Genomic DNA, 288,358 nt, shown 5'->3' on the forward strand with positions numbered 1-288,358 from the left:
GCAAGTAAGCAGAGAGAAGCAAATGGGAGACAGCTATTGAGAGAATGAGACAGAGGTTAAGAGGAGCGGAAGACAGGGAAAGAAGAGGGGAGAGAAGCAAGTAAAGACGATCTTATGAGGATGATGCCTTGTAGTTCTTGCAGAGTGGTCTGTGACATTCTTTGTATTCTTATAGTGACTCTTGTTTTGACTTCAGCTTGCGTATTTTTGTCTTTGGAACAACAACAAAAAAAACCAATTACAACAAATATTGACTGATGTGTGGGTCATCTTACCTTGCCTCTCAAAGCTATACATTGCTTAATTGTATGATGGTGATATTAATGTCTCCTGGCGACAGAAGAGGTGCCACATATTTAAATGCTGCTGTGATCTTTGGCACTTATTTGCTTGTAAAGGATCTCTGAAGCTGAATCTGGACCACTAGCCAAAGTGTTAGTGATGGAGAGTATCAGGAATACCCCCGCCCATCAGAAAGAGTGGAGGAACAGAGGTCTTTGGGTCAGATAAAATGGCAAAGGCTATGGAGAGAAGGCAGGGGAAGGCAGGAGAATCCAAAAGGGTACTGAGGTTGACATGGCACATTTTGGCTGGGCTGTGGAAATAGAGATTGAAAAAGAAGTTGAAATTTGGCCAGTGCTTTCCTGACCACATTCATAGATTTGAATTGCAAGGGGGGGCTAGTACAAAGTACACTATCAACACAAAATTCCTTAATCTTTTCCATCCATGTCACGCCAATGAAAATTCTGCTGTGTTTTACATTCTAAAATTTTCATTTATAAAAGGGTTGAAATTTTTCCAAATATAAATTTATATTATACTATTAAATATATTTCTGAGTATTATATTATGCCAGTAGATTAATACATATAAGAATCCTAGTTAATTCCCCCTCCCCTAACCCTTTTCTCCATTTCAGAATCAGCACATTTGAAATGCTACCCTTACGTGCACTGTGTACCCTATGCCAGATACATTTTCTCTTAATACCATAGCAAGATTTTTCTGAGGCATACTATAACACAGTGCCTTGCATAAATAAATTAATATTTCTTCTCAGTTTCCAATGATTATTAACAAGTTTTACTTCAGGCATTGCAATTCTATATAGAGGAATGCAGACAAGGAGAGAGTGAAGGAGAAGGAAAAGCAATCTTTATTTTTTCTTTAAAGAGAAAATTGGACAACATTTCAACCATAAAAATGCACTGCTATTTAAATACAAATGGTTTGTTTCTACATCTTTACTTCTTACCATCTTATGATCTGCAACCCTGTGCATATGCTTTTGATTTTTAGATCACTGGCCCTAATAAAAGAAGTCATTACTTCATTTAAGTTAAAGAGAATATAGATGAAAAATTAGAAGACAGGGTAAAAGTTTTATTCTAGTTCTATAAATGATACACGTTCACTTAAGGTATAATGGAAACAAAGGTCTAGGTATAACAAATTAAAAATAGGAAAGCAGTAATTCATAAAAAGGAAAAATCAAGGCACGGACAAACTATATTTTAGATTGACCCTAGGATGAGAATACAGATTATAGAAGGGAAAGTCAATGAAGATATTTATAAATAATGTGAAGGGTAATTACCCAGATCTCTAAATTTTGTAGTCTCAAGGCCCTTTATAGTCTGTTATGTCTTTTTATTTAAGTGTGGGTGCTGAAGACTGTACACAACACAATTTGTCTATCCTTTACCTTAGTAGAGTTTTTGATTAATTCGATCATCAGTAGTCTATTCCTTGAGGCTTATCTACCCTTCCCCCCACACCCTAACCCCAGCGTGCATGTGCGCGCACACGCACACACACACATACACAAGACTAAATATTAGAGACAGAAATGCTATCCTTCAGAGTCTCCCTTAATTTCTTTCCATCAAGGCAAACACAAACCTATTTCTTTTCAGTATTTGAACACTGTGAAAAAATGAAAAGGATGACCAAATTAACATTCATAGAGAAAGTTTAAAACCCTCTAATTCATACATGATAGTAATCCTGGGTTTTTTTGTTTGTTTGTTTTTTTACCATAGATGTGACTCCTGAATACCTCATATGATGAAACGAGGGTGTATTAAGCTACTGCTTTTTTTTTTTTTCCCCTCTAACTAAGCATCACAATTCCCTCATTCTGGAATTTCCTTAGTAAAGGCATTCCCTGAGGTAAGTTTCTTAGCATGCCAGTATTTTCACTCGCAGGAAAAGGGATAGGAACAAATTGCTCTCTCTGCGATTACACCAGGCTGGTCTATTGACACACAAGGGAATGAAATGTTTATACCCTAAGAGGGAGACCCTGCATTATTCACAAAATTACAGTCCCTCCATTCACCAGTGATTGTCTAGCTCTAGAAACTTGCAGAGATAGACAAAGAATAGGGAAAGAGAACATAGCAGGCAGCAGTAAATAGCTGTATTTATGGCATTGTGTCATAATGGAAACATCAATTCTGTTTTCTGGGCAAACTACTGAAAATCTTAACCATAATGTTGTCCTCTACTCGACTGCTACATTGGTTTATAACTTATTCTTTCAAAAAGCCAGAAGCTAAATTCTCAGTGCTATACAGAGTATAACCTGAAGATGAAATTGTAAATAATTTTGAAGGCTCGTTTAACACAGAAACAAATATATCCAACCATCAAACCATTGATTCCAAGGTTGGTTTCTGAGCAACATACAAATTTGATAGGTAGGTGAAATGGAGGAATACTCCAGTACCTAGCCTGATATTGGGCACAAAATAAATAATTATAATATTGACTGATTGATTGATCTGAAAAATAAAACAGCATAATTGATTCAGAATTTATACAAAAGTTTCTGAAGCAAAAATCACATTTGGATAAAATCACATTTGGTAAAATAATTTGGGATAAACTCTAATGTTGTTTATGTTTAGAAATACAATCCTTTCCAACCACAAATCTTTAATCTAATAACTAGATCAATCACAAGTGTAACATTGTAGTGCTGACAGCTTAAAGGAGATTCATAAGAAAAAAATATTAGTCTCTGGTAACTTCACTGAAGTGTCCTGCTTTTCAAAATCTCTAATATCTTTGCCTCTTCTTCACACAGGACCTTCTTCTATCTCCAAAATTTCAACTACTACACACATTAGATGGCTTTGAATCGATTCAACTTAGGATTTTCTCCTGAATTCTAGATTTTACAAACATCAGTATTTCAGCATTCATAGTTCATCTCTTCTCCCTCCTCTACACTCACCCCAAATATGCACTGTCTTTATTCTCTACTCTAGAAATTCAAAAAATAGGAGGTAACTTTGCCCTCGTACCCATCCTAATATGAACGACTCAGTCACTTAAGTTATAAAATATCAACTTTATATTTGTCTACTCATATGTAGTCTTATTCCATTAGACCCTGTCATACAAATTCTATCTTTTAAACATCTCTCCATTTCCTCCCCCCTACATATTCTATCTCTACATTAATTTTGTTTTGTACTGCATTAATATTATTTCATATTCATCATTCCTCATAGTCCATCTAATAAAATGACACAATCATTGTTCTTATATGTGGATTCAGTCATGTCATTCATAAGCATAATGAAACCTCAATGCTTTCTAACTTTCTATTAAATGAATACTAAACTCCTTAGAATAGTATTCAAGTTTCTTCACAGACAAAAGTCAACATGAGTCTACTAGAATATAGATTCCATGCAGGTGAATATTTTTTCAGTTCTGTTCACTGCTGTATTTCTAGAACCTAGGGACAGTGTCCAGGAAATAACATAGGTCCTGATATCAGTAATTATTTGCTAAATGAATAAACACTTCCAGCCTTATTCTTCTCCTCCAAGGCCCATAATGATGATTTTTCCTGATATGCTCTACTCATATTTACTCCTTTTTATTCCCTTAGAATCTCTAGTTCACTTCGAAATTCTATGTTTAAATGTGAGCCATTTCTGTGGAATTTTCTCTACTTTTTGCAGTAAACATTTATAAAAAAGTTACGTTCCTCAAGTAGTCTGTGTAGACATCTAATTGTCCTACTTAAACATTTTACTGCAAATATTTGTGTATCTCCTCAGGAACTGTCATAAGCATCTATGTACCCCTAGGTGCTAATCAAAAGCTAGATGCATAACAATAATTCAATAAATACTTGGTGAGTGTAAAATGAATGTGCATGTTTACAGATGTTTACAAGAATTCTATGAGAAACACTCATTTTTTAAAAAACAAAAGTCTGAATCAAAATATTAAAAGATAGAAATGTTTCTTTTTGATTTAAGGGAAAACACAAAATATAGTTAAAACACAAAATATAGTTAAAACTAAATATGTAAATTTAGGAAGAAATCTTTATTTTAGCTACTAAATGTCCTATGATAAATCACAGCAGAGGTAGACTGCAGTGTTGACACAAGAGAAATGCTAGAAAAATAAATAACTAGCAATTCTAAATAGACTCTAATTCAAAAGTTGTTTTATAAATGAGTTAAGTAGTGTTTGAAAGATACTTCTTAAAGAAAGGAAGGAAAGAAGGAAGAAAAGAAAGGAGCGAGGAAAGGGGAAGGAAGGGGATGGAAGGAAGGGGAGGGAAGGAGGAAGAAACAATTTTTATATTCTCAGATCCTTCCATGGAATATAATTTAATTCAAAATATACCAGAGATGGCACATATATTACTGCTGAAAAAAAAATAGCAATATATATTCCTCTGACCACTTGTATATTGCCTTCTATCTTGAGAAATGTTCTCTCACCAAAGCTGTACAATTGTTATAAGTGACACTTATAGATCTGACTTTGCTCTGAAATTATACTGATGTGCTCTTAATAAGAGGCCCTATATTGGCTCAATTCAGACTTGGAATGGCGGGGCAATCTAATTGCCTTAAGACTAGTAACACATCTCCAGAGAGGCTGGGAAAAGGGTTAGATTTTGTATTCAGGTTTGTGTGTATGTGCTTTGGCATTTTTAAAAATTGTATTTGGAGAATGTTATACTCAACTCATGTTATATTTCAGTGCCAATAAAATTTAGCAAGTTTTCAAATTAGTAGTAATATGAATAATAATCCTCAAGTATCAAAAAAAAAAAAAAAGAGGGGGATGGTAGGGACTCAAAATTTTCTATCCTCATATGGACATCCTTACCTTACCTGTCTTGGCTTCAGAATGCTTCTGCATTGGCTATTCTATCATTATTTTAGTCACTGATAAAATGTCTTAGAATTCCTCTTCCTAGAGAAAAACAAAATATCTGAAGAAACACATACAAAACTGTTTCTTATACCCTGCTATCACAAGAGCCTTTGCTTGATGTATTAAACAAGTGCAGTAGGTTTTCTGTTTGATTACTTGGGTTCTCGGTCAATTGTGACCAATTAACTAAGGCAAGAGTTTATTATGCTTGGGTGCTGTTTTTATAATGAGAATCATTCAATGAAAAAGACTGTGTGTCTGCTTTCTCTTCACATACATGACTGAGTTAGCCAAGTACAAAAGGAATTTAAAGCAGCCCCAAATAAGGATTTCAAATCAAGAGATATGTGATATCAAATTTGTTATTTCTTTATTCTGTTTTTTTCCACTTTTTCCTTGTGCACTTTTCTTCCATCTGTGTATCAGTCTTTTGACTCTTCTTACCTCATGTAATGAGATAGCACTTGTGTCCTTGTGGGCTCTCATTCTCCCTCACTCCCTCTCTCTCAGAGAAGACTGACTGTGATTCAGTGTACCACTCCCAATTGTCTTTACTTGCTGTCCCTCAACAGGTCACAGAACATTCCACAAGTCCAGGCAGTAGTAAATGTATCAGTGAACTCCAGAGGAGAAACATATTCTCCTTGTCTTAGCAATTCTCCAGTCCTGGCCACATGACTTGCTAGATGTCTCTCCTAAGTTGAGCATTAGCACATCTAAAGTCAGATCACTTTACTTAATGGAAATAAGTAGGGGGAATGGAGAGAAATGGGATCCTTTTAGACTCTGGGGGAGGAAAAAATAATTTTCCATTGCTTGATGACTACCATGCTTCTCCTTCCCTTCTACATCAGACTTAAAACCTCTTCTACCTTTTCTAAATAAATGGTGCCTGGATGCTTTTTTCCTCTGTGTCTTCTTCCTCCTTTGAAATACCCCCTGCAGATGACATGATAAGCTTCCAAACACTTTAAATTAATTTTGCTAAATTGGGAAGAAGTAGATGTTTCTTTCTGACACAACAGAATTTATCCTCTAGATCCCCAGAAATAACTTAGGAGAATGATTAGCCCTGTAATAGATTCCCATGGTGTGTGCCAATCTTACACTGTCACTGATTTTTTTTTTTTTTTTTGCTAATAGGATTTTGTGTTCCATGCCAAACATTCTTATGTTACTGTTACTTTTTTTAGAAAACCATAAAATTATGACCAACGTGTTTTCAAAAAACTAATTTTCTCCCCAAGAAGAACCCTGGAAAAATACTCTGCTGTACAAAATAATTTATTTCTTAAGTGTCTCATTGCAAAAAAAAAAAAAAAAAAAGCCACGGTATTCAACTTTTCAACTTTTAAATAAAATAACTCATAATTGACAAAAAAAAATAAGAATTTAATTTAAATTAGAAAAAAGCTTAACTATCTAAAGGGAAAATATTGGTTCCATGATCAAAAATCATGTAGTGGCCACCATCACTGGCTTCTCTGAAATAAATCTGTTCACATGATAAGTAAAGAATAGAGTGTTGAGGAAGTCACCATCAAGACAAAGGCCTACTTTTGCAGGTACCAGGATACTTTCTAAAATACTCAATATTCTCCTAGTGAATGACTTATAAGTTTTATAGCTATATCCATTTATAAAATCAAGAAACTCTTCAGAAAAATTCCTATCATTAATCTAATCCTTTAAAACTTGGAATACTTAGATCATCTTTACATGCTCAGTAAAAATAAAATAGGATTTCATTTTCTACAGTTTAATGCTATTATAAAGTTTTAAGGGGAATAAATACCATAGAACTATCAATTTCAACTATCAATTCTCTCTGTTGGAATTTGTGATCAAAGACTGAACTAAAGTTTACTCTTGTCCCATAATACCTTTCATTTTCTAGCAATTTATAGCTTACAAAGAACTTTCATGCAGATTATCTCCCTTATTTTTTAAACAGCTTTAGAAAGTTGGTAGTAATTTACATCCTTTTACAAGACAAAAAATGAAAGACTATGTGAGACTATAGAGCCGAGACTATTAGACATGATATCTAGGCAATTTAAATAAAACACTCACACAGGCAAGGCAAAAATTTACTCACACGGCCCAAGGTTGCTTTAATCTACTCAAAAAAGTAAATCGTTTTCTTTTTCTTTTATATCTTTACGAGATCATGAATGTTAGCCAAACTTATTATAGTAAATATTTCACAATAAGGTAAGGCAAATCATTATGCTGAAACCTTAAGCTTCTATATGCTATATGTCAATTATATCTCTATTATACTAGGGAAAAAAACAAACAAAAAAAGGTTTTATGAAGTAACATAAGGATTTTTATATGAAAATAGATACTGTCGACCTCTAGTGTTGGCCAAAAGAGAATCACTGGTATTGCAATTGAATTTTACTCAAAATTATAAAACTGAATAAAGTATATGAAGAAACAGAATCTATCCATCTTAAACAGGAAGTACTCCAGGAATATGATCCTTCAAAGGAGAAAAAAAAGTGAGGTGAATTTATCCATGATACCAAAATTGCCTCGGCTTTCTGCTTTGAACACAGTCCTGCAGTGGAGCAGGAAGTGGACCAGAAGTAGAACAGCAATGTTGATGCACAAGAAGGTGGAAGCAAGTGTTCTAGGACAGAGGTCTCTAACTTTTTTGGCACCAGGGACCAGTGATCCTATAAGAATCGAAAGCCTGATAATCTGAGGTGGAGCTGAGGCTGTGATGCTAGCATCGGAGAGCGGCTGCAAATACAGATGAAGCTTCGTTTACATGCCCGCCGCTCACCTCCTACTGTGCAGCTCAGTTCTGAACAGGCCATGGACTGCTACCAGTCTGCAACCTGAGGACTCAGAAGCCATGTTCTAGGACACTAAAATGAAGTAGATAGAATTTGTGACAGAATGCCGGTAAATTTGGAATGTAGGCAGAATGAGGACCCCACAAATCTGTATGGGCATTCACTGTGGGTGAGATTACACAAGGCTCAGGAGAAAGCACCTGCCAGAGGATGGACAGTTGAAGAGCGACATCAGTGACTTAGTAGCAATGGAATGAATTAGAGTTTCAGCTCAGCCAAAAAGCAAACACCTTACTGAACACATCGGGCACTCAGTTAAGATAGCAGAATGTCCACTAATAAGGAATTAAAACCATACAATGGAATCATGAGTATGCTCTAAAACTAAGTTCACAACTTAAAAAAGATCTACCCAAATAGAGAACTGAAGCAGTTTTGACAAACCAAAATGTTAGTAATTTAATGACATTATGCATACTCTATATATACTATATCTGCAGCGTCCAGCAAATAACTGCACATAATTAGACCTATGAAGAGACTTAATGTGATCCACAGTAAAAAAAAAAATAGACTAGTGGAATCTGCACACAGGTCTTTAATTAGGAATTATTTTAAATGTGTTCAAGGACTTAAAGTCATAATCATAACGAAATAATATATGGGTATATCAGAAGTAAAACAGAAATCTTAAAATTTAAATGAAAATTCTAGAATTTAAAAGTATAATGTTTGAGGTAAAAAATTCTATTCTAACCGATTGAAAATGGTAGAGGAAAAAAATCATTAAGTTTGAATATATACCAATAGAAATAATCTAACCTGAAAAACAAACAGAAAAAAATGATTTAAAATAAAAAAAGAACAGAGCCTCAGTAACTATAAATCTATAAAACATGTATTTGAATTCCTAAAAGAGAAAAGCATGGGGAAGAACAATACTTAAAGAAATAAGGATATAAAATTTACAAATTTGTTTTTTAAAAAAACATTAGGGCCCAAAATCTCTGTAAACTCCAAGAACAAATATAGAAAAACACACCTAATCACATTATAGTCAAACTTCTGAAAAAAAAGATAAAAGGAAAACTTTGAAGTAACTATAGAAAAAATAAATGATAGAGCATAATGATATGACTGGCTTATCATTAAAAAAATGGATAGATAACAAATTAATTCTAGCTTTTATAAAATGGAAAATATAAATAGGTTTATTTTATTTGGAAAAAAATAGATACTATAATTTACTACATTAACAGTTATTAGAAAATATGATTACCTCATCTAATGCAGAAAAAGCATTTGACAAAATTAAAACAATTTTAAAAAATAAAATATCTCAGCAGACTAGGTGCAAAATTAACTTTCTCAATCTGATAAATGATATCATTTTAAAACTGATACTTAACATCATATTTCGTGGTGAAATATTTAACTTTTTACAACTATGAATGGGAATATGGCAAAGATGTTCTCTTGCCAATTCTATTCAATATTTTAATATAGAGTCTTCACAGTGAAATAAGGCAAAAACAATGAAAAAAGAATATGTACACTAATTAATGTTCAAGAAATGCCAAGGTAATTTAAAGAAAAAATATATCACAAGTATGTTAGACTAACTAGCTACCATATGTGAAAAATACAAAGATCCCTTCCCTCACCCCATACAGAAATATTGATTTAAAACAGATCAGACATAAATGTAAAAAGTTAAAAGTATTAAGTTTTAGAAGAGAACATAAGTACACGTATTTATAATTTGTAGATAGCAAAGGTTTTTGAGAAAATATGTAGAAAGCAATAACTCATGAAAAATTAAAAGAAAGATAAATTAGACTTCACCGATATTAATAATTTTTGTGTCAAAAAATATTAAGAAAATAAATAGGCAAACACACATTGAAAAAAAGTTTGCAAAGAATGTGTAGGCAGTTTAGAATTTTTACAACTCTAAAAAATGATATAGTAACTTAAAATGCCTGAAAACTTTAAAATACACTTTCCAAAAGCAGATTTTTATATAATCAGTACTTCAGTGTTAGGGGCGCCACAACCCAAACGGGCCCTTAAGGGTTAAGGATAAAACGTGCTGGGCTTGGGCCTCACAAGAACAGAAGATAAAGAAGACAAACAGCAGCCCTTGACACCAACATTCCAGAGACTGGCCGACCACAGACATCCTGTTTGATAACTCTGAGAGCTTCTTTTATCTTTGCTTATCAGCACATGACCAGTACCCCCTTTCATCTTCTTTCCTTCCACTGCCCCTTCCCCACAGCACCAGCTGAAGATCAATTATATTGTGACAAGTCCCTTTTGCCTGCCCCCCTTTGTTCTTGCTGTATAAATATAGCTGCTTTGCAAAATAAAATTGGAGGCTTGATCAGAATACTGTCTTGCCTCCACTCTTTTCTCTCGTCCGTGTTACCCCTCTTTTCTTTAGGTTGGGTTCTCCTCGGTTCTCCCACCAAATAACCGGTCCCGCTGGCGGGACAGGTGGCGCCCAACGTGGGGCAGCCCGAGTGCAGAACCCTTACCCAGGCGGACTACGAAATAACAGAGGCTGCAGCTCGTTAAGGAGAAGTTTTTCAGAGAAGAAGTTTTTCAGAGAAGACTGCCTTTCACCGCTCATGGAAGGTCCTCGTCTTCGGCTCACCGGAGATCGCCGTCTTCGGTGAGTGTTCATCCGCCTTAGTTTAGTTTCGGCACGGACTGCTAGGATCATAAGTAACAAATTTTAAACGGAGAAAAGAGTTGAGCATAAACTCCCTCTGTCTTCTCTTGGTCCTCTTGTCTTTTCCTTTTTTTTTCAAAGGATTTGGGACTTTTCTCTCTAGCCCGCTTCTCGGCACAAGCCGTCCACCCCTGAGGTTAGAGGCTGCTTTTTCTGAGTTGGGAGAATACAGTGTGTCAGTCGACTTTAAGGCAGAAGTCGTCCACTCAGAGGGCATCCCGGTCGTAGACCTCTCCCTCCGCCCTGGAGAGAGCTGTAGGTCTGCGATTCGCCTCTTGAGAAGCCGTGTTGGCGGATTATACCAACCGACTGCCCACGTCGAGACCTCTGGTATAATCCCTCCTCTGCCGCCTCTGTAAAAGAGCCTTGTCTATGCCCAAAGGCACAGCCGGCGGGACGTCCGTAGGCATCGCACCCCAGGGGGTCCGTGTTAGCGGATTGTACTAACCGGCTGCCCACGCGGGAGAGAAGTTAAGTTCCCTTCTCCTCCTTTTTGCCTTGATACCTATGTTCACTTCCTCAGTTCCTATCCCTCTTTCTTTTTAGATAAATAAAACGAAAAGATGGGACAAACCTTGTCCAGAGAAGCACTATTCATAAAAGACTTAAAACGCTCATTCAAGGAACGAGGAATCCGAGTAAAAAAGAAGGATTTAGTCAAATTTTTTCTCTTCATTGATGAAGTCTGTCCCTGGTTCATAGTAAATGGCCCCCGCCCTGGAACGGGCCCCCGCCCTTAAAAGGGCCCCCGCCTTCGAACGAGCCCCGCCCTGAAAAATGGGCCCCAAGCTCTCTAAAGAAGCGGTCTTTATTCGAGACCTAAAAGAATCTCTTAGGGAAAGAGGAGTTAGAGTTAAGAAAAAGGATCTTATTAAGTTTTTTCTTTTTATAGACAAGGTTTGCCCTTAGTTCATTGTTAATGGACCTGAAATTCACCCTAAAAAATGGCAGAAAGTAGGTCGTGACTTAAACGATAAGCTCCACAGGGAGGGGCCCGATGCGGTCCCTGCCACCTCCGCGGAGGCTAAACAAAGAAGGTTTCCATCTGCACTCCTCGCCCAGACCACTAGCGCTGCGCTTGGGGCCTGGAGGGCACTCCCTATTTCAGGGGCTGCGACTACTCCTCTTACAAAAATCACTCAGGGACCACAAGAAGATTATAGCGAATTTGTCAGTAGGCTCCTAGAGGCGGCGGAAAGAACCCTCGGGGGCGAAGCCTCTAATGACAGGCTCGTTAAACAATTGGCCTACGAAAATGCCAATGCCTCTTGCCGCGCGGTGCTGCGCGGAAAGACGCGAGATAAAACCCTTGATGAAATGTTGCGCATGTGCCGTGACGTTGATCCCTTCACCTCTAAAATGTCCCAAGCCATGCATCTGGCCATAGACCCCCTTGCCTCCAAGGTATCTCAGGCTGTTAATCTCGCGGCGGGAGTCAGCCTTAAAACTCTTTGGAAAGGACCCTGACACTATAACCCTCCCGTATAATACAGCTCAGGTACAATGGCTAATTCAAAACGATGATGACTGGGCGATTAGTTGCACTTCCTTCCAAGGAACAATTGATAATCATTATCCTGCTGACAGATTAATTCAGTTCTTACAGAAAACCCCCATTGTTTTTCCCCGGAGAACCAAAGCCACTCCCATTGCGGGAGCCACGCTAGTGTTTTCTGACGGCTCCTCTTCAGGCATAGCAGCCTTTAGTATTAATGGACAGGTTACCCGTATACAGACAGCCTTCCAATCTGCACAGCTTGTTGAACTAACAGCAATAATTACAGTCTTTGAACTCCTAAGCGAGGTTCCTTTCAATCTTTATACTGACAGCGCCTATGTAGCTGTCTCTGTACCCCTACTTGAAACGGTCCCCTACATACGTCCCTCCACAAATGCTTCCCCCTTGTTTTCCAAATTACAAAAACTAATCATTAATCGCAATGCTCCGTTTTTTATTGGACACATTCGCGCTCATTCAGGCTTACCTGGGCCTCTCACAGAGGGAAATAATATAGTAGACCAGGCCACCCAATTGATTGCTGCCGCCCAGGAAGACACCCCCTTTGTTGCCGCACAACGAGCTCACGCTCTACATCACCTCAACGCACATACCCTTCGCCTAAAATTTTCCATAACCAGAGAACAGGCCCGCCAGATTGTCCGTCAATGCAAGGGTTGTCTGACACTTTTACCTGAACCTCACCTGGGAATAAACCCCCGGGGAATAGTTCCTGGAGAACTCTGGCAAATGGATGTTTCTCATCACCCTCCCTTTGGAAAACTTAAATATATCCATGTCTCTATAGACACCTATAGTGGATTCATTTATGCCACCCCCCAAACCGGGGAGGCCACCAAACATGTTATTCAACATGTCATAGCTCTTTTGGCCGTCATCCCCCAGCCAAAAGTTTTTAAAACTGATAATGGGCCAGGCTACACTAGCGCCTCCTTCCGACAATTCTGCGCGCAGCTTGGAAAAAAATACATCACGGGTATTCCCTATAACCCCCAAGGACAGGGCATTGTTGAGAGAGCTCATCAAACGCTAAAAAATATGCTCTTTAAAATACAGTCCGGAAATACTGCCCTTTATAACACAAGAGCCAGCCCTAAAACCCTAATAAATCATGCCCTATTTGTCCTTAACTTCCTAACCTTAGACGCCTGCGGCAAAACAGCTGCTGATCGTCTCTGGCACCCGGCCACCGCTTCTGATTATACACAAGCACTTTGGAAAGATCCCCTCACCAATAAATGGCAGGGCCCTGACCCTGTCCTTATCTGGGGAAAGGGACACGCTTGCATCTATGATAATCAGGCTCAAAACGCCCGGTGGTTACCTGACCGGCTACTAAAACTCTATAATCCGTCCAGGGATCCACAGCCCTGAGACCTCGCTTCCCCTCTGTTCTCTTACAGATAATCGCCTCGTCCTCCGGAGATGCATTGCAGAGGATAGTCTCCAGCCCCTCTCCTCCTCACGGGAATTTTGCTCTTCCTCCTGTTTCTCGTCCTCCTCTGCACTGACTCTAATATTCCCCTTACCCACAGATTAGGATTGCTGTTCTTTACACTTTTCTTCTTAGGAGCGTGTACTCTTTGCACCTGCATATAATAATGTACCTACTCCTGCTTTGCGGACTTTTTGCCTCCGTCCATACTCATCAAATATTTAATTACACATGGCAAATCATTAACGAGGCGGGCGATGTTGCCCTTTCTACGTCCTCTTTGGCGGCCGCTACCACCCCTTGGCCCACCTTCACGGTCGACCTCTGCAGATTAGCTGCGGGATCATCCCCAGACTGGGGACTCCCAGACACTTACCTCCCCACTCTTTTCAACACTGCTCCCTAGTCTGTTAGGACCTTTCATAGGCTTGCTCTTATTACTCACTTTTGGCCCCTGGGCGTTCAGGAGAATAACAGATCTAATCAAAAGACAGGTTGACTCGGCGCTATCCAAAGGACCTACAGTCTACTACCAACAACTCGAGATGACAGAGCCCTCAGAAGAAGGCAGCACGGCTCTAAATTTCACCACTTTAGTCCAGGAAGGACCTCGACCTTGGTACAGCAGGTTTGGTTGGTGGTAAATACCCCTCTCCCTACGGGGACGACATAAGGGACAGAGAAATGTCTACCTTCACCTTTGATAGACCAAGGGAAGGTATGGGCATCGAGATGGGTGCAGATGCAAAGCTACTGCAAGGGAAGACCCACTAGAGGGTCCCCTCTGTCCTTCCCTGAGAACATACCTGGTTTGCATAGAGGTTGGTATCCAAATCACAATCTAAAACCGGCTCTGCCTCTCCTCCCCAAAAGATACCAAGAGCCAACAATAGATGGGCGTATATAGCCCACGGGAGGAACCAGGTCAATGTTCCCCCACTCGGTTAAGGCCCGCCTTTCTAAAAACAGAAAGGGAGGAGATGTTAGGGGCGCCACAACCCAAACGGGCCCTTAAGGGTTAAGGATAAAACGTGCTGGGCTTGGGCCTCACAAGAACAGAAGATAAAGAAGACAAACAGCAGCCCTTGACACCAACATTCCAGAGACTGGCCGACCACAGACATCCTGTTTGATAACTCTGAGAGCTTCTTTTATCTTTGCTTATCAGCACATGACCAGTACCCCCTTTCATCTTCTTTCCTTCCACTGCCCCTTCCCCACAGCACCAGCTGAAGATCAATTATATTGTGACAAGTCCCTTTTGCCTGCCCCCCTTTGTTCTTGCTGTATAAATATAGCTGCTTTGCAAAATAAAATTGGAGGCTTGATCAGAATACTGTCTTGCCTCCACTCTTTTCTCTCGTCCGTGTTACCCCTCTTTTCTTTAGGTTGGGTTCTCCTCGGTTCTCCCACCAAATAACCGGTCCCGCTGGCGGGACACTTCAGATTATCAGCCAAATGTAAAATGAATGCAAATTATATTTACAATATGCTGCCACACACTTACTAGATACCTAAAAAATAAAAACAGAAACAAAAACAAATAAAACAAAAACAACTTTTTTTTAAAAGCCTGACATCCCCAAAGGGTGACAAATATGTAGTTCAGCCAGAACATCCATATATTTCAGATATAAATGTAAAGTAAATCACTTTGGAAAAAAGTTTTAGAAGTTTCTTATAGAGTTAAATATATACCAATCCTGTTATTTTGCAATTATACCCTATGATATTTACTCAAGATAAATAAAAACAAATGTCCATAAAGACTTATATATATCATAGCAGAAATATTCAGAATAATCCCAAACTGGAAATAATACAAATATCAAAAAAAGATAATGCATAAATATATGTTAGTATTCATTCAAGTAAATACATAATATATATAATATATGTATATATTCATACATGTATATATGTTATATATACACACACATATAAGTTTATGTATATTTATGTATATATACATATATATATATATAAAATGTGATATCACAGATGAATCTCATACATATAGTGAGAGAACGAAGCCAGAAGTAAAAACAAAAGTACATAATGTGGCTTCGTGTACATGAAGTTCCAGAAGCAATCAGGCCATGCTAATTTATGCTGAAAAACTTTTCATAAAAATGACTCTTCTGGGCAGAGGAGTGATGACTGACATAAAGGCAAATGAGCAAACTGTACAGTGATAAAAAGCGCTCTGCAATTTAATACGGGTGTGAGTTTCAAGAGTATTATTCACTTTTCAAAACTCATCTAATTGTACATTTAAGATTTACGCATTTCACTGTGTGAATTTTATCTCAAGCAGAAAATAAGTTTGTAAAAAGTGATGAATTCAGATTTATTGTGCTTTCCACAGTAGTATGTGTTGGCAATTCTAAATCTAATTTCTAAAAATTCTAGGCTTGCTCTTAGAGAATTAAGGATAATGAGAGCTCATTGGATAGGAAGATTAAAAATTAGCTTAAGTAGGGAAGTTAGATTGTCTTCTGTGGCATGGTACTATTTTTAAAAGATAGATAGCTATATAAATTTATATCTAATCCTAGCTGTTTGATGAGAGGGCCTAGAGATACTAATATACAAGTCACAATGAGTTCATGTAACATCCAAATTTTATTTCCTAAATGAGGCTGTTGAACGATCTGATCCTGAAATTCTGAAATGTCTTGTGGCACCAAAAATAAAAAAAGCAAATAAATTTTTAAAAGGCCCTAAGACTGATTTCAGGGATAAGAAAAAGTTTAAGCTGATCCTTTGGAACAGAAAGTAAAGAAATACTCGAAGAATGAAAGAGTCAATGATGATAGTAAAAAGTTGTAAGTCATTGAATAAAATAAGAATTTATAACTCCATACCAATATAAATAAAACAAAAATTTACTGGAGAAAGAATATCCTCCTTATAGTAGAAATCCAACTACAATAAAGAAGGGGTGAGGGATTTAGAAAATTATCAATGTATGCTATTACTACTTAGTGAAAGTGTGATAAGAAACAAAATACTTACATAGTTTCAAAGTATGACTCTATAAATTGATTATTAATTACAAAGGGAAAACAGTAACTTTAAAAAAAACTGGTGGACACTACTTTTATCAAATGATCAACACTAACATCATCAGTTCTGAGAAACCAACATCAATTGTCTCCCCATATGATGCGCTTCAAAGGTTCACTTATGTTAGTATTCTTAAAAATTAATTTTCTAATATAATCATGAGGAAACATTAGACAAACTCAAATTAGAGACATTCTACAAAATATCTGGCCTTTAGTCATCAAAAAAACATGTCAAAGTGAAAAAAGACAAAGGCTGAAAGAAGTGTGTCAATTTAAAGAAGACTAAAAAGACATAACAAATGAAATGCATGAAACTATATTAGATCCTGGCTCAGAAAAAAAAAATAGCCAAAAAGAATATTATTGTGACAACTTAAAAAATTCAAATGTGGGATACAGATTAAATAGTATTGTAGCCAGTTAAAATTTCCACATTTTATTTATTGTACTATAGTTATATAGGAAATATTCACTGAAATATTTGGGAGTAAAAGGGTACTATATCTCTTATCTACTCTTAAAATGGCTCAAAAAGTATTTCATACACATATTTATATGAAACATGATAAAGCAAATAGGGAAAAATGTAAGCCAACAGTAAAGGTGGGTAAAGACTACGTATGGGAATTACTTGTATGTTTCTGATATTCTTTCATAAATATGAATTAATATCATAACAAAATATTATAAATAAAATATATATGCTTCTAATTACAGATAATGTATCTTTATGTTTTAAAAAGCAAGATTTTCTACCAAGAGAGCACATTAATAAATGACATTGGATGTATGTATGCCAATCATTTTAAAACCTGCTTTATAATATAGACATTAAAATGACTGAAAAAATAGATCTTATTTAGTATGCATAACTTACTATAAATTAATTTCCTTGATATCAACCCAATTGTTAGAAGTATGATGGTTTGAACATTTTTTCCAAATTATATTGCACTTTTTTCGATTAAGAAACTAAAGTTTCAAGGAATTTGAGAGATTGGCATCCAATTAAGCATTCTGAATTAAGAAAAATGTCTCCCAACTTCCTAAGTAAATCAACAATTTAAGATTTTAGAGATAGGAGTATGGGAATAAAACTCCCTCACTGTATATTGAAATGGCATATTTTAAAATGCATACTTTACATTTGGGAAATAAAGTTTAACAAGTTCTCTTGGGAATATTATACTTGGAAAAGGAAATGTTATAGCTCTGAATTAATCCACTTCACTAAACATAATTTAAAACACTTTTTTTCCCTTGAAACGTGAATTACATTAGAAATGTGATATAGTAAGAGAATCTGGTATATCGATGACAGAATGACATAAATGGAATAAACCTATGGACTTAATTTTAAATTCAAACTTTCTTGAGTATTCAATTGATTGTCCAAGCTTGAGTCAGAATCCCAACTACTATTTCTATCTAGAAAAACAATTGCTAAATTTGAATTATGTCTTTATTTGGGTTCCTCCTGGCGTAGTTACTTGTTTGCATAAGAGTGTCCTTTTGAATGTTCTTGAATATTTAGCTAGGTGATTATGGTCAACATCAACACAGAAAACATTAGGAACATCAGGAAGAAAGAAAAAACAAAGCAAGCAAAAATATAATTTTATATGGCAGATTGTACTTCTTGAGTTTTCTAACTTATATTTGAGTTTGAAGAAATCAGTGAAAGTACATCTGATGTGGTTCTAAATGTATATAAAGTAAATAGTTAAGGTACTAATGCTATAAATAGGAGAGCAAAGGAATGTAAAGAGCAGTAAGTTTTCTAAACTACATTCACACATGTAAACTGTGAGATCGCTAGGCTGTGATGTTATATATAGATTGCACTACAACTAGAGAAATGACCAAAATTGTATAAAGAACAAAATAAATCCAAATCAAGCAGAAGAAAAAAAAATGGAGAACAGAAATCAATAAAATTGAAACACCAAACTATAAAAAAAACTAATAAAACAAAAATCTGGTTCTTTGAAAACAGTATAAAATTGACACACTTTAGCAAAACTGACAGACACGATTTTCTAACATAAGGAATGAAACAGGGAATATTGCAACAAACCCCATAGATATGAAAAGAGAAAGAAGGGGTGGGAGAAAGATAGGGAATACTATAAACAAATCTACACACATAGTAGTAAAGGGAACTTCCTCAATTTGATATAGAGCATTTATAAAACAACAACAAAAAGAATATGCAAAACACCTGTAGCTAATGTTATTCTTAATTATCTAAGACTGAATGCTTTCCCAATAAGATCAGGATTAAAGTAAGTTTATCCATTCTAACCACTCTTATTCAACACAATGCTTGAAGTTATAGACAGTGTGATAAGTCAAGAAAAGGAAATAAAGGTCATACAGATCGTTGAATAGAAAGAAATGACACTCTTAGTTTTGTAAGTGACATAATCATCTACATAGAAAATCTTAAGCTACTTATGAAAAAATTTGAGAAAAAGTTAGTATAGCAAGGTGGCAGGACACGAGATAAACATACAAAAATTATTTTTATTTCCATATGCCATCGATGAACACATGGATACTAAAATTAAAAATATAATATCATTTACAAGTGCCAAAAAAATGAAATGCCTAGATGTAAATCTAACAAAATATGTGTAGTTCTTGGAGGCTGAAACTACCCAACCTTGATAAAGGTAAACAAAGAAGATCTAAATAAATAAAATATATTACATGTTTATGAATTTGAAGACTCAATATACTAATGATGAATATACAGGTTTAATGTAATTAATACTGAAATTACCCCATAATTTTGTGTAGATATAGACAAGAATACTATAACACATATAAAAAAGCAAAAAATAAAAAAAAACATAGAAAAGCTAAAATAAACTTTGAGAAAGGACAGTCATGTAGGAAAAATCATTTTACATTATTTAAAGACTTAAATAGCTACAGAAATCAAGACTGTTGTACTGGAGGAAGGATAAGCATGTACATGAGTGGAACTGAAGAGAGAACTGAGAAATAAACCCATACATACATGTCTGATTTTTGACCAAGGTAGAAAATTAATTGAACATCTAGAGAGGGGAAAAAGAAACTTTGATTTAAGTTTTCATACTTCGAAATAGTAAATCAACATGGATTGCAACTTAAATTTATAACTTAAAACTATGAAGCCTTTGGGGAAAAACAGACAATATGACAGCAAATTCACAGTCCATAAAATAAATAATTTGTAAATTGGACTTCATCGAAATTAAAAACTTTTACTCTGAAAAATACCCTGCTAAGAGTTCAAAAAGCTAAACCACTTGCTGGGAAGAAACATTTCTAAGCTACATATTCAATAAAACAGTGACATGTAGGGAATACACACACACACACACTCTCTCTCTCTCTCACACACACACACACACACACACACACAAACCATAACAATACAAACAAAAAACAAATTCAATTAAAAAATGAGAAAAACACATAAAGCAACATTTCACAGAAGATATCCATATGTCAAATAATCACATGAAGGGATGTTCAACATCAATATCATTAGTAACATACAATTACCATTTTCTTAAAGAAGACATACAAATTATCATTAAGTACACGAAAAATGCTTATATCACTAATCAACAGGGGAATGCAAATTGAAACCACATTGAGATATCACCTCATACCTTTCAGAATGGCTAATATTAAGAAGATAAGATAGCAAATGATGGTGAGGATGTGGAGAAAACGGATCCCTTGTACATTGTTGGTGGGAATGCATACTAATAAAGTCACTATGGAAAACAGCATGGAGGTTCTTCAAAAAATTAAACGTAGAAATATTATATAACCTACCAAATTCATTGCTAGGTATTTATCTAAAGGAAATGAAATTAGACAATCATAGAAAAATCTGCACTCCATGTTCACAGTATCATTATCCACAAATTCAAGATATAGAAACAACCTAAATGTCTATTAATGATAAGTAAAGAAAATGTGGAATGCGCGCGTGCGTTTGCGCAGGTGCGCACAGAGGAATATTATTCAATCATGAAAAAGATGGAGATCCTGTCATTTTCAACAACATTAAATGGACCTTAAGGGCATTATGCTGAGTGAAATAAATCAGACAGAAAAAGACAAATACTGTATAATTTTACTTACATGTGGAATGTTTTAAAAAACTTAATTCATAGAATCAAGGAGTGAAATTGTGGTTGGCAAGGGTTGAGGGGTGGGTGAAATGAGATGCCGGTCAAAGGCTATACACTTTCGGTTACAAGAGGAATAAGTTCTAGGTATCTAATATATTGCGTGATAACTATAATTAATTATATTATATTGTATATTCAAATGTTGCTAAGAGTAGATTTTATCTGTTCTCACCAGAACAACAACAAAAAAGGTAATTAGGTGAAGGATGTATTACCCAGCCTTACTGTGGTAATCAACTTCTCAATGATGTCATTATCGAATTATCACATTGTACACCTTAAACTTACACAATTGAATATGTAAATTATATCTCAATAAAGCCAGAAAAAACAATTTATGACATATCCATATCATGCTATTCATCAATAAAAAGGAACAAACTACTGATACACACAACTTTAGTGACAGTCTAGAGAACTGTGCTGGGTGAAAAATCCAATTCCATGAGATTACATGCTGTGTGATTTCCTGCATGTAGTATCCTTGAAATGGCAAAATGACAACAGATTACTGGTTGCCACAGGTTAAGAAGGGAGTAGATGAAAGGGAAGCACATGTGGCCATAAAAGGGCAACTTGAAGGATCCTTGTAGTAATGAAAATGTTCCACATCTCAACTGTATCAAAATCTGTATCTGTGTTGTAATGTTCTCTTTTAGTTTTGCAAGATGGTAAAACTGGGTAACAGGTATATGGAAACCTTCTGGATCATTTCTTACACTTGCATATGAATTATCTACAATTATGCAAAATAGCTACAATTATCTTAAAGTTTAATTAAAAAAAGACTTTCTGAAAATAAAATATGTGTTACATGCAAACATACCTAGTAACTAAGGGAACAATTAAATAAAAACTACTTCGATTCCTGGATTTAGTAATTAAACTTCTCTGCCATGACTTTAAGTTCTGTTTTTAAGTCCTACATAAGTTCAAAACTTGTGAAGAGAGTCAAATGCACACATACCACATATTTTAACTTGAAAATGAACAAGTAGATTTGTATTTTTACTACAAGGTACGGGTTGTGTCTAAAGTATTTTTTATACTGTGATCCTGGCACAGTGCCTTTCAAAAAAAGGACAATGTTCTGTAAAGCAATAGTCATATTGACTGATAAATCAATAACTGTCAACACACATTCTCCCACACAAAAAACCCTGGCCCAAATATCCTGACATTGTGGCAGCAAACATGCAAATAAAGAAAAGTGGGCTGATGATGTTGTTGACATTCATGTAGGAATCTATATTTAGGAACCTTCAATATAACCCCATTTGTAGAGTCCAGGTCCTTGAAGCAAAAGCTACCCTTGCAACAAGATTTCTTCAGTTATCCAACCAATTAAACATATGTTTATGCCTATAGACCCTAAATTATAAGCAATACCATGATACTTCTGTATTGTGAAACCATTGAATTTAAGGAGAAACTTGACATTAAGTTATAATCAGCTTTAGTGATTTTTTTGAAAAAAATTGATGGATTAATTTCATTTAGTTGGTGACTGCAAATAGGAACACTGGATGTCATCCAGAAGAAGGCTCTAGTGTTTTTTTTCATTTTCAATATTAACCTGAAATAATAGAATAAGACATCTAGTAGCATTTCATCTGCTAGAATCCACTAACTGAGTCGCTTTCATTGGCACTGAGAGCATTTAGTTTTGGTGTTTCCTGGAGATAAACAGACAAGAGACTTCTCAACCTCAAATCCTTTGACACAATAAGGTAATCTCATCTGGTAGAAGGAGCTTGCCTTTCCAAGAACCTTTGCCTTTTTCTCCACTGAATACGGCAATCACTAGGACGCAGCACTAAAATTGGCATGTGATATACTCATATCTGCTGTGTTTGTTTTTTGGATGTCAGTGTCCACTCAGAAAAATATAAATAAATTTAAAGGCCCTTAGTTCTTATCTTAGTCTTTTAAAGACTAATTCCAAGAGTGAGGTTTTGGAAGTGGAAAAACGGTGTGTCAGTGATGATGCTATGTAAATGAACTCTGTAAATATATTTTTACAGCTTGTTATTATTTGTCAGTAGCATAAAAATAAAAAAAAAAACAAAAACAAAAAGCTGATTGGCATTTAATAAGGTAATGTGTTTAGACAGGTTTAGGATAATGATATGACACACACAGTCTAAATGTTCGCTAACTATGTGTATTTAGAAGTTGGATACATCTGAGACCTAAATAGGTGGACACATCACTCATTTTAACATCAGCCACCCAAGATTTTCATCTGTGTAGGAGATGTTAAGCACAAAGGATTAGTGAAATCTTGTTCGTTCTCGTGGGTATTAGATTCTAGGCCAGTGCTGAAGCTGAACCCAAAATGAACCATAAAATATTTGAAATTGTAACCACCTTTGCCCAGCTCAAATATAACAAAAACAAAAAGGCAATTAACATATAAGTGGTTGATAAGAGAACTAAGACTGATAATCTAATTAAATTACAATTTACTAATGGTTCAACTTAACAAGAAGAGAAATCTAAATAATCAGCCCTTTAATACAACTTCTGGACAGAAGATAGAGCTTGCATACAATGGTGCATAAAGAAGCAAATCCAAGAATTATTACACTTTTGCTTCCACTGTTATACTCAATATCTTTAATATTAAAATATATGAGTCATATAAAGACACAGAAAAACATGGTCCAAATTAAGAAAAACAAACTGAATAAAAGATGATCTGTATGATCCAGTCACTGAAATTATTAGACAATAGTTCTAAAGTAATAATTAAATATTCCTTAAAATAAGTGGTTATATAGTGAATATCATTTTAATAAGTTCGTACAGTGATATAGTTACTAGGCTTACTGTTATGATCCCATCATAAGGAATATAAATGTAGAATCACTATGTTTTATACCTGAAACTAACATAGTATTGTATGTCAAGTATATATTAATTAAAAAGTAGTAATATGTATATATAAAGAATGGGTGAAAAAAATGTGAAGCAGAAATTGTTGAGTGATGAGAGAAACATGATTTTGAAATAACACATGGGAACAAAGACTAAGCTGATTTTTCCTCCTAGAGAAAGAGAAATAGAATGAATGATCTCCTGAGAAGAGCCAGAGGTAAATAATTCATATGGAAATGGCAGATGGCAAATAGAAGTATTTACTCAAAAGAGAACGTAGCATCAAAAAACAAGAATCCTATTTAAGCAATACTCATTTGGCATTTATAAATATCATATTGTCGAGTATCGTGTTATGCATTTTTATATATGCTCTCAATTAATTTATACCATGATGTGATCATGTATCTATAATTTGGAATTTGATAGATAGGAAATTGAGAGATTGAGAAATTAAATAATTATTCTCAATGTCTGATTTTGGACACCAATCTTAGGTTTATTAGTCCAGTGTTGTTACCAAGAACCATGCTGTCAGTGAAAGGACTAAAAGGAGAGAAGGGAGGTTGGAAGAAAGACAAGTTGTAAGTATGAATAGGGAAATGACATACTAATTATGAGGAATGCACATCTTATAGTTATGTTTATTTTTATTCTTAATTCTTTATAGTACCTTAAAAGCTCATCTTCATAACTTCTCATGATAAACATTATTATGACATCTGGGTTTATGAACCCTATATAAGTTACCTCCAGCTGAAATACATTTAGATTTCTATAGTTCAGTGGTTCTCAGTGGGCAGTAATTTGCACCCCTGAGAGACATTTTGCAATTTCTGGAGATACTTTTGATAGTCACTACCGTGAGGCTTCTACAGACAAGTAGGGAGGAGACGTCAGAGGTGCCGCTAAACATCCTACAATGTACAGACAGCCCTACTCAACAAAATGCTGACAGTACTGAGGTTAAGAAGTACTGCTGTACTGGGAAATACTTGATTTGTTGGTACCAAAATTTGTACCAAATTAAATGCGCTGATAAGTAGACACCTCTAAAAAAAGATGTTGCTTTGCCTTAAGGAGCCCAAGTCTTTTATGTTTAATATTCATACATATTCAGTGAAAAATTGAAAAGTACTTCTATCATTTGACTGAATTAGCTTGATTCATCTTTTGGATCCTCATTCTTTACCTTGTTTTCTCCATAATACATCTCAGGGTAGGAACATAAACTCAAAGACTAGGGCAAGAAATAGGCTGCAGTGGCTAATCCAGAAGCATGGGCAGGACAAAAAGTTACTCCTGGAAACTCCATGTAGTTTTTCACATATGTCCAGGTACGAAGGAAAAATACCATTCACATCATTTTTGTGTAAGCAATACAATCTGTTTATCAGGATTTGTAAGTTCCAAGATTAACCTTTCAGTGCTTTTGCTTCTTTAGAGAAGAGAAAAACTGCTATTAACCTTAGGATTATTCTTTCTCTCAATTCCTTTTCACAAGCTAGGGAACAATAGAAACCAAATTGCTTTGTGTTTTAAATCAAATTCCACTAAATAGATAAATTCTGAACACATGTTTTCAACTCTTTTGGCCTCATCTTGTTCACTTTTAAACTAGATGTGATAATAACAAAATGATAAGTTTATTAACACTACTCAATGAGGCACTTTATAAACCATCTAACGCAGTAGTAGGTATAGAGCAGTTAGAAATCTTAGTTTTCTCTCCCTAATATTTCAGTAATAAAAAAAGGACAACCCCAGGACCAAATTCTGACTATCATGAATAATTTGAGGACATTGGGTTCACAAAACACTTAATACAAAGAACCTTACTGCCAAGAAAAAATTGTACACCAGGGAAACAATGAGCAATTATAAACAAAATCCTGTATTCTACTGTTACATCTTCTCTGGTATATCTCCGTGGTAACACTATTTAGAGAGAGTTTGAAAAGAGATGGAATTCATTTGAATTTGTATATCCACTTGAGCTTCCTTTGTCATTCACACTTGTTTAACTATATTTAATATTTACTGTAAAATTTATTTTGAATGCTTCCCTATCCTTGGATTTCATATACAACCTTCAAGGCCAACAACATTTTCTTTAAAAAAAAAAAATACACCATTGATATCTGAAATTGCATTAAGTGCTTAATGTGGCAATATTATATAAATCCCGATGTGGGGTTAAGAAGTAAGTGGATTTGGAGTAATGTTCTATAAATTATGAAGTTAGCAGTGCCAAGAAAATGATCTCAGTAAATCTCCATTTTCTAGATTTCTATGTATGTTTTATTTGATTTGTCATATAAAGATTTCTAAAAATCAAATCTATTAGGAAACTGTAACTTAGCTAAGCCTCAATCATTAAGTCATTGATTGTACATCCTTATTTAGAAAATTGTTATAGTAATATTTTAACTAAATATATAAAATGTTTTTCTGAAGTTAAAAAGAATATTCGAGATTATCTATTCTTACCTCACTTAGTTTATAAGCGAGAAAACTGAAGTCCAACTACATTAAAAAACTTATGGTGGGTTATACAATTTTAGAACAATAAAAATTAAACTATTCTAATGTCCAGATTGTAAGTCCAGAGTTATTAGCACAGCTTTCTCTATATTTTAAAACTTTTAAAATATAATGGAAGTATAATTATCAATATATATTTCCAAAATCTGCCATTTCTTCCCAGTAATTGTCTCAGCATCTTAAATAGGCAATAATGCAGATACACTCATGGTTATGTTTTTTTAAAGAAAAGATAGATCATATCTCTATGACAAAAGATAACTCTGCAGTAGAAGACATAATTGATAAACAGAAAGAAACATCTATTTGAAGAGAGGTTTGTGTTATTTGACCTTAAAAATATAATTCTCTTTCACCATTTATAAAAATAAATCTGATCATGCACTGGGGATAAAAGAATAAGATTCGGGGTTAATAAAGAAAATCATTTTAACAAAGTAAATAGTAGCAAAAGCACTTACTGCTGTCAGAAATTTTATGAGACGAATCTATAAACCAAATCAAGAAAGTGTTAGACCTATTAGTATCAATATTTTTCAGCCTCAGTTCAACAGAAAGATAGATCACATCTCATCAGCAACAGGTTTATTTTTAGGCCAAGTTTGGCAAGGACTTAGAGAAGGATTGAATAAGGTTAGGTAAAAACTTTGCATTTTTTAAAAGCAGGTAAGTCTTACATGGCATATGTGATATGTTCCTTGTCTCTAGCTTAAAAAACATGTTTTGAGGATCTTATGCTTATGCACAATAAACCTAACAAATTACTAATTTCTAAGTTCTGGTCGTCTTCATGTTCTCCCACAAATTATTCTTTGGAGTTTATGTGAGAGTGGGAAATTTGAGCTGGAAGTGGACAACCGAAAGGACAAGAGCAGACTGAACTAAGGAGAGAGACGTTTAAATAGAGAAGTCAGTTCCTCTGAGAAAGTCATTTCTGCAAAAGCCTAGCCTTGTGAACTCAAGGGAATCACGTAAAATATTGTTTTGAACTTTCTACCTTCTCAATCTATTTGCACTCTAACACCTCCCCAGAATTTTCTCTATGTTATAATGTCATAAATAGAGTAAGCTGATAATATATAGTAATCTGAAATTTAAAAAAAAGTACAGATGGTCAGACTGGATGACAGTAGTAAGCTCTTTACAGGAGATGCAATAGGAATGTAAAGATACAGGAAGTTTGAAAGGATAAGGATAAATTTTATATAAAGGTGGACCCTAATAAAAATAAAGCTAGTATAGTTATGTTAATGATAGAAAAGTAGGCTTTAAAGCAATTTAATGCAGATAAAATCCTTAAAGTGCATTACTTTGACCTCTGCTTCTGACTCTTTTCACTTTGAAGGACCCTTGTGATTACATTGGGTCCATTTGGGTAATCTACCTCTGTCTATCTATTGGGCAAATCTATCATATGAAAGATCACTATTGTTTGAGTTATATAGTATCATTTCATAATGTAAAAAGTAACATTCCTAAAGAAAATACAATATTTAAATGGTATGCACGTAATAATATAACCCCCAAAAGAAAAAAAATTGACAGATATTATTAAAAAGTAGACAAATAACAAATTAGAGTAAAATGTGGAGTTAATATTAGATATTAGACTGAATAGTTTCACTTTAAATTCATGAGCTATTCCCCTCTTTACTTTCATTATGTATTAGCCATGAGGTTTTCTGGGGAATTTAAATTGTAACTTTAAAGGCATAGATTAGATTACATGGAAGGCTAAAAGTGAACGAGTTAAACTTTATCACAAAAATATTGTAAAAGAAGAGAAAAATAAAACTAAAAAGGTAGGTGGAAAGCAGAATAATGGCCTCCGAAGGATGTCCCCACCCTAATCCCCAGGATCCCTGAATATGTTAGGTTGCATAGCAACAGGGAACTAACATTGCAAATGGAATTAAGGTGTCAACCAGTTGATCTTAAAATAGGAAGATTATCCTGTATTATCTAAGTGGGCCAAATATATTCACAAGGGTCCTTAAAAGTGAAAGAGGCAGAAAATGAGGTCCGAGTAATAGGAGGATGTGACTCACCATTACTGACTTTGAAGATAAGGAAGGGTAAGGCGCCATACGCCAAGGAATGTGGACAAGTTCTAGAAGCTGGAAGAAACTAAAAAAGGAAAGAAATTTTCTCCTAGAGCCTCCAGAAGTGTCACAGTCCTATGAACATCTCGATTTGAGACTACTGAGACCTCCGGATGGGAAAATAATGTTTTAAGCCACAAAATTTGTGGTAATTTGTTGTAGTACGATAGAAAACTCATGAAGAGGAATAAGAGAGAGAATGATAAAGAACAGAACCGAAATCAATTAAATCACAGACAAATATAAAATAAAAATAATTGAGAAATTTTGTTCTGTGAAAAGATGAAAAGACATGAGACGGTACAGACAATGTCAGAAATGAAAAAAGGAACATCGGAACAAATGATATAGATATTAAAAATCATGAAGATTGTATGAATGACTTTTGAAAATGTAAATGGGTAAGTTCTTAGAAAAATATAATTTACCAAAATTGATTCAAGACAGAATAAAATCGTGAATAATCCTTTACTAAACAAAACCAGTTAGTAGTGATAATATCTTTCCTCCAAGAAAATCCCATACAGGGTGCTTTATCAGTGGGTTCTAACCATCACTTGAGGAAGGCATATTTTTCTGTCCTCTAGAACATCTTGCAAAGAACATGATATTTGACCAGAAATTTGTCAATAAGAGGTAATTACAGGCTAGTCTCACTTACGAACATAAATGCCAAAATTCAAAGCAAATTATTATAAAATCAAATTCAGCAATAAATAATGGAGAACATGCACTCTGAGCCAATTTAGTTTATTTATGAATGAAAACTAGTGGGAATTGGTAAAGATGAATCTCTATATGAACACTAAAAGAAACTTGGTAAGAAAGTTGAGGAATAAGTATAGTTTGAAAACTATGGGATTAGTTTATCTTTGTACGAAGCCAATGTAAAAAAAAAAAGATATTCTTTAAAAAAATGCATCCTTCACTTTCACAATCAGCAGCAATTGTCTGAGATACAATAAAAATATTAGTTAAATTTTTAACAGCACAATAAAAAAATGTTTTTAAATCTCGATATTTGAGTCTATTTGAAAATCTTCACAAAGATTTATCTCAATGTGTAGAACAATATATATTTTCAGATAAAAGCTTCCTCATTTCTTTAATTGTGTATATTTTTCTAAGAGTTATATTCATTGCAACACATATTTTCATAAAAGATACAGGACTTAAGGGTTTAAAAAATCAGTCTAAAGTATAGTTCAAACCTCAATTTTAGGAATAAAAATAATTGTTCTGAACTATTTCTTGTGATTCTCTATCTTTATTAACCTTAAGAGTGTAATATTAGCATTTTTAAAAAGCCTCCATGCTGATGTAAGGAAATATCTGAAATCTAAAACCAGTAAAGGGGTCCCTTCTCAGAGAGAACACTATAGAAAGAATATATTTCTAGACGAGGTCAAAAATACTCTACAAAAATATTATTCTAAACCCTAAATAATTCAGAATTTTTTGGTGGATAAAAAAGTTGTGTAAGAGTGAAATATATATTATCGGTTCATAACCATCAGCCCTGTAGTCCAATGATCAACAGCTACTTAAATGCCCATTAGAAGCCTAGCATACTATAGTAGAGCCTTGCTCTACTATAAGGATAGCCCTAAAGTATAAAAAAAGAAAAACAAAAAACAAAGCCTGTATCATAAGCAGCTGCTGAAATCATGTTTTTAGCACTATTTCAAGAATTAAGATAGTTTTAAATAAAATTCAAACACTGAATCATCACAAGTAATGTTAAATTATTGTTCGATCTTTCTTGGAGATTACTGAATTTTTGTCTTAAATATTGGCAACAGTATTAATTCAGTTCCCTAGACCATTTTTATGTGATATTACCCTGGTTTACAGATTCATATGAACCTAAACTTCCACAAGATTGTTATAATGTAGCTTTGTAGCCACCAGTGGAATCAAAATAATTTTCTGTGAACTAGCTAAACTTAAAAATGGTTGATCACTTATAGACACTTATGTTCCTAGGTATTAGCTATTCCATAGTTTGTTTTTACATGGATATTTTGCAATAAAGATGATGCATTAATTAGCCCTATGAATAAATGACAGATTTTTGTCATTAGAGAACATTACCTTAAGGAGTATTTTGTTTTACTTGTTTGTTTTCAGAAATGGAAAAGGGGTGCAGTTTATTAAATGAGGAAGCTCTACTTTCTACAATAGTAGAACAATTGCTCACTGTGTTAGAAAATATCAATGTGAAAAATGAGATCAAACTGCTCTTAGTTTCAGAAAACATGATGAACAAACAGCTGTAAAGTCTAAGGATTGTATGCGAAAGCAATCTGAAATTTGAACAACTGAGAGGACATCCATTATTCAAATTGCCATCACTAGACAAGTATAAAATTTATTTGATGTAAACATAATTTCTGAAAGGTAGCTAAGAATTTCCCTCTTCAAGTGAAAAATAAAACTCGATGCCGAGAGCTTAGGCATAGAGCAGTCTTACATTATTGTATCTGTGCTTCCCACATCTTGTATACCAATTGGTAGAAAGAAAATGAATATAAATATCTTTCTTGGCAAAACTATATTTAATAATGATGACAAGCATTAAACTTCAACTGACAGTAGTAGAAATCTTGATCTATAGCAACAATAGGTAATCTGAACATATCTTTGTTTTTTGCAGAAGGAGCCTAAATGTGTATGTAAGCAATACATGATTTAATACTATGCAACAAACTTTTAAGCAGAATTCAAAAAAAATCGAAACCATTAAGACAGGAAAAAAATGAAAACAGTTGTCAAGTAATGAAGTTGAGATAGGGTACAGGAGTTCATGAGTGTGCAAAGGGGTAGAGGTTGGTGAGAAAATTAAATCAGAAATCAGCAATCTATCCACAGAATGGCAGAAACTTTTTCTTCAAAAAAAAAATCTTTTTTTTTTTTACCTTAAAACATGTTCATTTAAAATTTCTGAAAACTGTCCTAAGACCACACAACAAATGGAGAAACATTCATTTAAGAAAATCTACCAAATCTCAGTAAGAACAGTGAGAGCCTGTGGTATTTGAGCCATGACTCATTCACTCTCCCTGAACCACAGATATGGGTTATAAAAGCTCTAGCTTGGGAGCTCTCCTCCAGGAAAGTACAGCCAAGGAGATGGGTCTTCTCCCCCTTCCTAAATGCCAGTCTGGTTTCACTCTGGGAGGAAACGACTGTCATTGACATCATCATGGTTCATTAGTAAAGAATTAAGCAGGTACAAAATACACTGTTGACGATAAGAGCTGAAAGTCAAGTTACTATAGAAAAATAAGCATACAGTATGAGAAAAAAAAAAAGCTTAATTAGAGTAATGATAGACTAGGTTGCCAAATGTCACAATTATCATAAAACTATATGAATTATCATTATCTGGGAATAACAGGAAAATAGACAAGGACTTCCATATAGACAGGTAGAGAGTCCGAAAAATAGTTTCTAATACATAGAACTATGTATTAGTTGATATAGATGGTGCTTTTAATGAGACATTTGTTTACTTTTTAATCACCAAGAAACAAAGGTTTACTACACACCAGGAAACATAAAAGATTATTCATACCAAAGTCAGACAATTTTAAATTCATAAACTCACATGCATCATAATTAGAAAAAATAAAGATAACCCATTTTTTTTTACTCTATAGACAACTATCAAAATACTCAATAGTATACACATAGATAAAGGAAAGATGAATCAGTGGATTAAAACATTTTACACAATAAAAATTTAAGTAATATGAAGATTTTGAACAAGATTATGAAGAATTCATGAAGTATCTTAACTTCGAGGAAAATTGATTTAGAGAACCTATAAAGCATTAGAATTATAACTTTGCTATATGTGCTTGAATTATATTAATATCTCTAATAGAATGCTCAGATATTGGTATGGTTTTAAATATGTCTCAAATCCTTTGAATTCCTCTCATCAACAGGTAAAGTCTAATCCCGCTCCCACTGAATATGGGGTGGCTTCAGTGACTCGATTTTTAAAAAGAATATGAAGCAGATGTGCCTCTGCCATAAAAAGCAATACCACTTGTACCTGGTTCTCTCTCTCCTGGGATATGTGCCTTGGAAGCCCTGAGCCTACATGTAAAAAATCCTGCCATCTTGATGCCACTATGCTAGAGAGATCATATTGGGAGACTGCATAGAGATATAAAGAAAAATCCTAGAAGTCCCAGCTTCCTCAACTGCAGATGCAGGAGTCTTCCCAGCCTGGGTACCAGACACTTGATTCCAGCTTCTAGACTTACAGCTTCCTTATGTGATACCAAGCGAATCCAGAATAAGCAGTCTCAACCAAGGCTGTCTGTATTCCTGAGCAGAATAAATATTATCATTTTAGGATACTAAGTTTTGGAGTGGTTTGTAGTGTAAAAAGAAAGTTCTGGAACTATTAGATTTCTAGATCTTACCATTTTATAATTGGATGTTCAAGTAATTTGATCCCCTCCCCAGTCCCAAGTAGATACGTAATTTCATTTATTTTTGGAATTATTCTAGTTTAAAGGTAAGAAGATAACCTTAAGTTTGGAAAGTAAATGCATATAATCAACCCTGCTGGATCCTGACTGTACAATGTAATAAATGTATTTTTTATGTAATATTCAAGCACTAAAAATAAAACTAGTACAAGATAATAAATGTAGCCTGGAAAATAGTTTTAACAAATTCATCAGTTCATAGGAATAAGTAATCCAGAATCCAGTTTCATTTCAAATGATATTTAAGAAGCAGAATCTGGAATTAGCTATGTTCTTCAAGCACACCGAGATCAATAATATGTGAAAAACAGTGTTGTCTCAGTAGGAGATTGTAAGGCTCTAACTTCAAGAAAATGCCACACAAGAACAAAGTTCTATTACTGTATCAATCATACAATTATCAACCCTCTAGAAACCTATTAACAGAACATTTGCCTTTTCCAGCTTTTTGAGCAAAACTATGTTTAAAAGCAAACAAAGAGGAAAGAATATTAATAATGCCACTCTGGGCAGTTTCAAATATATCTCATTTTCATTTTTCCTTTTGTAAAACTGAAATGCCTATGTTTGAACAAGCCAAGAACTTAATAAATGTCAGCTTAACTAATTAAGTTTTCATCCCATACATTCGAAATATTTCTTTACTTCCTCAAATAAAAAAGTTATACATCTATTTTAAAATATAATTATTGATTATTGAAAATAATATGACACAAGGAAAGTGCAACTGAAATGTAATCTGCTGAGCTGTAACATTCTCATGAAAAGAGATGAATATAGGTGTGATAAAACTTAATTTTTAAAGTGTTTCATTTTCTGAGAGCTCTGTAGTGACAGAAGCAAAATTAAATAAAAATCTTAATATTCTGAACCCAGAAAACAGGATCATAAATCCCATTTTATATCCCATCCAAGTATCATAAGTGGGACCTAAAAGCCAGCCTACTACACACGAGAGTAAGAATTAATCTATAGAATAAAATGTTTATTGAAAATATGCAATAGTGAAAATATCAAACTGATTTGGAAATTTAAGATCTTCATGAATGTGAACATGTCTCAATGCACACTTAACTCGGGCTTTGTCTAACAATCACATAACATTATCTTCATTTTCTCTTCTATGTAAGTTTGAAGTGATATAACTAATACTGAGATTTAGAGTAGGTTGTATCTGATATAATTGTTATTTCTGAGGTTTCCACAAATTGAGTCTCTTTATCTCTTACCCTTTTTTCCTCTTTTCTTTCTTACTCTTCTTCTTCAGATAGTATGTCATGTGTATCTTCTTTTTGTCTCTTTTGGTCTCAAGGGCAATGAGATATACCTATTCTCAAGGAAATATTAAGATACAGATACAGCTGATGAGTTAATAGGTGTCTTAATATAAGAGAAGATCTGAGAAAAGAAATAAAGTGAAAGTAGAATTAGAGAATATTGAATGGTGGATATATATGTTAGTTCAGGCCTTATTGCCTATACAAAATACGGAAAAAGAAAAGGCAAAGAAAACAGATCATTTGGAGTCTGAAGCAGCAGGGAGAAAATTATAGAGGCAATACTTGCAAAACAATTAAGCTCAAGTAAGGATATCTCTTGGAAAAAATGAGACTTGAGTGAGACTTTGCAACTAGCAGAGGGTAAGACATATTCAAATTGTACTGGATGTCCATTCAAAGTATTTGTCACACTGATATTGAATTGAGTTGAAGCTGTAAGCATGGAAAATATGAGGAACAACTGCTTGGAGTCAGTGGGGTGGGAGGACTGAGAAACTGAGTCAGAAGATAAGCATGACAAGAATATAACACACTTGACAGCCAGGTCAAGATGGAGTTGAGGTAACTGATAACAAGGAGACATTATTGTCACTCACTGGTCTCAGTATGATTTCTTTGTGATGGATATGTCTTAATCTCAAAGCCAGAAAAAAAGACACTAAAACAAAACCAAAAACAAACAAACAAACAAACAAAACATTAGTGTGTCCCCAAATAGAATGTCTCCCCAGAGCCACCTAATGCATTTGAATTCTTATCCTGAGGCCTGTGTTAGATGTCAGAGAGTTGGCAATCAGATCCTACAAGATATGATACCAGTATGCTCATTGGAAATGTCATTTTCCTTACCATAAAAAAATAGGGAAGTAGTCATCTGGAATTGCAAGATCTAATGCCAAAGGGAAGAATTTTTCAAGAGTTACGTTGTTCATGGTTTAAATGCTCATGTGCTCAGAAATCTGGCTGATAATTAAAATGGAAGTTTTGTACAATACGTCAACCTTTTGCCTATGCAAGTAGGAATCTTCCAAGAAATTCAACCAAGATATTTGTTCTGCAGTATCCTAAGTTTACCACCCTTGAAAATATCACCTGCCCTCTAGGCCCCAAAGCAGATATATTGTCTAGCTATTATATAAGAGGTGGATGCTTTCTCAGTCTGAAATAGCACTGCTCTAGTTTGGACATGACACAGGAGCTGTGACATGCTATTCTAGTTTTGTCAGAACAGCTCAGGTGGCACTTGGCTGACACCTATTGGAACAGTCACAAAGCTATTCATGCTTTGATGGCTTACGTGGCAATTTGCTAAGGGTTCAGTACCAACTCTGGTCCATTTATACTTCTTAGTAAGTCTTGTTTTCTTCTGCCACAGCCCTGTCTCTCTAAGCAGTATAATGAGCAATGGATTTGTATTTGTTGGCCTATAAACAATAGGTTAACCTACGTTGAATTGTTCAAAGTGGCCAGGTAAATCTAAGAAAAACATGTTCATGCAAGAGGTAAGCTAACCTTGGTAGATAAATTTACTTTCTTTTCAAACTGCTGAGACACTTAGCCACATCTCGAAAGTTCTCCCTCTTTAAGGCATGTACATTTCAAAAGGGCTTAGTCAACACCTTTGTTGAAATAAACAATCAATTTTACCAAAGTACTATGTCACTTATCCATTCATTCAATCATTCACTTAATAAGCATGTACATCAGAGTTCACAAACTAGTGGTCAATAATTTACATTCAGTCACCAAACTCATTATTCTTCAACTATCGATTTTTAATGGAATGAGTCATCAAAATCTTCAAATAGAAAAATTTCATATAAAGATCTAGATTTCAAGGACTCCCCCAGAAAAATCAGAAAGTCTGCTGACAGTCTGCAATAATTGGCTGGGGCTCAGTGAAAGCCATCTCTTTCTGACAGGCCCCTGTGAGCTCTCATTTGCCCCATTCCCCACCTCTAACTGATTCCCCATTACATTTACAGCATGCACTCTTTAACTAGGTTTTGATCTTAAATATATAGGCTTTAAAGAGCTTTGCTAGAAAATTGTACATCTTTTAGAATGGGAAAATAAATTCTCTTTGTTGGAGAACGAGCAGTGTGTTATTCTATGTGCCTGAGATGTGGCTGATAATTAATGAGTAGACTGGGTTTCTTCTGGCAATTCTGTTCTTGAGGGGGAGAAGGGGAGAGTTTGACCAGTTTTGTTAAACCCTTTTAATGAATTCCCAATCCAAAAAAATAGACTCTTGTCAGCAAGAATCCTATATCATCCAGGTCCCAGTAAATATAAGGAAATGGATAAAGACCCAAGGTAAGCCAATGAGATTCTCTCTCCCAAGCATTTGGACATGGATTTTAAAGCTCTCAAATGTCTGCATGTGACAAGAACTATAAACTCAATTTCTATGAATCAGTTGTATTTCACAATATAGATCAAAGAGACAGTCTTCAGAGAACTATAACAACAATAGCAGTAAATATTCTTAGTGAGAAACAGGAATAAAATCCTGAAGACTTTAGAGTTGCTAGTCACTCTCTCTACTCTTCCTTCCTTGGATTCTAAGAGATACTCACGTATTCTTAAAATTAAAGTCCTCCTTTGCTTTCTAGCTTACTCTCCATTACTTGAAACCAATACCTTCTAAACTATTACCGTGGAAAAAAGGAAAAACTTGTTATACTGCGGTCCTAACAGATAAGGCAATACTCTGGGCATTCTTTACAATCACCAAACTGGAGGGGCAAAGAGAATAATGCAAACTCATCTACATAGTTTAATTCCATTTGTCTACAATCCTCTTGGCTTTCTAAAATCAAGCCACATTCTGCACTATACATAATTCCAGTTTTAAGCACGTAGAACTGTAAATCATTAGTTTTATTATTGCTATGTTATTCTGTTTTATTGTTTCTCCTAGTCTGAATGTTATTGCTTCTAAATTTAAATGTAGCAAGTTGAAGCAATAAATTAATATTTATTTTATTAGAATTCCAGTGATAGATGCAATGACATTGAATATTTCCAAGGCAGTTTTTAAAACTTCTTTCTGAGGAAGTAGTTTGAGACCATCTCTTTTCTTTCTCATTAATGAATTATTTTGCATATGAGATCTATGCAGTCCTGGTATGGGAACCATAAAGATTATTGAGATAGGAATAATGCAGTAAGCCGAAGTGATATTCAACTCCAGCGACTATTTATTTAAACCATACTTCAAATGTTTTAGTATAATGCATCAAGTGGGACCATTTCTTAAAATTCATGGTATCTTTTTTGTTTGTTAACCTCGGATAAATCTTACCTTCCGCAACTCATTATATAAATGGAAGGGATGGGGGAGTAATTAAATTGATTTAGGAATAAATAAGTATGTGTATAAAAAATACAAAAGGTAAAGAAGTTTGCAAAATGATCTTTTTTTCCCACAATGTTTTAATGAAAGATGGTTTCTTATCAGGCCAGTACGCATAAAGCCTGGAGGTAGGTATAGTCAGGGTACTCCCTTGAACACATGCCTTACGTTATTTTAAAGTGGAAGGAACAATTTAGTCATTTTCCTTTTAATACAGGAACCACTCTCATTTACAACATTATGTATATACACATATATACACATATATACATACACACACACATTTATTTAAGTTGCGGGAAAGGGTACTGTTCATAAAAAATCCATTTCTCACACCTTCACTAAAAAGAATGGGTTGAAGGGATACATAAAATACATTGGATTTAAGAATTATGGTTTTTTCCATAATCGACAATTAAAATAGTATATATTTAAGGTATTCAACTTGTTTTGATATTTGTATACCATGTGAAACATAATAAAGCTAAATAACAAAGCTAAATAACCTCAAATAGTTACCATTTAAAAAAATGTTTTCTGTTGAGATGATCTCTACCCTCTTAGTAAAGTTTAAGCATATAATACACTATTGTTAACTATAAGTCATATTGCCCTGAGCTGATACACAGGGTGAGACTGAGACTGGAGACTAGAAATAGGAGGAAAAGTGTGGGATAGGTACTGGGAAAACCAGTTGATGTAATTAAAGCACAGAGACCATCAAAGGAGTGGGATGGAGTGTTCGCTAAAAGAGATTGCACTTACTTGGTGTGAGGCATTTTTGCATGGGAGGATGTGAAGGAGGGAAATGCCTGAATAAAACTTTGCTCCTACACCGCCTTGCCATAGGGCAAAGTGTGTATGGCTCCAGGGGCACATTAAGACTTTCGAGAGCCCCAGGTGCTTTTTCCTTCCCGGTCCCTTCATTTACATATAAAAACATTTTTTTTTTTTAGATCTAACAGTGCATTTTCTTTCCTTCTGATTTTAAAAGAAATTTCAACATTTTCATGGGACCCTAAAAGTCTTATGAGCCTTAAGTACTATGCTTATGCTGCTTAATAGAGAAACTGTCCCTATGTGGACCCACAAGAGAAACTGCACCTTTCAGGAAACTGATTGGTTAGGAGAGAAAGGAATAATCTAGAATGGTAACAGAAAGATTAGTTAAAGTAAAGGAAGCAGAGGAGTTAAAAGCTGATGTTCAGGAGGAATTAACAGAACAGGAACATTATTTGCAAGTGGAAGTAAAAGATAAAAGTCAAAGGTAATTTCTAGGTTTCCCTAAGCAATCCTAGGAAACATGGTACAATAGGTAAGGTTTCCCATTTCCTTTGTCATTTTCCCCTCTGTCTTGTCCACAAACTTTCAGTATTTAATGTTCTTAAGCTGCCTCGTCTCTCTTCCCACATGAACTCTACTGTCTACCAACGCACTTGACATAGTTCATCACTTTTTATGCCTTGAAAGATCACCTTCCTTTGGCTTCCAGGACACCCACTTGCCTGCTTATTAGCCATTTTCCTAGTAATTCCTCTGGTTCTTTTGCTGAATCTCCTTCATCTCCCCAACTTCTAACGTTGGACCTCTTTTCTTTACTATATTGGAAATGTATGGTATTTCCACCTATAAAGTGATTTAATTCTATGTTGTGGCTTTAAATCGTATATATGACAAATTTATATTTCCAGACTGGATGATTGCCTTGAAAATTACACCTGTATGCACAACTGCTCACTTGACAAGTCTATTTGGACATAAAATCAGTAGCTCAAGCTTAACTTGTCTAAAACTAAACTCAGGGTATTTCTTCACAATCTTCGCTAGAAGCTTTCCTCATATCATTTAGTGATAACTCCATTCTTTCAGTTGTTCAAGCAAAAATCTTGATGCCACCCTTATCTGTTTCCTGAGCCCATTTAGAATCCTTCAATAATCTTGTTAGATCTACTTTTAAAATATACTCACTCTGACGCTGACCTCTTCTTAACAACCCATCTGCCAACATCTTCTCTAGCTTGGGTTATGTCATTAGCTTATTAAATATTCTCGCTTCGATCTTTGATCCTTGTAACCTCTTCTTAAAACAACAGAGTGATTCTTTTAATATGTGATCGTGACACTCTTAATGTGTATCGGTTTGATATGATATCAAATCCACTTGTTTATGACAAAAAAACTGAAGTTGTTTTTAAGAGTGAAGTTGTTTTGATCTAAGAATAAAGTTGTTTTTATAAGTTTTATAAGTTGTTTTGATACAAGAGTGAGGTAAGCTGTGTCAATCAACTCATCCCTTGTCCTTGATAGGCACTCAATAGCTCAGCTGCTGAAGAGTACCCCTGGGGCTAATTGATAAGAATCTATGAAGAAACAACTCTGGCAGGGAACCTGTACACTGTAAATACCCAGAGTTTGTGAGGACCATCAGAGAGTGTTCTGTTTAGTCAAGGCTACCCTTTGCTGATCTAAATAGCTCCAGGTCTTCCTTTGGGGAAGATCCTGCCCCAGGAAAGGCAACTTTTTTACAGGTAGTGCAAAAGCCATACAATAGCCTGGTGAAGGAGAATATCCTGTCCATCAACACTAGTAATGATGCTCCCTGGCAACATGCTCTAACATCAAAGGACTTTTGTTTTTACACTGGCAGCTGTACATCAGCTCTCAGTTGGCCAAGCAGTCTCTCCCCAGTACCAACTGGTATAAAAATATACTTCAACAAAATCTAGACTTTATTCCTTTCATCTCCCTGTGCCTAAAACAGTAGTTAATTAATCTATCATTGCTCTGGAGTATGTTATTCCTTTATTGGCTTATTAAGAGACATTATCTTGTATACCACTTACTGGCTTATTAAATTATTATAATTCCCATAGTGAACCTATGTTAGATAAAAACTATTGGCAAAGACAATCTTAGTCTCTGAGCAAAAAAAAAAAAAAAAAAAAAAAGAAAAAAAAGAAAAAAATTGCCCCCCTCTCTTAAAAAAATAGCTATGCAAAAAACACTAATAGCTATTCATCTCAGAATCAAAGTCAAAGTACTTATTATGAACACAAGAGATTCTGCACAACGTTCCCCTATCACCCTTTAATTCCATCTCCTGTTTTCTCTTTCATTATTTCTCATGATTTCACTTGGTCCTCCTTGTTGTTACTTGAGTAAGTCCCTGCCTCACAGTCTTCAAACCTGCTGTTCCCTTTGCTTAGGGGGCATATTCCCCCAGACATCTGCATAGCTGAGAACCTTCATTTCATTTAAAACATTACTCAAAAGTGCACTTCTCAGTGATTCCTTGGCTTACCATCTTCAGTCTAGCTAAAATTTCAACCCTACCTCTTCATATCACAATTCCTGTCCTATATTTATGCTAAGGTCCTAAGAAACAAGATTGAGTTTTATCTTTTTCACTATTATAACTCCAGTAGCAAAAGAAAAAAAAAAGTGCCTAGCAAATAACAGCTGTTAAATAAATATTTGTTAATTAATATAAATGATTAGCCTTTTCACTTTATTCCTTCTATTTAGGATTGTGATTCACTCCTCTCTATCACCAATAAATGTCTGACTTTTCCTAACCTATTTTCCCTGGATTCTGTCAGACAATTAACTAAGTCTGATAAATCAGTTAAGAAAAATCATTAAACGTCTATTTACTATCACCTTCAAAAAAGGGTTAAGTTTGCAGTAGAGTCAAATTAAGAAACAATATGGTAGGAACACTCATCACTTCTTAAATCCATAACACATTGATGGCTGCCTTTGTCACTCCAAGTGAAGCTACCTCTAATGCTCTCTTTATCTATGGAGCATAACCAACAGAAAATAGACTTGCTTCTTTGTAACTCCAGAAGGTATGAGACAACTATAAATATCTGATTTCTCCAGAGTACTAAATTCTTCTAACAATTACCTGAGTATTCAATGATATATTTTGAATAAATGGCATTCTGATATTGGATCAGTTTTGTTCTTTAGAGATACATTTTACCTATAGATAAGTATTTCACCCATGTTTAATATAATGTCAACATAGGAAAACACTAATAGGCATTTTAAAATAATTTTTAAAAATTCTTTTATAAGTGACAAGCTTCTTTTCTGGTTTATTTAATTTTCGAAGATGTTAAAAATAAGATTCTAATCACATGTTATTTCTACTAAAGGAAACTAATTTTACAGTGTGTGTGCACACAATAGGGTTTGAGAATAGGTTTCCATTTGCTTCCATTAAAACGCAATGATAACTGACATAGAACAAGCTCTCAATAGAAAGCTGGCTGGATTAAGTTGTAGGTCTATGTGTATCCCTTCTCATTTATGCATGTATTAACATAAATACGCAAATCCTTCTGCAAAGTAGGCAAGATATAAATAGTGGATAACTGTCTATAAATGTAATAGGAGAGTATCTACCTCACCAGTCTATGGATTTGACTGAAATCAGAATAATTACTCTTGGACTCACCTGAAGTTCTCATTAGCCTTTTGCCTCAGTGTTCTGGAATGCATTCTAAATGTCTCTCAAGAGCTCATGTCTCTTTTGTTCCTTTCTTCCATCCTGTCCAGTTCATGCCCTCAAGTGTGAAAGCAACCTGTCCGCCTGTTCCCACTATGGTAACACTGATGTCCTGCTAGATGTCCTTGGAAACACAGTCTCTAAGGAATGGTACATTGTTTTGAAATTTTGTGGAGACAATTTACTTCTTACCACAATGATTAGAGTGTGTCATTGCACATAGTGGGCAAGTGGCCTAGAATGTTAGATATCATATAATGCAAAGAACAAACATAGCAATGAATTTTTGCATCCTGCATAAATTTTAAATGTCCTTATGGGCATTCACATAAGTGAAACACATAATTGTAATTAGCTAAATCTAAAACCTAAGTCTGTGTCATATGAATATGAACCGTTAGGTAGCTAGTCAGACATGAGTGACAGAGGAACAAAGGAATAGAGGCCCAGCCTAGAGACCACCCAAAAGATACAAAAATGGTAGTAGAATTCTGAGTAAGCACAGGAGCACTTGAGCACTAGGCAAAGAATTAGCAGCCAAGTGTCAATCAAAATGACCTCATTTGCCAATCACCTAGGAATGCCTTTGGAACCACCCAAAATGGCTCAAATATAATGCAGACATTCCCACTCTAGGTTGTTACAGCTCTCTTCACTAAAAACATGTTCCTCCTTGGAGTGTGCTTTGTCTTTCTAAAGTATGCTTTTAATAAATCTTTTCTAAATCTCACTGACCTGTGATTCTTCACTGCATCAATGAGAAAGAACCAAGGAAAAATGCTAATTACACTTCTACACCATTATCCTCCCCCTCCACCTTTGGGGCAACCTTGAAGTTCAAATCACCCCCAACAATAACAAAACTATTATGTTCACAGTGATTCTATATAAGTTTGAGCATTGAATATTTTATCATGTGGTCTAGAATAGTCAGACCTGAGTATTTACATACTTAAATACATATTAATGTATTAAAAGTATATTTATTTTATTTCTTTATATTACAATTAAGGAATTATATTGACTTGAAAATCTGGATTTTATTTAAGGATAACAAACACAATTTCCCAAAATACTTGTTATATAAAGGAGATGTTAAGTTTTATATAGTTGGGAACTTCTGCCCTAGAGAGATATCACAAAATAATTAGTGTACTGAAACAGTAATATGTTCTGCAGGTAATGGAAAAGAAATTTCTCTTCTCCCTTATGGGGCTAAGATAAGATTTTCATCCATGGAACAACTAACTCCTTTGGCTGTGATTTGCGCCCTGTCTCTTATGAATCAAATGGGGCCAAGTGACCAATATTTGAAAAAGGAGACAATGCTGAGCTTCTTATACAATTGTCTTGTGATATTTTGGTCAAAATTTAATTTATATTTACCTTTAGATGGAAAATAGCTAGTCTCTTAAAAATCATTTCCATTTGATATTAAGTGGTCAGGTATATTTAAATGTCAACTTGGCTCAAGTTGCATGTGTTAAGGGTGAAAAATTTTCAAATGGGCAACTTCTGCTTCCATTGTTTAATGTTAAACAGGGTGTAGTTCTAGGAGATATTCTGTGCAAAGATATGCTAATGTTAAGGGTGTAGTTATCCTGTGTAAAGATGTGTTAATGGCCAGCCTCTGCTTCTGTAAACCTGCTTGCTTGCTAGAGGGATTTGGGGGGCTTTTTAAGCTATTCCTTCTAGGGGCTCGGGGCTGATTCTCTTGTGGGGAGAGTCAGTCGCCGGCCAGCTAATAAAGGCTCAATTAATCTCAATTAGCTTCGTGGGTCTCAAATTTAACTGCACCACAACACATGTATAGAAGAATTCCTTTTTGATGATTTAAATCTCTGATTTTCTCTGTGATCAGAGGAGTAGGTAGAAGTTCTCCATTCCATTTTTAGGAGATTAAAATTCTTTAGGAATAAAATGAAAAATATTTTAGGAAACTGAGATTAGTTAAAAAGCCTCTTGAGTGTAATTTACAAGTGCCCTCTGAAAGAAAGATCTATTGACCAAGAATTACAACTTGGTAATGCAGTTAGTCTTTAGTGTTAAAGAATGTATGCATAGGCTTCCAAATATAAGTAAGCCTCTGGGCCCTGAAATATTTTGTTTGCCCTAGAAATGATGAAGCAGGTAAGTTCTCTTTCAGAGAGTAAGATGACAGGGGTAAATTAAATGAAACCTAGGTTGGTGACATAAGAAAATACATTGTGAATGGATTTTGTGCCAATGTCTGGGCAGTAGCAGAAAGGAAAAAAACCATTCAGATGTATATTTCAGGATCTTTCTCACCTAAATAAAGCTCTCTGCGCAGTTAGAATGCTGCTTAATGTACTCTAAGAACATGTGGCATTTTAATGATCCTATTCTCAAAAAAAGACAAGTTCTCCTTTTGCTGTGTTTCAAGACACCAAAGGAGGCATTTCTGTTACACACGTGTGCATACACACGTACACACTTTTCACATCTAAAACATAAGTTCATAATCTTCAGGGATTTCACAGAGGAAATTGAGTTAATACTTGCTAAGACTGTTTACAGAAATACAAAAATGTTTATCATACAACTAAGTAAAATTCATATCTGTCATCCAGTCAAAAATAATCAAACAGAAAAAAAGAGGCAGGAAGATGTGGCCTATAATGAGGAGAAAAATCAATTCCTCAAGACCAACTCAGAAATATCATGGCTCTTAAATCATTAGACAATGGCATTAAACAGTTATAGCTGTATTCCATATGTTCAGTATGTTCTATATTGAAGTCTACATTTTGAAACGCTAAATAGACGCACAGCATAAATAGAAGGCACTGAAATTGAACTTTGAAAGATAAAAACTACAATGTTTGAGATAAAAAAATACACTGGAGAGAGAATTCCAGTTTCAGCACTGACACTTCAAGAGCTTAGAAGTTGTCACTCTCATCCTTGCAACAAGAAAATGCTGGGCAAAGTGAAAATCAATGGCTTTTGCTGGATCCATCAGCAATCTGAGGATGCAGTGCAAATTCTCACACCAAAATATGGAGACAGGTGTATTCAGAGAGACACAGCTAAATGCTGTTCACTGGAACAGAAGTCTTAGAGCCATAAAGGGGTAGGTTGGCTTAAATGGCAATTTTGATGAAATACATAAACTAGCATGATAGTGAAAAATTGCTTGGGAGCTGTAGTCACAAAGGGATTTATTCCAGAACACCAGGTTCTCAGACCGAAGGATCTGGGGGGGGAAAAAAAAAAAAAAGATTTCCTAATTGCTCTGGCAGGAAGAGGGAGGAGTGATCATTTTGAAATACAAACAGAGCATTTTCCATAACAAAGGGCCACTCTTCAGGGGAAAAAGATTTCTCACAAACTTATCCCAACTAAGCACAATGGAATTCTCCACCCTTCAGTCTCCTCCAAACTTCCTGTCTCATGTACAAAAAATGAACAAACAAAAAAGTCTTTGGTAAACAGGGTTAAAGGCTTCGATTTTTCTTTTTTTTATTTGGGATGCTGGAGCTAGGGAATGGAATAGGGTACTTGTGGGAAAACTGCAGGCACACCTCATTCATTGTGCTTCACTTTATTGTGCTTCACAGATGCTGCTTTTTTTACAAATTGAAGGCAAGACCTTCCACCAGCCAAAAGATTACAACTCACTTTACTGTGACACTCTATTGCAGTAGTGTGGCAAGGAACCCACAATTTTTCCAAGGTATGTCTGTATACCAATAAAGAAACCATCACATAGGTCACAGACCAGAGATGTAGGACAAAACAAGAAACAAAGAAAAAAAAAAAAAGGCAACAACAACTACTACAGAGCAACAGCTTTCATGAATATAAATATGAAAATCCTCAACACAATATTAACAAATCCAATTTGATACTTTATAAAGAGAATTACTCACCATGAACAAGTGGGATTTGTTCTATATATGCCAGACTGGTTTAACACTCAAAATCAATTGATATAATCCACTATTATAGGATAAATACAAGTTTGTTTGTTTTTTTTTTAAATTATATGATCATACAGTTAATATAGAATAAGTATTTGACGAAAGCCAGACCTACTCACGATAACAATTCTCAGCAAACTAAGAACAGAGGGAACTTTCTCAATTTGTTCAAGAATCCATACCAAAAAAACAAGAGCTAAACACTATACTTAATGGTGAAAAATCGAACACTTTTTCTTCTAAAAGTGAGAGTAATGAAAGGATATCCTTTCTCACTGCTATTCAGTATCATACCAGAAATCCTAATTAATGCAATAAGAAAAAGAAATAAAGGTAGATGATAGTATGAAAATAAATAAACTGTTATTCTTCACAGATGACTTGTTTGTGTAGAAAACTAACGAATTTATAATTTAAAAAACTCCTAGAATGAATGTGCAAATATAACAAAATCAAAGGATACAAGTTCCATATAAAAAAGTCAATTGCTCTCTTATAAACCAGAAATGAACAATAAAATTTGAAGTTAAAAAAATTCATAATGGTAACAAAGCGGAAAACAGGTATAAATCTAGCAAAATAACAAAATTGACAAATTTTAGTTAGACTGACAGCTTACCAGAGCAGAGAATCATGAGCAGAAACCACTTCAGGAAACAGCACTGGGGTAGGAAAATATGAACTGTATTGACAAATTACTAGAGGCTCAGCATGAAGATGCCTGAGAGTTAAAAATTTTAGAGGGACTGGTCCTAGGAGGAGATTTCACAATATTGTGAGATTTACCTCCAAAAGCTTGATTAAATTCCACAGTAAATAGAGAAAAATTCCCTCCTGTTTCCGCAGGGAGAGAGGAAAAGTAGCCACTTTAAAACCACCGGAACACTCTTCTTAATGAGGTCTGGCCTCAGGGGAAACTAGTTAACCATACTATGCTATCGCTGTAATTATATTAACTTGTTAGGGTATGGTCAGAGCTTAACTGACAAGGGGGAAGAAAATACTCAACTCTAGCTGAATTTAGTCTTTCATGTGGGAGAAGGAAAATACCCAATTTCATCCCAATCTAGCCATCTTGTTCCACCTAAGGGGAGAGGAAAAAACAGAGAAACAATTGTGAAAGTCCCAGTCCAGAGACACTGGCTCATTACAAGACTGAGCCCTAATCATAGAAATACGGAATGCTTTCCCTTCTCCTCATCACATTACTAAAGCCCATTACAGCAGTTTCATTGAGTCAGTATATGATATCTATCAACGAAAAATTACAAGGCATATCAAAAGGCAAAATGCACAGTGTGAAGAGACAGAGCAAGCATCACAACTAGACATGGCAGGGATGTTAGAATTATCAAACCAGGAATTTAAAACAATTATTATTAATAGCTGAAGGGCTCTAATGGATAAGTATGAAGGAACAGATGAGCAATATTAGCAGGAAGATGGAAATCTTAAGAAAAGACCAAAAAGAAATGCTAGAAATCAAATATACTATAACAAAAGTGAAGACTGCCTTTAATGGGCTTATTAGTAGACTGAACACAGCTGAGGAAAGAATCTCTAAGCTTGAGTAAATTTCAACAGAAACTTTCCAAGAAAAGAGAACAAAAAATAATAATAATAAAAAAACACAATATCTAAGGACTGAGGAAAAACTGTAAAACGTGTAACATGTACAATATAATGGAAATTTCAGGAGAAGAAAAAGATAAAGGAACTGAGAACTATTTGACACAATGAGTGAAGATTTCCTCCAAATCAGTCACCAACAAAGCAGATAACAGGAAGCTTGGAGGATACCAAGCAGTTTAATGCCCCACCCCCTCGCCCCAAAGAAAACTACATCTGGGCATATAATTTTTAAACTACAGAAAATCAAAGGTAATGAAAAAAATCCTGAAATAAGCCAGGAATAAAACGTATTATCTACAGAGAAACAAAAACAAGAATCACATCTGAATTTTCAGAAATCCCACAAGTAAGAACAGAGGGGAGAAAATAATTAAAGCATTGAAAGGAAAATAAAACCACCTATCTAGAATTCTATACCATGCAAAATTATCCTTCAAAACTATAGGTGAAATGAAGACCTTTCAAACAAAAACTGAAAGAATGTATTGCCTGTAGCTCTGCCCCAACAGAAATGTTTAAAAATAATGGAGGTGGCTCCATACTGTAGTGGTTCGCACCCTAAGTGGAGCCATGGACTATACCCCGGGTGCGCCAGGCCCCAGGCCTCCAGTGCCATAAGCGTGTGGGAGGAGACACCCCGCCCTCAGAGATCCAGTTCTCAAGGGGAAAACAGCAAAATCCATAGGTCAGGGGTGGAAGTGGTGGTGGTGGTAAGGGGAATCAAAGAGAAAAGGAAAAATAAATAAATAAATTAAAACAAAAGTTATTTAGAGAGAAGGACAATTTTAGAGTTCAGAAATTAGATCTACATAAAGGAAAGAAGAGCATCATTGGTCATTCAGAAAACTAATTTCTAAATTAAAACCACAATGAGATACCACTCTATACCTAAAAAGAATGGCCATACTAATGATTGACAAGCATATAGATCATCTAGAATACTCATATACTGCTGATGGTAAGGTAAATTAGTACAATCACTTTAAAAAAACACTTTGGCAGCTTGTTAAAAAGTTACATATACGTCTATGATAGGATCCACCCATTCCATTTCTAGGTTTTTAAGCAAGATAAATAAAAACGAACTCTCAAAGAGATTTATACGTAAATACTCATAGCAGCTTTATCTGTAATAGACAAAAATTGAAAATAATCTACGCGTACATCAACATATAAATTGGAAAAGAAACTGTCGAGAATACATACAATAGAACGATACTCAGAAAATAAAAGAAGGTTTATACCGTTGATACGTGCAATAACATTTATAAATCTTAAAATAACTATGGCAAGTAAAAAAAGCTAGAAGCCACGTAATACTGTGTGATTCCATATTTGCAACATGCCGTAAAATGTAAACTAATCTATAGTGATTGAAAACAGACCTGTATTTTTCTAGGTATGGAGGGGAGCGGTTATAAATGTATTTGTTATATTGACTTATATTTATTATATTAATTTATATGGTTTCCTGGATATATAAATATATCAAACTTATCAAATTGCATTTTAAAAATATAGTTTACTGTATGTCAATTATAACTCAATAAAGCTCTTTTAAAATAAGGCTAACTGGAAGACATTAGAAGGGAAAAGAAACAAGATGAATCCAGTTACAATTTGAAAAGGAATCAAAAGGAAGAAAATAAAATATACTACACAAAAAGTAAAATGGTATTCAAAATAAGTATAATTGTATTAGTAACCTCAATAAACATAAATGTTTTCTATTCAGAAGTTAGAAAATAGATTCTTATATAGGAAAACAAAATACAGCTTTATTTTGTCATTTAAAATCACCTAAATTATAATGATAGAAAAAAATAGAAAGTAGAAGATCTCAAAAATGACAGCTTGCAAACATTAACCTCAACAGCAACAAAAATCTAGTATAGCATTGTTAAGGTAAAATAGTCTTTATTGCAAATAAGTAACTTTAAGAATTAAGAGACTCATTAATAATGTATAACAAAGGTATAACAATTCAACACATGTTTACACATAACATTATCTTTAAATAAAATAGGTTAAAAAAATCAAGCTGAAAAACTTCTGAGATCATCTTAGAATTACTTACAGATTCCAGTGTTTCATGTCCAATGTAGCAAATCAGAATCGCTAAATTTAGGGTCCAACATTACACAATTTTTAAGAATTGCTTTAATGCTTCATAAGCACATAGATGTTTAAAACTTGATGTCTCTAGGGAAGCCATTCTCTGAACTCATTCTCCAAAGTTTCGGGAGAGAGAGAAGTATAATGATAGGGAGCAGTGGTTTTCACTGTAATATACCAGAATCATCTACAGAAGTTATTAAAACACAAATTGCTGGGCCTCACCCTCAGGGTTTCTAACTTAGTAAATCTGACATGGGGCCTGATAATTTGCATTTCTAATAACTTCTGAGGAGATTTGGATGCTTCTGGCCCAAAGGTTACACTTCAAGACTACTGATATAAAGAGATACCAAGTTCATGGCAGTGTTTAGTGAGGCGGCATTCTCCATATCTTGCACTAAGGGGTTATGATATGTAAAGAGAAAGTTCTTAGGAGAAACCAATATTATAAAATTTGCTCTCATTATTAAGATTCTGTTGATTTCCTTCTGTTTCTCACCTCAATTAATGTTACTCTTGGTGTCATTGTTGATGTATGATTCCTCACCCTTCACAGCTAAATTCCCAATCCTAGTGATTCCGTTTCCATTAGAACCTTGTAATTCATGTGGTCTTCTCGAGTTTCCTCTCATGTATTCATAATTTCTCAACTGATTATTGCAATATTTTCTGAACGATCCCCCAACTTTAGCTTCTCCTGATGCCTTAAAATCCGTTATATAAGGCTTTCGTGGTATTTTTGAAGCATAGCTTGAGTTATTTTACTTCTTTCTTCTAAGGTGTTTCTATCTGTGTAGTTGGATATTTTATATGCAGTGTAGAGTAGCCATAAAAATCCTTAACATGACCTTAACATATTCACCTAATAAATATTCGTTACTTTCCTAATATGTGCAAAGCTCTGTGCTAGGCTCTGGTGACAAGGTGTTAAAAAAAGATAAAAAGTGGTCCTTCCCTCATTAAGATAGAACCTAATGGAGAAGGCAGACGTAGAACAGGAGATCACAGTGGAAAAGTGACAACTGGGAAGCATAATGTCTCCCATCATACGGCGTAAATTCTCTAGAGATACAAATTTCTTATATCTCTACATACTTCATATGAGTCACATCATTTTATTTCCCTTCCCCTAACAATGTTTAATTATTCCTTATCTTTGTAGTTTTCCCACCATCTGCTTTTCCCCTATTTCCTCCGTTCAAAACCCCACTTATTTCTTAAGATCCAATTCAAGTCTTCCTTTATCCCTCAAGTCAAAATTGACTGCTCCATCTTCTGCACTCCTACAATATATCAAATTGCAATTTGTATAGTGACTTACTTATCAGTCACTCCCATGAGATGCATCCTGTGGGAGGGCAGAAGCTGTGTCTGCCACTGCCAGCCCAGCTTCTCGTGCAGAGCATAAATTTAAATCACGCTTGTTAAATAAATGAAAAATGTAATTTAAACTTAATTTTTCTTGCCTTGCAGACAAAATAGCAGTTGGAAACTATACATTTTTCACTTTTTAACCCATTGCTATAGAGTCAGAGATAAGGCAAAATGAGCTGTTATGTTCCCAACACAAATTAAAGTGAAGAACTAAGGTCTCGAACATACACTTTCTTAATTATCCGCTGATCAAAATATAAGTGATAGCTAGTTCTGATTTTTAGTGGTAATTTTATATATATAGCACTTTTTTAACGAATTTGAATTAAATTTAAATTTATCTATTACTAAATCATGTCTGCAACTAAGCTGATTTTTATTTCTCTGTAAAAGTTCTGTCACCTAGGCTCAAAATTCAGCATCTTAATGAATGACTCAATAGTCTATCATTTTAGAAGAAATCCAAAAGCTTTATCAATCAAACTTCTGTAGTCAAAATCAGTGGAAAGGAACTGCAAATTGTCAGGAAGAATGATAATAGAAAAAGCCTGATGATTTTACAAAATGACAAGGATTTAGCTCAATCTTAGCTTTATCTATGTTTTATTAAAGAAAATAGTGCATTTTGAGAATTTATCAATATATTGAACATGTTGTCAGGGCCTACCATGACCAAAACTATTTCTTGGTAAAATGGTTTTGCTTACAGTCCTCATTAGGAAGCAGTGTTGGATAACCATGTCATGTGTTTGTAAGCCCTTTAAGGTGCAACTGGTTGGGCTAGGACAACTTATCTATATTCTATCATGGAGCAAAATGCTCTAAACAAATAGAAAAAAATTGTTACTAACTGAACCAATCAGGAGTCTAAAATGAGAAGCATTGAGAACTAATGTAAAACAAGCTTTAAGACACAGAAAATGGTTGACAAAAGGGAAATGGTTGATCCACATTCATAATGAAGTAGAAGTATAAAAACCAATTCTGTTACTGGATTCCAAAACTTAAGACCTCCAGTACTAATGTGCAATTTTTTTAAAGGTAGGTTTGTTGAGCTATAATTTTACCATATGGTAAAATTCACCCTTCTTAGCTTTACAACTCCATTAATTTTAACAGATATCAATTCACCACCACTGCAATCAGGATGTAGAATACTTTCATCAACCCCAGGAAAGTTTTCTTGTTTAATTAATTGCTCTCCTAGTTTTACTGAGAGGCCTTCTTAATTCCCATGAAGTCTGGTTAAATAGAGTCAAAAAAGTCAGAGCCCAAAAGGTATACACTATGTGATTTTATTTATCTGTAGTATCTATGTGATATATCTATATTACATGTATTTGTATTTACTCATGTATCTATCATGTCCTATGATGTTTGAAATCTCACACTGATTTGGCTTCTTTCTCCTCTTGCCCTGTTTTCTCTATTTATTGTTTTTCATGGTGGCACTTCTGTAATAAGCAGTTGCATATGAATCTGCTCCACAGGGCCTATGTCTGGGGATCCGAGCTAAGACCAAATATGAAAAATCGCAATAAAGAAAATGATTCATAAAGTAGTTTTATTATTTATTTATTTATTTATTTATTTTTATTTCTGCTATATCACGGCATTCATTTATTAGAATTAGTAAGCTATTATGAGTTGATTACAGGGGCTAATGAAGGAAAAGTTTCAGTGAACCTTGAATCTTTTCTATAACATTGGAAATCTTTTCAATAACCTTGAATCTTTTCTATAACATTGGAATTTTTTCTAAAACATTGGAAGTGTAAGAGGAGTTTTATTTATTAATAAACTTTTAGAGTTTTATTCAAGGTAACATTCCTCTCTGGAGCAAAAGGTTAATTTTGGTTTTAGAAGTATAACATGGACTATAATTAATATATCTTTTATTTTTGCTGTGCTATGGATATTTTAATTGGTGTTTTGATGTTTGCTTTTCCTCTAGCTAGCATTTTAAACATAGATATTTGCATTTCATAATATTCATATATAAATTATTTACATACCATAAATTCAGTAAAACATGTATTACAAAAATATAACAAAATATAAACTAGAAATACTCAATATATGTGTCTATATGAGGAAGGGACAATAATTAAAGTACTGTTTCCCTTGGACTTTCAGAGTCAAAGTAGATTTTAGTGGAGAATTAGGCAAAATTGAATAGAATTTACTTCATGTGCAACCAATTTAACTTTTTAGAATAAGCTCAGGGCTCAAACTGTGAAAGTCTTATAGTTTTTCACTTAATGTAACCTTAATCGTATAAATTGCTTTGGCCTCATTCTTAAATTCAGCTTATTTAGAAAAAAAATATATTATATGCTGCTTACTACTGGTTAATCTAAAACTCTGGGCTACTGTAAAAATTTGGCTCAGAGCACAAATGACTAAAACCTACTAGGTTGATATTGTCTTCCATCATATATAAAAACTTTGTCCAAGTGCACCAGGACACTTAAGATGTTTTTAGAAGCACCTTTTGTCTGAGAAAAATATATTTGTTAGTGAAAGAGATATTATAATGTTATGATACAATATAAAATTCATCTCTGGCTATCTCCTGCGAATGTGCTTTCAGTCCTTTCTATGCCTTGGCATGTATCACATGCTCTTAGTGATAACACCATCTGCTGGACCCAAAGCCAACCAAGGAAAAGCGAACTAAACTCTGTTTCTGGTAGCTTTTGAAAAGTCACTTAAGAGTTCCTTTTTTTGTTGTTGTTTAATTTTCTACTGTAAAAGATTTGAATGACCAAAAAAAGAGAGTGTATTATAAAGACAAAAAAATATCTTTGAAAGAAATGATATAATAACCTAAGTAAAACCATCCTTTTGCTGCTTTGTAGAATTTTTGTGTGTGGAAGGCTCATAAGGCTCCAATTATGCTAGGTTAGTGGTAGAATGCCAGGACTGAATACAAACTCAAAAGGCCATTTAGCCAGACCCCTTTTCTTTAGGTCATGAAGATTCTGAGAGAGATCACAGCTCATATGCTTTGGAGGCTATGGAAAGTCAAATGGGCAGAAGGAAAAGTATTTCTTTGATAAGTCAGTACAAAATGCATTGACACAATGTTAGTAAAGGCAACAGCTTAAAAAGAAGAAAAAACATTTTGTGTGAAAGGTATTTGACTCTGATAGGTAGCTTATGAGATCTCAAGAATTTCAGCAATAAAGTTATATCACAGCCAAGAAGTTGAAAAGAAATATGTCTTAATTTCTACTAACTCACCATCATCTATTTCCCAACCCTAACCTGACCCAAATGGAACCAAGTTAGGGGGAATATCCATGTTAAAATCTAGAAATCTGACATTTAGATATTCTGTAATAATAAGGTTGTTTATGGTATGTATAGAATGTGAAGTTAGAAATATTGTCAAATTGACATTAGCCCTATAGTTGGTGGAAACATCTTGATAGGAAGATTATAAATGCGTTTGGGCTCACAAAATGGCACTGATTGTGAGAAAAATATAAGTTACATTGAAGGAGATGAGTTTTTGTTGCTGTAGCTGTTCATTTGCCCCTTTGCGTTTGTTTCATACTGAAATAATCACACAAATTAGAAGACTCAAACTCTCTGTAGTCATTTTAACTTCCTGATCCTCTAAGACCCTCATCCGTGTAATGAACAACAGTGGATTTTGGTCAAGTCTGAGGAGCCTTTTTTTTTTTTTTTTTTTTTTTTTTGCCATTCTCAGTGAGTTGCCCATATCTTTAGCCCTTCTACTGTTGGTAGCTCTGGCAATTTGCTGGTCATAACAGATGCAAATGTACATTCCTGAGTGTTCACTGCCAAGCTAGGTAAGTCTGAGGTTAATGCCTAGACATTCCTAGATATTGTATCAGAACTAGGTTTGAGGCTTCTCTGAAATTCTATTTATTCCATTACCTATAATTTAGTCTAAGAACCAGAAACATAAATCTATTTTCCGAGAATTGTCAAGTCACATTTTTTGGTTGTTTTTTATTGAGAAGCTAATGCAAGGTGAGGAAGAAGTAAGTTCTTTCTATCTGACCCAGGAAGCATCATACCTCCCTGACATGAGCTGAGGGCAATGTGGTTATCTCCTCCCTAAGAGAAAGCAAAGATCTCTTAAAGTTGAGAAAGGTATAAATCAATTGTCAAAAAGCCAGGTTTTATTTGAGCAAATAACTCAAAAAAGAAATGTCAAAACTGAACACCATTACTTCCCTGATAATGAATATCTTTTTTTTTTTTTTTTTAATGGCCATGGTGGTAGAGGGACTGATTGATTGGAGAGTTCCCTAAAGAGAAATGGCGTAAGCTGGTTCTGTTTACCTCAGTACCACAGAGGAGTGAGTCTCTTGGAAGTCTGAGCGTTCTATAGGAAATGGAACTATCCTTTGCCAATTCAGGGGACAAACCCTTTTGAATTTGTTTTGGTTTTCCAATCAAGTGAATGTCTTTATCTCCTGGATTCAACTTACTTTCTTTGATATCTTTATTTTTAAGTAAAGGAAAGAGGCACAACCCATTAACAGATCCAATATAAGTTTTTAAATGTTGAGTAAAAACATAAGCTATAAAGGAACTAATTCAAAGCCTCAGCCGTTACAAATCAAAACTACACCAGCTTGAGTTTATAAATGTAGCTTAAGATTCAATATCTATTACATTATTAATCTTTCCACATATGCCACATTAGCTTGTCATGATTTTATGTCATTACACTCATTTCCTCTCCTTATTCTAGTCTTTGTGGTTTCCACTTTGTAAAATATAAAAACTGCAGTACTGCAATAATCAAATTATTTGGCACATTTGTGCTTTGAAGAAGCAAGGTGTGGACAAGTGCTCTGGTTAGTGAGAGCCTACCTTTTGTCCTAAACAGTATTTCACTGGACTTTTAGTGTCCTTAATGGAAGACTGGGGGCTGTGTAGCACTTTGTGCTGCCTATAAAGCTATTTTAACATTCATAAGGTTTTAAGGTGAACATTTAGGATCCTACATTTTAGACTAGGTAAACCAAAAGGCGTGCCAAACTCTTAGTGGAGTAGTAAGGAAGAAGAAAGGTGTCAAAACTGAAGCTAGAGAAAATTAGCTATAATCCTTGCTCCTTATGGGAAAAATTAATAACAAATTAAAATGTCGAGAGTGCAAAGAAGTTTCACCTTAGTCAGTATTGGTATTTAATATTGTGGGCAGGATGACAACACTATGTTTTTGTTGGCTCCTCCATGTGAAAGTTAGGCAGATTTTCATTTCCGAGGCTTCATTTCAGTAGGTTAAGAATCTAGTCAGGGATTAGTATTTCCCCATCCCACCTGCAAGTCTGGAAAACAACCATTGGGAGAATTGGCACTTGAATTCTTTTGCAGAAATAGTAGTCTCAGGCTCAGATGAACTAGTTATCTAAAGCTATTAAAAATAAGTGTAATATAAGGGATAAGTTTGAGTCAAAATTGATGAGCAAAGTCAAGACAAGTCATGGAAGATGAGTATTCTTGCATGAGGAGACTCATGGCAAAATGACAAGTAAATAAAATGGTAAAAGGGCTCTGAGGAAATTATAAAAGTGAGTGTAGTGGGAACCAAAACATAATAGTTTAAGATGTAGAATATCACCAAAGGGAACATTATTTGGGATGGACCATTTGCTTTAAACAATTATAACTGAGCTGAATATGATGATAGAGGAGGAGTTTGACTGGTATTCTGAAATCTAGTACTATAAACTAGGTACAGCTGGTGAAATCTAGTACTATAAACTAGGTACAGCTGGTAGAAATCGAGGGCCAATCCTTTTTGGTAAGCAGAAGGAAGCCAGGATTGACCCAAGGCACGATGGACAAAAGTCTTTCTGAGGTTAATTCCTGCCCCCTCAACTTGGAGGTGAAGGAGATTGAAACAGGACAGGCTGAGACCAAAGATGAGAGAGACTTCTATCAGCTGATAGGACGGAGAAATGAAAATGTGACTGAATATTGGCCAGCTACTTTCCCACAAAGGTCTCGTAGTCTAACATATGCATTAAGCCATGTATGTAGTTATTGGAACCATCTTTACTCTCCACCTACATTAAACCCGTCAGCTGGGCCAGTCAATTTTATTCCTGATGTATAACTGAAAGCTGCCTGCTTTCTCCAGATGTACTCCCACCACGGTAGGACATTCTGCCCTTGGGTCCTGCCAGCCACTTCTTAATCAGCCTAACTAGTTTCACTTTTGCCCAGTATCTGCCCATCCCAATCCATTTTCTTCACAATAGTCAGAATGATTTTAATGTATATAAGCCATGTCATATCACTTTCTGTATAAAACCTTCTGATCGTTTCTTGATGCACTTGGAAAATAGTTGTAAGGTCTTATTCTGGAGCATGATGACCTATCTGACCTCGTCTCTGCCTCCCTCTCCAATTCCATTTTCATCATTCTTTTCTTGGGTTACCAATAAAAGACCAGAGGCCCACGTGCATGGAGTTCTCTTTCCCCAGCTCTTAGCATGGTTTACCTGTTTACCTTCTGTTTTCAACTCAAATACCAGTTTCCAAAAGGCTGCTTCTAAACATCTTTAAATTCAATTCCTCTCCCTCTTATCAACCTAATATTTCATGTCTTTATCACAATCGAATGCATTTACTTTTTTCTCTGTATCTCTTACCACTGAAATACAGCATTGATGATATTATCTCTTGTCTTACTATCCTAATTCCAGTTCCTAGAGTAGTGAAGGAATGAAAAAAATGAATGAATGAAATATTACAAATCTTTTTACCACATTTGCTTAAGGCAAGAGATTTATCTTGATCCTTGTTTGTCTTTAAATTTTCAGTTTTTGCGTGTAGGCAACTAATCTTGTTTGACACCTTTTTCCTCTTAGATCCAAATGCACTGTGAATTGGTGTCTGCCCAATGACAATAATAGTTATCACTGCCAGAGCAAATGGTATATGTCAGGCACAGCCTGATCACTTTACACATACTAATTAAATTAATTATTATTGCAACCTAATAATGGTAGACACCACTATTAGCCTCATTTTATAGGTGAGAAAATTGAGGCATAGATAAGTTAATGTAGGTAGTATCACAATCAGAGTTCAGAGGTAGAATTTTGCTTATAGTTAGTATGGTTAAATATAATTTTTACTCTTTTGCATTAGATGCCCCTTTTAATTCATCTAGCAAAGTCACAGGGATTGCATTTATTAGATCCTTTCGATGCAAAGAATTTAGGAAAACTCAGATTTTAGAAAAGGAACAGCAAATAAAATTCACTGTGTGTGTGTGTTTGTGTGTGTGTGTGTGTGCGTGTGTGTGTATATATATATATATATATATATATATATATATATATATATGAAAGAGAGAGTGATTTTTGCAGTATCCATAAGATGTACACTCAGATTTTTCTTTTGTGATGCTCAGAATCACTTGACAGATTCAATAAAAATATGCAGACAGTGGGGTATAGCTTCTTCTGAAATTATGGTACCACAGATAAAGTAAAATAAAAAGGGATGGAGAATGGCAAGATTCTCCAGAGGACCAAAAATAAAAAATATATCATGATTGTACAAACAACCACACCTCTTTTTGTGTCCAGCAATATTATACATTCTTATAGGGTCGATATTATCACAGTTACCTAAAATTATTCTCAGGAATCTGGGGGTCATCAGCTTAGCAATAATCTGCATCATTATAATGCAGAGCCGTGAAAAAACAAAGAAATAGACAGGAGTACTCGGGCCCATTTCTGGTCTTCATTTAGCTATTAAGATTTTTTGTGCTTATAACTCTATAAGAAGCAGCTTAAAATGAGATCTTGGATTTCTCTAAGTAAGAACTACACAGCCAGAGGAACCTGAAAAAACAAGGTCTAAAAAATGATACAGAATAAAATTACAAAAAAAAAAAAAAAAAAAAAACACCAACAAAAAACGAACAAAAAACCAAACCTGAAGTGGAGGCAAAATTCTCATTTTCAGCTTTTACTCCTGACAATGCCACCATAACAACATATTTCAGGTTGCAGGTGGTTACAGTGATGGACAATGGCAGCGCAATAAAGAAGGCTTTGGGAAACTGTTGTGATGAAGGAATTGTAGCTAATATGATGCATCATCAATACATACTCCTTCACTGCACTACCATCCTGGTTCCCCTTCATCACTGACATGCTGGCGGGCTAGGAGCACACACCATGCTTGAAAGGGGCAAAGGCGAGAATAGCAGTTTTGATAATAAAAGCTGGAGTTTTCAGTTGAGTACAAGTGGGTTTAAAGTGAAAGGAGAAAACCATCCAGATACTGTTTAAATGTTTTAAACAGTAGGGAATCTGCAAACATCCAGCTAACAGTGGATGTTTTTAATGTTAAAAAAAAAAAAAAAAAAAAAAGCTTTTGAGTAGGATTAACAGGATGAGAGAGATGCAATAAGAAAAAGGATCCCTTGGCCTGCTGCCTCTAAAAGTTCTGCCTGGTGAAGTGGAATTGTGAAAATGCTCAGCCTGCTTTCTGAATGTGGCAGAATCATTTGCTTGGTCTAATTTACCACAGCATCTCGGGTTTCTTTATTATTTTTGGTAGATTCCAATTGCACTGATTTAACAAGGGAAATAGAACCTGCAGGAGGAGACTCTGCCCTAATCCTCAAAGCCTCCACTGGTGGTTAGCCCTAATGAAATAGTAAAACCAGGAGAATCATAGTGCCACAGAAAGTGGGGAAAATAATAGTGTGTACTTCATAGTGTTGTTAAGTGGGCAAATGTGTTAATACACATAAAAGATTTAGAACAGTTCTGGCCTATACAAAATGTTATGTATGTGTTAACTCTTAGTTTTATTTCTCATTCTTCCTACTCCATTTATTTGTCAAAAAAAGGTGCAAAATCCTCATTAGTAGCTTCTTAATTTTCTGCTGATACTGGGATTGTTTGGACAAGGGCAAAGTATAGGAGAAACTCTAGTATTGGCATCATGATGTCACATAACATAAACAAAAGCAGATATATTAGAAATTGTGTACAATGTGCAATCATTGGGACAGACAATGCATGCATTTCCAAAAATTCCTGAAAGTCAGACGTGTGTGTGTGTGTGTGTGTGTGTGTGTACACACACACATATATGCACAGGAAGCATAAACAGCTCAGAACATTTTAATTTATAGGATCATTCTCTCAGGGCCTTCTCAACTTGTACCCACTGTTGTAAACTAATCTTGATCCCTACTTGGGGAAAGGTGAATTCATAATGTTTTAAATTGATCTGTCTAAGACATATAGAAGCTAGTCAGAGACTCTGTAGAACTTTTCAACCTGAGGAACAATGCTTTTTACTCCACATATTGATTTGGAAGCCTGAGAGCACCGGGAAAAGAGTAGTGAGATTTAGGCCCATGCAGCTGACATTTTCTATTTTTTTTTCTCTTAAAAAAGTGAACTAATTTAGAAATATCCTGAATCACTTTAACATTATCTTACAAACGGTTTAAGAACACCGAGATTCATAAAAAATAAAACGATTGAATTTTACGTCTAAAAAGCTAATAAAATATACAAAGATTATGTCCCCACATCGAATTATAATAGAGTAAAAGGGTAAAGACAATCAATGCTTCTCAAAGTGGTCCCTAAATTATCACCTGTCCACAAACTTATGAGACTGAGACTAAGAACAGTAAGTTAGCACGTAGAAACCTGTATAGCAATCAGATACTGCTATGATATTCAAAGACTTGGTCATTTTCCTTGTAATTTTCTTTTATTTCATTTTATAGTCATATTGGTTTGTAATTATTTGGAGATGATAAAATATTTGAAAAGTAAAAACACAATAAAAGAAGACTGAAAACAAGAAAGGACAGAGTCTAAGTTAAGTCGCTGAGTATTAACTAGGAGCCATAATTCGCCTTTAAGAGACCGTATGGGAAAGGCCGTTAGAGGTGATGCTGCCTTGAAAGCCAGATGTGGGATATTCACACCTATTTCCTGGCTTAAAATTTATACTGAATTATGGGTATGTTAGTACTATGACTAACCATTCAGATGTTCCCTCCATCCTCAGCCTTAATAATTTGATCCTTTTGATACTGACTGGTGCTGGAGATTTCGGGAGCACCTTTGCTCCCTTTAGTAATATTAGAGCTCTTGTTTTCCTGGTTTGCTGCCACCCACTTGGTCTATTTCATTTGCGAACTCAAATGGCTCTCGGAGTAACTCAGCAGAATAGCATAGCACTGACCGTTCAGTTAGTCTTACTTTTTCTCTCTCTTAGCTCTATTTTCTAATCTCTTTCTTCATATTTCTATCTCTCACCAGCTACTATCAATAAATTGACTTTTTTTTTTCATTTCTTGCCTTGAGTTATTTAAAACCACCAGGGGCCTGTGCCTTCCTTTGATTTATCTCCACATGGTCACATAGGGGCCTTAGCGAAGTATGCTTCTTTTCTCCAGTTAACAATATTATGGCTTCCACACCCCAGTCTCTACAATTCTGTAAACAAAAGTCTTCCAATTTCCTGATTTAGATTGTCCTGTAAAAGCACAAGAGAGTTAGGGGTTACAGTTTTGATTTTTGAGGATGCCAAAAGCTATTCAAGTGTTCCTCTCCATGCCTTGATCCTATTTTCAGAAAAAGAGTTTGGATTTATCAAAAATTTGTTCCACGTTTTATTTTGTATTTTGAGAGGCAGCTTGTTCAATTAAAAAGAGTGTGGAGCTTGGAGTCAAAGGATCTGGTTTCAAATTCTAACTACACTGCTTACCAGGCCACTGAGTTTAGGCAGTTTGCTTTATCTCTGAAATGCCAATTTGTGTGTGTGTGTGTGTGTGTGTGTGTGTGTGTGTTTTAATATATAAAATTGGGCTCAACATACCCATTTTTCAAGGTCATAATGAGGAGCAGTAGAGCTAATGTTAGGTAAAAATGTGTCTTATAAATGCTAGTTGATATTTTTATCTCCAACAAATACCCAAAGCATGGGATTAATCTTTAGTTAAATATACCACTATTAAGGGAACTATAACACTGACCACTATTAAGTGAAATATAACATTTAATAAATGTATATGCTCCCTAAATTTATGATGGAATAACTCTCCAGCAATGGACAGTAATAGTTCAGACAAAGAAAGAGAAATTGGTTCATGTAGGCAAGAATTCACAGATAAGGGTTTGTCTTCAGTGACATACAGGATTAACAGATATGGAGAGACAGAATGAGCCAAAAGAAAATGAAAGTGACAATGTAGTACTTACTATTTCTGGTTAATTAAGAAGAACCTTGAAGAGGTACAATTATCAGTAAGATATCTGCATCGACCATGCATTCTCTTGTTACTATTAACTTTAACTAATTTGTAGACAGCATTATAATGATTTTTACACAAGAATTCATTAAAAACTCCCCAATTTTTTTTTTTTATAAAATATCACACAAAATCCCATATGTTGTAAACATGATTAGTAAGTAAGGTAAGAACCTGTGACTTTTAATCTTTGATTTTCATGGAATGAATCAAGTGAAACTGACAAAGTAAAAGAGCATTTGTAGGACCATCTCCTATTTCCCAAGTTCTCTTGTGTGAAACAACTTGTTAAAAAGTATTAAATTATACTTAGGAGCAAGATTAGTGGATCTAGCCAAACATCAGTAATGAAAATACATTTCAGTGCAATTTTTTCTTGGTTAAAAATGACTAGCCCGAGTAAAATAACAGTATGTACTTTTTCACAGTTCTAACTATAACTTTTTTGTGAAATGCATGACCACACATTATTAACTGCCCCTTTATTATTTTATTGTTTTAAGCCACTATAATAGATAATTGGTTTTTCTGTAATGAGCAAAGCTACTAATCAATAATTACCTACCAGCATACAAAGCTAGCAATCTTCAAAATTATTTCTATGTACTTGAACATTAAGACCTAAAGGCAAATATTATATTATCTCTATTGCTGAAAGATGGTCATAAAAACACAGGAAAGGTGAGATGCATTTTCATTTTATTGTTCTTAGTTATTTAATACCTGTCTACTACAGTTTCCAAGTTTATTGAATTGAATTATTTTAGAGTACATAAATTTGGAGATAGAAATTTTATTTTAGCTTCCTGTAAATAACTGCCCTTGGTGATGACACTCTTCATTTATGTGTTATAATAATTCAGAAGAAAAGAGTTCTCATAACTTGATCAAATCTCAATGCCTTTAGACTGAATGGGAGAATTTTTAACAATTCAAGTATATCTACAAAATTTAAAGAATAGGGCTAAAATGGAGATAAGTTAGTAACTGGGAGTCATAGGCAGCTTTTTACAAACTTTGTTGCTTTTTACCTTGTCATTTTAATGTTGGGCACAAAATTAAATGTTATTATATGAAGGAAAATATTCTTAATCATTTCCAAGCATTTTTAGGTCAAAAAACAGATACTCTAAATATAAAAATTGAAAAGTAAACTTTGGACAAAATTTTAACTACTTATATCAGGAATTTAAAAAATTTATCTCCTTTAAAATTTTTAGTTTGTAAATATTCAAACATATGGAAAGGTTGCAAGAATTATAAAATAAATACTTGTAACATGACTTCACTGGATTCACTAATTATTGATGCTTTATCTATTTGCATGATCTCTATCTATCTCCAGATATATGTGTGTAGTTATGTCTTGGAAAATTCATCATAGATAGACAGATAGATAGACAATGAGATAGATACAATACATATACCAATATATAAACAAAATAAAATATATATCCAAATAATGATAAGTGCCAAGAAATAAAAAAACAGGATAATATGATAAAACATGACTTTGTTGCTTTTAAATGATGGGATGAGAAAGTTTCTCTTTGAGGAATGGCTCTTAATGAAAAATTGGCAGGCAGTTAAAGTGTGAATCTGAGAGTTTGCCAGACAGAGGTAATATAGCCAAAGTACTGAAGCAGGACTGTACTTAGCAAACATGCTAAGAAAGGCACTATATTTATGTAATACAATCCATTGGGGAGTCCTACAGAAGATGCTCCATTTTCTAGAGCTTATATCATGATGTGGCTTTCTTCAGAGTTCAGAAAGTTTGCCCAAATAGGCCCTGCTATTCTAGAGCAATAGGTCACTGAAAATAAAGCTAGTGGTACTCAATCAACTTCCTCCTCTGTGTAAATCTCCATGATATGGTAAGAAAAGGTGGTGATGTAGAAGGAGAATGAGCAAGTAGCAGTACATGGACAGGAGGAGTTGTTTCTTAAGGTTTTCTTTTTCCTTCCCTTATTTAGGGATGAGGCAGATAATTTTCCTGGGTAATGGTGACTATCAGGGTGATGGCATACCACCAGGGGAAATAGAATCCATGGGAGGTGTTGGGAGACACCAGAATAAAAGAAGTTGGAGGAGATATGCCCATGAGCCTAGGGAATCTAGAGGAGTCTGATAGGTAATGACAGGTATGATGTTCAAGAGAGTGGTGAATATGTAGGAAGTTGTTTGACTATGGAATTCTAGCTATGAAAGCAGAGACCAGGAAAATCATCAATGTTTTCAAAGAGCCCATGTCCAAGAAGACAAGCAGGGTCAAAAATCAAGGATTAGAGGAAAGAGACACAAGTTTGTGATGTTATATTACAGCTTTATCCTGTTCTCTTTCCCTTCATTTAATAGAAGCCCATCTTTAGGTTCCTAATTGCCATACAAATTTATGACTTCAAGGCTTAATAATCAATAGATTTTAGTTTTACTTTTGGGCCCACCATTTACTAACTGTGGAATCTTTGTTATGTGGTATGAGTGCCTAGGTCCTTACACATCTCTCCTCATCGACCTTTATAAATCTTTTAAAAGAAAAAAACCCTGATAGTGCATTTAAAGTATTTAGCAATTGCCTGGCTGGGGCTTTCATGTGAGCTCCATACCTGTCTCTATATCCTATTTCTCTTATTGGCTTAAACGAGTGTTCAATCCAACCTGAACATTGTTTTAATGATTATTTTGGAGAGTTGTAGGGTCATAGCAATGTTATAAAGCATAATTCTCATTATTTCTTTTGAAACTTCATTTCAAATAAGAAAACAACATAATTTCTATTTGATAAATGTGGAAATTTTCTAAATTTAGGAATAAAATATTGAAATTAAATATCATAAATTTTGTTGCATTTGATATGCAAATCCTAGGCCAAAAATAACTAAAGAAGAAAAAATTAGAAGTCGCTTATTCTAGGATAATTCTTGACTCTAATACTAGAAAGAAATATCTTCTACTATAATAGTTTCTTGACTGGATGTGGGGAGTAATTACCTAAATGAAACTGCCCAAATCAAAAAAAAAAGAAAAAAGAAAAATAGCAGTAATGAAATATAAAAGAGGTAAAAGAGGTCTTGCTTTTAGTTCGAATTCTGCCATGTTTCTCAGTGTGTGACCCAGGGATGACAACAAATGCCCAATGTGACATTACCGAGTCATCTAACCCTCTTAGTTTCAGTTTCCTTAATAGTCAAATATCAGGGTTGGTCTAGCAAAGACCTTATGCTGATGACTCGAGCACCGGCTCCAATTGGAAGATGTGTTTTGTCTGCTCATAGTGTTCTTAAAATTTTGAGACTCAACATCTTAAAACTGACATAGTTCACATGAAAGTGTATATTTCTGCCTGTTTTTGTTTGTGTGTTTGTTTGTTTATTTTTATGGTGACATTGGTTAATGAAGTCCAGTAAATGTCAGGTGTACAATTTAGCAGTAATATGCCTGGTTTAAAAAAATGGAATCATCCGACAACTTCTTATTTCTATTTGCCAATAATTTGTTAGATATAAGCAGTCGCTCCTATTTTTTTAGATAAAGTGTGTGTGCTCCAGTGCCCACCACTCACTGAATATATGCAGTGTATCTACACCCAGCCCATTTTAATCTATTGTTACCTACCTGGATGTATAGGCATTTGAAATTGGACCCTGAACTTAAGGATTTCTTAGTTCTTTCCATTTTGATTTGCAAATTTTATGACCGTGCACAGCAATCTAATAGTCAAGATAAAATAGAGCTAACATTTGCATAGTTAAAGATCAAGGCTATGGATTCATGAGAAATAGGACTTACATTTGGATCTATTATTTTACTAATAACCACTAACATTTATTGAGCATATTCTCTTGAGCAAAATACTCTGCTAAGCACTTTACATATAACATCTTATTATCTGGATTAAAGAACAGCCCTACACTTTTCACATGGAAAAATGGGCTTTAAGAGGTAAAGTAACTTGCCAATGTCACAACCGCTAGTAAGAATGCAACTAGCACTGGAATTCTGGTCCTTTCATGCTGGTGTGCAAGTTGAGCTCATCAATACCATACTATTATGTTGCCCATTTGCTAGACATGAAGCCTTGGGAAACTTCATTATACTCTGTAACTCTATTTTCTTACATTTAGCCTGGAGTTAACATTATCTATCTCATGAGATTGTTTAGGATGATTAAATGATATATAATAAATAATCTAAATCTAGGAACTGGTATGTAATAGAGACTCAGCCAATATCTGTACCTGTTTCCAACTAGGCACTTGCTTAGTATCCATGACTGACTCTAGTGTAGAACTGCTCTGGACTGCAAAGGAGCTAATGATTATACAAAAAATGCCTTAGGCTTCCACTGCTGCTAGACCAAAGAATTATTTACAGACATTAGAAAGATAGCATCAGGGGATCTGTCTGGAATAAAATGAATAAACTCATTTGCTGTCAAGTATCCACTTTGAGAGAAAGTTTTAAATAAGCACCAGGTGGACAAACAGTATGTGTAAATCTGCCATCAATCTGCAGACTTTATCAGCTCAAAACTAGAGTCTAGAGAGAGGAAAGATGCAGCCGAGTTCAGTTAGCATACGATAAGGCATAAATGCTACGGCACCAGCCGAAAACAACAAACAAGTCTGTGAAGATTGTAAATGAAATGGTTGTCACATCATACTGTGATCCATCCTGTCTTCTGCTCATGCAAATGTTTTAAGATACAGTTTATTCCAAACTCTTCTGCAAACAAACATGTACAGAAATGTCTACTGCCCAGGCAGGCTCTGTGACCCAAGTATGAGATGCAGGTGCAGGTGCTTAAAGGGGTATTTTCCCATTTTAGTATAGTTTCTCTCATGCGTGCTCTCATTCATTCATATATATACATATATATGTATATTATATGTATATATGTATACATATAATATACATATATATAATATACATATATATGTATACATATACACATATATGTATATGTATATATACATATATATACATATAAAGGCTTTTGTCCCATTATGAATCATATATAATTAAAACTTAATTTGATATGTTTTATTTTGTTTTAAGACAAAGAATATTATATTCCCATTTTAAGAATAAAGATTATAAAAATATTTAACAGTTACAACATATACTTTATTTCAGAAGTTAGCAAATTATGAAATTATGGCTTGGGGGTCAGATTCTGCCCATTGCATCGTTTTGTAAATATATTGGAACACAGATAATGCTCATTTATTTACATTATCCATGGCTGTTTTTATGTTACAATGCAGCTGAGCCGTTGCAACAGAGACCATATGCCTACACAGCCTAAAATATACTATCTGGCCCTTTATGGAAAAAAGTTTACCGAACCTCTGATTTGGTTCAATACCACGGTCTTCTCTGTGTAATGTCACTTCTTCATTCTTCTGCTGGGAAAGGGGAGAGATAAATCTAGGACTTGCTGGAATAAGAAAACTTCATGACTGATAGAGAAAAAAGATATATTCAAAGATGAAGAGGAAAGAAAATAAATGACCTTGTGACCAGTCTCTCCTCAGATCACACATCCTTTAAAATTAGTTGCAGGAAACCTATTTCTTACAATCTGCCTGGAATTGAATGTGGTCTCAGGGAGAAGCATGGAAAAGAAGATAGACCTGAACAGGGTATCAAAACATGGGTCATTCTGTTGAATTTTTGTATATCATCAATAATCCAATTGATTATATTTATCAACTAGCACAAGTGGGGCTGACAGATAACATTGTTTTTATCACTAGAATAGACTGAACTAAATTAAGACAAAGGCTGATCCAGGCTCTGGGGATTAAACAAAATTACCTCAACTTTAAGCTACTAAAGGTAGCTTCTTTTTATGCAAACAATACCCAGAGATTTTTCAAACCCAATCACAAAAAGATAATTTACTGAATCATATCAGGTCCCCTTTACTAAAATGCCAATGAGAGGAATCACTGAATCTGAAGATTGGAAGTAATCTAGAAAGTAAGTCAATAAAGGCCCCTGACTTCAGACACGTCGTAAGTATTCATACCCTTGTATTGTGCTGTCACATTTTTCTTTGTTTATATTTGACACTGCCACTACTCCTTCTCCATCTCCCTTAACATTTTAAAAATATAAACTGGACCTAACTTACTTTTAATTGCAAAAATTCTGAAGTGTTTTATATTAAAAAAACCAAGTTTAACCTTACTATGATGATTCTGGAGAGACACAGAAGCCTAGATGAAGCCTAAACTGGGGCTCAGTGGCCAAATTCCACCTCCCACGTAGGTCTCTAAGGCCAGTGAATCATGAATTTTTTTTTTTTAAAATGATTGAGAAAAAAATCAAAATAAGAATATTTCATGACACATGACAATTATATAATAATCAAATTTCAGTATCCACTAATAAAATGTTATCCGAACACATCCATATCCATATGTTCACGTATTGCTTATGGCTGCTTTCAGACTACAACACCAGAGTTGAGCAGTTGTGATAGAAACTGTATGGACCACAATCAAAACATGTTTATCATCTGGCCTAGTACAGAAAAAAGTTTGTAGGCATCTGACTTAGAGTTGTATGTCATTTATAATGAATATTCTTCCTCATCCTAGCCTCTAATGCAACTTCAAAGGTTATTCTAAGTTTTTGTTTCTAATCAGTGCCATTTATTTCTTAAGAAGCCTGAACCAGACTACATAATTCTTCAGAAAGCAGACTCTTCTAAAATCCATAGTCAATTATTCTGCAAACATTAATTCATTCATTCAATAAACTTTTATGGGATATTTAAACCTAGACTACTTATAGTAGTAATAAAATCTTATGACGCTGAGTTTACTAAAACTATGAAATTGTGTACTTTTTAATCAACATTGCCAAACATAGTGCCTGACGTGTAGCAAGTGTTTTATAAATGCTTATGTGAATGAAACACTATGTGATTTCTGTCCCAGAATAACACACAGTCCAATAGAAGAGACAAACATAAAAACACAGAATTGCTTTAAGATCTATGAAAAAGATATAAATAACTACTCTATAATAGCAGAAGACTAAGGTTGCACAAAGGTAGCTTTTGAAAGGGGTATTGAAGAACAGGATATATACACTGGCTCTCTCTCTATTTAATTCTCAGAACCATGAGGGAGGTATAAAAACTAGGGTTTGGAAACCAGAATCCTGGGACTAACCAAAGTGCTGGAATGAAGAAACTAGAAAGATTCATCAGGATGGAAGACTAAACCAAATGCAAGAACAGAGGAGTTAGCTGTGCACAGGCAATCAATGCCTCTGAGGAAATCTTGGCAAACAGAGAGTCGTCAGGGCTGTCTGGGCTTAGGTGACAGACTGACATTCCAGACAGCATGGCAACAGCCACAAAATCTGGCAGCAGCAAAGCAAGTGACAGCATCTCAGCACAGGAGTCTGAATTTCTGAGACAGGTCTCCCCGACCCAGCCAGTGAACCAGAACCCCGGGTCTAGAGATTATGATGATAAGTGATAGGTGCCAGTCTAGAAAAACATGAAATGTCTGAGAAGCTCAGCAAGGATAATAGCAAGTACAGACAGCATAATGAGAAGTCCTGGGATAGATGAGAAGCAGAGAATCAGAGATAGGCCAGATGGAAAGTAAACAGGATCAGAAAAGTTCATTGACAGGAATGGAGATCTTGGCACCATCTTGTGAGTAAGACACCATTCAAGTTCCCAAAAGGACTCATGAGATTAACACATCACACCCAACAAAGAGGATCTAATCATCTGAGTAGGTTTCCAGATTAAGGAATAACACACAGAAGCGCGCGCACACACACAAACACATATACAAACAAAACAGAATCCAGACTGGTATTTTTACCTAAAGAATTAAAGCAAATGCATTATTAAAGTCCTAGTGTGAGGCATTATTAGACCTGGTGCTGGGCAGGGTGAGCAGGGGGGCAATAAAAATCCTTCAAGTCAAGTAACTCTCTGGCTTACTGAATTGATAATCCTTAAATGTCCTTTGATCATGGACAGTGTTGATCCCAGAATCTCTCATTAGAATTAGGTTACACTTAAAATTCAAATGCTTTGATTGAGAAAATTGGCAGAATATTGAGACAAAGGCACAAGGTAGATTTCAAAACTTAAAAAACAAGCAAAAACAACAAACACTCAGAAGCTTAATAATAATGAAAATACTGCTAAAAGCTACAAAGTAGAATGTATTAGTGTAATGATCATCAGACACTACTACGAGCTGCTTTACCAAATGCAAGCCCTACCATATCACCTTTATTTCTCTTTCAAAGTTATTTAGTAAATTGACAAATAGTGGTGAAAGATAAAAATATCTTTAAAATTAAAATATGTATGCTTATAAATAAAATAATGAAAGACTGACTAATAGTTCTGTTAGGGTTTCGTACCCCGTGGAAAAAATCAAAGTGTTTCCCAGGTTGATCCTTGACTCTCTCTTATTTACACATGTTTACTAATGACCTGGATGAAGAAATATAACTTATATAGTAAAACATTTAAAAATTCACGTATAGTCTAAAACCAGAATGGAAAGCTAGCATGATAGAGAAAACAGTTCTTTAAAAAAAAAAAAAAAAAAAGCAAAATGGCATTAGATTAATGAGCCTATAGGAACATTGATGGCCGAAGTAAGCAAAAGAAACTAGTTGAGAAATTTGGGAGCATTAACTGTTTACTTAGGCAACACAGCGTAATACAAAAAACTTAGGTAAAAGAGAATTGAGTTCTGTTTTTATTTTTACAATTTCTTCAAAGTATGACTTTGAATAAGACACTAAACATTTCTGAAGCTTATATTTCCTATGTTTCAAATTTAGATGAATTTCAGTTTTAACTTTGTAATGATTGTCCTATAGTTTTTAAGAATGGATGAAACCTGGATAGGTAGAAGAGAAAGTGGAAGACATTTTAAGAGAGAATAATAATAAAATGACAACCCAGAGTTAGAAATGATCACAAACGTGAGGAAGCAAACTAAAAGATCAGGTTTCTGACTAGAAATAAGACTTTACACAGAAGAAGAAACAAGTTGAACAATTATAACATGGCCAAGTTTTTGAGGACATACCAAGTTAAGCAGGAAACTTTATTCTTAAAGTAGCTGATAGTAAGAATCCAGGAAGTGATTTTGAACAAGTGAGTAAGTGATGATGTGAAAGTCAAGTCTAAGCAAAGGACAGGAGGACAACTAGGAGACTGTGCCAGCTGTTCAACTGAGATGATAAAAGGTTTTTACATAGCAGTAGAAATATGAAAGAGATGAATGGAAAAAGAAAAAGGTCACAGAATATGGCGACTAAATCTATAGAAGGGAATAATCAGTTACCAGGGTAATTGAAAAAAGCAGTATTATTAACATAGTAAAGTGAGGAGGGTGCCTCAGTCTGTTCAGGCTGCTATAACTGGTGGTTTATAGACAGCAAAATTTATTTCTCACAGTTCTGGAGGCTGGAAAGTTTAAGATCAAGGTATCACTGTGGTCGCATTCCGGTGAGGGTCCTCTTCCTGGTTCATAGCTTATACCTTTCCTCTGTTTCTTCATATGGTGGAAGGGAAAAGGGATCTCTCTGGAGCTTCTCTGATTAGAGAGCACTAATCCTATTCATGACTGAATCACCTCCCAAAAAAACCTCACCTCCTAATGCCATCACATTGGAGGTTAGGATCTCCATGTTAGAATTTTGTGGGGACATAAACATTCTGACCACGGCAAGCGGTGATACTTTCAGTAGTAAAATGTTAAGCATGAATATGAAGATATAAATATGATATAATTGAAGAACATCCAAATAGAAATGTGCAGAAGTGAGTTCATGATGAAATACTGCATTTAAGCGCAAGTTTTGTGGAGAAAATCTGGGAGACTTCAGAATAAAATAATGAAAACGGTGGTGTTCTCTGAGGAGGAAGCGAATGCAGAGAAAAGAACAGAGTGTTGATAACAATCTAGGGAGCTCCGCTGGTTGCTTAAAACAACTTTTTCTCTGAATAGGGGAGAAGTAGCAAAAAAAAAAAAAAAGAGGAGGAGGGGGAGAATTTGCTGAGCCATGTTTCCCGTTTATGTCCAAATTTGTACCAGTCGAATAGCTTAATCAAAAAACACTATGCAAACTGTGAGACCTCAATACATTGTGAGAAACTCTGAACTTACAGGAAAATCAAGCTATGATTCTTGTAGGAGAAAGCATAATTTCAGAGACAGAGGAAAAGCACAAAACTTTGAGAATTTAAAGACCAATTAAAAATTGGTGCTTTCTGTTCCTTTTGGATTTAAGAAAACAATTCAGTGAAAGCAAGAATGTTCTAGCACTGTCACATTTTAAATGCACCACTAAATAGAACTGCTGCTGGCTTTAACGGAAAACTTTCTATCAAATGCCAAGATTTCCCATTTATTCAACATCTGAGGACAGGTTTGGCCCTTCTACCATCAGCCTGAATCCTGCCCACAATATCACCATCAAAATTCACCTGGACTAGGGATGTGCAAAAGAGAAGACTTACAGGTAAAAATATTATCTGAGACTAGGCAACATTTATGTAAGACACAACAACCAGAAAAATATGAGAAAATTAAGTCAACCATTTGACTACTTGGTCTCTGTGATAGCATATGTCACTGATATGGTACAAACTAGATGCTTATATCTGTCCCTCATCACCAAGTTTCATAAGAAGGATCTCTTTTGGGACACTAGTAAGTTGGAGAATATTTTACAGAATTTCTTTTGGGGATTCCAAATTAAATTTATACTTTATCTGAATTATGGGTACTTTATTTAATTTCATAAATAAAGAGACGTGTTATAATAATGCAGGGGAGTATAAATTAGTAGCCATGAGGGCTGATTTCTATGACTGTCCTTACAACAAACTCCCTTTTTTCTTTGGACAAAGAAGAAATGGGGGAAAAGACAAGACAATAAACATATTTATTTTATATCTGCTACATAGATGCTTCTGTTTATATATTCTAAATTAATCTCTCTCTCTACAATTTTCTCCTTAGCAATGGAGCAGGCTAACCATAGTAATTCATAAGAAAAGTGCAAGCCATTCAATGGAAAAAAGCAAATAATATTTATATACAATGTACAGTAAATATTTAATAGGTAATAGCTGGTATAGGTGAGAATGTCGGCAGTGGTGCACTGGCAAACAGACTCTCTGAGGCAAAAAAAAAAAAAAAGTCCTCATTTGTTGTGTTTGTCAGTTTCCATGATCTAAGTGTTCTCAGCATGGCATATTTCAAGCTACCAATATGACATAACTGTACACAGGTTTGGGAAGAGATGCAGAATCAGCTCTCACAAGCTGGTATTAGGCATTGTCAACCCACTATATGTGTAGGGAAACGGTCACACATATGATTGGTGGCACATTCTTTTTGTATGTCCCACCAATCATATGTTGTAATAAGATTCAAAATTACAGAAATAAATAGAATTTCATGGACCAATTCATCACCAAGTTATCTGTATATGAAAAGTCTTCCATGCAGCCCAAGGTATCAAAGACTATATCTATAACTATTGATATACGATGGAGAAGATTTTTTCAGTTTTGTTTATAATAGTGGAACTGAATAAATAAATAAATGGTTTCATAAATTTGCATTATACCTGTACTATAAAAAAAGAAACAATTATTTTAAAATTAAAAAAAAGATGAGGAAGAAAGAAAGAAGTGATAGAAAAGAGAGAAATTTGGAAGGACAAATTCTTATTTCTCAGGAAAGATATGGGGGAAGGACTTAGGATGAGGACTTTTACATTTACTTTTATATTTCTGTATTCTTTAAGTTCTTTAAGTATTTTTCATAAAAAATGGAGCTAGTAATAATACTTAAAGTTTGGTGAGAATCACAGAAAAATATGTGATGCATTATAAAAAATGTTGGTTACCTTATTCATTTCTTTCGGCCTCAGATTCTTTGATCCTATAATTATAAAAATTCTGTAATCCTTTATCCTGCCATTATCAAAATGTTATCATAGAATTATAAAAATCCTGTCATTCTTTAACCTATTGTTTACTTAATGCTTTCAGTGGTGTGTTGGAACTGGCTCAAACTGGTTCATGGGGAGAACTGATTTTTAAACTTTCAGGAATGTGTAAGCCAGTTGTTACACACAGCCATTATTATAAATAAAAGTTCATAAACATAAATAATGCTAAACCTAAAAATTGGTTTTAGTTTAATACTTAAATTTGTATGAGAGTAAGAAATAGTTTACACTTTTAGGTCACATATCATTTTTAGTAACAATAAATTTATTGGGAAAATAGCAAATTGGTATGCAACTCCATTGGTTGTTGCTGAATTGCAATCATAGGTTGGCTATGGATATGTGTTACTTATTTTTTTTAGCCTAAGTTTGGTCCCCAAATTTATGATTCGTGAAAATAGGCTAGAGAAAAAAATGTTGGTAAGAAAAAAACACTGAAATATAAATGACAGGATAAACATATTTTTACATAGATATTGAAATTCGATTTACAAATTTTCTTCATGAAACTCTGACAAAAACATTCTGAGAAAATCTAAAGTGTAAAGTTTCTACTATTGGGTATAAGCTGAGTAGACTGAAAAAAAAAAATTTAAATCCATTTAGAACTTGCATACTGAGTACCTACAGTGTGTTAGGAGCAGTGTCAGACACTGAAAGTATAAAGATGAGAAAGGTTACCCCAGTCCTCAGGGCTCCCCAAAGAAGTGAAAAGAAAAATCTGATAAATTCTATACTGCGGATAAGAACATGCTAAGGAGGTGCTAAGTATCCCTGAAAGGCTTGTCTCAGTCTTCCTAGAGGAATGAAAAAATGTTGCTTAAATAAAGAATAATTACTCCGGTAATCTGAAAACAATGATACTCTTTCTAGAGTGAGAGAAGAAAGGGGAAACAACCCTTATCTTCTCAGTTGAGAGCTACAAAGCCATCTGATTCCCATGGAAACTTTCACATTGTAAGTTTTCCTTTGAAAATACAGTTAACAGCCTTCTATAAAGTTACATATCCTAGATGATTACCTGTTTTTTTCTTTGTTGTAATTTTGGAAAGTTCCAGTGTCAGTTTCTAAAATCTAGCAAGCTCTTCTTTTGCTGGCAAGTACTACATTCAAAAAAGGAAAGAAAGCATGATATTATTTCTAAAAAGTGATTATTTATTTTTGTTATAAAGTAAGAAAAGAGAAATCCCTGAATGCTTCAATGATTTGAGACTTACAGACTAATGTCTTAATAGACAGTACATGCTTATCTCAGGAGAAATATAAGTAATGATTTGGTAGATACCAGTAGAAGGAGTTATATAAATTCATGATTGCAAATAAGCTGCGTTTCTATATTGGAGAAAGTAATCAACTATTAGTTGATATTCTAGAGTTTAGTCTTATTGTAAGGAATGGTGACTTAAATATGTTTTTTAAACCCTAAACTGAAAGCAATCTCTTACATTCCTGTGTAAAAATGACATCATACTGGAATGTAAATATATGAAGCCAGAAATTTCTATTGTATTTACATTTTTTACTAATAAAAATATTATTTTACTAATATTTCTATTTTTATCTACACTGTATCTTATACTTAGAACAATGTCTAGCATATAGTGAGTGATCAAATATTCATAGAATGAATGAATAAATGAATGAATGATAGAAAGAAGTACGTAATTCTTTAACAGTTCTAAGTACCCTCAATTCCAAGATTAACATATTATGTTTGTTGTGATATAATCAGTTAGCCGACCCAGAAGATAAAGAATTATTTATTTAAAATAATTTAAAGATGACATCAACAAATAAAGTATCTGAGCATTTATTCTGAAGAATTAGCTGAACAAATTCTCGTTTTAGTTCTGCGGAACTCAACAGAAGAAACACTTGCACATAAAATCTTCACTTTCTTTGTTTAATGTCATGCTATTAAGAAACTTGAAGATCTGTAAGTAATGTTCTTCCTTATTTCTTTAATAAAGGAACAAAATCAAACATATATATTTATAGCTGTCCAATATATGATACTTTAAAAACTTAGCTCTATCTTCTCCAAATTAAAATGAAATGCCCATTCTTTCTCCCTTCATTTCTGCATCATCTTTATAATAGTCTACCACTTTACTTTTCCTTTGTTCTCCTGAATTTCCTCTTTCTTCTTTTCTCTATCTTCTTTGCATAAAATTATAAAACACATCCCCTTTGCAGTTGCCAGGTTTTCTTTAACCACAATTGCAGGCTAGGAACGTAAGCTCTTGGCCAGATTTTACCATCGGCTTCTCCAAAGAAAATAAAATATGTTCTTTGTGAGTGATTGTGTTATACAGCAGCAAATTGACTTTTATGTGAGGTTTCTTCCTTTAAAAGCCTCCTAGAAGAATCAACTTATCCATAAACTCTTTACAGAATCAAAATCAAATTTATTATCCATAAATTATTCCTGTTAGAGCTTTGTTGAAACTGAGCCGTGAATAACTCTGTTGATTGTCATTTATCAGCTTTCTAGCAAGCTGGTTCAGCTGCCGAACTTCTTGTGTGGTTATAATTCTCCTCTCATATTTATCTTCCACTTCTGTTTCACTCAGCAGCATCACATAATCTCCTAAGAGGGAAGGCACATATATAGTACTAAACATGGTCCAAAATTAGACTCTTGAGCATAATCTTTTTCAGCCCTAATTTTATTAATTTAGATGCATGAGCTCTTCCAACTTTTAACTCCTTGGGTCTTCCCACCATCCAGAGGGATAGACACATGACTGAGCATTTTTTCAGATGTTTCCAGCTGTCCTAACAAATACCAAGTGGTCAAAAGTAGCACATCGGTAACATCTGTAAATGACATTGTACAAATGTTCTCAAACTAACAACAGCAAAAAAGAACGGACTGCTGAAGTTCCTCATGGCGGGGTATGGTCTCTTGTTAAACCTTAATCCAAGATTTTGAAATTCAGAATAGGAAGCTGTTAAGATCACCGAATAATTATAAATATCCTAAAATGTATCACACTTGAGGAGTTTAGGCTTTAATCCCTATCTTAGATTTTATAGATTACCAGTTTAGCATTTGAGAAAGTAATCATAGCTTTTAGGAAGGGAAAGAATCATGAGAGTCAGAATTCCTCATATTACTGTCTCATCACATACTCTCACTGTATCGTTTTCTTGATGAGTTGTTCTGTTGTGCAGTAAATCGCTAAATCTAGGGCACTGTTGTCTCAGGTCTGCAACTGCAGCTCATTTGCCTGGGTCTGCCGCAGGAGAATACATAATAATGTTCCTTTCTGTTCTCTTCTTACCCCTTCTTCAATGAAGAGCCTAAAGAGACTCACTACATTTTTAGAAACAAAGGTGCTTTTATTCAATGTTCTTGAAATAACTGGAAGAAAATGCAAGGAGAACAGGAACTGGGCTCTGGTGACCAAGATCCAAAACTCAGCTTTGCCTCTATTTGGGGCAATATACAGAAGTTTCCTTACAATTTTGAAATTAATATGGCAATATCTATCATATTCTGTTATGTTGAATAGCGAATAAGACATCACCTGTACCTTTATCTAACCCAAATGCTGATCACTTATTCATTAAACCTATACACACCGAGAAGAATGAGGTATGCATCTGGGTTTGCCTATATGTCTTTTATGCCTTTCTTCATACAGGTGTTCATATTTTAAATTATGATTTACTTTTTATTTAAAAATATTCTGTATTTATTATTTATCAGATTGTGGATGAGTTTATCATTGTGAAAAATATACTATGACTGTCCCTGAGGTATTCCTTCCAAAATAAACAATCTACTACTTAATACGAAAAAGCTATAAAGTAGTATGTTCATAATATTATAGGATGATTTGTATTCAGTTAATATTTATTTAGTATACCTTGTCTGCCATATTCTCTCTGAAGAAGATGTAAATGAGGGAAGATGTATAAAAGTAGGAGTAATTATGATACTTGATTTTAAAGATCTTATAACTTATCATCTTCTATAACTTATCATTCTTCTTCTTGGACAAAACCTATATCTTCCATCCCAGATATAGGTTTTGTCAAAGAAGGCACAGCATTTAAACCATATCTAGTAAATATTAGGATTTCAAAAACTACTTTATCAAAAAAAAAAAAAGGAAAGAATTTAGGGATTTTTTTTTTTTTTTTAATTTCACAGTCATTGCAGGGGAAAAAACAACAACACTTTTTCTTGAAATGCAGGGGAAGAGGGAAAGGTAAAGAAACCACTGAAATTGTACGTAGGGAAGTATTTTAGGGGACATAGTGCTTGAGGAAGAAAGTTGAGGTACTCTTGGGGGGAAGAAAGAAAAGCTCTAATATGCTGAAAGATGAAAAAAAGTTGCCAGTCTCAGAGTATTCAAATTAAAACAGCCAACTCCTACTGAAGGAGTCAAGACCAAAGAATTCTTCCTTGTTGGTCACATTCAGGGCGGATTTTCATCTATTATTTTACCTGATTTTAAAACTTTCTTTAAAGTTACTTATAATTGAGTTATTTTAAATGATTTTTTGGGGGGGCAGGACTTTTAGAAACTTGAAATGTAACCATGTAGGTGATTGTAGAGAGAGTCTGGGCTGGAGAGCCTTGGAAATTTCTGATTTATTTCCTGATAGAAAGTTAGAAAGTCTGGCATTGAATGATGTTACCATTTAAAGTAGAGAATAGTTGTGTTTAAACAGAAAGGGTGGGTATCCCTTTCAAATGATCTCCGCCGAAGAATCTATTTTGTTAAAAGAATAAAGTAGCTTTTTTTATTGATATGAAATAATGGGTCAATTAAGATTTTTCCTGTAACGGTTACTATAACCCTTCAATTCAATAGAAAATATATATTAATTCTAAAGAGCTATCCATTAAACCCATTTATTTCCTTTATCTTCACTTTCAGAAGTCAAAAATGTTAAAATTATAATTTAGATCCAGATATATTTCAATGTGATTATTACAAAGTCACTTTGCTTGAGCTATAAATCTGAGTATAAAAGAAACACTTGATAAACTCCAGTCAAGGAAAGATCAATGATGAGAGGTGAACATTTAACTTTCTTATCAAAGCTGGTAAAATACTACACTGGATGACTGAATTTATCTTTGAAAACAATGACAGTCAAAACAGGTCTGTGCTTATTCAATGCTGAAAGAGAAATTAGTTAAAAATGAAATAAATGTTAATATATGCAATTCTACCTTTTTAGAAATGCTAAATGGATTTCATATTTAGAAAGTTCTATATAACAATAGTAGATATTAATGGCAAATGTATAAATTTAAGTGGCATTTTCCCAAATATTCTTAACTAGATATCATATTTTAGAAGCTACTGTGGTATTATTGTGTCGGTAAAATATTTACCTTACTTCAAAGTTTTTAGACACTGTACTAAGTAAGCTAAGAGAAACATATTGGGAAAATGAAATATTTTTTCCGAATCTGGGAATCCATATGTAAGTTCACAAAAACAAATTCGAATAGGAAATTTAAGAAAAGAATCATGATTATCTACAGAGGAACTTGTAGAAAATGTACCATTCTCAAAAAAACCCAGAAATTTGTTAGAATTAAAAATACTGAATATTTTAGATAGAGAAGTAATTAATGAAATATTGATAAAATAGTAGACAAGGGGCTATGGTTACAACTAATCAGCTCGACTTATGAACTTATTAGATGTGGAACCATGGGAGTTGCTTCAGCTCTGCTTTTGGTTTTTCCATTTGCCAAGCGAGAATGACGGTAGTATGCATACCGTAGAGGTATTACCAGAGACGAATGAGTCAGTAACTATAAAACACTTAAAGGAGTGCCTCACACCTAGTGAACTTTCTACTTACATGTGTTAAGTGAAAACATAAAGATCCAGAGATCAGAGAATAAAAACAGAATGGAGAGAGTCTCTAGTATCTTTAGAGACTATGATACCACAAAGCACAGGCTCAACAATACATGATTTATGATGAGATGCCATTATGGAACCTCTGTCAATATTAATAGCCAAATAAGCTTCCTAATTACTCCCAGCTAATTAAATTGATGAGAGAAAATAAGAAAGAAAAGTGACTAAACAAAGTGAGATCTAAGGATTAAATTGCCCAAGACCGACCCCCATAGCCTTGGTGCTCAAGGGAGAATTGAGATGGCCTCCTGCAGAACAGAGCATTTTAGGAAATAAGACCTGATCAATGGAAATCTGATAAGGCTAAGTGCTTAAGATAGCCATTCCTGATAGAAAGCTGAGGCAGCAGATCACGGCTGGAAGCCACATCATATAACCACCACTGCAAGCCCTATACCCTGATCTCCCAAAGGGACCTGCGCTCCAGGTCCAGAGGCTGGAATTAACACTGCTCTGGGACCAGAGGCTGCAATTTATACTGCTGTAACCACAAGGCTCGTATTCAAACTATTGATCATGCTGACTGGGGTGGAGCTTGAGCTTTCCTAATCATACAGATGCTTCACAACTCAAGATCCAGTGGTCTTACCTAAAAATGTGACGTTCTATCTTGCTAAATTCCTCTGTGCTAATTTAGAATGCAACAGGTTTTGTAGGAACCATGCCCCAGCCATAGTTCTTACATTCATGAATTACCCCCTCATGTGTTTGCTATCTGGTAATTCTATCCTGTTTGCTTGATCAAAGTTTTAAGCCAAACCAAAACTTGACCCGCTGGCTTCCTTCACAGTTTCAAAAGCATTGATGAACTATGAGGGTTATAAAGCATCTCCTGGTGCTTAGGTAGCAGCATCCTAGGTTATCACTTATGTCTATACCATAGTAAAAACTCGGAATACTTCAGCACTAAGTACAAAGGAACATTCCTAAGAAGGGAGTCCTAGCTATATTGACCAGAAAATCCCAGGAGTTAAGCTCCCATAGTGACTGAATAGAAAAGAAGAAAATAAAAAAGAAGAAAAGACTGAAGGGAGGGATAGAGGGAGGGAAAAAGGAGGGAGAGAAGAAGGAAGGCCACTGATATCTGTGCTTGAGGGGCATTCCATGACAACAGGACTTATGAAGGAACTATACCCATGGAACTCTTTCAGCATCACTTGTTGATATAACTGTCAACTGTCAAGTTATATAAGCACAAAAATAGCCATACGAGGACCAGGAAAATACCTTGAGAATAAAGTCCTGACTTATCTCTTCTAAAAGAGTTTATTCAGTCACTCATTTATTTATTCAACAAATATTTTCTAAATACTAACAATGTCCTTGGCGGTGTTCTAGGTACTGGTGAACAAAACTAAAAAGTCTCCGTGGTATATAACTTTTATTTCAGTGAGGGCAGGCAAATAATAATTTTCTTTATTTTTATATTTATATATGCATGTATACATACACATAGTAACTGTGCAATATTATATTAGATGATAATAAATGCTGAGAATAAAAGGATAGCCAGATAAAAGGATAGAGCATGTCATGGTGTTTCAATTTCAGACTGAAAAGGTGAATTTTGAGCAAAGATTTGCAGGAAGAGAGGGAACTAATCATTTGATATCCGAAGGGAGCAATATTCTAGGTAGGGGAACCACAGGTACAAAGTCCCCAGGACAAGAGCATAAAAGTTACACTAAATGGAAAATAAGAAAGCACAGGGTTGGCAGGGAGAACGGCAGACGGTGGCGAAGTTAGCCAGGAGCGAAGTAATGTTAAGACCCTGCGTGCCATGATGAGGAAAATTTTCCACTGAGTGAGAAGTGCAACCACTGGGGAATTTTAAGGTCAGGACTGATGCGATTGTAATCTTACTGAGCTGCTTTTTAAAAAGGATCATTCAATAGTCTACGGGGAGAGCAGACTGTTGAAATAGTCCAGATGATGACAGCCTGAACCACAAGGGGGCGCACTGAAAACCATGCATGGCAGTTAATTTTGATTATATTTTTAAGGTATAGCTAACAGGATTTGCTGCTAGATTAAGAGGGTCATGTTAAAATGTTTGTAAATATTGAAAAAGTTTAGGGTGCAACTGTGTTGTGCTGAATAAACATGTGTGGCAAATTTAAACTTCAATATGAAGATATAGATGCTTATTATTTATTTTGAATATGATATTACATATTAGATCAGTTGTATGACACAAAGGTGCTTAATTCTAGGTTCAGAAATTCCCTAGAATGTTGAAATAGTGAAATGCAAAAGGAAATACATGATGTGTTGCTTCCCACCCCTCAACATGCTGAAATAATTTTTGTTAAAAGAAAGAAATGTATAAAAAAACATTTTAAAATAACATTTTTAAAACATATCTTAAAAAACAATGCCTTAGGAAAAAATTGGATTTCTATTACCGTTACTCTTTTGATAAATAGGCAAACCCTTTTCAAGGAAGGGCCTATCCTTAGGATTTTGAATGAGCAACCACCTTAGGAAAACCTTGTGAGGTGTGGATTTTTACAGTAAATGTCTCTGCCAAGGAAACCGAAGAAAATGGAACCCCTACCCTTAGATCATAGAAAAACTCCTCCAATAGACTGGCCTGATTTATCACTTTCTAGCAAATATCTGGCAGGTACATAAAAGTAAATAGGTACTAAGATTCCCTTTCCTCTGTGGGAAGACTGAGCTAAACATGGTTTGCTCTGAAAATTTATAGATTGATAACCCTACAGCCAAGCAAGCAGAATGAGCTCAGAAAATGAGCTAGTAATAAAATGCTAATATTTACTCACAAATATTACTTTCTGTATGACGAATCTTGAAGTAGCGCAGTTTAGTGAGGTCCCGTTTACTTATTAAAGCAACAAATATTGTTTTGAATGGTCCACATAAGGTTATAGACATACCAAGATGGCGAAGGCAAGATTTCTACACAGGGGGCATAAATGATTCGTTATAATGCAGCACGAAAAACGCCATTGCAGTTGTGGTTGTTAGGACTGTTCACGCATTTCACACATCTCAGTTCTCACCTTTTAGCCACAATGTGAAGCTTGTCTTCCCCACTCCGTTTGAAGTTAGCTGAGGGCATAAGAGTGGCTTCAGTCAGTGAAATGCAACTGGAAGTGCTTTCGGTCAATTCTGGTTAAAAGTTTTAAAAGCCAGGAACAGTGATTTCAAAACATGATATTATTTCTAAAAAGTGATTATTTTTGTCAAGGCTATTTTTTTTTATTTTTTAATTTTTTTTACTAAATTAAGATCATAAAGTTCTTAGAAGAGAGTCCAGACATGCACGGGTTCTCAAATTTTTTCCCTTTCTCCCTGTGAGATAAAGAGAAAACAAGTTAGTGTTTACCAATATGTAGGTGGAAAAGTTGAGCAGATAGAAGATGCACACTGATTTGAATTTAGTCTTTTTAAAATTCCATTTGAGTATGAAAACAGAATATGCTTAGCTATCAGTGATTTATGGATAAGGACGAGTATTTTTAGTTCCTTTAGCAAGATAGTGAAGTTTATCGTGCCAGTGATTCAGATAAATAGATAAAAATTCAGGTTAGCTGAACACCCTCACTGATGGGCAAAAAGCCAAAATATATTCACGTGTATATTAGTGATTTACTTCTGGCTAATATTACTTTAGTGGCTCTCCTATAATTTTGTTTGCAACTGTTTACTTTGAAAATATAATACTCAGTGACAGAACACACGGTGGGTTACTTCATTGGTGTAACTTTAAAGTGAAGGGATGTCTTAATTTTACCTATATCTGTGGCAATTCTGGGCAATGTCCGAAGACATTTTTGGTTGTCATGACTACAGGCGAGTGTTACAGACCTATAGTGGGTAGACATCCAGGATGTTCCTAAACATCCTACAATGCATAGAACACCTCTTCCATCAAACGGTCATCAATGTCAAAATTTTAATAATACTGAGATTGAGAAAACCTGCTCTGTTTTTATAGCTGGTTGGAGTTCCATATGCCCCTCGTCTTTGATCACAGACATATTTAATGCTCTGCATTCCTTGAGCTTTCAATGTCAGCCTGATTCCAATGAAGAAAGCATTCTAATAAAAATTCCTGTGAATAGTATCAAAATACTATTTAAAAATAATAATAATATACAGAGATATCAATGCTCAGTTATAATTAGAACATCGATAAATACTCATTGCTCATAGTGTACCTCTGGCATAACGCATGATATGATAAATGGTCACGTACTTAATTATTTCATTACAGCTTCAACATTCAAAATACAGTTTTGGAAGCAATTAATCCAAAATAGATTAGTGTTTGGGCAGGACTGTGACACACACACACAAAAATGTCAACATCTTTGGCACAGAAATCTCTCTGCTCCCAGCACAGGTAGAATCTCCCACAATATAGATATTCTGCATCCTTTATCTTTCTCATTTCTGTTACTGTCACCAGTATTATCAAGAGCAATAAGAATTGTTCAGACAAAACAAAAAAAATTATTTTTCCTGACCTTTCATCTGAAATTGATTTTACTTATATTTCCAAAGTAATGTTTCCATGACTTCTTACTGGATCAAAATATGTGCGTCTACATCATATACATTTGTGGAATACAACTCATTTATGCTCTACCATTTGTCATCGCATTATTGCGTTTGATCTGTCCTTCCTCCAACACATTCTCCTCCATTTTCCCAGTTATGAATGTAAACACAGAGCTCCAAGCATGTTAGTCATATATTTTAAAACCATGAATTCACTCCCTTGACAGTAGGATAAAATGCTTCGTGGATCACACAAAACTATGTGCTTGCTGGCACCTCTCTAACTCTCCAGGTTCATCTTCAGTTAATTTTCTTTCCTGACCTCTCTGTTTCCATTCCTGAACAAACAATCCATCATTTATTAATTTATTTTTTAAGACCCAGTTCGAATACAATCTCTTCTCTCAACCCCACCTTTACTTCCTTAGAGACATTTAGTCTTGTTCTTCTCTATGTTCCAAAAGTTCTGTACAATAACAGGTATAATATCTTTACACCTATGATACTAACTACTGCTTCCCTTTGACTTTAGGTCTATCTTAACCATTGTGATCTCCTCAAACACCATAAGCATATTATATTCAACTTTGTAGCATAACCACCTGGCCATTTTGTTGCTTATAATAAGTTTTTCGACAAAGTTTTTGAATAACTCAATAAATACATTGAAATAATTTATTTTATCTTTGTCCCATTATTGACTTTCATCCAAGTGTATACTATTTAGGAAAAAAACTGATCGTCTGTCTACCTGTCTTTGTGGCGTTGGTGTGGTCATTGAAAGAGCAGACAGAAAGAAGACTCAAAGAGTCAGACGACACAAGCCAGTTTCTTGGACGACTGGTTCCTGGCTCACTAACTGGGTACTATGGGATAGAAAGTCACTATTTTAATTTACAGAGCAGACTGTCTCCTTATCCTTTTCTTTTCTCCTCAGCATATGTTGTACAGTAATTTTGACATATTAACATATTTCTTTTGATGAATTAGCAACTCAGTATACTAGCCACCTCAAACGTGAGGTGGCTATTATTATTCCATAGGTGTTTTAGAAAGTATTAACGTTAAATGAATGTTGATAGAAAGGGTATATGCATTTTAACCACTTAATATATTTGTAATATCAAATAGAAGTGGCATAAAAGAAGCTATCAATATTAAATAAATGTTTTAGCAACATACATTATAAATTCTAAGTGACTGGCATAAACTATGCAAAAAGCACAGTGCTTATTAGTAGTCTTAGACAGTTTCTTTTTTTAAGAAGCCATTAATATTGTGATGACCTTAGGTATACTGTAATAGACTTTAGAGAGAGTCATCCAGTAAACCATTATAAATTTAACAAAGATAGAGTAAATTTCATAATTACAGGTGGTCCCGCAAACACAAACATGAACTAAAGAGAATTCTTAGGTAAAAAAAAAAAAAAAAAAAATCTGCAAAAGAGACAGAGACCTCAAAGTGATACAAGAAAGTCCGTTAGTCCTTGATCGTCTCTTCAGCTTTACCACTCTATCATTTACTCAGTATCGTGGCTCTGTTCTACTGTTTTTTGTTTTTCTTTTTTCATATTACAGTCTAACTAAACAAGAAAAAAATTTTTTCACTCCAGTCACAGAGGAAGCTCTCTAGGAATTAGAGTCAATCAGACATAAGTTTACAATTCCAGTTCTATCAATCTCAGCAAATTACAAAACCTCATTAAACCTCAGTTCCCTCAAATATAAAATGAAGATACAATAGTAATTGCACTATGAAATTGCTGTATTAAATGGAATATACCTAGAATGCCCTTATTATAGTAATCATTCAATAAGCGAATGATGTTATTATCTTTTTGTTTGTTTTGTTCTTTGTATTCCAAATCGAACCTCTATGAAAATATATTCTTTCAAACTGAATGCAACTTTATGATTCATAGTTTTTCATGACAATGCAAGGTTGGACTAATTTCTAGTTTTAATATTTTGTCCATTTGTATGCAAGTTACAGATTGTTTGTTTAAAAAATATGGGTTAATAGGCTGCTGTCCAAAGCTGTAATGTCCAATACGTTAGCCTCTAGGGACATGTGGCAATTGAACAAGTGAAATGTGTCTAGTCCAAATTAAAATATCTGTAAACTTATTATACACAACAGAATCCAAGTATGTTCTGCTCATTATGTTTGTTGCTATATGTCTTAACTGTCTTTAGGTCTCTTTTAATGTAAACCAGTCCTTCTCTCTGTCTGTCTGTCTGTCTGTCTGTCTGTCTTTCTCTGGTTTAGGTATTAACAGGCTTAAAAAATGCAGCAGTTGCCTTGCAGAATGTTCTATATTCTAGAATTGGCTGATTTCTTCCTTGTTATAACAGTCACTCACACATGATCCTTGCTTTACTATTCTCTGTTAGTTAAATCTAAGGCTTTATTAGATTTAGGCTCATGATTTTCCGTTGGTTTGAATACGTAGTTTGTTTACTTATACTGCATCACCTCGGAAGGTTTGCAATGTTTTATTGTCTCATTTTTCTTAATGTAAAAGTGAGCAAGATATTCAGGTTTGGCCTGCCTGATCCTTCATTGTTAAGTTCCCGAATCACCTCTACATTTATTCATTTTATCTGGATCAATCAGAATTCAGCCAAAAAACTGAGCCACTCTTTCTATTGTGGTACTGAAGATTTATTATAGGAACTTGACTTATGCAAATGAGGGAGGAACTGAAACAGCAAAAGTCTGGAAGGAAAGTGTCATGATCCAAAAAAAAAAAAAAAAAAAAAAGGTTAGTAGCTAATCAGTCTAAAATTCTGCAGCCGGGACATCAGAGAGGTCAAGCATGGGAAGCCAATGAATGGGCTTCAGGTGGACTCTTTAGGAAACCATGCTTCCCTGTAGTACCCACACCTATAAACTGCAATGAACAGCTTTCAGTGAACCTGGGGCCACTATTGATCACTTAGGAAAACAGATACATAGCAGAGGAGAATGAGGACGTATGGGGTATGCGTCTTGCCCTTGTTGGTTACCATGTTTAATCACAACACATCTCTGAAATTTATAGTTTTTGCTTCATATTGACTTCTCAATTTGAGGCAAATTACTCTTTCATTCAATTCTAATGTGGGTCCATACAAAGAAGGGAATTCCAGGAAGCATAGTTCTTGGCAGTAGCCATGTTGATATAACATAACCCAGCACACCATCAATTGATGGTATTTAATTAAGGGTTGCAAAATGGTGATTTTCCTAATTCTATATTCTAATTCTGAATTTCTTTGTGGATGTATTACATAGAGTCCTTTTTTAATGAGAAAATTCATTCACTAGATGTATTTGGTAACCCAGAAACATGTCAGAGAAGTAGAATAAATGTTAATTTCCATCCATTATAAATTTTCAGGGTAATGAGTTGTTGTCCTAGCAACTTTCAATGATGTGTGATGAGTGACACTATGCTCTCTCTCTTATTTTTATCCCCTCCATCATTCCTTATAGAGGAGATCTGCCAATTTGAGATCCTGGATTTCTTATATTTATTTCCTTTTTAAATTCATTATGATCTTTGCTATAAGGTTCAGACTTTGCCATATTTGTCCAGTACTTTCCCTGTATCATTTTGTACTTAATCTGCAACTTGCATTTTCTGCTGGTTTTTCTCAAATTTGTTTTCCTAGGTTACCACTCTGCGTGTAGTTCTCTCTTGTGGAGATGATTTTTGTTGGTTCATGGTACCGTTTATGTGTTACTTCTTTTTATCTTTGACACTACCACTATAGAGAATATAGTGCAGGTGGGTGTTTTGGTTAAATCTGCCTATATCTGAGATTTCTGGGAATTTCTTTTTTATAAAATTTTGTTGCAAATATCATTCATCTTTTTTTCCTCTAAGATTTTATTTGTTCTACCTGTTTTATGAGGGTATTTTATAAAAAAACTATGTTACCAGCATGCTCTGCCCATAGGAGTTTCCCCTATCATCTTTGCAGAGGTTTAACCAAGAATTTATTTATTAAAGTTATCAGAAATCTATGCCCTCAAAGATTTCGCTGAAGGTGATCAGCCTCGATTCTCTATTTCTAAACCCTTAAGAAAACATATTTAATTCTTCTTGTGTAAAACACATTTAAAAACCCTACTATAACAGTTACTATATCCCTAGTGAGTCTTTTTTTTTTTTTTTTTTCCATTTTGGACATTCTATCCTTCCCTTCAAACATTCTTTACATATCCAACAAAAGGGTTGTGAACTAATCTGCATGTCCAAATTGGAGCTCTATAATAATAAGGCTGACCTAGAAATTTTATTTTTCATTGAAACTTTTAATTCCTATAGGAAGAAATGGAGATAGGAAAGCTAATGGTTATGCCCAGAAACATCCAAGTTAACCAACTTAGGAAACAAAGGAGGGGTGAACAGATGATTAGACAAAATTTAGGGCTTAAAAGAGTATCCTGAGAAGGAACTGATGTTCATTTAGGAGTAAGATAATGATGAGTGTTTTAGTTCATTCATTTGGCAGTTAATAAGAGAAGTGCCCTCCTAAATATCATAGTCATTAATCTGAGTACTAATTTAGTCTACAAGGAAGACGCTTGATCTATATCTGGTAGAGTTCTTCCAGTGTTCTTGGGAGCTTATTTTACGTTTCTTAAAAGTGACAAATGAAAACAGAAAGAAGAAGTTAATATTTTGAAAGCCTGAAAGGATATAATCAGTGGTAGGAATTCCCTTTTTGAGGATTCTTGATCAGCACTGTTGGGAGCTAGCAAGATAGATAAAGAAACACTTACAACAAAGAATTCAGCAGAAATGGTAAAAATAGAAAAACACAGTCACCATCAATATGATAATATTAGGAAAGGGATTGCTGGGTGGTTACCACAGTGATGGCAGAATGCCACAGCGGACTGCTAAGGCTGCTAAAGAAATTTATGATTCTTGGGTACCAGTCACTTTAAAGATTTGTAGATCAAACACAATATTGAAAGTATAGCACTGGAACCCATAACCATTTATATTTCCAGGCAAGCATTTTGAATTTCCTCCCTGTTGTTATCCCATTTTTTCCAACCCTCCTAAGCCGAATGAGCATAACTGAGTTTAATAATGTAGGTGTGACCTGACGACTAAAGGGGTAAATGAGACTTAAACAATGTTGCCAACAGCCTTACTGATGAGCTGGTGATTTTCTTAGGTAGATTTTATTTTATTTTTCCTTTCTTTCAAGTCGCTTTACTCTCCCTATGCCATGGCATCATCTATTCTTCCAGTTATGAAAAATAAAGGACAATTATTGTACAGGATTTTTTGGATCTTGTCTACGGAACTCTCTGACTCTGATTTTAAATAAAACAGGAGAATCTTTTTGGTAACTGATAATACAAATATTTATAGATGATAAGTGGCCACTACTAATCCTTAGAACTTTAGTAATAATTCTCGGTATCGTATTTATTCCATCAGGCTACTGTAAGAGGTTTGGAAAATCCAAGCATTTAAAAATCATGGGATTAAATTTAAAAATCAACAATAAATTACATTAAATGCCAATAACCTCATGGCAGGTGAATACTTGAGAAACAAAACCATCTTTCATAATATGCACCTTTACTTCTTTTGTTCATTTCTCAAATATTAAATAGGTATTGATTACTGCGGAGACAAATATCAAACCCTATTAAATGAGTAGTTAAATATTGACAAATGTAAAGTGGAGACCAATACTTGCTACAGGGGGCGGTAGTGATTGATATTCACTGGGAATAGGTTTAATGTACACTAATATTATTTTCACCAAAATAATTGCAAGTCTTTCCTTTAGGATCTTTAAATTTTATAATGTAAAACCTCATTTTACTCAAATATATTTGAGAGACCAGAAGCCAATTAAGATATTTTTCCTTCTAGCCAAAACAAATATTTAGATGTCATTAGATATAAACTGTATTAAGTATGACGGTCTTAATGGCCTTAAACTAAGCATTTAAGGATCTCATTTTTATATGTAATTGATAAATGTTTTAATATCTCATGGAAAAATCTTTGGGTATAGATGGTTTTCAAAATGCCTAATTTTTAAAGTTTTTATAAAAGAAATTATTAGAGTACATACCAACTATTAGGCAATGCCCCTATTGCTAAAGCAGCAGTCCATAATCAAATGTGATACTATTTCTGCAGCAAGGAGTTCAAAAACTCACACTAAGCAAAATAAAGGAAAACAAAACAAAGTTTATTTCGGTTCATGTCAGTTTTGTGGCAAAACCAATTTTTGGTAATTTAAGAGGGAAAAAAACTTTGTTTTAGAGTGTTAAATTGTTTAGATCTATTTAAAAATTAGTACATAACTTTTGAATTATTAGCAGTTATGTTATTTTCTAAAAGTAGTATGGGAGAAGGGTAGTTTTATTCTCATTCAATTAAAGGAATATTCTCGATGGTATCTTGATAAGAAGTTATCTCATCTCCTAATTTATATATAGCACAGTATTATTCATCAGCCAGTCCTAAAGGGACCTCCCAGTCATGTAGAAAGCATAAAGGGAGGTTCTATTAAAGACACAGAGAATGTAATCATAGTGAGCTTTTATGGCACCGCTGGTATGACCAGGGGCTCAGCAACCTCTTTCTTTCGCCCAGGTCATCGAGATCCTTGCTACTTCAAGTGTTTTCTGAAGGTGAGCAGCATTGGCAGCAACTGGGATCTTGTTAGAAATGCAGAATCTCAGTTCCCATTCTAAATCAGTGAAACCAGTATCTACATTTTTAATAGATTCCAGCAATTTTAAGAACATTCAGACTGATTAATAATCTACTAAATCATGAAGGAAGAAAGTCTTGGATGTTTATAAATAGCCTTTCTCCATTTTTGTCATTGTTTATGAAATTGCTATTTACTTAATGTTTGTACTTTAGGGAAGCTTTGATATAAATGATAAAATTTTCTCTGGATTAGGATAAAGCCTTAAATCCTTAACATCCATTCAAGCATTTGGGTGGATTTCTGGGATATAGACCTATGCCTAGAAAGTGCACACAGAGAAAGGAGGGTACATGGCCCAGGACTTGGTTTGGGGGATTATGATAAGGAATAGAACTATTGTGGCTTTTTCTAAAAATGTGCAAAAGAGAGCAGCAAATTGGTAGATCTTGTCCTTAGGTGGATAAAATTGGCTAGAAGAAATCTGTCTACACAGAAAGCTACTATCTCAGAAAAACCTCTGGATTTAAGATTCGTGATAATACAGTCTTATAAGATGCTGAAATACTGTAGTTTCCTCTTAGTTGTTATTTTTGTTGGTATTTCATGGGTTTATTCTCCACCATTCTTTTCTTTCACTGGAGGAACCTGTGCTCTTGTCTTTAGGAGTAGTCAAAAAAGAGGAGCTAAGAATACCTTATTCTGCTTTTGAGCTAGCTTTTGAAGAAACATAATCACAAAAACCAAATCCATAGACTGAGAGGTAAACAATTAGAATTCCTGCTGCCTGAAGCTCAAGAGAAAATAGATCTGATAAATAGCCCTAACTCTTAATGATATAAGAGCTAATGTGTGATTCCTCAAGGCATAAGTTCGTCTCTATGAAATGTCTAAATATTATTTTTTTGGCAGATGGTTTGTTAGATTGTCTGAAAGCCTAAATATATGTTTTGTTCTAATTGTTCCATGTCAAGAGGAATGAGTAAGCAGGTAAATGATGTAGGGATGTTGGGAAGGAGAAAGCAGTGTATCTTAGGTACTCTAAGATCAACTGAAGAGCAAATGAATGAAAGAGATTCAGAGCCATGGTATGCTGAATTTTATCTCTTACAATCAGGATTAATTGCAAAAACTTTTGACAATTTGGGGATTCGATTCACTTGAATCCTGATAAATTACAGATAATGTATCAAAAGTTTACACATTTGTTTGGACTTAAAAATTGAATTAAATAAATAATTGTTGCTTTTAATAACAAAATGCATTTCCACTGACAGATAGGGTGCCTTATATTAAAGAAGGGGGATAAGTCTGACGTTTTTTGGCATCTTCCTGACCATATAGAAATCGCAGAAATTTCCACATGTGCTTCTGCATAGAAAGCCCTGCAGAAGTCTTCTCCCAAGGCAAGAGGAAAAATAAAACAATTTTTAAAGTGTTTTTTTTTTTTTCACAGCTATAAAGAGATGTAACCCAGAATTGCTATTTAAAATTAGTTATCTTATTAGGGGTTTGTTAATACAGTTATACCTTTAAAGAATTTAATTTAACTCAATAACCTAGTTTGTTAATAAATATAGAAATACTGGCAAGCCTTGTTATCATAGAATTTTTCTAATCACTTTGTATAAAGTTGATAGTTTTTCAAACTTAGCATGTTCAAGCTTATATAAATATAAATTCATCTTCCACGGGTACCTGTCAATGCAAGGCACTACATGCAATTTCGCTGTAAAATAACAATGGGGAAATTTGAAGCAGCTGAAAAATGAAACATTTGGGAAACCTTGGTTCATCGTTCTTGTTTCTCAAGCATTAAATCTAATTCACTTTAACCAATTTTTTAAAGGAATATTATTTTAAAGTTTATTTTTTAAATTAATATACAGTAAAACTGATATTTTTGGTGTACGGTTCTGTGAAAGTCACTGTATGTACAAACTGTGTAATCACCATCTTATCAAGGATACAGAAGAGTCCCATCATCCTCCCTTGTACTATTCCTTGGTTGCACCCTCTCCCATCCCTGGGCCCTGAATGACATACATGAAATCAAACAGGCACCTACTTCATTTTTCTGCTCTATTTATATTACTTTTTTCCTTCTGCTTGTTTGGGGTTTACTTTCTTCTTCTTTTTCTAGTCACATTAGCCAATTTTTTATTGAGTCTCTACCCTCTTGAACACTGAGCTATGTGAATGTTTAGTCATCAAAGAATGGATCTCAAAGAAGTTTTCAGTTGAGAGCATTGTGAAGTAGGGACAGTAAGAAGAGGGCAGCCAAACAGATCATTACAATAGTCATTGGTAAATATATGCCTACTAGAACTACTGCGATAATGACAATAATATTCAGCAAACATCCAGTACTACTATGAATAATTACAATCAAGTTTTGGAAGTTTACCTAAATAGATATTGTGCTAGTTATTTAACATATTAGAACTTCTATTTGTATAAAACAAAAATCTCACTCGAATTAGCTTAAACAAGAAGAGAAAATGTGTTGCATCATAACTAGTAAATAGGACTATGTCTTGAGACAATCAGGGATAGAACTGCACAAGACACTCTTTCTCTCACGTAGCTGTTATTCTGCTTATTGCCTTCTTTTCTCTATGACCAAGGACAGATTTTTCACCAATAGACTAATAAAAAAAGATTGTTAGGTCCCTGAGGTTTACATTTCCTCAGCTTTGTCACCAGTTATCAAAGGATTCTCCACATATCAACTCTACAAAAGCAGAAAAATTCTTAAGAGTCCCCATGGGTTTTGTCCTACACTAACTATTGTTAGGAGAATGCCAGGAAGCTTATGTTAGCTTGGCCTAGAATAGATTTGGTATCTACCATTAGAACAATTACCACAGCCAGGGAAATAACCGATTATATTTGGATCCCATGATAAAATACATATGTACTCTGGTGGCGGTAGGACAGGAGAGATTACTGCAAAAAAAAAAAAAAAAAAAAAAAAGATACAGCTACTGGTGACCAAGCCATCCCAATTTGCTTCCACCTTGGTTTTTGATTTTCATAAGCATCGAACTCTAAGCAGAATTTTACTTTATGTATCCTTACTCACATAATTAATTAGTGTATTGTAGATCTAAGATTTGAACATAGATTTGTCCAGAGTTGTCAACAGTATGACTCTTAGTCCAGGACAAGCTGGGCCTGCCTCAGCCCATGCTTCCAGGGATCCCTGTATCTCATTTTGTACCAACACTTTGTAAGCCGGTATTCACAATGGCTTCCTAAAACAGGTCTAAGTCCCTTTCCAGGGCCTGGGATTATTTGGGGCTGACAATGCCATCCTAGTGTGGTAGATGCCTATTACTGGCTCTTATGCATCCACCTCTTAGTTTCTAACCTACCTCTACATATAGCCTGTGGTCAGCGAGGATGGTGGCAGGCATCCTTTCTCTGTTGGCTATCTCCTACCCTACTTCGGCCGCTGACAACCAAGATACCAGGATAGTAACCCCAGTCTCTCTACAGGCTTCATGCTATATGCCAATCATTCCTTTGGGAAGGCCATGCCTATCTCATCTGAGGTTTCCTAGACTCTTGTTCTATAATGCTAAGGAACTCTTCTGACATTCTCTCCTGTGTCAAATCAATGTGGCGACTTTGTGCTTTTCCAGGTCATTCTTGAGCTGTGCCAGGCAATGGATGGGGATTCCCAATGGCAGTGGGACTATTCTTCTCATTCCATCCATAGACTCCTAGACTATCCAACCTGCTGGTGGTAGTGTGTGGAAGACAGAGATGTCATCACATTGAAAGGGATATTCTAGAAATGCTATGAATGTAGCCTAAGGTCTTCCAAAGACTTGTTTGGAAGATACGTTGGTCTATGTTTAGAAAGGGTCAAATTCACATCATAAGAAAACAAATTGTCTCTCATAGTTTCTTGCATAGACTGAGTAAAACTTGCCTTTGTGGTCATTATCAAGAAGGCACACAAAACTTTGACAAAGTCCTTGGAAGCTAGAATTCACAGTGATCATGAAGGATGACGCAATGTCAAAAGCAATAATGTAACAAGCACAAAGCAAATAGTGTCAGGGAATTTCAGAGACAAGAATATCTGTATTGTTTCTATATTAACAAGTTCCAAAAAGCCATGATATTATTATAATGACAGCATTCCTACCTTGCGTAGTGGTGGGAGATATGAAATTAGCCAAGAAGAGCAGATTTGATGATGAAAAGCATGAAGAGCTGGTTCTTGAACTGGAATGGGAAGGTAGGGTGCCTGGAGACTAGACATTGTCTTCAGAAGCTCTGGTGGGACAACAAATACATAATTACTTCTTCTCTACCCATGATCCCAAATATATATATCAACAATCCCTATAACTCGCATGAATCCATTAGTTATATAATATCTTTTAAATGTAAATTGTTTATATAAACAGGAACCCTTCAAAAATATTTGCCTATACACCCTCGTGGTCTAGTGACAGCCCCGATCTTCAATACACAGGATTTGAGCATACGCAAATGAAATAGCTATAATCCAGTGTGTTAAGTGCTACCACTCTCCGGAAGTACTATAGGAAAAGTACACAAATTGCTATGGAAAATAGGGAATTTTACTGCTAGGGCAGAGAAAGTGAAAAAAAAAAAGTGATATCTGAGTGAATTCTTGAAATATCAGTTGATATAAAGATTATTTCTTAAATAATATGTTAAAGAATTCTTAAATTTTTAGATGGAAAAGTAAAGCTTGTGTTAGGTCTTACAAGGCAAGTTTTCTCTGCAGGGTATTGTCAAAAGTTTTATCATTTTGAAAATAAAAGCAAAGACTGGGATTAATACGGTGGGAATATTTTAATCCAAACACTATTGTTGTGCATCACAGGCAAGAATAAATTTGCACTCACCAAAATAATCTCAAAAGAAGAAAGTTGTGAATGTTTAAATATGTCTCTCTAAATAAAATCAATTAGCTGATTCAAAAATAACTTGACTACCACTACTTAATAGAGATCTTAGAAAAAACAACTGATTGAAAGGAAACAGTTTCCTTTTGAATTTACAATGTGTAGGAGGAAGAGAGACCTTGATAATGCGCTAATTAATATGGCACGTCATCAATTCTTTAAAGCAAAAGTCCAGTGCAACCTGCAGTTAAGAGCAATACTGAACAGTAGTTAAGAGTTCTGGGATGTAGCAGCATCAGTTTACATCATGTAATCATATCTCAATTCTCAAACTTACCAGATATATGACTATTGAAAATGATTTATTCACTCAATGCCTCATGTGTAAAATGGGGATAATAGTACCTCGATCATGGAATCGTTACAGCAATTAAATGGATTAATATCAGTAAACTGTTTAGATCAGTTCCTGACATATGCAAATGTATAGTAAATGTCATTTAACATTATTCTTATTAACTCTGAGAACTGTGATTATTCAGCAAAGTTGCTGAGTCACAAAATGGTGGAAAGCATTAATGCTGTCATCAATGTAAGCAACATCCTTCAAAGTAGATAAATTCCAAGACTCATTATTATCTTCTACATCTGGGTCTCAAGTGGGGGAACAGGCAGGCATTAGAGTGCAAGGGCTAGGTACAGGGGGAAAATGGTAACATTACAAAATTTTCCATTTTCTAAAATTTCCACTCCTCTAGAAATCGTTACATCATACACAAAATCAACTCCAGATGCATTATAAATTTAAATGTTAAAAAATAAGACAATGTAGTTATGAGAAGGAAATATAGACTGTTTAAATGAAAAAGATTGGCATAAAAAAAGTAAAAAGGCAAGTTGCCTTAAGTAGGATGAACATTTTAACAATATTAATTCTTCTATCCATGAATATGAGATATCTTTCCATTTATCTGTGTCTTCTTTAATTTTCTTCATCGATACTTTATAATTTTCAGTGTCAACTCTTTCATCACATTGGTAAGGTTAATTTCTAAATATTTTTTTCTTTTTGTTGCTATTGAGAATGGAATTATATTCTCAATTTCCCTTTGGAGTAAATTATTATTGATATTTAGAAACACACTGACTTTTATATTGCTTTTGTATCCCACAACTTTGCTGAATTTAATAGTTCTAAAAGCTTTTTCTATTGAGTGTTTAGGGGTTTCTACATATCTGATCATGTCATCTGCAAATAGAGATCATTTTACTTCTTCCTTTCATATTCAGATGCCTTTATTTCTTCTTCTTGTTTAATTCCTGTGGCTAGGACTTTCAGTACTGTTTTTGAACAGAAGTGATGAAAGTGGGCATCCTTTTCTTCAAATCTTACAGATAAAGCTTTCATTTTTTCGCATGGATCATGATATCAAGTATGTGCTTTTCAAACATGGCTTTTATTGCATTGAGATAAGTTCCTTCTATACCTATGTTATTAAGAGTTTTAGTCATGAATGAATATTGACCTTTGTCAAATGCTCTTTGTGTATCTATTGAGATAATCATGTAGTTATTGTATTTTGTGAATGTGGTGTATGTCATTGGTTGATTTTTATATGTCGAACTATCTTTGCACTCCACAGATAAATTTCACTTGGCGTGGTGTGTGATCCTTGTAATGTACTGATGAATCCAGTTTGCTAGTGTTTTATTGAATTTTTTGCATCATCTATGTTTATCAATGATACTGGCCTATAGTTTTCTTTCCCTGTAGTGTCTTTGTCTGGTTTTGGCATTAGGGTGATGCTGGTCTTAGAAAACAAATTTATAAATGTTGCCTTTTCTTCTGCTTTTTGGAAGAACTTAAGAAAGAATAGTATTCTTTTTTGACTATTTGGTAAAATTCACCCATGAAGCCAAAGGTCTAATATGTCCATAAACATATTAAAAAAAAAAAAGTGCTCAAACCAAAATGAGATACACACCCAACTTAACAGTAAAAACTTAAAAAGAATAATAAAGAAAAAAGAAAAAAATTAACAGATAACCAATTGTTGATAAGGATGTGAAACAAATAGAACTACTATTATATCTAAATACTGCTGTTATAAATAAATTGTAAATTTGTATAACTACTCAAGGAAAGTTTTGGTACTGTTTTCTAAAAAGAAGTGTATGTAAACACACGCTATGACTGACCATTGGTTCCACTTCTAGATGAACCCAACAGAAATGCACTCATGTCTTCGTATGAAAGGAATGTACAAGAATGTTCATTATAGCACCATCTATAAGAGTCAACAACCAGAAGCAAATATTAATCAATTGTATGTTCCTAGAAAATAACCCAGAAACAAAAGAGCACATGTTATAAGATTCCATTTATATAAATTTTTTAAAAAGTGAAAGGAAGGGAGGAAGTAAAAACCATGTATGCTGTTTTATTTCAGGAAGTCATCTATAGAATTTTATAGTCTCAATTAATTCTCATAATAATCCCTAGTGGTAGTTAATAGTTCACCCGATTTTAGACAAGCTATTGAGTCTTGGTTTCTTTTAGTAGTCTATTCATGTTCACAGAACTAGTTTGCAATAGAGCCAGGAATGATATCTAGATGTAATATTCTCATTAGGTTCTTCCCATTAAAGTTTATGGATATAAAATAAGTAGTCAATTATTCATAAAACTCAGTCTCATACATGAGTGAATTTTTTATAACCATGGGTTGGGGAAAATTTCCTGACTCAAAACCGAGAAGCCAAAAGAAAACAGCTATAGACACTTAATTATATAAAAGTAAAAAATAAATTGCATGGCAGAAACATCAGAGGCCAAGTAAATAAACTGACAATCTGCAGAGAATATTTGTAGCTTAAATTATAGATAAAGTTACTATTTATGTTTTAAAGGTTTTTTAAAATAGAAAAAAAAATCAACTACCTTAGAGAGAATGTGCTAGAAATATGAACATTACCTTCATAAAAAAAATGCAAATTGAACTTAAGCATATTAAAGGTGCTAATCCTAACTTATAAGACAGATGCAAATTAATGCTTTACCGAGATAGCATTTCTCACTTATCAAATTGGCAAAAATCAAAAGCTTGCCAATTGACTCTCTTGGCAAAGCTGTAAGAAAAAGTCTCAGATATTGTTAGTGGAAATGCAAAATATTACTACTCTTAAGGAGAGGAATTGGCAATATATATATAAATTACATGAGCAAAATATGAAAAGGCTATTCAATGGACCAGTAATTGTAATAACAAAATACTGGAAGCAGCCCAAATGTCCATCAAAAGAGGGTCAATTGAATAAATTATAAAATATCCATGCAATGCAGCTATGAGAAAAATGCTGGAAAATGAAATGAGGTATCTCTGTGTATACTAAAAATGAATAATATTTGGCATTTAAAGTTAAATGAAAAGTGAGACAGAAAGAGCTGTATATGATATTTTGCCATTTCTGCTCTCTCTATGTGTAAAGAGATAGCAGATAGATATTTGCATATAAAAATACTAAATAGAAAAATAAAACAGCACATTAAAACAAACTTTTTACCTATAAACTACAGGGAAACCAGGACAGTTACAGAAACTAAACTTCTCTTAGTATACACAGCCTTGTATTGATCTTTAGAATCCGGTATATTTTACAAAATTTTAAAAGAGAAATAACTTTCAAGGTATCCCAAAAAGCAGAAGCAAAATGAAACAAATCAGCTAATTATAACTTATGCTGATGTTATCACCATAGAAAGGAATAATTCCAAATGATTAAAACAGTGTAATTTAAGATGTGGCTCCATAGTGTAGTTAGCACGTCTGCTTTACATGCAGAAGGTCCTGGGTTCACGCCCCAGTGGAGCTATGGTCCATGGTCTATGGCCATGTCACCCTGAATGAGCCTGATGTCTGATCTCGGAAGCTAAGCTGAGTTGGGCCTGGTTAGAACTTGTATGGAAGACCACCTAGGAAGACCAGGTGCTGTAGGCATAAATAATAATAATAAATAATAAAAAATAAAACTGTAATTTAATGGTACATTCTTAATGAGATATTTTCTAAGGCCAAAAATAAATGTAAAATATATTAAAATTTTCAGTCATATTGTTGTTAGTCAGGTTATTTTTATTTGGAGAAATAGTATGTGTCTCGTGGAATAAAGAAAATGGCCGATTCTTTTGACACTTTTAAGAACTGACTTTTGGCACAGAAGAAAGAAAATAAAGATGGAAGATGAAAGAGGTTAAGCGACAACTCTGAAACCTAGAATTTGAATTGGAAGTATCAATATGAATTCTCAAAGAATTTATAAACCTAACTGGAAGAAGCTCTCACTGACCCAAGTTGAGACATTTAAAACATCAAGGTTAATAATTGCTGAGATGGATTTTAACATATAAACTGTGTTTAAATCCTTAAATAAATAATAACATGAATTAATAAAAACTAATTCATATACCATTGCATGATGCAAGGAAAGCAACTTATTTTGAAAACCATAAATAAATATTTAAAAATCAAATATTTACCCTGATTTTCTATAAAAATATAACTTAAGAATCCAAACTGTTGAACAAGGGAGATTGTCCTTAGAGAATTATTTCTTCTAATACATGAAGGAGGCATGATTATATTGGACAAACACCATTTTTCAGCCCCTAATGAAAAAGAACTAGTTAGTGATCACCAAAGGCTACTCACCAAAGGCCAGACATTATGTCCCTTCTGATCAAAGTATTCTTACTCTTAAAAAAAAAAAAATTACACCCAAATCTGATCAAGCCTGGAGATCTAACTACCAATTTACAGGAAATGTAGGGAACAAACAAAAACATTAATTAACACCACAGGGATGCAATCAGCACAATCCAGCTTGTAGGAAACTATGGGACAAACCCAATTTTGTCAACAAATTAACTGCAAAATAAAACCAGTCATGGAGGAAGAGCCCATAAACTAAAAGGTACTCATGAAGCATCTCAATCAATCATAATAACGGAATTTTTGAATCATGTTTCAAACAAGAGGAATGGTCATGTGTAAGTGTGTTGGGGTGAGGCCGGGCCTGGTGATGTTCTTCCATTCACGTGCATGCCTGTGGATGGTAACTTGGGATATTTTTAATACTTACTGGATATTTGATGACATTACGAAATTATAATGGTTATGTTAACCACAACAAGTATTACGTGTGTTAACAAGAGTTCTTAACTTTGATAACTACTTACAGAAATATTTATCGAGTGATGTCCCTGGAATTTTCTTTAGTCAGAAGTAAATGGGAGTGAATATGATAAAGACTGACCTTGAGTTAAAGATGAATGATGGGTACATGGGGGTTCAGAATACTATTCCCTGCCCTTTTATATAATTTTTTAAAGTTTCCACAATAAAAAGTCAAAAAATATATTCAATTTTATACTATGCATGACCTTGTTTATACTACAGTGGCTCTTTCAAAGCATTGGTATTAAAAAGGCACAACTCTTAGAGTATATAGTCAAACACTCTATCAGATATTTTGCAAAGCTACAATATATGTCTTCTGAGTTTCTTTTCATTTGCTCAGATGCATTTGCAAAATTGAAATGAGAGCTGTCTGAACCATCTTTCAATTTAATTTTACTCATAGTGTCTTCCTGGTTCTGTTGTTTAGGACAAGCAGACACATTCTGTTTTATGAGATCAGAGAATAATCCAGCCTAGGTTTCAAGCAAGAGCCAATGTGGACAACCATAACTTCAAATTAGAATGTTTTTCCATCATGAAAAAAAAAAAAATAGAGCAATCTCAACATGAAAGTTTTGTCCAAGTCATTTGAGGGTTGGCGTGCTTCTTCTCTGTTAGAACACTTATTTACAGCTGATCTTTTAGGATAAAGCTGTGAGTTTTCTATTAAGGACTAAATGAGTCAGCTACACATTAAAAGACACTCTATCATGTTATCTGATAAACTAAAGTCTCAAATGTGTCTTCTCTTATAGGAATTAAAGATGAAAGAGTTTGACATTTATTACTGAAATGATTGATTATTTTGTGGAGATCTAAAAACACCATCTTCACTCTGCCTGTTGACTTGAAAACCTATAGAGCTTCAGATATCTTTGGCTTTTTATCCAATGTTTAAATACATAAAAAGCTACATTGAAAGAGACAGAACCACTGTGGAAAATGAATTTCATATCAGGGAGTAACCTTTTATTGGTTTAGTATTTTTAATGTATCCTGGCATTAAGGGAAACTGAAAAGTTTCTCCTAGACCTTTTTCAATCATGCTGAGTTTTGAGAAACTAAAAATATTAGAAATTCTCTCTTCTTCCACTCCATACCCCAAAATTTTAGGAATGTCATATATGCAAAAACGGAAAACAAATTGCCTATATGTCTCAATTTCCTGAATGCTAAAATTTGCATTTGAAAAATATAATCTGTAGCGACAACATGAACATTTAATTGGATAATAATGTGTATTAACTGCATAACTAGTGCTTGGCACATACTAACTATACTCAATTTTTTAAACAGATATTTTAATAAAAATTATATTAAAAATAAAAATAATAGTTGAAACATGTGAAAATTTTGAAGCAATATTCATGAATCCTATTGAAAAAAAAAAAAGCACTTTAAGAATGACTTTGGACACCCTAAAAGCCATGAAACGAAACAGTATGAGAGAAGAAGCAGAGTCTAGATCATCGGCTTAACTTACCCCCATCGAATTATTGCAGCCCAAATCTTCTCCCAATCTGTTAATTTCCCTGTGGCAAGGATGCAAAAGTTTCCTTTTAGCTAACATCTATTAAATGTTTATCACATGCTAGTAAATGTGGGGAAGAGTTCAATATTAACCCTACACAAAACTCACCAAGTAACTATGATGTATTATCACCATTTTCCCTAGTTAATAGACACAGCAAGTAAGATGACTTCCTCATACTTACACTCCTACTAGGTGAAAGGACTAAGATTTGAACCCAGGATCATCTGATACACAGTCCCTGCTCTTGACCACTGTATTCTGCTGGAGCACAGAGGTTCTCGAACCTGGCTGCACATGGGAATCCACTAAAGAGCTGTGAAAATATATCTATATCCTGGCTTAACCTGCAAAGATTCTCACCTCATTGATTTAAATTTAGGCCAGAGATTTAAAAAATATTTCCTGTGATTCTAGAACATAGGTATGACGAAAAACCTCCAAATATTGTGGGAAGGGACAATGCAGCACAGCGGATAAGAGCCCGGTATTACGATCGGGCTGCAGGGGTTTGAATCCCAGCTTTGCTACATAGAGAAGCTCTGTTCCTCATTGTCCTCATTTGCAAAATGAGGGTTATGATTGTACAACCGCATATGATTATTATGAGGAGTGAATGACTTAACATTTGTAAAGTGCTTGGAAGAGTATTTGGATATAGAAACTGCTACCCTGATAATTCTTAACTAAAGAAAATAAAATCTGGAAATAGAAATAACTTGGTTCAAATGGACCTAACTCCTGCTGCTGCTTGCTTGCTGATACTGAGAAAGTCACCTCTCCATGCTATAACCTTCTTGCCTACAACGTGAGAATAATGGAGGGTCTTCTTTTTCTCTACCACTCCTTCCTCCTCTTCCATGTCTATTTTATTCAAGTTTAACTAATTTAATTATGTTTTGAATAAAAATGTTTACCCAAGGTAATATATATATATATATATATATATATATATATATATATATATATAGCTCCTGTTTTATTTTTGAAATATATTGGAAAATTTGAACACTGATCATTGAAGGCTGAAAAATAAATCATAAAATGTTTAACATTTAGAGTAATTTCTAAGTGGTTTATTTTATGCCTATCATTCAAAGGTCATAATTGGGGTTCAAGTCAAACTTATTTTTTTTTCGGGTCAGGTAACTCATAAATTCTGTGGTAAATACAGGAGAGCACCACTGGGCGGTGGAGGGGGGGAGGAGGAGGTGAATTTAGGATCCTTTGAATTTTAATCAGCTCATTTAGAAAACAGCAAAATAATGGATCGTCATTGAAATACGATAATTAAATTCTTCAGGAAAGGTTTTTACTGAGTCACATTTTCTTTCGTATAAAGGGAAATATGGGATCTAATATTATTCAGGTCTAGGCAACTTCCCAGCAAAAATTGCTGAGATAGGAATACCTGTGATGGCTTTCATATTTGTGAAGGTGAAATCATTTCAATTTGGAAGTATCTGCAAATATTGGAGGTAGGGGGTGCAAATTATTTCCAGATCCAATTTGAAAGACTCCATGCACTGTACTTTTTCTCCTGGATCTATTTGTATTGCTCCAACACAGATAAAGGTAATCACAGCTTGTGTTTTGCTGTATTCGTTTCAAGAAGTATTATTTCCACAGGCCTTAAAAAGTATTATTTTATTATGAGCCAAATTTCTATACTGCATCACGATGTTTTATAAATATTTATTAGTATTTTGTTTTCCTCATGAGACCACAGTCTTCTCGAGGTTTATATCTGTGTCTTTCTCAGATTATAAACCAGTGCATATGTGGGTCTATGTGCTGTGTGGTGAGATAGCACTTTTTTTCTTCGGCAAGATAAATTATTGATATGCAAAGCTTGAAGGTTACTGAGAAAGAGGGGTTGGTAAATGTCATGGGGAAATCAAGTAAAAGAAAGGATACAAACTCTTATCTGTTCTGCCAGCAAGTCTTTCTGAAAGACTCAGGTTTTTCTAACCAAGATTCATATGCGAGGCGGGCTTCTGAGATAAATATTACCACATTTCTGGGAAAAAACAAGCCTTCTGCGATAAATATTACCACATGCCTGGAAAAAGTCAGGGCTAGCAGGCTGGGCCCTGCACTGAGTTCAGTGGTTGTGGAGAAAGATGATTTGAAAGGGCTGCATTGAGAAGGAAGCAGATGCTGGGCCCTCTCCTGCTATAACCATGTAGGTGCCCTGGGAGAAACTGACTGCCCAGAAAATATTAAGAAATGTGATGCTAAAGAGCATTCTGGAATGAACCACTCTTAACAGAATCTAACCTAAGAAAGTTGTCATCTTATCTTTCCTTGAGGCACTACTGTAGTAAGACAATTATCTCAACTAATGACAGTGAGAACAAGGATAGGATAAAATTCAGCTAGGACGTAATTGGTGGCTCTTACATATTTGCGATCTGGTGAGTGCAGATGGGATGAACAGTAACAATGCTCTGATGTGCAGGTTTTAGCTGTGATACCAGGGCTTGGCACTGGTGGGAGTCAGAGCAGCGTGCCAACCATTCTGGAGCAACCAGGACATAATAACAGCAGCAGAAATACTTCAGAGCCTCGTCTTCAAGGGACTGGCACTTATGACGCAAGAAGGTTTTCCAACAAGCATTGCAGCAGATACAAAGGAAGAGAGTATTTTTTTTTTTTCCCCGGGCTGCCCTTTTGTCTCTGTCAACACTGGGCTTCTTGTATTATCAGAGACAACACCAAGGACTCTGTAGAAAGCCCACCATGAGATTAAATTCAGTGAGTCCATGTGTATAAGAGCATGTATGAGTTCCAAATTGACAGGCAATGAAACAGAATACCCAAGCAACGCACACACACACACACACACACACACACACACACACACACACATTCAATGGATATATAGACTCCCTATATAGTCATGGCTCTAGAGATGCAATATAAGATTGATACTTTACGTAGAAAAACCTTGGCAGTAACCCTGTTTGCTTGAAAACACTAAACTCAAATGACCCTCTTAGTCTGTGAATCAGATACCCATGCACAACACTGCAGGACCACTTGTGACCCTCTGAGCTGGCACAGCTAGCACCCCCATCCCAATGCTACTTCCCTTTTCCCTATCCTGTCAAGGCTCTTTGTCTTCCCTAATGGTCCACATATATCTAAATTCACTCCTACTCTCTTCTGATTCCCTACTTCATTTTTATACCACTGAAGAATCACAATGAAAGTACATATTTAATAAATATACCCAAAATGACTAGGAAATTTGAGATAAACACTTTTAATAACAGAATATTGCATTTGTTAATTCTATTATTAGATAAATTCTTTTCTAACTCTCCCAGAGAACTTAAGCAAATTTGCATAATTTTGTCTTTAATTCTCTCATTACTGACTGTGTACACTACAATTGTACTACTCATGATGTTATACGGTAATACATATTTATATCCTATTAGACTAGTTCTTTAAAAGTAGGGACGATACTCTGATTTTAGTACTTACTACATTTATCACAGTGACAAATCAATTGTGAGTGTTTAATAAATAATTTGAATAAAACCATATTACCTAGGGTTTGTGGATATTTTTAATCAACAATAATGAAGAGCTTTTTTTTTTTTTGAACATTGGTATGAGACCTTAATTATTTAGTTGACTGCCATATAATGTTAACAGCTGAGAGGAGATAACTGATATTTGGGAAGGTGAGTCAATAAAATGTGTCTATTAGTCTAGTCACTGTTCTTCAACAACAATTGTAGATGAAAGAGATTGCTTAGATTACATGAGATTTGATTTGGAGTAGATATAGGTTTGGGGGGATGACAAACTTATGTAATTAAGGGCACCCTCCTTCAGAAGAAGAAAGCAAATTGAAAATGCAAATTTGTACAGGGACTCGAAAGGGGCCCAGGTCCATGAGGGGCTCTGAAATTTAGGTCATTTATGTGGCAAATCTCCCCTCTCTGGGATGTATAAAATTACCTTTATAGAATAAGATGCAATGCATTTTCTCAAATACACATAGTTTCAGTATAAGAAATAGTCGCATGTGGAATATAGAAAAATTTTTTATATTGAAGGGAAGGAAGGATACATCTATTGAAAATATTCATTGCTTTTGTTCAAAATTCCTTATGTAAAACTTTACTAGGAATTTTATTTCCCTTCAGAACCCAAAGCAAGATATAGCCTATTTCTAATTTATGAAGTATCTGTTTCTTACTAATAAAGAATGAGAACTTCATGACACACCAAGTGTCTTCTTTTCTTTAGAAGTCAGGAAAGGATATAAATGATGGATTCAACTTGTTGTAATTCCTTACAGCCTTAGTTTTCCAAATTCTTTTTCCTTTTTCTTCCTTCTTTTTGATCACTTGGGTTTTCATCATTTCTTTTTTTTTTTTTTAAGTTTTCTAATCTTACTACTTCTGTGTTTATGTGTAAGTTACTTCAGATCAGCTTGTATAAATAAACAAGTAAAGTCTGAATTATTCACCTAGGATCCTAGCAGTTGAAGAAATAAACAAATGGAGGTAGAAAAGATAGAAATCTTTAGAGATGGTGTATATGAATACAGCTTTTAAACTTTTGCATCTCCATTCCTCAACTCTAATCACTCAGCAAAAATCTTTACTCTCCCCACTTGTAATGGGGAGACTGACCTAGGGACAGTGTGAGAGGCAGGAGGTGAGGTTACCCTTCTGCTGTGATTCTTGTAAGGTCAAGGCTAGCAGCAAAATGTACCTTAACTGGAGTTTCAGGGAAGCTAAAACTCAACACACAGGAAGATGAGAGTCCAGCTGGGTCAGGTGAGATTGGGAAAGTTGCTTAGGCAGAAAGTCCCAAGACAAAGAAATCAAAAACAGGTGACTGAAATCAAAGATGCCAGAGTGGTGAACTGGAAAGAGAGAGCAAGGCATGGGGAGAAGAGATGGGCTAAACCGGCAACGATTGACTTCCTTTTCCATCTTTCTTGTGATTCTTATGCGGGTCAGTTTTATTTAAAGAACTAGTGTAAGGAAAAATTTAGGGGACATAGTCCATGTAGTTTTTAGAGTCCACCACAGTATTATTTCTAAGAGAAATTAATTTCGACATTTGCACAAACTGGAAAAGGCTTTCAGAAATGAGTTAGCCTTTAGGCTGTCTGAACAGCACTGCGATCTTCAACTCCATGTGCTTCGGAAGGCTTCCTTGATGAATCTAATTTAATTTCCAGTGCTCCTTCTAGCTCACCCGGGCTTCTTGCACATTAGTGATATACATTTTTGATGATTTCACATCTACCCTTCTACCATAATTATGTTTTGAAACATCTTAACAACAAAGACTATGACTGACAGTGTAGTTTCTAATTATTAGATTAAAAAAAATTCTATATAACAAGATTTTGTTTTATTTTACATGGCGTTAAAAAACCACGCTGACATTTATTCTCATTCATTATACACAAGAATTCAGAAATAGAGCATTTACATTAGTACCTCCTCCCGTTTTCTGGAGATGAAAAGTCTGAGACATAGATTAACTTACTCATCTATAGTCACATAGCTAGCTATAAATAGATCTAGGACAAGGACCCCAGGTTTCTTATTTAAAGTTGACAGTTCTGTCTTTTATGATAAAGGAGTTTTAATTGAGTAGTTTTGACTGGAATACCTTAAAGTTCTAATCTTAGCCACTGTGAGCACAAAAACCTAGGATCCAGGGGTACAACCCAAACACATATTCGTTCAGCCTTTTAGTCAAAATTAGTTGAGCAGGGTCTGTGTGCCAAGCTGAGAGCTAGTTACTAAAAACTGGGCTTGCATGCTAATTTGGTGGTGGCAAGTCCGAGATTAGAGTCTTTTTGCCTTTAGAATAATGACAGAAAGAGTCAACTCAAAAAGTCCAATGTTAGCACGCAGGATTCTACACCAAAGCAAAGCATACGGTGTGCTTTAAATGTTAATGCCACCATGTTAACCCAGCACCAATGAACAACGCTTAGACGCACATGGCCAGGTCTGGAATAACCCTGATGCCAGCAATAGGGAACAGAAAATTGGCTCAGGAGCCACAGACATCTCCTCAGCATTATCATGGCTGCCATCAGCCTTGGAGATGGTACCAGTCCCAACTAGTTCTGCAGCTGTGTCTGCCAGTTATGCTTCAATAAACGTTCACAGTTCTTGCCTTGGGAGTGAGCTCCATAGCAGGTGGAATTTATGGAAGCCCCAAAAGTTTGGTGGGGTAGATCTAAACAGTAGACAGATTTGGTACATCTGACATTAATCAGAAGACTGTGCATAAATCAGTGGAGAGGGTGGATGAGCTTGTTCTCTCTTCTGGAAGGGAGACTCTCTGTTTCCACTATGAGCTGTGGAATGCAGGAGAGTTGGGTCTACACCCTGACTCTACTATTTACTTTGTGGCCTTGGGCAGAATTTTCGGAAGTTCTGCTAGTCAATGTCCTCATTTGGGTAAATGAGTATAACTATACTTTCTCTGCACGGCTGTATTAAAGATTAAATTCATTTGGATGTGAATGATGTATAATTAAGAGGAAGGGAAAAAAAAGAAAGCAAGTTGTTGATGAATATGTGTAACATTCTCCCATTTTGTTTCAGATGAGAATATAAGGACATGGAGACAGAGATTAATGGAGTGTGTTCTATCTGAAAGACACTCAAAAAAGTCTGGAAGAATCTGGACTGAAAATAGGAGTGAGGTGGGATTGAAGGGACCTTAGGCAGAGGCTTTTACTTCATATTTTATACGTATTTCAAATAGTGGTGAGATTGTGAGGGATTTTTACTCTCTCTATGTTTCACATATAGGTAAGTAAGAGATACTACACAGATAGCACATGTAAAGATCCTGGGTCACACTAAATATTCTCTATAGATTTCTTTTTTTTTTTTTTTTTTACTTCTGCTTTACGGTCATCTAAAATACCAAAATTGACATCCTTGGCTATTGGTATCTTTTAAGAGAGATGCCAAGGAATCATTGAACAACCTGGGAAGTTAGTGGGGTATAGAATTTTGAGGAAGCAGAACATACTCCTAGGAAAGAGAATGTAGTATTCAAGGCCGTTTAAAATAATCCAGTGATTGGTTCACTCCTCTCCCGCCTGTGCACTGAAAATGCTTATCTAAATGTCGTCCCAGAAAACCCAAGAGTAAAAGCAAAGAAGAAAAGATTTAGAATCAAAACAATTGTGTTCTAGTGCTAGATCCACAACAGAAAACTCACAAGTCACTGAAACCATACATCCTAACATTTCTAATCTGAACAGTTGATTTGATTTTTCTTCTTTTTAAATGATAAATTGAAAATCTTTGTAATGTGGTCCAATGAGATGGTGAGTTTGAAATGTTTTCACTTACTCATTAATTTATTTACACATTCATTCGAAGTTGTTTGAGGACCTAACAAGGAGTGCCAAGGTAACAGAGGTGAAAGCCCAGCGGAGGAGGAAGCCACCTTAAAATACAACAGAGTAAAAGTCATAGTTATTCTGAGCAGAGAAAACGTAGCTACCAGGAAGAATTGCCTTCGCTTTGCAAATTTTAAAACATTTTACAAAACCTAGAGGTTTTTATTATTTCTAATTGAGCCGAACTTGGCTTGTATATATCCCAAAGAAAGGTCTACCTGTGAATTACCAACCTATTATGTTTTACATTCAGCTAAGAAAAAGGAGACATTTTTTATTTTCTTTCTTTAGCTCTTCAAGGGCTCTTTATAAACAGTTCAACAGATGAACTGTTTCCTCTACTCTCACTCCACAGACACTTCTGTATCTCTTCCACTCCTCATTCCTTTCTCCAAAATGTTCTTGTTACTTACAACTTGGTGTACAATCATACTCTAATTACTGGTGTGAGCTGATACTTTTAAACCATAACTCTCTGTAAATCAAATGTCCTCCCACCACACCAGCTCCAGGTAATTGGGATGATTACTTAACTACAAGAATTTTGCTACCAATTAGAATGATTTTACTGTACGAGGCATAAGATGGAGTTTCTCTGTCAACTCATCTCTTTCTGTTAGTCAAGGTCTGAAACCAAACAAATTACTGTGGCCATCACTGTAAACAGACTTTCTGCCTAGCCTTTGATTAGACTCACAGAATTCTGTGCAAGCTCAGGAATATTTCTCATTTCAAACAGCAGCACTTGTGAAGTCAAAATCAGTGCCTTCAAACAGAGAGCCTCTCAAGGCAGAGTTAGTTAATACGCCTTTAACACACCTCCGGGAGCGAACTCTAGGCTCCTGATCACAGAAGCTACAAACCTGCTGGCTTCTAATTGCCTGGATATATTATAGTACTCCCTTGTAATGTAACAGTTTTTAAGTTGGGGGAGAAGTTTCCCATCTCATTAATCACATTTGACAAAGCAAAGGGGGAGCCAACCTCTCTTACAACACATAGGCAATAAAAATCCTTTTTGGGCTGGTTGTTTTTATGTGTAAACAATTTTTTTCTACTCTTTAATTGTATGAAGCTTACAGCTCAAAATAAATACCCAGATTTAACCATCTGGAGCTAAACTGACATTGCTATATGACTTTTCAGTAGCTTCTGCCATAATACATTTTTCTCTTGAGCATGTGACTAAATTACGATTTTTTTTAATGTGCATTAGGAATTCAGAGTGGATCTGAGACATTCAACTTTCAATAAGTTTCTTATTTATTAGCATCATTACTTATGAAGTGGTCCAATTTTTGATAATATAATCAAGGAATAGAGAACTTTTTGTATCTCTAACATTTATGATAAGTGGTAAATATAATTTAAAATTTTTTTAAACCTAAATCTTATGCTAAATGTGGGATGGGGGTAGGGACAAGACTGACATAACCCCAGTCCTGCTCTGCTCCCCTCTTTTCCTCATTTTAGCAAACAGCATCACCATTCACGTAACTGTTCAAGCCAAAATTCTACAGTTTTCATTGATTTATCATTCCCCTTCCCCCACTCTCTACATCCAGTCATCAGCAAATTCGTGCTGAGTCTACCTGCATGACATTTTCTGAAAGCAACTACTTTCTCCATCTCTGCCACCAAAAAAATTGTCCCAGTCACCGTAATCTCTCACCGAAAATGTTAGAAGAACCTCTGAACTTCTTGCTTGTGTTTCTGAAATTCGTTCTCCAATAATATTTGATGATTCTCTAAGACCTTATTATTCTAAAGACTGACTCAAATTGGTAACAAAAGCATCAACTGGGAGCTTGTTAGAAATGTAGAATATCAGTCCCCACCCAGACCTGCTGAACCCCCATCTGCATTTTTCAAATTCCCCAGGGAATATTCATGTGCAATGAGTTTGAGAGGCACTGATCTGGTACATAAACAAGTTTTAGTGCCCTTATGATTAAAAGCCTTCGGTAGCTTCTTATTTTATCTAGAATAAAACCAATAAAGCCCCAACTCCTTAATATGGCTCATGAATCGCCATCTATCCTGACCTTCTGTCACATACTTTGTTCCAATTTCCCCTATACCCGCTAAAGTCCGTTCCTAATGTTTTAGTAGGAAATAAATCTGCTGGAAACCACTTACATTTCATTTTAACATGCTTTATTTTCCTCTAACATAAATATATTCTGCATCAGGCTTCTGACGTGAACTCCTCAGCCAGTTGATGACATCCCTCTCTCTTGTAGCATCAACTTTTACAGGTAAGAAGAGAACAGAGAAGGTTCCCTGTCAGCAAGAGCATTGGAGTCTTCATATAAAAACTAACAATGGAGCAAGAGCTTACCTATAGAATTCATTGTCTTAAGGATGCCTGTTGACTAGACAGGAAGAAAAGAAATCAATAGTTTATCTAAGTGGCAAGTTACTGACAAAGACAATGTTCCAGCAGTCAGATGCTTACTCTTGCTGAATAAAACATTGTGAAAACACTGTGGAAGTCTCCTAGGATAATAGCATTAGATCACTGTAGAAGCTCTTACAAGCCATTAGAAACAAATGAGTAATCAATTAAACAATCCCTTATTTTGTGAATGTGGTATCTGGTCAAAGAGGAGAGATTAAACAATTTAGTAATAATTAGTTCCACAGTAAAGTACTAGAGGTTTCTTAGACTTTAAGCTGAGAACAGAAAGTAAATATTTGCATTCCCATTTTAACATTGATTACAAAATACAATAGATAATGGTCTCTTCTACCAGCTTTCTGGCACAACACAGTGTGAAGGCAACAGGGTTTAGAAAAGGACAAAAACAATGACTTGCATCTAAGCACTCGCTCTGAAGAATATTAACAGTATATATTTAGACCATTGTCTCTCAGCTTTTGTTTCCCTATTTGTATATGATATGGAAAAGAGCAATTACTTCATTGAGTATAAGTGGGTGGGTGGGGGACGGCAAGGGGGTCTGCGTGAAAGTGATAAAATGTGTGTCAAACATGGAGCAGGTACCAAAAAATTTATGACTGTTGTTTTTGGTCTGATTAAAGAAAATAAATTCAAATAAAGTTAGTACTATGGATAATTAATTAATAGATATAAGAGTAGGCTATAATATATAAAAATAAACATGTGATTATAAATATTATTAAAATATGATTATGTAAAAATTTTGTTATGTTTTCTATCTTCCTAGTAAAGGGAATTTACTAAAGTTTATTTAACTGAAATAATGGGTCAAAAGACTCCAAGGCTGTATAAAGTCTGAGATAAAGATTAGCTATTGTTATTACCATTTCTGAATATTTTGAGTCATGGTATGAGAGCATGTCTCATGTGAACCCATCAAAATCTAACTTGGCCACATTCTATGAATGCATCGCTCATCATCATTTTAAAGCACATGACACACTTTCTTCTTTTTCTCTTTCTACGACTTTAAAATGAAGATTTACTAATTATCAATCCACCCTTCTTAAAGTTTGTAACAATCACTCGAGGATGGCTAGTTGCAACATTTTTGTGATTATTTTTTTCAGGTGTGTTTTATTTTTAATCACTAAAACACTGATAAGTGGTTATGGACTGAATGTTTGCGCCTCCCCCAATATCCACATGCCGAAATCCTACCCACCAATGTGATGGTTTTAGGAGGTGGCACCTTTGGGAAGTAATTAGGATTAGATGAAGTCATGAGGGTGTGAAAACCTCATGAGTGGGATTAGTGCCTTAATAAGAATCTTGAGAGAGCTTGCTCTCTGTTATATGATGATATTACCTTTCTTACCACTCCCACATAATTTATTTTTCCCCTTGATTATTGTCTATTTGACTTTCCTTACTCAAATCACATATCACCTTCTCCCTGAAGCTTTCCTTGATTCCTCCAGACATTAATCTAGCCCAAGAATATCTTAACTGTCCCTTTTAAAGTAGGTCAGCCATGGTTTGGTCAAGGGAATGAAAGCCCTCTAAGTGCTTAGAATTGTAGGAGGTTTACTTCAAGGTATTAGAGGCTTACACACTTTTTGGAGTTTGGGAATCAAAGGTCAGACAGGTAACATTAAGAATTACCATTGAGGTCGTCAGGTTGGGAAATCAGAAGCTCACCATTGAGCAGTGAAGAGTAGCTTTCTAATCCCCTTTTCAGCTACATAGTAGTCCCTCCTTATCCATGGGGGTTGCATTTCAAGACCCCCAATCTTGGATGCCTGAAACCACAGGTAGCACCAAACCCTATATAGTCTATATTTTTTCCCTATACATACATAGTTATGATAAAGTTTAATTTCTAAGTTAGGTATAATAATAAATCAACAATGATAACTAATAACAAAATAGAACGATTATATAACAATATACTGTAAAAAAAGTTATGTGAATATGTTCTCTCTCATTCTCTTGCTTTCATAATATCTTGTACTCTACTCACCCTTCTTCTTGTGATGAGGTGAGATGATAAAATGCCTACATGATGAGATGAAGTGAGGTAAATGACACAGGCTTTGTGACAGCCTTAGGCTACTACTGACCTCTGACAATAGATCAGAAGATAGATCATCTGCTTCAGATAATCTTGGATCATCTAGGCATGAGAATGTCAATGGTTGGTCAGGAGCAGATGATGTGGATGGTTGAGGAAAATTAATATTTTCAGACAGCACTGACCACGGAAAGCAAAACCACAGACTATGCTCTAGTGATGGCCAAAAACAAATATTTTGAGAGCCCTTCTCAGGTGACCACATTAATCTTGGACTGTCTTTTCAACAGCTAACACATAAAAAGAATACCTCTGATACACCTTCGTTGAATTATTTTTCAATGACAAATGTAGAGTTTAATTCCAATTTCTGCTGTATTAGAGCATGATTCTCTTTAAGGTAACTCCATATACAGACACCACTTTCCTGGGTAATTATAGGAAATGGAAGTGAAAGTTTCGACTTGTAATATAGTTTCTTCTGAGCACTTTTATGCTGGAATACTTATTATGCTATAAAGTGTGTTCCTCTTATTTATCCTTCATGTTACATGTCAGAATAGAAAAGAGGACTATCGTTCTACTTCAATAAGTTGGTAAGTAGGCAGAAAGACAGGAAACAGACAGAATTTTGTAATGAAAAGAAGCAATTGGGTCTGGAGAGGTTTCATGAAGCCCTCGCTTAAAGGTAAAGAACAGCTTCATCGATATTCTTGTTCCTATAATATGCTCTTCTTATGACATTCACATAGCATATTGTTTTGAAATTATGGTTATGGGTCCATTTTCACAACTAGATTTAAACATTATGATGGTGGGAATGTTATTTTTACTTTTATAACCCACTCATCCAGCATAGAAACTGAAACATATTAATGTTTATTTTTAAATTTTTTGTTAATCTAATATATCATGAAAATTTACTTTCCTCACCTGTAAAGAGAAGATTCTATGTTATAGCGTTCAGATTTGGAGAGGATTTAATAACTAAAAATATAATTTACCACATTATTTGGCATGTAGTAATAGCTTAGTAAATGCAGATATATAGTGGATGCCTTCATTCTGGAAAACATGGATTCCTAACTTCTTAGTCTGTTTTTTTGGCATCACTATATTCTCTACTGCAAACTTTTCTGTAGTATCGAATCCTCAGCACTATTTGGAACATCAGCTTCCTGGACCATATTCTGTCCAAGCCTTTGCATATTCATGTCCTAATCTCTTTTTTTCATACTGATTTTTAAGGTCTTTTAAAAATTTCTCTACAAAACTCAGTGAAAATCACCCACTGGTCAAAGCTGTAAAAAATTGATACAACTATTTTGCAGATAATTGGCTAATTGCATTTTAGGTAACAGGAACAAAATATCCCCTTCAAAATATTTATATGGATTAGCACATAATTGGAAAAAAAACAACAACAATGCAAAAAAGGTTCTATTTTCCCTCCTCTTTATTTTCCTCTCCTCCTCCCGGTCTAGAGACGACAGTGAGTCAAATGGGAGGGAGGCGGAATAGAGGGTGAGGTGAAATGTAGAGTCAAGGGACTAGGTGAATCCATTTCATAGGCTACAAACTGGCCAGAGTAATGCCACTTCAACTAAATGACTGACATTTTAACTAACATCTCAAATTGACTCTATCTGCAGGGGGTTTGACTCTATCTGAAATTTCAGAGATTATGAATTTAACATTCAGGAAATGCATAATACCCTCCAGGTTAATGATATAAAGCATTTTGTTTTCAAACAATATCTTGGCAATAGTGACAGTGTTAAGCATTACATAACAATAGGTATTCCTGGCTGGGGTTTTCTGAGATTGTTCCATGAGAATATTAATGGGATTTATAGAAAATGTGGGACAAGTAAGTTAGGGAGTCATCTAAATGGTTTTGTTTTTCATGTGGGCCCATAATAGATGTAAATGTGAAATATGAGTCTCCTAGTGGCAAGCAGTTTCTCACATTTTTTGCGCATATTGTGAAATAAATATTCTGTAGAAAATACTGTTGAAAATGATTGTTGTTACTCTATAAGCACAGTGGTATCACATCATATGTACTACAATCATCGTCATTTCATGTGTCCCCTCTGTAGTTGGTGCTCTCCTTTAAGGTGAAAATCATGTTTATGTATTTCCCTCTCATCAGCTTTTAACATGGTGCTTGGCATGCAACTGGTACTTAATAAATGGCTGTGGAATATACGAATGGGTGAATGGGAAGATAAATGAGTTGACAGAAATAATGTCTATTGAACGATTGTGAATTAAACGCACGTCTCCTGGAATTAGGACCAAGTTCAAGCCTGGCTCCTCCACACGTAAGCTCTGATTGTACTGCTTTTTCTTTCATCTTCAAAACTGAGATAATAATATTCTCTAATACGTAGGATTGCTATAAGAATTACATGAAATGAAACATACTAATGTTTCTTCGCACAGTGTCAGACACACAATTAAAATACAATAACTTGTATTAAATGACATTAATATTAAATAAATTAGCATCCAAAAAGGTACTTAAGAAAGATAAGATATAAAGTAATAAGTAAATATAGTTTAGTTCACCTTATTCATTTTTTAAATAGCTTTAACTCTGCTCCTTTAAAAGCTGCTCTGTGTAAGCTAAAATGTTCAAATGTTAGATGAGCTATAAAGCAAACTATTAAGAGTCTATAATATGGTGCTTTGTCAAAATGCTTAATCTTGGTAGTATTTATGTTAAGTAACATTATCAGATTCCTCCAAGGAAAAATGTTGCTGCTGACTTAGTAACATTTGGTATTACTCACTGCATTAAAGGACATATATTTAAACATGAGAAATTTGTTATACGACGTTATGGAAAGACATTTGAAATGGAAAACTTAGGTTGGCATCTGCAAGGTGTCTTTTTTCCTAACCCTTTGAATGGGTGGGATGTTTCCCACATGTGGCCCAAAATGAGGTTAGAGATTTTAAAGAAGTGCTTTGCATCAGAAAAGCAGCAGCTCCGACTTAAGTCATTGTATAAGTGATAATCACTTTACTGTGATACTTCCAATCCTGTCACTAACTAAAATATAGTAAGTCACCTCCTGAGAAACCCACTATAATTTAGGGCAACTATTATAATGTTTCATCTGGTAGCTATGGAAGGCACTAAGAGGTTTTCCACATCAGCACGACAAACAAAATTTGCTTTTAAATTGATATTATAAAGAATAGTATGATGTATGGCTTACCGGGGGCAGTTAGAAGCTGATAAAGATTATGACACTAATGCCTTAAGTGGCTACAGAGCTCTTTTGCAAAATTTTGCTATCTTTTATCCTTGAAAATTATCTTAGTAGCCTGTACATATGTGTTAAAGCTAGCATTTTCTCAAGGCTCATTGATAGGAAATTTGAAACTAAGTGAAATGCAAGCTCTTAGCTATACCGGCTATCTGAGGAATCACAAAAAATTCTTTTAACTTAACTAGAAGGAAATCAGACAGACCTGGGTTTGAATCTTGGCTCTAACATTGTATAGTTCGCAATTTGGGGCACTTTAACCACTTGCTACCTCAGTTTCCACACCTGTCACAAGAGGCTTTCTTGGATTCTGGCATGAGACTGCTAGTGTTTGAATCCCAGCTGCTCTGCATGCTAACTGTGTAGCTATGCTTATGCAACCTTTCTGTGCCACTGTGTAGTCACCTGTTGTAACGGTTGGCTAGAGCTGCCATAACAAAATAACACACAGTGGCCGGCTTAAAACAATGGAAATGAATTTCCTCACAGTTCTGAAAATCGGAAGTCCAAGATCAAAATATCATCATGTTTGGTATGTTCTGAAACCTTTCTCCTTGGCTTATAGATAGCCTTCTTCTCACTGCATCCTCACATGGGCTGTGTGTGTGTGTGTGTGTGTGTGTGTGTGTGTGTGTGTGTGTGTGTACATACACTCCTGGTGTCTCCCCATGTGTTCAAATTTCCTCTCCTTTTAAGGACATCAGGCAGATTGGTTTAGGGCTCATCCTAAGGGTCTCATTTTAACTTAATCATCTTCTTAAAGGTCTTGCTTCCAAACACAGACACATTCTAAGGTATGGGGCTTTAGAGTTTGAACATCTGAGTTTTGGAAGGGACACCTGTAAAATGAGAAAGATAATAGACTATATCTTATAGTGAGAAATAAATGAGTTAATGTACCAATGGCTTAGAACAGTGCCAGTCACTGAATAAGTACTTAACATATGTTACTCATTATTGTTATTCTACTTCACTTTGGATCAATAAACCAATCTTTACGTCTTGGTAAAACAGATAATCATTGTACCTTCTTATAGGGTGTTTGCACAAACTAAAGATCATGCATGTAAAGTACTTAGCTCAGTGCCTGGAATTTCTTAAGCTCTCAATAAAGGTTAGTCGCCATTATTATTATTGATATGACTATCATTGTTGTTGTTATTTTAAATTATCATTCCATGAACCAGATATTTATACTTATTATTTCACATTATTTTTTAAAACTGTTTTTTTTTGGCGGGTGGGGGGTGTCGCCATTATTCAAAATAAAGCATCAGGTTCAATGCAAAGATTCAGTGCTGAAGTATGGGACAATTGGCAATGTTCTGATCAGACCCAGCCAGCAGCATGCTAGCTTCTCTGTAAAAGTATAGAGAGAGTTGGTGTACAGTATGTTGGTGTATGGTAAATGATGGCTTTAGTGAACTTGAATCATTCATTCAAACAACAGATTCTGGACTGTACAGATACAGATGATAAATTAATCCTAGTGGTGTCAATGGGAAAGTCTCTTTTAAAAGATTTAAGGTCATTGCTTAGAGAATATTAATAACTCAAAACCCTCAACTTTCCTCTAATCAGGATTGAGTTATTATTGTAGCTGACTATTATTGGTTTTGTCCAAATTCTAAACAGTGAAAAGGACTCCTCATCCCAGAGCAGTTCCAAAGTCAAGGTCCCTAACAACTCCTTATGGAGTCTTAGAAGACCACTTTTCCCATGATCAATGATGAGGCCGATAATGTTGAAGACATAATGTTGCCTTTTTGAAATAAAGCCTAAACTGGCTGCAGAGCCATTCTTTGGTATATATTTCATAGGGGGAAAAATGTATTTATCTATTCAGTTTGTGCAGAAATGGTTTTAGAATTTCCTTTAAGCTTTGATTAATATTAATATTAGCTTGGAATTTTTCTTTAAGTGTGAACAAAACTAATAGGTGTATTCTAATCACTGTCACTGTTAGAACATTTATGTCATCTTTACAACTCTAAAGAAAAAGAGAAGATTGAACAACTTGATTCTGTCTCTTTATTCGTTAAGGATAATATTTTTCGTGGACAAAAAACTTGATAACAGTACATATTTACAAGTACTGTGAAGAATTTGGTTTAAGGAAAAATTATTATAGATCCAAAGTATTTAAATATTGCATCAATAATACTGAGTCATATAGCCAAGCTCTGCACATAAATAGAGTGTGATCAAAAGACAGAAGCTTCCCTGCTAGTCCCCTCCTTTGAAGCCTCCCTCTTACCTCTTGCCACTGTGCCTAATATGAATAAATATTCGAGTCACTCCATTGGGGGCTGAAATAGCGCCTCCAGAAATCTCTGCTGAAATGTATACACAATATCTGGTAAAGGTAAAAGTGTGCGTTATTTATCACCATTAAAAGAAACTATTTTGTTTTATTATTCATTATCTTTAAAACTCATAACAGTATCAAGGGATGTCACCAGTAAGTAATTTTGATAGAGGAAAAGTAATGGGGAAAAAAGTTAAATCTGGAGCATAATATGTGTATATGGTAGAGTGGCAAGGATTGGAAGTACTGCTGGAGAAAGGGTCACTGTCTGTGCAAGCCACCCCTCCCCCAGCCTCCCCACCCCACCGGGAAAGAGAAGGCTCAAAGTAGACTGTGGGTTGGAAATAAATGCTGTATACTTTGTAAATGTATCTTGGGCTCTTTTGAGACTTCATGAGATAACATATTAGGTATCTTCATAACGCAGAACTTAAGGATAGTACTATAATAGGCTCCCAGCTTAATAAGATACTAACGTTGTTGTTTGCATATATGATATCATAGTGTTTAAAAAGTAATATTCATTCCATTTATGCAATTTCTTTTCCCTGGATATTTGTGCTTTCCAAGATGAACTAATAAGAAAAACAGCTCAAATGGCTTTTCCTCCACACTTTAATCAGTTCAGAGAAATAGGATGACAATAAATGAAAAGATCTAACATTTATAAAGGGCTAAACAGGGGCTAGGCATTATGCTAGGTACTTTATATATGTCATCTCATTACATGTTACACCTCTCCTTCAAAGTAAGTAGAATTATCTCCATCTCATAGATAAGACAATGGAAATGTGAGGATGGTAAGTAACTGACTTGAAGTCACATAACTCGTAGAGTAAAAGCGGAAAAGCGAATCACAGACTGCCTCGTTCAATAATCCTGGCCTTTACACTATGCTGCATTTAGAGAATGATGAAATTATAAGGTCCTAAGAAGTCATTGACTTGAAATTCCTTCCTCTGAGCAATTTTCTTCAATACTGGTACCTATCAAATTATCCAAAGGATATCCTTTTACTCAAAAAAAAGAAAAAAGAAAAAAGAAAAAAAATTCAAACAAAATAGTTTCCCTCCACTATCACTTTCTTTATTAAAAGTTTTAGAGTACGGCACTGCCAAAGTATGGCCTAGTTAATATGTTGTTCACAGTAAATCCACAAGAACATGAGGAAAACAGCTAGACTCTCTCTCAGACTACAACAGCAAATCATTTCATCAGCTACCCCCACTGGGCATGAATGTTTAGAAGACGAACTGCAATCTATACTAGGTCAGACCTACTTGACACCCATCGAAACAAAAAATTGGCAATTACCCATTGTGCTCAAAGTAAGAAAGAAATTTCCTTCTTTGTGCCTGGAAATTCAAATAGCTTCCTATTTAAACAACTGTGTTATATAGACCTGGACTGAATCTATTGCAAACCTGTTATGAAAACTTGCAACTCTTAAAACATGGTCTGAGGATTGTATAACCAATCCTATCACAGAAGTCTTTCTCAAGATGTGATGTGCATAGGAATCACCTGGGCATCTTGTTAAACTGCAGATTCTGATTTAGTAATCCTGGGGTCTCTCCTGGAAGTCTGCATTTTTAACAAACTCTCAGGTGATGCCAGTGACACTGGTCCATTGCTCTCATTTTGATTACGAAAAAACAAGATTATTCAGAACACTTTCCTGTGGTTCATTGCTATAAAGAAGTTGTGAAAGTCTTTAAACAGAGCTAACCCATTTAGCACCAATTAAATTTTTTTCTGAAATTATCTTGAAAATACTCTTGCCCATTCTTGAGCTACCTGGTTTTTGGTCCTTATGATCTAATTTAACTTACCTTGCATTGATTCATTTGCTTCTAAGGTTGCAACTTGTATTCATCTCATGCCTTTACTCTTTTTTAATGAGCCACCCACCTGAGACATTACATCAATACCTAGTTCACCTGTCTTCCAGTCTCGAATCACTGCTGGCACACTTTCTCTAGAGAGAAACACATTCAGAAATGTACTTCCTTCATCTTTCTGATCTATAGAAAGATCTCATGCCCAATTTCTCAGGGAACAATAAAAGAGTTAACAAAAAAAACAGATGTGTCAAACAGTTCCAAAAATTTACACAAAGCCATTGAAAAATATGGGTAGCTGTCATAGGAAGAGTTACAGTGGAAGTAGGTTGCTATCCTTTAATACAATGTGCACTGGATTTGAAAGTGAGTCATGTCTGTAATACCTATCTCTTTCCATTAGACAATAAACAACTTGAAAGAAAGGACGATGTCATCTCCATCTTAATATCTAGCACGGAGTATGACAGATGGAAGAACGGAGGTACTCAGAATGCTTTTTTTTTTTTTTTTTGAATGATTGTAAAAGAAATAAATGGCAACCTAGGCTTGGTTTTGACTCAATGTTCGCATCTACAAAAGGAGCCAAGTTCATCTGTACAAGTACAACAGAGTTCTTATGTAATGTAAACAAGGTAATAGCTATTACAGTACTTTAAAAATTTAAAGCACTATGCATATATAAGCAATTTTTATTATATCTGTTACGAGCTATATTACTAGTGTTTATCAAAAGATGGAGAGCTAGAGATTGTTTTAGATGTTCAGGAAAAACCTCCCTTGGTTGTTAAAATCCCATACATACTGCTTACTATTTAAAATTCAATGATTAGATATTAATATTTTTTTAATTTAAGCTTTTGCCCTATACACTTTCTTTTTCCTTAGAGAAAAGTATCACGTTATGTTTTATCAGTAGCCTTGTCTCCTGAACAATGTAACTTTATGCCTCCTGTCTAGTATCCAATTCAGTTAATATCGCCATTTAATCTCAAAAGGCCCCTCATTTACCTGATACATAGTCAGCTAGTCAGTCCATTTATTACATATGTTTACAACTTGATGTTAAAGAATTAGTTTCATCTTTTGACTCAGTAGGCATGCTCTGAACAAGGTAAAAGTAGGAAAGAAAAGGATATGTTGATGGGTCTAACATGATGTGGTAGAGAGTGTGAGGTTTTATAATCTGAAAAAAATGGAGGGAATATAAAAATAACAAAGGAAAAATTATTTTAGGAAGGGAAGTCTGGAATCAGCAAATACCATGTGGTCTTCTTTAATTCTTGGCTAAGAGACATTTGTTATTAAGTGTCTAGGGCAGAAGGTGGCTATTTCCCTGGGTCTGGTGAGAGCAGGTATTTATTTAGAAAGGTTGGGAAATCAATATGTCTCTGAGGTTTGCCATCAGAGTCATTCAATTACTAATAGACGTGATTGCAGCATGACTCTGTTTCTGCAATTTGGACAAGAGAACAAACACAGAATGATTGATTTTAAAGAAAAATAAAGTCAAAGGGATAGAGCATTTATTCTTTCAGGAAATAGACCTCCAGAGTGAAAAACCAGAGCCCATTTTCTTCCGAGGATGTATAATGAAATAACACAATATACACACGCCTATCTCTTTGAAGACGCTCCAGCTCTTGGAAGGAATAGAGGCAGAAAATGCTACATCATCACGATTCTTCCACTTTAACAGCTAGAATAGGACCAGCTGAAAACAAGAATTTTGTTGGCTTTGGCTGGTGGTATCAGATTTTATATAGAAGCTTGACAACTTGCCCCACTTGTATTACAATGCACTACAGGATATGTCTCAAGAATTTATCAATGTTTTCTCCCTATTAGAACACTTTTTCCTTATATTTTCAATTTAATATTCACTGTTGAACTATTCTATTTTATAAAAGGACTGACAGTTTCAAATCTAGAATTAGATAATTCAAGACAACCAGCCTCTGGCGAATATCTGATTTAGAATTTAAAAGAGTTGCAAAGTTACAAATCAGATTATCCATGCTTATCTCTTAAGAAGATTTCTCCTTCTAAACATGTCACTGGTTCCTTAAGTTCAAGTTCCAATGGGGACACTAGGCATTGATAAGATTCTTCCAGTAAATAATGACCTTGATGGTTGACTTGACCAAGAGTCATTCCCCTCTGAGAAACCATTCAGAACACAATAGATTATCTTTAGGATGAGAATGCATCAAGTAGGTACTAGATTTAGTAGGGTGATCATTTCATGTTTTATAAATGTCTAATCATTATGTGTACACCTGAAACTAATATAATATTGTATGTCAACTGTAACTGAAAAATAAAAAAAAATATTAAAAAAAAAAAGAATGCATCACTTTTTCTCTAGAAATAAGGTGTCTAGTTCTTGAAAAGAAATCTAGGAGAGCCTATTGAGCATGTATTTACATAAGATTTTTAAATTATAGAAGAAATTCCATTTTTAAAAGAAAACTAGTTTACTAGTTTAATTTTAGGGTTACAGGAGAGTTATAAAGACAATATATTGCATTATTAACCTTCGAGCAGCTTTCTCAGATCTTTTAGGGAAATAATTTTTATGTTATATAAAGCCATGGTATATTTATTGAAACCACGACATTTTTAATGCTGATATAATACTAATACATAAACAAACTATTTTATTTGGATTCTTACTAGTTTTTTCACTAATGCTCTTTTTCTCTTCAAGGTCTGACCTAGAATACTATATTGCATTGAATCATCATGTCTCCTGAATCTGTGATGGTTTCTCAGTCTTTCTTTGCTTTTATACAACTTTGATTATTTGAAGAGTACTGACTAGTTATTAAACAAACCTTGAGTTTGTTTAATGATTCTCAGGACTACATGCAGTTTATTGCTTTGGGGAAAGTATACCACAGAGGTGACATGCCCTTTTCATGATATCATATTGGGGAATCTGGTATCAATATTGCTGATGATGTTGAAATTGATTATTTTGTTAAAGTAGTGTTTGTCAGGTTTCTCCATGAAAAGTTAATAATTTTTCCTTCTCTTACTCTATTTGTTACAAATGTCAGTTTGCACCTAAAAAAAAAAAATGTTTTTTGAATAAAAGACAGAGCCCACCTTGGGTCACTACTATGTATACCAAAGCTATAGGACAGAACTGAAGTGACAGGTGTCTCTCTGGGAGAAAGACTAAGGAAATTTAATTTATTTTGACCCAGTCTCCAACTGACAAGTGTTTGATTCTAACAATGTAGAAGTAGAAAGAACTACATACAAAAATTTAACAGTAGTTTCCTATGATTGCTGTAAGACATTGGAGAATGAGCAACTCTAGTTTGCCATTACATTTTTGGAGTACAGTATACAAAGGAAAGAAAAAATAAAGCATTTTCCCTATCAAACAAACAAACAAAAATCTGTGGGAAAATCAAAGAATCCAGTGCATCACTACAGGCAGCAGCAACCCGCAAACGAAGCACATTCCGTGATGAGTGGAAAGGGCAGATGAACATAATGGGTGCACAGAAATGAAAAGAGGTCTCCTAGTCGAGGTCATGATGAGATCTGAAGTGGGTGAAGGAATGAAGGAGAATGAATCTGTAGGGTTCTTTACTTGAGAAGCCAAGGAATAAACGAGAGGAGGTTAATTACTTAGGTGGGGTGGACTTTGTAGACCCCTCATGATAACCAAACTTTCTAGATACTTCCAACAATACTGTGAAGAAAGCAGAAGGGCATGGTGGAAGCCGAAGTTCTGCATTAGTTAGCAGCAACAGACTCCGAATCAATTATACAATGAATGTGAAAAAATTCATTTGGAATATATGTATATATAATATTGTATATTTATCTAAAATCAAGCTAATCACTGTCATACATCGTATATTTTTTCCTCAGGAAATAGTGACCTTCAGACTCAAGAATGTTCAGATGTTTCTCTACAGAGAGCTTGTTTGCTGAAGGAATTTTATAGCTCAAAAACTATTTTACAACAACAGCTGAAAGTCTAGCAGGATGAGAACAGAAAATAATTAAATTAGAGATACATTTAGATGAATCTTATTTTTCATCCAGCAAGTCCAACTGCTCTCCAGATTTCAGAGTAATAATGTAAAATGCCCTTTCTACCAGCTTTGGATTTTCATGCAAGACATTAAAATAATTTGCCCAGATACAACTCAAGGAAAGTAGAAGAGTCTTTTTATTGTATAAATATATAAATATTAAAGTACTGAAAATAAGTTGCATACTTTGGTTTGTTACCTAGAAATAGAAAGGGATATATATATATATATATATATATATATATATATATTTTTTTTTTTTTGGTCGTCTATACTTATGTAGTCTATAAACTCATTACTGCTCATAACTAAATTACTTCTTTTCTAGAACAAATTTTTAGACTGAGGCATCATGGCAGGCTGTACTCAAATGGTTCACCCTATCAACTACAAAAACACACAAAAAGGATGTTTCATAATCTATTTAAAATACACAGTCAAATCAGATGGAAGAAAGACAAATCCCTCAGATGCTTGAAATAAAGAAATAAAGTCAGAATAGTAGGCAAGCCTAATCAATACGTATCCATGAGGTGTTTAGACCAAGAAGAGATTCTAAAGATCTAACTATAAATAAAATTTAGACAGGAAACTAGAACTTTTCTCATTGCTTAAGTCTTGAGCTCTAAATACTATCTATCATCATGATCTAAAAAAATTTCATCCAATATCCCAGCAACAAAAAGTTAGAAAAGCATTTCTTCTTTCTTATCTTTGCAAGGGAAATAAATATAAAAACCTCAAGAATTCATGTATCTAGGTATAGAATACTGATTTATAATACCTACATGGTAGAAAAACTACAAAATAAGAAATGAACAGAATCTAGTAGAACCACTGAAATTCCTGGAATCCCTAACAGAAACCAAACAAACAAAAATAATTGAATTTAAATGCCTTAATAATTCAGGATATGCAGAAACGATACAGAGTAAAAAGCTGAATAGTAGCACACCCACACAAAATAATTACAGACAACATGAGGAAATAAACTATGTAGGAAAGAGTCCACATATAAACAGAAATAGCACAAAAACTGAAAATAGCTAAATAATCTGAAAGTGGCTATTACATAAGTTTGCATAAAATGTTGACAGGTATAATATGAAGGACTAGAAACCAAAGAATAGGATACTATAGCTCTTCCTTTCTCCCTCGCCCTCCATAGCTCGGCCCTTCCTTCCTCTCTCCCTCCTTGTCCCTCTCCCTTTTCCTTCTCTTACCTCCTTAATATAAAGAGAAAATGCTGCTATCAGTGACTTCCAGACCTGGGATTTTGACTTTTGGCTATAACAAAAGCAACAAGAATCCATATGTACCATTGTCTCAGTGGATGGCACCACTGAGTCCAAGCAATGGTGGCCCTAACAGTGGCAGTGGAAGCAAGGGAAATGACCAACTGAGCAAAACCAACCTGTACATCTGGGGATTGCAGCCAAGCACTACTGACCAAGTTGTGTCAGTCATACCGCAAGCTTATCTCCACTAAGGCCATACTGAACAAGACTACGAAAAAAAAAAAATGCAAAGGCTATGGCTTTGTGGATTTTGACAATCCTTCAGCTGTAAACTGTAATAGCACTGAAAGCCCGCGGTATACAGGCACATAGGACAAAGGAACGGGAGCGGAACCTCACAAATTTATACATATCAAACTTCCTATTCACAATGGATGAGCAGGAACTAGAGAGCATTCTGAAGCCCTTCGGCTAGGTTATCTCCACTTGAACCCTTTGCAACACTAGTGGGACCAGCAGAGGGGGTGGCTTTGCAAGGATGGAATCCACAGAGAAGTGTGATGCTATCATGATCCCCTTTAATGAAAAATATATTAAAACACCCCCTGGAGTACCAAGCCCATTTGATCCACTGCTTTGCAGATTTGCTGATGGCGTTCTAAAGAAATGACAGGATCGAGAAAAATCTGTGCAAAATTGACAGGTCTAGCCAAGGAATGGAGACATGGGTGATATGGCCTTGACCTACGGCCCCACCACAGCTCTTTAGAATGGGTTTTACCCAGCTCCTTAAAACATCACACCCAAAAGGATGCTTGCTCAGTCTGAAGTCTCTCCATATCTTCCATCTCCTGAGCCTTCTTACCAGATAGTAACTCAGACATCTCCTCCCCAAGTACCTAACTTATCTTGAATGCACCACCAGTCATACTTCATGTAGCCTTCAGTTCCATTTCTGACACCAGGGATGAATCACCTCATTTTTCTCCAGCTTGCCTCCATGATGGGACTTCTTACCCAGCAACTGCGCCACACTTCCCTTAGCACCACGGCATGTATATGCCAACAGCTGTAGCTATGCAAGGAGCTTACATCTCCCAGTACAAATCTGACTTTTTCCAATGTTTCAGTTGAGGAGAGTAGTGGCCAATAAAATCAAGTGATAGTGGATGCTCCCTCAGCCCAAGTGGTCTATGCTTTCCAGTTCAACAAGTAACAGTGGATTTCCCTCCTCATCTTTGTTGAACACAAATGAATTCTTGGAGATGCTGATGCTCCCAGACTCCAGAGGGCTAACCAGGAACACAGGCCATGTGTGGGCCCTGCTAAGAACTGACACTTGGCCATCGCTTTTCACAGGCCTGGTCCTGGAAAAGAAATCTCTGCACCCCCACCCTCTTCTACTTCTCCATTGCTGATGGAGGCTGGAGGAAATGCCATTTTTTGTGTGTGTGTGTGTGCTACAGTCAAGGAGATGAAAAACTTTTTTCCTCCTTTCTTTCATAATAAACTATAGGATACTGTAAAATAAGTGCAGACATGTTTCACATAGACACGAACTGAATTTCTAGATATAAAAATATAATCACTGAAGTAAAAGAAAGTTCGTGGGCAAATTAGACAGAGATGATGCCTTAACTGGTGAGGCAGAAGATTAGAATGAAGAAATCAGGAGAACATAGTACAAAGAGAGAGAGATGAAAACATGAAAAAGACGTGAAGTACACCTGAGAAGGTAGTAGATGATCCAACATAATTGAAACGGAGCTTCATAAGAAAAAAAAGAGAAAATATTTTTGACAGGCGTTGTTATTTAAAGAGAGATTATCTATGAATTTTTATTAACCGAAAAAGACAAGAGTTCTAGGATGGAAGAAAGACACCGATTCCTAAGCAATAAAAATAATTATAAATACACACCTGAAAACTGTGAGTAGTAATTGCATAATTTACAAAACAAAGAAAACGTAATTGATTAGGAAAGCAGAAAGGGAAAATATTTTTATACATAATATATTAAAAATAATAGAAAAGAACATTGCAAACTAGGTCCAACTTTGTGATCAGAACAATTAAGATTAAGAATGTCTGCTCTTAATTTTAGAACAAAATGAAATTAAGTATTCCAACTTAATTAAAAGTACATCTCCACTAACATAATGAATCAGAGCCTTTGACTGAGCTATTTGCAAAATGTGTAAGTCTTAACAGCCCCACAGAGTTGCCACAAGCCAACAAGGTGTGCAAGGCCCAAATAGGCAAGACCCCTGTCCTATGCCCACTTCAAGTTAAGCAGGTATGGAGTTATCAGTATGAAATTTTCCTTAAAGAGGGGTTTATGCAGTTTTTTTAAAAGTCTGAATATCAATATTATGTGCTGTTTTTCCATATGAATGTTTATCCCTCTCTTTAATTCTCAATCTCACTAGATAGAACTATACTGGATTGATAAGAATAGAATAATACCAATAGCAACAATGGAAATAGCTACTGAGATTTACTTTTTTTTTTTTTTTAATTGAATACTTAGAAGTATAGAGCAGGAATTTCATCTAGACAAATGGGTTAGGAAAAGATGGCTCAGACTGCTTAGGAACCTTATAAAATTCTCACATCTGGTAAGTGGCAGAGCCAGAATGTGATGCACTCTCAGACATGAAAGAGATAAGCACGTGTGTGTGCATTTTACGACCTTTAACCATTCAGCACCCTTTTTTTACTTTCTTTACAAAATTCCATTATTCAGAAAGATAAGAACACCAAGCACTTCTTCTGGTCCATGAATATACCTGTTAGGTCAACTCTTCCCTCTCAGTAGGTGGGGCCAATATTGCAACTAATTATCCTATTGCATTCTCTCATAATGAGTGGCTGACATATCTTTTAGCTATTTAACTTTATTACAGACCTTCCCTTATATTTATGTGAAAGAGCCTCTTATGCGCTCAAGTTGTCTAAAGTCATGATTACTACGCCCTTTTCATTAGCATTTTATTCTGAAGGGCTTGTAGAGGATTCTCCTTGACATCAAATTTCAGAGGAGTACTTATGCTACTGCTGTAATGTCTGAAGTCTGACGCAGATTGCCAAATCAATCAAATGATCAATCAATTGATCAATCATGGAGATTTTAAGCAGAGGTTATATAGTGAACACCTTCCACGGAGTATTAATATGTGTCATGTACTGAATGCTAGCACTGTGCCACACTCTTCTGGGCCCTTTATTCACATCACCACATTAATATTAAAGCAATTTGATGTTATGAATTACTATGGCTATTTTCCTTCTCTGTTTATTCTACTTATAGTCTTTATCGACGTGTTCCTGACTTTTCCTTTATCTCCAGTGCTTACTCTTCCTAATTAATAACTCTTTCCTCTAGATTCTAAAAGCAGTATGCATATAACCCTATTGGAGCCCTGGTCGCATTGTAATACATTCAGGTGAGCTGTGTATATCCCTGTCTTCCTCCATTCCATATCCTCATTGAAAGACACCATCACATTTTGTTGATGATATCGTTGAGCATTAAGAGGGACAAGAGAAGTAAAGGTGTACCTGGGAACAGTCATTGTAACTTTTATTCGTTGTACTTTTACAACGTTATTCTAGGCACTTCTCTCCTTTAATTCTGAGAAAATAAGTAAAAGTAACCACATTTTACTGATGAGGATGCCAGGGTCTCGAGAGGTCAAACTACTTGTCCCAAGTCACTTAAATGTACTCTGTTGCCTGGCTCATAAATACTCTCTCCTTCCACATTTCATGGAACTTATTAAACATTTTTAATGACTTAAATTTTGATTTGCAAAGTTGTGACTCTAAGTGCAGTGTTTCCTTTATTGTATTCAGTCTCTTGGTAGATGTGTATTGATTATTTAAAGTACCAGAACAGGATATATTAAGCAACCTCTGTTGCCTAAAAAGGCCCACTAAAACACAGATTATTGCCCGAATATCTTGTTTGTTAGCTATGGTAGCTTGCAGTGATCCCAATTCATTTCACATATTCCCTCAGATTCCCTAGCTCCCTCTCAACAGCTTTAGCCAATGGCTATGAGTGGAAGTATATATAGCACTTCTATGTAAAAGAACAGGGAAGTAGTCTGAGAATTCCATGTATGATTTCCTTCCCTGCCTTGGCAGTCAGAACATCTGCTGTGGTGAAATATCTATCAGCCCAGGTATCTGAGGGACTGTGTGGAGCAAGCACTCTGTAAATGTGAGTTGGACACTTAGCATGAATGAGAAATACACTTTAAGCATAATCACTGATATCTGGGAGTTAATTTGTTACCAGAACACAACTTAGACTATCATGGCTAAAACAACAGCAATTACCAATGAAAACATGAAAACTTGACACCTTCAAAAAGCAATGTATCACCAAAGTGTGTATGTATATGTGTGTGTGTGTGTGTGTGTGTGTGTGTGTATAGTATATCTATCTATCTATCTATCTATCTATCTATCTATCTATCTATCTATCTAGACAAACATTATATGCCTCTTTCCAAAGTGTAAGAGATGTTGGGCATCTACCTTTCTGCCTGTTTTATGCAATGAGCATTGGGCATAACAGATCTTATTTTTGTTTCTGGCATTCTAAAATAAAAGCCTGGTCAACTCATAGTATTATCTGTAACACATATTAAAGAGGAGAAATTTTAACATGATAGTTTCAAACTATAATAAGTTTCAAGCCTGAAGCAAATTTGTCCCAGGGGAATCTGGTATAATTGTTATTTTGCCAAAGAACTGTTGTTCATTATTGAAAATCAAAATCTAAATTATGACTACTAACGTATTTTAAGTAATAGGTATATGGATCTCTACCTTTATATGTCAAATATAGATTTCAACAATCTTTGTAACATTTGACAGTATTTCCATGTCCTGTGATACATTATGTTTTATTAGGTCGATAATAAATAATATTAATTGAGTAGCTACTCTGTATTAGGAATATCACTATGGTTAAGATATGATAAATTAATGGTCTTGTTACCCTCTAAGAGCTTATAGTTAAGAAGTATAGTGAGACACATTAGAAAATAATTCCAAAACAAAATGATACAATGCACAAGGAACATACATGAAGGAAAACATTATTCAGCCTATGTGAGGGGGGAGATAAGAGAAAGCTTTGTTGGGAAGGTGGCAACATTGCTGTGAAAGATCTGTAGGAATTAGAACGTCAGTCAAGGGGAAAGGAATTTTAAATAGAGAACAGCATGAATAATAGCAGAGAGATTCAACATAATACCCTGTCCTGACTCTAAGTAATTCAGTACTACTAGATTATGACATGCAAGGTATGGACTATCAGGAGACAGGATTATAAAAGTCTCTCATTATTTTATAATCGTATGGAGCCACTAATTTATATATTAGGTAGATCACTCCTGTGGCAGTGTGAAAGAAGCTATGGAAGGAATATTTTCATAAGAAAATAGTTTGGGGAGAAAAATAAACTTTGAGAAACACTATAAAAATTCATCATTTTATTTATACCACACCCGAAGTTTGAGTCATGATTTATTGAAACCATATGCTATTCTCAAAACAGACTCACTGGGTAGATATAATAATAACCAACCCAAATTATCTCAATTACTTAAAATTCTAATAACCTATAAAGTGTTTTTCTATACATATGCAAATATTTGATGAGCCAAAATTAGTGCAGACATTAAATAGTGTCAATATATGAGAAATGAAATAGCAAAATTCTGTAATCTGATCGTTGTTAAAACCAGGCTGAATAATTCAGTCTTCTACCACAGTGTTTCCCTAGCCCTTTTTTTAGGCTTGAATTATTAATCCTCTTCTGCTTTTCTAGCTAGACACTACCATGTGGATACAAATACCAACATATAAAAATATTTTCTGAATAAATAACTCATATAAAATAACACATCATAATGCAATCTTTAAAATATAACTTAGCAAACAATTAGGAAGTGACTACTCTCAGGCTAAGAGTATATAACATGATATGAAAGACTTATATTATAGGAAGCAGAATACAATCCGTTAAGTAATGTGCTATTTTTCTTCCAAAAATATTCGAAAGGAAATATTAGGTCTATAAAAATAGTGTCCGAGTGTCAGGGGATGTAAAAATATGCTGAGGTTTAAATAGGAATTATGATGCTAGGAAGTATGAGATGGATTATTTAACACAATTAAGAGTCCAGCCCACTGCTTTTCCCTTGCGGCAGAGACTGGTTGGTTATCCCTCAAACTCATTTCCCTTTCCTCCTTGATACATACCAGATAACATTTTCTAGTTTCTTATGCAGTTTTGGCCAATTTAATGAAATTCCTGTTCTTGGTCCATTCAAAAATAAATTAAAATCAAAACCCTCACATGCAATAATTTACACTCCCATACCCCTTATTTTCCAAATGAATTCATTTGATGCCGTGGAAGGTCACTGAAGCCCTTGTTGATATCGGAACCACCACTTAGGAGGAGGCCGTGCCATCTGTTTAACACCCTACTGGATTTTACACAATCAAGAAATGAACTTCAGTTGGATTAAATCATTAATATTTGGGGATCTGTTTGTTAAAATAGCTAGTTAGTACAACGAGAGTAGATGGATGGATACATCTCTCAGGAATGTGTGCATGCATATATATATTTATATAAATTTATATTAAATTTATATATAGTTACATATTTGTATATAGTGTTTATATATTTATATTTATTATATTATATATAAGTACATATCTATATATAAAACTGTGCAATGAGACTAACGTATATATCGAATATCAATGAATAATATATTGAGAAAACCCACATTAAATTATTCATTCATATGAAGACGAGAATATTCTTGTATGATTAGTGCATTTTCTCCCTGAAAATAGACATGTGTAGGAAGATAAATTGTATTCAAATATATCTTTGGAGAATATAGATTAAGAATGAGAAAGAATGAAAGAATTGTAGTAAAGGAGCAAGGAAGATAGATACTAGTGGTTTCAGGCATAATTACTGAGAGCAGGTCAGAAAGATTTTAAAAAGGAGACTTTTGTTTTGAAATAAATTGTAATTAATCACATCTTGCCAAGCAAAAATAAATAAATAAATAAATGCAGCCAAAATACTGAACAATAAAAGTAGAGTAAGGAACACATAAACTTAAGTTGGCAAAACCGTGTAAGCATCCACAGTGTGGACAAAGCAGTGAGGACGAGAAGGCTGGAGGTTTGCTGGGTAGAGATGCTCTAATTCAAGTGCTTTCATTATGTATTTACACCAAGATAGTTACTCTTGACTTCAACTTTGTTATATCCTTACGAATACATTGTGATTTTTCAAATGTCATAAATTTAATAAAGCTGTATTTAAGTTTATTTACATAGATAATTTCTGTAGTTTTTCTCAGTTATTTTATGTCTATAACAGTAATAAACCATTTTTTTTTCCCACTAGGAGGTGAATAGGGCAAATGTCTCTACCAGAATGTCTCTTTGCCCTTTCTTTATTGCGATCGTCTGATTCTAGGAGTTATTTACATCTGGAAATAGAGCATTTTCAACAGAAATGTAGAAAAGTAAAAGGATTGGAGAACACAGTTGTAGATAAAACAAAGAGCATTTGTGACTAAGTAGATGTAGTTGGTTAAGGAGAGAAGGAATTCAAGATTATGTCTGGGTTTTTGACTTGGGTGACTTGATGGTCAGTGGTATAATTTACTGAGTTACAGAACAGAGAAAGAAGAAGAATTTGGCTGAGATAGATGTTTTCACTTTTTGACAGCAAAATTCCATTGGCTGTGAAATATCTCAGTGAAGGTATTAAGAAAGCAATTAGAAGTGGATATACAACTTAGAGGAGGTAAATCTGAGCTGAAAATATACATTTATAAGCCATAAAATTGTAAGCAATGAGTGTAGGAATGGAAGAAGATTTTATCACCTATGAGTGATGTGAGAGTAATTTTTCAAAGTGACTAGTAAAAATGCCAGCATGGAAGACATGGGAAGAGCAATCATTGATTGATACAGATTAAAAATTCAGAGAATACCAAGTGTTGGTAAAAATGTAGCACAAGAGGACAACAGGAACTCTTATGTATGCTAGTAGAAGAGAAACATTTAAACATTCAACTCATACATCTTTTGTAAAATAGTAAGTATTCATATCATATGATTTCACAATTGTAGTTTTAAGAATATATCTAAATAAATGTTTATACATGTGTATCAGGTGACACAACATGTGTAAAAGCATTCCTAGTAGCATTGTTTGTAAAAAAAAAAAAAAAGAAAAAAGAAAAAAGGAGAAAATACAAGGGTTTATCTACAAGAAAGGTAAAATGTGTACACTTTCAATAACATAATAGTAAAAATTTTTATAATTTCAACATGAATGAATCTTAAATTATATTGAGTGGGGGGAAAAGACAGAGAAGAATACATATAATGTGCTGCCCTCAATATAAAACTGAAAGCATGCAAAACTTTCAATATGTTGGTAGGGGTATAAAAAAATATAGAGAAAAACTATAATTAAAAAACCCAGTAAAAAATCATAAAAATCAGATCTCCTTGGTAGGAGAGAGAAAGATACAAATAAAGACCATATTATTTTATATGGGTAGAAAATTTAACGATAAAAGCAAATTTTAAAAATCAAATGGGTACTTGCAAAGGAAATTAAAAACAGCTACCATGAAAGTAAGAAAATTAGTTAGAGAAAACTATAGAGAAAGCAATGTTCAAAGAAGGTGGAGGAGCAGTTGATTGTCAAGAAAATGACTACTGGTAAATAGTCAAGAAAAGTAAATCAGAAAACTATTCGGTTTGTGTCAAAAAGGTAATTAGCAATATTAGCTAGAGTAAATTCAATAGAGTGGGGGACTGAAAGCCAGAATGGGCTTTTTGGAGGAATGAATGGAAAGTGAAGAAGTGGAAAGATCAGAGTCAAAAAGGGTTTGGGAAGGATATATGTTTAAAACTAGAAAGCCTTGGCCTTGCCTAAGTACTTATGAGAAAGATCATACAGAATGGGGAGGCGTCAAAAGCACAGAAAATAAAAAGATCAGTTATTCAATTGAGTGAGTAGAATGTGGAGAGATAATATGATCTAGATTATAGATGAGAGGTTCAGCTTCTGGTCTTGACAGACAAGCCTATATTATCCTGACTCTTCAGCTGAGAACAGCTTTAAAAGCTGAAAACAAAGACTTAAAACAGCAACAAAAAAGCCAGGATTTGAACAGGTTAAGACGGGCATTTACTGAGTCCCAGTGTAAAGGGATAGAAGGCAAGCAAAACTTAGCAGCACAAGGCTTGCAGCAACTGTACTGAGTTGATGCAGAAGTTAGAGTTCAGAACTGCTAAGCCAAGATCCTGGAGTGGATAAAAATACCCAACATTTTCCCTATGAGGTCTCTGACCAAGCATACACTGTACATATGGGGAAAAACACCATGCAGTCAGAACTAGCTAAGCAGCTAAAGAGCTGAGCAGAAATTTTAGGATTCTTGTGCTTGGGAGACAAAGTTGAAGATCCAGAACAAACAGGGTGGAAGAAACTTGATAATAGCCCAGGCTTTCAGTGGAAATGCAGGTGTTAGACACTAGAAATAGGGCTTATTTGAGGAATAAGAGCAAAACATCTGCCAAACTCTATTCCCAAAATACCTGCTTTCCAGGTTTTTTTAAAAATCCCTTCCTGGAGAAAAAAAAATATTATCCTCTATAATTATCCATATTTAATGGTTGGTACTCATTAAAAATGGCAGGCATGGAAAGAAAGGATGAAAAGATGATCTCCCCTCTCCCCAAATGAAATAAAATAAAGAACCAATAAGTGATTCAGATATTAGACTTATCAGATCAAATTTTTTTGAACTATAAAATATATAAGAAAATAGAGAATACATGAAAAAATTATAAGAGAACTAAGAAAAAGAATCAAATTTAAAAAGTTAAGTATATGCAATCACTTATTTTAAAAATCTAGATTAGCCACCACAGAAAAGTACACTGTTGAACTGAAAGATAAGTTCGTAGAGAAAATACAAACTGAAGCACATAGAAAAAAAAAAAGAGAATAGATACACAAAGACGAGGTAGAAAGGTATAATGTATGGGTAGCTGAGGCCTCATATGGAGAGTGAAACAGAAAATGGAACAGTTGCAATATTTGAAAAAATACTAGCTGATGGTTTTCCAGATATATTCATAGGCATCAATCCACAGATTTAAAAAGCTTGACAAACACTAACCAGCATAATGTAAAGAAAACCACACCTCAGCACATGACATATTTACTTGCAAACAGAAAGTCCACAAACAGAAGAAACTCATAGTGCAGTGACAAAATCAGAATAGCAATGATCTTTATGGGATAGTATTGAGTAGACAGAATAAAAGGAACTTCTGGTATGCTGGTAATACTCTATTTGTTGATCGAGATCATTATTAAACAGCTATATTTACCAAGTAAAAAAAGATTCTCACTGGACACTTTGTTCATAATTCTTACATATGCAATACTTCTATGAAAAGAGTTTATTTGAAATAAAAGCCCATGAACTTTATGCTTTGAGACTTGACAAAATGATTTTAAGAAACCTAAAGAGTTAAGGGTGGCCAAAATACATCTGAATAAAGAAAACAAGGTGGGAAAATTTCCTCTACCAGATATCAAGGCTCATTATAAAATTACAGCAATTAGTGAAGTATTATTCTTTAGGAATAGACAAATCAGTCAAAAGAACAGAAGAGGCTCATAATAGAGACCCATGCACACATGGCCATTTGATATGTGATAAAATGTCATGGACAAACAGAAAAGCCATTTTTTTCCAAATAAAAAAATGGTGCTGGGACAATACAATATCTGTATGGAAAAAAAGTAGACCCCTGTATCACACTAACTACAAAATTTAATTTTGGATTACCGAAAATTAAATTATGAAAAGGAGAATAAATAGTTAAGCATCTAGAAGGTAATATAGAAGAATATTTTTTAATTTATAAGTTTTTTAATTTAAGAATATCTTTTAAGTTATAAAATTATAAAATTACTTGGAGTAGGGAAAAACCTATTAAACAGGACAGGAGAAAAAGCAATAAAAAAATGACTATATGAAAATTTTTAAGTATTCTTTATAAAAAAAAAATTGACCCTTAAGAGATATAGCTGACAATTCACAGAGTGATGAAAGTTATGTGTGCTATATATCCACAAAAGAATTGCTTCCAGAATACAAAAAGATCTCCTGCATAAGAACAAAAAATAGACAGACAACCTCACAGCAAAATAGACTAGATATTTGAAAATCTTTTACAAAAAAGATATACAAATGGCCAATAAACATGTGTTCGACCTCCCTAAAGAGAGAACCGAAAAATTAAAAGCACAATGAAAGCCACTGCACATCAATCAGAATGACTGAAAATAAGAAAATAATATCAGATGTTGGTGAGACTATGAAACAATGACAATACCTTACAATTATGGTAGTGTAAATTTACACAGTTTCTTTGGGAGATCATTTTACATTATCTACCAATGTTGAACAAACTCATACCCACAGAACCAATACTTCCATTATTTGATATCTCCCTAATTTAAAAACATACCTATGTGCACAAAAAAAATTAACAAGAATGTCCAGAGGAGCATGATTCATAATATCACCAAACCGAAAATAAATAACCTGCATATCTCTCCGCTGTAGAGTGTATACAAATAGTGTTATGTTCATATAACTAAATGAAAATGAACAAGTATATAAATTTCACAAGTGGAAGCCAGGCACAAAAGACTGTTCTATGAATTCATTTATATAAAATTTAGAAAACAGGCAAAACTATAGTGTTCAGAGATCCATGATTATGGAGTAAAACCAAACAGATGCAATAAAATAATTACCATATAGATCAGGTATGGGGCTGCCTTTGAAGGAAAAGAAGGGTTTAGTGGCAGGGAACAGTATGAGGGAGGCTCCTGGGTCCTAAAAACATTCTATTTCTTGACCCGTATGGTTGTAGATTTTGTCATAACTCATTTAACAGCATATATTAGTATGGGCATATGTGTGTATGTATGTGATTTTTTTGTGTATGTGTTCTATGTAAAAAATAGTTAAATCGATAAAAATTTTTAAATAATAAAATTAGTTAATATTTGTTAGAATTATTTTACAAGTTATAAAATATACATAGGCAGAGGTTTTTCTTTTCATTAATGTTATTAGTTTCGAGAAGCTTATTACTACCTAATAAACATTTTCATCACTTTTACTAGACAATCAAATATAAAGAACAATTTAAAAATGTATGAGTGCAATGTTTTCCTTAGACCTTTTAACAAGTATAACTGAGGGGTATAAATTTGACCAAGAAGTCTTACTCCAGCTCTGACACATTTGCTATTTAGACCATTGCAAAGTCAAAATAAGCAACCTGTGTCACTTTTCTTCCACCTGTTAAATCATCTTCTAACATATATCCAACTCTTTCTGAAGCATGATCTAAGATTATACAGTTGTTTTTTTTTTTAAATCCTTAAATATATTGCAACCATGGAGATAACAGCTGTATAGATCAGTGATTATTAAAATGCTTTACAAAGGAATTACTGAACTCACACTGAGAGTTAAAAGAGATAAGCATACCCATTTAAAAAGGCAAAACTATAGTTGTGAAATCACAAGGCACTGGCTATGGTTTTTCCAACAGTAATTTGAAGAGAATTTTTCATTTCAGTCTTTCTGAGGGTGGCAGCAAAAACTTGGCATTCAAGATTTCCGAATCTCTTAGAAACCATTCTTTATTATTTAATGTACACTGACAATTATTTTACCTTATAATATATGTCTCACAACATTTCCCAAAAAAGATATATTAGGAAATTTATAATATATATGCAATATAGAACAAAGGTTAAAGGGAGTGACTATTTAGAGGAAAGAGGTAAAAATTTAAAAAGAACTGAGATAATTACTGTAATTAAATATTAAAGGTTCCATTGTCATGCTGAGTGTTAATACTTTGTAAGAACATTTGTTTCCCAAAAGCTTTCATGTGATTGCTACCCATACTGTCAAAACTCTCTATAAGCAGTTATGTGAGAAGCCTGGCTTGCTCTGCACTACATAAATTAGAATTTAGGGACTAACGAACCAGGCAGTAGGAACTAGCTCATAGTCCGAGCTATTGTCTCTGATTAGTTTTGTACTATTTTTGTAATTTTATGCAAATTATCATTTTCCCAAGCTTCCGTTTTCTCTTTGGTCAAATGTGGCTATATGGCAGGATAACCACTTAAGTTCTCATCCCTAATCCATGATTTGATTAGTATATATGAAACTTTTTTTGTCATATTCTAGGAAAGCAATATTTTAGCCTCACAGGTCATGTAGTCTCTGTGGCAACAACTCAAATCTGATGTTGTAGAGTGAAAGAAGCCAAGACAATACCTCTACAAATAGGCATGGTTGTGCTCCCGTAATACATTATTTACAAAAAAGGGCTACAGGCTGGATTTGACCCTTGGGCATTTGTTGGCTAATTCTTGGCACTTGCTGTCATCTATCAAGTATTTGGTCAAAACTGGATGTAGATATAATTGTGAACAAAGCAGCTAATGAAAATAAACTCACAAACACTGCTAATTTGGATGCTTAAAAAGAACCTGTTTGTTTTATTTGCTCATTTATGCCAAAATCTTCTACCAACCTGCTTGTTAAATGGGATTTTCGAGATCATATTTCAGCTTGCTGGATTGAGATTCTGTTCGTGTATAGGGAAGAAATGGCTTAGAGAAACTGGCAGTATGGTCTCTATCTTATGCTATACCTTCGGTTATACACAATGCCTACCTTTAAGCATTCAAAGTTAAGTGGAAGCTGAATAATCATCTGTAAAATAAGATCAATGCATGTACCTACATAATAAATCAGGTTTTGCAAATAAGTTTTCTTCAAAAGCAAGTTATGCTATGATTATTTAAAATGGATTCTGGAAAAGGTGGGGGTACTTCAATTTAAAGATAATGTGTCATTTGGGTTTTTATTTTCTTATCTTGTTCATGCTTATCTCTTTCTGGCTTTTACACCAGGGACTGTCTAAGAAACTGCTATGGCTAAGTGGTTTTGAAGAACTCCATGGGATTTTTCCACATTAGGAAACTGAGTAGAAGTACCTACCATTTCCATCTCGAGTTTACCATTGGTCAGATCTCAGAAGTAAATAGACAAAAAAAAACATAAACTCATATTTAATAGAAATAACTGGACACTAATATAGTATTACTTCCTTTGAAATCCATTATTGGATTATAATTTTATGTTATTTTGGTCATTCAAACAACCTGCCAAAATAATGGTTCCAGAAAACATTAGCAATCTTTGTTTAGTGGATTAGATCTAAGCATTAAAAGATGAATAAATAAATTATAATATAATAAAGCTCGGTAAAGATATTTAAAGAGTAAATAAGATATAAACTCTCATTAGAGTTTATCTCAAAGAGTTTTACAATTCACAAACCAAATTCTGATTAAAGAGTATATTACATGTTATACACTTAAGGAAATTGTGATTGAAATTACCATTTTTTTAATTAACAGATTGTCACACACATTACCCATTGGCTTTACAAAAATCATTCCCAAAATGTAAGGAGATGATTTTGCAAAGATTAGTTCTCTCAGGTAATGCAGCCCTACTTAAAAGATTTAGGATGTTTAGTCTTTACAGCATTTTGTAAGAAGGCCCATTAGTCTATGTTCTTCTCTGCAATACTAACTTATTCTATTGTACATAATTTATACTGTTGTTAAGTATTTATTGACTGATATTCCTTCTTGCTATTGAAGATTTATAGCACGAACACTGAGTTCAGCATTCTTAGAGTAATAGTAAAGAATAAAGTTAATGCGCTAGAAAATTTTATAAGAAATATATATCACTTCTGCACAATCAGTATTTGGGGATTCTTCTTTTATGAAGTCATGTCTTATAAAATTCTCTTTGAAGACTGTTTCACGCAAAGGCTAGTTCCCAGAAGTTACCTTTTTGATATAAGATGAGGCATTTTCCATGTTAGTCATCTCCCCCATGTGTGCTCTGCTTTGATGATCTAGATTTGTATTTTCTTGTGACTACTTTAATCCAGACTGTGTAATTATTCACTCCTCAGTTGTGGCCCATAGGGCCAACAATTAGCCTTGACAAATAGATTAGTGGCATCCTTTCACAAAGAAACTTTGAAACAAGTATATATAAAAAAAATATGCTTCAAAAAGAGACATTCTTTCAAAGCTGATCATAAGAACAGTGACCACCATATGCCAAATGTATGATTTAGGTAGACAATGAGACGTTTAACATATCATCTTAAGATAGAGTAAAGTAGTACATTTTGCCCAATAAGTGGCACTGTTTCAAATCAACATATAAAATTGTGACATGTGGATCATTTTAGGTAAAATAATCAGCCAATAATAAAATACTAAGACCAATGACATGGGTTATCCAACTAAAAAACATAGCTTCAATAATTATAATAGTAATGAAACCAATAATAGTAATAGTAATAACTCTCACCATTTATTTTGGCTATTATGTGCCAGTCATCCCGTTGTCTTCTTATATATCGAATTTTATTGCATTCTTTTTTAAACCGTGTGAACCAACACAATATTATTAATTTTCTTTATAAATGGAAGAAATAAAGACTCAAGGAGGATAAAAATTTTTCCCAAGGTCACAGAAATATAAGCTGCAGAGATGGAATTTATGCTTCCAACTTTTGAATTACAAATTTCTATACTCTTCTTTTTCCAGCTTTATTGTCTTTAAGGTATAATGAATAAATAAAATTATATATATTTAAAGTATACAGCATGATGATTTGACATACATATACCATGTGGAATTATTACCACAATTAAGTTAATTAACACACTCATCACCTCACATAGTTACCATTGTGTGTGTGTGTGTGTAGTGAGAATGCTTAAGATCTACTCACTTAGAAAATTTAAAAATATGGTACAGTATTATTAATTATGATTATCATAACTTATTCATCTTATAACTGAAAGTTTGTACCTTTGACCAACATGTCCATAACCATAGCCCCTGGCAACCACCATTCTACTCTCTGTTTCAATAAAATTAGACTTTATTTTTAGATTCGACATATGAGGATGATCATATAGTATTTGAGAATATTATGCTAAGTGAAATACTCCAGACAGAGAAAGGCAAGCCCTATATTCTTAATTGCTAAGATTACAAACTAAAAATGAACAAACTGACAAATTAAGACCTCAGAATTTATGAGCTAGAATTATGACCAGATGTTTAATTTATATATGACAGTACTTCTGTCATATATAAATTGGCCTGTTTTCTTGGTGTAATTTCTGTGGGCACCTACTTTTACTCTTAAACATGTCCCAGTATGGACAATATATTATACGGTCTGTCTAGCTAGATGCATCCTTGGAGAGTATTTTGTGTAATACATGAATGTTACAAATACGATTCAGCCTAAAAGAGATAATGATTTGTCTGTGATCTCATAAGTAGTTATTGGCACCATACTCTGAAAACTCTGTCCATTCAACCTTCCAAAAATACTAAAATTCATTTCAGCAATTCAATGGATATTTGTTAACAGCCTACTTCATGCATAACCTTGCTCTAAGTACTATAAAGAATACAAAGAAGCAGACACATTTTCAGTTGTTCTCAGGCAAGTGAGGAAATTCCTAGGGAAACAAGAAATATGTCAAATGCAATATGTAGAGAATCACCTCATAGAGTGATAACTGGGTGTTGATGTAACAAAACGGTAAGCTAGAGATAGATAATGTTAATTACAAAAAAGAGCATAGCACTGCATTGGCATTAAGAAAATAAAAGTTAAAATCCAATAGATTTCTTGAGTGTAGAGTCTAGTTCTTTGTAATCTTTCCAGTGTTGGTAATATCATCAATCCATTTCTCACTAACTGAGAAATATTCGACAATATGCCAATTAAGAAGGTACTATCCCCTGATGAATTTTAAAATAGTTCTATGGATATTCATTCTCAACTACTTAGTAAATTCTTTGTAGCCAATGAACACAGTCATTTCTACTTTTGGACCCATTACAAAGAGAGGGATGGAGAGAGGGAGACAGGGAGAGAGAGAGACTGAGAGAGAGAAAGTGTGTGTGGAGTAGCAGTAATAGTAGCAGCAATATAAAGTAGCAAGCTAAATTAAAGAGGTAACATATTTTCTGGAATATTTCCCATTACTAGTTGAGGACCACACTCCAAGAAGATACTGATATCTAAATATACTAATATCTATAAGTCTGGGTTACATTGATTGATTCTTATTTAATATTTCTGGATTTCAATAGGATTATACTTGAACAATACCCAGCAACACATAGCAGAGTGGAATATCAAATAAGAAAAAGAAAAAACTTAAATCAGTTTGTCTAGAGGCAGTATACCAAAGGATTAAAAGGATGGGTAATTAAGTCAGCCTGATCTAGGTCTGAATATAAACTAACCCTATCCTCTCCCCGCTATCTTAATCTGACATTAGGCAAGTGAAGTAATGCTATAAGCCTCAGTGTCCATAGTTTCTTATAAGGCTATTGTTAAGACTAAATAAGGAAGCACGAAAATAATCCATTGTAGTAATTTTTGGAGTACAAAAATAAGTAAATGATGGTATCATTTTTTAAAGACTAGTCAGTCAAACCAGGACCAAAATTTTCTGAAAATGCAACTGTCTTTAAAATAAAATAAAATAAAATAAAATAAAATAAAATAAAATAAAATAAAATAAAATAAAATAAAATAAAATAAAATAAAAATAAAATAAAAAGGCAGCTGGGCACCTAGTCGTTTGCTCTACGGCACTTCCAAATGTGGAGACAATAAGCAAGAAGAAAAAAAAGACATGTTTGAAATTCATACTGAAATCTAGAGTCAGAGAAAGAAAAAGTGAATGAAAAAATGCTTCAGAGAAAACAAAAGCACATTGATCAGCTCTAGGGTACAGTGATCAAAAACAACTCATTTGGGGCAAAATGTAAAAATCTCTATAATATGCAGTCGGACCTTACACAACTTCAACATATCCTCAAATAGCTACAAAGAAAAATGTCTCATTAATATGTGAAATTGAAATCCTGGGCCAGTCTACTTTGTGAGTGCCCTTGTCTGCATGATGGGGAATAGGAGAGGTGTCCAATTTACCTACTCTTTTTCATCTGGGCCAAAAGCTAGCAGCAATTTGATGCAGTGTGAGAAACCAGAAAACAGATGACCAGAGTCAGCTTGTATATAGCCAGGGCAATTTGCATGTCTTCAATCTGCAGAGCTAATTGTGGAGTGAGAGCTCCCCAGAAATTGAAACGAAGGAGGTAAAAATGATCAAGCAAACATGAGAAGTCCTGTAGAAATTGCAGATTTGGCATGCTGACTTCCATTATGGAACTTATAATTCCTGGTGCTAGTCTGAATGGACATGCTAAACCTATTTACAGAAACTGAGATAAACCATTTTTTAACTGCCCGTATCTTTGTTTTCTTATATGAAACAGAGAAATGATATTAATGGCCTTACCTATCCTACTGGACATCAGTGATAATGGACTTGAAAGTGATTTCAACTGAAATCAAGAGAAAATTTTAGTGGCCTTCAAAATGACGTGAAAGGGATGAAACAAATGTTTTTAAGAAAAAATTTAAAAATATATATTTATATTTACTTTATCCTTTAACATGTCTAATTTGTATATTTTATAATACTAATTAGTAATTTAATAGTACATATACATAATTTATAAATACATGTATATAAATGTTAGAGATACTCAAAAAAATTTAATAATGACAGTAGGTTTTCAAAAGTCTTTGAGATGACTACTATGAATATTATTCAATTCACCATCAAATTGTCACCATAGTCTCAAATATGTAGACTATCTTGGGATCTTATGTTATTTTACAAAGACTTAAAGATATTTTATTGTGTTAACACTATGAAGAAAAAAATCTCATATGGTATTTCTCAAACTCCCACCCCATAACACTTTGTCATTCACCTTATTGGTAGCAATGATTAATTCTTTCCACGAGGCATTGGGTTACTCTAGTAGGTTGCTTTACTTTGATTTTCTCAACGATCACAGCTTATCTCAACTTCTCTCTTATTTCCTTTTGTTTCTTCCCACACTCGCTCAACTTTTTCTTCATCACTGACTTAGGCGCACAGTTATAGGAACTGGCTATATATCTGTTTCCTTCCTTTGTCCTCAATCTGCACTATACACATGCAATCATTCTTTCTCCATGTCCTTTCTTCCTAACACTGAGCTCCCTCTTATTCTAATGATTATTAATACACTTAAAGTATTATTAAATGTGTCCATGGCTCAGAGGACACAGTTAATGTCTAACATTTTCCAGTGTTTCCCACAGAGCCATATCACTTTCCAGCAGAGAAGACAATGAGCCATGTATAGGACAGTTCCAAAGATTGCTGAGAAAAAAAAAAAAAGGCAATTAGAGAAGAACAATAACAAAAATTATAATACAAGCTCCAGCATAAAGCAAGTGGTAAAAAGCAGCTAGTAATAGATATCTTAGCTTGTGTATAATGGAGGCTTCAGAAAAAGAGAGAAAACTTAGAATCCCTCACTTCTGATTGACAGTTACTCCATTAACAGGCAGATTGTGAAGAGGAATATAGGCGGTGTGGATATACAGCAATATCTGAAATTCCAAGTCTATGGGAATGCAAACTGGGGCTCCTGGCTGTGCCTGTGATTGACAGATCCTTGCTGTTGACAGCAGTATTTTCACCACCTTTTCAAAAGAACATCTCTTGGGACTTCTTGTCAACCCCTGACACTCTGACACTGCAGCCTGCCAGAGAGCTAATTTGCCTGTTCGGCCTACTGGCTTAGGGACACTGTGTACAGATTTCTGAGAGGAGGAGTTAAGATGGGTATTTGCTCGGAATTATGTTGGGCAGGGTAGTTCCCAGCTGCTTTTTCTGTCAGTAGAAATAATCCATTTGATACAGTCTACAGTTTTTTTGCCTTGGCTCTAATCCTGCTAGAGATAGAACGTCATGTCTCTTTTTGTCATGGGGATTTCATTTACCACCATTATTCACTAATAAATTCTGATTAAAAATATAAGAGCATTAAGGATTAAATTTCAATTTTCAATTACAAATTAAGTGAATTCGTACACATTCTCCATTAAGCATATATAAGGTTCACTGCTACTAAAAGTTTTTCAAACAGTAGAATAAAAAGTAACAGAAAGCAAATAAACTGCTTAAACACAAACAACACACACACACACAAACACACACACGCAAGGCAGACACCAAATAATTTAATGTATAAGTTGTTAAAAACAAACACAACTGTAGAATTTGTATTACTCATATTCTACCACCAAGTTCATACATAAAATATATTGAAAGTGTTTAAATAGAGGAAAACACAAATTGAAGATTGTCATGTAAATGTGACTGAAGGTTGTTAAGAAAGATTATTAAATGATGACAACAGCAAAAATGTTAGGAGAAGGAGACTGATAAATCCTTAAAAGTTCATTCCAGTTAAATGGGAATCATATTCTCAGGCTTTTGAAAAATTTCTTTTATCTATCACACATAAACTGTGTATAACTTTCTAAATTTCATAATCCTTTGAACTAGTCTTTAAAAATATACATCTCATTTTAAGATTTGGGCAAGAGACATCTTTGGAGAATAATGCATTTTACTCTCTAAGCAAAGTTGCTCTTAGAGTTATTAGATATTTTTTAAATTGTTATGACAAAATATACAGAACCCAAGCAATTTAAATTTGATTTCTTGGCTTTTTTTTCCAATATTGTTTTGATGTTTATGAACCAAGAAAATCATTAATTGACATAAACCAATCTATGAAAGTTTGATTCTGTTTGGCTTGGTAATGGAGCAATTGCTGGTGGAAACAGTAAGCACATAACACAAGTGAAGAAGAAATCATTCAATTCTGTCAAGTTGAGCATAAAATTTGTAAATCTTCTTGCCATTGCAGCCAAATTTAGCAAATAAAATTCTCTAGCTTTTTCTTCCCATGCACTGATTTGAAACTAGAAAATAAAATGCAGGAATTTTTGAAAGATGAGTCTCTCTGCTAGTTATTTTTTTTTTGTGACTCCATTCTAAAAATTTATTAATTAAAAATACAGAAAATACACTACAGAAATATACATCATCTGTCATCCAAGTTATGGCTAGTATTTGAAGAGTATTTTATTACAAGCACTTTCTAAATGCTTCAAATGTATTAACTCATTAAATAAAACAATTACTCTTATGATATGATACTGATATTATCCTTCATTGCACAAAGTTGAGAAAATTGAGGGAAGTATCATGTATCTTAGTTACAAGTTAAGTATAACATAATGAGTCACAGATAAGACATGCTGACTAATTTAGCTTCCACTCTCCATTCATAACTACTATTTTGTTTTTTACCATTCCATCCTCCTTCAAAAATGGATACCATTAAAATATGTTGACTTGCTGGGTCCTTCTTAACCATATTTGCTTATTAAGGGTTATAATTGCCTGGGTATAATCCTCAACATTCTTTTATAAGCATTTTCAAAGTTATTACTCAAGTGACTGGATAAACCAATTAGTTTAACTATTGCCATATCTTGGGGCAAAGAATTGTCTTTGAATTTTCACAATTAAAAAACAATGTTGCTACAATAAATATATTTTGGGCATAAAGATTTTCTTCATTTCAGCTTATTTTCTCAGGAAAGATTCCCAGACTGAGAATTGCCAGATCAAAGTATTAACACTGATTTGAATCACATACTGACAAAATGTTTATTTCAAAGGAGTTGTCTTAACACTTTCACAATCTGTTGACGTTTTCTTTTGTTATGATTATTTTTTCAAGGAAAATATAACCCAAGTTCTTCCAGAGAATCTCTTTAACAATTATCAGAGGTAACATTGATTTAATGATTTTTTTTCAAAGAGCAGAGATAGCTAAGCTTTTTGTGAGTGTCTTTTGGAATCATTACTACATCTGAATGATCCACACAATGCTAAAAAAAAAGTAGCTTTATAGCTCAAATGTTCTTATCCTGAACTCTTCAAATATTCTTATTTCTAACTCTTCTCCCATGCCTTTACTTAATGCGAAGTGCTTCAAAAAACAGTATACACACTATTATTTAACAATCTTTACACTATTAATTAATTATTTTAAAAATAAGTCTGATTAGTTTTTATAGACCTGTGTTATTATTTTGTATATGGTACAGTTGTTCTTTGAGCATTGTACTACATATATTCTTAACACATAAATATTTTTTCTAGTGCTTGCTTTTGAAAACCAAAGCTAATCTTAGACAAGATCAATAAAATTGATGACACTCCAAAGCCAGATTGATCAGAAAAAAAAAAAAAAAGAAAGAGGACAAGTTATCAATTATAGGAATAAGAGAGGTGACATCACTGCAGATTTTACAGATATTAAAAGAGTACTAACAGAATATAATGGACTCCTTTAGGCTAATAATATGGACACTAACATATTGTCATATTCTTCCACTTATCTGGATATTTGTGTGTTCATGTGTGTATATGTATCAGACTAAAGACTTTTTAAGATTTAAAGCAAGGGAGAAAACCACGTATTAATACATAAAAAGACAAACAGAATGTAAAAAAGGTCTGGAGAAAATATTTGCAATATAATGACAACCCCAAAAGTATTAGTCTTAATATATACATAGCTCTTGAAATCAATATGAAATAATAAACATCCCTATTAGGAAAAAAAGGAAAGTTTCAAAAGGAGAAGTTAAAATGGCTAATAAAAATGCATGTGTATATATACAAATATACATAATAATAAAGCACAAAGTTACATAAATATAAGGCATTAATAATTAGGTAGAATTTTCAGCTGTCACCTTCTCAGAACTATTCTCAAGGGAAGTTTCTAGTACTGGAAAGGCCATAGGTTAACATACTCATACAGGCAGCAGACATTGGTTTAGCTGGTCAGGAAGGAATTAAGTGTCTAATAACATGAGTCACCACTCTTAAAAAGTACTTAGACCTTTTGACAAAGAATTCTTCTAATATTTATGCTGTTTATCACAGCATTAATTTCATGAAATATTTGTCTTCAAGATAACTAATAATAATAAGTTGTTTAAAGTACATTATACATGTGATATATTAATAGTCAAATGTTAGCAATAATTCTTTAGGAGGATATGCAATAAAAGGAAAATTCTCAATGTACATTATTAATTTAAAAATAAAATGCAAAACAGCATATATCATATAATTGCATGTTTTTGAAAAATAATTTGAAGACATTAGATAAGTTAAAATAATGCTTACTTCTAGATAGCTTTTTAGGGGTGAGTTTAAAGCAATTGTGTGGGTTTTTTCTTTACTATGCAAATTTCTACAATAAACATTTATTAATTTTATGAATACATAGAACCAATAAAATAATTTTCTTAATAAAAATATTTGCTTAGCATTCTTCTTGCTTGCTTATCCTTTGTTTATTGAATGGATTATAGTAGATGATGTGTTTTTAATTTAATGTAATAAAATGTACATGCCTGGGGACATTTCACTTTATGATTTTTCACCCATGGGGCCATTATTTCCTTGTTAAGTGTCTTCTCTCAAAAAGAGCAGTCAGCAAATATATGAGAAATGCCTTCCCTAAGTAAACAGAATGAGAGTATTGAAAGTAGCTACTGGACAGAAATGCTCATTTTGAGAATTCTACTGTTAGGTCTCTAGCAACACATTTATAACTGAAATCCAAATAGTCTGAATAATCACTCTGTTTCCCTAAAGGGAACAAACAGCATAGTTTCTTCCTACTGTTAAGGTATGTATAGCATAGGAAAAAAATTCAAAGAAGAATGCTTGATTGCTGTATCTGACTGCTTGAGTTCTGGCTATGCTGATGAGTTAACTCTCAAAGCTCTCTGAACCTCAGTTTTCTCCCCAGAAAATACATGACTATACTGATTCTTAATTTGCAGAAATCCGTGAACATTAAAATTAAAGTGCTGAAGCCACCAGGCTTTCTATTATGTTTTATGATGTTTTCAGCAAGCCTGAAACTATGTAAAACTATGTGTTGTTCTTAGCAATGACACAGTAAGCTCTTGTGGTCTAGCTACAAACTATATATGTGTGTGCAAATTTGTAAGACTATTTTCCTCTTCTGCCTTATGAAGATAGAGTTACATGACTTTAAAGCCATTTGTATATAGTCTTAAAACGAGACTATGATTTTACTTTACAGTTCGATATATCTCCTGAGACTCTTCTGGATTAGCCATTACATTAGTAGTTTAGGCATTCCTAAATATGTTTGCTTAACAAATTTTAGAGAGGCATATAATGGCCCAGCCCCAGGTAAAAAAAACATTCAATTGATATTTCCATTGCACTGACTTTTTCTTATTTAACTCAATAACTTTTTGTTTATATGATGTTAGTTTTCTGATGAGAAATTAAATTTTAAAAATAAGGGGACAAACCTGTCAGACGAAAAAATATATATGTGTATATTGGTTCTCAAGAACAGACTGGCATAATATTTCAATTAAGCACCCATTAGCTCTCATACATCCCATCTAATGTCCTGATTGGTCAGCACAGTCTGCAAAAGGATTAAACCACAAGTTGACCATAAGCCATGAATCATGTTTCTCTTTGTGATGTTCATAAGTGTGAGCTCGTTTGATACAGCCTTATTGAAATGCTCATGCTCTTTGGTTTAGTTAGGATGTGTAGCAAAATGACAGCCAATTAGCCCATGAAACTTGATATGGAGAGTTGCACATCAGTGTTCTTCCTTGAAAGTGGGAGATGAAATGTGTTTAGATGCTTATAGTTGCAGAATAATAAAGGGCAGACACCGGAATCCAATTATTCTTTACGGATCACTTTCATTCATCCACTCATTTATTCATTCATTGACAACAATTATCATCTGCTGATTGCCAGACATCGTATAAGACTTTCTTAGTGACATAGTCTAAAGAATTAACTGTCCTTTTGAAAAGACTACTGTGTCTTTGTTTATTTAAGCTTTTGCCTAATGATCCCAAATGTTTTATGAGATAGATTTTTGCTTACCCCAAACATAGATTTACCTGCTTGGATAGGCAGAAAAGAAAGACAAAAAAGAGCAGGTTAAAAAGAATATAAGAAGCTTTTTCCTGCAATTCCTCCCCCAATGGATATTTACTATACAGTATATATGTTATTATTACTGTATAATATATTATATATTATATACACACACACACACATATATATAAAGAATATATATATAAAGTACATCTATCTATAAAGTACATCTGTATAAACTATATACATACCCTAAATATTCATGTTAGTAAAGTTTTTCTGTACTTTTTATCAGCCAGTCAGGACTGAGCCTATATCCATATAAATAAAGATGCATCAGGAAGAGATTTCATAATCCGGGCTGTAGACAGATACTGTTGCTAAGGAATTCCCTCAAACTCCCCGTGCTCCCTCTGGTCTGAAGGACAACTGCTTGATTCAAACCTAGCACACAAATCACAACACTGTTAGGAGTTTTGCAGAACTGCTGACATTGAAAACAATTTGGTGCATGAACACATGAACAAGGGTAACTCTGTTTTCGAAAGAGGGATGGAAATTTATTCTGCTTTTGAAGCATGTACTGGGACACATACTTTGTGCTACAAAGGCCCAAAGTGAGAAGAGAATTTTGAAAGACCAATCCTATTATATTGCAAATCTAGAACCTAAAAAAATCTTTTCCCTCTTTCTCAAGTTTTTTTTTTTTTAATAGTAAGACAGGAGACTATGTTATGGATTCAAATGCTGAAGAATGGAGGATAATGAACACAAAAATCAATAACTATCAGAGTGGCCAGCTGATATCTGTAACACCTATCTACTCAGGCCCTTGTTTCTCAAAGTATTGCATCATTTTAAAAATCACAGTGCCTCTAACTTTTAGTTTCCATTGTGCTTTTGATGTGGGTACAAGCAATCACTAAGTCACATGCTTTTCTTTTTACCATTCCTCACAATTTTAACAGCTAATATGAAATGCCAAACCACCACTAATTGAAAATTGATTTTGGAATCAATTAAGCAGCCAGCTTAGTCGAAAAGAACACATGGAGAAGTTTCATCAACTGCCTCTGTTCCCAGCAGAAATCTGTTAAATTTCTCTGGCTGGGGCCTAACTTGTGATTCTGAGCTCTCTCCCAGTCCAAAGAGCAACTTGCAAATTTAGCTTCTGAACCCTGAGAAACAAGTGTACTAGGCAGACTTTAATTCCGGGGTTACCCCGTGATAAAATTAATTATATCTTTAGAAAGATAATGCAAGTCAAATTTATTAAGTTATGGCCAAAGAAAAATTTTTAGGTATGCCTTATCTTTTCTATACCTAACCCTATGAATTTTATGATTCTCAATTGTCAGGCTAAATGTTTCACATAACAATCCTAAAGTGTGAGCTTTACCATTCTAATTCAAAAGTGAAATGTGAGGGAAATAATGTGACTAGGGCTCAAATCGAGAACGGGTCATCTGACATACCAGACTTCCAACTATAATATTTACCCTTTGTTGAGAATTAGTTTTCATTCTCTATACTATGTTTTATGTGCATTATCTCATTTAATGTTCACATAAACTCAGTGGTGTAGTTACAATTACTTCCCATTATTTTCTAGATGATAAACCTGAAGCTTGGAAAAGGGAATTAATATCCCCAAGGTCACATAACTGGTGAAGGGTAGAGCAAGATCTCAACCAGCCTCTGACTCTGCATCCTGCGTTCTCACCCATTAGGTTATGCCATTGCCACTATTTTATCTGTGCTTGAAAATAGAATTCATGTAGATTGTTGTTAAGAACAGAATGGGCATGTGGACACTGAGAAATAACAGGGAGGTAAAGAGAATGATAGCACATAAGTATTGCAATTCAGCCTTGAGAAAGACATAGAAAAGGGAATCAAATTCCTCACAGTGCTGGGGCTCCTCTCTGTCTGTTAGAGTAGAGGCACATGTGGTTGAAGGGGCTAGCAGAACAAGGTCCTGAATTTTCCAGTGAGCTCTACTCTGTCAAAGACTATAGTGCTGTGTAGACCAGAAAGGAATGAGAGCAAATTTTGCCCACTTGCACAGTTACAGAACAAAAAAGAGATTTCTTTTTTTGATCCAGCCTTGTTAAGTATATAAATGAAGTATAAGCAGAGTGTTTTCTATAAAAGTATCCTAGGTTATAAATATGAAAGTTTTTAGATAAAAACAAACAAACAAATACATAAATAATAAATAATCAGGATATATCCTGAAATACTGGACTGAAGTTTCTGCTTCAGTTTTGACAATGTGGAGTCACAGCATTCACTAATGGCAAAACAGAAGGCAGAGAATTCATGATTACATATATGCTGCTGCTAGATGTGAAGCAAAAAAGGAAGGAGAGAAGAAAGGAAGGAAAGAAGGAAGGAAATCTCCTGTAAAACAAATCCCGGGGCACTGAAACTATTCTATTTTCAGGACGATGCCTTGGGCTACTATTATCTTCATCTCTGAAGACTTTTCAATAGGCTGGCTTCCTCCCAGAGAGTCACATCACGTATGCACACCCAATTGTTTAGAAATCTACTGAGAAAAATCCAATCCATGACTGTGAAATCCTCTTTCCAAGGTTTGTGAAGTACAACAATACCACGAACTTATTTAAGTGTCCATCTTTCTGATGCTTAATCAGATACAGCGAAGATAGGGAGAACCTAATTTCCTAGAAGAATTTAATGTCACGTAGAAATGTCAGCTATCCAACCATGTAAAAGATACAAAGGACAAGGCTCTCTTCTCTCATCCTCACTCCTAAGATCCTTTCAATTTCTACTCAATAGAAACTGTTCATATTTTCAGTCCATAACTCTCTGTTTGTAGAAGGTAACCTTCTTGAATACTTCGATTGTGGTCCTTGGAAACCAGACAAAGTTAAATCCAAATACCAGCCCTGCCAACTATTCTTTGAGATATCAGGCAAGCCACATTATGGAGCATCACTTTCTTAATCTGTTAAGTAAACACAATTACTGATGCTCCAGGATTAGTTTTAATGCATAAATAGCACACAGTACAGGACCTGGAATATAAAACATCTCAGCAAATACTGTCTTTCTGCTTCGCTTTTCATTTTACTTGTTTTTGTAAGAGACTATGTGTTCGTCAGTAGCTATGCCGCTGTATTCCAAAGTAACCAACTGATTCAGTCAGTGTAGATATAAATTAAACTCAAACCATGTCTCACATTGCATTTTGTATCAAATAGAACACTTGGTGTTATAGAATCGAAGCTACATGGCTCGTATGGTGACTAAGATAGATTTGACGTTTCTCTCAGATTGACTAAACTTTAGAAGACAGGCTTCTTCCTGATTCTAATGCCCTGACGTTCCTTTTTTTAGAGTATTTGCTTTAGAAACCTGTGATTGCAAAGCCTTTCTCTCTTCCTCTGAGATGTAAATCTTTTTTTGGAAAGTTTCTTGACAGTTTTACAACCCAAGAAAGTCTTTCTCAAGGACTGTGAACCATTTCCTTAAAATGTAATCATCAAGAGATGTCCCTGCCTCCCAGCCTCTGTGGGAGGGCAGGAGCCTAGCTTGCTCCAAGATGTCAAACCACTGTTGGTCAAAAAGACATGAGAAAAATGAGAAGTTTACTTTTCCTTTGGGTAAGGGCAATCAGCAAACACAGATGGTCTATGATCCCCTGTGGAGCTGGGTATTCAGACTTGGTCTGTGTTCCTTCTTCCCCTTTTGTTGGCGAATAGTATTGGAATAACATCAACTTCTGTCTACAGATTCTGTCTGGTATGATGATGTCTTTAACAGCATATACGTAAATGAATGAATATATTCCTGTAACGCTTTATTCCTATCAGAATACCTGTAAACTTTTGGAGTTTCTTGGACAGAAGACTAGAAACGTAATATTGAAGGAAGAATACAAGGCATGATCAATAAATGTGTCATTGATTTAATGTATTAGTGAGTTGATGGATGAATCAAAAAATGTTAAATAAATTCAGAGAATGTGGCGATAGTAAGAATCTTCCACGCATCATAAAACTTCTCTAACCCCTCCCCTACTTCCATGAACTTATTTCCAAAGTCATATGTAAAGGGTATTTTAAAATAAATAAACATGTATAGTACACTGACAAATCAAGTGACAAGCATACGTAGAGTACACTGACAAATAATTCAAGTGACAAACATATTTTAAAATAGGTATTAGTAACATACTATTTAATATGCGGCTCACTCCGTGGCAGCTTACGCAGAATCTGCCCTGTTGTTTCTGGCAGTGGTGTAAAGTTTCTTTCCCTTTCCTTTAACTCATTTCCCATGGAAGTGCTGATCTTCATTCAAAAGAAGAATTCAGTTCTGCTTACTAAGCGTGGCCATCATCAGCCACCTTTGATATGTCTGTTGCCCAACTGCTTTCAGCTGTAGTATGGTTATAAATACTTTCCAACACACTATTCTCCCTAGGAAGCTACATATTAATAATTAGTGAGTTACACCTGTTCCATCTGTCACATCAGATTTATTATTTTCATAACAGGAATTTACCAACAGACTGTGCAGGAATTAGAGTCTTCTTTTTTTTTTTTCTTCTTTTTAAATATGACTCTCAGTTAAATCCTTTACTAAGCAGGCAGAGCTGTATCTAATATCTGTGGGATGTTGTTGCTTTAAAAAAAAAAAGAAATAGAAATCAATGCCTGTTGGTTCAATAACAGGGCAAAAGAGAAGAGAACACGTTTGCAAACAGCAGGTGAGACTTTCAATTTGAAAAGCAATCAGAGTATCAGTTGTCTGCCTTTAAGGGCAGAGCTCATAGCCATGTACCAATACAGGGGATCTGAATGCAGCTCTTCTTTATTTTGAGATTTATGCATTTACAAAGACATCCCTGACACTCCTACTTAATATCCTGATTCTGAAAGCTTATGCAGTGATTCTCAGCAGTCTGACTAGACTTGTTACTTGCTTCTTAACACATCTCATGAGATTTCGAATATACCTTAAAATAAGGGAACACAACTTTAAAAAATATGGGTGTATATTAGCCATTTAAAAAGGCCCACTTGGCCCTGAAATTCAATAAACATTTATAGAGTCCCTACATGTTGTCAGGCATTGTAGCAGGCACTGTGGATGCAGAGATGTGTTGCTCATGAGGAGTGTCAATGGTGTATTTTTAGAAGTGAAACTTGAATATGAATTAAATTTAGAAAAATATAATGCTATGCATAATGTCAGGAATTCAATACTTACTCAGTATATTAAAAACATAAGCTTATCTGTTGTTGAAAACAAGACAACAGTCCCAGAATAATGTCATTTATACTAAGCTTTTTATCACCAAAATGAGGCATAATTACTATTTTGGCTCTTCCAGAAGTGGAACCTGAAACCAGTCAATCAGAAATTCCATAATCAGCACTAGTTGGTAATTTCCATGACAGACCCCTGTCATCCCTTAACAGGCAGTAACCTTGCAATAACAAACTCGTTTTTGGTCTAGTTTCACTTTCTTGTTCCCATGTCCTTCTGCCTATTAAAGTCTTTCATTTTGAACGGCTCCTCAGAGTTCCCTTCTAACTGCTAGATTGGAAGCTGCCCAATTTGAATTGACTTTTGCTCAAATAAACTTAAAATTTTTCATATCTCCATTTATCTTTTAATGGCTCCGGTGTCAGAAGAGGAACTCGAAGGAGACCCCAAAAGATGCCCAGGAGCAACTAGCACCCGGGCACAAATACCTGATGAACCCCTTAAGCTTGCTGCTCTCTTGCTGGCCCTGGAGGCGGCGAGTGAGCCCCTGTCTGATCATAGCTCTGCAGTTCCTGCATTAGGAGCCTTCACATTTTATTTGAGCATTTCTTTTTTCTGGACTAGGTTGGAAAACTGGAGGGGGTTAGACTGAGTCCGACTTAGAAACTGAACTGGATCCAGGGTTGGACTGGGTCTGACTTAAAAATTGGAATGCGTTGCAGATCAAACAGGGTTCAACTTAGAAACTGGACCAGTTCCAGTGTCAGATTGGGTCTGATTTAGAAACTAGACTATGTGTGGGGGGGGATAGAGTCTGACTTAAACTGGACTGGTTTTACTATGAGGCCTCAGGTGAGTACAATTTTGTTTTAAGGCTGAACAAACAGGCTAACCTTAACAAAAATAATCTTGAATTATAGTGGCCACAGTAGAGAACTTTGAACTTAGACAAACTTATCCATCTATGAGGTGCTCTAGAGGAAAAGTGGGTTTCAGTTAAGCCATAAAAAAAGAGAGAAAATTATTTTTTATCTTCTACACTTTCTAGTGACTAGGATGAGATCCGCTGGGACACCCCCACTCACTCCAAAGCCTGCAGACGGAATCCCAGGAAAACTGGCAGAAGCCAGCAAAGGGTGAGAATTCTCACCAAAGTCAGCTCTCCCATCTCTATTTCTATCTGTGGTGCTTCTTTGATAGAGGTAAAAATTCACTTTGTCCCTTTCATTCCAAATTTACATTGGCAGGCACAAAACTTTTAAGAATCAGGACTTTGAATTGCTTTCAGGTCCCCACTGGTTGTCCCTTTTTTTCTCACAGGGACAGCCATTACCTTCTTGTCTGTCTCATTTTGTGTCCTGAGAACTTGTCTTGGAAACTGGCAGGTTGGGGCACCCCAGAATAAGGTCGAACAGAAATGTGGATGGCACACTCGTTGTGGGTAGCTGTGACTGGGCGGATGTGTGAGTTGTACTCCGTTTGTGGTCGGGGTCCTCCTGACTGTTGCCAGCTCTCAGAGGAATTGTCTAAGGCATTTTTCATTTTGGTTTATCTCTGGAAGTGGCTCTGGATCCTGAGTCACATCATCAGTATCTTTTGCCCCCTTTTTGAGGACACCTCTTATTCCCATGGGGTTGTTTAATATTACCAGAAATATTCACTGTTTGTCCCAGTTGAAATCTGAAATTCAAAAGGATTTTTTAAAGTTGTTCTTTGATTAGAAGTTGGCCAAATTGGAAGCTGAGAGTGGGAGCCTAATAGATTTTTTTTTCCTCCTAAGCTAAAATGAAACTATGTACACAAAAGGAAAGAAAACATTCTGAAGCTTTTTGTGGAGGTATTTAATGAAGTATTCCTAAAATATACAGCTTTAAATCTAGAATGTGAGAATCTTTTGATTTTCATCTTATTGGAATTGCTTCTCCTCAATATAAAAAAGCAAAATGAAAATATACTTGTATGGATAGGGCAGTCTCCATATCATTCAGGTCGGACCCCAATGCTTTGAGGAATTAAAAATTATACTTTTTTCTTATAAATTGAGTCTTTATAAGAACAAAAATGCTGTTCTAGAAACAATTCAAAGCCTATTTTCCTTTTTACAATTCCTGAACCTCCCCGACTTATCTCAAAAGGTTTACAGACATTATAAAAAGATCTGGACTTAGAGGGAAAAAGTTCTTCTTGGTAAAATAAGCATCCTTTCTGTGCGTCTTTTCAGATGTAGGTATTCTTCTTGGTCTTCTCTAGGAACCAAGACAATTCTTATCAGAATGAGAAAAGAAAAAGAAAAGGCTATTTTGAAAAAATAGGCCTATGAAAAATCTTAAAAGTCTCTTCCACAAATATTCGTAAAAAACTTTAGCCATTTGAGCAGATAAACTTAATTTATTCCATCTGCCAGAAACACAATTTGAATCCAACTGTTCTTTTATAAATGAGGAAGTTTTACATTATTGTATTCTAGTCTGATGGCTAAAATTTTAAAACAAAAGCTATAAGATTTCCATTTGCATCTATCTGTATGTTTATATATATGTATGCATGTTATAAACGCATGAACAAAGTAACAAGTACATGATAAGATGCTCAGCCTCCCTGGTCACTAGGGAAATGCAAATTAAAACCACAATGAGATATTACTTCATGCCTATTAGAATGCTTACATTAAAAAGACAAGCGATAACAAAGCTGGAGTGGATATGGAGAGAGGGGAACCCTTGTTCACTATTGGTGGGAATGTAAATTGGTGCAGCCACTATAAAAAACAGTATGGAGGATCCTCAAAAAATTAAAAATAGAACAACCACATATCCAGCAATTTCATTTCTGGGAATATAACCAAAGGAAATAAAAACACTAACTCAAAAAGTTATCTGTACCCATATTCATAGCAGCATTACTTACAATAGCCAAGACATGAAAACAACCTAAGTTTCCATCAATAGTTGAATGGATTCCACAAAATGGAATGTTATTCAGCCATAAAGATGAGAAAATCTTACCATTTGTGACAACATGGACAGACCTTGAAGGTGTTATGAAATAAGTCGGGCAGAGAAAGACAAGTACTGTATGATGTCACTTACATTTGGGTGAAAAAAAAAATGATAGAAAAAGAGATCAGACCTGTGGTTACTCAAGGTGGAGGGTGGAGGGAGGGGAAAGTGGAGGAAGGTGGTCAAAAGCTACAACATCGTCATTATAAGATAAATGAGCACTAGAGATGTGATGTAAAACACTGCTCTGTGATATAGGAAAGTTGATAAGAGAATAAATCCTAAGAGTTTCATCACAGGAAGAAAAATGTTTTTCCTTCTCTTTTTCTTTTTATTATATCTATGTGAGAAGATGGATGTTAGCTAAACCTATTATGGTAATTGTTTTGCAATATATATAAATAAAACCATCATATTGTACATCTAAAAACTTACAGTGATATATTTCAATGTTTCTCAATAAAACTAAAATAAAAATCCCATAAATTTTAGCAGTAAAAAAAAAAAAAGAAATATAGACACTAACAGTAATGATTTACAAGTTCACATTACTTAGAATAATCTTTGGTAAATAAAAGTTAATTTAAATTTGTTGGTTTAATTAAAACAGGCATCTGTTTAGAGCTATTGGTATTAAATATAATGCAGACATACAAATTTTATTCTGCTTAGGTTTAGTAAATCAAATAAGTTTATGTTACCTCTGTTACAGAATTTGTGATCAAGAAAAGTAACTTAAGATGATGACTAGCTATTTAATATCTCATGAAATTTTTGTTCATAACTGTTATGAATAAGTAAATTTAATGTCTTATGCCTTATAGTATATCTATTTAAATATAATTTCCAAAATCTTTTTGGTAACTCGAAATCTTAAAGTTATCCTGAGATCAGTTAAGTGATGGATATTCATTGAACATCTAGATTTTTTTTTGAAATAAGATAAAACATTAACTATTGAACTCAAGTTTATCTGCTTTTGGCTTTTGGCTTTTTTTTTTTTTTAACAAAGGAACTAAAGAAATTTGGGATTATCAGTAAACATACTTGTGTCACATAAAAAAAGAATATACTTCTAAAAATTATTAAATATATTTATAAATTTGCCAATGCATACAATGCTAGTGTAACAATCCACAATTGCTTACTTCTTAGCTTTCACTAGGAATGAAAGATTTAGGGTTAGAAATTCTAATCAACAAATGTAATTAAAACCACTTAGAAATAAGGGTGAAAGGAAATAATTGTGTATAAAAAAGTAGATAAGGAAAGTAAAATGATTAATTGTTCCAGAATGAGAAAGAAGAAAAAACAGAAAAAAAAATCTGAATGACTATTAAAAAGTTGTAGTGTGTTTGTGAAAAAAGGAATCTTGTATAAGAAATTGTATGTGTGGTCAAGCTGGCTAAAATTAGAATATATTTATTAAGTGTTTTAAAAATGAGTTTTAATATAAAAAGTACATTGCTGCAAAATTAGAATTTGTTTTTCTGTTAAAACAACAAATTTTCTTAGATTATTAGTCTGCTCTTAAGTGAGAAATTATAAACAAAGTTTTTTTCTTTACTTTTTAAATAATCTGCTTGGACAGCAAAAATTGTGTGTCTTATGAAAATCATTTACTGTGTTTCACATAATCTGTATCATGATTACTTAAGAAAACCCAGTCTTCTCAACATTATAAAAGCTAAGTCTTTTTTCCACACTGATGCAACCTTCTGTATTTGCCTTAATATCTTTCATCATCACTATGGTTGAATAGATAATTAAGCATTATTTCCTAATGATCTGTGATCCTACTTAGTCAAATGTTCAAACCTTTCGACATTTTGACAATTTCCCCAATCCAAATTCTAAATGAAGTCCTTTGACCTTAAAGAAACTTTGAGATTTCCCAGAAGGCCTCTGGAAAATATAAACTTCTTTGAGAGATGTTAAATTAATTAGGCTTATTTGATATGTTGAATTACATAGGAAGCAATTTCACATAAGTGGTGATAAATCTTCTTAGGTTATATTTGTGTAGATAGATGCATGTTATTAATATGTGTTCTAGAAATTGTAGGAAATTCCTAAATATCTGCTATGTCCTGGTACAAAGTTATCAGTTAGTTATGATTCTTGTTATTATCTTAAAATGTTATATGTCACAGTAATGATCAAATTTCCTTATCAATTTCATTATAATGCATTCTCATCAGATTTTTAACCACGGGCATTTTAAGTCCTTTTGCAAAAGTGAGATTCATGGAAAGGTCAATATCACTGACACTGCTAATTACAAGCTGTCAAAACTTGGGTGCAGATTTCACAACTCAATAAGGTTTCACTTTACATGTGGTCCTGTGCAAATGGCTGGAGACCTTAAAATCAAATCGAGTAGGAAGAATAATAGCTGACATTGAAGAAGACTGTTTCCTCCCAAAACACAGAACATTTCTGTGCATTGCTCCTTCCCTCTCTGACTAACTTCTTCTGAATTCTTACACCTTGAAGGTCTTTATGATTCTTTTATCCACCTTTTTTGCCTTGCTCTGGCCCAGTACTATTATCAGACCATTGCAAAGGTGGTAATCCTATCTCCAAAAGATTTGCCACGATGCTGGTGATCTTGTACTTCTGCCCCTCACAAACTTCTTGATTTCTAGTGTCTCAGTTTCTCTGAAACAAACTCAGCCCTCTATCATTCAGGCTCCCTTACCCTGGGGTTCATTTTCCTCTCTCTGGTTGACAACCCTAAACATGGGGAACTTTGCATCTAGGTTCTATACAAAGAAGGTAATTGGAATATAACCACCTGTGCAGTCTACAGACCCTTCGATTTTACTGCCCCCTTCCCCCACCCCCATTGACTGTCACCTTTCAAGTCCTGAACCACAGACTCAAACGGGAATTACTGGGAGGCATTCATGATTTTAAATGTGTTTCCTTTGGCAAATTCTATTCCCTGGCTAGAAGTAAGTGCAAATGAGGCTATGATCAGGAATTTCTCCTTAACTCTTGAAGATATTTCAGAATCTGCAGCTAAAGCAATAGCTGCCCAATAAAAATCCCAAGACTCTGTTCAAAGTTGTTCTTGATAATAGGATAGCCCTTGATTATCTTTTAGCTGAGCCAAGGAGGTGTTCGTGCTATGGCTGACACTACTCGCTGCACTTGGATCGACACTTTTGGGGAAGCGTCAGTTGGCTTAAGAAAGTGGCTCCTCCAAGGACTCTTTCTCTAACCACCTTGATCCTAATTCATTTGGGTCTTGAGGACCATAGCTCCAAATTGCACTCCAGACGTTAAGAATTATCCTGCTATCATTATCATAGTAGTCTCCCTGGTGTGCTCTATTCTCTCAAAAGCTTTAAGCGCATGTTTACATCTCCTAACCACCAAACACATGACCTCTCTAAAACAGAATGTTAAAAAAGGAACAAAGAGAATGACCGACTTAAAGAATGTGAACCTAACCTTGTGACCTGTAAATGCCACACAGAGATTCAGCAAAAGCTGTGAGAACTTCAGAGCAGTAGCTGGGAATAGCATTTATGCCTTAATTTTTTTTTTTTTTTTATCACATTTCTCAGGCTGAGAGTATGATCGAAAGGAGAAATTTGTTAAAAGCAAGACAACGGGCCCAAAATGGATTTGATTGTACTAAGCCTTACATCACTAAACTGAAAATAAATTGAGTTTCAGCTCTCCCAGAAATGGAATCTTAAACCAGTCAGTCAGGAATTCCCTAATCAGCACTAGCTAGGTAATCTCCCTGGGAGACACCTGCCTTCCCCTAAAGGTAAGTAACCTTGCCATAATAAATCTTTTTTTTTTTTTTTGCTTAATATTTTTTTGTTTCCACTCTCTTCTGCCTCTAAAAGTTTTTCATTTTGTACAGCTCCTTGGTGCTCCTTTTTATCTGCTAGATTGGATGCTGCCCAATTCAAATCAGCTTTTGCTCACATAAACTTAAAAAATTTTAATATGCCTCAGTTTATCTTTTAAAACTGTTAAACTAATGTATATGGAAACAAAAATAGGCTAAACTGCATTTAGCACAGTATTGATTTTTCACTGGCGACACATGAATCAGATAAGCTGCATGGAAACTGTAAATTAACTTAACAAATAGAAGGGGGAGGGGTGGCGTGTTGTTACAAGCCCTTCGTACCTGTAAGAGAATATCTGGTTGGGCTCAGAGTAAAATGTGTGAATTAGACGTTGATTTCCTTCCTGCAGCAATGTGAGAACATTATTTTTAACTCTATTTGCCAAAGGCAGCCTCTGGTTTCTTCTGCTAAAAAGAGGCCACCTTATGATTTCAAACCGGGAATTCTGACAGTGATTCCTATTGTTCCTGCATATTGAATAGCGTTTCATCACAGCATGCTACATGTTCATGTCTAATATTTGTCAATGGGATTTATTCGAAAAACCACTCCCCTATTTTTTATTTGTACTTTCAGTATTATATAGAGGGCAAGCACTTTCAAATACGAGTGGGATATAAATATTCTGTTTGCCATGTAAACATAACACAGATGCACAAACCCTTCTTCCTAGACAGATTATGATAGAAACTAAATAAAAAGTGAACAGAAAGGAAGATAAGATTTCTGGTTTTTGATAACTCACATAATGTATCTGTCAGGGATCCAGGCAAGAAATAGAAGACGTGGTAGAAAGGAGGTAATTGAGAAGAGTTTAATAAAGGTGTTATTTACAGAGATATGTGCAAAGTTAGGAGAAATAAATAGGAATTGGGGCTAGCCAGGGGGAGGAGAAGGAGAAGAGAAGGAAATTACCACTTCTAGACCTGAAGGGGTCAGCAGGAGGGATCCTTGCAGAAGATAGCTACCCGATATGAGTGTGGTTTCAGAAGAGAGACACAGCCAACTTCTACCAAGGAGGAACCAGGGGAATATAGGTCCTATCCCCATTCTTCTGCTTTCCTTGAGATTCTGCTGCTATCTTTCATTGGTTGAGCCTAATGTGTAATCAGAGGTAAGGAAGCTCATTGATGCTGTCCATACAAGTGAGCCTTGCAGGACCAGAGCAGGATGAAGAACATTGGATCTAGAGAGATAAATGAAATGTCTAGAACCTTTGGACCTTTAGCATCCACTTTTGTCTTTTGTTTCAGTAAGGGTACCCGAAGTCTCAAAAGTTATTGTATCATCACAAAATGATATCGTTCTTTCATACTTGAAACTAAAACCTTTTTTTTTTTTATCATTAGTGTCTTTTAAAAAATTGAACAGGAAAGGAAAGAGGGAAACAAAAATATTAACCTAAAATACAGCTATTACATATTTCTATATCTATTACCTATTTCCATATCTGTGCCATATATTGTCCTAGTGCTTAATTTGATAATAAAGTTTCCTTCGCCAACTACTCATGCCATGCCTTCCCTTCATGCTCTGACAGAATCTTAGCTCGGTAGGTTCTTTACTAAACTTTACTAAGATAAGAATATTGTTGTCTTGGTCTGTTCTGTCTGTTAAAACAAAATACTATAGCTTAGGTGCCTTATAAACAACAGAAATTTATTTCTCACAGTTCAAGAGGCTAGAAAGTCCAATATCGAGGTGCTGGCAGATTCTTTGTCTGCTGAGGGACAGCCTCCTGGTTCACAGAGGGCACCATCCTGCTGTGTCCTTCATTCTAGAAAGGACGAGGAATCTCCCTGGGGTCTCTTTTCTAAGGGCATTAATTCCACTGATGAGTGCTCTGGCCTCATGACCTAATAACCTCCTAAAGGCCCCACTTACAAATGCCATCATATTGAGGATTAGGATTCAATGTACAGATTTGGGGGAACACAAATATTCAAGCCATAACGATGGTGGGGTCTAGGACCTTGGTTCCAGCAATCTATGTTGCTATAATTTTCCACTGTCTAAAACTAATTAGCAAGGAGTAAGAGGCAATTCAGTATTTCCCTAAAATTACAGACATGGTCTTTACTCTCATTTTATGGTGATGACCCAAATTTCTCCTAGGTACTCAAATAAATCACCCAACTCCTACAACTCTACTGTTTGAAGAATCCAAAATGGCTAGGAAATAATCTTAATTACCAGGTCTTAGCTCCTAATTTAGCAGACCTATGCTGTGAAGCATAAGTATTTTTATCTTGAAACTAAAGTTTCTAACCTACCCAGATGAACTATGTTGAGATACAAAGCAAAAATTATTTACATGGTTTATAGGTATAGTGATGATAGTGTTATTATTACTTATACCTGTTGATTCCTGGACTAAGCATTCAAGTTTAGATGTTACCATATGATCAACTATTGATCGAACGCCTATAGCCCATCCTGTAGGATAGCACTCCAACCTTATAGGGTGTGGCCTCCAAGATGGTACCCCAATTGATCATTTAGCAGACCATTTTATCATTCTATGAATCCAGCCCCTTTTGGATAATGAGGTATATGGGACAATCACTGACTTTTATGAGCATGAATCTTCTGCTCCACTTCCTTTGCCATAAAAATGAGTGCCTTGGTGGTCAGCAATATTTTACATCAATGAATAATGCATTCAGCAAATCCACAAATGATGATGTCGGCAGAATTGCTGTGAGCAGAGAAGACAAATCTGTACCTGGAGTACAGGTCTATCCCAGTGAGATCAAATTACTGTCCTCTCCAAGATGAAAAGGAATCATTCCAATTTAGGGCCCAGCATTGGCTTTCCTTTTTATTTTTTGAATGATGACTTTATCTAAACATCACTTAGTACAGTGGTTTCTTTTCCATAATGTTTTATTTCCTTTTTCCTTCTTTTAACTTTTTTTCTTACTTTTTTCTTTTCCTTCTTTTCTCTCACTTCTGTATTTCTGAAATTCTTTTTAAATGAATATATATCATTTTTATATAAAAGCCATTAAAGTGACCAATATGTCTGTAAAATAACTAAAACAACAATAAATATGCAACTATTGCTTCAGTTAATCAGTAAAAGAATTCAAAAGTTAAGAGACTGTAGTGACCTAGATTGACTTTTTTCTTTATTTTTCTTAGAAAAGTTCATATCACCATGAGTTTCATAATAGTATAATTAAAGGGAACATGGAATTTCATTTTTAAATTTATGGTCAAAATTTTCTTCAAAGGAAGATAAGCTCTTGGTAGATTCCAAAAAGGATATATCTAACACCTTCAAGATAATATCAGGTGTTTTTTCAAAACAAAAGGATGTCATTAATTTTTAAATTATTTTTAGTAACCTAATGGCTTAAAAGAGTTATTGGATCTTCCCAAAGTATCAAATTACTCTTCAGTAGGAATTTAAGATAGTAGAATAAATCAATTCACCATGTACACAATGTGCTTGACACAGCTAATTGCTCATTGAGGCAAACTGAAGTTAACTCTATTTTGTTTCCCAAAGCCTTGACATATCTATTTCTCATCACATGATAGATGTATGTGTATATATGTAATTATTATCAGACATTTAAACAATTCCAAATTCTCTTCTCATTACAATTGTATTTCTATTTTGTAACAATGATTTTTTAAAAAGAGTCACGATATAGTCATTTAAAACTAACAAATACAAATAGTATTTCATTAGCTCAAGGGGCATCTGAATAGATGGTGTAAAGGAAATTATTTTAATTAGTATTCTATTACTATGAATTGAATTGTGTCACCCTAAATTTACATGTTGAAATCCTAACTTCTGGTACCTTAAAATGTGACTTTATTTGGAAATAGGATCATTGTAGATATAATTAATTAAGATTAGATCATAATGGTGTAGGCCCCTACTCCAATAGGAGTTGAGTAGGCTGGGTCCCTAATTCAATATGACAGGTCTTTGTAAGAAGGAGAAATTTGGACACACACACACACACACACACACACACACACACACGTACACACACACACGAACACCATGTGAGAGAGGCTCGAAATACATCCTTCCCTAGTGCCTTCAGAGGGAACATGGCCCTGCTAACACCTCAATCTCATAATTCTAGACTCTAGAACTAGGAGACAATCATTTTCTATTGCTTAAGCCACTCAGTTTGTGGTTCTTTGTTACGGCAACCCTAGGAAACTAATACAAATACTAAAAGTGGTCAGCAATGATACACCAATATTTTGTGCTAGATACTCAGTCACATTGCTATTACTCATGAGAAAATCATTTAAGGGAGAAGAGGAGAAGAATGTGCAGAATAAAAAATCAAAAGCAAGCAAACAAACAATCTCCCTAAGAAGATTTTTAAGAAGGGCATTTTGATGCCCTTGTCAAGGTTTCCAGTCCAAAGTGGCAGCCCAAGGACTAACTTTCAAAGGCAACAGTGTCACAGAGGAGTCAGCAGGCCGAGAAAGTTGATGACCAATGTGCCACATTAAACTGTACATCAGTAGCCACGCTAAATCAGATCCCAAACAGCGCCCTAGTAAGTGATATCTACATCTCATCTGAATATGAGATTTAAATATTCAAATAGTTGAATTTTAAGAACTTTTACCCCTGCAAGTCTCACTGGACTTCCCAAGAAACTGCTTGTTTCTACTGTTGGCCTGGGGTGTGTGTGTGTTGGGGGTGGGTACTCCAATACTGCACGTGTATCATCGGAATAATAAATAGTTCCCAATAACATAAACCCACAAAGATGTTCAGTGACTCCTATGAATTACAACAAAAACTAACATGAAAAGATAAACCCAAGTGGTGCCAATGTGAAAATGCACAAATAACTTCTATTTCTACATATATGCAACAATAAAAATTAAAAATTAAAAAAAAATTACATTTAAGAAAAAACTGTGTTTTAGGATAAGGTTTGTTTGTCCTATGGTTTACAAGCCTCTAGCATATTGCTTTGTGTATCTAAGAGTATTTGTGTTTTATTTTGAAAAACAGCAGTTCATCTATTTTTTATAGTGTAAAGTTTATCCTTAGATTAATGCAATTCATCAGAGATCCATGCACTACACTGCAGAATTGGTTTCGGTGAATTACCCTTGGTGTTGCTGTTCTACCCTACATTGAAGGGCATTTCAAGAAAAAAGCTGTATAGACGGGCTATTATTCCTGACAGAACTGGAAGAGTAAATCCAAAGCGTTAACGGAAGAGATCCAGAGAAGGAATGATTAACAGGGGGCAGGGTTAAAAGAACCAATGAAGGACAGCAAGGCATCACTGGATCTGAAGAAGCAACAGAGAGCCTGCTGCTACCAGAAGCATGTGAGAGCTGAGGCCGGGGCAGAGAGACAACCCAGCAGGAGCCTCAACCTGAAGTAAAGGAATGTAACCACTACTGGCATCACGGACACTGCATAGTGAGAGCGGGGCGAATAAACACCCTGAACTATTTCTCCTCTGCCCTCAGACTTTTATTGTTAAATTTATTGGGGCGACATTGGTTAATAAAATTATAGAGGTTTCAAGTGTACAACTCAATACTACATCATCTGTATATTGCTCTGGGTGTTCACCACCCAAAGTCAAATCTCCTTCCGGTCTTTCATTGGTTTCTCCTAGAGCGCACGAAAGTCCAGGAGACAGAGCCCAAGAAAGCAAACCTCCAAAGGCACAGATCAGGCAAAAAAGAGTAGAAAATGGATAAAGAGGGCTCAAGTGGTTGTTCTGTTTAGTAAAAGAATGTTGTTGCAAATATTCCTCATTACAATGCTACAGTATCATAATTTTTATGAGAGCCCATCGGGAGAAATTTTCTGTACCAAAAATAACTCTGCTTATCTTGTATTTCTCTTTATCTGTGAGCTAGTTAATTATATTTCCTGTTTGCTTTGGTTTATAGGAAACGAATTAAATGTGTGTTCTATGTTTAACATAACATATAGGTCTTATGGCATCAAACGCCAGAAGCCTTGTCCTTGTTTTTTTTTTTTTTCCCAATGATCTCACTTTCAGTTTTTCCATAATTTGTCACTTATTTTAATATGCTATATATACATATATATGTATATATATATAAAAAGGTAACTTTTTCATAAAAATGAAATGTCTGTTCTTCAAAGGACCATTTAAAAAATGAAAAGGCAAGCCACAGACTGGGAGAAAAAAATCACAGCACATATATCTGGTAAAAATATATGTAGGAAATGTGAAGACTTTGTACAAGTCAATATTAAAGACAAATATTTAGAAAAAATTAATAGATAGCTCACAAAAGAACATATGGAAAGGACCAAAATCACATACAATAATATATACTTTTACTAGTCATCAGTGAAATGCAAAGCAAAACCCCCATGGGATACTACACCCAAAACTCAAGAATGATTTTAAAAAATGAACAATACCAAGTGTTAGAATGTGAAACAACTCATTCTCATCCATATTGTTGAGAGTGTAAAATATTACAAGCCTTTGGAAAACTAATTGACAGTTTTCAGCAATTCTATTCCCATGCATTTAGGCAGAAAAGATGATAATATATGTTCCCATAAAGATTTGTATTAGGGAAGTCATAAGAGATTTATACATCATGGAAAAACCTGAAAACAACTGGAATGTTCATAAACGGGGAATAGTAAACTCATTGTAGTATAATGTAATATTATAGCAATGAAAGGAACAAACCATTAAAACATATGGCAGCATGAATAAATTTCAAAAATATAATGCTGAGTCAAAAAGTGTCTTACACAAAATAGTACATGTTGTCTAACTGCATTGATGTAAAGTTTCGGAGCAGACGAAACAAATTCATGATGATAGAAATCAGATCAGTGAATATTTCTGGACAGACTGGGAGAGCATACTGAGTAAAAGGGCACAAATAAATATGGTAAGTCATGACTGAGGTGATGGTTAGAGTGGGATTTACATTAATAAAAGCTTAGGGAACTCTGCACTTAAGATATACATATTTTATTATGTAAATTCAACTAAAAGTATTGGGTATAAACATGAAAAAAATATAAAGATGTGATAAGAACTTTGACTAAGTCTATATAGTGCTAAATTTTTCAACCATCTGCCAAGACCCTCAAGCCGCTGGACTAAAACACACTATAAGATATGTATGATAGTACTTTTGTAGGCCATTACCCATTACTAGAGATTGATTTCTTTGAGTTTATTTTAACAAACATTCACTGAGTTCCTACTCTGAAAAAGACACTGAAGGATGCTGGTGGAATGGAGACAAAAGACGATTCGCTACTATCAAGTACTTGTCTGACAGGGTTTAGGAGACTCCAGAGAAAACTATTTCAAAGGCAATTTAAAAAATATTAAAATGTTAGCTAGGACAGGTGACAAAATCCCATTCATTACAGTAGTCCTTGCACATAGTATAGTGTCTGAGATATGGGGTGGGAGGCACTGGGGAAAGTGAGTGTGATTAAAGAGTAAATAAGATATCACTTTAAGGCAAATTAGAAAAAAGTGGGTAAAAACAGCCTCTTACTCTTTCCTATTTGAGTTTTTCAGCACAGCAGCCTGTCCAACAACTGGAGGCTATGATCTTACAACAGCTGTGAGGTCAGTGCAAAGCCACGGTGAACGAATGCCTTTAAGGCTTCTTTCCGGTCATAACTAGTTAGGTATATCCTAGGAAAGAGGGATTGAACTTTCTGGGTACTTTGTAGATATATGGGAATTTAGATATTTTCCTTTGATAAACTTTGAACTCTTGTTTTCTAGATAGTTGAAATATATACAATGGCAATAATAATAATACCTACGGAAAAAGGTAGTGGTTAAGAGGCTTGAAATCCTGCCTCTGTCACTTACTGACTGTAGCCAGGTCAGTTAGTTTCTTCTTTGCCTTGGCTTCTCATCTGAAAATAGGAATAATTGCAGTACCCACATCATAAGGTGTTTCTGAGGGTATTATATGTTCTTCGTATTGACCACATAGAAATTCCCTAGGAAATAAGCACTCGACAAATGTGTATTACTACTTTAAGAGTTGGAAAGCCCTCTTGCTTACTGCCTGGCACTTGGTGACATCTTAATATATATTACTTATAATAATAGGCATCATCTTTAATGTCACTTTAATTAAAAGTGATTGTTATTATTTTGACCTCAGCACTGTATATGATGTCTGGTATGAAAAATATGTGTCCAATAAACAAGCAAAAACACACATAAAAAAGGGAATTGAAATTGTCAAGTGCCTGAATTCTTTTTTTAAACAAACCAACACCATTCAAAATAAACTCTAGGAATATAATTAAATGCTCTACAGATGATATATAGAGGAAAGTTAAATAAAAACAAAGACGTTTTGTGTGGTAAAAAAAAAAAAAAGGGAAAGTTTTGCTCATGCAAAATAGTCTGAACTGATCAGGAGGGATAATGAAATAGAGTCCTTTTTAAAAGAAAAATCAATACTCTGATTAAAAAAAAAGACTATAGCTCATTTTAAGTGAGAAAATGGACAGAAAAAAAACCAAACTAGAACATATGTGACAGCGTTGGAAAGCAAATTGGGACTTGCCAATGGTAAAAAAATATCAGCAATGGAACTTGTTACTCAATGGCTTCCCGTGTTTTCTCTGTACATTTTAATGTAGAGTAAAATGACAATAGAAGTCAACAGAATGCCCTAAAACAGAGTAAGAAGGCTCGAGCAGCAATGGCAGGGATGTAAATGGGAGACATGGTGAGTGAGGATTGTTTGATGCCAGATTATTCAATTTTAGTTCCAGTTATTGATCTTGACCATCTGTCAATCAATATCTTTTTTCCTCTGCCATCTGATTCCCACAGGCCAAGTGCACACACACACACCTTTGAATAGAAACTGAAACCCAATTCCCTTGAAGAGAAAAGCATAACAGTGATCTGGAAACCACCTTATGGACAACAGGGCTGTGAGAAGTCACCACCACTGTGGGGGAGTGGCCATTTGGAGGCTCTTCAGGAAACTTTATCCTGGCTGTTAGTTAGACTTGGTATCCGTGGGCCTAGAAAATTTTCAAAGTGTTTTCGGAGACGTGAAATATCTTGAAACCTTATAAAACTGTGAATACTAGGAAACGGAAGCACAGGATTCCTTCAGAAGCATGGGATTTGAGGACAGAAACATCTGAGCTAGAATGTTGATCATGTCACTCGATAGCTAAATGGCAGGCACAGAAGTACACAACATATTAAACTCACAGATATTGTTTGTTTTTGTTTTTGTAAAAGAAGGCTATTCATTTTACCTAAGAGGGTTGTTGGGCACTTTAAGTATTATAAAACTCTTTCTCAGTATTCCACCCATAAAAATTCCATATATGTTTAAATGCAGAGAATTTCTTTGCCTTATTTTCCCAAAGAATTCTACTACAGTAATTTTTTGTAAAATGTCTACCTTGTCTTAAGTTATTTTTTACTATTTTGCATATATTGCACCCAAGGGAGAGGGTACAACAGAAATTAGAGAAGTGCAGAAGGAAGAAAGAGGAAGAGTGTGAGTGAGAAAGAGAATAATTTCTGGCCATTCATCGTGAACATAGCTGTCTAATCTTTAGGTTAAAGCATGGAAACTTCTGCAGCTGCGCCCTTTTGAATACTTTGGAATGATTACTAATATCAAATGCAAAAATACATGTTAATACATTTTTTGTAGTTGACTAATATTACTTAGGTATTTGTCATTGCTCCCATTTCCTCTCCGTCTTCCATGTCAGTCATTTTTCAGAAGATGGTCTGTTCTGATCTTGGGAAAGAGATGTGGCAAAATGAGCCATAAAAATGTCTGGTAAGCTCTAATTTGTAGCTTTTGAATGTTTAAATATTTAGAGAACAAAGGCTACGCAAATGTTTGGGGAAAACATGAGGCAAAAAAAAAAAAAAAAAAAAAGGCCTTTCCACAAACCTGTACTAAATTTCCCCCACTACTATTTATATTAAAGAAAAGATTTCTTCAGTATTGGGAAAGGGCGGAGAAACAGGAGAGATAATGAGTTTTACGAGTCTGAGAGACAAAACGAGAAACTTCGAGAGGTTTGGCTTGAGAGCTGAGAGGGTTTAGGACCTGCTTTGTGGGTCCTGGGTCCTCCCTAGGTAGACAGTTCATTGCTGCATTTTTCACAAGAGTAAGATATGGAAACAATCTAAGTGTACATCAATGGATGAATGAGTAAAGAAGATGTGATATGCATATATAATGGAATATTATTCAGCCATGAAAAAGGAAATCCTTCCATTTGTGACAATGTGTAGGACCTTGAGGGCATTATGCTAAGTGAAGTAAGTCAGAAAGTGAAAGACAAATACTATATAATATTACTTATGTGTAGAATCTAAGAAAACTGAACTCCTAGAAACAAAGTAGAGTAGCGGTTACCAGGGGCAAAGGGATGAGGGAAATGGGAAGATATCGTTCAAAGAGTACAAATTTAATTATAAGATAAATAAGTTCTGGAAGTCTATTATACAATATGGTGATTATAGTAACCAATATTGTACTATATACTTGAAAATTGCTAAGAAAATAGATCTTAAATGATCTCACTACAAAAAATAACAGTAATCATGTGAGATGATGAAAATGTTAACTAACTGTACTGTAGGAATCATTTTTCAACATAAGTGTATCAAATCATCACACTGTATACCTAAAACTTACACAAGGTTATATGTCAATTATCTCAGTAAAGCTGGAAAAGAAATAAAGAGATATTCCATGTTCATGAATATGAAAACTCAATTTTGTCAAGCTGTCCTTTCTTTCCAACCTGTTCTATGAATCCATTGCAATCTCAATAAAAATCCCAGAAAGTTATTTTGCGGATACAGACAAAGTGATTCTTAAGGTTAGGCAGAAAGACAATAGGCCCAGAATAGGCCTGAAGGAAGAAACTAAAGCAGGAGACCTGATGCTACCCAACTTTAACACTTACCATAAAGCTACAGTAATCAAGAAATGTGATATTGGTGAAAGAATAAACAAATAGATCATAAGTAAACAAATGAAACAGAATAGAGAGCCAAGAAATAGACCTGTGTAAATACTGCCATTTTATCTTTGATGAAAGAGCCAAGGCAGTGGACAAATGGTGCTAAAACAACTAGACGGCCACATGTAAAAAATAAATAAAACAAAATCTACACGTAGACCTTAGACTCTTCACAGAAAATTAACTCAAAATGGATCATGCATCTAAATGTTAATAAAACACAAAACTGTAAAAACTTCTAGAAGATAACATACAAAAAACATAAATGATCTTGAGTATGGCAATGACTTTTCAGATTCGACATTAAAGGCATACATAATCCATGACATAAAAGAAAGAATTGATAAGTTTTCCACATAATGGGAAAACATATTTGCAAAAGAAACATCTAAAGTACTGTGTTCCAAAATGTATAAAGAAATCTTACAACTTAGCAATAAGAAATCAAACAACCCAATAATTTTAAGAGCTGTGAAACTACTCTGTGTGATGTTATAATAATGGATTCATGTCATTCTAAATTCGTCCAAATCCACAGAATGTAACACCAAGAGTGAATCCTATGTGAACTATGGACTCTGAATGATAGTTTTGTGTCACTGTAGGTTCATCAATTGTAACAAATGCATCACTTTGACGGGGGATGTTGCTATTCAAAAGTGGGGGTCCTGGTTATATGGGAAATCTCAGTACTTTTTGTTCTATTTTGCTGTGAACCTAAGTTCTGTTTTTTAAACTTATTTTATATTTTAAATTAAGTTGATTGGGGTGACATTGGTTAATAAAATTATATAGGTTTCAAGGGTACAGTTAATACCCTGAACATTCCAGATCTTATCTAAGTTCCCTTAAAACAGTCTATTAAAAAAATTAAAAAAAAAATGTTTTTAAAGCAAGGTGAAAAGATCAAGAGAAACTTATTGTGGCATTTGTATTATGCTGTACAAGTGGGTAAGAAATCCCCCTCCACTTGATAGCAAAGTAGAAGAGGCAGAGATTAATGAGTCAAAGCTAATTAAAGAAGTAATTGCTTCTGATGATGTACAATAGGGAGGTAACTGTTTTGTAGGCTAAAAATATCATAGTTTAATAAAATAAAAACACACATTTGAAAGGTAAGTGCAACAATAAAATGCCAAACATATTAAAATGAACTCTGTTTATTAGAAAAATAAATTGTATTCTGGAGTTCAATAAAAACCTAATTAAGGTTGATTTTGGCTGGGCTTCACCGTTGCTGCAAGTATTGTTATGTATTAATTGTTCTTTGGGGTCCAGAGATCTCTTTATAGCTGGGGGTATCTGAGACCCTAAATTTCCTAGAGCATAGTAATTGAATAAAGTTTTAAGAAATTTCAAAAATGTCTGAAATGCTCATGAAAATTGTACCTTTACTCAAAATCAGACTGTACAGACTAACTAAAACATTGGATTCCTTCGCTTTGAGGTAGAATTATATCTACTCACAGTGGGAAAACTGGCTATCTCAGATGTTTGTGTTATATGTCTTTTAGTAATAAAAAGGAGAAACAAATTAAGTATTCCCTGAACAATGCAGTTTGGCAGTCAATATTTTTCTAAATATGAGACAAATCATGAGTGGGGATAAAAAAGGGAACATCAGATAGCGAGAATATCTCAAAATTTCTCTCAAAGCTTTTTATTCAAGTTTTACTGTAGCCCAGATCCTTCCAGCTACTTGTAGTCTCTTTGGTGTCTTTCGTGCCACAGAGACTTTGTCTTGTACTGTTTCCACAAGTAAAATTTCAGTATATTATGATTAAATAGTAAATAATTTTAATTAAGAAAATATAATCATGACTCAGTTGTATAAGTGGACTTTTAGTTCTAAATTATTCGGACTTTTCTGATTGGCTCATTTAAATTAACCAACACTTTACTGTTAATAAATGATGACTTCTAGTACTAGCAAGTTTATAAGAGCTAAAAAAGACAAGATTAACAAACTCAGTTACCAAATATAGTAACATCTGGTCATTTCCTAACAAGTTATGTAGAAGTTCTCATTAATTTTCTTTTAGATATAATCTGAATAAAGTTTTTGTAGTCATCGTTTCCTACTTTCTCTGGGAACTAGGCACACACACCAGAAAACAAAAACAACAACAAAATACTACAGCAATAAAAAACAAAACTTATCCTTAGCAAAAAACTTAAATTGACACTTTGCACTTTATTAATATCTTTACCAGAAGAGTTGAAAGAAAGCAAAATAGAATAAAACGATTATACCAGGAACGACTAATTCTTATAAACATAACTTTACAGAGTCCAAAGTCCTTTCACAATGCATCATCTTTCTGTTTCTTTGTAGTTGTTGGCAACATTTTTATTCTTGATATTCCCACTGCTCCAAACTTGACGTATCTGTCTGCCATGTTACTTTATCTGGCCTGTGACACTTAATCATAAGGTTCATTAACTGATGATTAAGTTGATAAATATTATTTCATTAAGCTTACCCACCAGTCCACTGAGGTCTATTTCCTACCATCTTGATATAGACCTGTAAAATGTCCAGTCTCCAGTTTCCAAATGTGCTTTGTAATACATCCATACACTTTAGTGTTCAATTTGTTCTTTACTAAGCCAAGAGACGTGGTAAAGTTTTTCTTTTTTTGCAACATAACATCACCAACTGCGCATTGCAGACTTTCTCTTTAATTTGCAATAGCTCCAGCTAAGAGGAGGTGTTTTCCCACATCATTTCTTTTCTAGGGAAGGACAACTTCTGTTTTGTTTAACTGCAATCTTTTGGTGTAAGTTTCCTCAGTGGTTCTGTGTCGAGGAAGAAAAATAATTCCGAGCACGCATCACCTCAAAACTTACAGTTCAGTTTTGGACTCAAATTATGATCTTTTACAGCAAGTGCTAAGTTGAAAAAACTCAACTCTCCAATCGACAAAGAAAAGAATTCCAGATATTCCCCAGTGAAAAAGAAGCTGGGCCAACAAGTGAGAAGTTAAGAAAATCATTACCTTTTTTCTTTTCTCTTTGCAAAATTTTCTATTGTAGAACTCTGTTACTGAAGGGAAGGGCTGATGTAGCTTCCTTTATGATTCAGCTTTCCTGCCTCGTGGTTATGAAAATTTTCTTTTTTATTTAATATTTATGAAGTATGAATAATATGTTATGGCTATCAGAGAAAATAAATGTAAACAGGATCTCATGCTCTTGGTTAGAAGAATCACCAACAAGGAGTGGGGAATAAAATCCCATAGATTTTGTTTGTTTTTTAAAGTCTAACTTTTTCCCCAGTTATTGAGACATAATTGATATTTAACAGAGTAAATGTAAGGTGTATAATATGCTGATTTGATGCACATATATATTAAATAATGTTTATCACAATAAGGTTAGTTAACACTTTCTTTATCTCATGTACTTACCATTTTGTTGTTGTTGTTATGCTAAGAACATTAAAGCCATCCTCTCATAGCAAATTTTCCAGAGCTCTTTTAACAAAAGGGTAAAATACAGGGCGAGATTATGCCCAGGATCTAGGATAAGATGAAAACCTCTCTGCAGGTAGAACAATGGAGAAAGATATGAAAAGCAGCAGAGAATCATGACTTCTAACAGGAATGCAAAGAAGTTCAGTAAAAGGAGATGAGGGATGATACAAAGGAGTGGAGACATGGGAGAGAGAGTGAGGAATTCAATTTAGCGCACCCCAAAAAGTGAATCTCGTTGGCCTCTTTATGTTCATTCTCCATGATACAACTCTAGATCAGAGCCTAGGATGTTACCTTTGGAATAAGTGAGAATTACAGCTTTGCAAGTTTCACTAGAAAAAAAAATCCGTTTCCATTTATTTTATATACTTAAAGAATAGATTTGGTAGAGCTCTGCAAGTTTTAGCAATTGCTTAATAAGTTCCCTAGCCTATTTCAAATTCAATATACAGTATTTCTAGAAAGTATTAAGTATGATAATTACACTGCTCATATATCCCCTTTTAATGTTTGCAATAACCAAAGAAAAATTAATGAAAAAGTAGAAATATAGATAATACTACTTTTCTTCTTAGGAAATATCTCTCTAAGAGAGATGCTGGGTATAAGCTATAAATTACTAAATCCATTTGAAATGTTATAAAAATAAAAACTAGTGTGTAGCAAATGGAGGTTTGTGCCACAGAGACTATACTGCAGAAATAAACAGCTCCTCACAATTGGGACATTCCCATTTAAATAAAATAATTTCAAGTTATTATTTTTGTCTTTATTTGATACAGTAATGTTGTCATGACCTTCATCCACACTGGGAGTTTGGAAATGTTTTCATTTATATCTTTTCTCCATGGGGATAAATGATTCTAACCTTGAAATCTCAGTTCCTACGTGAAAAATAACTTTATAAATACTTCAAACACATTTGTAGCAACAAATGTTTCAATATGAATACAAAACACCATTCTCTGTCAAGCAAAGCAATACATAACTTGAACCCAGAAGACAAGAGTCCCTCTACACATACAGCTCACTGTCAGTTCTCAGAAATAGTTTACATATCATTCAATTGCACTATGATTTTATATAGTTAGGTTGTGCCTAACTAACTTAGGGTTTCTATTTACTAGCAACTGTAAGCATTTGTTGATTAATCTATAACTTTTAATATACTTATTAATAAAAATATTTTAACACCATCAAATTTATGCATTCATCTCACAAACATTCCTTGAACAGCTATTATTTGCCAAACACTTTCCTAGGTCCAGGAGGTAAAAGACAAATTAGACTCACATTTAAGAAAAACAAACATGTGAATATATATTTTTATTTAAAGCAACAAGTCTGCTATGAAAGCACGTCATTAGGACTATATTGTGTGTATTAACAGAATGTAAGTACATCGTCTTAATTTGGGTTACCCCAAAAGCAGGGATTTAGGTTCAAGTAATTTATTAAGGAGGCGATCACAAGAAGTCCACTGAAGGATTGACTTGCATAGAAACTATCTTTCCCAGTCTCTAGAGCAGGAGTAAAGCAATGGTTCTCAAATTCAGAATTACCTCAGAATTGCCTAAAAGACTAGGTATACAGCACAAAAGGCTGGGCCCCACACCCAGAGTTTCTCCTTAGTAAGTCTAGGATGGAACTCAAGAACTTGAATTTTCATAAATTCTTATCTGATGTTGAGGCTGGGGGTCTCAATACTGTATTTTAAGAATATTGACCTAGCTAGTATGAGCAGGGTACACTAGCATAAGCCACACACATATATACTTAAATACTTATGATGTCCTTATTCTTACCCAAACATCATGATTTCTTCATTCTTGCAACCATTTATTTCATCAACAATTGAACTTGTTTGAGTTTTAATCAGGTATGAACCTGGAAAGGTCTTGCCCTCTCATTAACTAGTTATTTACCAGATGACTAAATCCAAGTGGTTAATTAAAAAAATTTTTTTTTCTGGGATGCCTGTAGCTATAAACTAAATGTCCATCTTTGATTAGAAAGGGGTAGAGTACAAAGGTTACATTTATTGTATGAAAACTGTCCTCTTAGATAATTCATGTAAAATAACTTTTAGCTACTTATCTAGATCAGGATGTGTGAGGAATGAAAGCACGTATATGCATTAATGACATGTGCACGTACAGCAGGAATAATATTTTGTGTTTATAAATATTTGATAAAATTCTTCCAAGCATGAAATCAGAATTTTCTCAGCACCGAGCAAAGTATTTTTGTGAGGCTCATGGAGTTGGAATAAAAATATAAGTCTCATAAAACAGTTTGGCAAAATAACTACATATATACTTTAGTGCCTGTGAATAAAGAACATTTTGTGGACAAATCTTTTCACTCTGGTTCTTGCCTATGTCTATACCACAGGTTAAAAAAAAAAAAGCCATTTATGAAGAAATATTTTTAAAACAAAATGAATGTTTGTACTTGTGTGGAGAGTATAGTAACAAAGAAATGTATTTAACTGTAGGATGCTATTTGTTTTCCGTAGAACACACGTGCAGATTTCTATTCTGAGTGCACATTTAAATCTGCATAAAAAGGGCACTTTATTTTCCAAGGACACTGAGTGGAATAACATAAATTGACTGAAAGAGATGAACTCTTCTACTGCATATACTCTTGAGCCTTTAAAGGCATCAGAATTAGAAAAGCTAAGTAGATTATCTCAGCTGCATCATCTATTAATTCTAATATAAAATCTTAGATAGTAAGGGTCTGAGTAAATACTAAGCCTCTCTTTTCACTGAATATTTAATTATCTCAATAAAATGCATATAAGAACAACATATGACCAATAAAACATCTGAACAAGAATGTCCTGACTTTAACCATCAATGTGTTGTACCCCTGAAAGTCCATAGGGTAAGAATCTAAAGACTACAATAAATTTTCTCTTCTTATTTTACAGACATTTAAATACGGCCTGGAAATGTAAGTATCCAGCCTGAAATAAATAACTAAATACTTCATCAGGTCAACATATACACATTAGATAAAACTTTCCTCCCCAACTATGTCTTATTTTAAAATCTCTTTCTTGCTCACATCACTGAGTCTCTCTGTCTTTTTTTTTTTTCTTTTTTTAACTGAAGCTCCAGTTATTCAGTGCTGCAATTTTCAACCATTTGTTGTTATTCCAATTCAATCCCATGGTTCGAACCTGGTGTTTTTTAGGAGAAGCCGTGGTGATTTGCCATGCCTTTTCTGGTTTCATTGGGATTTACCCTAAGCCAGGTTTTTAAAGGTCAGGTACGTACAGAACTACACTAATCCTTCATTTAACATCGAGAATTTATAGCCAGAAAAGAGGAGGAGGTGGGGAAGAGGCAAAACTTGTGATTCAGCACATAGATTCATTCAACAATTACCAACCCCTTGCTCTGTCCCAGATGCTGTAAAGAGTCTCAGTGTGTTATCTTATTCAATGTAGACAGCAACACTCTTAGGTTATCTCTTCATAATATATTCATTATTGCGTTCATGTCTTTTCAAACTGCTTCCTATCTCCAAATGCTATCTTTTCATGTGTCCTACTTCCCCTGCCAGCCCCTTTAGCCTGACCGAAAGAAAAAAGAAAAAGAAAAAGAAAAAAAAGCAGTTTGAACTTCAAGGCCCATGGCAAATGTCCTGTTCTTTATAAAATATTCAGTGGTCTTATCTCTTCTACTTCCCAATAGGAATCATCCCCTACTCTCTGTGATCAGTTAACATTGTTTATATGTTCAAATATGTATTACAGCACTTATCACTCTGATCATGCTACTCCACAAAAATCTATAACTATTGGGAAAAAAATGCTAAAAACTATGTTTATTTTTTATAAGCTAACAAGGTATGAAGTTTCCATGGACTGCCATCTTCTTTGTAATTCAGTTCTCCTCATTTCAACCAATATTTATTGAGCATCCACTGTTTTCCTAGGAATTGAGATGACCCTCAATAATTCAAAGATGGGTTAATCTTGAGAATATAGGATAGGAGTGACAGATACGTGTGCAGGCTGTTTAATACAGCAGAAGAATGGTGGAGTTTTCCTCACCAAGAAGTGTTACATATCCTAACACAAGAAAATAGACTTGGATTGGAAGTGGGAGGGTCTTTATCACGTCTAGGTATCAGGAGGCAATGGGGAGGAAAAAGGAGTTACTCTTGGGAGATTTTTTGACTGAGCCGGGACAATCTACTGAACCCAGAAAGTATGAATCTGTGTACCTCTCATGTGTGTCTGTGTACTAAAAGAGCTATGTACTAAGGTTTCATGAAGATTTTATAGCTGAAGATAAACGTTATCCAATCATAGATTGCTGATCAAAGAAATAACAGTAGTCCTAGGCCACTGAAATATTTTTATCGTAGTAGGTGACCAGCTTGCAAGGTTTCAGGACCAATGGCCACATGAGGCAGATTCAGTCTAGCCAGACTACCTCTGCTCCAGACAGTGGGGTTAAATGTCTTTCAAGACAAATCTATTGTGTCATTATTTCTTGCTGTATTTTACAATGTTGTTTCTTCATCATAAGTGTGACTAGGTCTAATTATTTGTATTAGAAAACTACCCTACTGTTGGGTGGTAGGAAGTAATATGACAGCAAAAAGAAAGTCACTTAATTTGAACTGGGAAGTGAATTTGGAAAAGGTGGTTATATAATGTTATTAGTAACTTGGTTAGACTTGTAAAATTTTTAATGCAACCAAACATTTGCTCAACTCTATTCTGAAATCCTTAGTTCAATGAGAACATTTCTCAGGGCCTTAAAAATGTATGATTTGTAAAAAATGAAAAAAGAAAAAGAAAAAGAAATCTAGGATAGCAATACTTATACCAGACAAAATAGACTTTAAAACAAAGGCTATAACAGGAGACAGAGAAGGACTCAGTTATCCCACTTCTGGGTATTTATCTGAAGAAACTCAAACACTACTTTGAAAAGACAGGTGAATCCATATGTTCATTGCAGCATTATTTACAGTCGCCAAGATATGGAGCTATCATGGATATCCATCAATGGATAAATGGATAAAGAAGAAGTGATATATACACACACACACACACACACACACACACACACACACACACTAGAATATTACTCAGCCATAAAAAAGAAGGAAATCTTGCCACCTGCAAGAATATGGGTGGACCTCTATAGAGGGTATTGTGCTGGGCAGAGTAAGACAGTGAAAGACAAATGTCGTATGTGGAATCTAGAGAACAGGATAAAAAAACAAACAGCAGAAACAAGTTTATAGATACAAAGAGCACTTTGAAGGGAGGAGGGGATTAAGAGGTACAAATTGGTAGTTACAAAATAGTCATGAGATGTAGAGCATAGCACGGGGAATATAGTCAGTAGTATTGTAATAACTATGTATCATGTCAGATGGGTACTAGATTTATTGGTGCTACACTTCATAAGTTATATAAATGTCTCATTACTGTGTGGTACACCTGAAACTAATATAATATTGTATGTTAACTATAATTGAAAAAATATATAAAAATTAAAGTAAAAAATATATGTTCTGTTATCAACAGTAATATTCATATGAGTGCCCCAAGTTTTTCTTCTTTTTGACCTGCAGACTAGGCTCAACTTTACCTCCATTGTTTCTTAGCCTCCACACCTTCGATTCTCATCCAGAAATTTTCTGTCATTGTCATACTATATTTTTTTAATGGGGGGGGGAACAAAAAACATTGAGAAATTTGAGGGAAATTATAATAGCATAGCAGGAAAAAAAGGAACAATGGAAGCATTAGAAATGTTTGGTCTGGGGCTAGCTGGGGTTATTTGGAGTCGGGGAGGTAGTCATGAAGTAAGAAGCACCAGCAAACTACACAAATGAAGCAAATGCAAAAAAGAGTGTGATTTTTATATGAGGGCTGCATATCTCCTTCACTGCGTTTGAGAGACATGTGCAAAGAACTTAATTTTTTTTCTCCTTTTTTTTTTCAAATTTATATTTTAATTGCTGGGCTGTTTTTCCTGACTCTAAGAAGTGCTTTGAGCCTAAACTGGTGGGTCATGGTTTCAAAAAAAATTGTATGTTTATTTTCTTTACCCAAATGTTCCACATTCAACACATGACTTCACTCAACCACCATGCTACTGTGAATGGGAACTTCACAACAGAACGAAGGGACTTCCAAAAGAGGCCGCTAAGAAGAGAATGGGGCAACTGGTAATAGTTTTGTTTACTGGAGAAGTGAGTTAATTTTTGACACTCAAGAAGTGGTAGAATTTATTATGCCATAAATTCATTTGGATCAGTAAAACCCTTGGTAAACCAAAACTGAAAATTAATTAAAAGTACAGTATTACTATGAGCAGGCTCAGTGGTCAAGATATTTATGATTGATTCAACATAATTTATAGATATTATATAATATGTATTCCTAGAAGAGAGCTCAAAAGAGATATAAGATCAGCATATATACCCAAAACTTAATTTAAGTAGCTAAATATGTAAAAAAATTTAATATGTTTATGTTCTTCGATGGAGTCTACAGTCTATTGACTTTAAAAAAATATGTTAATTCATGCTCAGTTTGACCTCTAGAAGTATATGAATTATGCATGCTAAATTTCTTCTCTTGTAGTCAGGCATGTTCTTCTGTCTACCTTTGTATTTCCAATGTAAACCACCATACCTGGCATTGTAAATATCTAGGAAGATATCTGACTAATAATTAAATAAATCAGTGAATAAACGTGAGTTCAGTATATTTCGCTAAGGAAGTGCATGACATGACAGCACCTCAGTGGTTTCATAAGTGACCTTTGCACAGACTACAACCTCTCATTCACGGAGAGTCTAAAGAGCTGTGTGTGGCAGTGAAAGAAATACTTGTCTGTTTGGTGCCATTCACAACAATGGTAGCCCAGATGTTACACGTCTGATGCTTGGAATTATGTCAGTGATGCAACAAACAGGATTCTCTAAGTTGCCTTTGGTAACTCACATAGGGATCCTGGACAATGAGGTACTGGGGACCTGAATGTGGCTGGTGGGGCCATACCTGAACTGAACTTCTCATAGGACCAATCACTAGCTCTGACTAAAGAAACTTCAATATTCTTCAGGCCCAAAGGTCTCCTGAATTTGGAAGGCTGGCCTGATTAAATAGTTATTGCAAAAAGCTGGCCTCTAAATGGACTGCTGATGATAAAGGAGCCAGGTTTTTTCTTCACTGACAAAATTCCCTTTATATTTGTTGCATAAGAAGAGAGAGAAATATAGAAGCAGAGCTTCTCCCTTTCCCTGAAAGATTTACCTACAGCATAACCAACAGAATACTCTGGCCCTAAATTTTTTCTCCCCATTATTCAGGGACATGGAGAAACCATTAGCCTTATCTTTTTGTCAATGCCGCCTTTATAAAGTTCCCCAACAAAGCCTATTCTCTACACCATACCTTGTGACATTGTAAACTATGTTCCAATGTTTCAAGTCCTGTTTCAAAATCTCAAACTTCTTTCCTGTGTGACAAAGTTATCCCTTAGACATAAGCAGTGCCATTCTATTTTCCACTGGACAGAGTAGGCAGGGGGAGTGGGTAGGTAGAGTTATCTTTTAAAATAAAACTCCTTCTGGAGAAAGTTGCTACCTTCCTCTGAGTGAGTCCTTCAAATCATTATTTTCCTCCTGAGAGGGCAATTCAGTCCACATGAGGACATTCAGAAAGCGATATCTAATCACCGCCATCTAATCGCATCTTTACAGTAACACTGCATGATGGGTAGCTCCAATTCAGAAGAGTTAAGGAAATTGGTCAGTGCCACAAAATTAGGATTTGAACTTGAATCTACCTGACTCTGACTTTGATCTTTCCACTTCATGCTAATGGACACTTAGGGTTCTGTAGACAGTCATTGCACAAATAATGATAAATGACTCCTATGAAGAGTCAGAGATATTTTTCCCATGAGAGTATGACTTGTCTTTTCTCTATTGGAATAGGTAATGGCACACAGTAGTAGGGGATCATTAAAATATGTAAAATAATTAAATACATGCGTGAAATTATGCATGACATCTCAGGTATATACTACCTAAACTCTAGCAGAAATTCAATGGCTTAGAGATAGCATTTTTTATAATTTTGGTCAAGGAGGTAATGTGGTACAGCAGACAGAGTACACCCTCTGAAGTCGGAAAGATGATTTCAAGTTTGGTCTCCAACTTTCACCAGTTAGGTGACCTTGAGCAAGTTTTCAACCTTTCTCACGTTCATTTTCCTGGTAATGTTACTATCTTCATGGAGCTTGTATTAGTTATGCCAGCATGGACCAGTGTGCATTAAACTTTAGTGTGCGTACACGTCATCTGAGGGTCTTGTCAAATTATAGATTATGATTCAGGAGGCCTTGGGTAGAGCTTGAGATTCTCTGTTTCGAACACACTTCCAGTTGGTGTTGATGCTGCTTCATTTTGGGCTAAATTCTGCAGCAAGAGGTAGGGGGTCTTATCCTCAGAAATACTGACATTTTGGTCCTGATAATTCTTGTTATGGGAGTTGTCTTGTGCATTGTAGGATGGTTAGTAGCATCCCTGGCTCAGTGCCTGACACGTAATAGAAATCAGACACATACTTGTTTCTTTACTTTTACCGTATCTTCTGTTTTGACTTGGTACTGGTCAAGACATTTAGACTAATGACTCATCCAGAATGATAGTATCACCTAGAGCAGGAGTTAGAAAACTACCACTCAGAGGCTAAATCTAGCCTATCACTTAATTTTGTAAAAAAAAAGAAAAGAGAAGGAGTTTGAACTAAGCACATCCACAGTCAATAGTTTACACATTTTATATGGCTGCTTTTGCACTAAAAGAAGAGAGTCAAGAAGTTACAGCAGAAATTGTAAAGCCCACAAATTTAAATATTTATAACCTGGTCTTTAAAAGAAAAAGGGTGCCCAAGCCCTGTTTTTCTGACACATGAAAATCCTGTACCTTTAGCTCTTCTAAGATATAGAAGCAGAGTTTCATAGCACTCCTCTGGGTATAATTGAATAAATGCTAAGTCAAGAACATTTCCTACATTTCCTTTGGGTTGGTCCCAAAGAGAGTGGCTGGATTCTTTCCATTTTTCAAATGAGCCATTGGCTTCCACAACTCAGGCATTATGCAACCTCGTTAGAAACAGTGAAAATAAGAACAAACCCCACATGCCAGAGACCATTGGATAGGTTTCCTTTTTAAAAAAACTTTTTTCTAAGCACAGAGAATGTACAAGCCTAATTATAATTGATAAGAGTCAGTCACAAGAGAAAAATATACCTCCTGTGGCTGCCAACTTTACTTAACCTAGTATGTGTGTGCTGATGACTGGTAATTTGCATTTGTACAAGGTCTTATAGGAGCCAGACTGTTTTTAAAAAACAAATTTGGGATTTTGAGTAGAAAGAACATAGGCATGGATTTTTCTGAGCAGAAATGAAGAATGTTTTGTTTACGAATTAAAGTTCCGTGATTATATGGGTAAGCTGCTACTTGTAGAGGGAATATGAACATGTAGCTTAAAGTAAAATTTTGTTCTAGTATGATTATTACAGGTGATCTCTCTTATAACTGCTTCACATACTCCTACGCTTTCTTTGAGTTTATAATGTGTATTAGGATAAGCTGGATTGGGGTTTCTCAATCTCAACAGTATGTGGACCAGATAATTTTTTGTTGTGGGGTCTGTGCTGTGTACTGTAGGATGCCTGCCAGCATTCCTGGCCTTTACCCACTGTGTGTCAGTATTAATGCTCTCCCCAGTTGTGACAATCAAAACACTCTAGACATCACCAATATCCCCTGGGCGTCAAAATCGATCCTGGTTGAAAATTACTGGGCTATATTATGCCACAAGAAGTAGTAACTCTACAATTTCACTGACTTAATATTCAAAATATTTATGTCTTGATCACATAATTCTACTGAGCAGCTTTCCAGGGCAATTATACTCTATGTGGTGGTTCAATATTGTGAAATACTTTGATCTTATGGTACTTCGATCAACACGTGCTTTCTAGATCATTGTGGAAAGTAAAGGAAGAGTGTAGAACTGAGTATAAACTTTTAAATATATTTAGGCCCAGAAGTAACATATTCTATTTCTGCCCACATACCACTGATTAAAGCAATTCATATGGCCATGCTTAACTTCAAGAGGACGATAAGATCTTCCTCTAAGATTAGTAGACATACTATTGTCTATGAGCACAAATATCATCTGCAAATCTCTACCTTTTTCAATGAACTCTTGCTGCTACTGAGGACTACAGTACTGTCAAGGTCACAGAGGCAGGAAAGTATGTGAATTGAGAGTGTGGATTTGAGAACCAAAGTACTTGGACTAAACCTCAGATCTATAGTTGTGATGTTTGACAAGTTACATAACCTCACTGTGCTGAATTTCTTCATGTATTAAACAGGGGAGGGGGGTAATAAAAGTGCCTTACTCAGAAAATTAAATGTGTTAGCATTTGTAAAGCCTTTAGAAAAATTCCTGGAATAAAATAAGCACTTTGTAAATATGTTTAATTAAAAAGCAATAGAATAAAGAGACAATAATTGTATACATTTCTTCTAATAGGTATTGAGAGGCTGAAAAATGTATACAAAGTGGTGTGTATTCAGAAGAATTTATTAACTCTCAAATATGATACCTCCACATCTGTATATCAGAAATACATTGCAAAAATAAAAATGTCCAGAAAGGCATGTTTCTTAATATAACTAGGAGCTGCTAACCAAGTTCTGGAAAATAAATCAATAAATGTTACAAAATATTTGTAGGTATAATTTAAACGTTCAACCTAGGACAAATGAGAGCAGTACATTTGCTGTCAAAGTTCCATTATGACTATTAAATGTTGGGTATAGATGAAAATATGTCTTCTGTAATTGTTCGAACTTTCTTTTGCTCATTGTTAGAACTTTACTAGACTCCTTCCCTTAAAAAAAAAGTATTCGATACTATATAAAATATCTACCTATTTAAAGTATCATAAAACTACTAAGTACCTAATTGTTCAGAGTGCAGTAGCATTTGTTCAGTATTTCCCTTCATGCAAATCTATTAATGCTCTATTATCATTGAAGGAGAACATCACTCTCACTTCTGTTACCATTTATCACCAGGGCGAGGCTGCAGGGCCAATACCACTGATAAAAAATAACTGAATTACAACAAATTTTTCTCTTGTGGAAGTTGTACTTCCTTTAGAAGTTATATAAGGAACTATTTTCACACAACTGCATAAAAAAAAATGTTCTGTGTCCACCACATTTGTGATGTGATTTCCCGAATTTCTAAGATTCACTTTCTTTACAACTCCCAAATCATCCACCACACTTGACACTGGCTTCTATCTTGTTTGTCACTTTGTCTTTATGTCACCTCTTCTGCAGAATTCTGGTCGAGTCTTTCTGATCTTGACCTTTTTTGCCCCTTGCCTCTTTGATTGTTATAATCACATAAAGCTTCAGATGAGCAAACTTCCTGTTACCACCCAACTTCCGAGTATGCTATTAATATTAACGATGATCTACTTGAGCTTAGAAGAGTGGATTCAGAAAGAGTAAACAATTTAGTTCATTAGACATGTTTTCCAAAGTAAGTATCAAGGAACAGTTGTTTCAGAGCCACTTGATGAGCTTGTTAACATGTTATGTTCCTAAGATTCAGCCCACACCTGATGAATCAGAATCTTTGCAGATGAAGCTAGAAATCTATATTATTAATAAACCTTCTCCAGATGATTTCTACACACACCACATCACTGTAGCCAAATTCCTTTAAGACGTTATGTTAAAATAGGATTCTACTATATATCAAAAATTTATTTGAAGAATTAGTAAAAGTGAGCAAAATAAATTGAAGTATTTGTCATCATGCCTATGAAATCATTATTTTTTCTTTAGAAAATTACATATATATGTCTTTAAAATAATTAGTCAAAGTTTAGGTTATAATTAGACCTGCTTAATCCTTTTAGTGGGTTTAGAAATATCAATTGCAAAACATCAGATGAATGAATACAGAGAAAAGAATAACAATAATGTGTCTGTGGTTGTGTGCATGGATTTTTTAGTATATTTCCCCCTTCCCTGTGGCTTTATCTTCACAAAAATTTTAGAAGCATTTCTAAATAATAGATTATAAGCTCTTGGAAAGCAAAGGCAGTGCTTCCTTCCATCTCTAAAATATCTCAAGTATGATGAAATGTCCTGAATTCTCTTTAAACATTAATGGCAATAAGCAAACTTGTTTAAAACAGTGCTACTCCAGTCCATGTTCACCAGAATTTCCTCTTGTAATAATCACCTATAATCTATTTACATATTAGTACAATTGACAAGGAAAAAAAAGAGTTCTAATGTCAAACTTTGTATTTTATGTTGTGACTGAGGCTCACTTCCCTTTTAATAGCTAAGACCCCTGGTTTTGGCATAGTTACATTACCAGCATAAAACTAGAATAGGAATGACCAACTGTTTCAAGATAGCTTAACAAAGTAAATTTGTTCAGAGGTATAAGCTTATGACCTTTCGCTACATCACATTTTCCACAACTGACCTTCCTTTATGGCAGTCCATAAGAAGTAGTGACAGCATTATTAGAAGCAAAATAAGACTAAATGAAAACTTTCCTCACAATTTAAAGATATCTGTCCTTGAACATCTTATTTGGTTTTTACCTTTTAAGAGTTTTATCTCCTTGTGGTATGCAGCATTAATCCATAGGTCTTTGAAACCACCTGAGAAATTGAGATGCAATTACCACCTTGACACCTAAGATTTTACTTAGCTCTTCATGGGTCTTTCACCAATATCTAGAATGAATAGATGAGATGTATTAAAGACACATAAGTCATATATATCAAACAGGAAGAAGGGAAGGATCGGACTGTTTCACAAAAGAAAATATGCAAACATTCTAAGACACCATTAAATGTGAGTCTTACCAATACCTGAGGAAATAAAGGGAATCAGAGATATCATTTTTTTTTGGCCCAAGAATCTTGATCTGAGAATTTTTTTAATAAACAGGGCTAGGTGACGCTTATCCCCACCAAAGCTACTACTTCATACTTAGTAGCAGCTATTAAAACATGTGAGCATGATTTATAATAGTGATGGTACATCACAAGAGCTCACTAAATGTTAGTTTGCTAACACTATTGTTATTGTTGCTGAAGACTACTTTTCAAGAATAAAAAGTGTCATGGCAGTTTTGAAATGGAATTAACATCAGACATACTCATTTTAATCTAAGCACGTAATAACAAAATTTATTCACTTTCTAATTATCTGCTATTGAAACACACATGCACATACACACACACTCACACATATAGCTCAACTCCTCCCAACTCACATGCACACAAACGCCCATTCTGTGTCCTGGTCAGTCATACCAAGCTTTTTGCTAAACGCATTTTGCTTTTGCATGTCTCTGTACAATTTTCACATATTTTTTTATACCTGAAAACTGCTATTTTTTTTCTCATCTGTTTGGTAAATGTGACTTATCATTTGCCACTCAACATACACACTGGTAACTTGTCCTGGCTTAAGCAGGATGAATTGGATGCTCTTCACCAGTAATTCTTTAGGGCCTGTACTTAACCCTACACAGAATTTATCACATTATATTGAAAGGCTTGGCAGCCTTGTTTCTCTTTCACTAGACCACTGGTTTTACAAAGGTGGGGAATGAATGTTGTATGTTAGTGTCTCCCGTGGTTAGCATAACGCTGCCCAAATAATCAAGACTCAATGAATGCTCACCAAATGAGAGAACAAAAATGTGTTGGATTCTTAGAAGGGAAATAATGACACTGCTATAATGACACTGTTGAATTTGCAAAGGCATCATCCTTTATTTCTCCCCAGAGCAATTCAGCTAGCATGATAAATGTTTCCTGGTGCTTGTGGGAGTAACCAGCCTCACATTTATGTTGACTGTCCGATCGAGGCTCTTGAGTCACACATAAATTTGCAATCGACTTCTCTTTCAAACTTTTCTTTTCTGTTTAAATGGTATGATAAATCCTAAAATACTTAGAGTTGCCACGTGTCCTTTTGCTTAATAATAATTATGAATAAATCAGAATAATAAATATATATGATTAGTTTGTCAAACTTGCATTTCTGATTTTTTTCTCCCTGTGGAATAACAGCTGTGTTGTTATAATTACTACAGCGAAAAAAGAAAAAGAGTGAGGGATTCTATGATCAAATATAGCCAAATAATATTGATTTAAACACAGTTAAAGATGTTACGTTAGCACAGGTTTTTGTCGTTATTGCTATGCTGCTGTACATTGTGAATCTTCAAGAAAATAAGAAAGTAACATGACAAACAGTGATTCCCAAATCTATTCAGTCAAGAAGATTTCTATTCGTTTGTTTTTCCCCCCAGAGAGAATCTGGGTCTGTGGAAATATTTTAGATCATCCTAGCAGACCACTATCAGGTATGGGTCAATAAGTAAAACAGAAATTAGAGGGTTTAGTTCAACCAAATACGATCTTCTCAAACAAAATACAGTTTGATTCAAGCAAATAAATACTGATTAAATTATAATAAATTATTTTGCGAAATTAAAAAATGCCACGAGCAGGAGAAAAAAGAAATATTTTACCATCAAAGCTCAAATTGGCGCTTTATTTCTAAAGTTTTCTTTTTAGTTAATCCAGCTTAGCTTCAATTATTCACTCTCTAGGCTTACTTGTTGATTTTTTTCATTACCCACAAAGAAAACTTACTTTAAACCAGCAGCTTAGCATGTCTGAACTTGTCCCTCTTGCCTTGTGTTCTTGGTGTAAAGAAAAGTCATTTAAAATGAGTCAGGGGACCTAGTTGAATCTCAGTTCTACTTATTTTTAATTTTATAATATAGGCAAAATGTAAACCTTTTCTTAGATTCAGTTGTTGTTGTTGTTGTTGTTGTTGTTAAATGAATCAGGATAGTACCTGATTCCTTGGATTTTGGTGAGGATAACCTAAGGCATAATATGATGATGTATCTAGTCAGGGCTTTGAACGTTTTAGGCACTTCCATCAGTTAGTCGTTCAATTAACCAGGCATTCAACAACCTGCAGGTACTGCTCTCCCTAATATCTTATTTTCCCTTTTCTATCATTTTGCAATCCCATTTTCACTATGATGGATTCACAGAGATCCTGCCATCTTCATACATCTCTATCTCATGTTATGATCAAAAGCCATGTTAGTAGTGCTTCATTGGGCACTCATTTCTCACCACCATCATTCTTTCACACCTTCATTTCTAATAATTTTGTGTGTGTGTGTGTGTTAATGGATTTCATGGACAAACCCAATTCTATAATTTGGCTTTCTAAGAAGTTTTACCATTATTAGAAACTTAGCGTAGTTGAGTATTTTCAAAATAAAAATGAAGATAAAGGAATTCTCTTTTACCTTAGGTTTCCTATTCACTGTATTTTAAAGGAAGAGGCTAAACAATGTTACATGGCTGAGTGCTGTTTTCCAAAAAGAGAAAGGATGTTGTAAGCGGTCAGGCAACAGTTGTTTTTTTTTTGTTGTTTTGTTTTGTTTTGTTTTGTTTTGTTTTAACACACTTTGGAATTGTGCAAGATGTTTTACATACAATGTCCTATTTGAATCCTTCTAATAGCACTTTGTAATCACTATCATCATCCCATTTACCAATAAGGACATTCAACCTTTGAGTTTCTGAGAGTTTAAATTATTTGCCAATATCACACAGCTAGTGAATGACAAAGCTGACATCTAAACCCAGTTCCATCTGATTCAAAGTTCATTCTCATTGACATTCTATCATGGTGCACCGAGAGGTCAACAGTAGCCAGAATTTAGCCTTTTATGACTCTCACTGCAACTGATAAATTTGACCAGAAGGTACAATTGAAATGTTTCTGAAGAAGTCTTATACTCAAGTTGAAATACACGGTCAAAAAGGAAAGAATCAGGAAAATTGAGAGCAAAATGAGTGATCAGAAGAAAGAAAATAATAGAACTCTATTGAGGAGTACAAAAGTATAAGTGCATTGCAGTATCACAGAGAACAAACTCATATGACTGGTTGACTTCACTGAAAATGAATCATTTCAACCCTCTGTGCTTTTTTATGCTCAGTATGTGTAGTTAGTACTCAATTCCTTGATCATTCTGCAAGCCATACTAAATCACATACAGATTTCAAATTTATGCATCTTCTGTATAGTTAATCAAGTTTTTAATACTTCGGCTTTACTATAATTATTTTAATGGATCTATAAAAATATAGACCTATCAAAGATGATAGCTTTATAGGTTGGTTAATATCTTAAATTGAATATTATATCATATTGAATTTGGAGAATTTTTCAACTTGGAAAAAATCACTCAGCTTTTTATGTTTGAATGAATATACTTACTACCTGAGTTGGAAAATACGATAGCCTATTGCAGCTTATTGTCTTGGGGGTTGTCTCAGGCACAATGAAAAATAAAGAAAGTGGTTTTTTATAAAATAAATCATGGCAACTTTCTTGCTAACACAAGCACTTAGAATACCAACTGAAAGAAATTTAGAATGATATGGAATTCATGTGGCCTTGATTGTTACAATACATTCTAAACTGTATTTCCATGGAAACAAGGTGAAAAACTAACAGAGAATGTGGTAGAGTAAGAACAAGGGTGGTAAGGAAGGAAGCTGCCCTGCATGTCCTGCATGAATCATGTAGCAGGAGCCACATGGAGCCAAAAGTCCAGTCTTACATACAGCAAATCGCTAAAACTTTGCACCTAGTATTGTCCCTACTACAAGAACCCAGCAACACAGCATCCACCAAATCTTATGACCCTGTTTACCAGAATTCTTGCCAAAATACAAGCCTCTTTCGTCATCTATAATATCCTAAATTCTCCCTGTTCTCATCCCTATATTACGTATATTCCCTATATTAACCAAACCTTCCCTTCCCTCCCAAACTCCTCTACTGGGATCTTTGTAAATAATGATCATTAGCTCCTTCAAATACTTATTCTCTTCTTCAAAGGGTCCCTCCATCTCTTTGACATAACTTAAATACAGTGCATCCTGAAGACACAATTTTCCTTCCATGAAGTTAAGTTGAATTTTTTTTCTTATGCTCTATTTATCTAAGAACCAAGAGTTCAGGGTCCTTCAAGTTCCATATTTCTGCTGCCAGTCAGTTAAGAACTATCACCTGAATAAAAACCCTTGTTCCTTTGAGATCCATCTATAGGCATAAAACATCTTACTCTCTTCATAGTCATCATGTACAGACCTGCTTACCACCAGCACCTCCCCTCATTTATTGAACATTTAAGCATTTAGCTCACAGTATTCATGTTCTTTCCAACTTCTGTCATCATTCCAGGTTTCTTTGATGGGAATCCAACACCTGGCATCTAACTCCTGGATGCCATCTCCAATTTCATTTTCCTCCATCCCATTTACTTTCGAGATCCTTCCATAGCACTTGTCACCACCAGAAATATTTTCTCCTTTGAAGCCATGAAATCAAACATCTAGTCCTTAATCACAACCTACTGTCCTCTGAGTTGCCCAAGCAGCCTAGTGCAACAATTATTAAAATGCATAAGGATGTCATAGTTGCCTTGATCTTTTCTATTCTTTATCGTTCTTCTGTATATTCTTCCCTTTTACCCAGCTTAAAATCTATATCTCAAAATTATAATTACCCCACTATAAATAGTTTAATTTACCTTGTCAAAGCCTCAGATTCTAAAAATCACCTGAAAATACTTTTTTTAAATTATAATAAATTAAAAAAAAGTATTTCCTACACCCCACAGTGATTTTCTTCCCATTTCATTTTTACTAAAGGGGAACACCTCATTTCCAAGATCCAAAAACCTATCTTCTTTAGAACCTCACACCATTTTTCCCCTCCTGTGAGTAGCTTCCCCCTACCTGTGACAGTACAATCTTTGATGTCCCATGCAGGGATCTCCAGCCCCTGTTAGGTACTGGGCAGCATAGCAAGAGGTAAGTGGCAGGCAAGGGAGCGAAGCTTCATTGGTGTTTGCAGCCACTCCCCTGTGCTAGCATCACCGCCTCAGCTCTACTTCAGATCATCAGGCATTAGATTCTCATAGGAGCACGGGTCCCTGGTGCCAAAAAGGTTGGGGACTACTGCACTAAGAAAAAGAAATTAGGCTGATCCTATCTGTGGACTGAAGGAAGAAGATGAATCTAGCCTAGGTTTTAAGACTTCAGCATATAGATAACAATTAAAAACCATGGAATGTTTGTGCAGAAGACAGTGAAGCAATGACATTAGATGATTCCAAAAAGAAGATTAATCTGAGTGGGGAAAGAGGAGAAAAATCAGAAATGCTAAAGCCAAGTTTTTTTTAAGAGGAAAAGTGCCCACTGGATTTTCCAGTAAGTATTTCTTTGGTAACTTCAACAAAGTGTGTGTGTGTGTGCTGTTATGGCCTGTTTTTGGTAGGCTGACTAGTAGATTAAAATATTCATAATAACATATGTAAAGAACTTGTTCAGTAAGTTTAATTATGAAGGGGAATACGGGATGGGGAGGTAACTCAAAGTAACGTGAGCATGAGGAAGGTTTTTTTTCTCTTCTTTATAATAAAAATGACTTGAGACTATGTGAATACTAATGAGAAAAATCCAGTGAAGAGGAAAAGTTTGGGAATAGTTGGAAAAGACAGGGGTACTGAAGAAGCATTATCCCTGAAGTGGCAAAGAGGGATTTGATTCTGGTGAAGAATTAAGTCTGAGCAGTTGGAACGGCTAGATCACCTGAGGCTTGATAGGAACACAAATACTCAGGCCCCACTCCAGACATACTAATTCAGAATTGCTGTACTGGGGGCCAATAAATCTGTGTTTTATGAAGGCATCAGGTGACTCTGATGCATGTTAGGTTTGAGAATCACTGGATTAAGAGAAATGAAGCTGCCCCTTCCATTGTCATAGAAGGGAAGGAAAGAAAGAGTAAAATGCAGGTAAATTAAAACCGTTGGGACCTAGACAAAATGAGTGAGGAGAGGAGATGGAAATTGCCAGTTGTGGAGTGAATGTGTCACAGGGAGGTGGTGTCCAGCATGGAGACTGTGTTTGGTAATGCTGTGTAGCATATCTGAGAGTCACTAAGACAGTTGATTTGAAAAGTTTTTATCACAAGAATAGAAATTTGTAATGATATATGGTGATGGATGTTCACTGAACTTGTTGTGATCATTTCTCAGCATATGCAGATGTCGAATCGTTATGTTGTTGACCTGAAACTGATGCAATGTTGTATGTCGACTGTATACACACACACACACACACACACACATACACACACACACGTATATATCATAAAAAGTTAGAGGACCCATAAGGAGGCTATGTTTTCTCAGTAAAATGAGTGACAAGGTCATCTGCTGAGAGTGGAGAAGTAGCACTGGAGTTTAAGGATACTGGAAGAGGTTTATAATAACTGCTATTTTGAAAAAAAAAGGCTAATTGTGAACATATGGTAGAATTCTGGGTTGTGTAAGGACTTAACTGATTCTAAGAACATGGACCTCTAGTGCAGGTAATTTCTATAAGCATGATTATTTTTCCAGATTCAAGGAATGTGAGTGTAGTCGAGAAGGCAGGTTGATTCTGAGTTGGAAGTTGATATTGAGTTGAAATTTTTATAAGGTGTATCTGAGGAAAGAACAGCAGGTTTAAAATCTGGGAATATTGGCAAAAGAGTAGGTAAAGTAATGGACTTCTAACTTTAGGCTGCTTAGAGAAGAAAATGAATACAAAAATTCCCCAACAGTTTGTGAAAAAATAGAAGATCCTCTGCTCATTTTTAATAAGATTTTTTTGCTATTGAGTTGTACAAGTTCTTTACATATTATAAATATTAACCTCTTCCAAGATATATGACTTGCAAAATATTTTCTTCCATTCATTTTGTTCATGGTTTCCTTTGCTGTACAGAAGGTTTTTAGTTTGATGTAGATCTATTCATTTACTTTTGGTTTTGTTACTTTTGTTTTCAAGATCAGATCTAAAAAGTCATCACAAAAACCAACATCAAGGAGTTTATGGCCTATGTTTTCTTCTAGGATTTTTATGGTTTCAGGTCTTACATACAAATCTTTAATCAATTTTGAGTTAATTTTGTGTATGATGTAAGATAGTGTCTAGTTTCATTCTTTTGCATGCAGCTGACTGGTTTTCCCAAGCTTGTTTATTGAAAAGACTATCTTTTCTCCATTTTGAATTCTTGGTTTCTTTATTGTAAATTAACTGACTATTTACACATAGGTTTATTTCTGGGCTTTATTCTGTTCCATTGATCTATGTGTCTGTTCTTATGCCAATACTACACTATTTTGATTATTATAGATTTATAACAGTTTAAAATCAGGGAGTGTAATGACTCTAGCTTTGTTCTTCTTTCTCAAGATTGTTTTGGCAATTTGAGGTATTTTGTGGTCCTATAGTAATTTTAGGATTACTCTAGTTCTGTGAAAAAATGCCTTTGGAATTTTGATAGAGAACACATTGACTCTGTAGACTGCTTTGAATAACATGAACATTTTAACACTATTAATTCGTTCACCCATCAATATGAGTATCTTTCCATTTATTTGTATCTTCTTCAATTCCTTTCATTAATATCATAGTTTTCAGTGTGCACATTCTTCACCTCCTAAGTTATATAATATTATATGTCCATTATACCTCAATAAAAAAAGAAGGGCTGATGTAAAAAAAATAATAAAAACAACGAAGTACTGGAGAGATCAGAGGTGGTAGTTAGAAAGGTGCATCGTAGGAAAATTGGTGTCTTCAGGTAAGAGGCAAGTTTGAATAATGCGCACTTTCAACCAAAAAGTTGAAAATGTATAGGATATATTTGCCATGACACGGGGGCTCCAAAGGGAGCACAACTGAAATATTTGGAAGGGAAGGGAACGATGCAAATTTAGGTGAGAAGAAAGAAGTGCAGAACAATGTGGGAATTGTGAAACAAAGGGAGGTAGATAAGTAAAGAAATTTACGGCTTGGAATATGAATGAGCAAAGAGACAGGATAAAATTATGGACAATAATTAGTCAGTATGACTGAATGATCCAAATAATGAAATAATCAAAAATGTCTATATCAAGCTTTCGATTCCTGTAATAGATCACAATACTTTGTCTTTTTTAGAATTTTTTTCTTATATTTAATTCTTGTGGGGTTTTGTTTTAAATTTCTGGCTCATTTTATCTCAATATAATTACTTTCCTTAGTTGACATAGTCTTCTTGAATTTTTAAATTGTGTCTCCTGCACTAATTATGTTGTCTGAAATCAAATTGGTCGAAAATAAGCATATCCAACTATCAATATATACTGCAAAAGCTCTTGCGAACCACAAGAGAAGTTTACAAGTGTTTTCTGGTTTTTGAAAATCAATCCATATACTTTTTAACTTATTTGCTTTTATATCATAAATCGTATTTTTGCTGGCAACGTCTGCTTTTTAGCTATGTTGTGGATTTATTAAATTGTATATTTATATTCTATTTCAAATGCTTTGATAAAACTACTTTGAACAGAAACTATGAATAAATTGAGAGAAGTATCTTGTTTATGGACAGGAAGACTCAGTATCTTAAAGATTTTTTTTTTGCCTCAAATTAGTCTATGAGAATAAAGCAATTGAGATAAAAATTCTAAAAGAGTTGTGTTTTAATAACAATTCACAAGTAAATCTTAAAAAGTATATAGAACTGTAAAGGGCCAAAGTCATCAAGTCTCTTTTAAAGAAGGAGAGACTTAGATTACTTACTAGGCATTAATAGTTTCAAAAAGCTAAATTATTTTGAAAATATGGTCTCAGTACACAAACAGATAGAGTCTAATGAGAAATAAAAGAGAGGAACAAGTAAGATTAGTAACAGATGATACAGATGTGGGAATGAGTGCTTGATAATTGATAGGTTTTTGATATATGACAAAAAATACAAAAACTGTAAATGAAAGGATTTTTTAGTGACTACATTTACAATTAATATTTCTGAGTGATAAAGAACACCATAAATAAAGTAGAAAGAGAATATAAGTAAAACATGCACCTAACAAATGATTTGTAAACAATACATAAGGGAAAACAAAACACAAATAATCCAGTAGAAAGAAACTAGTTATACATATACAAATAGGTAACTCACCTAGAAAACATGTTGAATTTCTAAGAAAGAAATGGAAACATACTCAATGCTTTTCTTAATGAGGAAAGTACAATCTAAAATAGCATTCTACCATTCCATTCTTATGGCATTGTTAAAAATTAAGATATCTGATTACAAGTGTTAGCAACAACAAGTAGAAATCAAGACTGTTATATGTTGCTAACAGGGATATAAATTGATGCTACCACTTTGGAGAACAATCGAGCAATCTCTACGAAAAGGAATACATGCATATTCTATGGTCAAGCAATTGTACTTCTTTCTGCTTTCCCTAGAGATATTTTTGAGCACTTGTCCAGGGATATTTATGATAGTACTGTTTAAAGGCAAGACATTGTTGATGAGGTAACTTTCTCAGCAAGGGAGTGCATAAGTATACTATGATTTATTAATAATGGAACACTTTTCTGCATTTAAAAACTGTTATATTTAAAAAAAAGTAAATTTAGAAATATAATTCTAGTAAAAAATCAAATTGCAAAATGACAGCAATAGTATGATATCATATATATAAACTTTTAAAATACACCAGAGTGTACTATTTATGCATACATACATATACGATAAAAAGCACAAATACACACACACACACACACACACACATATGATGATATACACCAATAACATGAGTAATTATTTCTGTGGAAAAAGGCTGGAAAATTGATTAGAGGGATGGGGATTTGGCTTTATCCATATAAAACACTGTTCCTTTAAATTAAAAGTGAGGTTTAAATAAAAAGTGAGTTTTACAAATTAATAATGTAAAATGAGAACTATGTTGGTGATGGGTAAATATGTATGATATATTATTTAAGTGTGCTTGATCTGTTTGATAATTAACAACAACAACAAAAATTTTGGTACAATAAGAACTCTGAGATTATAGTATGCACCCCTCATCCAAGCTAATGCAGACCTGACATAACTAAAGTAAAAGAGTAAATAGCTTCCCACCCTAGTGATTTACAATTAGTCCTTAAATGCTTCTCCATGCATCAGCATGGACGAGGTCAAGGAAGAGAACGAAACTGCATTGGTTATGAGTCTTCAAAGAACACTTTGGAAGTGTACTTCATTCATCTTTAGCCATGAATTCATAGAGTTAGTATGATGATTAAATAAATTACTACCTGCAAAATACTTAAAACAGTGGTTGGTATAGTAAACATTCAATAAATGTTAGTTATTGTTACTATTAGAATACAAGAGAGAGTTTGTATTAGTGACCAACTCTCAAAATTACTAAGAACAAGTCAAGAACATAAGGCAGCTAAGGACCAAGGTTAGGACACCACTCAGGTATAAGCATTCCATACTCACATATTATTTAGTCTGCATATCTTGGGCAAAGACCTTTGATGAACAGAACCATGCCTTTATTATCTTGTAAATAACTAAAAAGAATAGGAACAAACATATGGGATCAGCAATGATTTAGAATCAGCAGAGTGGTGGATTTCACTTTTATAATTATGGTGCATAATTATTCCAGCCCTAGCAAAGTGTGAGTATGAGTATCAACAGCCTTGAAAAATAGAAAAAGTGTAAACGTTAAAGCTGATTATTTTAGGGTTCAAATCAGGGTAGAACTTACTTTACTAGGCAAATAATATTGAAAAGATGTTTAATCTGTGCTTGAGAAAATTTATCTTATAAAAAAATAATTCCATGACTGACTTCCTAGAATTATGAGGTTTATAGTAGTATAAATATAAAGCCACAGGCCCAGGACCTGGTACTGACATAGATACTCTTACTTCCCTGGGTTAAAATATGATGGGGCTTCACAATATTTAGTGGCCCATTGTTTAATATTTCTCATTATTACAACTCAGTAATTTCTGTAAGAATCACTTCTTAATCACAGTCAATTTAAAATGTATCCATGTGAATCCGTAGCTATAGACTTCCATGACACTGTCTAGTAACTCCACATGTGTTATTAAACTATGACTACCTCTTCCAATTCAAATGATTCAATACACACACACACACACACAAAACAATTAAATTAACTAGAAGTTTTAAGAAAATGTAAGTTACCAGTATAACGCCTACTTACACAAACCTCTCAATGCGCTTGAGAGATGGAGTGGAATCCACCGAAATGTATTTTTTCTTTACCATGTATGGCAGCAAAGAAAACCAATGCTCTGGCTGTTGCTCTCCCTTAACACCCTCTTCTACACATCTCATCTGTGTTTCTTCTCTAGAGGCCAGTAAATATATGAGGGGGGCTAGTTCCCATGATTTACATCAATTTACGGTTGAAGTTTCACTGCTTCTCTATCATGTCAATAGATCATTAATTGAGAAAATGGGTATATAGCCATTTTTTTTCTCAGAAAAAAAAAAAGTAATATGACAGTTTAAGAAGAATGATCAGGACATTACCAAGATGGTGAAGTAGGAGACCCCAGCTTTAGTCCCCTCACAGAGGACAACAATTAGACAACTCTCCACATACCCACCAAAAAACAAAACAAAACAAAACAAAAAACAGTTGTTGGAAAGCTCAGGAACACAAAAATTAACTTGAAATGGCAATTGGATTAAAACTGAAATATAAGATCGTGAATTCATAAAACTCCTAGAAGAAAACATAGGGAATAAGTTCCTTGATATTGGTCTTGGCAATTATTATTTTTTTGTTATAATAATAAAAGCTCAAGTAACACAAGTAAAAATAAATAAGTAGTACTACCTCAAGCTGAAAAGCTCCTTCACAACAAAAGATACAATAAAATGAAAAGGCAACCTGTAGAATGGGAAAAAATATTTCAAAACCGTATATCATGTAAGTGGTTGGTATCCAAAATATATAAAGAATTCATTCAACTCAATAGCAAAATAACAAACAATTTGATTTAAAAATATGGGCAAAGGAACTGAACAGAATTTTTTCAAAAAAAAAAAACAACAACATACAAATGGCCAACAGATATAAGAAGAGATGTTCAACATCACTAAGCTTCAGGAAAATGTAAATTAAAACAATAGTTAGACAACCCTTCACACCTGGTAAACGTCGTTTATTAAAAAAATAAGATAAATGTTGACAAGGATATGGAGAAATGGGAACCCTTGTGCACTGCCAATGGGAAGGTAAGTTGGTGTAGCTGCTACGGAAAACAGTACAGAGTCTCCTCAAAAAATTAAAAATAGCACTACCATATAATCCAACAATCCCACCTTTGGGTATATATATATATATAAGAAAATGAAATCACTGTCTCGAAGAGATATCTGCACTCTCATGCTCATTGTAGTATTATTCACAATAGCCAAGACATGGAAACAATCTAAGATTGTTTTGGATGAATGAATAAAGAAGACTTTGCATCCATCTATCTATCTATCTATCTATCTATCTATCTATCTATCTATCTATCTATCTATCTAGACAGATGGATTCGTCTATACTTTTTTTATAATAAAAATGAAGGAAACTATGCCATTTGTGAGAATGTGGTTGGAGTTTGAAGGCATCATGTTAAGTGAAATAAATAGAGAGAGAAAGACAAATACTGTATGATATCACTTACATGTGGAATCTGAAAAAGCTTAACTCATAGAAAAAGAGAGTAGCTTAGCAATAACCAGGGGCAGAGGGGTGGAGGAAATGGGGAGGTGTTGTTCAAAGGGTACAAACTAATGGTTATAAGACAAATTCTGGGGATCTAAAGTACAACATGGTGACTATAGTTGACAGTACTGTAATGTACACTTAAAAGTTGCTATAAGAGTAGAGCTTTAACATTCTCTCCATGACAATGACAACAAAATGGTGATTGACATGAGGTGAAGGATAAAAATTTAGCATTATATATATGTATGAAATCATTAGCCTTATTATAATATTTGGCATTATATAAATGTGTCGAATCACATTGCACACCTAAACTTGCACAATATTATTTTCTAATTATATTTCAATAAAGTTTGAATAACAAAAGGAATGATTATATATTAATAGCTCAGCAGAATACTATCAGTTGCCTTCCTCGCAGCCCTTTTACCTCCTCTCTGGCCCCTCCATGTTCTTGTGGGGGTGTAAATTAGCAGAAAGTGGCTTTAAAATTGTGACCTTTACTAGGGATTTCAAACATATAAGGAATTATGCTTTAGAGCTTTAAAATATTAGTTTTACTAAAAATAAATACTGAAAAATTATGAGGAATCAGTAAAGAACTAGGAACCAAAGTAGTAGCCTAACCACACATACATTTTCCTTTAACTCGAAATTTTGAAGTATTACTTAAACTTTCTTTATTATGAAAAAGTAAACCATACAGTTGATAAACATGCATGCAGCACAGTGTTCTCAGGTGGACCTGTATTTTGATAATAATGATTAATTCATCAGTGGCTGTGGCTAATTTTGTTTTAGGACAGTTTTAAAATACAATTTTATGAAGAACATACAGGCTTACTTGTAAATAGAAAAATGGTAGAATGTTAAATTGTGGAAGGAGATTTAAAGGACATCTAATTGAAAGCTCTTGGCAATGCAAGTATTAGTTCTCTAATATCTTTTTGCTATACCTGTGACATTGGACTATGACTTCACTGATTTAGCAGAACTTTCAAAAAGCACCCAAAGGGAGTTGGGAAAGTTTTGGGTGAACTTGTGCCAGCTGGTGGACACGGCTGCTTCCCTTACTAAGAATGTATCACCCAGATACTTTATAATTATTTCCAACATTTATTCAGCCCGGATCATCAAGACAAACCGAGAAGCCTTTACCTTTTCAGCTTGTTTCTTCTCTTTCAAATGACAACTAAAACTTAAAAAATATTTAGACACCCTTCCTTGGCACCACACCTTCTACCAGTTATAATTTGAATTATCCTCCCCGTTCACATTAAAACTTCCTAAACAAGTTGTTCATTCTCTGTCTCCAGTTTTTTACTCTCTCATGCTTTACGCCCACAAATAACGTCCTCAATATAGCCAGTTATAGAAGCGATCTCTTGGAAATAAGCACATTTTAACGTTTTTCTCTCCTTTATATTACTACCTCTTTTATTCTGTTTCTCTCTTTAATAACCCCCTTATAAACCACTTTCCTTGCATCATCATTTTTTTTTAACATAAATTTATCTCAATTTTTTCACCATTATCTCTCAGTTACATTTGATGCCGTCTTGCACATCACATAGCTTCTTTCATAGCTCTCAAACACCCTTACACTCATACTACCTTTTGCTGGACATGGGACTCTGTAGCCCAAGTAATTGGTTCCTGGTTTTTAGTTATAAGTAATGAAGAGGGGTTTTCTTCAGCAAAGATTCCCTGATACTAACAATAATAGTCCTACTGCCCCAATTAAATCCATTTCTGATAAATCTAATATATCTATTCTTATTTAGGTGAAAGGTGTTTGGTATTATTCTTCTAGCTTTTCAAATCTTCAAAATAGGAGAAAAGATCCACCAACTACAAGGTCACATATATAAAGTGTAATCTCATTCTTTAGCAACTAGGTAGGATTTTAAAATTCTTTTTGTCTTAATATCTAAGATGACAGACAATTAAGTCATTCATTTATCACTCCTTAACTATATTGCTTTGAAATTACAGAAGAAATATACAATTAAAATGTATCTATAACTGTGCTGCAAAGTCAGAATGAGCCCCATCAACAAATTAAATGGTAGAGAATTTCTTGATGATGGAATGAAAATGAGACCAAATGGATACCTGAACACCTTGAAATCCTATTCAAGTTAAAAAAGAGACATCAGAAAGAACTAAATAGTTTTTCAGAACTCCAGCATAATTTGAAGATAAAGGGTATGGGGCAAAGGAGAAACAAACAGGGTGTAGTTAGCAGAGAAATCAATTAGAGAGACAGAAACAATCCTTTATTCTCAAAATGAACCCGCCCTTCCCCACCATTTGCCCCCAGGATAAATCACAAATACAGCCAAACAATTGAAAAATAAACTCAAACAGCAGTCGAAATTACCTAGGATACCAGGAGTTATGGCCCACACATAGAGAAGACAATATACTCACAGTTGTATAAACACAACTGACTGACTTCATGTAGATCTCACCTTAGGGTTTGACAGTTTAGCTCTTACATGGATGCTGTGACCTGTCATTTTGTGTGTGTGTGTGTGTGTGTGTGTGTGTGTGTGTGTGTGTGTGTGTATTTCGGAGTTGTTTTCTGTTACTTGGATTTTCGAGAAGAGATGTTTAGGAACATGTGGGTATAGGCACTTGGTTATTGGGTTGACATGAGGCAAAATGATGAGAGAACATCTCCTGCCGACCCAAGTTCCCAAATGGGAAATTAGCAGTAAAGGCAATAGGAAAAGGATTTTATTAATTATATAATTAGCTAAATCCATGTGCACACTAAGGAGGAAGTATGGGAAATATATGGAGATGGATTCTATAAAATGCTAAACTTTCACTTTGTTTTACATCAAAATTAAATTTGCTATGTTGCCTATATTAATTAACCATATGAATATGTTAAGGCATTTCAGTGAGATCCTATTAACTGGGATAAGATTATCTAAAAAGATCCATAGAATTTATTAAGCTACAGAATGGTACAATTATATTGAAGCATTACCCATATTTAGTGAAAGAAAGTTAATAATTGTCCCCACTCTTTGTTTCTCCAGAGGTAATTATAATTGGAAAACAATATGACCTGAATGGTTGAAGACATTAGTGAAGAAGAAAACGTTGCATTTAGAATAAGTGAGAGAAATTTATGAATACATTCTATAACACAATTTTGGGTTAAATATAGGGACAGATTTTTCTAGGTACAAATCAAAGCAAGAACAAAGTAATTTGAGGTTGGGCTGAATTGATGCGTGTGCAATTACCAGAGGTTCTCCATTTCTCATCCTTGTTTGCGCAGCTGTCAGTGATTAAACACTTTCTGGATTTGCAACACAATCAGAAACAAACAATGACCAGAAAGCCTTTGAGTGACCCACGGTAAGGGAATACGATACCACAGGTAATAGAAATGCTGAATGGGATCTTTCAGAATACTCAATTATCTCCCATGTCTGTGACCCATTCCATACCCTCTTTTCTTCTTGATCAGGTGCAACAATTGACCAAAATATTTTAAATAGAGCTCTCCTGCTTGTCCTTTATAGACCAGGAATACCTATGAGAGATTTGTTATTTCTCATCTTAGGTTGAATGGGATGAATCTGAGATTTTGTACCTAAGTGATAATAATTAAATGCCTTCAACTAAGTGAGCACAGTCATTGTAAAGGCAGGGATATCCACGAGATAATCAGGGTTCAGGGAAAGGTCTGGTATCAAGAGATCACTCTTGTTAACCAATCCAGACCTCACCAGGAACAAAATCAACAATTCACAAATTCCAAGAACAAAAGGCTCACTTAAGTTACCAGGCTGCAGATTCAGATCCTTTCTCCTATTTTCTAGTCCTAAGTCAATTTTTAGTCCTCTAGATCTCAAGAGTCTTTCAGACAACCCCACAGACGTTGACCTGGGTAACTTCACTGAGAAGGAAAACTGGCCCTCTTTTGAATTTTAGAAATGGGAAAACACTATTCAGAGACACAAAATACCATAGCAATGTATTAGTCAATGAGAGCTGGAAGGGAATTGGTAATCAATTAAGTTCTTATTTGTACTCACCATATGATAGGCCCAGAGGGACTCCAGCCATCTCTTTGGTCACTTTCCCAGTTCCTATGTGTATGACAAGAAAGAGCCTCAGCAACCAGCAGAAACTTAAGTCCTTAAAGTTAGCATAGGGGCTAATATAGTAATAATGGCAAGTTGAAGTCATTGGATTTTTTCTTCCTTACTCAAACAACAAAGCAAAATAAATATTTCAACCATAATGTAATTGCAAAGATATTTTGGAAGATTTGAATGATACAGAGGTGATAAAAGTAAAATAAACATTTCAATCTTAATGTAATTGCAAAAATATCTGGAAGATTTGAATGATACAGAGGTGATAATTCCAAATAAATTCCTATTTATTTCCTGAGCTTTTCCTGTGCATATGATTGACAGTTCTTCAGAATAATAGGATTATGGGGAACTTAATCAAGTGGTGACTTCAACTGAATGAGCATTCCATATATGAACAGCCCAATGGAGCCAATTAATAAAGCCCCTACAATTAAATATAAAATTATTGATCTGACAAATTAATTTTCTTCTAAATTTTAGAGTTAATTTTCACTAAGACAGAACAGAGAATACTGCTTATATCATGATTCAAGGATTTGTCACTTATCTTCTTTTTCTATCACAACCTAGATAAGAGGGACCCTGACTATTTTATTACCCCCAGGAAAAACTTTTCTCTGCAATATTAAAAGCATCATGTTATGAACTAGAGAGCAGAAGGTAGCAGATATCCTAAATGTCTTGGTAAAATACATACATCATATAATTAAAATGTATATCCTTGGAAAAAAGACTACCTCATGGAATTTCCTACAAATCCAAAGCTTTTAAACATCTTAGGATTTATCCTCAAAAGCGAAGAATATATCCTCAAAGAGATATTATATCTTATACTCCCTCTATCTAAAAAAAAAGATGAAGTATCTACATAGAAGTCTGGATTTTGGAAGCAGCAAAGACCAGTGAACTTCAGTATATATATCTCGTGTGTGTGTGTGTGTATGTGTGTGTGTGTGTGTGTGCAGTGTGCGTGCGCGCAAGCGTGTGTGTGTATAGTCTTCTTTTTTCATCTAACCTGGTAAATTTGAATAATTTTATCATGAGTTTTAAAAGTTGCAAATTACCCAATTTCTAGTGATTAGAAACATTAACATTTCAATAATGAAAGTGTTATATACTTCTTTTTAAATGTAGTCCATGGAATCAAAATACCATAGTAACTTGATACCTACCATCAGCAATTTATAAATATACATGAAAAAGTTTTCTTTCAGCAGTCATAAATTTTCTCTCTCCTTATACTCTTGAAATGTATATTTGCATTCTGCTTCTCTTACAGAATTTAATCCTAATATAATATATTTTATGCCTGAATGATTTTATTGATCACACTCATGCTTTTCTGCTATAAAAATATTTTATCAAATTTTTAAAAATTTCTTTGATCATAAAATTCTAAGCATTAAATAGTCTCTTCTATATTGAGTCATCATAATGATGATAACAATTGAACAAAATGACAAATTAGAAACTTTGATACATTGTCAAATATATACAATATATTTTTATTAGAAATCAATCTATAAACAAAATATGCTCTTTCCATTGAATTTAGATATCTGTGAAAGAAAAATACTGAAAAAATTAGATAAGTCTCAACATTAATTTTATGCCTTTTCGTGTGTTTTTAAAGATGTTTGTGCAGCAAAATATTATTTATACAGACAAGTAGACCAGAATGGAAGGGATTTTCTTAGTGCAATGTCAATCAATTTTTTTAAAGCCCTTCTGAAATAAAAGCCTCAAACGCCAAAAGGACCGAATAGTGATGTTATCAAAAATTAGCAGGCAATTCAATTATGTCCTTCAATTTTTTTTTTTAATAGCAACAAACTAGAAATCCCATTGTTTGCAAAGGATATTTTTTAAATGATAACTCATTTTCTGAATTTTGGAGAGAAATACAAAGAATTTAATACTGTAAAATGACTATTGATTATACCTTTGACTCTTTCACCTAGAAGCACCTTATTTCAACTCAATGTAGTCAGAAAAAATTAAGATAATTGCAAGGTTATTAATTTCAAAATACTTTCCAATAAAATACTTTTGATAACCTATTTTCATATGACCAAATGCATCAAATACATTTTCATCATTCACTTTGGAAACACATTCTTAGTTTATTCAATATATCAGAAAAAGTCCACATAAAACAGATATTTAGTTGTTTTTGACATGTTCTGCCTATAGGCTAGCATTGTTATAATTAGTCAAGTAATCTTTCTGACTACCCTCCATCTATGCAGTTCTAAATACTCACTCTCATTTAACTTAATTATCAAAGCTGATGTACACTACTGGTCCCCCTCAGATTAACACGTTACTAGGTAATAGCATGCATGTCACTTCAGAATTCCAAATCTGAAGGCAGGAGGAAAAGAGAGGAGAAGAAGAAAGAGGGAGAGAATAAAGGAAAAACAGAAGAAAATCAAAAGGAAAAGAAGGATAGGAGAAGGCAAAGGAAGGAAAGGAGGAAAAGAAAGGAGTCAGAGAATCATTTGACAGTAGGTTTGTCATCCAGATGCAATGACAACCTTCAGCATTTCTTACCAATGCTTCCTTTGTTTTGATGTCACAGTATACTCCCTTGGAAAAGATTTATTTTGACCTTAGTCTGGGGAAGGAAGACTTGAGGTCGTTAAGTAAAAGCAGTCATTGCTCTGATCATTCCTCTCTATATGTCAATTCAGAAAACACCAAACCATGAAAAAAGGTCCAATTTATGATGCTGTCCTTGGATGTAAGCCAACATAGGTACAAGGAAGTCTTCTACAGGTTTCTGAAGCCTTGATTAAAAAAAAAATATTTTCCAGATAGCAATATTTAAAATAGTCTCTTCTTACCATCCCCCAAATAATGAACCATAATAAGCTTTAAGATGAGTGAGAGACATGCCTTTGTTTTGTAATATGGAAGAAGGGCTCTCATGAATAGGGAGGCAGGGAAGGTGCGAAGGGAGAACCTATTCGATGCTGCAACCAATGTACTTTTGGGCAGATTCATTTTTAAAATGTTACATAGACTTGATGATATAGAAATTAGTTTTGTTTATTTCCACATATCCCTTAGTAAGACACAGTACCCAGTTCCCATCTGTCAATTTTAGGGTTCAAAACAAGAGTCACATTTCTAGATGTTTGTAGCTATAATCTAAGTGGCTTTCCCACTTAGCATATATATCCCAATGATGTTTGAAATGTCTCCAGTAGCCTAGAATGAAATATGGAGCCCATAACAAGTGCAATAGAAGAAATGGAGCAGACACCGCCCTCCCTAGGATTTGCATCAAGGTCATACACTTAAGCAAGCAATTTTTCTCCTCCAATGTATCTCTAGCATGTTGTCCATCTTTACTTTCCTAGCCCAAGCAAATGTCACCTTTCGCCTGGACTTGCAACAGCTTCCGTCTGGTCCTGCATTCACTCTTATCTTTCTATGATCTATTCTTGGACAGTGAGATTTAAAAAAAAAAAAAAAAACAACCTTAATCAGGTCATGCCAGTTCCTTGCTTATAAACTCCTAATGGTTTTTTATTAAACTACAAACCTCTTATCAAAACTTCTAATTCCCTACCTGATCTGGCTTCTTCCCATTGCTCCAGTCCAATATCATAATGTTCTCACTCTCACTCTGGACACTCTAGTACATGAACTTCTTTCTGTCCTTCAAACACTTCAAGCTCATTTAAGCTTTAGAACACTTGATGAGTCATATGCCTAGAAAATTCAATTTAAACGTTTTCTTCTCATTCTTGCTTTTCTTCTCTATTCCACAACTTTTATTTTTCATATATTAGAGAGTGATATTATGAATATGTTTGTATGTATTCGGTTTGTTTTCCTTATTTGTTATCTTTAGAATTAGATAATCTTTTTTTGTCAGTTTTCCTCACTGATGTCTGCCCAGTAATACTTAGAACTTGGTATATGCTTGGGTGCTCAATAAATATTTCTGCAGTAAGGTTGTGAAATCAACCAATTATTATGTTTACCTCTTTACAGTCTATCTTCCACTATATTATTATGAAAGAGAACTGGTCTAGTTTATATCTTTATCACTAGTACTCAAAGCATTTTCTGTAATGATTTAAAGAATGAATAAATGAGGATAATAATAACAGCTAAAGTGTACTGAAGATAAGTGAATCCTCACAATCTTTTTTAACCCTCATGAAATGGTTTCCATTGGTATCATCGTGGATAGATGAGGAAATAAAGGCACAGAGTTAGTACGTGTCAGAGCAGCATTTTGGACTCAGGGCTGTTTTATTCCACAGCTAAGCCTTTAGTCACTTTCTAATATAATAAAGATTAAATGTTGAGCATTTGAGGAATTGATAGGATCCTGCTAAGTGAAATAGTGAGATGGAAAAGGACAAGAACTATATGATTTCACTCATACGGGATATAAAACGGAAAGCAATAAATGAACAAACCAGAGACACAGACAATAGTATGGTGATTACTAGAGAAGAAGGGTGAGGTAATGAAGGGAGGATGAGGGGGTAAATGGGGTCAAATATATTGTGATGGGAGGATACTAGACTTTAAATGGTAAGCACACAATGCAACATATAGATGATGTATTATAGAATTGTACACCTGAAACTTATATAATGTTAATTAAGGTTACCCCCCAAAATTTATATAATTTGTAATAAATAATCTATAAATATAATAAATAAAAATAAATACAATAAATAAAAATAAAGATTAAATGTTGGCATTTGAATCAGATATATATTCATGTATTATCCTTTTTGGATTTTGACCCTTGACAGTAGACTGAGATTCAATAAGAATATAAAAGCATAGTGTCAGCGTCATTAATGATCTTGCTAGATTCCCAATAATTTTCAAAGTCCAAGGTATTTCGATCTTGTTAAGGTTAGAATGGAGAACATAACTTGATGTGAGACATGAAAAATACTTTCGAATATTTCTCCTCATGTAGATGTTAAAATCCACCCATGGGAAAAATTGAGCCTGTAAAGCAGACTTCATACATTGTTATCAGTCAGCAATCTGGCAAGCTGTGGTCTAACTGTGGCCATTGCAAATAGGACGGAAGATGAAAAAGGGATAGACTGGCCAATATTGCCATTTTCAGTGTAGTACCCACACTTCATCAGTAAGATGAATTCTTAATCCCAATGAAGGATACGTAAAGAAGTTCAGAGGAACAATAAAATGGTAAGTCTAAAACTCCTTAGGAGGGGTTAGATAGTAAGAAGAATACAAAAAAGAGGCCTCCTTATAAAACAAACATTCTATCAGCAGCAAAAGCCCCAAATCTTTAGCTTCATTTGGGTGTTTGTGATAGTTACACTTATAGATTATTTAATTTATAAAGAAAAATCAAAATATAAAATATAAGCAAATATGCCATCAAAGAATATATTCAAATTGTTAGAAATAATTTTGAAAATTTATAGTAATTTTTAGGTTTTGGGAATGGAATTACCTTATAATATGTACATATAGTTCAGCATTCACATATTTAATTTCCGTAATGCAATTGTCTATTAAATTAGAGGTTTCACTGGAAAAGGCCTTGATCTTTGCCTTTTCAACTCATAGAAAAAAGAAGAGTCATATGAGGATGTGAATGATATAAAAGAACACAGGGCAAAAGTTTTGTGAAAATTAATGCTTACTATAATACCAAGAAGGAGTGTGAGGGAGGGTAGTATTTGCTTAGGCGGGGCATTATAGATGAAGGACACATGAGAACGGACAGCGGAAAAGTACAAAGCATGTCAGCAGAGCAACATGTAGTAGGTGTTCTTGCAGTACAGAAAAAAGCAGTAGGTTTGGTTAAGATGCAGTGGGAATTAAATGTATGTGCTCCTGACCATCAAACTGAAGATGCTCAATATTGTGAGACATTATGAAATGAATGACTTATATGACAGGTTAACACACTTTGCCCAGGCCAAAAACCAAAACAGATAATGAGGGTCTGAACTCGGTAGATGGGGACAGAGATAATCAACTGTTATTTACTTCTTTTGGGGAGCTACAATCTTTTTAAAGATTTGCTTCCTCTATTTTAAGTAACTGTATAATTAATTTACTTTGTATCAAACTAATAATTTCCACATTATTCCAAGGTAAATCTGTATCCATTTATGCTATAAATTATTTTTGAATTGTTTTGAAATTCATATAAATGCTATTCTAGTCAATCCTCATTATTCACAGTTAAGTTCTCTGGAGCCTAACTCATGAGAGTGGAACATTTTTGTCAACTAATCAATACCAATAACCTTTTTTATGTGTGTTTCTGTTTAAAGGTACTTTGTTTAACATATAATCTTAATTCATTCATTGACTTGAACTCACTGTCAACGGCGCTGTTACTCGTGCCTGAACAGAACTTATCTAACAGGTACTCCCTCCTGTGACCCACATGATAGCCTACTTGTGCTCAAGGAACACAAGTCAGCACTGGGCGGGGGGGGGGGGGGACTATTTTAAAGTGTAAGATCACCAAGAAAAAGCACAAAGATGCAAAAAAACATGGCATCAAATATGCTGTGGAAAGGATACTTGTTTACAGGATGAGAATTGGAACAGAAAGGTCCAGTGCTGTCTTTTTTGACATCAGTTAGGAACATGCAGGTCAGGGGACTCAAATGATGATCTGTACATGTTCAAAACTAATGGAGAAAGTACCATGAGTATTGACTTAGAGTTAGAACTAAATTTTAGCTAGTTGGTGAATCAGCCCATGCAGAATCTGAGTATAATGAGGATATTCTCTCTTTCTCTCTTTATGTATATATTTATATACACACATATATATACACATACCACACAATATATACACATATATTTATATATACATATATATTATATATACATATATATGCATATCATATGTAATATATATTTTATATGAAGTTAATATAATTCTACTACTTGCTGTTTTTATCCAACATTTTGTTTGTCAGCTCTATCCAAGAGGATGATGTCTATAGACCTAGTCAATTCATTTTAATTAATGTGTAATATCTTATTCTTAGCTCAACTGCTGTAACCTTTTCCATATCAATGGAATAAGCAGTTTTACAGTGTATAAAACACCTTTACAACATTGTGTCATCTCTCTGTAGCATCATTTCACCAGAAACAAAGCATGGAATGAATATTTTCGTTATAAAAGAGCTTTGAGTATGTATTAAGATTCCTACCTTGGCCTAACCAAAGAGGGAAAACTAAAATCTATACAAATTTAAACTCACCATCTTAGCTAAATTCAACTGAGTATGTTAATAAATATTGCCCACAGCTTTTAGTAGTTAAAGTATAAAGTTTCATGGAGCTTTGTAACTTTGACATGTGTGAGATATCAAAGATAAATAAGATATGATACCACCTTCATGGAATTCTAGTCCAACATGGGGATACGAACCAATATGCATGTAAACCAATGAATTTGGGTAAGTAGTATATGTTCTACGACTTGGGGAATATAATCTGGCAAAAATGTAAAGATTCAATTAAAAATAACAGGATTGGGAATAGAGATGCCAATAGGAGATCATGCCCGAAAAATTTGTAAGTGCCTTCTAGGCATGATGGGGTTCTATCAGACTGAGAGGTCTTCATGCAAAAAGTATGCAGATATAAAACAGCATAGGCCAAAAAAAAAAAAATTCAAATAATTTAGTATGGTTAGAGCATAGTCGATGAGGCATAGAGCGGTGAGTGAGGGGGCTGGAGCAGTAATGGAAGGCCAGATGACAAAGAGCCCTTCACCATAATAATCCATCTGGATTTTACTCTATTTATTCTATAGAGAAAGGTGTATTGGTGAAGTTTTCAAGCATGGAAACGATTTAAGATTTGAGTCTTAGAAAGATTATGCTGCTGACAGAAAAAATAGACTGGAGAGGGTAGTAAGAGGAGGAGTCAGAAATACCAGTTAGGAGGTCATTACAACAGGCCAGGCGAGGGAAAATGAGGCCTGAAATGAGGCCATATTCTCTCTCGATGGAAATGCATTCAGCCTAATAGCATCCTCAAAGACTGAAGAGTGTCAAATTTACGTTATCAGTAGTTTACTCATTTGTTGTTTTTGTAAGTGGTCTGGGACACTATTCTTTCAAAATTATATTTCTCTATTAGTTAGACTTATCCATCCCTGCAGGTGGAAACTTGACACCTCTACGGGCCAGGGCGAATGCATCATCTCTAAGTTATCATTCTTTTATTACATCACTTAAAGATTTATTTGGTCTTCACGCTTGACTGCCTTTGCCCTCTTCATTTCCTGGAGAGTAGGTGCTATTTCTTAATGCCCAGTTGACATCATTCAATTTAGATTTAACTCTCCTCACCATCAAATATAAAAAATAAAACAAACATTTCCTCCTGAAAGAACCACCAACCAAGCTCTGATGATAATACTAGTGATATCCTTTTTCTATTTGACATGTCTGAGGCTATTATCTGACGATTTTTAGAAAAAACATTCTCTACTATTTGTTTCTTTTTTTCTTTTTTCTTTTTTTACCTAGGCATACAATGAATAAAAGTTTCCAGATAATGCTAGACTGGGCTCAGATCTCAGGGGATTTGAAAGTAGAATTTTCTTGGATTGTCTCCAAGTCCCTACAAAAGAGAATGGTTTTTTTTCTTACATTGCTGACCTGGTCAATAATTCAACACCTTGGTGGGTGGGAAGAAATACAAGAAATCTTTTGGAGAAATTTTGTATATTAAGTATATTTTAATAAATTTGAGAACAATTCAACCCTGGATTAAAATCCAAAGCATGTATCACCAGGCTTCTATTTTTTATATTTAAATTTTTATAGAACCCGACAATCAATCGCATATTGGTATTAACTACTATATCACCGACGTCTATCTCATAAGCCTTTATTTAACTGCTTCTTATGACATTTGACTTCAGCTTTAGTTATGGTCTCTTGCAAACAAGAAATTCAGTTTATTTATAATCAGTTCACATGCTAATCTAATAGTTCAAATTCTAAATTATGATCAGAATCTAAACCCTATAATGGCCCAATGTAAAATGCTTTAATTGAATCACAAAGGGAGAAAGATGTAATCCTATAAATCAGACTCAAAAATTTGACATGCTGAGAATGCTTTTCTGGAACATTTAATTGCATGACACAGCAGGCATCATAAATCTATAAAAAGGAATGTATTCCTTATAAGCGATTATGTTATATAATTTAAAATGTCTTGCTAGCAATACTAGTTTTTGAACCCACCAAATCACCCTGAGTAGTCAAAACAAATCCTTCAGGTTTGTACAAATGTTTGTGTGAACAAAAGAACAAATGGTTATCATACTTGGGTGGTAAAATGTGCTGATGATAAAGTAAACATCTCAAATTCAAAGGACAAAGAAGATAGTCTTAGGAACAAGTCTTAGCTCTAAATCTCAGCTCTACTACTTCCTAGCATGTCGCCTTACAATTCTAGTATTTTCTACCCTGTCCAGGAAGAATCAACCCTAATATTTTCATATAAATAGGACATAACAGTGACAATCTGCTAGAAAAGAAAAACTAGGGGAATTGTCTTAAGCTGTCTTTGCATGACAAATTTGCTCTTTTTGTTTATATTGCTGGTATATTTTGGATGCCTTGATAGACATATAATGGGTTATATAGCTAATGATCTATGATCATTCAGCCATCCCTTGATCATAGATCTTAATTATAAAACTTTGCCACCCAGAGGCGGGAGGTTCTGAAGGTTACGTTGAAGAATGTGCTCTGTGCCAGACACAGAGTATGAATTCAACCAAGTGTAATCTTCTTTCCTCACTACACCCTCCTCGTCTCTCGTATTCTTCAGTTCAGATCCCAGGCGAGGCAATCATATTATCTCTGCCTTCTGCCCAAGGACATACTCTTTTGTCGACCATCCATGTTGCAACTTGTGATACTAGTCACCAAGGCAATGAGATGACTGAGTGGATAAATTCCTTACTCTGTTAATATAACTACTCAAGATTGCCAGTCCTGAACATCAGTCTCTTAAATAAAGAGTAACACATTTTGAGGAGTCATTAAGTTTTTTCTTGCTTCATTAGTAGTTTGGAAAAGTTAACAAAGGGCAGAAATCTCAAAGAAGGACTCCAATTTACTTATTATTTCATGTATTTTTGCCAAATAAGCAAATAGCTTTATCCAAAGATTGAATCATATTGAAGGTGATTTTTAAAGATGCTTACCAGTTATAAACAAAGCTAGATATTGAATATGTCCTTTTTAAATATCTTTTGTTTATAATTATTTCATAATTAAACAGTGATCTTTAATGCATGGCTGATCTATGGGTTCCAACCCCGAAACAATGATCTGTCAAATGGGATTGGTCAAAACAGGTTGGCAGTCACTTCAAAGATAGTTATCGCTGTTCCGATGTCATTTAAAAACTGCACATGAATCAAGATTTGTTTTGGCTCAGTAGCATATATATCATGTACATATGAATACACACATATATATATACAAATGTTTAGGTACTAACCAGACAAAACTATGTTTAATGAAACCCAGCCATTACTGCATAGAGTTAATGCCTTCTTGATTTTCTTCTAAAATATACTTTTCTCCACCTTTCTTTTAGAGATCTTTTTGTCCTATTTCGTGGCAAGTTCTAATCTCACCTCCCCTTGGATAAGTGCTCTATTAAAATTACCTTTGTTTTTCTTACTAGTAAGACTTTGTTCCTCTTTCCTCTATGCTCCCAAAGAAATTTGTAATTATCATTATGGTACTTAATCACATCATTTTATAATTGCTTACAGATCTTTCTTTCCCAAGAGTTATGATCTTTTAAAAAGGGTCATCTACTCACTATATATTCATTTAGTACAGTCTAAGGTGAAGACCTCTGATGGGCACTAGTTCCTGACTTCAAGGAGATGAGAGCCTCCTGGGAGATAAAAATGTTAATCAAATTATTACACAACTCATTATAAAAGTACAATTCTACTTAGTGCCACTACAGTTGAAATACATTTTTTTCCCATGAATGCATTAAAGAAAGATAAATTCAACCTAGTTATAGGGATCAGATTGCTTCAAATATTTTGCAATAAAGATTCAGCAGCAGACACATGCCTTTGGCTCTCTCTATTTTCATCTGCCACTGTGGCGAGCAGACCTCACGCACCATAGCCACTTCCCACCCCAAGCACACATCTCTTTATTTCTTGTCCCTGAGGTTCTTTCTAGCTCCCCAGGAGTTTGCTATATACCAAGTCAGAGAAGCCTTCGAAATGCTGATTAAATGCTGACCCTAGAGGCAACCGTCATCAAATGATTGACAGCTGTTGGTAGATAAATATCCTGCTTCCTTGGCTCTGGGTGGGACAATTCTGAAATGTATTTTACCCAGTTCCTCAGAGGTTTTCCAGTAGGATGGAGCCTATCATGTTAACCTGATCATTGCAAAACCCTTTACTGTGTTCCCTTTCTTTCTGGTCTCATTACCCCCATATCTTCAACTTGTGCTTCCTGGGATCAGCTTCCAGATAAACCTGTGCACAAGTCTCTGTTAGGCTGTGATGTGAGGGAGGACTTAAACTAAAAGTTGGCCATCATTCAAAACACATGAGCACATACAAATATCTATAAAATACACTGTGAAATGCATGATTTTAATACCCTGAGGTTTGTCATAACTATAACCAGAGCTGATATTAATCATTGATTAACTTTTGCATGAGATTTATTCTCATTGTCATGTTAATCTGGAAAACTGTCTTTCCCCTCACATTCCAGTCAGTCTTGTGGCTCCGTCCTCTGGTCAACTAAGCAGTCAGTGATGCAGTGGCTTGCCTGGCATGTGTTGCCTAGGATCATCTTTAAACAGGTCAGGCAGAGCCTGACTAGGAAGGGCAGGGCTTGGGAAGAGTAGATTGTAGTACATGGGGTGTATCAGAAATGAGCTTTATTTTCTCTTAAAGTTTTTGTGTCATTTCATTAGTGAGTTTTACTGCAGGTGGCTCTGGGCCCTTAGACTATAATTCTGGCAGTGAAGGAAGGGACTGCTCTAAAATATAATAGAGCTTTCTATGGAGGAAGGAGGAGACAGAAGGCACAAAAGTCCTGGTATGACAGAATTCCTCCCCGATATAAGAAGAACATGTTTAATTTGCTTAAGGGAGATTGACATCCTTTCTTACAAATACATCTGTTTTTCTGTTGCCCAAAAAGGACACTTTGCACTTTGTATATTTGTACTTTTTGAAGGTTATGTAAAGTAAGGTAAAGTTAGTAAATCTTGAGTTTTCATACAATTAAATTTAACAATTGCTGCGTGCCTAACCTGTAGTAGGCACCGTGCACACACTTTCCCAAGCTACCTCATTTAATTTACATACTAACCATGTGACAGAGACATCACCATCCCGTGTCACAGTTGAAGAAGTCAACTTAGAAAAGTTAAGTTGCCATAAGCCGGCACAAGCAGTTGAATGTAAACCCAGGGCTCTTCCTAGCACTTGATGATTGAATAGGTATGAATGAGACTGTGATCTGCTGAAAAATCAATAGCCAAAATAGTTGTTATATTTCTCCTGATATGGGCTCTTGGAAAATTGTTTCTCTTCTTAATAATTCCCTTTATCTTCTGATGAAGATAATAACTCTTCAAGTGGCATCTTGCCCAAGAATTTTGCAGTAAAACAAATGATGTAATTTATTCTTTTGTATTCTTAATGTAGAACATAGCAGCATTGTATTTACTAAAGTAAAATCTCCAATTTGGGATATCACAGACATAATGAAACCCAGTCACAAAACCCAGCTGATGATTAGTCACAGACAATAAGTGCTATTCAACCATAAGACATGAATATCAATTCCAAATACACAATACAGATCTTCACCTAAATCATTGCAAACTTGTTCTTTCCCCTCTTTTTCTGCCTCTAAATAGACTCAGAAGGTTGAAAAGAAAATAACTGAGTCCAAGTATTTTAATATACTTAGATTTATAATTATATGCTAAATGACAGCCACATCAAAAATAAGCATCTTGTTTATGAAGAAGAGTTGAATATGCTCTGTAGAATTTAATAGCAATAGAACTCCTAACACAATAATATGTTATCCGGAATGGCTTTGATTTCATGTGTGCTTAGATATTCACAGAATTTTCTAGAATTCAAATTCGATGTTTATTTTCCCATATTATTTAGTTCAAAGTATGCAAGATCTCTGAGCAGTATGTTTGAAATCTAATCTAAGAAAATCCTTTTCTTTACAGTTTCCTTGTTAGAAATGTGAGTTAAAGCTTACTGACAATCTATTTTTAAAGCCCTTGGTTCTTTTTTTCATTGACAGAAACAGGTAAAAGATTACTGCAGGGAGACAAAAATTAGAGGAGATTTGCTGGCTAATAGAAGAGCAAGAGAAACTTACTAGCTTGTCTGATTTACCCTTTTCCATCTATTAAAAATAAGTAAGCTGCAGATAATTAAAAGAACTGGTTAATGAGTATAATCTGTCAATAAATTAAGGTGAGAAATGGCCAATTATCAGGCACAATTTTATTTGGGAAATTGAACTTTATATTTTAGGATATAACATTTGGCAAATGAAAGAGCTCATCCATATTATGTATCTTTGTGGAAAGGGATTTACTACTGAAACTATTGGTTCCAGATGGATAAGCATTTTGGATATGTCCTTGAAGGCCCATACCCATTGTTGTATTAGAAGAACATGTTGGTTATTAGCATCTAAATTTTAACTAGATGGCTAAAGTAGGTTTGTGATTGATACAATAAGAGGCAACATTTTAAATGTCAAGAAAATTTCTACTATTAATAGAATATTTAGTTAATTCCAAATTTGCAAAATAATTCAAAATCCTACAGATACACAAATTTGATCTTAAGGCTAGCTATTCAAAGTATCTCAGTTTGATTGAAATTTACAGGACCCTTATAGGACATTTAGTTGCATAAATGATATAGTAATACAGCACAATCAAGTATAATTAGAAAGACCTGGGCCCCAGTCTTATCTCTTCATTTACCAGTGATGAGACCTACATCAAGTTATTTACTCCATTTAATTTCCTTATCTATGAAATAGTGTTAGTTAAAGTACCTAGTTTACAGGGTTGTTGTGAAAATAAAATGAAATAATGGGCATAAAATGTTTACCATGCAGTAAACTCTTCCTTTTTAATTCTGTTTTTGTTTATTATCATAATCTTACCCTGGAACAAAGGGAGGGCAAGGAGTATGAGAACTGAGTCTTTCCTCAAGACTGCAGAAGTCTATATATGTGCAAATTAAAGGCATAAGCAAATTAAGGCATAAGCTAATACAGGAATGAGATGATCTACATAGTCTATAGCAAACTGCCTGCCACATAGTAGGTATTCAGTTACTGTCTTTATAATCTCAACCTGAAAAAAAATTGAGAAATATCTACCTTTCCTCTGAAAGTACTTGTCCAACTACAGAACTCAAGTTTAGCCAAGGTAGGTGATGCAAAAAAAAAAAAAAAAAAAAAAAAAGGAAGCAACAAGGACAGGAAAATTACCCACTCTAACCAGAAAATCACATGTGAGCCTTGTCAGAAATTGTCATTATAGCATCTAAGATTAAGACACCTTCATAATGATATCTCTATTACCACCCTTTGCCTGGGTAAAAATGCTTCTCTTTCTTCCCATAAGTGGGCACGCGATTTATATTTACCCAATACCAGAATTTCCCCAAGATTTTTGAAATGGAACTAAATGAAAAGGCTCATTACTGAACTGGAAACTGTAAGCCACTAGAGGAACAAAATGTTTTATTATATGTGGGGATGCATTACATTGGGATACACATGGTACTTTAACATTCTTGGAGATTTAGAGAGGAAGATAGAAAAAGTCTGGCTATATCTCGGTCACAGTAGTTGATGCAGCAGAGAGGACATTACCAATAGTATATAAAGTGCTTTGGGTAAAGTCTAAAGAATAGAGAGGAGAATAAATGGTCTAAGAGACCTGATACCCATAGTCTGGTAAAATGCCTGTATACTCAACACGAGCTCACTAAGCAGGCTTGTTTGGCAAACCAACCAGTGCACTTAGCACCACGAATTGGGTCATGATGGGCTGGCTGGATATTTTTATTCCAAAAATAACTTTTAAAAGCAGAAATACTCAGTGAAAGATTTGCGCATGGTTAAGTCAGTGTTCCTGCAGGTCTACCTAGGAGGGAAGGTGAGAGAAGCAAGTGGAAGTGCCCGGCGGACATAGACACTAACAGGTGAGCTTATGGCCTCTCTCGGAGGCCACTTTCAGTGGAGAGAAATAAAGGCAGAAAAACTGGTCCCTTTAGCCTCAGCTTCTCCAGGATTTATCAACAGCAATAGTTTTCTAGAACAGTTAGAATCTCCTGTAGTGCCCGTTAAAATGCAATTTACTAGGCCCTATCATGACATAGAAATCTGCATTGTAAGAAGCTCTGCATGCAGATCTTATGAACGTGAAGTTTTAGAACTTCTGTTCTATTGTTTCAGTTAAAAGAAATAATCTGATAGATAACTGGCAGGATGAATTGAATCTCTTCTAGTTTCTTCAGAAAAGAGTGACAGTTGGCTTTCTCATGAGAACCTTACTCAGAGATTGGCTCTACAAAGTATTTACCTGGGCATCATGTTCTCTTTAGAGGTATGGACCACCTAAGAGGTCTGACTTCTTGCCTTTTTCTGTGGAATAAAAAAAAAAATATATATATATATATACTGTTCCTCATTTTGATTCAAAAGCGAAAGGCAATTTATTCTTCCTTCTTACCTCTTCAGCTGAATAGAAACTGAATACCATAACTTTCTCAGGTTAGAATGGCCTCTCGTCATTTATTTATGCCCGAGGCATTAATATATACTGTTCAACATCTGGCCTTGGATTTTATCTATGTTTACTCCCAGCAATCAAAACCCTGCTTGTTCAGCATCTTTATAATCTCTGTTTCCACTCAGACAGACATGAGACTCTTCTCTACCTGCCATTTAGTCATAATAGCCAGGCTGAATGACAAACATTCTAGTCCCTAATGCTTCCTATTCTGACAAGCTTTCATAATAGTTCCCCCTTATTTCACACCTTTGCTAACAGGTGAATACATGTTGACACATCACTTTTTTTTTCTTTTCTATTTTTTTGGATACCTCTCTAGCAGCTGTCAGGAAGAACTTACATTTTCTACTTGTTTTACACATTCTGTTATAAAGCCCAGTAGAATCCTTACTTTCTGGATATAATGTGATCACCACACTTCATGTTTTCCTATTTCTTTTAAATACTGATTATCTGGTTACTAAAAGTACTTCTACATTTATCCTAATTCAAGTTTAAATTGGAGACATTTAATGACTCCTTTCCTCTTTCAAGAGATACACAATAAAGTCAGAATTAACTGATTAAAGATTTCATGCTGTTCCTGGTCTTTGTATTTATACTAATCAGCCCTGCATTATGTCATTGTGTTATGTGAGCAGTACATGCTTGTAAAGGCAGCAGACAACCAGCCTTCTGTTGATTAGGATTTCCTACCTAAATGTAAGAAAAGAACTTGGAATTATTTATGGAACAGGAGAATATATATTTTGTTTAGCGTCAGAAGATGCCTGAAATTATACTCTATAACCAAGAGGGATTTATAAGCTTCTAAATACTAATCTAGAATTAACTTTGGCTAATACATGCAAAGGATTAAAACTAGATTGCTTAAAAATAAAAACTTGAGTTCATTATTTAAATTAAAAAAATTATTCGTATGGAAAAAAAGAAATGGTGAGAGGAAATGAGGGGGAAAAAACAAGAAAAAAAATCAGGAAGAGGATGAAAAGAAAGGTCAGAGTGTAATTCAAAGGACATTCTCTTTAGGGAGACATGGACATAGGGTTAAATCCCACCTGACCTGTCTACTACTCATACAACACAGAGTGAGCACCACAAGGGTCTTGGTTCCCTTTTTCTTAAAAGACAGAGGATAATTCCTGTTGGACCATTCGAAATGATTGGTGGCAAAAAACAAAAACAGAAACTCCTATGGCTAAGTTCAATGGGAAAGTAAAATACTAGTGAGATATTAGGGAACCCCAGAAGCCTTAGGAAGATGGGGAAAAAATTAGCAAGGACCAAAGGAAGCCATATGCAGCCATGATCCTATCACATGAAGATTTTTGTGGAGTGGTAGATGGGATGTTATTAAAGATTCTCTGCTATACCCACTGCAAACAGTCACTACACCTTTGAGTAAATCCTTCGTGATTGAAGTCTGTAGGCAGGTGGACAAACCTAGGTACTGTGGCTGTTCCTTAGCTTTTAAGGAGCAAAGGAAAATCCTATCTGATACTCCAACTTGTGACAGTGACCCCTGCCTTCCTCCTATCTTTGCGGTCCCCCAAACTAAGTAGAATGCCCAGATGCTAGGAGAAATAATATTACAAATTTTCATTGCACTTGAACACAGATTATTAAAAATAGAGTAGTATTAAACAAAATATTTTGGTCAAAGTACTCGATACCTAGCACGTGTTTGATAAACTCCATTTGCATTGTTCTTTTTCCTGGTTACTCATTCACATTTTCACACATAGAATGAGGATTGCTATTTGCATGTTAACTATGAGAACACTGAAATAAATGTAGAGTTTTTGACCTGGATCACATGGTAGATTGATGACAGAGCTAGGTAAGCGCTCTAGTTTCTGAGCAATGCATATAGGAGCAATGCCAAGGACATAAATATATATAAATATATATTTCATTCAAGGACAGTAGAGAAGGTATGGCCTTCTTTTCTATTTGATTCAGATTCAGATTGAATTATTTAATTTCAATTCCCAGTGCTTACTCAGTTGAGCTGCAGATTTCTTGTAATGAAAAGTACAGCAGGACAGCAGAAAGAGAGGGTTAATATTCGGACATGTCCCTGACTGCTGAGTGAACCAGCTTTGGTTTACAGATGTGATTTTAAATCTCGAAGTTTTATCTGTTTCCTTGATTCCCTTAGGTTTGGGGAGTTGGCTGGTAAAGCTCACCTCAGCATACCACCGTTAAAAAATACTTTATTATTTACTGGTATTTAAAATATCCATGTAGCTTAAGGGCAAAGTATGGAAGCAAGGAGGAGAGAATTGCTTACTTAACAGTTATTCATCCCCTATCAGTGTTTTATCGTATAACTAAAGATATAATCAAGTGAATTATACTGTTATTTAGTGTAATGTTACCTATTTAATAAATTATTGTGTTCATGTCAACCACACCAGGAACCATATATTAGAATATTAGCGCATGTATTAACGCATATTCTTTTTCGAGTAAAAACAAAACTGTATCATTCTATTTTTTTCACACTAACAAGCACTGTGAAGCATCCAGCATTTCTTTGTATAACATCTCTTCTACTCTTTGCCAGGAGGTTACCTCTCCCTGTCCTAGAAACCCCTTCTGTTATTTGTGTTCCCTGCCAGTCTTTGGTGCTACTCTGCCAGGTCCTTCCAGGGGCAGCTGCTGACGTGCCAAGACTGTCAATCTTATCAGGTGACCTATTATTCAAAGGGACATTGTAACTTCTCACTAGATGCCATTGTTCCCTCACGGTTTCTCAAAGATATACCCATCCAACTGCCCCAGTGCTAAAAATACATTAGGAAGGTGTCTCTCCTTCCTTTAGCTTTATTTTGTTCTAGGGACCCCAGAACAAAGGTTCCTTGTGTCCCAATGCTTTATAAAGTCTAGCTAAACATGTCTTTCATTTTTCATTTTTTATGAATAACTGCTTCTCCACTAAGGAGCTTGTATCTGGACACCTCAACTCAATGGATTTATATATCATTTACAACAGAATATCCCAAACTGGCCCCTCCCCTCCAATTTCTACCTCCCCTTACACATACTAAATGCACTGATTTAAAAGGCTTTCTTACTATCCCTTTCCTAATTAAATCTTTGATCTCTCATGCAGATACACATGTGAATGGGCCAGTGCCATTCTAGTGATAAACATGAACTATACTCACACAAAAAAAATCCCTTTATATACTATATCCCATATTCCAACAAATAAGCATGGAATAAACATGTTTCATCCTAACGATGCTTAGGGTTCTTTAGGATATTTGTTTTAGTGACTCTCCATTATAATTCTGTGTGAAGTAGCAGCTGCTTCATCATTCGGAAGGGGCTCTTGAAACAGTGCTGTCCAATAGAACTTTCTGCAGTGATGATGGACATGTTCTTTACCTCCGCAGTTCAAAAATGTAGCCCACGTGTCATCAATGAGCACTTGATACATAACTAGTATTGCTGAGGAATTCACATTTTAATTCTGCTTATTTTAATACCATTAAATCACTTAAATAACTACATTTGAGTAGTGGTTACCACATTGGAAAATACAGCTGAAGGAACAATTAAGAGCAGAAAATTCTTGTTCTTGGTTCCATGACATGTAGGATGTAAATTTTAAAATAAATATTTATTGAAGCATCTGTAAAGAATAAAACAAAAACAAAAAACCTTGATTTAGGTATGACACTGACACCATGAAATTACAAATGAAAATAAGAAAAAAAAAAAGAGTAAAAAATAAGATTGACAAGAAGACTTGTCAACAACCGTAATTCAAACCATACATTGTCAGTAAAACCAAAGAAGTAACTATTTGAGTTTAGTGACACTGTGAAAAGCATGAGACAATTAAGAAAAACTGTTTCAAGAAGTACAATAATTTGGTCTTGAAGTGTAATGGGTAGAAGTAATTGCCTTGGCTGGCAGGCATCTAATTTCCTGATTTTAATGTCTTAAATACAAAGCATGCGAGAGCACTAAAGTCAATTTTAAATAAGCCCAGATTTTTCCCCTTGGGTATCAAGCACATTTAAAATAGAAAGAAAGAAAAAAAAGAGTGGTAAGCAAAGGTGACATGGACCACCCAATGACAAGAGAAAGATGGAGTACAATTAGGAAATATATAATCCCATCAAGGGAACCACTGCTTATCCTCGTGAAGAGAATTTTCACTTATTTCTCAATAAACCTGATTTGTTGGAATTATGCTAAATTCAAAGCTGCAGGCCACAGCACTTTGAAATCTTGAGGCAGAGAGGTACAAGCAATTTAAAAATTGAAAACAGGATCTCTGATGTGTGCCTGGGACATGAGCTTTGTGTCTGATGACTAACGAAGAGCTATGCTAATTTTTCTTTTTATAAATCCTGTCATTGCCACCATAATGGCTCTGTGATGCTGTGAGGATTAGATACTTTTGTGCCTGCAACTCATTATGTTCTTACTAATTTCGATGTGGCAGGGAATTATAGATGCAGTGCATTGTAAAGTCTTGTATGGAGAATGACTTGGCAGTGGGGATGAAGAAAGGCACAGATTCATCAAGACAGGTGGCTTTATTTGCCTGTCATTGTTCTTGTTGACTTTGTCTCATTGCTTTTGAATTCCAAGGAAAAGTGAGAGTGTAAAGGTGGAAGGAGTCTAATTCACAGCCCATGGGCAAGTCTTCAGAGGGCAACTGATGAGAGATATAAATGGGAAAGAAGCCAAATACTTCAATCCTTGAAGAACAGTGATAACCAATCCTTCATTTAGGGGCTAGACACGCTGCTAGAAATATCTTTCTATCTCTGTATATTATATTTCAGCTTTAAACCTAATGAAATTTTACAAAAGTCACATGATGTACAAAATACTATCAGTGTGGTAGAGTGAAAACATTTGCTTCAGAGCCAAGCAGACATGGATTTTAATTCGAGTTCAATAATAACTTTTTAGAAATCCTTGCAAAATTTAATTTCTTTTAGCCTCAGTTTACTTTGCTGTAAAGAAGGACCAAAACACCTCTCTTAAAGGCTTATTATGGGCATTAAAAGATAAAGTATTAGAAGCATGTTACTGGTCCAAAATAGGCACCGGACCATGGTTAGATTTTTATTTATTTTCTCCTCTCTATGCGCTGGCCACTGTGCCCAAGCCCTAAGGAGATCAAATGTTTTGAGACAAATGCATGATTTGTTTTCCTAGTTGGAGCTGTTGCCCTGACGGCCGGCCTCCTTGCTTACCCTGCTGAATCGAGCTATGACAACCTGAAGGAACACTGAGAAGGTCTCATTTATCAATTTCTTCTTAAGCTGGGAAGCTGGGACCAGCCCTAAGCAGCCAGCCCATACTAGCTTTCCCCTGGCCCCTTCGGCTCAGTGGAGCCAAACATGAAAAGCAAAGCAAAAGGCATCACCGGCCCCAGGAAAGTTATTCAAGTCTTCCCAAAGAGAAGGTATTCAAAGAATCAAAGAACAACTCTTCAAATTTTTATAAAATCCCTCAGTGCTCCCCACAAAGGACTCCCATTATGTTCCTGCAGTGGAGACTACCTCTGTCCCCTCAAAAAAAAAAAGAAAATATATGCCTCATTCTGTGTCAAAGGTTCTGTGTAATAAATAGCACTCCCTGGAATCTTCCTGCTGCTGCCTGTGCTGTTCTCGCGTCTGCAGATGCCTTCGTATTAATGGTGTTAGTGATGACGGTGCTGTCGCCAGCATTTATTGTGAGTGATTTTAGAGCACTGGGATCGGGAATTTATATACTTCCAGCAACTCTGTAATACTTGGCATATTAGTTTCACATCCATTTCACAGAGAGTATAACTGAGTCTTTCATATCATTGGTAAGTGGCAGAGATACAACTCAAATCTCAATCTGAAATCTATGTTCTTATTTCACGGTCATTTTTAGCCTTTTCCACTACCATTCTGGATTCTGGAAATCAGATTCCATACTTGATGAGGTTAGAGTCAACAGTGAGGAAGTATATGGACTCCTCAGATAAAGATAAGGAGATTTTATGGGTCAGTGGAAGTAGAAAGAACTAAAAAGCTTTTCACTGTCAATGCAATCTTGAAACTTGTCTCCCTTTTTTTTCTCCAAGCAACTCTGTCCTCTTTTACAAATATGTAAATGTAGTTAATAATCTCTGTCCTACGCGCCAGAGAAGTTTGTTGAAAGGATCTAATAACACATTTTATGTGAAAACTCTCTGCACATCATAAAGCCTAATGCAATATTGGTGTGGTGACAATTAGAAGGTATTACATTTTAATATCCCCTGGGGGGGGAGGAGGGACAGGGAGATTCTCTGAGATCATCCACAGATCATACTAAGTAGAAGTGCATTTTTTTCTTGTCCTATTTTCATTTATAAGAACTCTATTTTGGCCATGAATTAGGAGGCCATTACAAAAAGATCATGGGCTTTGGCAGTTTGACAGACTTGAATCCGTATGCCAGCTCCAACACTTACTTGTCTTGTACTTCGCCTCTCTAATTATTTATATGAGCTATGTTTCATTTCTCTCAGTTCTATGATGAGGCTAATGCTACTCCCTCTTTCATAGACTTTCTGTGAGGATTAATGAGATAGTCTGGCAAAACACCTAGCTTTGTACTCTGTGTACAACAGAGAGTCAATAGCTGTAGTCTTTTTGCAGCCTTACTTAAGCGACGTGAGAAGACTGTGCTAAAGCAGGAGGACCACACCAATTACAAAAGGACCTTTCATTCTTTAAATTCGTGATTGCCACGTGCAAATCCACACAACGCTAAATCTCCAGATACACATAGGGGCTTTAGTAAAAATTCCTGGGGGTTCTGATACTCTGAATCTGGGGTAGAACCCAGGAATATGAATTTTTAACAGATGTTCAAAGCAATTCTTATGGGAAACCAGGCTTGAGAACCATAGTGTTCAATGATAAGATGAGTAACTTTTTTTACATAGCTATGTCTGTCTGCAGTTATTAATATATCTCATATTGATTATACTTTTGAAAATAATGTATATCAGTGTTTCAGTATAGTGTTTATAAGGGATATTTTGAAGCTATCAGCAACACTAGGCTTTGAGAATTAGTAAGATTCAACAAAAAGCTCAGTGTTACCTCCTCTTGCTCTTTCAGGCCTTAGAGCCCAGTTCAGTGAATAATGCTCTTTCCACCTCTTCGGCCTTGTTGGGAAACCAAAATTTCTTGAGACACAGTAGATTCTTGTTACTCCTATCAACAACTCCTCATCTTTACATGGATGATAACTTATTGGAAGAGTGAAGGTTACCATGGTGACTGTCTTTTTAGTTGACTGACAGTTTCTACTTGTATTGCTCCTTTGCTGTTGTGAGTTAAAGCAGCGAAAAATAGCATAAAACGGTATTTAAGTTTCCCAAGTCTTAAAATAAAATATGTCTCAAGTTGACATACTTAGCAGTTGAAGGGAAGGAAAGATTCCCTTCACTCCCTCCTCTCTTCCTTTTATTTGCACACCTTGTCTTCACTTTTTCTTTGCAGAATAACAACATTTAATCAAAGACACTGGTTTCCATCTCTTTCACTGAAGCATTTTCCTTGGCAAGTTCCTGACTATCCTCCTATCCATGAGGGTCTAAATGATTGGCGTGGTAGAAGAATTTTCTCAATGTGATCTTGTGTTAACTAAAACCTTTTTTTTTTTAAGTCAACAGAGAAACGTCCTCCTTTCTCTGGTTCTCAGGAAGTTGGCAGGATGACAAGGTAGATGTATAAGTTTCTTAGGGTTATTATAATGAACTTCCACAAATAGGTGGCTTAGAACAACAGAAACGTATTCTTTCACGGGATTGGAAGTCAGAACTACTAATTTTTATATGTTGATCCAGAAAATGTACTAAGCACTATCGTTAGCTCTGTTAATTTGTATAATTTTTATATAGGAATTTTTATGTTGAGAAAATGTTGTTTGCATAACATTTTTGCATAATAACATTTTTGTCTCTTTTATTCCTTATAATTTTTATTTCTTTACTTGTTCTTTCTCACTGGTTAGGACTTGTAGTAGAGTATGAAATATCAGGGGTATTTGTCTTCTTCCTGGCTTTAATCAGAATTCATGTAAAGTTTCACAATTAGGTAGATATTTGCTGTAGAGTTTTTGCAGAAATAGTGTTCCAAGTTACATGTATTATTTAAGGTGATGCTTGTTACTGTAACAGAAAAACTCAAAAATAGCAGAACAGAACAATATGAGGTTTACTTACAGTTCACAAAAAATACTATTGGTAATAGGGACAAGGCTCTGTCAGCCTCATGGAGTTATTTGGGGACATAAGTCACTAGAGAGTTTGCCACTTTTAATCTTTGGTTTCTAAGGTGATTCTGGGCAGTGATATCTAGCTGACAGGTAAAGAAAGGGCGAGTCATAAGTGAAAGGATTTTGTAGGTTGGACCTGGAAATGGTATATATTTGACAGAACTCAGCCACATGGATCAAACTAGATGCCCAGGAGGAAAAAAAAATGAGTTTGTTATGCACAGTTTATCTCTAAATTCATATATAGAGATTAAACAGATATAAAAGGTATCTAGTTTTTTGTTCGTTTTAGATCAGAGAGGCCATTTTTACTAAATTTTATTGGGGTGACATTGGTTAATAAATTATATAGGTTTCAAATGCACAATTCAATGTGTCATATATATTGCACTGTGTGTTCACCATTCAAAGTAAAATTTTCTTCCATCACCATATATTTGACCCCTTTTATGCTAACCTGCCTCCCCCTGCCCCTTCCCTCTGGTAACCACTAAACCGTGGTCCATGCCCATGAGTCATTGTCTTGTTCATTTGTTGCTTTCAGTCTGCTATCATATGGTTGTCAACTTTTTCTGTCTGACTTATTTCTCTTACCATGATAATCTCAGGATCTATCCATATTGTCACAAATGGCAGGTTTTTCATCTTTTCTTATGACTCAGTAATACTCTATTGTATATATGTACATAGCTTCTTTTCCTAATCATCTATCTAAGGACACTTTGGTTGTTTCCATGTCTTGGCTACCATGCATAATGCTGCTATGAACATCAAGGTTCACATATCTTTACAAATAAATGTTTTCAAATGTTTTAGGTAAATACCCAGAAGAGATATTGCTAGGTCATGTGGTACAGAGAGAGTATTTAAAAGTATAAGCACAACACCATTTACTAGATTGGCTCACAATCTTTTTTTAATTAAATATAATTTAAAACCCAATGTTTTGCATAACTGGAAGCAAAACTGCTTTGATTGAACTAAAGGCCAGAGGCTGAATACAGACCAAACAGTCTTGAACAGTCATGTAGCTGCTCCTAAGGTATCTTTGAAGAATCTTAAGGCATCACACAAAATAATGTTGAAAACATATCCTCAGTCCCATCCTACTGTGATGCTCCCTCCACATTTCTGCCAGAGTGATATTTCTAAACTATAAATCATGCAATATAACATTCTTTTTTAGATCATTGGGGATTCCTAAGACCTTCAGGAAGAATTTCAAAATTCTTAGCACATATTGCAAAGTTCATTCTAGTTTGATCCTCTTCCAGCTTTCTAGTCATAGTCTCCTGCCATAATCCTACATGTGAACACCTTTTGCAACATCCTCATGAAAGTATCAATGGCTTTTGGACCACAGAATAATTACTTGTGTTTGTATGGCTTACCAGTTGTTTTCTCTCTGTTCGGAAAACTGTTCTCCACTTGATCTGCCTGAATAACTTATTTGGTTTGCGAAAAAAAATTAAATTAAAAACTTGAGTATGTCTTATCTATGTTTCTAAATAGAATTTAGTCTGAATTGCACAATAGTACTAATTCTAATCTTATAAATATTATTTGCATGTTACAGATTATATAAATTCAAAATTCTTCTGTGCTCTATAAATATATGATACCAAGTGATTTTTTACTTGCAAGCAGTCACAGTTGAGGGGGTGTTGCTAAGATAAACATGATATTTTATTTTCAGCCTCCAAAGGAGACTAAAAAAATTAGTAGGAGTCTGTTTCTGACACTTACTAGTTTCGTAAAACTAACAAAGTCATTTAATGCCTTAAGCTTATTTTCTCAATTATTAATTGTATAATAATACGATGCTTGTTGGGGTTTGAGATTATCTATTTCTCCTTTCTCATATTTCCATTGAGGGAAGAAAATTTGATATTTACTATCAATGACGGTAAATCATCGGAGAAAATTCCCATCTATTCTCTTCCTTCTTGCTTATTTTTCCTTTCAAAGGAGAATCTAATCTGATTAGAAAATTTGGAGAAGTAAATAAGCCTGCCTAGTTCAATCCCTTCTATCTTGAGAATCATCTTTTCTCCAGTAGATTCCTTGCATTGTCCGGCTTGTCCAGAAACTGAGGGAGAAGTTTGTTTACACTGAAGTGAAACATTAACTATCCCTTTTGAGTGCAAATATAAAGCTACATTATTTAATAATCTTTATCATAATAAAAATGATATTTTGTTTTCCATCTGCCCCTATCCTATGTACTATTTCTCAACTGATTTTTGAACTTGGGCACAGCAACATAATAATAATGTTGATTAATTTAACTGATAGTGCTGATGATTACATAGAAAGATATACTATAGGTTCCTAGCACAGGGCATACCATATACTAAGTGCTCAATTAATACTAGTGATTATTATTTTATATAATTGGGCCACACTCACTAAACATTTTTTAGCAGCAAAGCACAACCCTGACATGATGATAGAGACCAGTAGACACATTTCGTTAATTTTAGCAATAATAACATCCCTTCAAGAAGGAATGTTATTGATTTCATTTTGTGATGACAACCTGTATTTGGAACTAGACAGATCCCAGGTGCTTGGTGTCATGTCAACAAAATATTAAGACATCATGGAAGATGAACAATCCATGAGTCTCCTCCTTTGGGAAAGGATGTAAATAGGTTCATTTCTTCCTAAAACCACTGATAAAATATTTCACCATCAGGACCTGCTTTTTAGATTTGCATTTCATTTTAATACTTCTTCAATTTATTCTTCATTTTTTTCTTCTGGTGTACCAAACATGGACATATTTTGATCATTCAATACTATGAACGTCATGTGCCTCTGGCAGTTATCACTTTTAAGCAGCCTTTCCTATAATCACCATCAGGAGCAGTAAACTCATAAAAGGTGTCAAAATGATGGATGACTCTCTGCAGTGACCTTTGATGCCTCCAACACACTGGGCTATGTGGGGATGGAAAATGAGGAATCACTCGTAAAGCAATCTGGAGCAAGAGTGATGAAGAATCACTCTGATCAAAAACTGAAAAGCCCTTTGTTTAAAAAACCAAACTCGCTCATATTCTCTCTCTCTCTCTCTCTCTCCCTCTCTCTCTCTCTCTCTCTCTCTCTCTCTCTGTCTCTCTCTCTCCCTCCCTCCCTCCCCCCCACCCCACTCTGTGTGTGTGTGTGTGTATGTGTGTGTGTGTGTGTGAATAGCAAGTTAAGATAAAACAGGTCATTTCTAAATAAACATCATTTTGATGGTCCTTTATGGAAAAAAAAAAAAGGCATTATCCCCTGATGCCAGGTTATCACAGAGAAGGGGAAGAAGGATGGAAATGGGCATCATCCTTGGCATCTACTCTGTGAAGGGTACAATGCTTAGCATGATCATCCTAGAACATATGTATTATATCCCCTTTTCTCTTTATTATTTGGTAATACTGAAACACAGAAAAATTAAGCAACTTTCCTAAGTTGATATGAATAAGTCTCTTCCAATTCTTATTAAAGTCTAATTGCTATCTGATAGTAGGAAAAAAGTTTGATTACCTATGGCTCTCTTGGAGACTTGCACAGAAAAAAAGATTGGTCTGTACCATAAAAATGGAAATGTGGAGCTTCTTTATGGGTTTATAACCCCTAAAGCTATAGGGATATGTGAGAGGTTGTGACCTGCAATTGTAATTATGGTTGTCATCATGTGAAAAGGAGGCTAGCCACTATAAATATTTCATGGCGCTAATGGTTTGGAAATGACTTTTAGAAGACCTATTGAAAGAGGAGGAAGTAGAATGCTAATTTTAAAAAATATTTTTAAAAAAAAAAAAATGAAGACATACTCAATATCAACATGGCTGCGTAATCTCAAAAATTATACCATGATTATCTGATGGTTCTTAATGTTTTCAACTCTAAAAATAATACATCACTACATTAAGCTTACCTTGAATTTGAGCCAGTGGGGACTGAAACTAATGCTAAATTCTAAGGTATAAGTCAAGTTTCTTTCCTGCTCTCCAAAGATTATAGTGTAAAATGTAAAACTGTAAAACTCTCAGATTAATTTATCAGTATTCCTCTTCTGGCAGTTAAAATGTTCTACTTTGCATTATACTTTCTTCATCTGTCCTATTTAACTGTAGGCAACAGAATTTCACACAGAAGGAAAAATAAAGATCTTTAGGAGTTAGCTCCTGGCTCCACGCCTATCAAATGTATAAACTTGTAAAAGTTAGTTATTTGATTTGCTCATTTGTCAACTAAGAAAAATAATAACTCATTATAGTGTGAGAATCAAATGAGTGAGCAATTTGTAAAAACAGAAAACACAATATCTGGTTTACAATAGATATTTTAAAAGATATTTGTCCTCTTTATCCTATTTTTGCTCCCTAGAGGAAAACATACATCTGATTCATGTTTATAGCTATAGTTAACACCATCCCTGTGACTTAGAAGTATCTATCACCCAATAATATTTATAGATTGAAAGAAAAGAAAAGAAAAGAAATCCAAGAAATGCTAAAGGCATTATTACCTTCAGGTTTGAGATGCAGTATAGAATTCATAGAATTTAGGTCATTTTACTGCATGTAGAACTTTTACATAAGAATACTATAAGCTTCAGAGAAATTGGTGTGTAATTTATGTTAAAAATTAAATATTTCTAAGCTTTATGAATATTTTTGTAGTGATCCATTTCCATTTGTTTAATGAAAAGAAAAAAAATAGCAAAAGGTGATAGCATTCTTTTTCAACACTCTGAACTAATTATGGTAATTTATCTAATAGCAAAATAAATTTAACATTTGAATAATCCAATTGGCCAAAATTATCCACCTATACAGCTCAAAGCAGCATAGTTTTCTGAAAATACAGTATTTATGTTCACATGGGATGTTGGTCAATTACACAGGTGAAACCATCATTCAAGTCAACTTGCAATATACACAGTTCAAATGTTACACTATGTGGAGACTTACTACAGGATATAAATTATTCAGTAGAAGCTATGTGCATATTTTAACACCTTTTTAAAGCATCTTTACTGGCATTTTAAATAAATTTTAGTTATTCACAATTTTATTATTATGAGATATCTCATAAAACTTATACTATTAAAATGTGAGTGCATGTGCTTCTAGTTTGCTTATATACTAGAAAGACCATTGCATTCTAATGCAACTTATCGTTATTATTATTAACAGTAATAATGTATAGTAAGAGTGAGTAGTTAGTCGAAATAATTTATTAGATATCTATGTTAGTCGAGGGGAGAAAGATGGGGAACTTGAGGTTTGCTCCTCATGGCATACTGTTTTAGAAAAATATAGAATCTTGTTTTCTGTTTTATACTGTAAATATAGTTACAGGATGAGGGGAGTATACTGGTAATAGTCTCCAGGTGCAAATGCTGAGTGTTTAATAAAAGGGATAGAAGGTGTAAAATGAGATTCATTTCTAGCCCTATGCCAATTCTCTTCTGAAAGCTCTTGAAATACTTGGTTTCTATAGCCATGTGCCTGACCAAAGTCCACCTTGGGCTTTGAAAATTGAGGACAGAGAAGCATGTTGAAAGACACATTGTTCTCTCTTTTTCTACTCTCCCTCAAGTCCAGTCCATTTAATATTCACATGACCTGACTTTTAGCTAGTCCTATAGAAGAAAGCTTTCTCTGGGAGCACAGTTAAGGGAAGACAAAAGACAACCCTGCTTCCTCAAGTGATATAAGAATCAGGGATTGGCTATTGAATGAGAATCAGTCCAAAGGTGAGTATTGGCTCACAACATACAAGTCATTGGGAATGCCACAAGATGTTGGCTGAAGAAGGAACATGATGAAATAGAAAGAACCTTTGAAAGTCATGTCATCATTTTGCTAGACCTTCATATTTGTGGGCATTTCAAGAGTGGGGTGGGGGAGGGAAGGAAACCTACCAAGGCAGAGAAGGGAGCCAAAAAGAAGGCAGAAGGCAATTCCCAACCAGTATCCCCGTTTCAATGATCCCAGGATTAAGAATGCTAGAATCACAAGGGTGAGTCTACAGGGTGGAGGGGAAGCTGGTGTGAACATGTGGAATTTCTCCTTTTTAAACACAGCTTTCTACAGGCTTTGGTAGAAATCATCTTCAGGAAAGACTGCATCAATAAAGAGTAGCTTGTTAAAGCTAAATACCGTGTTTGGAGTTGTTATGGTTATATTAGTCAAAAATAATTATAGAGAGTCTATTGTATATGAAAATGAGGCAGTTATGTCAGTAATCTGTTTTAAGCGTGGAAAACAGGCAGCTTTTAGCAATAATTACTATATTCTGGGAAGTGTGCTGCATAAATCAAGAGGCATACATTCCTAGAATCTTCCTCAACAGACACACATACACATATCCAGCTAATATGCAAATCACTGACATCTGTTGGGCACTGACTGTATACCAGACCTTGTTCTGAGTTTTCATGGATTAAGCCATTTTAGTCTCAACACAGCTCTTTGAAATAAATTACCTTCATCCCGTGCATGGTGGAAGCAAGAGTTTTATCTAGATGAACTTGCTCTAGAATGTACATATACACTTAGATACAGAATATCTATTATGCACATGTGTATATACACACGCACACGCACGCGCACGCGCGCGCGCGCACACACACACACACACACACACACAGCTGCAGGATGAATTCTCCAGAAGTAGGTAGTGATAAGAGATCGGGGTTCAAGATATTCATTAGGAATCAATATCTATAAAAGGAAATAAAGGGAAGTAGGATTAAGTAGAGGAAAAAGAATTTCAATTCATGCCCAACAACACCTCTGCCATCTTGACAAGAAACTCCGAAGCATAATTTCCACATCTGGCCAAAATTACTGAGACTATATACACCCCCACTTTGTCCAGTCACTGAATCTGGGGTGTTTCTGAAAGGACATGACCTTAAGTGGGGTGTATCTCTGAAGCTGAGGCAGACCTGACAGCTTGAGGCTATATGCTGACCATGCTCCTATGACTAGGCAGCAAGTTCTTCCTTGTAGAGAGATCTTGGAGACACATTTGTATGTCTATACTCCTTCTCACACACACACACACACACACACACACACACACACACACACACACACACAGTATGAATGTCTATGTAGACATATTGTGATATATTTGAATTTGTAAACACAAAACATTTGTTAGTATTACATATACTTTTTTTTAGTCTGCCTAGCATTTTGTCCTTTGGAAAACTACTCCTCTCCAAATTCATGAAGTTTTCAATGAGCTAACAATCTACACATAAGATAAAAACTTAATATTGACCTTGATAGCAGCTACAATGCACACACTCCTGAATCACACTTATATAAAGTCTAATGCAGATGTTCCTAGTTGTCGAGCAGCTTTCTGGGTTGTTATTCAGAAATTAAGGTCTCCTGGTTTCTCAAAATTCTCCCTATTAAGTTGGTAGATGGGGAAAAAGAGAGGACTATTTGGTAGGTTTGTATAGATGAGGCTTGGAAGAAGGTGAATAGCACTTTGCTTCTATTCTAAATTCCATTGACCAAAACTCAGTCACTTGTTCACATCTAACTGGAAGGGAAGCTTGGAAATATAATTTAGCTCCATACCCCTCACGAAAGGAAAAAGAGGTTGGTGAATACAGTAATTACAGCCAAAGCAGGGAGATGCAAATCTGAAAAATATAAAGGCCATATCTCCTTAATGAAAGTGCTTGGTCTAAGAAGTGAAGCTACAACCCAATCAAGTCAAGTGTCTGATTAATAATGATCTCTCAGTGTAGGAACAATAAATTGTTTTAAACCCTGAAGCAAGTGTGATCAGGGTTTCAGTCATCTGTAAACATAAAGAACCTCCATACATGTACCAATGTTGTAATTTTAAGACAATTAATAGAAAAAATATAGGCAATGTATTGGTAACTTCTTACAATCTTGCAAAGTTCTAGAACAGAGAAAATCATCTGCCAAAGTTATTCCATTTTAAGGCAGTATGTGAAGACTCTATGATTTGTATATGAGAGGCCTTTTCTGCTCAGGTCAGCAATTCATGAATACTCAAGTTCAGATGAGACAGTGCTTAGTGAAAGAGTCGGCTGCTCTTCCCTTTCTTTAAGCTGGTAAAAGCAAAGTGCTACAAAACATCATGAGATAAATTTGAGAACCAGGAAAAGCAATGAAAAGTTTGGAAAGCTGAATGAACCATAGCTTTATCAAATATCCCACACACCAGAAAAATAAGGTATTAACCTCCAGTAACTTAAATGTCATACATTGGAAAGCAAGCTTGGTTAGAAATCAGAGTCCATTTTCTATTTCATTCCAGTTTATTGCTTAATTTTACCTGAAGACAGAGATTAACATGAAGAGTTTTAACTGGGCAGAAGGCCGGTTGGAACATCAAAGCCTATTGCTAAAGCTAGATAGCCTTAATGTATGGTGCAGATAAAAGGAACCAACAAGAGTTTTGCTGTTTGTTACTAGTTCATAGGGTTCCCATTGAGTAACTGGACTGGAGACTACTGGAGTTATGAGTGACTGCTATTGTGAGAGAAGTCCCAGGACTGTTCAGCTGCCCAAGACAATTTCCAAACTATATTCCCATGACACAAGAAAGTGGTGAAGCCATCTGAAGACTAATCTATGCCTCCTCTCAACCATGACAGTGGCCAACAAGAAACATGGAAGCTCCTTCCAGCATAAGGAATCTTTGACTGCCAAGTTGGCTGACCAAGGAACTAACTCACTCTAATGAAAAGCCAGAATTCATAGACTAACAGTTGCTAGGTGGATGTTTTACTTCCGTTTTCTATGTGGGAGTACTGTGAATATGTTAAAGGGAGTTAAATTTATGATTTAGCTATAGATTGAAAAATATGATGATCCACATTTGGATCTGACCTAGAGAAGTTTACCCTAGATCCAGAGATTCTGAACATGGAACTAGAAGCAATACTAATTATGACTTTAAATTGTCCACTTTAGGAAAGAGATAAGCACATTGTTATCATTCCCTGATAACAATGCTCAATCTAAATTATAGGGAAATTTATTAAGTGGAGCCATGAAGAGAGAATGAGGCCAAGGCACAGGGGGTAAGCATAACCAAGAGACAGAGAGTATGACGGTGCACAGTCCACTAATTTTAAATACTATGCTCCTAAACATCGTGATTCCTGAAGCCAATATGTCACGAGACTTCCCTATCTTTTCTATCAGTCGGTTCTCTTTTTCCATCAGCTAGTTGAAGTTGGGCTTCTTCCATTTGCAATATAAAGAGTTCTAATATAGAGATATACATATATACAATGACATAAGTTTATGTTCAGCAGATGCATATTCTAATATAGCACAGTGGTTTACAGTATATACTTTAGAGTCAGGCTATCCTGCATTCTAATCTCAGTTCTGTTCTTAACAGAGTGCTTACAACATAGAAGGTCATTTGTACATGTTACCTGGTATTATTAACATCATTATCATTTATTCACGTGCATTTTCATGTACATACTCATATGTATCCTCATTTATTAACATTTACTTAATTCATTTTCAATAAATATTAAAACTACTCTTTTCAAAACGTGTCACCATTTAAAGTCTCTGAACTTTGGTATTGTAGAACTCTTAGTTTTAAGTCTCTCCATTCAAAAAGTCTAGGTTGTTGTGATAAATAAGCTAAGTGGTTGTCATTTTCCTGGGGTACAATAAGGAGGTGACTGCAAATTAGCTCACAAGAACAAACATCCATATTTCCACTGATAGCTTTTGGAATATTTTACAATTCAACAAAGTGAAATTTTGTTTTTTAATTTATATTTGATAATCAGTAGTTTCCTGGGCTTAGATCCAAAAGGCTAGAGATCAAAACTCAGCTTTGTCAAGGCTAGGGCATGGCACAGGACCTCTCTTAAACATTGCTCATTTATAAAGTGGGAATAATATATGCCTAGCAGATTGTTAAAACTATTTAAATGAAAATGAAATAGAATTGATTTGTAAAATATAAAATATTAGATAAATTCAAGGCATTGGGGATTACTGAAAATACCCGATACGGTTCTAAAACTACAATGCAGTTTCAGATTTTCCTTATATTTTGATCACTTTTAAAACATCGAATTGACCCTCTACCTTGTCTTACACTCCCTCCCTCCTTTTCCTTCTTTATTTCTACAGAGATGTCATTCTCTCCCTGCCCCATTGCGGACTTGTGCAAGCTGCCTGGGATGCTGAAGGCTTAAATAAGGCAAAATGTAAACACCACTTAAGCCCCCTTCGCCTCGTGTGCCTTTCATTATACAGAACACAATGAAGGAAACAATAACAACAATAGCATAGTCACTTATTTTCCAGCTTTCCTTGAGCCAGAGGTGATTATGTAACTCAGGTCTGACTAAGGTGACATATGAGGAAGTTTGCTTAGAAATTACTGGGATTTATTTTCTCTTGATAAAATAAAAGGACTCAATAGAAGCACACGAGGAAGGTCCTTTTTTGTCCTCGCTATTTTTTTCTTACTTGGAATATTACCCACTAAGAATGCTTGGGTCGACATGGCCATTTAGTTATTAGGAGGAAGGACAAGAGAATTGGGGCATTCAAATAGTGTCTGGTCAGTGTTGAGCTGTTGAACTGATCTCCTGAAACTATCTACTTTCTGGCTTCTTGTTTCTGAGATCATTCTGATGTGATACAAATAGATGTGTTTATTGTTGATGCCATTGTGTGTGTGGTATTCTGCTTCCTGCAAACACATCCCAACTGATACCCAAGTGGCCTACCAGAAGCTCTCCAATATAAGGAAAGCTGATGAAACTGTAATCTATAATGTGAAAGAGATGAAGTGTCTGCGATACTAGTTCTAAATGTGAAAACTAGTCAAGAGTGAGTGGTAAAGAGACTAGGCTAGAGCTAATAACTAGGACAGTATGCAAATTTGACTGAACATGGATGGTAACACAGTAGAAAAGTTTATAATAACCACTAGGAATACTACTACCAATTTCTTGCATTTATTGGTCAATGCTTATGTAGTTAACTTAAAATTACAAATTAGAAGTAAATGACTCCCACCAAATTGGTAAATTCTTTAGGGAAAAATAATTTACGTTGACATGTGCCTAGATTTTTAATAAAATTTAATAAAATATATTGTGTAGCATTTAAAACAAAGTATGGGTGATTCCCATCTATTCACCTACAGGGTGCACTGAATTTGAAGTTGGTTGCTTTTACTTGAGTATGGCTTCTAGAGAATGGATACCTAATAAAGCTTGCAATAAGAGTTGGAGGAAAACATGAATATAAATAAAAAATTAAGGATAAATAACAAACAGCATTTAATACAGAGTTTCTCAAACTTTAGTATGTGTTAGAATCGTCTGGAAAAATTGTTAAAACACAGATTGTTGGACTCCACACCTTGAGTTTCTGATTTTGGTTGAGGTGGGGCTAACTAATTTGCATTTCTTTAAAAAAATACCTTGTTGATGATGGCCCGAGTACCATGCTTGGAGAACCACCACTCTAAAAAGCAGTACAAAGCAGTGAATATGGAGAAACAAGTGGGTAATAAAGTTACCATATAGAACATATTAAGTTCCACATGGTCTGGTAACCTGTTGATTCTGGAAACAATGATACAATGTCGCTAGAACCAAAATGCTGTCCAGGACCTGAGATAACTGAGATTTCATTGGCAGCCAGTCTAACTAGAAGCATGCAGTATATGTAAGTGAGCTGCTACGTGCCCAATCAAAGCTATCCCTTAACATAATATATATGCTCTTGAAACCAAGAACTTTCCCCCCCACTGTGGAGATAGTTTCTGGGGGGGGGGGAATTATTTTTGTTACAATCCATCAAGAGTCCTTCACACTTCGATACACCTGAGCCACCATTTTCATGGCTTTTAAAAGCAACTCTTTAGTTCCTCCCCAGGTTGTAAGTCAGCTCTAAAAGAGCTGTATGAGTGTCGTTTCAGTATCTATTATCTCACCAAGTGGCAGCACTAACCCCTTTTTCTCTTCGTGTTTTATTGTTGTAGCTCACTACCCATCTCTATCCTCCATGAGATCATCCCTACTTCACTGCCACCAAGTCTTAGTTAGAAACCTATCTGATAGTTCCCTCCACTCTCTAAATGTTAGGAAAAATAGTTTGATAGTATCAACGTTTCTTCCTGGAGTGCTCATGTCCAGCTCCTCCCATTAATCTCCTCTTGTCTAGGATGACTTTCTCGTTTGGCCTGGCACAGAGTTTATCTGAACTGAAAAAGAGAATGGAAATATCTGGTCGCATTCCCTTCCATCAAGGTGCATCACTAATCTATTTACCTTTTGCTTGTGAGTGGTCCCTTTCCCCTTCTCTACATTGCCATCTAGAAATTGGTTGATGAAATTATTAAAAAAAAAAAAAGTCCCTTCTTTAGTATGATGAATGTGTTGTCTCTGCAATATTTATTAACGTGACAGAAATCTATCAGGCAAAGCATCTATTTGAACATAATTAAAGGTGATCATTTATTGTGGGCTATCCATATAATTTCAGACTCATTTATCAGAGATAATTTTCAATGGATAATCATGCATATTATGAACTAACTGAGGAAAAGCTGAACTATCTGTTGGCCTCCTTAATCATTAACACTAACCCAAATGCCTCAGGTTTTTTTCCGCAATTAGTTAAGGTGACAGAGAAGTGCCCTTCCCCTTAATTTTGTTATGGTAACCTAGGTAGTTTCTTTATTATTATTTTTTATTCCCTGAATATCACAACAACAAAATACTTAGAGCAGTCTCAGAAAGTTATTTGTGGTGCACCTTTAGGGAGTGGGTTAAGATTTAGTACATTTTCTATTTAGGATTATGTAGCACAGGGCCAAGTTTTAGATGATGTTAGTGTTGACTGAATCCTTTAAAATATAACCCTCACAACTGCCCATCATTGTGCCTATAAAGAAACCAGGGAGAAAAGGACCTCTGACTACCCCTTATGTGATGCCCTTGTATCTAAGGAAGAGGGCTAATAAGAGAGAATATTGACTCCTCAGATCATACCCGATGTGCTGCCAGGGCTGGCTAACACCTAAAGTGCTATTTCTATTAGTTAAGGTACTTTTATATGGATAGTAGAAACCTAAGTCATCTTAGCTTAAACAATACAAGGTTTAATTATTTCATAGAAAAAATGGGTGGGTCAGGGGGACAGTGGAGAAAAGGACATCATTAGCCTAAAAAGAATCAGATCATCATTTATTTTATTAACTATATTGATGCTAGAAGACATTAGATCAATTCCTTGAAAGTTCTGAAGAAAATTATTTTAACTTAAAAATTTTAATACTCACCTATTTTATCAGTATAGTGTGTCTAAGAAAGTTATTTTGACATATACATTAACTAAAAAGTCTACCTAAGGATACACTGTGCACTATAGCGAAAAGACAAAAATGAATATATAAACCAGGGAAGATTAGACATGGTATTCAGTTATTCAGGGAAAAAATTGAATTAAACTTTAATTTGATAGCTGTGACACAGGCATACAGAACAATTAGTCAATAATGGAAATGAAACAGAGGACCCAGGAGATAGGTTATCTGGAGATAAAGAGAGAAAGTATGAGAATATTACAATATTATATAGGTTAGATGGAATGGTCCTGCTTTTTTAGTCAACCCTCATTAGTCTAGTTTTGTCTTAAGAATGAAATAAAATCTCCCATCGAATATGTCCTTCTTCTCATTCTAATCATCATTATGAATTTATGCATTTTTAGTCCATTACTATTCTATTATGGTCTGAAAAAGCAGCATATATACAAATATATACTTGGTCCTCCCTCAAATGAGAAGTACTCTTTCAATATTTAAACAACTTAGTAAGTTGTTTTATTGAATGTTATCCTTACGAACAATTTTAAATCACATTTGGAACAAGATGCATTAATTATACACGAACACATAAAATATCTGCATATATATGCAAACACACATGCGGACTGTACAGAGGAGTTATTTTCTGATTCTAGGGTTAAAATACAGAACTACATCTTCAGAGTACATTTCATTGAGGAAGGAGGTTTGGTCAAGGTCTTCAGGAAGGAGTACTGCAAGGAAGGGAAGCCTTTGGTAATATTCTTCAGGTTAAAGGGAAACCGTGAAAACTAAAAGGATACCAGAAGAGCCTAAGTTTACTCAATGTTGAAGTCATTTATAAGTAAGGGAGGGGAGTTGTACCTGATATTACCAATAGTTTCCGGAGTCCCAAAACTTGGATCTTAGTCCCAGAAGTCATATTTTTTAGCTGTGTGACCCAGAGTAGGTCATACAGCTCTCTGACTCTCATTTTTTTTCCTTTGGTCAAACAGTGATATCTCAAAGTTGAAATTCAGGTGACCATGTAAAGAGTCTCCAGAAATAAATTTATCTAGAATCAATGCCACCTACTAGGCAGTTGTCAATAGGTTTCATAGGAGCAGGCTGAAGCAAACACAATCATTCATATTTTCTTTGGGATAGATTTTGCAGGAACCATGCTGAGTTATGCACAATGACTTCAATATTCCATACTCATTTATCTTTGCATATATTTGGTTCAACTCTTGCACCTGATTGATAGAATCCTTCATGACTAGCTCAAGAGTTTGTTCCATGTGAATTCTCTGATCTTTTCAAGCATAGGAAGGAACTTCTTTCTTTGTATCAATCTTTTGCCAAATACTCTTATCATTGCTCTCCACCACACACACACACACACACACACACACACACACACACACACAATATTTATAGGCTCTGCGAGGCCACTGGTCTTTTTTTTTCATTTTTTTTATCAATAGAACCTACTGTATAGAATGACAGATGGAGGTGTTAAATAATGTGGAACTGAATGAAAGTTTAAAAAGGGTATGGTATTTCAAATGCTTGTTGCACCAACTTTAAGTAACAAGTGTCTTATGCTTTTATGAAAACGAAAGAGTTAATAATAATAGTGACATTTAGTATCAGCTTTCTTTCTGCCAGAAATTATTCAATTATTTTACTATAACTTTTTAGTTTGGAAAATTCCTTATAGGTATAGGTATATTTATGTTCCCCGTTCAATGCATTGCTTATACACTCAAATAAAGTTTTAAATGATGCTCTGCACAACTAGAATCAGTCAATTAAGTCAAATAATTTTATCAATAGAATCACCACTGAAGATTATGAATTATAGAACATATTTTTATCTGAGAAAATTGTACATTTGGATATAATATATAGTTGATTTTTGTTACTCATGGTTGTTATGTATTACTGAATTAGCAAATACTAAACCATTGCTCCTAGGAGAAATATTGGTTAGGTCCTTATGAACCTCGGGTCACAATATTATCAACTGATTAATACATGACCTTTTACATTAATGTGCATTTCTGCTAAAGGCACATTATTTAATATATATTGTTGATTCATTAACCTTGAACTCATGACCTAAACACTATAACTCATGCCCGAACCAAACTTGTCTAACACGTATTTTCTCTGTAAGGCAAACCATAGCCTCTTTGGGCATAGTACCACTAGACAGCATTTCAGAACTATGCTTGAGGGACATTTTAAACAACGAAATCACTATGGGTGGGGAACACACAATTCAATGTATTTAGATGCCTTATTGTTGAATTGTACACCTGAAACTTACTGGATTTCATTAACCAATGTCACCATAATAAAAATAAAATTGTCAACAAAAAGCACGAATTTGCAAAAATGTGGCACTAAGTAGACCACAGAAGACATACTTGTTTATAATATGTGAACTCAATAAAAAAGGCAGAAAATTGCTTTTTTTTTGACCTTAGGTGGAGACATGCCTATTAGGTGACTCAAGCTGTCAACACTCTGTCCATATCCTCAAACAACTGTGAAAACGTTATGAGTATTGATTTGGGGCTTTCAAATAATTTTAAGCAAGTAGCTCAATTTACGAATGCAGAATCTAGAATAATTAGGATTGACTATATCTTCATAATGATAATGCACATTAAATTGATCCATCAGCAGTGTCCTTCTCTCTTGGAAGATGATAGATTCACTGATAAACATTGACTTAATAGATATATAGTATAAAGATGGACTAAATTGTTGGTGGGGGCGGAAACAATGGAGTGTGGGAAAATATTCCAAGATTCTATTCTTAAGGCTTGTCTTCTCAAGCTTCCTAGTACTCTCCGAAATGAGCTGTCATTGGAAATACTCTTTCAACTTTTTTCTCAGGTAGTTCTGTTTTCTTCTACTTACACAGAAAAAGCTCAGCAAATTAACAAAATTAATTTAGATTGTTGACTAATTCAGGAATATACTAAGCTTAAGTTTACATCTGCATAATCTAAGACAATTATTAAACTATATTGTAATTTCTTTTTGTCACAGCAATAGCTAACATCTGAAAGAAAAGAAAAAAGTTCTCCAGCCAGCACTTTGAAATGTATGTACTAGCATAGCTATTTCTAGAAAAACGAAAGTTAGCTGTCAATGTGCCTCTACAGTTATAAATAATAATTAGTCTAAGATTTCCATGAGGCAACCATTATCTGGGGTCTTGCATTTACCTCGTCAAACATATTTATATCAGTATTCTTAGTGCCCTTTATGAAAATACATGAGAGAAATGTGTCTTAGATTTGTTTGTACCCCACTGCAAAATATTACATTGTTCTTAGGCATTGTGTCACATAATCAATAGGTTTCCTACTTGGTTTGGGTACTAAGAAGCTCTAAATGATTTTATAAGTATTTCACAATTGTGAAAGATATTCTATTAAATATTTGTCCTTGTTTTCGGCAAACTTATTTCCCTATTTCACCACTATTTTCTACTGTCTTAAATCTTTTCCAATTCATATTCCATTCCATGATAAGTATTTGTGTCCACAGCCACAAATCTTTTCTGGAATAAAAATGAACTTAAGTACTTCTATAGTATAAAAAGTGATAATGTAGTACTTATAAGAAAACAGTCAGTAAATAACATGTTTTAGGAATGTATTTATCATCCTTATTAAAATAGTGATATCTTACTCTACATAAAATTTAAAGTCACAGAGTTATAGAGTACGTGAAGATTAGACTCTAAATAAATTAGTACATAAAATATCGAATATAATCAAAATATATCAGTGAAAATTCCTAAGACAGTTGGTCAACAAATAAAGTCCCTATCTAGCATTAAGGAAGCATACTGCATGAAAATATGACTTTTAATCTTGGGCTCTTATTACCTGAGGAGATGCTTGCACCAGCAGATTCATGTGGAAACTGAGACTTACGGAAAAAATATCTAATTCATAGCTCCCATCTCATGAAGATTTAAGGGTATAGGTTCATTAAATAGAATGGAAAAAAAATTGCTCAAAACATTTAAATTATTTCTCTTTCTCCCTTTGAATCGATGTAAATTAAATATATATGATAGATAGTTTAGATTATATTATGATCTGTATGATAAAAGATCCAGAATATATATCACCAAAATGTATATTTCATAAGGGGAAGAATTTTGTTGTGATTTTAATCACTGATGTCCTCCACAGTTGCCTGTCACATAATGGGTACTCAAATATTTATAAATGCATGAGTGCAGCTCTACAGTATGTGTGTATGTGTGCGTATATGTGTGTGTATACATATATATATATAATTATGCATGCATGAAACTTAATAAATTATTTTCCAGTCCCACTGCATGAAGAAAACTGGATAACCTTATTTAAAATGTGTTCAATGATTTAAACATATTCAGAACAAAAAAAAAGCAAACCAGAATACATTAACTTGACTGCATTAAAAGGTGCCATCTTTCATTTAGTTGTATCTACCAATTATACAGTCAGATAAATCATCTAAATGATTTCATCCTCATAGAGTTAGCCATGTACTTTTAGACAAATTTATAGAAAAACAATCTTCATGACCTTGAGGTAGAAAAGAGTTCTTAGTTATGACACCAAATACTTGGCTAGGATAGAAAAAATATATGATAAATTGGACTCAGAGAAAATATTTGCAAATCACATATCCAGCAAAAGGCTTGTATCAAAAATATTTTAAAACTCTCAAAACTCAACAGAAAGAAAACAAACAAAGTTAAAAATAAAGGGGCCAACCCAATATTGAAGTAAAAGAACAAAGTTGGAAGACTGACACTAGCTGTCAGGATTTACCAAAAGCTACAGTAATAAAGGCAGTGTTGGTATCGGTGAAAAAAAGAGACAAACAGATCAGTGAAACAAAATGGAGAACCCAGAAATAGACCCACATAAATTTAGTTAACTGATCTCTCACAAAGGTGAAAAGGCAATAGAATGGAGCAAAGATAGTCTCTATAACAAATAGTGCTGGGAAAACTGGACAGGCACATGCAAAAAAATGAATCTAGACATAGACTTCAAATCCTTTATAAAAGTTTACTCAAAATGGGTCTGAGACCTAAATGTAAACTGCAAAACTATGAAACTCCTAGAAGATAACATAGGAGAAAATATAGATGACCTTGGGTGTGGCAATGACTTTTCAGATATGACATCAAAGGTATGCTCCATTAAGGAAATAATTGATAAACCTGACTTCATTAAAATTAAAAATTAAAAACAAGAGAATTAGAAAACAAGCCAGACTGGAAGAAAATATTTACAAAATACATATCAGATAAAGATTTGTTATCAAAACTATATAGGAAAGTATTAAAGCTCAACAATAAGAAAACAAAAATCCCATTTAAAAATGAGCCAAAGGCCTTTAATAGACACCTTACCAAAGATGATATGTAGATGGCAAAGAAGCACATGAAAAGATGCTCCACATCATATGACATCAAGGGATCGCAAATTAAAACAGTAATGAGATATCACTATATTCCTATTAGAATAGCCAAGGTCCAGAATACTGACAATACCAAATGCTGGATAAGATGTGGAACAATAGGAACTCAACTTCCTTTATTGTTTGATGGAATCTGAAATGCTACATCCACTTTGGAAGACTGTTTGAAGTTTTCTTTTAGCAGCAATCAAGATTTCCTTCTGTAGGAGAATGGATAAATAAACTGTAGTGCACACAGACAATGGAATATTATTCAGCACTAAAAAGAATGGAGCTACCAAGCTATGCAAAGACATGGAGAAACCTTAAATACATATTAATTAGAATGATGAATCCAACTATATGACTGTCTGGGAAAGCAAAAATATGGAGATTATGAAAATAATCATAAATGGTTTGGGTGGAAGAAGAGGTGAAAAGGCAAAACATAGAGGATTTTTAGGGCAGTGAAAACATGACATTATAAAGATGGATATGTCATTATACTTTTGTCAAAACCCACAGAATGTACAACACCAAGAGTAAACCTTAAGGTAAAACATAGTCGTTAGTGATTATGATATGTCAATGCAGTTTCATCCTTGGTAAGCAAAAAAAAAGGTACCATTCTGGTCAGTGATATTGATAGTGGGAGAGGCTATGTGCACAATGAGGGAGAAGGAGTTTCTATGGGGAATCTCGGTACCTTCCTCTCAATTTTGTTCTAATCCTAAAACTACTCTAAAACAGTCTTTTTAAAAATTGACAAAAAATTTGGTCACACACTTTATTAAAGAAGATATATGAATGGCAAAAAAAAAATTACATAAAAATGTTCGACATTATAAGCCATTAGGGAAATGTAAATTAAACCACAATGAGGTACAATGATATACCTATGAAAATAGCTAAAAAACAAAACAAGATAAAACTAATGCAAGGTGCTGGCAATGATGCAGAACTACTAAAAAAAATGTGTTGTTGATGAGAATGCAAAATGGTAAATGGTACAGCCACTTTGAAAACCAGTAAATAGATGTTTGCTCCCAATTCCAATGTGTTATGTGGGGGTGGGGGTAGGGCAGATCCCCACACCAACATGCAATTCTCCAGCTGAGTGTTCTATAATTTAACTCAGTTCTGACACTATTTACCTGTGGATAGCCTCAGATCTACAGGTAAAAGGATTGGTCCTACAAGACATACCCCTTTCCACAATTCAGATACCAATCACAAGCCCAGGTTATCACTTGTTCTTTTGACCAACTAGTTATAGATCAGAGGTTCCAACAACTCGTTCCTTGAGTCTGATTAATTTGCTAGAGGAGCTCATAGAACTCAGAGAAACATTCTACTTACTAGATTACTAGTTTACTATAAAAGTGTATAACACAGGAACAGCCAGATGTAAGAGATGCATAGAGCAAGGTATGGGGAAAGGTCACAGAGATTCCATGCCCTCTCCATGTGTCACTCTCCCAACACCTCAGTGTGTTCACCAACCCAGAAGCTCTCCAAAATCCTTCCTTTTGATTTTTTTTTTTTTAATGCAGGCTTCGTTACATGGGCATGCTCGATTAAATTATTAGCCACTGGTGATTGAACTTGATCTCCAGCCCTTCCCCCTCCATGAGGCCAGAGAATGAGAATGAAAGTTTTAACCCTCTAATCACAAAGTTGGCTGTCCTGGCAACCAACCTGTATCTTTAAGCGCTTTCTAAAAGTCATCTCATTAACATAACAAAAGACACCTTTACTGTTTAACAGGGACAAAGACCAAATATATATTTCTTATTATAAATCACAATATCACAACCAGTTTTTTCAGTTTATTTATATACATACACCTATCACGTGATCTAGCAATTAAGTTCTTAGGTATTTATCCTGGGGCGGGGGGGACTTATGCTCACAGAAAAATTTGTAAACAAATATTTATAGCATCTCTATTAATAATTCTCAGGAACTAGAGACTACCCAAATGTCCTTCAATGGGTAGATATATAAATGAATTGTATTACAACCGTGTAATGTAATCCTAGTGAGCAATAAAAATGTAATAACTTGGATGAAACTTAAAGTCATTATGTTGAGTAGAAGAAACTAGTCTCAAAAGGCCAGATGTTATATGATTCCATTTATGACATTCTGAAAAACCAAAAAATGGTGTCAGAGAGCAAATTGGTAGTTGTTAGGAGCTAGAAGTAGAAGAAGGATGTGACCATGAAATGGTGGCATGAGGGAGTGGTTTGGGGTGATGAAACTGCTCTGTATCACTACTATAGTGGTAGATACACAAATCTATACAAATGTTATAATTTATAGAGCTACATACACACGAAAATTTCAATTTTACTGATATAGGATTAAAAGAAAACATGGTATGAGCATCTTTGGAGAAGCAGAGCTTCTCTCAGAATTAAAACCTGACATAAAGTGTTCCCCTTGGATTTGCTTTAAGAAAACACTGCATGCTGAAGTGAACAACATGCAAATATATTCTTATGTTTCAAGGTTCACCAACCCAAGCATATAATGCAATCAAATTTATGTTAATAAAATCTTGGTAGCTCCAGGTCTTCTGTTCCTACTGAAATTTCAGCCTCTGCAGAGATTGTATTTTTTTTTTTTTTTCTCAAGTACTTCTAATCCCCCATCTTTTCATTTAGAAAGTTGTTCTGGCGGTTGCTCAGAGTTGATACCATGTCTGCTTCCGTTATGGGCTGCATAAAGGTGAGCTGAATTCACTAGCCTACTTGCAACCGTGTCAGTGGTGTTCCAGTCAATGTACTGCTATCAAGGTAGCTGGATTTTCCATCGAGTGTTACACCAAGACCCTGAAACACTGAGGTTTTGACTGGTTTGTTCCTTCCTATGGCTATTCAGGGCCTCTCTCATCCTCCTACAGTCAGCCTGGTGTTGCCTTCTACACTCTCACCATAATTCTGTCAGATAAGATTGCTTATGGGCAAACACCAATTCTGATTAAACATTTCTTTTTTTTTTTTTTTTTCCTAAAAGGTCTCTTAGGCACTATGTATGTCGATGACTATAAATCATCACTTGAAATGAAGGATGTCAGCCAATTCCACTGTAAATACAATATTAAGTTTTGTAGAGTTGCTTTTAATAGCATCCCTCACTGCAAACTGAGAAAGTAACTAACACTTAAACACAATTTAGAGTATCTGATCCAAAGAGATAACTCTGTGATCACATTTTTCCAAAAGGTAGAACATTTCTTAGAATATTGAAAAGAATGAATAGATATCATTTAGGCAATTCTCCTGAACTACTTTTCACCAAACTTTGAGCAAGGATTAGGCAGCAGCAGCAGCAGTGGGGAATGTGAGCTCATATGTTCTGACAAGGATCTGGAGTGTAGATTGACTGTGGGGCCAATTACAAAAGCAGCTGTATGCTCTGAGAAATTAGCCAGAACAAATAAACCAAAACAAAATAACTACCCAATCTCAATAGAGATGAATAAAAAAAGATATGAAGGGCAGATCCATGATTCTATTTAAAAATTAATTGTTGAATTTTTTTATTAATCATCAAAATAAACTATTGAAAATTTATATCAGAATTAGCAAAAATTTCCATAGAATATTAGAGACTACTATAGCATAATGATTAAGAAATTAAGCTATGGATTCAGTCAGAACTGAGTTGGAATTCAGTCCCAGAAGCTTGTTGGCTAAGTTAATGTGCTGGCTAGATTGATTTAGCAATGAGTTGTTTTATGTCTCACTTTCCCTCTGTGTAAAGTGTCGATAATAATAGTTACTAATGTCTAGGTTGCCTAGGATTCATTTGAAACATGCACATAAAGTACTTAGCATAACGCTTCAGATAAAATAAATACTAAATAAACATAAGCAAATACCAGTAACATTCAACACACACACACACACACACACACACACACACACACACACAGAGTCATGTGATCAAATTAGTTTTAAAAAATATTGGGGTAAATTAATTTAAGCAGGCTTCAGAAATATTTTACATAATCTTTAAAATTTGTATTGTAAATTTGCAAGAGAGTGGTAGTGTACTGCATTTCTTAAAACAATTTGAATACAGAACCCTTATTTCTCAGAGCATCACAAAAGAACTATTGTGCCATAACACCTCTTTAATAATTAACATTGGTGTGCTGCAGTAGTGTGCCACAGATTTTTATGATAGCCATTAGCAGCGTTGACACCGTCATTTTTATGCAAAGGATATTTTAATATAAAGTATTGACATAGGTAGATCAAAATGACTCGTTTTTTCTTAATCACCAGAAAATGTGCACAGCACGTATTCCTGACCTTTACCCATTACAATGTCCACTTTCTACTCTGTTCATTCCCCTGTCATTTTAGAATTTGTATGAGTCTGTGTTAATAAACCAGAAAAAGGTGTTGTGTTTTTTTTTGATAAGGTTATATGATTTCAATTATTTATTCTAAAGCTATCATTTTAAAGTTTATTTATAGCCCTGTATTTTATTGGAACAACTGAGAAAAAAATTAATAGAGGATTAACTGTACAGTTAACAGTTGGGTTCAAGGGATCTTTTCATGGACCCACAATTTTCTTTCCCCTTTCTACTCCAGTGCCAAATATAAATTCAATCAAACAAAATTACCACAATGGGAAGCTTACAAAAAGCACACTAATTTGTCATCTCGATTTTCAAAGAGAAAGCAAAAAAAAAAAAAAAAAATCTATTAGTATTCTGAAATTATTATTGGAAAGTAAATAAGTATAACCAACATAATGTTCATAAAGTAATTAGTGAATATGAGAGGCAAATCACTCAGGATATCAGAGACTTGTTAGAAAATGAGCATTCTGCTTAAAATGACTAAAGAGCTTTTTTGAATTAAGCTGGTATGATACACGTCTTTTGCTATACATAATTCAACTTGAGCGGTGCCTAACTACTAAGTTCTCTCCCGCTATCTCTGAAAAACCTCCTCCCCTCCCCCACCGCTACCCACTTCTCAGATGCAGCCTCATTCTTATCCTTAATCTTCACTATTCTTTGTCCCTAACCATCTGTAACCCAAACTTATCTTCAAGAGTATACCAAATCCGGGAAGGATGTTCAGTAATTGGATAAGATTCAAGAGATTGGTGATGATATCAACTTTATTTCCTGGTTTCTGTGGTACCACATTTCCTGTTGTTTTCTTATATTTCTCTGATAACTACTTTTAAGATTCCTTAGCCAGACGATCCTCCTTGACTTCATTTTCGATTTTTTTAAAGTTAGTCCTAAGTCCTAGATTTAAGGACACAAGTATTCACAAGGCACAAGAGAGCAGGGAGAAATTCAGACTGCCACTGCAAGTCCTTACATCCTTTCTGCTCACATTAGAACCTATTATGGACCATATATAGGCCCATATATAATCTGTGAGAAATCTAAATGATGTCCATGTATGTATTACTTACTCAAAAAGAAAGACACAACTTCTTCATATTATGTCTAACAGTGACATAGTTCATGCTATATTTTCCATGAAGCACTGCTCATAGACTAATAAATTTTTAGGTTTATTATTTTTTCATGAAATTTTAAAAAATTTATTTATTTTTATTTGAAGAAATTATTAAAAAACTTTTCCCCCATCTATCTCCCCCTATCCACTTCCCCACTACCCTCTGATAACCACTAGTCCATTGTCCATGTCCATGAGTCTCTGTTTGTTTGTCTTATTTAAAGCTGCATTCCTACAGTCTATCTCAACATTTGGCTTTTGCTAAAATAATATTCTTTCTTTTTTTTCTCCTTTTACAATGCTCCAAATGAAATGACTTGCTTGTTGTTATCCTGGTAAAAATGTGTGTATGTGAGCCACATCAAGGTTGCTGCAACAAAATGTCATGACTAATTTTTTCATACCAGAGAAATATCTCAATATTACATACATAAAATATATAATAGTTTTGCAATGCAAACTCCTGGAAAAATTTCCAGGAAATGTTGGTCTTATGTAATACAATCAGTTGATAGTCTCTCTCTCTCTCTCTCTCTCTCTCTCTCTCTCTCTCTCTCTCTCTCTCCCCCTCTCTCTCTCTCCACACACGCATGCATTTATTGGAGCTATATATATATATGTATATAGTAAAATTCAGCTGCCCCAGAAGATGATTTATGCTTTAGAAGAGTTGGTTTGAGCCAGTTTCTAGGTTGTATTAGATAGGATAAGTTATTGATAGTGACCACTTATAGGTTAAGACAGTGAAATTGTCGTCATCGTGGAGGATAACACTTCTTTTTCTGTCAGCCTATCAGTAGGCCTTGAACTTTGATCTACCAAATACAACTTCGTGTCACTAACATAAACAATTTTTTAAAAAGCGGAGACAGGATAAGAAACGAATTTAAAACAACAGTGCCTTATACCATTTCATTGTACAACCCACCCATCAGTAACTGTTCTGGCCCTTACAGCTGTAGTAAGGTTTATATCCTATATGAGTCATTGCTCAGGAACTCATTTTGAGGTTATACTACTTAACTATTGTTTGCTGTCAAGAGTCACAGCCTTAGTGAAACTCAGTAGAGAGACCAATATAAACTAGAAACAATCTCATTTTGTTCCTAACAGATTTTTCCATGCGGTATTTATTAACAATAGTCAATACTGATCTATCTGCTTAAATTCTGCTCTTCCTCAGTAGTGTATCATGCTGAGAAATTTGGATTAGCAATTTTTTGAAATGAAAACCAAAATAAAATTTAACAGTTATGTTCATAAAATTGTTGAATCTATTATTTAGGAGAAATAGATGCTCCTTTTAAAAACAGTAGCCTCTTATCTGAGCCTATTTAAATTCGTTTATGAATAAAAATAAGTTAATTGGCAATATTTAAGCTCTTTAATGTGAAAAGATACTGAACCATCTGGGTAACAAAAAATCTTCACTGAACGATTATTTAAAGTTGAGATTTTAATCAATTGTGGTATTATTAATCATACCAAATACAAAAGAAGGTCAGGAACCAAGTCCTGGGAACCCTTTCTTGACTGTAAATCAGAAATACATGTACTTCCCACTTTCCATGATTCCTTAGCAACCAAGAAGTATATTTAATATTTTATTCAGTTCACTCTTTACAGCAAAGCAAAACCACAAATTCCAGAGTTGGGTTATCCCACACATTGGTTCTCTGATTTTCTTACAGAATTATTTCTGAATTTTTCCAGATGAGTTTCTGATAAGAAAAAAAAATAACTTGTCTATTTGTTAGGAAAGAGAAAACAACTGTTCATACTTTGTTCACCCTGCATATAAAGCAGATAATTTCCTCTTGGATGAACTGTCTGTAAAATGAGGACACTTCAGTTTTTTCTTTCTTGAGTAGGTGGTGTTATTTTGTGGTAGGTGAAGACAATGTCTTGGATGTCAGTAATCTCCATGTACAAACCTCATTTTTCAGAGCCCTTGAATAGCATTTTCAATGCTCCTGTATCAAGAATTTATCCATTTTTCAAAGCCTTCAGTGTCATCTCTAGATTCATTTTTCTTAGCTTCTCCAAGAAGTGTGTAGTTCCCTCTCCTTTCGAAGTGATTTCCCTAGCTAGCCACATTGCAAAGGAGAGTTTTACCTGCCACTGTGAATTAAATTCAAGAAGGACCATGAAATACAGAACCAATCATTTATCAGACTGATATAGCCCAGAGCTGGCTAACTCAGTTCTCAAAAGACCCCACATTTTGCATTAATACCAGTGCTTGTGGGAGAGACACCAAGATGATTGATTAAATTCTTCAATGATTTTGCACATGTAGACATTCTCAGGTTCTTCTCAGAATAGAATTTCTTTCTTCCTCTCTCTTTTTTTGGTAACTAAATTTTATACTCCTTTATTAAAAAAAAACTATTTTTGATTAAAAAAAAAAACAGGATATTTGGAGGTTAAGATTGCTATTTTAAGGTGTTCGAAATTGTCATTTTCTGACAGTGAATACTCTCAGAAAAAGACAACCAGTTTTTTTCACTACTTTTCTTAGAGTGTCATGATTTGAAAAGATGCTAGTCTGTGATGTATGTATGAACTTACTAATTTTATTATTGAAAAATGAAGCCAAATACCTTCCATAAATCGGTAATGCCTATTATAGATAGGCAGAATAATCTAATAGTATGTTTTTACATATTTACCTAAATCAAACAAACCAAACAAGAAGACTCCAAAATTTCATAATATACTAATCACACATCTGTGGTTCTCTCTAGAATAAATAAATAAATCTCTCAGACTACCTAGGGATAAAACAAAAGAGACAAAGTTGAGTGTAGACCAGGTACTGTGAAGGAGGACACTTCTCTGTGGGTATTCTGGGTTATGATATAGTCTATTGTAATTCATTAAAGCTAAAATAGAATGCCTATTAATGAAACAATTTGTTGAAACCTGTGTCTTCAGGGAGACATGGAATAAAATCACTCCTAACCCATGAGGATATGAACATTACTGCTAAACCACAAATGGGCAGAAGTTGCTGCCTCCTATATTATGGAAAGATAAACCTTTTCATTGGGATGAGAATAATTTTTATTGACTATGAGGATTTAATTTAGAAGACATGAATGAGTTCTCTGCAACAGAAGCCAACCAAACACATGGTGTAGCTCACTTTGATAGTCTTATGAAAATCCCGAGAAAACCCAAATTCTCTCCCAGGAAGTCCAACAATAGTGGATTCCCTCTGTCTACACCTCTTGCTGCTCCCTTGGACCAGTGTTTTACCTCCTGCTATATTTCCTACATTAAAACTAAAATCATGCAAGCTAAACAAGGGAGAGTACAAGAGCATTGTTTCATCCAAAAACATCCTTGTTTTCTTTAATGCTGAATCTGAGGACCCTCAATTTTAGTGCCTTTTTCAATATCATATGGAATTTTGATGTAGAATTGCTATTCAACCCTATAGCAAGACCATGCAATTCTTGACTTTGTCTTATTCATCTCTGAATTCCTAGAGATAATCACAACACCACACATATTGTGGACTGAGTTATTTTCTCATGAACACAATTAATAATAACTTTTGGTTACTTTAATAGCTTGTATTACTTTAACCAGTCACTCTTAAAATGTGGTCCCTGGGCCAATAGCATCAGAAACGCCTTGAAATTACTTAAAAACGTTTATACTTAGGCCTTGTTTTATTCTCTAGGGCTGCCATAACAAAATACCATATACTGGTTGGCGTAAACAACAGAAATTTATTTTCTTACAGATCTGGAGGCCAGAAAGTCCAAGATCAAGGTGTTGGCCAATTCTGTTTCTAGGAAGAACTCTTTTGGTGACTTGCAGACAGCCACCTACTTGGAGAGAGAAAACTGGGGTGTCTATTTCCTTTATTGTTGGGCACCAGCCTTGTTGGATTAGGGCCCCATCCTTATGATCTCATTTAATCTTTATCACATCCTCATAGGACCCACTGCTAAATCACATTGGGCGTTAGGGCTTCAACATATGAATTTCAAGGGGACATGCACTATTTATAACAAGCCCCAACTCAACTGTAACAAACTCGAAACTCTGGGTTTATTAAGTCCTCCAGTGATTCTGATGCACACTAAAATCTGAGAGCCAGTGATAAGGAAGTGGTGTGCAACCATAGTCACCCATCACAACTGTCTAAGGCAGTTTTAAAACATGCCAATACTTGGGGCTCACCCCACAACAAAACATGTAAAATGTTTGCAGGTGGACCTTGGGCACTGCTATTTTTTGAAATCTTCAAGATAATTCTTATTTGTAGCAAAAGCAGCACACCACTGTTCTCATCTCAACCTCTGCGTGTGTTTGTACATATATAATATATATAAAAATATTGCAATAATATGTATAAACTTTCTCTCATTTGGGGGAGATATATCTATAGACATATAGATATATACCTATAAATATCTCTTAACAATTAAGATATTAAAGTCAGGCAGATTAAAGATCAGATTTTATTTCTGTCCTTGCTTTTCTTTTCCATGTGACTTTGTATGTTAAGTGACTTCTCTGAGACTCTTTTATTGTGTAGGTTGCTATGGAATTTAAATAAAGTTACACACATAAATTGTCTTGGCGTTCTACTATATAATAGACAACAAATAGTTTTAGTTCCCTTCCTCTTTTCCCTCAGAGATATTCATACCTACATTTAAATAAAATTCTCAGATTTTTTTTTTTTGATGTATTCCAGTTGATTTCTGAAAGCAAAACTTGGGACATCAAATCAACATTTTAAATTGCATTTCTAATCATATTTTTCATAAGCTTCTGTCCTAAGCACTGATTCTGTTTCTGTGTTATTTTATTGATTATTATTTCACAGTTGTCTGAGGAACAGCGGAATATTTAAGAATTGAAATAATACTGAACTCTGCCTTATTCATTTGATATTTTTGTAGTGAGCATCACCATTCTCACCTGCTATTTATTAGTAAAGAGCTGTGAAAAACATTGGTCCTCCCTCCCATCCAAGAATATTGTTTGAATTAAGCATTGCTATTCAGAGTAAAATATATCTTACTTTATATTTTACCAAAAATTCCTTGCCTTCCTAAAGATCATTAGTGCTCTGAAAGAAATAATTTTTACTTATTTTGATGTATATTACAAGCTGTCTTAAGTAATTGGTCATAAAGATTTTTTTGCAGGGAAAAAAAAAACACTAGAAAAGACTATTTCCCACTCTCAAGGCAGAATGACCAAGACTAGAGGAGAAAGTGCTTTATATAAATGAAAGAACATACTTAGAACACATAGAAAAATTCTTCTGAAGTGATCATCATGAACTCAGTCATGTCTGCTTGCTACTTCAGTAGAAATCAAAAACATTTGACCTTCCCCAACTCTGAACAATACCTTAAGTAAAAACCATGAAGAGCTATATCAGGTACTTTGAAAAAATAAAAGCATTTTCAGCACATTGCAAATAGCTCATTTTGATCACTTTTAATCAGATTTAGGAAGACGTTACAGTGGAAAGAAACTTAGAGTGGGAATATAGAGGCTTAGTGTTACTATAAATAAAATAATAATCATAAAACTAACTTCCATATATCTGGGTTTCAATCGACTAATCTATCAACTGAAAAAAACTGTACTGCATGATGTCAAATAGCACCTTTAAGATCTAACGTTCTGGAATGCAGTAAGACTCATGAAAAGTCTGCTCATTCCTATAATCCTTAGTTTGCTTTGGAAATTCTTAAATCCTTGATCATCATTTTGCTATTTAAAGATGTGTCAAAGCTTACCTTCAAGGGCATTCAAAGTCTGCATATGTTATTTGAGAATTATGAAAATATTCCAATGATAACAAGGCTATTTAATTTAAAAATAAACACATGTTTGAATATTACCGAGGACACTAAAAAGGAAATGAAAGTAATGGTCCAATGGCTTGAACTCATTACGTTCTGCCTGAAAAGAGATTTACATATGCATCTTATGTGAAAAGATAGCAAGAGAAATCAACCTCCCTCTAACAAAATGCCATTGTTTAATGTTTAATGAATTTCTACAAGTAGGTAGCAGAAGCCAAAATATAATTAACAAGGCCAATGCAGAGGGAAACCCAGGCTGCCCAGTAGAGCATGTGGTACCACTTAGAAAGAACAAAAAGGCTCAAATCTATTAAACATAGGAATGCTGTAGAACAATTCCCTTGAGATATTAGAGGCATTGGGGTTCCTACTTGGACAGTTTATTTTTTACTGTAAAATTAAGGGAAGAAGAAAAACTTGCATTTGTATGATGCAATAATTAAAAGAAGGAAATAATGTCTATATATTACAAATAGTTCAAAATTGCAAGGAAATTTTCACAAAATTTAACTCATCTTTCCACAGACTTGCAGCCAATTGAACTGAGGAGAAGAGTCTTGGAGGAGGAAGGAAGATTGCTCACAGACCTCCAATATTATTCTTAACAAATCTATAGTCATGCTTTTGAGTTAGGAGCACAGAGATTCCAAAAGAAGTATCCTAGGACTGAAAAAATAGTTTTTATCCCAGGCCATCTCCAGTGGATGGAGTAGAACGTGTGTAGAAGAAAAAAAAGTGAGACAAAAGAGAAAAATGTGTTGCAGGGAGTGTTGGGGAGAGAAATAACTAATGTACAGTAATACAGAAACTAATCATGTATGCTTGGGCTAATGGGGCTAAACAAAGATAACTTTGAAAAAAATGCGGAATATTACTGAAAATTGAGGTAAACTACTGGAAATGCAATTAACAATCATTTTAACCTCTGTGGCCAGGTTTCTTAAATAACTTGAACTTTTTTTGGAATAAAGTTAATATTTGTAGAAGCATTAATATATTAAAATATAGCATTTAGAACTTTTTATACATTATTAATGCCTTTTATCCACCTTCCAACTTCTTGTCTTCATAACAGGCTAATGTGAAGAATGACCCAAAAAGTTCAAAGAACACTAATCATTTCTGCACTCACAGAAATGAAACTAAGGTGGGCATTCACAATGATTGAATGTTTAATGATTTATAATTCATAATTGTTCTTTCACCATCTTCTGAATGTACCTAGGATTTTCTCAAAAGAAGTACATATATGTTTTAGAAATAATCTCTTCATCATGAATGTGGTGATGGTCACACATTTCTATTTGTCAAAAATCAATCAACTGTATACTTAAAAAGTGAATCTTATAAGGTATGCATATTTTATCTCAATAAACACGACGTTTTTTAAATGCCCAGAGCTTTGAAAAGAAAGCATACAATGAAAGAAAAGTTAATGTCAGTAAAAAACTTAACTTAGTTTAAAAATCAAGTTTAAATAGGTTATACTTGTTCAGGAAGCAAAATTCAAATGACATGAAAGTATATATAATGAAATCTGTCATAACTCTTTTCTCTACCCACACTATTTCCTTCCTGAGGACAACTGTTTTTCAGTTTCGTGAACTGTTTTTAGATAAGGTATTTGTTATATATACAACTATGGTATATAAATATTACAAGCATGTACATGTGTGTTGCACATAGACAATGGAAGCACATTCCACACCTTGATTTTTGTACTTAATATATTTTGGAGACAATTCCATATCGATACATATAGAACTGACTCACTCTTTCCCATGGCTCTTTTGTTTTAACAATATACTATAAAAACATCTTTCTCTAGTCCCTTTTAGATTATCATGTAATATTTGTTTTAGTATTTTGCTATTAGAAATAATACCAAAATGAATATACTGACAGATGTGTATATACATAGAATAAGGTCTTAGGAATAAAACATTGTGTCAATGAGTATGTGCATATTTAATTTTAATAAATAGTGCAAAATTTCTCATAGAAGTCTTACACTATATTATACTCCTGCTTGCAATTTTGATCCCGTTTACTTGTATTCTTGCCAATAATAAAATGTCATCAAACTATTTTTTTGCAAATCTGATAGGTAAAAATGCCCTAATGTTATAGTCATAATTTATATTTCTCTCAATGTAAGAACAAGCATTTTTTAAATATTTATTTAAAACTCTTTGAGTTTCTGGATAGTAATTAAATCAAAGGTTATTTTATAGTAATTTATTAAGCTGTAAATTTATACTTTAATGTCTCATTTGTAATTAACATTTCCACAAATTACATTTCCTAGCCTCAGTTCTATCTCGGGTTCCAGGTAAAATTTGGTTTTGGCCAAATATACCTGCATGTGATTGCTTAAAGACAAATTTAGAGGTCGTATTTCTTTTATTTCTGCTACTTCTGCATTTTCTGCTGTCAAATATGGTTATAAAGGCATTGGAATTTTCTGTGACAGCAATAGAAAAGGTCTCAGTAACCAGTCATATGCTTTGGAGGCAGGAAACAAAGTCCCTTTTTGGCCAATAATATCTCTTACAGATGCAATAAACCCCTGCAGCAAATAACGACAGTGCTGCTGATTTCCTGGTGAAATGTTTTTCATTTCTTCTGACTTATGGAGCATCTTTATAAATCTTGAGCTGATATTTTTCCTAATTTTTAAAAATCTACAAGTATTGTGAGTTATCCTCAGACAAACTATCTCCAGGGGCCTTATGTTAGGCGAAGGAACAAGATGTCAGGCTCTGAGGAATCTTCCCAAGTTCTGATTGAAGCTCCTCGAGGCACAGGGTTGTATATCATGTGTGCTATTTATTTTAGCCTCTACTTCTCCCCAGCTGACAGAAAGCAATGTTTCTCGCCTCACTGACAGACTGCTTCCTACAAATATGGCATGCTTTCCTGTTTCCTCACACAACACTTCCTCTCCTGCTATTCTATGTTAGCCAACAGTATCCAGAAAAAGTTTATGGCCAGCTTACACTGCCCATATCCATTGTTCCAAAGAGGGGTGTTAATTTTGGCCCACAGAATAAGTCAGTTACATCAAAGAGCTGTGCGAGGCTGGTGGGAACCACAACTGTAGGCATCTCTTCTGGCATCTCCTAGTTTCACTGATAGTATTGTCTTTTTTTTTCTGAGAGCACAAGGAATAGCACCACTTTACCCTGCCATCTTAATGACCCCAGTTTTATTAACTTTCAATAGCATAAAGTGTTTGGGTTAGAAAAGCGATTCCAGACCTATTTCTTTTCAGTGTCAGAATTCGTAGAATATGGCTATCATAAAATAAGTGAATTGGAACTGCTGAGAACATATTTCTAGCCTTTTCAGGTTTATTTTGTCAAATTAGACCTACTTTTCTTTCCAACAAATATTCCTCAGACCCCACTACACACAACAATTCACAGATAAAAATCATTGGCTTATTGTCTCATTTTCATTCCTTTGTCCCTTGTTTAATCCACTATTGGTTTCCAAACGCCAGTCTATCTGCTTAGAAATCACTTATTAAAAACATTTATACCCGAGTTTCATGCCAGAATGAATGGATAGGAATTTTCAGAGGTATTGCTCTAGCAAAATATTTTGGTAAACTACTAAGGTGATTCTGATACACAGACAATTTCAAGACCTACTGACCTAGAGTCTGGAATTTGAAGCCACCCAAAATTCCAAGTCTGACTTAAGAGCCTTCTAAATTAATTTCATTTTATACCATCAATAAGGGATAGCAGCCACACTTGAAGTCCAACTGCAACATTGTGTCTATAGATTCTCTATACATGAATATAATTAATAAGGTTACCTGAAGTTAATCTCTTTATCTGTTTTTAAAGGCATAAGCATTTAGGATATTGTTTAACATCTGCTTTTAGCAAAGGGCAAAATAAAATGACTGTTTCCCTATCAAAAAAGAGCAACAAACTTTTTATTCATAAAGGAAAACAATATTTAGAGAAAAAATAAGGAAAAAATAAACCTATTCTGAGGAAAAAAGAAACTAGGGGTGTCTACCATGAATTCAAGCATCTAGGCAATTATTTTGAGAGCATGCAAAAGAGAAAGCCTAAACATTTCCATTTACCAGAGACAAAAAAAAAAAAAAACATATTTGTTTGTTTTGTGATTCACACTATTTGTACTCTGAAATCATACAGAGTATAACACTGGAAAGATCCTGTGAGGGTGTTTGGGACCATAACATTCAACTAGAATTTGCTGTTGCTATGCACTAAGAACTCTGTTAGATATTTCTTACATGTTATTTCAACAAACCCTTGTTAACAACTCTGTAAGTTAAGCACATCTCCATTCTACAAGGGAGAAAATGGAGAATCAGTGTTGGTAAGTTCCTTACCCAAAGAGTTGCAAAGGGTCACACTTAGACCCAATATAACTATTTTAGTGCTTTTTCTGCTACAACAAAATTGCCTATTTTGTTAAATGTGTTGGCCTCTGTGGTCCCAGGCCTGGTGGGTCCCAGGTGTGGCTGTGATCAAGGCTCACAGCTAGAAATAGGACCACGGATTCAGAATATTATTACATTAGTGTAGCAGGGCACCTGAGCTTAAAATACGTAAACATAATTCAGCTTATTGTATCATGCATGTGTGGTTGAATGCCACTGTTGAACTCTGATATGTGTGGAGACAAGTGGTCCCCTGAGGAGCAGAAGGGGAGCACAAGAAGGGGAGCACAAGAAGGGGAGCACAAGAAGAGCAGAAGCAGAAGCAGTAGCGTGTTCCCTGCAATGGAACTGCACTCCCCACAATAAAGTTGGTACCTGCCGTTTCATTCTCATGTCGGCCCCTTGTGCATTCTTCCAACTGGGTGTCTCACCACTGCAACCTTCCTTTCTCGATCAGCTCAGTGCCGACAGCCCCTCCCTCTTTGATGCATCTTTTTCATAACTCATCATTCCCACTTCACCTTATTTCTAACCACCAAAAGCATGCAACCTCATTGGAAACCTGGAGTAATCTGAGTAACATGTGAGGACAGGCACTAGGCTGGCTTGCAGAATCTTAAGAAAATAGATCAGGTTCATGATGCCCGCTGGTATAATGAAAACAGAGAATGGGATGTTTAAAGTGAGTTCATATACACGAATTACATAGAGGTTAAGAGCCTCTTTTTCATTTCCAAATATAATTCAGATTTATGTCTACCTGCCTTTTAACGGTTGTGAAAACTACACAGCACAATAAAAAATAAGATCTTTTTAGGAGTGATAGGAAAATTGAGATTATGGCTGAAAACACTGGTCTCAAGATGGAAAGTCTTGTCCTTAAGTAATTCTGTTTAATTTTTTTTTCTTATAAGCTCTTCACATTTTGTGTGACAAAAAGTACAGATTCATTAACACGGGGGGTGGGGTGGGGGTTGGAACCTTACCTGACACATATATTCTTGAAATATAACTCACCATTCATTGGCCTCTCCAATCTCCAACAACCACCAAGAGAACATAAATTCAGGGCTGACATTTAGCCTGTAAACAGTGACAGGCCCCTAAGGATTATGTGCAGCTGGCTTCTGAGTGGTTGGTTGGTACAATGGAGATGTATGACCATTAAATATTTTTGACGGTGACCTCTAAACAAATCATAAAAATCCAAAACTACTCTAACCAAATTGAAAAAGCAGGATAATAGCTATTAAAGTCAAAATGAGTTTGAGATATATACTATAAAACCTTTTTCCATGTTATTACATTATATCTGTGCATCGTTCTTTTTAAGCTCATTAAGAATACCAAGGAGGAATATGGAGCTTACTTTTAGTTACAACAAAATGAAAATCCTGAGTCTATGATCTTGACAAGCTGTTTTAAATCTGTTTCCTCAAAAGTAATATTAAGCTTATTTTAATACCTTTATTATAAACTTCTTATAAAGGTTGAATAAAATAAACCAATATCCAGTTCAAAGATGAAAGAACAAATGTTAGCTATTGCCCTTTCTTAACTATACTTTGGGAAGATAAAGGGCTTTAGAGGCTCATGTCCAACTCCATTTACAGGAGAACCACACATTTTTTTTTTTATGTTGACCATAATCCAAAGAAACACAGTACCAATGGCAGTCGAATATATAGCCCACCCCTTTCCCACAAGGAGGCTTAGCACTGGTTGAATTATTTTTCCTTTGGAAATTTGAAACCAAGAGTCAAAAATTAAATCACATATGTCAAAAATAATCCATTGTTTATTTTTACCTTTTATGAGCCATTTGAAAGATGGAAACAGGCATTTTATACATTATCAAAGTGACACCGCATACTTGCTCACATTACTGATTTGAGAAACAGGAACTCCTGAAGGGAAATCAATTCCAAACATGGAGAAATGCTAAATCTTGCCACAAAACAGCAAATCTTTGACTAGACATTTTGCAGATTGTCTTCTGTATCATTAATTTATATCATACTGTATGCAGCAATTCGACACCTTCATTTAGCACCCACCCTCACAGCAAGATTTTATTTAAGATGCGGTCCAATAAGCAATAGCAATTAGTTTACAGAAGTGTTTGAATATTTACAAGACTTGTTTCCTAAAGATATAATAAGAGGATTTAAGCTCATATGTACCAAAGAAATTTCAGAGTTGAGTCACCTCCTATCATTCTATTCCTGCTGCCACCATATAAACGACCACCACTCCCACTGCATTCTACAATTACTGTATTCATCCCCAACAAAACACCAGCTTCGTCAGCTGCTCTCAATACTGCCTGTATTATCATCACCTTCTCTACCCTCTATCTTCATTATTTCTCTTTTTTTCCCCTTCAGAATTTATTTGCCTCTAACATATTTTACTAAATTAGATACCAATGGTATTAGCTCTTGCAACCTCATGAACATCCTCCCTCAACTGTTTTTCTCAGTCTCTGAAGTCCAACATAGATTTTACTCTCCATCCTCTTAAGCAACGTAGTGTATCTGTACCTAAGAAAAGATTTCACAAGGAAGTTATTTGTGTGGTGCATTATTATTTAAAAGTAACCTATGTTTTCGCCCATTTTAAGTTTCAGTTGATTGCATACTTTAGCATAAGGCTGGCAGTGGGAAGAAAAATGCTTCTGTAATAATCAGGTTCTCCCTGGTTAGTAATCCAGGTGTTTCTTTTATATGCTTTTATAGTTAATCAGTACAATAGAAAGTTTAATCAATCATCATTTTTACAACAAGATTGCCCATGGCTAAAGTTTCAAACAATATATGAAAACTTCCTCCCATTTGTGAGCTGATCAAGTGTAACTGTAATAGATAGATGTCCATGGTTCTTCCTTCCTTAGCATTGTATGGTTCTCTGTTATAACCTACAGGAACTCAGTGTGTTTTCAATGATTATGAATGTAAATAGAGTTTTCATTAACTGAAAGGCTTTCCTCTCTTAAAATATTACCAAGAATCTGGTAACCTCATAAAATCTATATTAGGATTTTAGCATAAGGGAGCAGCTACCGACAAAAGTCTAATGATTCTGTTGGAGTTTGGAGAGACTTCATTTCTTCTCCCTTACAGGTTCTATCTAATGAAGACATTATATGCAAAGTCAAAAAGAAGATCAAAGGAAACTTTCAAAAACTCTGTGGTAACCTGGATTAGAAACTGTCACTTGGATATGAAGTGTCATTGTTGGCCAACACATTGCCGTGTTGAAGACAAAGGTGCCCAGAGCAAATGGTGAGTTTCAATTATTGGTGGAAAAGAACAGGAGCCAACCCCACCTCATCCCATTTCTCTCACTTCCTAGACACCTTGTTCGGGGGGGCCTGAAGGATGGAGCATGGATGCCCGATATTCTTCATACTGATCCTTGAGGGAGAATAACACCATTTGTCATTAAGAATATGGCTTAGTTGGATAATTTCTCCTACCAGAAGAAATAAGCAGGCTATGAGTTAGTTCTCATTGAGTGTGTGTGTGTGTGTGTGTGTGTGTGCGCGCGCGCGCGCGTGTATACTTCTTTTGAGAGAAGAAAACTTTACCCAATACAAACTCCTTTAGGGAGGTAATGAGAGTTTCTCCTCGATAAGTATGGGGAATAAAGACATGCCCCACAAAAAATCAAGGACAAACATCCTTTGTTACCTCTTCACACTGTCTTGTGAGAAGACCATAAAAACTAAGATGATGTTTAATATCTCTGAATGAGCCAACCTTCAAAAAAGGATTTTTTTTAACCCCCAGTTTTTTTCACTTATCTGAGTCAGATTCCCTGGTACTTAATATGATCTTGAAGATAAAACTTATCTCTTCATTCAGATTCACTAAATTCTATCAATCTAAATATTCTAAATGAAGCTGAAAGTTGATATTATTTCAATTACAGTTACAATCCTGGGAACTAGATCTTACTCCTCCTTCCCTAGCATTATAAGGTCCTCTTTTATAACCAACAGGAACTATTTTCAATGACTTTAAACATAAATATAGTTTTCAATCACCAGAAGACTTTTCTTGCTCCTCTATCTTTATTACATGGCTTCTTCAATTATTAAAAGAAGTGTAAAAGAGAATTATAACTCTATATGAGAGGCTACTATGGACCAGACCTGGATACAGCACTTGCCACCAGCCTCACACTTTATTACAAGAACTCAGTCATATGTCTGAAAGGAAGGTTCAGAAATGTAAGCAAGTTGTATGCCAAGTGAAAAAGAAAATAGTTTTCTCAGAGATATCCTGTTTCTGTTACAAGGTATCAAAGCAGATAGGTAAGTAATAACTGACTTAGAAGACATAGGAGAGCAGATATCCAAGCCTTGCAGAAGAAAACAGAAAGAATAACAGAGAAAAAGCTAAGGTTAGAGAAAATGCAGAACTTTAGAAAGTGTCAGAGATTAGGAGTATTTAGGACCTCTGAAATGTAAATGTGAGGCAGGGCTGAAAAGAGAAAACTGTAGAAGATTTACATACATAGAAATTATATCCCCAGATACCATACTCCATTCTACCTAGCCAAGTGACTACCTACTCTCAACTCCAGGAAAATAACGAGAGTTTAAGAAGATGTTTGTACGATTGAGAATATAAAAGAGTTACCATACTGATAATAACATGTTTGAAGTTTACATAATGCTGAGGGCTACTATAGCCCCTTTGCTTTTATGAAACTCGAAAACCACCAGCAACTAGGATTATACCATGTCTACCTCCGGGTAGCTATATAAATATTACTCTCTGGGAATAGGCCCAACATTAAATGTCTATAGATAGTCAATTATGGAAAGCCTTTCTCATTAAAAAATGTTCATTTCTGTTTTAATAATTCTCTAGATTGGAAGATTTGGCCACATGATGAGTGTCCTTATTACCCGTGTCCTCATTCAAAATTTCCAATCACATTTTATGTTTTTCTCTGAAGTATGCACTGTCAGCTAGGGATTAATACACATTGGAGGAAATCTCCTATTGTGAAAGATACAGACCACAATTAACAGAACAAATGACCTTAGAAGAAAGACAATACATAAACAAAATAAAACATTTTTGAAACACTGTGTAATATCCTCGGAGAGATAAAATTGAGCATACATTAAAAAAACAAGATCTCCTCAGAGAGATAAAATACAGCAAATATATAAAAAGGAACACTCATAGAATGGATAGAATATTCAGAAAGTTAAAACATTAACAGGAGAAATAATATAATGACAGACAAGGAGAAAAGAGAGGTGCAAATAAAGTTGATCAATGGCACATGCTAAGCATCACTTCCTTACTCTGTTTTTAACTTCAAGCTTACATATCCAACTCACAAGCTTCTGTAGAACCTCTTGACTAAGTCACTGGAACACTTATAGAAAATTAGACCATGTACTAAAGTGAAACCACTTATATCAAATTCCATTTCCTGCCCCCTCCCCAATTATTCATGTTAAGTAAATTTCTATCCCCTTCCCTGTATTTTATCTTTGTGTTGACCATGTGTTACAACATGGTGTAGTTAGTCCAAAGAGCATGCATTTGACATTTAGAAATAAGATTTGTTTTGTGACCTGACTTATTGAATGAGGAAACTTGGTCAATAACTTAAACTCTTTAAACCTCAGTTTCTTCATTTTGAACAACAGAACTGACGATGCCTATCTTGTATGATTATTATGAGATTAAATGAGATAAAGTATGTCACCCTGTCTAGCACAGTAACTAATACAAAGTAAGAGGCTACAAAAATGAGGGTTGTTGTTTCTTTCTTTCTGATAAGAGAGTGTGTGAAATTCCTTGTCATAGTCCACTAAAAAGGAGACCCAGTATCATCTATATTACTACAGATTGACTGGCTGAAGGAAGAAAATTCTGTCATTTAATTAATTTCTTGCCATTAGAAAAAATAAACAGATTTGATTATTTTACTACTTGAATGGCTCATTCTATTGGTATTGTCTGCTTATAATTTAAATTAGTAACTAAATGAATTCACTCCCTCTTTTTAAATTTTATGGTTCAATCAAATAATAATGGCATAAAAACTTCTATGATGTTTTAGAGAAAGTAAATGATTATTTGATTTCCAAGGGCAAGGCCATCATTTTCTTTATGTATGTGTTAACTTCCTGTGCAGTTTACCTTCCTCTCGTATGCAGTGGGGACAGAATGAATTACTCCTTTCATTTGTGAATAATACAGAATTAGTAACCATTATCTTTATAAATTTCATGCCTGACGAATAAAGCTTTTCTTAACCATCCAAGAGACAGAAGTGTAGTCAATGAACAAAACTGTTTTCCTGCTTTTATCTTGAATGAATAGAGTTCTATTATATTCATAGTGTTTTGCCCTATACACTCTGTGCCATAGGATAAATCGCTAGAATTTTGAAGAAAGCCAAAATGCAATTTCTTGTACTTTCTAATGCTTATTTGAGAAACGCATTAAAGAAGACTGCAAGGTCATGGGTCCAAGTCCGTAACACATGCAAGGCAGGCTCTGGTTACTTCAGAAACCACTGTTCCTTCTACACTCAATAATCACCTAGCATTCAAATTAGAAAAAGGACTTCTCTCTGTGTAGCTAAATACACAGTGAGAAATCACATGTGTAAGGCAGAAGCTGAGGTTTTTAGCCTGAAGACAGAGCTCAGAAAGAATATAGAGAAAAATGTTGACTACATTCTCCTCCCAACTGCCAAGTATGGATAGGTCAGTGGCCCGAGAGCGGGCAACATCTTGGAACTCAGCTTAAATAAGGTCATAGTCCCTGAGTGCAAATAACAGATACAGCTGGCAAATGAAAACATCTAATTTTAATTAGGATCTTTGCAGCTGTATGTCTTTGATTTGATTTAGTTCAATAAATCACAACAACCCTGTGGATTTGTTGTTTTCTCATCTACTGCTGTGTAGGTTACGTTTATATAACATGTCTGATTGACAAATGCATGGGTTGGGGATGGGGAAGGAAATCAACCGGAGAGGTTCTTTGTCAGTTTTACCATTGAGTTTAAGTTGATATATTCATTCTGAGACTCAGTTTTCTCTCGATTAAACTATCATAAAGCTAGACTTCTCTGCACACATTTTTCAGCAAAAAGTTCTGAACATGATTTTCTTCTCTATCATTGGGAAATAGGGTCTTTAATGAGAAGCATGACATTAAAATTATTTAGGTTCCTGGAACTAGACTAGAATATCAGTGACGGAATATCATTTTAGGATTATCATATTCTCTTTAAAAATTCTTCATTTATTCATTAGTTTAACTCATAATGTGTGTGTTGAACATCTCCTATATGCATGACACTGGGCCAGGGCCTGGAGCTATGAGTCAAATTGATGACGTCCTGTTTTCATGGACAATTCAATAGGAGAGAGAGAAATTAAACAGCAATTAAAGTTTCACTCATTCTATGGCATGAGAGTTTAGAATGTCATGGAAGCACCTAGTTGGGGGAGAAGGGGTCTACAGTGCAATGAGGGAAAGAGAGAGAAGGAGTTTTAAAAATTGCATGATTTAGCCATAAGTACTTATTAATAACTTTCATGAGAAAACTTCAACAGAGTAATGAATGTGAAAATACAATTAGAATCATTAGCAACATGATTTAAAAGTGAGGAAATGGAAACAAAAAGAAAGACAAATATTTTAAGAGGTTTAGATCTAAATGGAGGAAAAAGAAATGGTATGCTAAAGTGGACAGGAAAGAATGTTTGAGTCTATTATCTTTTATAACATACTTTGGAGGATAAAGAAAATGATTACAAGTTTTCAAGTATTATAAAATTCATATTGCATAGTGAATGTTCATGTTAAAAAATACCAATTTGCAAAGAGAATTATTTGTAAAAGTCCCCAACAATCCTATCATTTAGACATACTAACATTTTAGTGTAAAATCTTGCCTTTTTTAATACACATGTACTTAAGTAAACACATATACGTGTGTGTGTGTGATTAATTTTTATTACTATGAGTTCATTTCATACACATCATTTTATGTTTTTTCAATGAAAAATACATACAGAAAATCTTTCCAGGTCAAAAAATAGACATGGTTATTCTTAAAAACTACATAATCGTTTCTAACATAGTTGTCACACTCTACCATTCTTCTATTATTAAACAACTAGCATATTTTCAATTATTCCTAAATATAAATAATACAGTTATGAAGTGTTCACTCGTGACTATTTTATTGAGCGATTATGCAATTGTCCAATTATTTCTTCAGGATAAGTTTCTAAAAGTATGTTAAGTGTTGCATTGAAATTTTGCAGAGTTAGAAACTTGCTCTGAGGTTGCCACAAGGGATACACACTGGAAAAACCAATACCACAGTAGCTAAGCCCAGGTCCTGATCGATTCAGAACCAACCATGCCTGGGGAGGAGAGTGAAGCCCCAGTGAACACTGACTGGAAAACTGTATTTGAGCACTTGGGAGGTTACAGAAATCTTATCCAATAGGGTTGCTACAGCAGAAGAGAAATCAGTAAATAGCTAACTGAACAGGTGCAGTAGAGAGAAGACCATAGGGGGTAGAGATGAGAGAAGCAAACTGGCATTGGCATCTGTGAAATGAAGAACCTGCAGTGTCTCCTGTGTGAGAAGGGGATGATTTGACTGGACTGTGGTTAAAAAAAAAAATGTTTCTGAACTGGAAGACTGACAGATTGGCTACAGTTTACCAGGTTATATTTTAGGACTGTTGGTTGTGGAAAAACTCTAAGCAATTGACCACACAAACAAAGAAACACACATTGCTGAATCACCAACATCACATTCTAGTGTTTCATATTAGACAATGATCATGAGTTTGCCTTCTCTTCCACAGAAGGTCACAACTAGCTAAGGATGTTGTCTAGCAGTCAGCATAGAACACCTAAAATATATACTTAAAGTGAGAATGTCAGAACAACAATAAACACCAGGATAAAATTATTTTATATTTGATAGTATCCATTTATTTTAATTGTTTTACCCAGTGAAAATATGTTAAAAATAAAGAGGCATTGCTGTCTTCTAAATGCATTCCTGAAGTACATTAATTCAGAATAGATGCAGAGGTAGCAAAGTGCAACATATCATACAGCCAGTTTTATAGAAGTCAGCAGTTAGAAAATATATTAACACATAAAATGTTTAAATGGGCTGTAAAATATCACAGAGTATAATTACTTGTACATAAAGTATGACATAATATGATACTGCTTTGTTTTTGCTTATAATTATTATAAAACATTTACCTATGAAAACTGCACCTATAAATTTTTTTAAATTTATGAGACTGGGAGTTGCTCAATGAGTTTTGATATCATACTCTATCAAAATCCTTTGTCCTATAGGTGGCAAAAAAGACAGACCAAAATTTTGTGTTTATCAAATTTTTCTTTTAACTATATTTCTTTTTTTTCTACTATTAATGCAGAAAACAAAGGTTATAATAATAGTGTAATTACTTGTACTTTTGTAAAAACCTATGGATGATCCTTATTTTATTACAATCATAACATAAATATTGGAAATGACCTTATGTTGATATCCTTAACTTTTTATAATATGTGAGGTTTAATAACTTGGCAAAGGTCAAAGAAATGGTGTAACGCTAGATTTAATTTTGTGTTTCTTAGTATATAGTTGAGTTTTTTCTGATTATGTCATCCTATAATGTAAAGTCACCTTCCAGTTTGTTTAGACCTTTTCTACAGATGACAAAAATTAGTTCTCATTAAATGGTGTTCCTCTCTTTATTAAATACATTTAGAAGGTAAGACCTGGCAATTTTTATATACTCTGCTTTCTTTTATTTTTTGAATAATTTTAAAAGGTTTATTACAAATAAAATGAATAGAAATTCAGCTTTTAAAATTATTATGGACTTGATACATGCATAACTGGTGTTTAATTTATGATATCTTCTTTACATTTTATTTTGGTAAGAGCACTTATTATGAGGTCTACTCTCTTACCAAATGTTTAAGTATAAAATAAATTATCGTTCTCTATAGGTACAATATTGTGTAGCAGATTTCTAGAGCTTGTTCATCTTGTGTGACTGAAACTTTATGCCTGTTAATTGGTAACTCTCAATATTCCCCTAACCCTGTCCCTGACACCACCATGGCACTCTTTGATTCTATGAATCTGACTATTTTAGATACCTCATATAAGTGGAACCACATAGTATTTGTATTTCTGAAACTGGCTTATTTCACTTAGCATAATGTCCTCAAGGTTTAACCACTTTATTGCATATTACAGAACTGGTTCTTTTTTAATGTTTAATAGTATTCTATTGTACGTATATACCATATTTTCTTTATCCACCCATCTATCATTTAGGTCGTTTCCACATCCTGGCTATTGTGAATTGCGCAGCAATACGCAGAGGAGAGCTAATATCTCTGTAAAGCTGACTTAAATTCTTTTGGATAAATACCCAGAAGTGAGATTTCTAAATCAGATGATAGTTCCATTTTTAATTTTTTGAGAAATCTCCATAATGTTTTTAATAGCAGCTGCATGATTTTGTATTCCCACCAACAATGGCAAGCGTTCAAATTTCTCCTTATACCCAATAATACTTGTCTTTTTAAAAAAATTTTAATAATAGCCATACTAAAAAATGTGAGGTAATATCTCATTGTGATTTTTATTTGCATCTCCCTTATGATTAGTGATGTTTAGTGCGCACGCACACACACACACACACACACACACACGCACGCACACACATCTGCCACGTCTTCTTTGGAGAAATGTCTCTTCAAGTCCTTAGCCCATTTTTGAAATGGTTTATTAGGGGTTCCTTATTATTTTGGAGATTAACCTCTTGTCATATAGATAGTATGCAAATATTTTCTTCGATTTAGTAGGTTTCTTTTACACTCTGTTGATTGTTTCCTTTGCTGTGGAAATGCTTTTTAGTTTGATGAAGTCTCACTTGTTTATTTTTGTGTTTTGCCCCTGTGCTTTTGATATCACATCCATTAAATCACTGTCAAGGCCAATGCCACAAAGTTTTCCCTCAATTTTTTTTCAAATGTTTTTATGGTTTCAGATCTTACATTTAAGTCTTTACTTTGTGTTAATTTTTGTGTTTAGGGTAAGATAAGGGTTTGATTTCAGTCTTTTGTATGTGGATATTCAGTTTTACCAACATCTTTTGTTAAAGAGACTATTCATTCTCATTGTATATTTCTTGGCACACTGGTTGAAGATCATTTGACCATGTGAGTGTGAATTTATTTCTGGGCTCTTTATTCTGTTCCACTGATCTGTATGTTTGTCTTTAGTCCAGTATCATACTATTTTGATTACTATAGTTTTGTAATATATTTTAATATGAAAATGCAATGCCTCCAACTTTGTTCTTCTTTTTCAAGATTGATTTGGCTATTTGTAGTCTTTTGTGGTACCATATAAATTATATATATTTTTTCTATTTATTTAAAAGAAATCCAGCCAACTAGAATTTTAGTAGAGATTACATTGAATCTGCAGATCACTTTGGGTAATATGGACATTTTAACAATACAAAGTCTTCTAATCCATGAATGCAGGGTATCTTTTCATTTGTTTATCTTCTTTTCTTTACTTCGTCAGTATTTTACAGTTTTCAATATACAACTCTTAGCTTTCTGTTCATATGGTACTGTGTGTAGGACAGAATCTCTGGTGAAAGGATGTCCCAAATCTCTCTTCTGACTTTGGAAAGTCTGGTTTTACATTCCCCTGAGGTGCACAAGCTTTTCAATTAGATTCTGAGTTCTCACAAAGGGAATTTATACATAAGTTATTACAGCATTGGTGCGTTTGTGGGAAGAAGGAGGGTTCAGGGTTACTTTCTCTACTCTTTTACTTGATTACTCCTTTTGAAATTATAATTTATATTCTTTAAATAAGTTTGGGGATTGCCATTCATAATACACCCCCTCTTTGAAATTCACAATGTACATTGGCTTATGAAAAGATCTGTGAAGTGCTGATATAACCGAATGCCTACTAAGTGGTACCAGGCATTGTATTAACTACTTTAAATGTCTAATTTTAACAACTTATATAGTTTACATTATTTTTAATTTGCAGGTGAGGAAATAGATTGGAGATGTATCTTTCAAAATTCACCTAAACAATAACAAACTTAGAAATATTGGGAATTAACTTTCTAATGTCAATGCCTTGTTCTTTCTATAATGTATATTCACATATGAAAATTATTCATAATTTTGTATATATTTATATTTGATTTGACTCAGAACTTGAAAATAAAACCATATAATAAAACTAGGCTTTCATTTAAAAAAAATAATTGAGAAGCGATTCCCAAATGAGTATATGCGACTTGACTATGGTGTACCTAGAATGCATGGTGCGTATGATTTTTATCATTCTTTTTGGCAATAAATTTATTTGTAAACTTACAGGTCTCCAGAGCTAAGTTCATATCAGGAGCCTCTTAAGGTCTGGGATGGTGTCTGGCTCATCAATAAAGTCATTGCCAAATAGTGAATAGCTAGCATTGAGTAGATCTTCGATAGGCATTGACTGAAGATGCAAATGATCAACTAAGTCAACTCCAAAAGCTGATTTAGCAGGACCCCCTGCTTTCACCCACACCAACACAGAAGTAGAGCGCAACTTTTCACAGTTAATCTAAAAACTCTACTCACTCCCAAAGCTATACCTAGTGTTGTGAGCTTACTGACAATTCCTCCAGGAGGTAAAGACTCACGGAAAAAGCATACTCGGTTCAAACCAGCACTATTTGTTCTTGTTCTCTGAAAATTACCTCTAATGATGCTTCCAAAATCATTCCTCTCTCTCTCTCTCTCTCTCTCTCTCTCTCTCTCTCTCTCTCTCTCTCTCTCTCTGATGTGTCACCATCTCACTGGCTCAGCAGCTCATTCTCTGCAGTCCTATGAAATATATCCTCGGCTATAAAATACACACACACACACACACACACACTTGAATAAAAAAATATAAAGTACAACCAAAGGAGTAATTTTTACTGGTAGAGAACTTCTTTAACTCACTGGTACCTAACAAATTAAATGAGACAAGAAAACTACTTTTTTAATTTCAGTCGACTTATTTTTTAAATTTTCCCCTAAACTTTGAACAAGACTTTTTGTAACATGAATTTTAATCTACAGAACTACATAATTGAAAATATTCTTTAAAAAAATTTTTTTTATTAAACCACAGGGAAATCTGTTATTAAAACTATCTCAGTTTGAATAAAAATGCAGTTGTTGCTATCTGTGACAATAAAAATTATGAGTGAATATTTACCTTGCTTTATATTCTATAGGAATAAACAGCATACATTTCATATCAAGTAGTTGAGACCATTTTGAACAATTTAACCTACAGCATTTGTATAGCTATAAAGGGATTGTAGTACATTTTACTATCCCACAGTAGTACTTAAAGAGAATAAAAAATGTAAATAGTAAGAAGATATGCTTATTTTAAAAGTGTTTTCTGATCCTGTACCACCACATAATGATGTATAAAATGTGCTACAATTTTGAAGTCAGAGGACATAGAGTATGAAAAATCATATTAATCATTAAAATCTGCCTATCATTTCTTTTAAAAACTTTATACTTTGGTCATCATGATAGTTTCTTTAGATAGACCCTTTTAAAAACTCAGAGGTAAACTATGCAGCATATCAGAGTATTTTTTAACTTGGATTATTGAAGAAAAAGGCTCTGTGGCTTTTACAATCATACACCCAAGTCATTTTAGGCTCAATGATTTTATTATCATTGTCGCCATTCTTTCCAGTGGTTTATCTTCAACTATCATAGCACAAATGGAATCCAAAAACTAGAACATTTATCTGTAATGCTGCTTTCTACTGTTTAAGTAATCATCTCCTTTAAAACTGTAAGAAATGTGACAAGATAGCTACTTTGGGGTATATATTTACAGATTTGTCTATTTTATCTAATGACCATAAATGTGTCTTCATTTTATATGCCTTAGGCCTGTAACAATAATAATTAGACTTGATTTTCTGTAACACTGTATGTTTTATAGCTAAGGACGAACCTAATTCAACAAACATTTTAGTAAATCTTTTTGCCACGTATTTTCTTAAATTCGGGGAACACGAAGGCAAATGGGACAGGTAACATGGTGCAGCCAGTTTGGAAGAGTTTGACAGTTCCCCAAAAGTTTTTTAACTTTTTTTTTAAACAGCATTACCATATCATCCATCTTAGTTATATACCCAAGAGAAATAAAAATGTCAGTTCACACAAAAATGTGTACATATATATTCAGAGAAGCATTATTTCTAATAGCCAAAAAATGAATAAAACCCAAATGTCCACCAACTGATAAATAAATAAACAAAATGTGAGATAGCCATAAAATGGGATGTTATTTACAATAAAAAGGAATGAAGTACTAATACATGGTACAACGTGGGTGAATCTTGAAAATATTATGCTAAGTTAAAGAAAGTAACAGACAAATTTTTATTATTTCCTTTACAGAAAATGCCAAAAATAGATAAATCTATACAGAAAGAAATTAGATTAATGATTGCTCAGGGCTGAAGGGTAGAAGCGAAAATGGGGAGTGACTGCTGATGTATATAGGTTTCTTTTGGGTAAAATTAGGTTGTGGTGAATCTAAAGAACTCAACGAATACATGAAAAGCACTGAACTGTACATTTTAAATTAGTGAGTTTATGATTTTTGACTATATCTTAATAAATCTGATTAAAAATCAAGTCACTAAATTATAGAGATATATTCAAATAACCTAACGTCTAAATTGTGAATCAAAATATATGGAGGGGTATGTAATTGATTAAATAAGATTAGCCACAGCTTGACTATTGTTCAAGCTGGTTGAGAGTATCTGGGAATTCATCACTGCATTCTTTCTAATTTCGTCTGTGCTCAAAATTTTTAATAAAACAAATTTAAAAACAATTTTCCCAACTGTTATTTGAAGATCATGCCCCATGTGCTTAGAAAAATTGATTGCAGTGTAAGGATGATCCTTATATCCCGTGAAATACCCCATTGATTGTGTCAAATTAACAACTGACAGAGATTAAGCACATCTGATACATTAAATAAAAGTCCTAGAGAAATGAGAAATGGTAGCAGAACGATTGTTAGGTGGTCTCTTTGGAAATCAGTCACTTCCTTATTAGAACGGAGCACTAAGATGTTAAATTCCAACTCTTTGTCTATATTCTTTCATATATAGGGAATGAATGAATCATTCTGACAAGTTGTGAAATTAAAAAAAAAAAAAAAATCTCTCTTCTTCCTCCCCAAAGAATTCTTACAGTCTCTTCTGGAAGAAAACTCCCTCCTTAGCAAGAAACTCGAGCTCCATCTTTTTATTATAATTAAGACAAAAGCAGGAAAGTCTTTTGTCACTTTTAATATACCAGCAACGTTTGCCTTCAGGGAGCTAAGTCCAGAGTCAGTATTAGGACAGAGATGTAAGAGCTTGGCATCCCTGCTGCCATTCCCTCCTCACGTGTCACAACAGACAATGCTATATCACCTCGCAATTCTTTCCTACTGAGCTTCAGAATCATCAACAAAGTAACCCAGAGAAAACACCACCAGTCGGAATTTATATGTGAATTAAAACTTATTTGCTTTCCAGGTGTTGTGTCAATGCCGATATGAAAGATAAAGTTAAGGAAAGGTTAGGATTTAGCTTTAGCATGAGAGTAAATATTACCTTAAGGGGAGAGGATCTAACTAGGCTCATCATTAGTATTAGAGTTTTAGCTAAGATCAGTGCTAGAATTAGGGTCAGTTTTAGATAGTATAATTACAATTTTATGCTAGAGTTATGTCTTAGAACTTTTTTGCTTAATATTAGAGGCTAAAGTGAGAACTGGGTGTATTTTACTGTGATAGTCATAGTCAAATGAGTATCTTGAAAATATTGTAAAATCTCCCAAAGCTGACATCTTTCTTCTCTTATTACTTGAGCATGTATTTTGAAAGAATAGTAATGAAAGAGGTAAAATAACTTTTAGGTGATATTAATAACTGAGGTTTTAAATTAGTAGAGTTTTATTTTGTAGATTATTCTGTATGACTCGCAGATGTGATGTATTAATTTTAACATTTGCTTAATAACATTTGTTAGGCAACTTAAGAAAATCATTGCAAAACGTTTCAAATACTTTTTAATCACCATTTAGAAAAATAAAAATCCAAATCAAGATGAGAAGAAGCCCCCAATAAAAAGACATATATAAAGAGCTGATTAGCATATACAGTGAAATAATGTCAGTCACATCTGCATTAGAATACATGAGTTGGTTTCAAACACGATGTAAAATTTATGTTCTATGAACAAGACAGCAACATGTCACACATGCATTGCTGCTCAATTCCACCAACCTTATCCAATTTATCATTCTTGTTTCAAAATAGAAGGCAGAAAATGCTTTATAGGTATTAGGAGCCATGCCAAATAGGATGAAATTTTAAATCCCTTTAAGAAATTTCTCATTTTAAACTGTAAAAAAGTAAAGAAACTGTCCTTGATTGACACAATGCCATTGAGTAAGTGTAGCTGTCTTGCTCGTTTGCTGACTAGCTCTCTACCTATATTCCTTTATTTTCCAAAAGGATTTGAAACAAGGCAAATAAATATAATTAGTTGAGAATAATAAAAAGCAAATATTTTTTAAGAACAGAGAAGGGGAAAATAAGGGTAAAATATGTCAAGACCAAAGGAACAAACATTAATAAAGAATACATGTCATTAGATTTTCTACATTTATTGAAGGAGAGTTGCTAATTGATCTCAGACTTCCTTAATTACAAACATAAAGAGAAAACAAGATGTTATGAGATTTAAACTGTCCATAAGGGAAATACTCCCTGTTACTAAATGAATCAATTAATCAATGAGAAATCATTTAAAATCTCTCTCCTCTTGAAGCACTCTTTGCTCACACATGCTTCTGTATGTTAAAAGATGGAAACATGAAAAAACATTATATTGTTATGTATGTATCCCTTCAAAAAATCTCCGGTCTCAGGAGCAACATTACAGTGTGTTCATGCAGATTTCTTCAAGTAAGGTAAGGAGCTACTGCATAACAAATCTATTTCTAGTCTTGCAAGCTTTCAAGAGAATCTAAAATAGCATCATTTCATCAGGGCCAAGTTTCATGTCAAATAGTGTGTAAAATCTAATAATACTCAGCAGGTGAGAGAGGCAATGCATGGAAAAATAAAGGCTACATAAAAATGTTATCAGAGATGTTACAGTTATGACTGAAAATTCTTGAAGTTCTTTTGTTTAGATTATGAAACCACATATAGAAAGAAAATATGAGTCACAATCGTAGATACGTTTTGTGATACGGGTATAATTTCCTCTTATTTTTCCCTTCTTATTTCCGTTCTATCCTTTCACACTTATGGTTTTTATAGTCACTTAACAGCCCTAGTGGAAACGGTGAATTGAAAAAACATTTACTGGGAGTCATACAATCCGAGCTCTAGTTTCAGCTTTGCCTCCAACATGTCTTTTCCCTTCATATCTTTCAGCTTGTTTCCCCATCTTTAAATGAGAAGGCAATACTCTCTAAGTTCATGTCCCAGATCTATCTGCCAGTAATTTTATGACTTGAGGCAAATTATTTAACCTCTCTACCTCTCCTATCCTTTAACATTTTACCTGTAAATGAGACCCAACCCTAAATCTTACAAAACTTTTATGAAGATAGAATGAGCTAACAAATCCAGAAAGCTTACCCGAGTATCCAACATGTAATATATGCTTAATAAATGTTATGATTTTCCCTTTCTCTTTGCATTCTTCCTTTAAAGTCTCCTCAAGCTCTAAAATGCATTTATATTAGGAAACCATAGATGAAAACCAATTCCTCACCAGCATGGTATACAGCATGGAACACTTTTTTTTTTTTTTTTTTTTTTTTTAGTGTTTAGCTTAAATTATACCACAACTCCAAGAGACTTAGAAATTCTGTCTTTCCCTCTTTTGGAAATTCTGGTCCCAAGATAAGTTCCTGAACCTCAGGGAGCTAACTTTGTCCTAGTTCCTCAAAGCGGGAAGGAAAGATAAATAAAGGAAAAGAAAACTTTATGCACCCAGTTCACCAAATACTGCGTTCTCTGTTGTATGGGTACCTGTCACATGGCAATCGACACAGTATTTGTCAGATGGAGATGCCCAAAGTGTTCATTATCTTCTCTGTCCTGGCAGAAGTCCCCTTGATGTATATTTCAGAGTGTGTGCATCATATTGGGTGAAGGGAGGGAAGAGGAAGGGAAGTCACTTATTCCCAGTGTATGCTAAGCAGTGGCCACTCTACTACTCTATGTCTGGGCCTGGATGGCCCCATCATATACATTTTTAGTGTGTCTGCTTCCTCAGTGTGCACTCATACAGCCATTTTCCCAAGATACAGAAGAGCAGCTGTGTTAGAGAAAAATCTGGCAGTATTAACACACTGTTCCTACAACTAACCTTTCTTTAAGACAAAGGGTCACTGCTTTTTTCCTGCATTATTTGCTTGGTGGGTCTTAGGCATACACCCCTGAGGTTAGAGCCCCAGGCCCCCTACCCAGACTAACGGCAGTACAGGTGCGGTAGAGATGACAGGCAGACTGAAAACTCCTTACTGCTCTTCTCCAAAGTCTGTTAACAACTATGAATCCTCCCAGACTCAGCTAGTCCTTGGGCCAGGCTTTCTCCAGCCTGAGACAGTCTACTCTAGCATGGAAAGAAGTAGAAAACCCCCTTGTCTTGCCCCTGGGCTCCCAAAAGATAATCACAAAAGTTCAGTCTAATTTTGCTGTCTATTCAAAGAGCTGAGCCATTAACTTTTTTCATTTTGTTCAACACATGGGAAGAAATCTCAATATATTCCAGTAGCTAACTCTGCTGTGATAGTCATAATAACCTGTATCAAAAGGAGACTCATTTCATACCCAAACATGCAATCGAAACAAAACTCTTTCTCTTGCATTCTCAACCCTTTGAACTACTCCTGCCTCTCTGCCTCTGTCATATTCTACTTCGGTGTTCCCATTTCAGAAATCCCTTTGGAGAAGGAGAACTCTTTTGGCTGTAATGGGTGTACTGAAATTGTTTTTCCAAGAATGATTAAGGCAGTCAGACTTTATATGGGTAGTGCTAATTACTCCCCACAGTGCCTTAGCAAGGAACAGAGCTGTTGGGAATAGCAAATACTGCAGTATTATGAAAGGACTCATTGCGCTCCTCTGTTCCTCTGCTTGCTGGTTCCTAAGGCAGTGATGGGCGACGATATGCACCTATGAGAGTAAGTTGATGCCATTTAGAGATATGCCACAAGATGAGCTGCAGAAAAGAAATAAAACATAGCTTAGAAGTGGAGAGAAGGAAAGACAGGTAAAGCAATAGATGTCATAGATACAGGTATGGATCGGTCCACAGCAGTAGTCTCAGGTGCCAAAAAGTATCCCCTTGTGAGAAGCCAAATTGTCAGCTGATTTATGTACTCAAATATTTTAATTTTGTTACTACAAAATTCTCTCTACCACCTCATCACCTCCAGTCCCTGTTCGGCAGTTTTTTCTTCTCTTGAAGAAATATGAGATTGAGAGTCAAGAAAGAGAAGCCTTACTTCTGGGATTTTGAAACGATGGAATAGAGAGGCATCTAGTCCAGCCAAATGTGCTCAAATAATAAATATGAAGCACAAGGCTCTATGATACAGTGTCATAGTCTCATTAACAATAGTGGAAAGTGACTCAAATACTGGAG

General features: G+C 34.6%; 1 long non-coding RNA gene and 1 pseudogene across 1 annotated transcript; one reads left to right on the plus strand and one right to left on the minus strand.

The window, feature by feature from the left end:
* Positions 1 to 83,666: 83,666 nt before the first annotated feature.
* On the minus strand, positions 83,667 to 220,683 carry LOC107513661. Its single transcript, XR_001597604.2, has 4 exons — positions 220,610 to 220,683; positions 209,690 to 209,743; positions 95,834 to 95,964; positions 83,667 to 83,776 (listed from the first exon to the last, which is right to left on the minus strand). It is a non-coding gene; the product is annotated as an uncharacterized LOC107513661 (long non-coding RNA).
* On the plus strand, positions 127,958 to 129,381 carry LOC107513660 (annotated as a pseudogene).
* Positions 220,684 to 288,358: the final 67,675 nt, after the last annotated feature.

Source organism: Rousettus aegyptiacus, unplaced genomic scaffold (assembly GCF_014176215.1).
Source record: "Rousettus aegyptiacus isolate mRouAeg1 unplaced genomic scaffold, mRouAeg1.p scaffold_m13_p_6, whole genome shotgun sequence".
Taxonomy (NCBI): Eukaryota; Metazoa; Chordata; class Mammalia; order Chiroptera; family Pteropodidae; genus Rousettus; species Rousettus aegyptiacus.